The sequence below is a fragment of the Sphaerodactylus townsendi genome, linkage group LG12, assembly GCF_021028975.2.
Source record: "Sphaerodactylus townsendi isolate TG3544 linkage group LG12, MPM_Stown_v2.3, whole genome shotgun sequence".
NCBI lineage: Eukaryota > Metazoa > Chordata > Lepidosauria > Squamata > Sphaerodactylidae > Sphaerodactylus > Sphaerodactylus townsendi.
The window spans coordinates 22994633-23236392 of NC_059436.1; the positions used below are offsets into that span (position 1 = coordinate 22994633).

The 241760-nt window shown below is 45.8% G+C and overlaps 1 protein-coding gene across 22 annotated transcripts; it reads left to right on the top strand.

Annotated features, from left to right (window-relative positions):
* The first annotated feature begins 17371 nt into the window (after positions 1 to 17371).
* NCAM1 (neural cell adhesion molecule 1) lies at positions 17372 to 221156 on the top strand. Of its 22 annotated transcripts, XM_048512443.1 has the most exons (23): positions 17372 to 17784; positions 150729 to 150803; positions 152019 to 152234; positions 153139 to 153282; positions 153932 to 154069; positions 154893 to 155010; positions 155684 to 155853; positions 156025 to 156167; positions 162703 to 162732; positions 166865 to 167015; positions 167769 to 167953; positions 168184 to 168280; positions 169162 to 169332; positions 169924 to 170055; positions 172218 to 172232; positions 176188 to 176229; positions 180626 to 180628; positions 196648 to 196772; positions 198247 to 198427; positions 213662 to 213869; positions 215398 to 215514; positions 216071 to 216838; positions 218664 to 221156. In XM_048512443.1, exons 1-23 carry the CDS (start codon positions 17733 to 17735, stop codon positions 218782 to 218784), a joined length of 3402 nt encoding a protein of 1133 aa, XP_048368400.1. In that variant the 5' UTR covers positions 17372 to 17732; the 3' UTR covers positions 218785 to 221156. The 22 variants fall into 22 exon arrangements, with proteins under 22 accessions (XP_048368400.1, XP_048368402.1, XP_048368410.1 ...); XM_048512445.1 differs by lacking the exons at positions 176188 to 176229; positions 180626 to 180628 and adding an exon at positions 175488 to 175490; XM_048512453.1 differs by lacking the exon at positions 216071 to 216838.
* The last annotated feature ends 20604 nt before the right edge of the window (positions 221157 to 241760 follow it).

Genomic DNA, 241760 nt, shown 5'->3' on the forward strand with positions numbered 1-241760 from the left:
GATAAGACTCAGCCACTCAGGTGGAGGAGTGGGGAATCAAACCCGGTTCTCCAGATTAGAATCCACCTGCTCTTAACCACTACACCACACTGGTTTTCATACCACGCTGAAGAACTGTTAAGAGCAGTAGGCTCTTGGCACGACTGGGTCCATGCTAACCAAATCCTGCAAGGAAGGGATCCTGGAAAAAGCGAGCACGTTGGAGTAAACCTTTAGAACAGCCTTTCTCAACTTTTCTTAGCTTTGTACTCCTGTGCTACCAATTTCCCTAAAATTGTACCCCCATATTAGTAAACCCAGTATATAATTGTTTGTGTCCCTGCCAAATGCTCTGGTGTGTACTTCTGGGGGATATGCTTTAGAATTATCTGTTCTGTCTCAGGTCGTTTCCCCACTTACCGTCTGCTGCGCGCTACTCTCCTCAAGTAGCGCGGGGTTCTGCGGCACTCCCCACTGCAGGGGCAGTGACAACGCAGCCGCCCCGATGCTGCCGCTCTCGTGCCCCCTCAGCGCGCGTCATTCCTGGCGCTCCTCAAAACGGCGCCTTTTGATGACCCTGCGCAGAGCGTGAGGTCGTGGGGAAGCCCAGGAGCGCACTAGAAATGACGTGCGCTGAGAGTAGCGCGCAGCAAAGGGTGGTTGAGGTAAGTGGGGAAATGACCACAGATTGCAACTGGATCTCAAGTTAATGCTTCAATTGACAATTATACAAACTCGTCAGCCTGAGTTGGCCAAGCAGCAGCAGAAGGAAATAAGAAGTGCTCTCAAACCTAATTGGGAGATAGCTGATTTTGATGCCGTTTGCATTGCAGAGAAGAATTTCTGGAACAGTGAAGACTCTCTTTCCTCGCTGATCCTTTGAGTTAGAAAATGGAAAATATTTTTTTAAGAAGAGTAGACGCCAGGAAATCTTGATCTCAGATTGCAAATGCCTTAGCAGACCAGGTGCTCAGGAGCAGCAGCAGCAGAAGGCCATTGCTTTCACATCCTGCAGGTGAGCTCCCAAAGGCACCTGGTGGGCCACTGCGAGTAGCAGAGTGCTGGACTAGATGGACTCTGGTCTGATCCAGCAGGCTAGTTCTTATGTTCTTATGTCCCCAGCATTGTGCCTGTAGGTGACATGGTGTCTGCTAAGTGTTTTTTTAAAAGTGGGCAGGGTAAGATGGAGGTCTTACCTGCAAGGCTTCTAATTGGCTATTCAAGATTTGATCAGCTCTGCAGATTTTGAAACACATTGCTTTGGCCACAGCTACCACCACAGCACAAGGATCTTCACTTTGTGACTGAAGATAAGTTGTAGCAGCCACCTCCAGGGGCAGCCATTTTCTGGTAGCCATTTTGTAGCTGTGCCCTCCTCACTGAGTCAGCATTTGAAAAGTGCCTGTGGGCTCAAAAAAGTTGGTGACCGTGGACTCTGTTGGGATTCTGCAAGTGTCTGTCACAACTCGGTTAACTTTTTGTATGTAAACAAGTTGTTGAAGTGACTGTGTATGACCTGGTTTGTTGGTTATCTATTGGTCGGTCAATTAGCCATTGCTTATGTGTTAGTGAGCACGTACATCTGAAGATATAAAGTTAACTCTGTTTATTTGAGACACTAACTACCGATAATCCCACCAGGATCACAGGAGAAAGATCTTTCCCAGGGTTCCTCGGGATACCATAAACTTCCTGAACAGCTTGGTGGCCTGGAAACTGCCTGGCAGATGTGCGTTTGGCCAATCCCAGCAAAGGGTGGAGGCACAATAGAGCACAATGTTGGGAGTAGGATTTATTTACCTGGAAAGTCTTTGCTTCTATCTTTGACTGCTATTTCCTATGAGATGGAGATGGCAAAGCTACATTGCAGCAGTGGAGAAAGAGAGATGACATATTTGCTCACCACGGCATAACTTCTATTTTGAGAACAGATAATGACCGCTGGTCTTCTGGCCGTGCTCCGAAACCCTTCCCAGCTGACTTTCATTTTTAACTTGTCAGCAGGGGTGATATCCAATTCCCTTGGAGTAATGGAGAAGTGCGGGCAGGTCAGACGGTGAAAAACCAGCTCCAAAAATGAAGACGTGTGTAACGCCTGCCGCTCTCTCTTTCTCTTCCATGGGTGGAACTCAGCAAAGCCTCACGAACGACAGATCTATGCAGCCTTATCAGCCATTAAAGGTGAACTGTGGGATTTAAGAACCAGTATTCAAGAATTTCATCAACATATATGCTGGTTTCATGGCTCCTGCTCAGGGGCATTGCTGTGTAGAATGGCTCACTCCGGGCACCCCCCCCCCCAGGGCTGCACCCCACTCTCTTGCAACTGCTCCCCACCCCCAAACTCCCTGGGGCAGGGGCACAGTCAAACGCTGGCCGCAGCTAAGGTAAGTGGGGCACAGGAGGGGGGGGGCGTGGAAGGCACCCGGAGCAGGTGTTACCCCCGGCACCATTTCCCCCCCACAGACACACACTCCTGTGCCCCAGAGGGTTTTCAAGGCAAGATGTTCAGGGGTCTTTTGCCACTGCCTGTGTCTGCATCATGACCATGGTAGTCCTCGGAAGTCGCCCATCCAAATACTTGCCAGGACTGAGGCTGAGAGCGTGTAACTTGCCCAAGGTCACCCGGCGAGTTTCCACTGCAGAGTGGAGATCCGAACCAGGATTTTCCAAATCCTAGAACCATCCATCTCTATTTCTCATACCTGATACAGACTGTTTCTATCCTGCCTGGCCCACAAACAAAAAAAATGAAATTGGTGTAAGATACAGTTTGCAAGTGACCTGCTTCTTAGAGGAGAAAAATGTGAGTGAATAAATAAATCATATCTATTTGAATACAGTTCGGCTTGTTTGTTTGAACTTTTTCCGGAGAAAGAGCAGAAAAGGGGATTGATTCTACGAAGGGAGGTAGATGATATCATCCACAGGGTCCTTGTTTTGTGAAGTTAGGTTGGGCGGGGGGTGGGGGGTGGGGGAGCACTCGGAAAACCCAGACATGTCTCAGTTCAGTTAATAGCTCCGTGTCACAAGCAAAGGAGGTAGCCTGACAAATGAGATATGATTTCAGCTTCTCTTCTGCAGCGATCAGATGTGTATCACACCTGTCAAGTCAGTGAGTCTGTCCTTTAGCATCATGTTTGCTGTGATGGAATCTGCTGGCTTTCGTATCAGTTTGATGATGCGAATATGAAGTTGTCTTCACTGCCTTGGAGAGTGGTGGAGTCTCCTTTTTTAAAACAGAGGCTGGATGGGGTGCTGTGTGGTTTCCGGGCTGTATGGCCGTGTTCTAGCAGCATTCTCTCCTGACGTTTCACCTGCATCTGTGGCTGGCATCTTCAGATCCTCTGAAGATGCCAGCCACAGATGCAGGCAAAACGTCAGGAGAGAATGCTGCTAGAACATGGCAATACAGCCCAGAAACCACACAGCACCCCAGTGATTCCAGCTGTGAAAGCCTTTGACAATACAGAGGCTGGATGATGGTGTGTCAGGAGTGCTTTGATTGTGTGTTTCTGCACGACAGGGGGTTGGACTTGATGGCCCTGGTGGTCTCTTCCAGCTCTATGATTCTCAACCGAGGAGAAGGAATGCCACATGGTCCTCTACGGAGCTCTCTCAGCCCCACCCACCTCACAGGGTGTTTGTTGTGAGGGGGGAAGGGCAAGGAGATTGTAAGCCCCTTTGAGTCTCCTGCAGGAGAGAAAGGGGGGATATAAGTCCAAACTCTTCTTCTTCTTCTTCCTTCATCTCTTTTGGATGTCTGGCAATCGATGGTCTCCGCTTGATACTCCAAAGCCAGGGCTTGAAAGAAAAATTGCAGGGTAACTTTCAAAGGTCTCCAATGGGACAAGAAGCTACCTCATACAGAACCAGACCACTGGCCCCTGACTGTCAAAACTGTCTACTCAAACTGGCAGTTGCTCTCCAGGGTCTTAGTTCCTATCTTGTGCTTTAGCCTGCTGATGCTGGTAGTTGAACCTGGGACTTCTGCATGCAAAGCAAACGGTCTGCCACTGACCCATGCCCCCACCTATCATCAAACAGGTGTTGCAAAAACCGAGGGCAACACTATTGTGTTTCCAAAGTAACTGAATTACAAAGGATTGCTGTGATTTAGGCTGTGAATAATCTGCTTGGAAGGCAATCGAGATGTGATTTCAAGAAATAGCTTTATGAGAATCTCAGCTTTTCGGCAGCAAACATATCTAATCCTCACGGCTGGGGGAAAACACAAAATGAAAAATGGGAGGCGGCTTCTGCTCCCTGATTGAACCCAAACAGATTTTGACTGAACGACATCTGCAGTCTCTGAGGAGTAAAGAGTCAGACGGAGTCGTCTGAAGTATCTGCGATACGGCCGCTTCTGTCTGCAAGAAGGGAAATCGTGGTTGCCAAGACTGGCTGCGAAGGCAGTTGTCTGCACTTTCTGCATGCGCTGCTGTAGCAAAGATACTCTCCCCGTGCCAAGTGCTTTATCATCTGGAACTCTACGGAGTCTGCCCTCGAGAGTCAGCGGGCACTAGAAAGCAAAAGGCTCTTCGTGGTAGCTTCACGGAGCAATTGGGAGCATGCCGCTCAGAGCTAGCTGAGGTGTGGTGGCTGCCAGGGCCCAGGGCTTCTAGGAGGGGCCATCGCTGCTGACTCTCCCCTCTGAATCACTTGCCAGAGCCCTACCACCCACAGTCCCAGCTGGATGTACTTCCTGGGGCCCACAAAAGTTTCAGGCGATTGGGAGCAAGGACAACGGGGGAGTGAGGACAACGGGGAGCGAGAATAACGGGTTGTGGGTGACGGGAGCAAGGACAACTGGGAGCGAGGACAATGGGGAGCAAGAATAACTAATGTAGGTGACTGGGAGCAAGGACAACGGGGAGCAAGGATAACGGGTTGTTGGCGACTGGGAGCAAGGAAAACTGAGAGTAAGGACAATGGGGAGCGAGAATAACAGGTTGTGGGCAACAGGGAGCAAGGACAACTGGGAGTGAGGACAATGGGGGAGTGAGGACAACGGGGAGCGAGAATAATGGGTTGTGGGTGACGGGAGCAAGGACAACTGGGAGCGAGGACAATGGGGAGCAAGAATAACTAATGTAGGTGACTGGGAGCAAGGACAACGGGGAGCAAGGATAACGGGTTGTTGGCGACTGGGAGCAAGGAAAACTGAGAGTAAGGACAATGGGGAGCGAGAATAACAGGTTGTGGGCAACAGGGAGCAAGGACAACTGGGAGTGAGGACAATGGGGGAGTGAGGACAACGGGGAGCGAGAATAACGGGTTGTGGGTGACGGGAGCAAGGACAACTGGGAGCGAGGACAATGGGGAGCAAGAATAACTAATGTAGGTGACTGGGAGCAAGGACAACGGGGAACAAGGATAACGGGTTGTTGGCGACTGGGAGCAAGGAAAACTGAGAGTAAGGACAATGGGGAGCGAGAATAACAGGTTGTGGGCAACAGGGAGCAAGGACAACTGGGAGTGAGGACAATGGGGGAGTGAGGACAACGGGGAGCAAGAATAACGGGTTGTGGGTGACGGGAGCAAGGACAACTGGGAGCGAGGACAATGGGGAGCAAGAATAACTAATGTAGGTGACTGGGAGCAAGGACAACGGGGAGCAAGGATAACGGGTTGTTGGCGACTGGGAGCAAGGAAAACTGAGAGTAAGGACAATGGGGAGCGAGAATAACAGGTTGTGGGCAACAGGGAGCAAGGACAACTGGGAGTGAGGACAATGGGGGAGTGAGGACAACGGGGAGCAAGAATAACGGGTTGTGGGTGACGGGAGCCAGGACAACTGGGAGCGAGGACAATGGGGAGCAAGAATAACTAATGTAGGTGACTGGGAGCAAGGACAATGGGGAGCGAGGACAACAGGGAGCAAGGATAATGGGTTGTGGGCGATGGGAGCAAGGAAAACTGAGAGTAAGGACAACGGGGAGCGAGAATAACAGGTTGTGGGCAACAGGGAGCAAGGAAAACTGGGAGTGAGGACAATGGGGGAGTGAGGACAACGGGGAGCGAGAATAACGGGTTGTGGGCGACGGGAGCAAGGAAAACTGAGAGCAAGGACAACGGGGAGCGAGAATAACAGGTTGTGGGCAACAGGGAGCAAGGACAACTGGGAGCGGGGACAATGGGGAGCAAGAATAACTAATGTAGGTGACTGGGAGCAAGGACAACGGGGAGCAAGGACAACGGGGAGCAAGGATAACGGGTTGTTGGCAACTGGGAGCAAGGAAAACTGAGAGTAAGGACAACGGGGAGCGAGAATAACAGGTTGTGGGCAACAGGGAGCAAGGACAACTGGGAGTGAGGACAATGGGGGAGTGAGGACAACGGGGAGCAAGAATAACGGGTTGTGGGTGACGGGAGCCAGGACAACTGGGAGCGAGGACAATGGGGAGCAAGAATAACTAATGTAGGTGACTGGGAGCAAGGACAACGGGGAGCAAGGACAACGGGGAGCAAGGATAATGGGTTGTGGGCGATGGGAGCAAGGACAACTGAGAGTAAGGACAACGGGGAGCGAGAATAACAGGTTGTGGGCAACAGGGAGCAAGGACAACTGTGAGTGAGGACAATGGGGGAGTGAGGACAACGGGGAGCGAGAATAACGGGTTGTGGGCGACGGGAGCAAGGAAAACTGAGAGCAAGGACAACGGGGAGCGAGGACAATGGGGAGCAAGAATAACTAATGTAGGTGACTGGGAGCAAGGACAACGGGGAGCGAGGACAATGGGGAGCAAGGATAACTAATGTAGGTGACTGGGAGCAAGGACAATGGGGAGCGAGGATAACAAGGGTTGTGGGCAACTGGGAAGGGGAAGGAGACAGGCAGGTGGGAGGGATGAGGATGGATGGGGCATGAAGATGTGAGCAGGGCCTCTCAAAGCCTGAAACTGGCCCTGATGCCACTATCAAGGGCTGAGTGGGCTGGAGGCGAATGAATGTGTTAGAGAGAGGTTTGTCTTCCCTCTCACTAAAGTGACAGTCTTCACGCTAGACTTCTGCCAGCTCTGGGTGTGGGTTGGAAACTGGAAAGCTTCCCAGTGGAGCTGCACACCCAGAGATGAAGGTGCAATCCAAACCCCCTGGGAATTGCCCATTATCTGCCAGACCTGATGTGGAAGTTAGCCAAGTCGACAGCTGGTAGAGCGACCCTTACGAGGCAAGTGAGGAATGGGGAAGGGCCCGGACAACTGGGCTACCTTGTGGTTCTTTGTGGACCCAATTAGTCAACAGGTTGCCAAAAAGATGCAAGAAAGATGGTGAAAGGTTTCTGTCCTCATGGGAGTTTCCTGCTAGAAAGCCAGCGTGAAAGCCAATGGGTGGTCGGAAGTATATCTCCATGCCTAATTATCACAAGGAGGAGAGCTCTGGGTTGTTTACTTCTCTTGGCGCCAGCCCCATGTCTATAAAATAGGATTTACATTGTGGAATGAATGACATTGTGGAATGAATGACAAGATGGAAATGGGGGGTCCCTGATGAAGCCATGTCAGTTTAAAGGTATAGGAAAAGGAAAGATGCTACCCTTGCAAGATGAAGATGGGCTGGCACATGTTTCCAATGGCCACAGTGTCAACTAATCACATGGATATGTCAATGGATCTAACCGTTTGGACAGAACTTTCATTTTACGGCGCAGCCCCTCAATTGCTCTGCTTTTCAATAGAGCAGCTTTCAAGCACTAATTGTCAAGTGCAGGGACAGGCGTGTGCGAACCTGCCGGCATGAACCTGCAGGTGGGCCAAATGGCAACGTATAGAGATATTCAATATATCTATTTGCAAAATGAATTTAAGGCAGTGCACGGGATTGGAACAGTAGGAAATAAAGCTCTTAATATGCGGGAAAGGGAATGGAGCTCTGCAGGTACACAAAACGTTCCTTAAAATACAAACTGATACACGCTACAGCAACAAGAACGCTAAAATGAATATTTATTAAAATAATTTCTACACTATTGGCATGGTCAGGACACAAGGCAGATAACAAAAATAAATAAAATATTTTTTAAAAATTAATCAATTCAAACTTGTAATTGAAAAGTGACTAAAACAGATAATTAAAGGCACCTATTCACACATGAATATGAGGCAGAGTTGACAAACTTGGGGGGGAGAGTGGGGGGGGGAGATCTTTTGGGATGACAATGGATCTAGAATCAGTGGTGGCGAACCTTTGGTACTCCAGATGCTATGGACTACAATTCCCACCAGCCCCTGCCAGCCCCCTGGCAGGAGCTGATGGGAATTGTAGTCCATAACATCTGGAGTGCCAAAGGTTCACCACCACTGATCTAGAGACTGCAGAGATCAGTTCCTCTGGAGAAAGCAGCTGTGGACTCTTTTGACAGCAATACAGTTGTGTCTTGAACCTTCATGCTCAGAGACAGCATGCCACTGAATCCCGGTAGCAGAAGAGCAACGAGAGACCTCTAGCCTATTCTTGACATTCTTGTGGGCTTTCCAGAGGCATCTGCTTAGCCACAGCGGGACGCTGTATTAGACAAACCTTTAGCATGACACAACGGGACTCTTGTTTTCTCTGTTCAGGGGAATTGGATGAAGGATAAATCCCTGGTTGCTAAATGGAACCTCCAGGGCAAAAGGCAATATACCCCTAACCATCTGTTTCTGGAGGGTGCATTCTCGCACCTTGTTTTCATTCTGTTTGTTGGCCACTAGTGGAAATGGCACAATGGTCCAGATTGATCCTCGGTCTGATCTATTTGAGCCCCTGTTCTGTCTTGCCATTTTTGAGATGCGGATCTTAGGCCAGTCACACACTTAGCCTAACCTACCTCGCATGTTTGTTGTAAGGATAAAATGCAGGAGAGGAGAAGGATGAAAACTGGTTTGGGCTCCCACGGAGATAAAAGAAATGGTTCCATTATGTTACAGCTGAGCCCATAGAGTTTTCGAGGCAAGAAGCCATTCAGAGGTGTTTGCTTTGGCCACCCTCTGAATAGCAATCCTGGACTTCCTCGGCAATCTTCCCTCCATGTACTAACCAGAACCGAACCTGCTTAGCTTCCCAGATCTGATGAGATTGGGCTAGTGGTGGTCACCCAGGTTAGGGTAGAATCATAGAGTTGGAAGAGACCCCAAGGGCCATCAAGTCCAACCCCCTGCAATGCAGGAACACACAATCAAAGCACTCCTGACAGATGGCCATCCTGCCTCTCTTTAAAAACCTCCAAAGAAGGACACTCCACCACACTCCGAGGTTGTGCATTCCATTGTTGAACAGCCCTGACTGTCAGGAGGTTTTTCCTGATGTTTAGGTGAAATCTCTTTTCCTTCACCTTGAACCCATTACTCCTGGTCCTAATCTCTGGGGCAGCAGAAAACAAGCTTGCTCCTTCTTCAAAATGGCATCCCTTCAAATATCTAAACATGGCTATCATGTCCCCCCTTAACCTCCTCTTCACCAAACTAAACATACCCAACTCCCTAAATGAATATGCTTATTGGATTGAAATACCTGTTTAAATGTTGCAGTCTTCCGTATCTTCGTAAGTGGAATGAAAGAATTCATGAAGACCTGGATGGATAACTATCAGTTTTAGCCAGTGACGCAGCTGCTTCTCAGCCTGACATCCAACATGGGATTTTGGACGGGCCATTTTGGTGTGTTACAGATGGAATGAACAGAATTTTGTCCTTCCGAATTCCGCTCAGAACGTGCTATTTTCGGGAAGCGGGGGAGATAGATGTTCATTCAAAACATTCAACTATCATGCGTCGTCAGCCTGAACACTGCTCCTGCTCAATTTTGTTATTATTATTATTTTAAAATATATTTAATAAGATGTGTGTAAATTGGTTTACTCTTGTCAGCCTCGCTCCCTCACGCACCATCGTGCAGTTCCGAGAATTCTTTCTGCAATCAGCGAGCAAACAATTGCCTGCATTTTAAGTTTGCTTTTTAAATGGAAAGAACAGTTAATCATCTCAGTCAAATTATGTTGCCTGTTGAGAGAAAGGGGCGTTTTCATCTGAAGTGCTTTCTAGTAATTTACACAAAATGAGGTTAGAGTGAAGCATTTACCTGTGGAAAACAATTGCTTTTTTCCTTTCTAATTAATTCAACCTCAAATGCCTTTCTTTTTCTTTCATTTCAAAGCAGCCCTTCTGTTCCGGATCTTCTGCAGCAAAATCCGCAAGAGGCCTTACAAATCCTCTCACGGGGACTGCTCAGAGGGCTGCCAGCTCTGGGTTGGCATATTCCTGGAGATTTGGGGGTGGGGCCTGGGGGAAGGGGGGGTTGAGGAGGGGAGGGGCCTCAGCAGGGTATAATGCCATAGAGTCCACCCTCCAAACCGTCCATTTTCCCCAGAGGGACTGATCTGTGTAGTCTCGAGGTCAGCTGTAATTTTGGGAAATCTTTTGGAGGCCGGCAACCTTATCTCCAAGCAAGAAAGAAACTTCCAAGATGGGGTGAACAGAAGAGCCAGAGTGGTGTAATGGTTAAGACAGTGGCGTAGTGCCAAGAGGATGGGGGTGGAGGTGCCTGATGCACCAAGCGTGCTCCCCTGCGGGGGCGTTCTAGGGCATGGAGGGGCCAGATGGGGGCGGGGCAGGGGCGCAGGGTGCACGTGTGCCCTGGGCGCAGTTCCCCCTTGCTCTGCCCCTGGGTTAAGAGCAGGTCGATTCTAATCTGGAGAACCGGGTTTGATTCTCAGCTCCTCCCTCTGAGTGGCGGAGGCTTATCTGGTTCTGTTTCGGCACTCCTACATTCCTGCTGGGTGACCTTGGGCCAGTCCCAGTTCTTTGGAGCTCTCTCAGCCCCACCTGCCTCACAAGGTGTCTGTTGTGGGGAGAGGAAGGGAAAGGAGCTTGTAAGTCCCCTTTGAGTCTCCTGTAAATTTCGTTGTGCGTGCACAATGACAATAAAATGCTTATGCTTATGCTTACAGGAGAGAAAGGTGGGGTATAAATGCAAACTCTTCTTCTTTGCAACCTCTTTGGGCAGTATTTTCAACAGTGTGCTTCGGTCTCCATGCTGCTCAGCTGCTTATTTCTGACAACTTATTTTTGACTGCGAAGAACAGCTTTATTGGGCTCATAGAATGTTCCGTCGGCCCCAGCGGGCTGTCTCTGACAGCCAATACAAGGGCTGCATCATCCGCCAGAGCTTGCCAGAAATGGCTTCTGTGTGGCAGAGATGCTCATGGGAGGTGGAACGTTTAAAAGCGACTTCTGTGCAACTAAGTGGGGACGTAGTCAGGAAGCCACGTGGAAACTGACTTTCCAAGGAGCAGTGGACGGGTGGCAGAGGTTGTCGTACGTCTGAACTAGAGTGTTTGCGATTAGAATCCCGGCTGTTCCTAGGATTTGGGAAATAAGTTGTTGTGACTGAAAAACCTGGCTGTTGGCTGTATCCACGAAAAACCCTGCAGCTTGTCCAAAGCATGAACACGTGAAACTGCTGTAGACTGAATCGGGCTGTTGATTGCCTTCTTTGGCCGGCAGCAGCTTTCTAGGATATCTGATGGAGATTTTTTGTATCTCCTCCTACCTGGCTCTTTTAACGAGAGAGCCTCAGGACTGGACCTGGCACTTTCTGCCAGCTGATCAGATGCTTTACCACTGAGCTACATCTCCTCCCAGAGAAGGCAGGACACAGGGAGCATATCACCCCCAGTGCAGAAAGTTTTATTCTGGCTGGCTGTTTGCTTCCAGGCACATTGCAAAGTGCTGGTCAGAGGTGGGATCCAGCAGGTTCTCACAGGTTCCCGAGAGTAGGTTACTAATTATTTGTGTGTGCCGAGAGGGGGTTCCTAATTGGTGATTTTGCCACGTGATTTTTGCCTTAGTTACGCCCCTCCTCTCAGCAGTAGCGCGCAGAACTTGAAGCAGTCTAGCAGGAGGTGCACCGGCGTGCGGGGCAGCCTGCGCCTGCGTGCATTCGTTTCCCGCCCAAGGACCGGCGCAGTGGCTGCGTCCTTGCCACAGCCCTGCCCAGGAATGCCCTGCCCCTGGAATGCCCGGCCACGCCCCCGTCGTGCCCTGCCCAGCCCCACTGGCGCTACGCCACAGTTTGAATCCCACCCCCATGGGAACCTGTTACTAAAATTTTTGGATCCCACCACTGGTGCTGGTTCTTATTTTCAAGGTGTCTCCTCCTTGATTGTCCTGCCACCGGTTTAGACCTGCCTCAGAGGCAATGCAAGGGGAAACCAGACCTTCAACCAGAGATGGGGCATTTCCAGAAGTGGCACCCTGCTTGTGGAAGGCTCTTCCTGGTTAAGGCTGGTTGTTTTCTTGTGGGGACCATGCCAAAAGGGTTTCCTTTGTAGTCTGGAAACCTACTTTGAGCTGTCTGTGGTCTGTTTTCATGATCTATGTTTTATGGTGGGGTGGGATTTGTTTCCCTTCCTAATGCGGGATTTCCCTCCCTAATGCTGGATTTGAATTAACATCACTTAATGATTTGTGTTTATTGTTTTCATTTTGTAAGCCACCTTGAGAAGGTTCCCGGAGAGGAAGCAACATTTTCTCTAAGTAAACAAATAAAAGGAGAATGTAGCATAGGGACCAGAGTGTTAGACTAGACCAGAAAAGAGCCAGGTTCAAATACCTGCTTGTCATAAAACCTGTTGGGTGATGGGGGCCAGTGATTCTCTCTCTACGCTAACTCACAGGGTGACTGTGAGAAACATATAGGGGATGAGAGAATCCTGCCTCAAGCTCTTTGGAGCATGCATGGGATAAAGCTGCATTAAATAAATCATCTGTTCAATTTACTTTATTTATATCCTGCCTTTCATTCCAAGGAGGACCCAAAGCGGCTTACAACGTTCTCCTCTACAGAGGCATAGCTCCAAGGGGAAGGGTGTGTGTGTGTGTGTGCGATGCACCGGGCGTGCGCCCCTGTGGGGGTGTGGTGAAAGCGTTCCGGGGCATGGCGGGGGCATTCTGGGGTGGGGCGGAGGATGCATCAGTGCACCGGGCGCTTTTCCTCCTTGCTACGCCTCTGCTCCTCTCCTATGTTTTATTTTTACAACAACCCAGTGATGCAGGCTAGGCTGAGAGCACACAACGAGGCCAAGTCGCCCCAAAAGCTTCCATGGCACAAGTGCGGTTGGAAACCTGGATTTAGCATACCAAACAACACAAAACACTCTCCAATGGCCAATTGATATCAAATGCTAATGCATATAATGGGATATAAAGTGCACCTGTGCACAGATATACAAACTCATCAACAGACAAACAAGTGTGTTACAACATGCATGGAGTATCACCTATAACAATAAGGCACTATTGAAAATGCCTCTGTTTTTCAATAGGGAAAGTCACTCCAGAACATCAAATTGCTACTACAGTCCACTCAGCATGTCTTATTTGCATGAAGTAAATTCCAATGCTTTCAAAAGGCAATGTTCAAATAGTCTTTACAAGAGTCCTCTAACACTTCTCCGTGCAACACTACAAGGTTCAAGGACACAAGCCGTCCATAGCCATCAATCAGACCTGGTCCATGGTTATTCTCCTAGGTTTGTGGTTATTCTTTCGTTTCTTTCGTGGATGGCAAAAAAACCCAAAACATGAGTGCTTTAGGACTTAACCATCCATAGGACTTAACCCTGCACAGTTAGATAGTTTTGTCTGTTTCCATGGCACAAGTGAGGTTTGAAACCTGGATTTCCCAGCTCCTAATCCAACACTTTAACTATTATACCACATAGATACTCACAAATAATGGGCAACGTTGGAATGGCCCTGTGGCAGTTCATGCAGGGGGGGAAATGCCTGTAAATTGGCCCTTTTTGGATCAATTCTGGTTTTTAAATAAAATATTTTAATAAAACGTTTATGTCTTTCTATCCAAATACAAATTTTTCAGCAGAGAGCAGCAAACCAAAATCATATAGGTACGCAAGTGCTATAAACACGCCACATATATTAAAATATACCAATATGGTAATATTTTTATATATGTCAAACAGCACCCAGGGCAAGAAGGCAGCCAGCAATCCTACATTCGATCCAAAGGCCCCACTGATGCTAACAGATGCAGCTCACCAGCCACAGAAGCTGCATTTTTGAGCTGAAGGCGCCCAGCAGATGGCAAGGGCAGACCCAGGCAGACTCGTCTTGGGAAGGCATTCCAGACACCCAGTAGGCCGGGCCCTCTTCTGTCTGAAATGCTGGGTGGGTGGGTGTGTGTGTGTGTGTGTGAAAAACGCTGGCAGCCCTCAATCACAGAGACAGCAATCACAAGCCACAGAATCAGAAATCACGATGCTCAGAATCGTACTTAGGTCTATTCAGTGGGGGCTTCTGCCCAGGAAAACTGTTCTTAGGATTGCCTTATTGGGGCTTTAAAGGTCTCCAGCAGGACTGTTAACTGCTCCTGGCAACTCACTGGCAACCAGTATGGCTACAGTAGGACAAGAATGCCATACTTTGGTGGCCGTCACTGGCAAACTGGCATTTCAGGCTGGCATAGAAGAGAACATAAGAACATAAGAGCTAGCCTGCTGGATCAGGCCAGAGTCCATCTAGTCCGGCACTCTGCTACTCGCAGTGGCCCACCAGGTGCCTTTGGGAGCCCACATGCAGGACTTGAAAGCAACGGCCTGCTGCTGCTGCTGCTCCTGAGCACCTGGTCTGCTAAGGCATTTGCAATCTGAGATCAAGGAGGATCAAGATTGGTAGCCATAAATTGACTTCTCCTCCATAAATCTATCCAAGCCAAGAGGGTCATCCCTGTTAAATATCTTGATTTTCAGTTCAGTTTTTACTGGGGTTTTTTTTGGGAACTTATGTACCCCTTTCCCTCTAATCCCTCGCCAAGCCTGATTACAACCATATTTGATTATTGAGCATCTCAACAGTCTAGTTCTAGTGGGTTAGCAAAGATTACTTATGCATTGTGTGTGTCTAGGGTGGCAGGGGAGAGGAACGTACACCATTTTCGGAATAAAAATAGGGGGATTTTGTGGGGTCCCCTCTGGCAAAGTAGGAAAAAAATATGCATCCATCAATACATCTGTACAGCTGGCTAGGCTGAGATCTTGAAAAACTTATTAGGATACAGTAAAAGATTTTACAACTGAGTCATTTTTCCGAAGTGAACCTGTTTTGCTCTTTGGCCGGTGGTGTGTATGTAGAGGCATTTCATCACATGTATTTATTTCTCTTAATTATTATATTTACCATTCATATCATGATTTCTAAGTACATCCTGACAACAATCCTGTAAGGTAGACCAGGGTTGTTATTCCTATAGAGCAAATGAGGGGTGAGGCTGAGGATCACTGGCTTGCTTAAGGCTACTTAATCGGAGACAGATTCCAATCAGCCTGCCTGTCAGCCAGAGGTATATCTAGGGAAAATGTAGCCTGGTGCAAAACCTGAGTCCCCCCCCCCCCCGCCCCGCATGGGCGGCTGCCCTCCCCAACCATGACCAAACAACCTTTTTTTGCACCAGGTCATCTCAAAGTCACCATCATATTATAGAACAGTGGTGGCGAACCTATGGCACGGGTGCCAGAGGTGGCACTCAGAACCCTCTCTGTGGGCACGTGCGAACAGAGTTTGTCAGGGGTGGTGGTGGAAAACCCCACTGATTTTCATGGTAAGAACTAAAGCATGATCCTTTACCTGGGAGTAAGCTCAGTTGCTGGCAATGGGGCTTGCTTCTGAGTAAACCCTCCTAGGGTTGTGATGATTCATCCATTTGAAGCGTTGCACGGTTGCTTCACCAAGCTTACTCCCAAGTAACGCTCCTCGAAGCCTCTTTCTAAACTAAAACCTCAGTATTCAGGTTAAATTGCTGTGTTGGCACTTTGCGATAAATAAGTGGGTTTTGGGTTGCCATTTGGGCACTTGGTCTCAAAAAGGTTCGCCATCACTGTTATAGAACATGCCCCAACTCACAACTCATGGGGGGAAGGAGGAGGGGTGTGGGGGCGATTTTCCACCCCATGTGACTAAATGGCCACAGTCCGGGGACATTTGACCCCATGTGTCCCCCTGGGCGGTACGCCCCTGCCGTAAGTGCTCATTGGCACTGCTATGTCCAGCTACTTCTTCCAACAAATATTCTTCAGTTTGACTGGAAGGGACCTGTAATAGAAGACCTGCTAGCAACTGAAATAGACTGGAATAAGGAGACAAAGTTCATCCCTCGATTTCCCTCGAACGCATGATGGTTAATCCGTTCGAGCAAATTAATGAGGTTCCTATCTCTGAACGAAGGAGAGCGCATACACAGGTGTGCTGACATTTACATACAAAGCATCAATTAGTGTCCTTATTTCTCCTTCTGAATGCCCAGCAGGCATGGAATCAATCCCTTCCAAGCTTTGGCTGTAATTCATGGAAACATTTAGGGTTGCCAACTCTGGGTTAAAAAATTCCTGGAGATTTTGGGGGTGGAGCCTGGGGAAGGCAGGGTATAAGAAGGGGACCTCAGGGGGGTATGACGTCAGAGAGTCTACCCTCCAAATCAGCCATTTATTTCTTGGGAACTGATCTCTGTAATCTGGGGATTGGTTGTACCTCTGGGAGATCTCTGGGCCCCTCCTGGGGGTTGGCAGCCCTACTTTGTGTTGTCGAAGGCTTTCATGCTGGAATCACTGGGGTGTTGTGGGGTTTCCGGGCTGTATGGCCGTGTCCCAGTAGCATTTTCTCCTAATGTTTCGCCTGCATCTGTGGCTGGCATCTCTGAAGATGCCAGCCACAGATCCAGGAAAAACGTCAGGAGAAAATGGTACTGGAACACGGCCATACAGCCTGGAAAACCCACAACACTGCAATACTACTTTCATTTAAGGGGCTGGTTGCTTTGATCCCTTCTGTTTGGGGCCTTTGGTGGTTCAATAACAAAGCTAGGATGAAAACAAACAATTCGACTGTCGACTGCAAACAATTCGACTGTCAACTGCAAACAAACAAAACATTGTATTGTCGAAGGCTTTCGCGGCCTGATTCAACTGGTTGTGCTGGGGTTTTCCGGGCTGTGTGGCTATGGTGGTCAAGATCCCCCAGACCACGGCCACACAGCCCGGAAAACCCACCACAACCAAACAAAACATTCCTTGACTTTTGCAAATCAGTTGAATCAAGAATGTCAAGCGGCTGCTCTCTCCCTCCCTCCGCGCGTGTTTTTGAGGGTCTAACTAACCCGTGCACCAATGCACGTCTGAATGTCCTCTCTTGTTATTCTGTAAAAGGACAATTTAAAAAAAAACCGTACACGCACTCACACCAAGCAACTGCCACGAGCTCCAGATCCCGCAGTGCCCAGGCCGTATTTTCCAAGCGTTGCATCCTCTCTCCTGTCCCCCCCCCCCCCCCCCCCCCGCGGTACTCCTCGGATGCTTATTGCGCGGCACTATTTGCGGCCAGTCTGGGTGGAAGAACACCGCGAGGCGCCGCGCCCCTCCTCCTCCTCCCCCTCCCGCCAGCCCTGCAAAGCGGATCGCGAGCGGCGCAGGGATCTCCGGCCGTGCCCGGGTGCTGAGGCTGGGACTGTCACTCATTCTCCGATCGGCTCCTGGACGCAGCCTGGCTGGGCAGCAGCAGCTGGCCAAAAAAAACACCGACACCCCCCCCCCCCCATTGCAAAAAAAGGAGAAAGGCTCCGGCCACCGCTCGGGGGGCATTCGGGTTCCCTCCCCACCTGTGAAGCCCCGCCTGGACCAGCCCCGGGTTGCTTGGGAGAAAGGGGGCAGCTGCTCGGTTTTGCCAGGGGAACTTCCTCGCCGCCCGGCCGCCCTGCAGGTGACCATGCTCCAAAGCCGGGATCTCGTCTGGACTTTGCTTTTCCTGGGCACCGCAGGTAGGCACACCTGGCACCTGGTTTTTTGGGGAAGGCGTCGGATCTTGCCCAGCGCTCTGCAGGCGCGCCGGGCTGTCGTTGGCCGGGCTCCAGCCGCAGCGGAGCACGCAGCCTTGCAAACGGGCTCGGGGAGTTTCGGCGCCCGGCGGAGGAGACGCTCTGCCCGGATCGGGGCCGGGGGTTTGGGCGGCGGCGGGGTCCCTTTGCCCCGCGGCCGCATCATCCCAGTTGCGTGCCTGCGTTTGCTGATGCCTGCGGGGGGCCAGCGGGCTGGGCTGAAGGGGGGCAGATGCCGCCAGCCCCCCCCCCTCCCGCGCATCCTTGCTGGGCTTCATCCCAAGGAGCGTCTTCCATCTAGACAATGCGGGGGGGGGTGCCCCTGTTTTAATTGCAAAACGCCCCCCACCCCACGCCGCCTTCTGGCTTTGCACAACGGAGGGCAGGACAAAGGCATGTGGGGTCGGGTCCGGCCTTGGGGTTTCGGCCGGGACCTGCCGGCGGTGGTGGATCCGTTCACATGAGCTTGCCAGACCCGTGTGCGGCCGCGGGCGGGGATGCGGCGGGGTCGGAGCGGGGAGAAGCTGGTCCAGACGGCGCAGTTTGACAGGAGAAAGTGGACGGGGAGGGGGAGGGGAGGGCGTGAACCAAGGGCACGAGGGGGGAGGGGGCGCGGGCACTTTGCACGGCGGAGGGGGTGTCAAGGGGGGTTATGGGGGGAGGGCAGAGGAGCCCCCCCCCCTAGCGGCGTCCCTCCCCGCCCGGCGTGCGGTGGTGCCGAAGGGTTGTGCGAGTCTGTTGCCAATTGCAGACAATGGGGAGAGGCGGGAGGAGATGCTGCGCGCGGGGGGTTCGCGGTGCCGCCGTGCGGGGCGAGCGGGGGGGGGGGGCTCATTCTCTTCCTTCTCTCCCCCCTTGGGAGAATCACAGTCAATGGCAGACCGGGGCCGTCGACTTGTCGCCTTTGGAGCTGCGGTGATTTTGCAAACGCTGCGATCGGGGAGAGAAACAGTGTGATGGGGGGTGGCGTGGGCGGGGGGGGGGGGAGGATGCGTTTTGCCCACCGAGTCCTGGTGCAAAAGAGAGCGAACCCTGGACGGGAAAAAACCGGGGAGGCGACCGTGCGTGGATCTAATTTAGTTGGTGTTTAATTGTGCGAAGGGACCAGGTGAAGCTGCGATGAATGGCGACGCAGGAGCAGGAGCAGGAGGAGGGGGGGGCAGTAAAAAAGGCAGAGTGTGGCGTACCCCCCCCCACCCCCCCCCGCATTTCCCTTGAACGGGTGTGTGTATATCAGAGCGTTGTGTGTCTGCTGTGCGATTGTGTGTGTGTGTGTTGCGTGCGTTGCAAGGATGCGCGCGCGCGCGCGCTGGGGCAGGAGCGGCGGGCGAGCGCGAGCCGGGAGGGACGGGCGGGGGCGTGGGCGGAGGTCTCGGCCAATCAGAGCCCGGCAGAGCGCGAGCGGGAAACGCCGTTGGGGTCTCGGGCGATCCTTTTTCCCCTCCCCCAACGTTCGGAGAGCCCCGCCCCTCGGGAGCCCGCGCGCCCCTCCCCTCTTGCTCTTCTCTCACGGCTGGAGCTGGGGGGGGGGGCAGTGGCGGCTGCGGACCCCTCCCCATCTTCCCCAACGCTAAGCCCTCCATCATGCACAAAAGATAACCAGGGGGAACCCCACACTGGCGGCGTGGGGGGGGGGGGACAATGAAACCCTCCACTTCAGACTCCCTCACCAGGCATTAATTCCCTTCAGGACCGCCCCCCCCCCCCCCCCTCCAGCCATTCCCTGTGAGGGGCCAACCTTTTGGGCTCGGTGTGTCAAAAATTAGGGAAGTGCCCACCTTGACTCTGCTGGCTATCCCCCCCCCCCCCCCCCCCCAAAAAAAAGAATCCTTTACACATGCATTAATTGGGCTCTGTGTATAAAGAAATGTCAATTACAAAAATGACAGGCTGGGAGCATAGTTGTCATTGACACGTGTGCTGCAGGCTCACCATCACTGGCCTGACGTTACATAATTCAGCAACTTGCTACTCTTTCGCCCTGCTGCTGAGGCACGTTTTGCTTCAGGCAAGGAAGTGGCGCTCCTGATTGAGGGAGGGGAGAACGTAAGGGCTGCCATGTTGGATCAGATCCAGAGTGCCAGCTGGGCCAGTGTCAGGGCTCCTACAGTGGCCAACTTGAGGCCCAAAAGCAGGGAGGCAGAGGCTTGCCCTTCTTGTCTACCCCCCTCCCCAGTGGTGGGATTCAGCTGGTTCGCACCACTTCGGCAGAACCGGTTGATAAAACGGTGCTTGTAAACAACCTGTTCAATTATTTGAATCCCACCACCGGAACCGGTTGTTCAATCCCACCCCACATCTGCTTTCAGAGTTGTTACCTGTTGTCTCCAGTGTGGCTAACAGCCATGGATGGACTGCTCTTCCACAAATTCAACAACTCTCATTGGAAAGCTGGTTAAATTAGCAAGCTGCCTTGCGTCCTTAGTTCCACAGAAGAGACACATACAGTGTTTTATGTATGTGGTAACCTCCCTTGAGTTCCACAAAGGAGAAAGGCGTGACTAACAAATGTTTTAAATAAATAAAGTAATTAGTAATAAACATGGGATGCCTCCACCGCTTCTACAATCAGGAAGCAGCCTGGGCATGTGCCACCTCTTCTGAGGACCCAGCAAAACCTCTCACACAAAACTGGTAATTGTAAGAATTGCCAGTTGCTCATTGGATAGATGGAGTCCCTTGTCAAAGCCCCTGAATCCTACCATTAAAAAGGCATGGTGGTGTCTCACAAATGCCATGCTTGGTTGGGCTGATCATCTTGCTTTCATTCATTGCCACCTCAAACCTGTGTCAGATTCCTCACAGGTATAATGAGAGAGTCTTGTGGCACCTTAAAGACCAACACTGTTGTTGTAGGACAAACTTTTGAGGGCCAGACTTCACAGTGGCAGATGCACAACAGTTCTGTGAGGTACACGTGAACACACTTGAGAGTTAGTGCGGTGTTGTGGTTAGAGTAGAATCATAGAATTGGAAGAGACCACAAAGGCCATCCTCCAGTCCCATACCATACAGTCAAAGCACTCCTGACAGATAGCCATCCTCTGTTTAAGAACCTCCAAAGGAGACTCCATGGAAGTTCTTCCTAATGTTTAGGTGGAATTTCCTTTCCTGTACCTTGAACCCATTAGAACCCATTACGCCTTGTTCCAGTCTCTGGAGCAGCAGAAAACAAGCTTGCTCCCCCTTCAACATGATATCCCTTCAAATATTTAAACATGGTTATTGTGCCACCCCTTAACCTTCTCTTCACCAGACTAAACATTCCCAGCTCCCTAAGTCTCCCCTTGTAGGGCATGGATTTTAGACCTTTTACCATTTTGGTTGTCCTCCTCTGGACCCATTCCAGCTTGTCAATATCATTCTTGAATTGTGGTGCCCAGAACTGGACACAGTATTCCTGGTGCAGTGTAACCAGTGCAGAATAGTTGTATTGATGCAGCCTAGAATTGGATTGGCTTTCTTGGCTGCCACATCACACTGCTGACTCAGGTTCAGTTTGTGGTCTATTAAGACTCCCAGATTCCTTTCACATGTACTGTTGTCAAGCCAGGTGTCCCCCATCCTATATCTGTGCTTTTTATTTTCTTGCCTGAGTATAGTATCCTACATTTATTTCTGTTGAAATTAATTTGGTTAGTTTTGGCCCAGCTGTCTAATCTGTTCAGGTCATTTTGAATTCTGGCCCTGTCCTCTGGGGTATTAGCTGCTCCTTCTATTTTGGTGTCTTCTGGAAATTTGATTAGGATGCCCTCTATTCCATCATCCAAGTTATTGATAAAAATATTGAATAGCATTGGGCAGAGCCCAGCGGCAGAACCCACTAACCACTTCTCTCCAGGATGAAGATGAGCACCCTTTTCATTTGGTGAGCACCCTTTGCGTTTGGTCAGTCAACCAATTACAAATCCATCTAACAGTAGCATTGTCTAGGCCACATTTTACTAGCTTGCTTATGAGAATATCATGGGGGACCTTGTCAAAGGCCTTACTAAAATCGAGGTATGCTGCTCCGCAACATTCACTTTGTCCATCCAACTTGTCACTTGATAAAAAAAGAGGTAAGATTAGTCTGGCATGACTTATTTTTGAGAAAGCCATGTTGATTTTTTGTGACCCTGCCCTTCTACATGCTTACAGACTGTCTGTTTAATGATCTGCTCTGGAATCTTTCCTGGTATTGATGTCAGGTTGACTGGGCAGTAATTGTTTGGGACCTCTTTTTTCCCCTTTTGAAGATGGGGACAATGTTAACCCTCCTCCAGGCTGCTGGGACTTCTCCTGTTCTCCAGGAGTTCTCAAAGATTATAGGAAATGTTTCTGAGATTATTTCTGCCAATTCTTTTAATACTCTGGGATGTAGTCCATCAAGCCCTGGAGATTTGCATTCATTTAAAGTAGCCAGATATTCCTGTACTACATCCTTATTTATTCTGTGCTGAATTTCCCCTACTGTGTCTTCTGTTCCACTTTCCCCTGGTGACTCCGATCTTTGCTGTAGCACAGTTCTCCTCATCCAAGCTCACCTTGTTTCTAAAACATTACCACACCAGTCCATGCTAGGTATTTCCATGAAAATGCTGGATTGCTGCTACACTCTAGTACTGTGTAGTCAACGCTGTTTCATCCAGACAGTTTACTAATTGGAGTACTTCAGCTAATGGATTCTACTCAGCACCAGGGTGATAGTTTTCTTGTTCCATATTTGCATAAAATTGTATCCCTATATTTATAGTATAAGTGCAGAAATTCAGAATAGTAAATTTGGTGTTATTAGGACATCGTAATCAAGATTATGCGAACATCCATCCATCCATCCATCCATCCATCCATCCATCCATCCATCCATCCATCCATCCATCCACCCATCCACCCACCCACCCATCCATCCACCCATCCATCCATCCATCCATCCATCCATCCATCCATCCATCCATCCATCCATCCATCCATCCATCCATCCATCCATCCATCCATCCATCCATCCATCCATCCATCCATCCATCCATCCATCCATCCATCCATCCATCCATCCATCCATCCATCCATCCATCCATCCATCCATCCATCCATCCATCCATCCATCCATCCATTCATTCATTCACTGTCTTCTTCCCCAGCGGGGTCCCAAAATGCCTTATGTCATTCTGTCCTGCATTTTGTCATTAAACATACCCTGTGAGGTAAATTAGACTGAGAAGATGTACCTAGGCCAAGATCACCCAACAAGCTTCCATGGCAGAGTAGGAATTTGAATCTTAGTCTTCCCGATCCTCATCTGATACACGAAGGCCCTTTCCACACAGCAAATGTATAGAGGGTTGCAGTTGGGATAAAGTACACCGTTTTCCTGTTTTCCCGTTCGCATGCATCTGTGCAGGCAGCGATTGGAGCCCATGGAAATAATCCGGGTTGCTGTCATGCCTTTGCATGGAAATGCATCTCTTTTCAAAATTTACTTCCCACTGATGTGTAGCTACGCAGGCATGCACAAATGAACCCCCACAGCCATGCTGTCTCATGATACGACCATTTGTACCTCTATGTGGCTACGCAGATGTAAGCCACAAAAAAAGGAAAACGGAGGCGAATAAAGGGCCTCCTGCCGAACTGTTTGCTCACAAGTGGTTGCGACCTGGGATTTTTCAAGAGACTTGCAAATAATGCAATTCTCAAAAAACCCGGTTTGGGGTAAATAACACGGGGCAGACTTGTTTTAGGGGCAGGTTCAGTGCAAAGTTCTCCCCCAGAACAGGTTACCATCCTTAACCTGTGTTTATTGGCCCATACAGAATGGGCCTAAGTGGTATGCCGTGCTAATTTTCATGTCCACCTACCTCCATATTTTTCCTCTTACAAAATAATCCCATAACTAATAATTACTCCTGTCTTGTTCCTCATCTTCCTTGTCTTCTCTGCCATTGTAACTTGCATGTTGAAACCATCATTTTCTCCCAGTCAGACACTAACATTAGCACCGTCACTGCTGGATTTTCACTTTGTCTGGAAAAATATATTTGAAGTTTTAGGTGTCAACACATTGGGATTTTTCCAGTCCTAGACCTGGCCTACACATCTGTTCTTTCAAGTAAAAATCACCTTGCCAATGTTAATACGATGTCTTCTTTGCTAGTGTCCACTCTACTTTGCTGTTTTTATCCTGTTCCATGGCCACCTTCAGTTGTGCCATTGGGCATATTCTAGCAGAATGGGTCATATTTTTAAATCCCCATGATAAGCATGATAACTGTGGTTCCCTGTAAAATACTGTTCATGTTTGAGATATCTCCCCTTAGCAAGCCACATGGATCATTGCCCTCTGATGTGATTGATGATCCCTGGTCATCCGGCCCTGCATCTCGAACGTGGACCTTTTAATTTTTTAAAACTATACCATGTCTTTTCAAAGTTTCAAGGTGGCTTACAATCAATTGCAAACAAAAGCCAAAGAAACAAACAGAAACAAAACCCAGTCTAAACAATACAGATGTCTGATTAAAAACTAGCAATTGGGCAAAATAATAATTCTTTATAAAAGGCAGTCTTGCAAGCCCTGCAAAACACAAGTGTTAAAGGTTGTTGTATGTCCTCTTGTAGGCCTTTTTTGTCAAACTGGAGTTGCAAGTGAAGAGGCACAAATCTTTGCTACTGATGCACATGCTTACTGAAAAAATAAGGGTATAGCCTGCAGGGCACGTTGTATTTATCGAAGTTAGCATGTGAGCTCATATTGAGAGAGGCAGTCCGTCAGGTTGTTGTTTTAACCATGCCCTTTCTCCAACTATTAGACATCCAACTTCTTATATTCTTCACTCCTCAGTCGCTGTAGAAGTAATAAAAATAAATATAAAATCTGCTGATTCAAGATAAAAAAGTAAAAGACATAAGCAAGAAGAAGCAGGTTTGGTGGTAGAGCTGTAGGTGAAACTTCTCCTGACCAGTTCTAGTACCACAACCCAGTACATTTTCACCTTTCCCCCCCCAACTCCCTAGAACTTCATCTTGTTTTAATGACAACTTAATATAAATCAGGTCATTTTTTCTGAACTACCCTTTTGTTGGTCTCAACAAATACATCTTCTGTGCTGATTTGTCACCAAATACCAAACGGTGGTTGTTGTTTACCATCAGGAGATGTGAACAGTGCTTCAGAGGCTAGGGAAAGTAAGAAGTATTTTTCAAAAGGCAATGTTGTCTGTCTGAGATTTTTAAAGGATGCTTCTGTGGTAGTATTGCTAAAGTTAGTGATGACTGTTTAGGTGACTTAAGGATAAGTGTCGTAAACTTGTAGGAAGCATTAGAGCCAGCCTAACATGGAGAATCCAATTACAAATACTCGAAATCTAAAACCAAATCATGGCAGTGAGAATACTGCTTGGGGCACAGGGGACCTATTACAGTTTGTTGTCTTAAACCCCCACCCCACCTGAAAAAATCACTAAGAAGAAAAGAAAGGCCCAAGGTTGAAAGGCAGAGCTGTATCAACCGCATTGTGCTAATAACAACGACAATAATGAAGGCCTGTCTGCTGCTTACAGTAGCTGCTGCAGTGAGTGAAGGGAGAAACAGGAGCTAGAAGGGAGGGTTGGGAAGACGTCTTCAATAGAGTTAGGCCTCAGCTATGATTGCCTGGTGGGATGGGAACAGATCTTCCCTGGTACCCCCCAACACATCTTTCAAAATAGCCTTTCCTTTTGTTTACAGTTTCTGTGTCCAGTGATAGTGACACCCTAATTTACTTTTCAAATTAAAACCTCGTTTCTTTTATAACCCAGACTTTGATTTATGGATCCAACAGATGGCTCCTCTTCTTGTATGCCCATGCTGAGAAGGAGGAATTTTTAATAATACTTGAAAGCTTTTTATATATAATCCTTGGGCATATTGACGTATGGACTTGAGCATCTCGGTCTTGACCAGTTGAGTTTTTTTTAAAGGGGGCACTTAATCTAATGTTAATTTAATGAATTTCAGAGTTTAAAAGACTGTGGCTGTGCTCCAGATTGAAAAGTGCCTTCATATTTTACTGGCTGGCCTCCAGATATGTTTTACAGATACAATTTCTTTTGCATTTAATGTCTTGAATTTGGACTGGTTGGGTGGTAGGAGAGCAGAAACAATTGATGTGGGAAGAGGAGAACTACACCTGCTACCATCAGTCTTGAGGGGACGGCAAGCAGCAGTCGGGTGAGACAAAAACCACATTTTATTTTGTTGATTTAAAGAAAATGCTCTCCCTTTTTTATTGATCGCTGAAGACCTTCAAAGTATGTTCAGTCAACCCCCTCTTCCCATTTTATTAAAGTACCTATAAGTGTTGAAGTATCATTCATTTCCAGAAGAACATTTTTTAGAATGGCATTCCAATATGCATGTCATGATTCTGATCTGACTGGCATTACATTAACACCAGTGATGCCTGTGTTTACACACAGGGATGGAGTGTAATTGCTAGAGTCCTAAAATGTTCTGGATTTTAAAAGGTTTGTGTTCAGGGGTCTAATGTCTGAATGTTGATTCTGGCATCTAAGAGTTCCAAATATTTTCCAACCTTGCCCATGTAGTTTGGGGAAAGCAAAACGTGGTATCGTGTAACATACATATCTTTCATTTGAAAGGCTTGTGTATTGAGGAGGAGGTTGACAGTGTTCAGTGAGAGGCAGTGGTTTCCATCTATGGTTTTTTGCATTCCTTGAGAGTGGTTGTTAAATGTTGTTGCAGTGAGCCTCCCTCTGAGTGCACCCAAGGAAATGCCTGGTTCATACTTTCTATATAACACCAGTCATCCTGTGGGGGATGGGAGAAAATGGTTATCTGGAATATGCCTTTGATCACTTCTGCATTCTGGTTCCCTTCTTTCCATCTAATCCGCTCCCTGCCAGTGTGGCAGCCTTTTACGCATGTACTTGAACCTGATTCAGGATAATCTATGGTCAAAAGCATGTTTGCATGTGTGAGAATTGTCTTAAATTGGTTACAGATACGTGTCTAAGGTATGGCTGATAATAGGTGCTAGGAACCTGGAAACATTACAGTGCCCAGAGTAGATTTGGGTTATTGCTTAAAGATCTGAGGTTGCTTCCCCAAAAATGAGAAAGATATAATTGATTTGGAAACATAATTGTAGATTAATAACAGTTCAGATAAAAGAGTTTGGGTTTGAAGGATTATGGGGAACACATGATGTTTGAACAATTGTGTGTCAGTAATTTTGGTTAAACCATTTACAGGATTTTAAGGTCAGAAAAAGTTGTTATATTTATATATGTCATGAATAGGAGGAAACTGAAGCAAAAGTAACACAGTTACACAATGGAGATGACTGCAGTTGGGATAGAGGCTGAAGTATTGGAGTAGGATCTGGGAGAGTTTGGTTAGACTCTTCGCTCCGCCATGGAAGTTCACTGGCTGACCTTGGGCCAGTCACACTCTCTCAGCCTACCTCACGGTTGTTTTGAGCACAGCATGGAGCTCCAGTTAATGATGTAAGCCACTTTGGGTCCTAATTGGGGAGAAATATAGGGTGCAAATGAAATAAATAAATAAAAATATTGCAGAATGTGTCAAATCTTGGAGCATCTTTGGAATAGCTGGGAAAGGAACCTCATCTTTCAGGCACCTTTCAGTGGTGTAGTGGTTAAGAGCAGGTGCACTCTAATCTGGAGGAATCGGGTTTGATTCCCCGCTCTGCCGTTTGAGCTGTGGAGGCTTATCTGTGGAACCCGATTAGCCTGTGCGCTCCCAACACACGCCAACTGGGTGACCTTGGGCTAGTCATAGTTCTCCGAGCTCTCTCAGCCCCACCTACCTCACAGGGTGTTTGTTGGGGGGTGGAGGCAGGGGCGGGGGGGGGCGGAAAGGGTAAGGAGATTGTAAGCCCCATTGAGTCTCCGTACAGGAGAGAAAGGGGGATATAAATCCAAATTCTTCTCCTTCTCCTCCTTCTCCTCCTCCAGCTCCTCAGCAGTTCTTTTTTTGCAGTTTTGCAAAGGAAATCTGAGGAGCAGCAGCAGCAGCATGTTCATTGTGCACAGACTTTCCCACTGGTTTTTTTTCCTGACAACTTGAAGAAGGGGGAAGGGAAATCCTTGCCAGACATTTACACCCTTTGTTAGGTATTAAAATCATAGCAAATTTTGAAGGTCAAATGTGTGCTGGTTGTGGCCCCTTTTGTTTGGGAAAGTGCAGTGCTGAACCTTGTAGCCACTGCTAATGCAAAGTGATGCAAATGAGCTGGGGTGGGTGATAGTGCTATTATGCCCTTTCCTATGTGTGATGTTGAAATGCTGCTTCTCTCTTGCAGCTGCTCATTAGTAGCTTTGCCTTTTGATGTTGCCCTGAGAGCCAAATGGCAGGTTTTCACAGTCTTTTAATGCGTTGCGGTTATAACTGTCTCCCAAAACCACCACAAAGCGTGGAATGAAACAAAAAGGGCACAATATATTTGCTTTTGAATTCACAGGTTACAATCTGCATCCAAAGAATGGATAATAAATCCAGGAAAGACATTACAGGATGAAATAATATCTGGTGTTATGGCCCAGATTGTGTTCCTAGCAATCCTTGGTTTGGAAGTTTGATTCTAGTTGAGATCAGATTATGGTTCTCATGTGGTGATAAGCAGCCAAAGGTCAGATATTTTGCCCTTGCCTCGCTTGTGATAAAATAACTTAAACCACTTAGTGAAGTGTAAATATGGCAAGAACCGATATGACAAGTGTAAAACAGGGCAGGGATGTAACTTGGCACCTACAGCTGCAGTTTTCTTCAGATGGTGTTGTGATGCAGTCATAATCCTCTGGGGATGGGCAGCATATCCTTCCCTCAGTAGTGTTGGAACTAGGGGTTTAGCCAAAAGCCTGCTGCCCTTTTAACTCCCCACCTTTGACTCAGTGCTCCTTTTTCAATTCTTGTTGTGATAATATTGGAAACCGGGACACCAGGATCCAGGCAGCTTAACTAAGCGTTTCTCCTACCATTCATGATTTCTCCAATGCATTTGAAACTCTGCCTCTTTTTTTTTTTTGCTATCAAATCAAAGACGACTGTTGGCGACCCCATAGGGTTTTTAAGGCAAGATATGCTAGGAGATGATCTACCGTAGCCTGCCTCCTCGTCATGACCCTGTTATTGCCTTGGAAGTATCCCATCCGAATATTAGTCAGGGCAGAGAGTGTGTGTCTGGCTGAAGGTCATTCAGCAAGCTTCCACAGCATGAGTGGAGATTTGAACCAGGATTTGTCACATCCTAGTCTGACATCTTAACCACTCCACCACACTGGCTCTCCAGCTCCTGTTTGCAGAAGGCTAAACATTTCCTAAGTACATTGAGAAGAAGTGGCGTAGGAGGTTAAGAGCTCGTGTATCTAATCTGGAGGAACCGGGTTTGATTCCCAGCTCTGCCGCCTGAGCTGTGGAGGCTTATCTGGGGAATTCAGATTAGCCTGTACACTCCCACACACGCCAGCTGGGTGACCTTGGAGGAGCTAGGCCATGGCAGCTTCTCAGGAGAAATCTCCTCAGCCCCCACCCACTTCAAGCAGGGTGTTTGTTGTGGGGGAAGGGCAAAAGGAAGTTATATGTAAGCCCCTTTGAGTCTCCTGCAGGAGAGAAAGGGGGGATATAAATCCAAACTCTTCTTCTTCTATTTAGATTTGAAAAATATATTTTAAATTTGGGCTGCAAATTTCATTCTTAAAAACGGCCATTCAAAGTATGAACAGTTTTATAATTTGAACAGTTTTATAATTTGATCAAAAGCCTCAGATATGGGGAGGAAGGAAAGCAATTAAACCAGCAGATTCTCAACTATCTCTCTAGGTTTTCACTAACAGCCTTGAAATATATAAACAGTAAATAAATCCTGGTTATTTTAAGTTTAAAGATGAAAATGTGGGCTCACTATTGGGCAACTGGGACAAAGGCAAACTCCATGCTAGGAAGTATTAGGAAAGGGATTGTAAATAGAATGGCCAATATTGTGATGTCTTTGTTCAGAGCTATGATATGGCCTGATTTGGAATTCCGTGTACATGTCTGATTTACTTATCTCAAAAATGACATTGCAGAGCTGGAAAAAGTACCGAGGACTACCAAGATGATTAAGGATGAGGAGAGAATGAAGAGTCTGGGACTTTTTCATCTAGATCGCTAAAGGTGGTAGTGATGGGAGACAGAAGTTTGTCACATTATGCATAGGGTGGAGAAAGTGGGTAGGTGATGTTTTTTCTCCTTCTCCCATAGTACTAGGACCAGGTGGCTGTTGTGGGTTTCTGGGCTGTGTGGCTGTGGTCTGGTGATTTGAGGGTGTGATGTTTCATGCCACCAGACGACAGCTGCACAACCTGAGGAAACCCACAGCAGCCAGTTGAGTCTGTCCATGAAGGGCTTTTGACAGTACACTAGAACTAATTGTTAGCGGAATGATTCAGTACAGGCAAAAGGAACTACTACTTTACTCAATGAGTAATTAAATTTTGGAATTCATGGCCATTGGAAGTAATAATTGGGGGGGGGGGGGGTTAGACTGATGTGTTGAGGGATAGGTCCATCAACAACAACTAGCCATGATGCAATAAAGTCAGAATTCCACTGTGTGGAAGGAACGGCATGCTGGACAACTGGTCTATATAGACCACTCTTTTGATTCAACAGGGCTCATGTGATCTTATAGTCTTAATAATTCACAAACTATTTTAAATATCTATACCTCAGGGCTAGGGCAGTTGAAAAATTGCCATAAATAATAATTGTCACTTTATTTCTTTACTCTGAAGATGGGAAACTGCTACCCTGCATCAGCTATCTTCCTTTTATTATGATAATCTTGTAGTGGGACAGCCTGTTCCCAGGTGATAAGCAGTTGCATATTTGCTATCACATACAGACTTAAATTCACTCCTTTTTGGATTAGTCATACAAGAACTGCCATTGTTAATATCAAGAATTGGGATTCCAGTGAGGAGTGGATGAGATCTGCTGATCTTTAAGTCTTTTCCTGATGATTTAAAAACATTATTTCAGGCTGTTAGGTAGGAAACAGCTTCAGTTTTGCGGACATTTCTCAGGATAATTGGATTTTTCCTTTGAAGTTTTTAAGTGGCCTCCCATGCTACCATTGTGCAACAGATGCTCCAGAAAATAGCCCAGCAGCTATATCTTGGTGGCATTTTCTGACATTATGGTCTGCTAAGGTCCACCCAAATTCATGTCCAACTGTGAAGAAACTCAGCTTCTTTGAAGTAGCAAGTTTTGCTGTTGATTATTGTGTTTTAGGCCATGAACAGAGACAGCAGGACAGAGAATATTATAACCTTGACCATAGTTCTACCTATTTTGCAACATGACACAGACTATTTTTTGGGGGGGAGCAAAAGTGAGAAGGTCCATTCAAATTGTCCTACCCTTTTCCTGATGCTTGCTGAATAGTTGGGGTTATGCCCGTTTCTTGGCTGAAATCACCATCTTTTTTGTCCTTAATAATTTCAGGTTTGTGTTAAACATGTAGAAACTTTTTCTGGAATTGAAGGTTTATGTTTTAACACTGTAATTGTTTTCAAGGTTTGTACATATCCCCTATTCCCAGGGTGATTTTTTCTATTCCCTATTCTGATACTCTCCCAAAGATTGCTCATGTCATTATATCCGTGCTGCATTTTATTTACCTAACCATTGCTTTACCCTAATCATTGACCTCTTGAGTTGTTCTTGTTTATGACAGGTTCATTCTGATGGTGGCAAACGTGTGATAGAGTCACTGCTCTTGGAAGCAAGACAGTATGCCTCATGTTTCTTGCACAAGACCAGGATGGACTATTTAAATCTAGATGGTTGGTCATAAAAGATTGATTTAAAGTTATTTATTTATTTATTTTTAAAAATCTATCCCACTTTATCTCCTTGGATTTTTTCTTTTTTAAAAATTAAATATTTATTTGGTTCAATAAAAGAATATGCATAATAGGTACAAAATCAATATTTGTGTGTGTGTGTGTGTGTGTGTGTGTCTGTGTGTGTGTGTGTGTGTACATATTCCCCGTCAATCTCCAAAGGCCCTGGTCTATCCCAACCATAAAAACCATGTAAAATGAAGAACTCTGCTTCTTTTACTGTTGAAATATGCATTCTTTGCACAACTCATTACCTTAATGATTTTCATCTGGAAGTATTTCTGTTTTACAGATAGGCTGTTGGTTTCATCAGTGTGTAGGTGTGGGTCTCTTACTTTCATCAGTCACTTTTTTTTGCTTCCAGTTCCTAGCAAAATGCCATCTGGCTGTGATAATCACATGTAAAGCTACCACTAGCAGTTTTTTAGGCATATCAGCTATACAATTTAACAGTGAATTCTATGGTTTATGGGGAATCTGGCTCTCCAGTCTGATTGACACACTGTGGGACTGGTGGGGTGCCATTCCTTCTTGGGAACTGGTAGTCAGGGGTAGTGGTGTGTGATATGGGGGCATGACGTGGGCTATAATGGAGGGTGTTTTGCTGCTTATGCTTTAGTTCTGGCAGTAGCAGTCTAAATGCTTATCCTGGTGCTGTTTCATAATAAAGAAATCATCTGAATACAGAGTCTTGTTATTGAACAATCCAGGGGCACGACACTGCCTTAAAAAATAATTTGTACTGTGTTTGCTTCTTCACCACATGTGGAATTATCTCCTTGGATTTTTAAATTTTGAAATGCATACCTCCTGAACAGCTGTGCATACAGACAGACTGACATGGTGAAATGTATTAGTCTGGAAATAAATGAAGTCTTGCAATGAAGTTGCAAGAACATCTTATGAGATGCTTATGAAAAAAGCCTTTGAGATGTCAGTGAAGGTCACAAAGCAAGCCTTCTCTGCAGCCTCCATTTCATCTGCAAGCTCTTATCGGGCTCAGTTGTTTAGAGTGGTTAGATCCTTAATGGCCCTCACTGAGGACTCTCCAAACATTAGAAATTTGGCAATTAGTGAGCTTTTGTGAGCTTTTTTGCAGATTCAATCTTGTTGCTTTGCTGTGACCTCCCAAGCCAACTTTGACACAGTTAAGGGACTGTAGACCTCTTGGCTGTCTTCTGGTCTAATTTTGGACCTCTTCAGCCACCTCTCCCAAGCCAATCTGGATAGGACACTGGCAGCTATAATGCCTGCCACCTGCCTCCTGAACTCATGTCTGTCATGGCTGGTAAAGTCAGCCGTCAGGGCATGTGGGCTCCCCTGGAAGGCATACATTTTTCTCTGAGCTTGGGGGTCCTTCTGGTGGAGCTGAAAGAAGGGGTGGTAGATCTGTTCTTAAAAAAATCTCTAGATCCTTAGGACCTAACCAACTACTGCCCAGTTTCTCATTTACTATTTCTGGGTAAGGTGGTTGAACGAGATGTGGCTGAGCAGCTCCAGATATTCCCAGATGATTAATTGACATTGGATCCATATCAACTAGAGACGGCAAAAAGCTACAAAACTTTGAACCTGATGCTCTCTTTTGAGACCGAGCATGGTCTGCTGGTCCAACCCTAATAAACAGAGACAGAGTTAAGCCTACCTCCTGGAACATGTCATATAATGCCTTGTGGTCATGAGTCTGTCAGGTTGGGCCATCCCACTCAAGGTGCCTGGACGTTTGAGAAAAAAAGGTGATGAACATCAATGCATTAGACTCCACCAGATGAATTCTTGCCTATTTCCAGCCAGATGTCAAGGGATGACATATGCTTATCAGGATGAACAATGTTTTAGCCAAGACCCGCATCAACAAACAGGGGTTCCAGATCGTTCACCCTACACACAGAGACCTAGTTCATCCTTCCTGGATAGAGAGCCATCTATGATCCCTGAACTGTCAGGCAGACTGGCTGTGCTGATAAGACCATTGACAAAAATGAATGGGCTCTGCTGATCTGGGCTGCAGGCTTGAGATGTCGACTTTCAGCATCTAGATTTTCTGGGAGTGGGAAAGAACCAAGCATTTGGAAAAACAAGAACACAGTCAGGAGACATCAAGTCAAAGCTGTGAGTACTAGTCCTTTATACGAGGTCACAGTCAGGTGGTCCACTCTGAGGGTCAGGGTCTGCAAGAATCATCAAGGTTGGTGTCAGTGAGGCAGCAGTGAAGTTGTGCCATTTCCACTGGTGGACTCACCCCCGCCTCCCCAGTGGGATTCTCAGACACCAGTTTTACAAATGTGTGGAGCGATCCAAAGGAGAAACCCTTGGCCCCAAATTCTGCATTCTGCTATTTTCTGTTATTTTCCTAGTTCACTGAATGAACATTTGCAAAGCAAGTAGCTCCTCTGCAAGTCATTCAGCAGGACTGTTTGATTTTAAATGCTTTTGGGATATAAGCCCGTTTTGCTGAGACGTGAACCTTCAAGATACAATTGAAATAAAATCCTTGGGAGATGGAGCAACTGGCAAGCAGTGATTCTCTTGCTAAGTAGTGGTTTGGAAATAGAGAGCGTCTTTTGTATTGGTGTTCTGTTGAAAAGAACGGGATAAGAATATTTTTACCCTGCACTTTAAAAAGGATAAAAGAATTACATCTGGCACTTGTAGGTTTTAATTCATAGTTGAAGAACATTGCAAGAATAGTCCCCATCAGGATTGAACTGCTGTTAATTTGGGTGACAGTACAATGCTTTCTTTTTATAATTTTTGCTAAAATGTGCTGATGTTAAAAGCTTGTATGTTTAATATTTTTATCTGCCAATGTAAAAAAAGTGAAAACTGACAATGCAACAAGCTGTTTACATCCAATTGGATAAAATGAACAGGGAATAACCAGAAAAACCTAGAGACTGGACTCCTTGAAAGTGGGAAGGGCTCCCTGCAGAGGAGAGGCGGGAAGCTTGTCTGTTTGTTGGAAGTCCATAGTCAGCCCCACACTGCAGCATAATCAGGGGATGCCCCATGACCATCCTCTTAAAGGGGAAGGAGGGATGACAAGAGACAAACGGGTGGGGAAGGAAGCAGAACTAGATAGGCACTAGGACCCAAGCGGAGCATTCTGTGACAAAGAAGGTCCAGCATGTGGCAGATCAATATACAACTGTACTTTAATCTTTCAGTGGAAAACAGTATAATAAGTTGAGGAGGTACAAGCTTTGCTGATGTCTTTTTGCCAATTTCCTGGCTATGGTTTCCTTTTCACCTTTCGGTAATAACCACGTGGAGGCCCATTTAGAGGCTGAAAGCAGAGATTGCATAGATCTCTATCAATGATGACTAGAAATTCATTTAGTGATAACAAAATGGTAATGTGAATCAGTGCAGCACAGGCAGCTACGTGAAGTCTGTAGTGTAAAGGGACGGTGAGGGATGAACCTAAGATGAATTGAAGTCAACTGAGCTGAAATGAAATTCTGAGCTGAAAACCTGGAAAAAAACAAAATTAGTTGGGTGCTCTTCCACCCTCCTCAATTCTTTCAGAGTGAATGACTCCTCATTTCCCACTTTTTCTGGGTCTTCTCTGTTCAGGATTTTAATAACTTATTTATTGTGTTTTGAGTTGTTGTGCACCGCCCAGAGCCCCTAGGGGATGGGGCGGTATAAAAATGTAAACAATAAATAAATAAATAAATAAGTGTCTGACAACGGAACTTTGGCCCTTGAAAATTGATATCCTGAAAATCTTGTTGGTCTGTAAGGGGCTCCTGGACTCAAATCTAGCTCTTCTATTGCAAACCCTATGAAACTTTAGCATCTTGCTCAACTTGCTGATGATCCATATATCCATGGATGTTTTGGCCTGATCCAGCTAATTCGTATGTTCTTACTTTCTGTATGTATAGCACTGCTTATTTTTCAAGTGAAAAAATGCATTCCTGATTAGCCCATAGGTTTCTAGGAAATCTTCTTACAGACAGTTGTGGATTCAAAAATATAGAAGAAATTTGCTTTGTGGCTGTTGGCTCTCACAGGGTTTTATCACTGACAGGCCACTGAAAGTGACAAGTGAATGTTTACTACAGTGTTAGAGTACTCTGTGTTCGACATGCGATTTTTTCTTGGCTTTCTGTGCCTAAATTGTTACAATTGATGAGAAAATAGCTGTAGATATCCAACAGGCTTGATGAGAAACAAGGTGGCAACCAATACGGTCAAGCTACAGGAGAGGCTACTTTGGGCAAGTTATGATTTCTTGGAATACAAAGTTGTGGGCACTGAGGGAACCTGCCCAGTAGTTACATTTGAACACCTGATGGTTTCATATGTGCCCTACTTGCTGGTCTCAAGCAATGGTTGATCATTCACTGAGCTTTTCATCTGATTTCCACAATTGTACAGAGTGGATGGACAGACGAAAGGAAATATTTCTTTACTGTATGAGTAATTAAGCAGTGGAAGTCTGTCCAGTGGGTATAATGATGCCCACAAGCCTAGATATCTTTAAAAGGGGAAAAGAAAACCTCACTGCAAAGCAGGCAGCTATGGGGGTAAGTAGCACATGCATAAATAAGCATAAGCATAAGCATAAGCATTTTATTGTCATTGTGCACGCACAACGAAATTTACAGCAGCATTCCTCGATGCACACAATTTCAGACTCATACAATTTCAGACTCATGCAATTTCAGACTCATACATCATCATCCTCCACCCATCATCCTCCACCCAAATGATCAGGAACAAACGGCTCCTTATATTGAGCCAGACCCTTGGCCAGTATTGTCTGCTCAGGCTGGCAGTGACTCTTCGGGGTCTCAGGCAGAGGTCTTTCACATCACCTACTGCCAGAGTTTCTTTGTGTGAAGATGCCGTGGCTTGAACCTGGTACCTCCTGTATGGCAGTCAGATGCTCTGCAGCTGAGCCATGTTCCACCCCACAAAGCTGTGCTTGAGATAATCTTCTCTAAAGAACACTGAGATGATCTGATCGAGAGGTTTCCTCATGTACAATGGAGTGAGTTTGAACAAGGTAAGTTCACCAGTGATTGTGCTTGTGTTGAAGTTTGTGGTATGCCAACTGGCCAAGCCCCACAGAAGATGTTGCCTTTTCAGGATCATGAGATAGTGTGTGTGTGTGTGTGTGTGTGTGTGTGAGAGAGAGAGAGAGAGAGAGAGAGAGAGAAAGATTTCCATGAAATTAATAAGAGGTCCTTGATTTAGGATAGATTGTTCCCCATATCTCACATCTGTTGTCAAAAATCCCAGTTTATTTTTTAAAATAATCATTCTCTGAAATTTCAGCCCTCATGTGATGCGCAGCGTTAAAATTGCCCCTGTTATACTCCATTTGTACTAGTAAGCACTTGGAAGAAATCATCAGACTTTCATGAGCAATCTACATTAACATATTGATGTCTAAATGTGTTTCCTTGCATTTTTAAAATATTACGTTTTCGGCTGCATTAGTGATGACAGAGTTTTCATTGTCGGGTGTCAAGAAAGACTAAATTTAAACATAACAAGCTAATTTGGTAATGTTTACAAAATATTGGCAAATTGGCCCAAATGTTTGGAGTTATTGAATGATCTTATTCTTGAAAAGAAGGGGTGGGAATAATTGAAGAAACCCCGTTTTTTTTAAAGCAATGCTTGTTGGTGGCTCTTCACAAGCTACTAAAAAGCAGTGTGTCTTTGCATATTAATCACCACTTGAAAGGATCCTTGCATGCACAGAGAAGTCCCATAGTGTGCCAGAGGAAGAAAAAAACCAAGGGGGGAGGGGTTGTGATTGTTTTTCTGAAAAGGGTTTTTATTCCATTCAAGTGAAAAAGCTGAAAGCAGGAGAATCACCACAGTGTTTTGTGCATGAAGGAACCCCCAATTGGTCACTGTGTTTCACGTGGAGCTTGTAAAGGCCCTGAATGCCGAGGGTGTAGGGTTAAGAGGGTAGTGACGGTGATGTCATCTGGAGATGTACAGATGCTCTCGCTTGCATGGGCAATACTCACTGACTCCTCCACTGCAGGAGAGGTAAAGGCTTGCTACAAAATGCATATAGAAAGATGTGGTAAACCGTTGTGTGTAAACTGGAAAATCTGTTTACACGTACGTGTCATAAATGCTGCATATGGTAAAAATCCAGGTCTGTTAGTAATGTGTTTGTTTTTTACTTGAACTGGAATCCAAACAATTTACATCTTAGGTACATTCAAGATCTTGGGCACGTCCAGTAGAAGTTATGACTTTTTTTCTATGCCGCACAGACTACTTTAGAAAATCTGCTCTTTTTCAAAAATTATGTTCTCTGGCCTCCATTGATCAGTGATTTCAGCATTGTTCTTAGTGGCAGACTTAATTAATTGATCTGACCACATTCAATAGTTCTTGCTCATATGAATTTTTCTAGGCTGCAGTTGAAACAGTGTATTGTTGCAAGAGTTTTAAAAAGCAATTGTCTTCTTTTGCGTTAGTATGGAGGGCAAAATAAAACCAAGAGTGTTGATATTTTAAGTGAAGCTGTTCAAACTGATGAAAATCTCTGCAGTAATTGGTCATAAGAACAGAACCTCTGATGCTTATGCACTCTTTGATGCAATGGGTTTATTTTTCAGTTCAGCTGTCACAATAAGTGGGGTTCTGGAAATCTCACTTCAGTAGTTTTCTTAGGATGAATGAATGGGTTTCTGCTGGTTTTCTGTTTGGGCTCTTGAAACTGGGCAAACCTTGCCTGCTTGCTCTTGAGGTAATGATACTGTATGTCTGTCACAAATGGGCTTGTTCTTAATTTGGATGAGTTTATTTTAATGTAAAATTTAATATATAATATAGAAATGTTCCATAGAATTTCTGAGAGTAAAATTTGTAAACTCACACAGAGGACCTTGTGATATATAGAGAGTGCTTAAACAATTAAACAGTTCTTAAACAGTTCTGCAGGGCCTGTAAGACGGAGTTGTTCTGCCAGGCCTTTGGTTGAGGCCGCTCGTGTGTCCCGATATCATCAGCTAGCCTCCCTGCAACAACCAATGCAGGGTCATTCTGCATGGCCCTTCTTGACTCAGCCCATGCTCAGATAGCCTTAAGGCGAGTTACACCCGACCTGGGTCGGATAGTTTTTCACAGGCTCAAATTTGTTTGTTGCCATCTTGGTTTTAATTGATAAGTGTAGCAAGCAAGCACATCTGTGTATTAGTAAGAGTGTTTTACCCTGTTTCCCCGAATATAAGACATCCCCGGAAAATAAGACGTAGTAGAGGTTTTGCTGAAGTGCGAAATATAAGGCATCCCCCAAAAGTAAGACGTAGCAGAGTTTTTGTTTGGAAGCATGCCCCTGAAAATAAGACATAGCGCATCTTTGGGAGCAAAAATTAATATAAGACACTGTCTTATTTTCGGGGAAACACGGTAATTGTCTGTACTCCTCCTTGAGCCTGATTTTGGTCTGGGAGGGCAGGATATACATTTAATAAAATAAAATAAAAATCCAGAACAGCCTCAACGGAAAATGCGTACAAAAGCCAGATGCAGTCCTCTTGCTATGAAGCTCATAAAGATGCAGAGCAGTGGATTCCTTTGCCTTAAAAGGCACTCCTCCAGATCAAAGTACTATCACATGTGCTGGGTTTTGATGGTTTGTTAATTTTTATGTTTTTATGGTTTTATCTTGCTTTATGTTAAGGGCTTCCTTGGACAAGTCTCTGAAAAACTGAGGTGTAAATAAATGATGAATACGTTCATCTTGGAGCAGAGGCCTTGGAACATCTTTGAAACGTAGCATTGTATCACACGAGATCTAAGTGGAAGCTTTGAAGCTCTAAAGCCACCCAAAATGTGTGGACCATTAAGATTGTGATGATAGAAATGGTAGCTGTTCTCTTTTCCTTTAGAGAAAAGCGTAAACTGTTGCATTTTGAAGAACATAGGAGTGGACAACTTGGCTGGATACCCATGAAGAAGTTAGGAAATTTAGGACATAATTGTTTTCTGTAGCAAGCAAGCGTATGACCAGGTGGCCTTGGGGAGAAGCTCTGCATGTATGGACATGGACATGGTTGTTCTGCTTGCCTGCCCTCTTTGTTCATTTTTATGGTTGTGGTTATGGTTATGGTTTTCTTTTGCATATGCCTTCAGTAATGAGAATTTTCACGTGTCAGTGCTGCTGTCATTGGTAATGGCATTAGTGGCATCACATAACCCCGCTTTTTAAGAAAAGCCACTAAAATGTTGAAAGATTGCTGGAGTGTTGTAACAAGAAGCTTAGAAGGTTTTCTAAATTCCTAGCTTTCATTTTTTAAAAAGTAATTTGAAATTCTTTACAGAGATTTAAGACAAAAACTGGCAGTTCAGACAACTTCCTAAGGTGTTTGTTACAGTGCTCCAGCAATATATCAACATTTTAGTGCCATTAAACCCCCCCCACACACACTCATCTTCAGGGTGGGGGAGGGAAGAGAGGGAGTGGCTTAATCACGACTCTCCAACCATCAAAAATTGGACTGGAGGTAGTGGGAATGGACAGGACAAAGAAAATGGACAGAAACATAACCCACGCGGCAAAAGCTGACTCAAAATCAGCTTCCAGGAAAACATTCTGGTAAAATTGGTTTCAAAAGGAATGGCGAAAGCTTTGGGAAAAACCCAAAAACCTCAACTGAAAACTAAAGGCACAAAAATGCATGCAGAAACTGGGAAATAAATTGAAGCAGCATGTGGCCAGAACAGATGAAAATAATCCACAGGGAAAAGCCCTAAGAATGTTACGGCTACTATAATGAGTGCAGAACATTTGATTTTGTACTCTTAACAAACTGACTCAGGTTCTTAAGAATGAAATAATTTTCTGCATCATTGTATTGTTTTGTGATATGGCATTTCTAAGGGTTTCACTGTGTGCCAGTTCCTAACATTTGTTTCACACCTTTTCTTCTTCCAATGTGGTGCTTGCCAAGTGTTTTTTGAAAATGGTGGGGCCAGGTAGAGCTTTTCTGTGGTCGGGCATTTGACCATTGGAGATCTGATTGGCTATGCAGATTTTAAAGAAGTTGTTTCAGCAGCTGCCACCACAGCACAAGGATCTTCACTGTATGACTGAAGATAAACTGTATGTTTGCACTTAAATATTTTAAAGCACTGTGTTCCTTTTAAAAGATGTCCTATTAAACAGAGCTTCTGGCTGAAATGGCTAAGAGCTACTATGCATGACTTCATTCCCTGAAATGTTGTGGCTGGCGAGATTTTGTGGCTGGCTGTTTCTCTTGTGGCAGCCATTTTATAGTTGGTGCCCACCATTCAGTGTCAGACTTACAAAGTTGCATACAGGCTTAACAAGTGTCAGACTTTTTGGGGACCCCTGGCCTAACCCATCTCACAGGATAGTTGTGATGGTAAAATGGCAAAGGCCAAATATGTCTGCTACTCTGAACACCGAAGAGTCAAGGGAATGTGCTCAATCGACTTCTGTCTACCGTGACTCTTAGGGGCTGGGAAAGTTCACTGCATTTTCCAAACAGAGATTCTGACCTTTCCTTGTTATTATTGTGGAGTGCTTCCCTGTTTCTCATGTGGTGATTACACCCACCTGTTCCCCTTGTCAACTGTTTTACGATTGTATGCAAAGAATAATTGCATAGGAAACCGAAGGGCCACATAAATCTGCAAATTGTTCACAGGCTCCATTGCTCATGCGGAGGAACGTGCTTGTGAATTGTAATGAGGTTGCCTGATTTCTCAAAGACAGGTTGAAGGATATAGGGATATTGATAGGATGGCAAAAGAAAAAAACATGTGGCAGACAATCCCTTTTCATCTCACCATTACTGTCGGCTCAAATGATAACCACTCCCAATGTTATTATCGTTTGGAGTAAGTTTTTAATATATAAGATTTATCTTAGTGTTGACTGGATAGCAAAAGGATTAATTAACAAAGATAACATTTAGTTGTTAATGCTGGTGATGTTTTGAGCGTGTTTCCTGCAGATAAAGGACTATTTCCTTTTTTGCGCACGGTCATATTTCATGCTGAAAAACTGTGTTGGAATCACAAGCCTGTGACTGAAGAGTCCATCTCCATTTGAGCATCCCAAATGTATTGATTCAGTTAGTTAGTTAGTTAGCTAGCTAGCTAGCTAGTTAGTTAGTTGATTTCTATCCTGCTCTTCAAATACATTCCAGGGCAGGTTACAACAACAACAACAAAAAACCAATTATCCACCCATCTCAGGTACAGGTGGAGGGCACTTCCAAACAAGCCCAATAGTCTGCAGGTAAATGGCATCACTCAGTCAAATTCCTGGATGAAAACGATGGTCTTAACCAGGCACTGAGAGGTATAGAGTGTTGGCGCCTGTCGGACTTCTAATAGGAGGACATTCAACAAAGTGTGGACTATTGCACAGAAAGCCCTCCATACTATCCCCCTCATCTCAGTGGGTGAAGGGACCACCGGCAGCCCCCCTCCCCTCCCCTTACCTCATCACTCAGGCCGGTCTGCATTGCAGAAAGGGCTCCCATGTTTGTAGATGCTTGAACATTGCTTTTTTCCAAGAGCCATAAGCAAAATGGTACATGATGCAGCAGGAGGGACAGAATTACTAAGCAAAAGTACATAAGGTGTACAGTGGGTGTGTGGGGAAACACTCTGGCAACTAAGACTTCTTTGTTAATTACATCACTGGGGAAAGGAATTACAGTATGTCTTGGGATCTAATCTAGGCTGACCAGACGTCCCGCTTTTGGCAGGACAGTCCCAGCTTGAAACAACTTGTCCCGCGTCCAGCGGGTTTTTTCAAATGTCCCGGGTTTTGGAAGGCTGCCGCACTGCCTTCTGGGACACAACGCAGTGCGGTAGCCTCCCGCGCGGCCGCAGGAGCGCACTGCCCTCTGGGACACTGCTGTTTCCCGGGAAACAGCAGCGCCCCAGAAGGCAGCGTGCTCCTGTGGCTGCCCTGTGACAGGGCGGAAAACGGCAGTGCCCCAGAAGGCAGTGCGCTCCTGCGCGCGTGCGGCTGCCCACCCGCCTGTCCCGGTTCGTGAAGGTGACCATCTGGTCACCTTAATCTAATCATAACTCATTTTTGGACCAGCAGAATTGCTATAATTGGTAGTGCTGCAGCAACAGTTTTTAGGACCCCAGGCACTGATGGTCACTTGGGTAAGATGCCACCCAGATTGCCAGATTTGCCCTCTGTGGGGTCATTTAGGATGTTTCTATTCAAGCCTTCCTTAATAGGCCTTTCCACTCCCCTCATGAAAGTTTAATGCATCACCATATTGCCACTGAGGAATGTTTGGGGGATCAATGTGACTGGGTGGATTTCAAGATAGTGAAGGTTTCACTGGAATGAACAGCAAGTAACATAACTTGATTGCTGTGGTTATTTATGCCTGGGTGATGCTGCTATGCTGGCCGGATCTGTTGTCCAGGCTGACTAGCTCCTTATAGACAGGCACAGGAATTTTGATAAGCTAACTGAATGCACTGCATGCCAATTCCTAACATTTGTTTCTGAGATTATGAGAATTTGTAAATGGAAGGCGGAAGATGCTTCCTTGCAGTCTGTAGCAAAGACTGCCTGTTCTTTATTGGTATGTATAAACAGCTGTCCGTAACAGTTATGCATGCAAAATACAGTTGGAGCCACACTTCAACTCTTCTCTCCAGATCCCAACTTGGGAGAACCTGTGAGAGGCTTAAGCCATCTGCTCCCATGTCTTGTTATGGCATGACAACTTCACTCTATGCTGTTAGCATGACCCCTGATATCACGAGGTACTCCATAGATGGGGAGCTTTGCTCGGAATCGGTAGAGAGATATAGAGCAGTGGCATAGGTTGTCTTTTATGTATTTTCACTTCCATCTGCAAACTTTGAGCTTATTGTGCATTGAAGATTTATTCAGTATTGCAGCGCATAAGCGATAATCAGCCTTCTGTGACCTCCAGAGACAAAGGTTCTGATGGCCATAGGCATAAGCGTTAAAAGGGATTAGACAGATTCATGGAAGACAGGTTTGTCAGTGACTACTAGCCATGGTTACTGAAGGGAACCTCCATGTTTAGAGGCAATCAACCTCTGAGTGCCAGGAGGCAACATCAGGGAAAGGTCTCAGCCTCTGTGTCCCATAGTTGGTACCCCAGGGGAAGTGGTTGGCCACTGTATGGGACAGGATACTAGACTAGATGAACCACTATCCTGATCCAGCAGGAGAAAAGTTAAACAAGAAGCTGTCTTTTACAGAGTCAGGCATTTGGTCCATCTAGTTCAGGATGGTCTGCTCTTCTGGTCATCAGCTCTTTGGAAACTCGGGCAGTGAAGGGTCTTCCCCCCGTGTCTCCTATCTGTGAGAGCCTTTTTAATTGGATATGACTGGGACATTGCCCATGCAAAGAAGCACTGAACCACAACTCATCCTTGGGTAATAAAGTTACTTTGGGGGTTGGGGGGAAATGTAGTGTGTCCCTTACAGTTCAACATTAACATAATAATATTAAAGCTCGTTATTTGGCTAGAAAGCTTCCAGTGGAAGATGCCGTTATATGAGTTGTGTTTCTACATAAATTATGTGAATTTACCATGCAACTGTGTGAAAAATGAGATTTTTTTAAAAATAAGAGAAAACGTGGCAAATAATTTTTGAAGTTATTTTGCATTTCAAGATAATTTGCTGAACTTCCATTCATATGGAAAGTACCATCCATAGCATCATTGTGAATAGATGAAGGAAGCTGCCAGGGCTGTCAGCAAATTAGGAAATGGAATTGACCGTGGGGATTGTACTCACTTGTCCTCCAGTGGGTGATAGGGTTATGAGCTGAGCCTTACAATGTTTGCTTGTCTAGGATGCCCACCATTGGCAAATGCTGCAGTGATTTATTGTGGCTTCTAGAAAGAGGAGATATTTTTTCTCTTAGTGTGGGGAGGAAACAAACTAGAACCAGAATCAGAACATATCTGGGGGAAAAACTGTTTCCATGTTATCCTCGGCCTCTTCCAGTCCGTATTGTTTGCAGGGACCATATGGATGTGACTGGAGTGGCAAATGAAGCACCATGCTTGATTCCCTGGGAATTTAGCGCTTTAAGTGGATTAGAACTAAAAATATCTCTCGGCTGGCGTTGCATTGGATCAGAAAACATTTTGGAATTGCTGGCTTTTTAATGTTTGCTCTGTCTCTCTTGTCATGCCATTTATATAGTCAGGGACACAGAAACTGTCTGAGGTCAGTTAGGAAGGGACAGTCTTGGGCTCTTGACATTGTTGATGTTGGTGCCAGCTATCATTTCAGCTGTGCTCAGGACTAGCGTAGAATGCTTTGGATTCTGGCAGCTATTCTTATTAAGCGTTGAGCATCTTCCCAGTAATAACAATTTTAGGATGATATCACTTTATTACACTCTTTGGATAGTTTAAAGAAGGATAATCAAAGTCTGATAAAGTAAAAAATGCATTTAGTTCTATAATGTTGGGTCTGATTGCAGTGGATTGTTCATACATATTGCATAATACTGATAGTTGGTTAAAACTGTGGGGAAGGCCTGGTTGTCCTTTGCTGTCGTTCCCCAGGGCGGTTGTGGACACCAATCACACATTGCTGTATCATTTAGAATTATGCAGAATATAACAGTAATGAGCAAGAGAATGGATATGGTTAGTTATATCACTGTTCCGCCGGGCTTTTTGGGGGGGTCAGCTGCTGAGGGTGCCCCCGGTCCTCTCCCCTCCTCCCCTTGTTCTCTGTTTATTATGTGGCCCATTTAGGGGGGGACCTTTTGGGGTTCCCTGAGGGGGGGTCGGTTTTAGTTCTCAGATGCTGACTGTATCATTGTTATTGGTTTTAATAGGGAGACAGGGCTAGTATTATATTTGTACTGGTTTTTAACTTTTCCCTGTCTGCATATATTTATTTGTACACTGCCCTGAGCCCTCCGGGGGAGGGTGGTATAAAAATCTAATAATAAATACATAAAATAAACAAAAGTATCTGGGGTTATGTGACAAGTTAGCTAGTTTCTTTTCTAAGTTTTCACACACCACTGCAGATGATTTGTCTGATGTTTTGCCTTAATTAGGGCACGATATTAGATTTCAGTCAATCTTGAAAGATTCATTGGAACTCAGTGATCCCTCCCCCCCATTGATAAGTTGCAACTGCAGATTTTAGGGAAATGTTCCCTTACATTTAATTTATTTTCTAGTCCATTGCACCCCCCTCCCCCCATCGAGGGTTGCTGCTGTTACTCAGAGATCACAGTTGGTCAGTGCAGCTTCCGGTTTCACAGGTTGTGGGTAATACTGTGAAGTTTTTACCCCCTCTATCGAAAAGGATGTTGTGTTCCCCCCTCTCTTATTACTTCATATCTTCATCAGAATGCTTTCATTTCAGATAATGACAGAGAAATAAAATGGGAAGAAATCTCTCTCCTTTTTCTGTTGCCAGCTATTGTTGACCGAGTCAAAGTCATGGTTTTGGTGAGAAAAGATTGCTGTTTAGCAAAAATGGTATTAAGATGAAGAACTGTATCCAAACTAAATATTTGCTTCTGTAGAAGGAATTCAAGTTTAACTTTATGATATGGTGCATGAGAGCCTCCATGGATTGACATCTAAAACATCTGTATTTCTGTTCTTAATATGCTGGAAGAAGCTTGCCTTTTTGAAGCCCCCCGTTGAAAGTAAAAGAATAGCTCCTATGTAATGAAACCCCAATCCTGTAGTATGAACCAGCAACACAAGTCTTAAGAAAACATGGTCTGCTTTTGGAAAGGAACAATCTGTTTTCATATCTGATGCATCTTATGGCCAGGAACATGTCCAAAATTCCATGTTTTGCACACCACAGAAGAACAATGGTACCATTTAGTTCCTATGTGCTATGTTCTTCCTGTCAAATATCTTTTGAAATTCTAGAAGACTAACTTTGAAGCCCATTGGATTTTATGGCAAGTTCTGTGTTTTCATGATTCCTTAGGAACCCTTTCTGTGGGAAGCTCATCTGAAAGCATCTTCTCCTGCTTATTGACACTTGCTTCTTTCCCTGTATTGTCCCAAGGCAAACTGAGGCTGCCCAAGCTTGCAGTTTTCATTGCTTGGTGAGGTGTGTGATCTTGGACTCATCTTTTTGAGTCCTTATTGTGCTACATCAAGGATCTTCCAGCTCTGTGATGTGATTGGCACCACGTTCTAGCCTGGCACTTCCTTTCCTTTCCTTTACAAACAAATGGATAAAACAAGTATCTTTTGTCTTCAGACACTGTCCAGCATAGGAAGCCTCTCTTATTCCTCTTAGTTTACTGCTGATGGGAAACATGTGCTGTGTTTCTGATTACACATTGTTCTGGGCATGACACCTGTAGAAGCCAACCTCCAGAAATCTAAAGGGATTTGCTCCATTTTCTCATCAGACACTTGGAATCAGATGAAGACTGAATTTACATTCCATGTACTTGAATCAAATGCATAAAAATCCTCCCATGTATTCTCAATCATATTATGATCTTAAACTGTCAAACAGGTAAGCTGCTGTGTTCAAAATTAAGTACTTCCTTCTCAGTCCATTGTGTGAAGGCAGAAGTCATTCTAAAATGATAGAGCATTTAGGGCATCAGTGCAATTTGATCTTTTTTAAAAGAAAAGGTTTAGAAGGAGCACTAGGGAATATGACATAGGTGATTGTGGGAATGGAGGAACAGTAAGGTTTAAAGTGTGAAAGCATATTAAACAGGTTGAAATACAGAACATTTCTGTTTACACCCATGAGTACCATAGATAGAGGCTTAATTTCACTTTGTTTTTCTGTTAATGCCTAGGCTAGTCCAGTCTTGTCAGATCTGGAAACTGAGTTGGTAAGTTGGGTCAGCCCTGGCTAGTACTTTGGTGAGAGACCACCAAGGAAGTCCAGGGTTGCTGCACAAAGGCAGGCAATGGCAAATTACCTTACTCATCTCTTGCCTTGAAAACCCTACAGGATCACCAATTTGTCAGATATGACTTGATGGCAATTTGCACACACACATATGTTCACAGGTCCTTTAATCTACTGCTTACCCTGAGTTGTCACATGTTCACTGCCAGGAACCAGGCCTCAGGGCAGATGGGTACTTTAAGTGAGAGGAAGACAGAAGGCCCAAGTTGAGCAGGTGTTAGGAATACTGATGGCAAAGTTACAGACCCTAATGGCTTCCTCTCAGTAGTAAGTGGCATAGACTGAAAGAAGGCAGCTCATCAGACAGATGAATCCAGCAGGCTGCTGTAACTGAAGCTGAGTCTAATTCTGTCCTCTGAGCAGCTGCCCTGAAGTTGTGGGAAGATTGGGCCTCATCCAGATGGATTCTGATTCAATCTCCAGACACCTGACATGCCCAAAATTTATCTAGGGTTGAAGTGAAGTGGAAGCAAACTGAAGAGTCAGTGAATGATTAGACTTCTTTATGGATTCATGGCGGGTGGGTGGGCGGGCGGACGGGCGGGGGGGGGGGGGGGCAACTACTGCCTAGTAATTTGACCAGGGTTGTGTCACTGAAAAACCAAGGAAATTCCTGCATGTTTAAACAAATAAAGTGTGCATCAATAGCCTTAGTCGTTCTTGATCTTGTAAACAATCTCATTAAGGTTTGTTATTTATACCATGTTAATCAGAAATGCACACCTGAACAAACGTTGAGCTGCCTTATACTGAATCAGACCATCAGTCCATCAAGTATTATCTGCTCAGACTGGCAGTGCTTTTCCTGGGTCTCAGCAGAAGCCTTCTGGATAACCTACACCTTTGTCTTCTTTAACTGGAGATGCTGGGGATTGAACATGTGATCTTCTGCCTGCCAAACTGAAGTTCTTCCACAAAGGCACAATCCCTGCCCAATGCAGAATCAAAAGTGAAGAATGAACCCTGGGGAGCTTTCATCCTGACTGAGATCTTGAGCCAATAGATTGGTTACACTAGTGTAAAAATAAACAGTTATCTTTAAACTGAGGTCATTGTTGTTTTCATACAAAGAGAAAAGATTAAATGCCACGGATCTGTGGTGATAGCAGATCATGTAGCTGATAGTGACTCCTTATTCTCTTCTGACTTGAACATTTCTGTGATGTGCATAATTTAGTAACGATGCTTTAAAGAAATGCAATGGACAGGTCAATTGGTTGATAGTGACCTTATATGTTTCACTGTTTCTCATTACTTCAGGTACTTTGAATAAGTGTTATTGAGTCTTCAGCAGAATATTTTGGAGACAATGATCACTGTATGTTGTGTTCCATTAAGCCATGCTATTAGTCCTTCTTTAATTCTACTTGCCTAAAGATAGACTGTCTGAGCATAAATGGACTGGTTTTGTATGGGAAGGACATTTTTTAGTATCAACAAATTCCACAGGACAGTTATCTGGAAACAGCAAGACTGGAAAGGAGTGAAGGCAGCAGTGCTGAACCTCAAGTTTTTGAACAGGTCAGTAAAATGCAGGTGTTTCAAGATGGAAACTCTAAAGGCCATTACAGATGTTCTACCATTGGGAGGTTTTATGACATCAGTTAATCTGACAAAGACTCCACGTTCTAGTCTTCTTTCCACATCAGCTCTGTCTCAGTTTCACATTTGTAGATCTACATTTTCAGCACAAGGTTGGCCTCAAGCCATTGGTTATTCACCAAAATCATGATCCCCATAGTGCTGTACTTATAATCCACTTGTGTTCCTATCGGGATGATTTTCTGTTGAAAAATAATCTACAATCTGCTAAACAATGTATTTTGGATCACAGGTTCATGATCAATTACTAGTCAAGCCAATTGATTCCACTGCAAACAATATAGCACCTGGGAGCAATAATTGACTCCAGTCAGTGTAAAGTCTTCCTCCCTCAGGAGAGATCTCAGAAGATAATAAAAGCTGGGTGAATGCAACAGATGGTGAGATCAATTGCAAGGTTCAATGATTGGGCCAATCAACTTAGTCCCATGGGCAAGGACCTGCACTTGAGCATTGCAGCAATTCTGTTGGTATACCAGGAGCGCATCTCTTTCAGCAAACACATGAAAGTGGAAAAAGCCCTCTCACTAAAAAAGGGATAGCTTGGTGGATGATTGAATAGAATAACTTCAAAGGAAGGCCATTTTGATTATGAGTAGACCTGCAGAACCACATGGACCCAAGTCTCATGGAATAGGAAGTGCACTGCTCACGAGGACATGGATGGGGTATGTGGACAGAGTTGCAAACCAGGGACATTAATTTGCTAGAACTGGAGGCAGTCAATCTGATGCTGAGCAATTTCCCGGGAACATTAAAATATGTATTTGAGTTGACAATATCACTGCAAAAAGTGCGTGTGAATTTGACCAAGTGGAATTCCTTACAAAAAGTTCTCGTGAAACTGGGCCAAAAAATATACAGCCTATTTGAGAGCAGTTCCTTGAATGTTCAGGTGGACTGGCTGGAGTCAGCAGGACCTGGGAGAAATAGATCTTCAGCCAGAATCTGTTTTGGCACCTAACAAAGCCCTTTCGCCTCCCTTAAATGAATCTGTTTTTATCGCAGAACAATACAAAGGTGGAACAATTCTTGTCCTGTTTATTCTGTTGATGGCTCTACAGCAGCAGGCCTCCATTTTGTCTTTCCTCTGGTTCGGACCATCCCAAAACTTAAATAAACATGAACAGGAAGAAATGAAGGTAATCTTTCTCATCTGTTGGCCTTATCTTGTCCTGCTCAGAACTACATACACATACATCGGAAGAACTAAGCCCATTAGAAAACAGGATGCTGCTCCAAGTGGTATGATCAGAATGTGGACAGCTAATCCCACAGTGGATTGCAAATATTCCTGTTTGACATTCCATCAGTCAGGATGCATTTCTTCTTCAAATGAGAATGGAACCTGAGGTTTGTATGAACGTTTTTACTTGCAGGTTAGAGGGAAATCTTGCCTTGCTCCAATTTAGGGGGATGATGTTGGCTATCAATGTAGTGAGAGGCCATATACCAAGAGAGTCGAGACAGTCAAGATATGCCTTTCCCTATAATTTCTCTTATTGGAATAATTCTTGGAATTTTTAAGGTTGTGGAAGTTGGAATCCATTGGCTCTGGAAGTCTTGAACCCTGAAGGAGAAGGCCCTCTTCTGCCAGTGGAGACAGGAAGCTTACCTGCCTCCAGACTTGATGGGAGGGGTCACTTCTTTGAGTAGAAGGAGCACACCCAGCAAATCCAATTGGTTGACAACAGACTTTTATGGTTCTTAGGTTTGTGGACAGCATTTTTGACAGCAGTTGATTTTGCCCAACCCAGGACATGAGAAGTATCTTGATTCTCCCTGTAGACTCCTAATGGATCAGCCAGAACAATTCTTAACCAGTTCTGTGGATTGGGGGTGCAGATATTTTTTTAAATGGGAAAGGGAATTGCTACTCCCATGGATTCTTGGGCATTTTCAAGTATGTGCAAGTTAGGCAATTATGACCATGTGTGTTTTTTCAGTAATGTGAAAGGGAAATCTGCACCAGCAGGGGCATTTCTATCCATGCAGGAGCAACACTTCCATGTTGATTAGACTAGGATCTGGGTAACTCAGGTTCAAACCACCACTTTGCTATGGAAGGTCACTTGGACCAGTCACATCCTAACCTACCTTACAGGGTTGTTGTGAAGATAGAATTGCTTTGAGTCCCTGTCGGGAAGAAAGGTCGTTCGTAAATGAAGTAAACAAATGGATAAATGAAAGTTTTAAACTACTTCTTTTAATTGTGATTGTTCTGGCTCTGTAATGAGCAGGATGGGCCATTCAGCCTGGTGCTGTTCCTTTGTGTCCTGTGGGCAGCTTGGACTTTCTTGCTCATTGGGGAGCCTCTTTGGGTGAGACCGTTCCACAAGGCGTCATTTAGATCACATTAGGTTAGAGGTGTGGGGGGGATGGCACCTGGGGCAACACCAGCTCTGGGCATCCCCTGCGCTCCATTTACCTTAGCCAGTGGGAGCCTGCCACAAGCCGCCCCTCAGCCTGGCTCCACCGACTGAAGGAGCAGCCTGGCGGGGCTGAGGGGATGGGTGGGGGGTGATTCTCCGTCCCCCTTGTGACCAGCTGCTGTACGCCCAGGGACATCTGACCCCACATGTCTCCACGAGCACTCCGCCCCTGCATGAGGTGCACAGGGAGCTTTTGTGCTCTTTCGGGGACTTCTCGGGGCATCTGCTGGGCAGTCCATTGTCATCACATGAATCCACGTGCAAATTGGTTGTCTTACGTGAGTTCTGTCAGCCTTGAAATTAGCTGGTGTGATGAACTTCTTTGGGAGAAAGAAGACTACTCGAACCTCGCTACTGAACCTTTCCCCTTCTCTAAGAAACTCTGGATCAAAGATGATATTTTCATGTGCTTATAGTATTTGCTCCTCAGCCATTAGAGCTGGGAGCACATTCTTCATTTAAACCGAACAAAAACCAAGGATCCAATTTAACTGGAAATTGGTCTTGTAGAACACCTGAAAGAAAATTCTGTAATGGTGCATAGTCGTGGCTGCTAATGAGTCCTCCCTTTGTTTCTTTGGCTGCTTTGTGTATTCAGTACCATTTTGTGTATCTGTTTTTTTATTTATTCTTCATTTTCTCTGGGGTTTTGGAGTATGCAGATTTATATTAGGTTCTCAATTATTACTCTGCCTGTTTGTGTACAGATGCAATTTCTCCTCTTGCCACTGGGAACAACGCAAACTCACTCCAGGAAGCTCAGCCAAGTCTGTTGTCTCTCCTTTGTTTTGATCGTTAATGCTTTTAATTTTTTACATAAGCATTTGAAGAATGTGATGCTTTTAAAGGACTGACAATTGCCTATATCGTTGCTTTGAAATATGATGGTTGCTATGCAGTTTTTGGAATGGACTATAAAATTGCCTTTTGTGTGCGTTTTAAAAAATGCAACCTTGTTATTTTTTTACAAGTGAAGTAGGAAAAGGTTTGGCAAGCAGAAAACATTCAAGCAAATGAAATGTTTTGCCTCTTGTGACCCTTGCTTAACTGCATGCTTTGGAGAAATAGATCTCAAGGGTGCGCAAATATCCTAGTCCTCCACTGAGCACCACATCATGTTTCCTAAAGCTTGCATACCTATTAGGTCTCTACAGCCCTTTTGGCTTGGCAGCCATTTTATTACCCATAGCTTCTGTAACAATAGGAGTCTGTTTTGCTCATAATGAGGTTCGGCATTGTTAGATGTTTGGACTATAAGCTTAGATCATCTTCTGTGTGATTTCTGGTGCTTGGGAATAGCTTATCTCTCGGGGGCTGCTTGGAGACCAAATGGCTGCAGCTTGTATCTCGGGGCACAGCACAAACCCAAATGCAAATGGGTCTCAAGAGGAGAAATTTAGTGGAGCGTATCTGGTTTTATTTGGTTTGTTCTATTGAGATCATCAATCAAGACTGACGTCTGCGGTGGGTGGAGACATGCTGAGGACGAAAGGAGGGTTTGTTTTCTGGAACAGAAGGTGGAATGCCAGTTTATTATCTGACATTCATTGGGGCTGGAAGTGAATGAACCAGATGGAAAGTCCTTCCCTTTGGAGAACTTTGAGGGAGGGGAGAGGAGCACATCTAAAATTGGGAGTTGTGTTTGTTTCCTTTTACATTTCACATTTTTTTAAAAAAATTGTTGTTTAGGATTCATTTTTGGCTGACTTTAAAATATCCAAAACAAACTCAAAATCGGCTCAATTAAAAAAAGAGAAAATAAAAAACAACCCCTGCACGCAAACGGTAAAAGAAAATCCTCATTACTGCTAGCTAAAATGAATATCTGAGATAATAGTGTCTGACTCAGTGGGAACCATCATTAATTGTTTAATGCAGTGTACCCGGTTACAATAAGGAGAAATTTGTTCACGTCCTTTCTACTGGATGCGTCATTTCTTTGGAGGGGAGGGGTGTTGGGCATGAGTGTGTTTTGAAGAAAGGTTAGTTATCAAATCAACGGGCTATTTGCAGAGATTTGTATGGTCCTCATGTGTGTCAATCTCCCAGGGTGCCTTATTCATCGTCTATAAAACCAAGCTCTGTTGGGATAATCTCCTGTTTACATATTCCGTTAATGTATTTTATCTGTTAAGTACCAAACAATAGACCTTAATGGTAAATGCCTCTAAGACCTTCTCTGCTCTGTCTTAGACCTCATATGGAGTCACAGAACAATGTTGATTCTTATTTTCATAATAGTAACACCAAGTCTTTTTTTACTGTACCAGGAAATCATATAGCTGATAGAGGTGCTTAGTTTCAATTTAATTTTGTGGGTTTTTTTACAATAGGCATAAGAGGGCATCTTTTCCAGTTCTCCTCCTGGTTCCTATTCAGTTTACTTGGATGTGAGTGATCCATTATTGTGGGGTGTTCTTATCCTACCTTGAATGACACCTTGCTTCTGGAATGCCTTCCCCATTGCGGCACTCTTGGCATCTACTTTCTTTTATGTGCCAGGCCAAACATTTTCTTTTTATCCAAGCATTTAACTAAGGGGTTCCAGCTTTTGTGTTCTGCCTTTTAGCTTGAGAATACTTCTATCAATATTATTTTAGACTGCTGTTTTACATGCTCTTATACCCTGGCTTGCTTTTATTGGCTGTTTTTATTTGCCCAGACTGTTTTATTGGTATGTTTTTATTAGAATGATTTGTTTTATTGTTTTTGTTGTTGCAAGCCGCCTCCAGCAGTTTTGGCATTCATACCTGCTAAATAAATAAATAAAAGTTGTTCTCTCTCTTTCCAAGTGTTGAAACTACCAGCTGGGAACGCAGGCCAGATCCAAACTTCTTGCTTGTCTGATACAAAGGGGCATCATATATTTAATTCGCTTTATTAAAAACAGTGTCTCGTGTTATGTAAGATCCCTAGTTTGTTTATTCTTGGGCTGTTTGGATTGGCCTTGTCACTTGATTCTTAGTTCACAAAGTCCCATTTCCAAATCTGAAGAACAAGGTGCCACAGTTGGATGTTGTGGATAGCTTTCTGGTTGAAACTCCCAACGAGATGAAAGTGGCAGTAAAATGGGAGGACACCTATGGATTCGGAATTTATCAGTGGGCCTTTCCCCACTCTCGTCATTCCCCTCTGTGCTGTGCGCTGCTCTCAGCGCCAGCATCCCAGGCGCACGCCTGGCCGTCCCCATGACCCCGCGCTCTGCGCAGGGCCACCAAAAGGCGCCGTTAAGAAGAGCGCCTGGGATGCTGTGCGCTGAGGGGCGCGACAGCAGTAGCTTCAGGGCGGCTGCACTGTTGCCGCCCCTCTCAGTGGGGAGTGCCGAGGGACCCCGCGCTACTCTCCTCGAGTAGCGCGGGGCTTAAGGTAAGTGGGGAAAGGCCCAGTATCTGTTTGTTGAAGGGGATAAAGGCACCCATTCCTGGTGTTGTCTTTTGGAGGCTTCTCAGTACCTATGGAAAGGGCATTTTTTGCCTCAAGGCTAACAAGAATGTTTCTGGTTGCAGCTGAAGGAGACTGAATTCTTTAAATGGAAAAAATGGAGGATATTTTCCCAGCTATGATTAAACCACCTAGAGAGATCCATGAAAGTGAATTGTTGAAGGCTTTCACGGCCAGATTTCACTGTGAAACAGACTTTTCTCTGTGATACACCTCTGAAGATGCCAGCCACAGATGCAGGCGAAATGTTAGGAACAAAATCCTCCAGACCATGACCACACAGCCCGGAAAACCCACCAGAACCAATCCATGAAAGTGTTGGTTGATTAATATCAAACAACAGATTAGTAGCTGTTAGGAACAGAATCCAAATGACATCTCTTTCTTTTCTTTTTTCCCGAGACCATTGGACAAGAGCTTAAGGAATATATTGCAGCCATTCCAATACCAGCACTGTGAATTTTATTTCTTCTGAACTGTATGAAAAATGCAGAGCATTACCATAAACTAAAGGGAATAAATCCTGTTGTCTTCCTTTTACAATAAATAACTGTACTCTCCTTCTGTAAGAACATCATTGAAAGGCTTGGCTAAACCACTTACTCTGATGCCTTTATTACACATTTTTCTTTGTTTGATGGCAATTAATTTTTAATTTCAGCAGTTATGATTTGCTTTTCTCATTTAGCCATGACAAGAAGAGATCGTGTTGTTCATCCCTTCCATCTTCATCTTCTGTTCCTTTTATTTTTTTATTGACCATTTGGAGAGGAATCTGCCCCCCCCCCCCAAAAAAAAAAAAAAAGGGATCCTGGAAGATATTGGAAGTTATTCCAGTGCAAAGCTAAGTCGGCCTTGTATGAACCTTCTCTAATTCATTATAGATTGTGGCTTTAGATTTAGAAAATGGTGTTATAAATCATGATGTCATTTTCAGCTAATCAGATTCAGGCAAAGAGCTTTCCAGTTCCCATGAGAGCTGGCCCATCGGAGGCAGCTGCGCCTTCAGCATCCGAGCCTGGAAGGGAGGGGTAGAGATCTGTGCAACCTGAAGAAAAGTCTTTTCTGCAGTGTGCGTTATTTCTCAGAAGAAAACACAAAAGATGCTAATAAAACAAAGTCCCTTGTCACTTGGGAAGGGGAGAGCACAGTGGGCTGAAGGTGTAAAACCCTTTTAAATGAGTTCTGTATCTCACAGACTCTCCATGGGGGGCATCAGGGCTCCAGTGATGGAGCATTTACTCTCTGAAAACAAAAGAAAACAAAATGTCTTCCACTTGAACAAAGAACGGTCCAGCTCAACCTGATAGAAAGGCCTGCTTTCTCTCATCCCCTGCTCACCCAGAACAAAAAGGGAACGTCAGAACAGGATTCAGAATATACCACTTGGGCTGCATGAAATTTGATGATGAACTCTCCACTGTATAGTGGATATGGAATCGGAGGAAAATAAGAGTAGAATAGAATACATTACTGCGGAGATGACCAGATCCATGGGCTGTCACTGGCAGGAAGATTCCCTTCTATAACAGATCTGACCATGGTGCGTGCATGCGAGCGCACATACAGAGAATGTGTAATCTGTGTAACAATGGAAGATTTACCTCTGGGTACAAAATATTTTATAAAAGATCTTTTTCTTTTCTGTGCAAATCAGCAAGCCGGTTGTTCTCTGTACTTGGGGGTGAGCATTTGGCAAAGCTGAAAAAAACAACTCCCAGAAAAACCTTACTGATATTTTGGGGGACATTTCTCCCTCACTGAAATGGTAGTGATTTAAGGGAGCTGAAAAGCAGATCCTGAATAGTGCCAAACGTTCTTTTTGGCATTTTCCAGGCCACTTTAACCCCTCTGCTTTTAAAAAAAGATTTGGGGGTATTCTGGTTCCTCTCCCTCCCTCTCCCTTACCTGCTGGCTGACTGGACCCAGCATTCAGCTGTGTGCTGCTGCCTTGTGCTTCTGAGATTCACATGGAGTTCAGAGGCTGTGTGGATTTGGGGGGGGGTTCAGGTTTAGTAGTAGTAAAAAATGGCAAATTTCTGAAAAAGCTGAAAAAAGCCCATACCTGGAAAAAAAATGATAAAACCCCCCTACTATGCACACCCCTAGCCTTTACTCGGGGCTTCCCAAGACATATGATTAAAAAAATGTTTTGCCTCTGAGGAATTTATTACATAAATTAAAGATGATGCAATGCAGGGGAAACAAGTTGGCAGGTGGATGCTTGTGGAGAGAAAGTGGCAAAATACATGAATAACCATGGCAGATTCTCCCTGCAGAATTAGTGTATGTGGTTGATGTAACAGCATGGTGGGTCTTAGTATACTTTAATGTTGCTCAGGGCACTTAAATCCCAGCCTAATGCAGCAAGGGTGAAGTGTATGGAGGGGCTTCTCTATTTCCCAGATACATATAAAGCGGGGATTGGATACTATAACGTTTATAAATGGTTTGCGGGGAATGAGGGGACTCCCCCACTTTGGAGCAGCAGTGGCGTAGGAGGTTAAGAGCTCGTGTATCTAATCTGGAGGAAACGGGTTTGATTCCCAGCTCTGCCGCCTGAGCTGTGGAGGCTTATCTGGGGAATTCAGATTAGCCTGTACACTCCCACACACGCCAGCTGGGTGACCTTGGGCTAGTCACAGCTTCTCGGAGCTCTCTCAGCCCCACCTACCTCACAGGGTGTTTGTTGTGAGGGGGGAAGGGCAAGGAGATTGTAAGCCCCTTTGAGTCTCCTACAGGAGAGAAAGGGGGGATATAAATCCAAACTCCTCCTCTTCTTCTTCTTCTTCTTCTTCTTCTTCTTCTTCTTCTTCTTCTTCTTTTCTTCTTCTTCTTCTTCTTCTTCTTCTTCTTCTTCTTCTTCTTCTTCTTCTTCTTCTTCTTCTTCTTCTTCTTCTTCTTCTTCTTCTTCTTCTTCTTCTTCTTCTTCTTCTTCTTTTCCCCTGCTAATTAAGGCTTGATTTAAATGTGAAGTGGACGAAGTAAAACCTCTTTTTAGTGAACTTTGCATTTGGACAGCATCTCTTTTAAAATCGCCTGCCACCCATGAAAATTTTCTGCATGTGCTACCTAGTTGCTGTGCCGGGGTTGCAGCCTAATCTAAATGAGGCACCATGTGAATGCAAAGACTTTTGGGTGAATGCTTGTGCCTCATTCAGCTGTTTAAATCAGGTCTGAGTTTGGAAGCGAAAGAGTGCATTTCTTTCTCCCTTCCAAACATAACTACTCAGCCTGTGCTGTTCGTCTTCAGCCAGGGAAATGAAGCACTGCATGTTGGCAGCTGACAGATGCCTCTTCAGAGCCCTGTGGCAGACTTCATGAGTGACACAGTGGGAGTGGCAAGCACCCTGGATAGTGAGGAGGCACTTGGGAAAGCAGGCGAGGGCAGAGTTTTTCAGCACTCCTTGGGTGTAGCTACTGTTCAGCCTGGGTGAGCAAGGAGCAAAATGCATTCTTGCGATTCAGGGTTAGGCGGAATTCTTTGAAGCAATGAGATATTCATTTTTTTAAAAAAGTCTTCCATCTTTTGCATAGGGCCTAGGCCCTTTCTGCACAGGCCAATAAACACGGGCCAATAAACATGGCAGGATAAAACCCAGGTTTGGGGGACTTTTCATGGATCCTTCTCCTCAAGCGAGTCTGCTTTGCATTTCCCTCCCCCCCCCCAAAAAAAACCCCCTGGATTTTTCAAGAATCGTGCTATGTGCTATTCTTTTGTTTAATGCGCTGTTCAGCGACTGGCCGCTGCTGTGAGGCACATTAGGCGGCTGCAATCCAACAAGAGAATCTCAGTCCCCAGCTCCCATCTATGGGGCCACACAGGGACAAAGGACTGTTTCATGGTCCTGGGGGTCAGTCGTGCCTGCCTTCAAAGCTGTGCTTCGGAGGGAGGCAGGGACCCCCCAAAAAACTCACCTTCATGCGAAGGCATGTGCCTCTTTTGCATGGCTGGCTGTCCATGGGACACCCAGCCATGTGAATGGGCTGGGGCAAGGAAAGGTTCGTGTAACCCAGAGGCCTGTAGCTCCAAGGGGGCGGGGCGCGCGATGCACCAGACGCACGCTCCTGTGGGGGTGTTCTGAAGGCGTTCCGGGGTGGGGACAGAGGACGCACCAGTGCACCAGGCACTTTCCCCCCTTGCTACGCCTCTGGTGTAACCCGCCTTTAACCCATGTTTATTGGCCCTAGAGAGACCCAGGTTGGAATCCCTGCTCTGCCATGGAAGCTTGCAGGCAAAACATACTTGAAGTCTTAGTTATCATTAACGGTGTCTTGGAGATCCTCTGATTATCTTTCACCAACAACGACCCAAATGGCGTTGTTTTTGTGCATTATTTTTGTGCAGCAATTGAGGTAAAGCATTAAAAAAAATCTCAGTTGATGGAGGCCCCAAGATTTTTATTTTTTTGCCTTGAGAGTGTTTGTGATATGACTTTTTCTAGATTCTTTACCTTTAAAGGACTGATATCTTTCAGCACAATTAGCAGTGGCAGCGTGAGGGATGGGTGATCATTTTGATCATTACGAGCCATAGATGCTAAGAAGTTCTGACTGCATTTCATTCACAGTGGAATAGGCTTCATTTTCAGTGAGCTGTGTGTTATTAGCATATAGAGAACTCCCTTTATAGCTTCCTGTTAGGTATGCGAAAGATATTTAGCCCAGCATTATCAGTATTTAGGGAGAGTCCAGCTATGAATTTCTTGTTTAAAGAAGGGCAGGCAAACCCCTACTCCACTGTTTTTGCTTCTTATCCTATAGTGGTGGTAGTGGTGGAAATTACCAACAAGGTACAGCTGACTTATGCTGATCCTGAGGCAAGAGGCAATGAAAGGTGGTTTGCCATTGTCTGTGTAGCAATCCTCAACTTTGTTGGCAGTCTCCCATCCAAGTACTAACCAGGACCAACCCTGCTTAGCTTCCAAAATCAGATGAGATTAGGCTAACCTGTGCTATCTTGGTCAGGGTCCTCCTGCTGTAGTGGTTTTATTAAATACTATCAAGTTGCTTCCGATTTATGGTGACCCTAGGGATTAATGACTTCTGAAACGTACTACAGTTGACAGACTTTCTTGGGTCTTTCAAACTGAGGGCTGTGGCTTCCTTTATTGAACCAAATCCAGCTGAAAAACCAACTAACATTTTTGGGCATAAGCTTGCGAGACTCAAATCTCCCTTTGCCAGTTCCCTAATGGAGGGACATTTGACTCTTGAAAGCTGATACTCTATAAATGTTGTTTGTTTCTAAGGTGATCTAGTTGTTCTATTGCAGAACAATATGGTGGCTCTCTGAAACTAGCTTGGCTTAATCAATCCATTTCACGTTGGGCCTTCCTGTTTTTCTGCTGCTTTCAACCTTTCCTGGAATTATGTTCTTCTCTTCGCTTAATGTGACCAAAGTATGATAGGCTCCATTTCGTCGTAAATTCTAGGGAGAGCTCAGTCTGGAGTCCTCTGTCTGCTGTGGAAACTCACCGGTTGACCTTGACAGAGTCACACTCAAACCTACTGCCCAGAATTGTTATGAGGATAAAATGGAATGAGGGGAATGATGTAAGCGGCTTTGGGTCCCCATTGGGGAGCATAAATGAAGTAAATAAATAAAATGTAGCCAGTCTTTCATTTCAAATGTTTCCTACCTGTTCCACTATCATTTGTTCAACCTATACAAATGAACAGACTTCACACACAGAGCTCACTATTTATATCTTATTGTTATTGTCATAAGAATACAATTAATTTTTTCAAATTAAAAAAAACTGTCCTAATTGCAAATCTCATTTTGATGAGGTAGAGGTTTACGATTGTCCCAAGGGTGGTGGCTGGCAACAGAAATCATCTGACTTGTTATTTTGGAGTCACAAGTGCCTCTCCTGGGTCCCTCTCAGTTAATGAGCTTATGTAAACTGCATATATTGTAGAAAGGGATTGGCCTTTAAGAAACAAAATTGCTAGGTTGTGCCATCTTGACAGTGCCCCCTCCCCCTTGGCAAAGTCTCCACTTACACAGCTGCACAGGCCCCTTTGTCTTGGCTGTACAGAAAAGGTAGAGAAAAAATGGGGAACGGTTCAGAACAGCAGTTCCACCCACTCCTCCAGCCAGCATTTCAGGGGGAGCATTGGAGCTTCTTAATTTTTTTAAAAAATTAAACAATAAACAATGCCACCCCCTAGAAAAAGTGCCAGGCAACCTCCCCCAATTGGAAGCTGCAGAAGCAACGAGGAAGTGCAGGGAGAGGGGCAGGAAAAATGGTGGTTTGGCTCAGCTCGGCAGGATCAGTTTTCCCCCTATTTGATTAGCTTGCTTGAATTTCTTCCACATCCATATTGCTACTTTTCATTTGTTTAACTTCAGCACGCTCTTGAAGATAAGTCTTTTGATCTTGGGCAGTAAATGGAGGACCTGCACTTCTAAACTCTTCATCCTTCATTCTGAGCAGGCATCATTCGAATCTGAATAATTGCACATGCATTTTGTGGATGGGGAAAGGCAGAAAGGAGCGGGAAAACCCAAAGGAAGCTATGTACACACTGTATTATCAAAGGCTTTCAAGGCCGGAATCACTAGTGCATTGTGGGTTCTCTAGGTTGTATGGCCATGTTCCAGTAGCATTTTCTCCTGATGTTTCATCTGCATCTGGGGCTGGAATCTTCAGAGGATCCACAGTCTGACAAGCAGCCTTCAAGTCAAAGCTCATCATAGCTGTGTTCCCCCTTTCCAGGGGGATAAGCTCTTTGGCAAGCCCCTTGACCATATCGACACCAAGGCCAAGACCAAGGCAATGCTCAAGTACCTGCAAAAACAGGAAAGTCATTGGCCAACATTGCCTTCCCTACTTCAAGACGGACTTCCGAAGGGCAACTGGAAATCCTCGAGATAATCTTCGTCATGATTCCCGTACAATGAAAGATTTCCAGGAAAGTCTGATTGACTAGATCAGCACCCCAAGTCCACCAAGACGTGACTCACAGGAGACCCCAGTGGGGGCCAGCTGAGGCTGTTCTTCATCACCTGGCAAACTTCCCAGGTCGACATCTTGGTCTTGGAAGTAATTTGTCAGGGTTATTCCATTGAGGTGATAGAAGAAATTTCAGTCCACCTTTTTCATGGTCTCTGAATGAAATGGGGACTGGCAGGCAATTTTGGACTTGAAGTTTTTAAATCGTCTTGTTCACCTGAGGTACTTCTGCATGGAGTCACTTTGCACGATCACAGACTCCTTACAGCAATAACAGTTCTTGACCTTAATAGATCTAACCTTATCTAAGGCTTATCTTCACATACCCATTCTCTAGAACCACCGGAAGTTCCTGAGGATCTGTGTAGGGAACCATCATTCCCAGTACAAGGTGATGCCCTTTGGTCTTTGCACAACCCTTCGGATCTTCTCAAAGCTGGTGATAAATCTAGTGGTGCTTCTTTGAGAACAGGGAATACATGTTCATCCCTATCAATGAACTTCTGATTTGAGCTCCATCCTTTCTCCAGGTGCAAGTCAACACCCAGAAAGTATTGCAGTGCCTAGATCACCACTGCTTCCTGGTAAATGCTTCCAAATGCTCCTTGCACGCCACTCAGTCTCTGGAACACCTTGGGGTAATCATCGACACCATCAAAGGTTCATTGCTCATCATGGACCTGAAGGCCAAGAAGATCAAGGGCATGGTTCAACTATTGCCAGCTGCTCTTCCTCCCTATCCTTCCTCTCCTGTCTGATGGGCTTACTTTTATCCAGGAATTGGTAGATTGTGGTTCTCTGTAGTACAGCAGATGGTAACTGGTCCTCCTTTCAGACTCCCGCAGGAGAGAGTTACTGCACCAGGGAACCCTGCTACCCAAGTCGGGTCTACAGTTAGCCATTTAGAAACTGAACGGCAACAGTTATCAGCATTAGGCCTTAGCACTTCCATCACAGAGACCATCCTGTCTGTCTAGAAGCACTCCCATCTCCAGGATTTATGAGTACACCTGGAAAGTCTTCATGCGCTGGTGCAGATGAAACGGACTCCGTCAATTTTCTCCCGATCTATCTGCAGTTTGTCTAAGACAGTGTGGGACAGGGATTAAAATTCTGCCCCCTGCAAAGACAGGTAGCTGCGATAGCTTCAATCATTCCCTCTCTAGATGGCGTTAAGCTGTTCAAGCATCCGCATGTGTTTCGGTTTCTAAAAGGAGTGTCTACTGGGGAACCACCGCAAAGTCACTGTTTCCCGACCTGCAGATTAAACACCGTGCTTAGTGCACCATTTGAACCAGTCTAGGAAATTTATCTAAAGTTCCTGAAGATGAAAGCCATATTCCTAAGCGCTGTAACATCAGGGTGTTGGAATTCAATGCCTTGTCAGCTGTTCCGTATTGCATAGGGACAAGGTCATTTTCCACACAAATCCTCTTTTCTGACCCAAGTTCAGTTCCAGGTTTCATCTCCAGCAACAAATGCTTTAAAAAACTTAGGTCTTAAAACAAACAGACACACCTTTTGTGTCTCTCATCCAAACAAAGGACACAAGATCTCTACATCTACTATCAGTAAACAAATTATTATTTTATAGCTTGTTGCGTATTATGTTGTTTTTATGAATTGTTTTATGAATTGTCCTGAGCCCGGAAGGGGAAGGATGGTATAGAGACCTAATAAATAAATACATAAATAAAATGGGTGGGGCCAGATAGGTCTCTTACCCTGCAGGGCATCTGATTGACTGGGTAGAGTAAAATAACATTTCAAATGCAGCTTCCCACTCTGTGCCGGTTTTGTTCTCTATCACTCCTCTTTCCTCGTTTATTTTTTAAATTACACTGCTTCTCACCTGCACTTGGTTTCCCATGTATGCAGGGTTCTGCCTCCTGTGTTGGCTATTTTGTAGTTGTGTGTGAAAATTGCAAAGATGCCCACAGCCTCTAAAAGGCTGAGGTTCCCTGCCCTATCAGGTCACCTTCATAATCTGTCTGCAGCATTAGAAATGTTCCAAAGCTACTGGGAGTACTTCCACTTTGTATGCATTTGAAGTGGAACAGCAAGTCACCGGGGGAATGAGAGTTGATTGGTTAGGGCTGGGGCCATTCAGGCAAGAGAGAATAATCTACTGCCATGAGAATAGGCTCCTGTTTCATATTGTGCCTGATAGGAACAAGGGATTTAATGTTGAGGACAGAGCTGGAAGTGAAAGGCGGTCCAGCTTTGTTTTCTAGGCCTGCTTCACCAGCAGGGCTTGCCTGCATGGATACTGAGAAGGATAAAGTCTTTCTTTAGTTGGCAGTCCTAACTGGAGATTATAAATTATAGCCTTTATAATTATTTTATTTCTGGGGTGTTGTGTGGTTTCCGGGCTGTATGGCCGTGTTCTAGTAGCATTTTTTCCTAGAACACGGCCATACAGCCTGGAAACCACACAACACCAAAGTGATTCCGGCCGTGAAAGCCTTCGACAGTGCATGTTTTATTTCTGTTGTAAGCCACCTTGAGTTCTGTGAGGTAGAAAAGTGGCTAATAAATGGCTTAAATAAAAAAAAATGAAATCTGTTAGGAGGGAAAAAATCCTGGTACATACAGAATCAGAATAGAAAAAGATTTAATCAGAAATCTTCTTTTTGTGGTCCAGTCTTTTGTGCACAGGAACAATTTTTGTTGTTGTTGTTGGCAATAATAGTCAGCCTTGTGATCCCCCAACCTGCAGTCTGAAATGGTAAAGTCAGGAAGAGTTTTATCATTCCATCTGTTGTTTACATGAATTGCATGAACTGAAGTGCGATCAGGTTGTTCTCTTCTTGTGTTCTTGTTGCTTATCCGTAGTTGAAAGCCATCTTTCAAACTCATGTAAATGTCTTGTGCTAAATGTTCCTTTGGAATTGACCGACATGATGAGAGAAGGTATTACCAGTGGGTGTAAATCCATTTAAAGCAAAGAGGGTTCCTAAATATGTCAAGCCTAGGGGCACTTTTGGAATTCTGGTGGAAGGGAAGAGAACAACGTAAGATGCGTTAGGATCCTCTGAAGATGCCAGCCACAGATGCATTCGAAACGTTAGGAGAAAATGCTACTAGACCACAGCCATACAGCCCGGATACCACACAACACCCCACCCCATCCTGGTGAAGACTCTTGCAGCCAGACAGAGCCCAGAAGATAGAGCTCAAAGTTGAAAATGTTAGAGTTCCACACAGAATTGTAGAAATTTCCTGTGTGTGTGTGTGGGGTGTGTGTGTGTGATTCATACGTGTAGATATGCTTCTGTCAGATCTGTGAAGGATAGATACAAGAGAGCTTCTGTTATGGATGGATCTGAGAGTTTCCATTTTGAAGTGGTGCAGCTTGACATGTCGGATCAGGAATTTGAGGTCGAGTATTGCTCTCCAATCTCCTGTCTGCTTTGGAACAGTGAAGAAGATGGAGTATTCATCTCTCCTCTGATCTTCCATGGGGAACTGGTTCTATGACTTGAATGTCTATAAGATGCTGAACTCCATTTTGGGTCCTTTTTTGAGTATTTTTTGGAGTTGGAGAGATGACCAACCTTTCCAGTGGGAAAGATATGAACTCTGTGGAATAGCCTTTTCTCACTACTTCTGCAGCCCAAATGTCTGTGTGGGATAGTCCATATGTCCTTGAATAGGGACAACCTCTCCCCCCCACCAGAGGACTGGTGGAATCATGCTTTATTTGGTTTGTGGTCATTGTTCTGCTTCTCACCTCTGGGCTGAAACTTTTCCCCAGAGAACCCTTTCTTATATTGTTGATGTGACTGGGACCGGTTGCTTTTGTGATAGTCTTGACAAAATCTCTGTAATGTTTGTTGTGAACAAAAGTAAGATTTGTTCTGAAATCTCAGGTCTGGGCTTCTGAGATATCATGGATTTGCCTTCAGTTTGTCTTTGGATTCGATGAGGATTTTGTCGAGAGCGTGTCCAACTAGCTTGTCTCATTGGAAGAGATATGCTGCTACCACTGTTTTTGAGCAGTAGTTTGCCTGCCGTGACCTGAGCCATAGAAGACACCTAGTGGCAGCTGTGGAGGCTAGAGCTCTGACTGAAAATGTCAGCACGCCGAGTGTGGCATCAGCTGTAAAGGTGACTGCCTTGAGAAGGTGATTAGCTCCTTCCTGCAGTCTGGGACTGGGGTCAGTGAGTAACTGCACCATCATTCTTGTTCATACAATGGAGGCCCTGGAAACTAAGGATGCAGCTCTTCTGTCAATCGCATCCTTGAAGTGGCCTTCACCATCTTCAGTCACCAGAACTGAAGAATGCAGGGCTGCTATGGGTGCATCCACCCCAGATACCTGCAATAAAATTTTAGCATATTGTGGCATAGAGTATAGCTTTTTTAAAATGAAGCTTGGGTATTGCCAATTGGCTATAGGTTTTTCCTATTCTGCTTTCATCTGCTTTCATCTGCTTTTCTGCTTTCATCTGCTTTTCAAAAAATTCTGGGAAGTCAGTTCAGAAAAGAAACTCTTGATGGCCCTCATGGCTAGATTTTGTCTTTTTGTTAGGCTGCTCTGTTTCATCTGAGCATCTTGAATGTATAGAGCTGCCAGTGCTTTGGATAGCAAATATTGGCAATCTTCCTGTTTGAAGCACCTGCGATCAGATTCAGGTACCCTTATATTGTCTTCTTGTTCAGCCTCAGAGAACAATTCCCCTTCCTCTTTGGGTTCAATTTCACTTTCAGAGGAGTCAGAAATATCTCTAGCAGGGCTAACTCTCCTGCACTTTAGAGCTGCCTCATGGGCCATCTCATCTGCCCCCCCCCCCTTTTTTTTTTGCCTTATGAAGCATGAGGTGAGTTTGACTGTACAGGATGTCTTGCCTCCATCCCAATTCCCCTTTGCCTGCAAAAGCTCTCCATTTGCTGTACCATCATCTCTTTTAAAAAGTCAATAAAGTCTGGTGGGGGTGGGGATTAAAGGTCCTGCATGCTTCAACTTTACTGGTCTGGTGAGATGAGACATCATTTGGGTCACAGGAACCTCTGGGAGCCGAGCCAGCACCCTGGTCCCTTGTTTCGGAGTGATCACTACCCCTTTCCTCTGCTGCTGAAAAGTTGGCAGGAATAGTTGCGGCTGCCATTTTCTTCGTGTTTTATCTTCGGGCGCTCTTTTCCTGCGTCTGCTGCAGGTGTCGGCCAGGACTCTTATTTCCTTGGCTAAGGCAGCCCTGTGGGTCGTGCCTGCCGGAAGTATTGCAGATGCTTCCTCTGAGGACAGTGGAGCTTCTGGTTCTTTTGAGAGAAGTTTGACTTCGCTCATGTTTCTCATCTCTTAAAGTGGTGCCCACGTACTCTCCCTCTCCTCCCTCCCTCTGCGCTTTCGTTTCTTAGTCAGACGAAGAGGAAAGCCATAAAGGAGATTGAAGTTTAAAATATGTAGAGGAGTTGTAGAGTGAAGGAAGGACATAGGAGAATGAAAAGAAGAATCTAGGGAATAGAGTAGGATATACGGACAGACAGCCTAGTCACAAAATGTCTGCTCTCCTTGTAGGCAGGAAAAGAAGAAGGAAGAAGAGTTGCATTCATATCTCCCCTTTCTCTCCTGTAAGGAGACTCAAAGGGGCTTACAAACTCCTTTCCCTCCCCCCTCGCCCCACAACAAACACCCTGCAAGGTGGGTGAGACTGAGAGAGCTCTGAAGAACTGTGACTATCCCAAGGTCACCCAACTGGCATGTGTTGGAGTGCACAAGCTAATCTGGTTCACCAGATAAGCCTCCACAGCTCTAGTGGGCAGAGCGGGGAATCAAACCCGGTTCTCCAGATTAAAGTGCACCTGCTTCTAACCGCTATACCACATTGGCTGAGCAAGAGAGGAAACAGGAAACAGTAAGCAAGAAACAGAAAGGAGAAGAATTCTAGTTCCTTCCTCCCTACACAGCAGTGGAAGTCACACAGAGATGCTCTCAGAGCTCAAAGGGAGAAAGATTGATCCAAAGGAATATCCTGGAGAACTGCTGCCAGTCACAGCAGCTGGACCAGTGATCTGACTCAGTCAATGGCAGCATCAGATTTGCGCCTTATAGGCAGGATCATCCAGTGGTCAAAACAGCAGTGCCTATTTTACCTGCAATATTTTTACATCCATCATCCACGCCTGTAGCTTTTCTCTCCTGGCTGTGTGGGAATTGCATGCATTACATTGTTCTGCTGTTTTTAAAGTTGTCATAAAAAGCGCATCTGCTTTCGCCTATAAAGCTCTCAAAGGTTTCATATCATAGATGATAAACAACTGTAACCATCCGTTGTTTTTAAGGTAAAAGATCTGCAAACGATTTTAAAGGCACTTGGAGATTGCACCTGATTTACTACCCAACGGAAAAAGGGAGGGAGAAAAACCCAAAGCACCAATTCCCCACATTTCAGTGCCTTTTATTGACAGACTTGTTGCAAAAATGAGATTTTTTGGGGTAAATTATTCTGTCCTAAGGCATTTTATATTGATAGATGTAGCATCAGGGTAGACTGGATTTTTCTTGATAAACAAAGTTGCATTTTGGTTTTTGTAATAAACACACCAAGAAATGGAATTGTGAGTGGGAATTGGCTTTTCTCCTTCCTTGACTGGTGCCTTGATCTTGGTTTGGTTGCTCTTTGTGACTTCTGAAAGGAATGAATGGTAGTCAGGTCCTATAGCTGTATAATGGAAGAACAAGGAGGGTTGCCAGCCTCCTGGAAGTCAATGAAGATCTCCGAGAAATACAACTCATCTCTAGATTACAGAGATCAGTTCTCTCATAGAAAATGGCTGCTTTGGAGGATGGATGATATGGGATTATACCCTGGTGAGGTCTCTACCCCCTCTGAGCCCCACCCTCTCCAAGCTGCGCCCCCAAATCTCCATACATTTCCAAGCGGGAGTAGGCAACTGTAAGAGCAAGTGAGGCGTGACAGCATTCATCTTCGTAGCAATCCCATTGGCCAGTGGAAGCTTTGCTTAATGGCTTGCCCATCCACTATTACCCAATAGGAACATCCTGCCCCCCTTCTTGAGCTTCCCAAGCATTCCCCCACAGCTTTTAAGAGCAAGCAGCCTTGCTGTTTCAGTTTCTAGAGTGCTGGTTTCTCTTCTTTCCGAAATCCCAGTATACTGTCCTTCACTAACTTTGGCTTGTGCACAGAAGGGCCTATGGTTGTGAGTTAAAGATGTTCCCCAGATCTCTCTGCCTCTCATTCTTTTGAAGCTGCAGAAGTGCTTTTACACAATGCCAAGGCATCGGCTGACACAAAGGGATTCAAGGCTGCCCATACCACTCTCGGGAACTTGCCGTTCTGGTTCGCTGCCAACGGTTTGCCAATTGTCCTCCCTGGCTGAGAGGATCTCTATCCTACATTGGGGGCAGTTGGGACTGAGCACATGAATTGTGTGTCGGGAAAAGAATGCATGAACTAGACCACAGCGAGGGGTGAATCCAGGACACAGTTGCCTTTCCAGGGTGGATTGCCTCTGGTGTCATCACTGGAAACCTTTCAGATCATGTATATTTCTCAGATTTTTTTGCTGCCTTCATTGATATAATTTTGAAGGACAAGGAGGCATCACTCGGAACTAAGAGGAAAATATTTAAGTTAAACCATCTTGTTCCTATCAGAGTTTGCTGAGCCTACAACAGATAAATCTGGGTAGGGATTTGCTTTCCGGAATTTTCTGTATATTTCTGGCAAAACCATTAATCTCCATTTTCAAAATGTTATATCCATTGAGAAGTCTGACACTCTCTTTCATGCTTGTATGATTTCTCCTTTCTTCTGGCCCTGTTCCTTTGGATTTAATGATGACAATGTTTCATGACTGTCAGTGCACTGAGATGTGATGTGGTCACTTGGTAGAACAAGATGCCGTGGTGAAGTGGGGGCTCTCACAGATGGGCCTGGCCGTGGCAGGAGAGGGCAGTGTGAATGGTAGGGACGGAGGATACCATTTTGCCAAGTTGCATGCAGAAGGGATGTGGGAGTCGTCTTGGAAGGCTGGAAGTAATCTGTGGGCAAGAATAAAGTGAAGCTGATGCCATTGATTGAGCTTGTGCCTCCCCATAGCAAATCAATCATTTTTCTTCTTGGAAAATCTGTTGCCAGAACCTACATGAGTAAAACTCATCTCCCAAGTCATTGGCCTACTCATTTTATGGTATATTCTTTTTTTAAAAAAAAATTCATGGTTCTAACCACTGTCCTTTTAGTGGAATTACTGCTCTGAAGTCTTGTAATTAATTACAGCACAATTCAAATGCTCCCAGGAGCCGGAGATGGCGCTGCCACTGTGCTGTCCTGCCATCTTCAGAGGGCTTATAAGTAGTGTGAGGAGGTAGCTTGAAAAAAAACCCCAATCAGACACTGGCGTTCCTCCAAGGTGGCGGCCACTGGTGGGGGTGCCCCTTACGCCAGCGAAGGGGGGCAAATGTGCTGGCATGGCCTTGCCCTACCTCCATTGGCCTGTTCACGTGGTACCTCCTGTAAAATGAGGCTGTTTGTGAAGTTGGAATGTTGGTATGTTGTATTTATGACATTTCATATGCTGTTTTTATTCTTCCTTTTACATTTTGATTTTGTTGTATCTTGCTGGTGCACTAGATCTATTATAATATATTGCTCATTGTTGTGTTTGCTGCAGATAGTGTTTTTGGATTTTAATGATGAATTATTGATTTGGATGTTTGTTGTTGTTTCTAAGGGAAATGGTGTTGCAGTTATTTATTTTGTGACACCCTGAGTATTTCTAGGTATAGAACGGGTGGATGGAAATTAACTGACTTGCTAAAGAAGTAAAATTGCATAGATTCCACTGTGCTATTTAGCTTGGCCAGAAATAGAAATTAATTTGGGACACCCTCCTAGGGTTTCTGTATCATTGCTTTGAATCTAATACATGTCTTCTCCCAACTCCACATACGTTAAACACATATGAACAAATGAAGGTACCTTATATTAAGTCATATTATTGATCCATCTAGCTTAGTATTGTCAGTTCTGGCTGGCAGCTGCTCTTTGGGGCCTTGGCGCTGCTGGTGTTGTTAGATCTCACCGCAGCTTTTGATGTGGTCGATCCCGACCTTTTGGCCCACCGCCTAGCCGCCTCGGGGGTGCGGGGCACTGTCCTTCAATGGATAACCTCGTTTCTCCGGGGCCAGAATCAGCAAGTGAGGTGCGGGGACCAGGCCTCCCGGAAGTGCCCACTTCAGTGCGGGGTACCCCAGGGGGCGTTACTGTCCCCGCTGTTATTTAATATCTATATGCGACCCCTTGCTCAGCTGGTACGGAGTTATGGACTGATTTGCCATCAGTACGCTGATGACACACAGCTCATTCTGTTGATGGAGGGGGGAGCAGCCGCTGCCCCTGCGGCTCTCCAGCACTGTTTGGAGGCGGTTGCTGGTTGGTTGCGACAGAGCAGGTTAAAACTGAATCCATCGAAGACGGAGATCCTCTGGCTTGGCCGTGAGGGGGGGGCGGGACTTTCCAGCCGCCGGTGTGGGAGGGGGTCACATTGGCGCCGACCCCCTCCGTCCGCAGCCTGGGGGTCCACCTGGATTTGTCTCTTTCAATGGAGACCCAGGTGGCCCATACAACCCGGGCTGCCTTTTTCCATCTCCGTCAAGCCCGGCGGCTGGCTCCCTTCCTCTCCCGAACGGACTTGGCCTCAGTGATCCATGCAACGGTCATCTCCAGATTAGACTATTGTAACTCGCTCTACGCGGGCCTTCCCTTGCTTCTGATCCGGAGATTGAAACTGGTCCAGCATGCAGCGGCACGTCTGCTGACAGGTGGCGCCACCTGGGAACACATCCAGCCCATACTACGTCAGCTGCACTGGCTTCCAGTAGAGTTCTGGATCATCTTCAAGGTGCTGGTGTTGACCTTTAAGGCCATACGCAGCCTGGGACCATCGTATCTTCGAGACTGCATCACCCCATATGTCCCTGTACGGCCTCTCCGATCGGCGGAGGCCAATCTACTGGTGGTCCCTGGCCCCACGGTGATGCGGCTGGCCTCCACTCGGGCCAGGGCCTTTACGGCTCTGGCCCCAGCCTGGTGGAACGCTCTTCCTCCAGCTGTCCGGGCCCTGCGGGACCTTGGGGAATTCCGCAGGGCCTGTAAGACGGAGCTGTTCCGCTGGGCCTTTGGAGGATCCAGCCGCTAATGGTGCCCCCTTCCTTGGCCCCTGACATCTGGGCCGCTTGTTACCAACTGAGACTCACCATGCCTCCCTTTCTGAGGGGGGAGGGATTTTTATTATTGGAATGTTGGACGCCATTTTAATCCATTGAGCTTTTATATAATTAGAATTACAGTTCTGTAAATTTTTATCGCTGCTCTTAATTGTTTACTTGCTTTTATATTGTACTCTTATATGTTGTACACCGCCCAGAGCCCTCCGGGGATGGGCGGTATAGAAGTCTAATATAATAAATAATAAATAAATAAATAAATTGGGTAGAGCATCTTCCCTGCTCCTGCTACCTGAGAGCTGATACCTGTAGATGTTGGGGACTGATCCTGGATGGAACCTTCTGCACGCAAGGCGCGTGCTTGTTCTCTAGCCTGTTCTGCCCCTTGGATTATGTACCATTCGTCATGGTATCTCCTGCCAAAATGCTGCCTCTCTTCCCTAGCCAGCATCTGTTGATGTCAGCAGCATGTTTAATATTAAAGAAGGAGTTGGCCAACATCGTTGTTTTCAAAACAATATCACTGATATCTCATTCCCTGTTTTCTCATTCCCTGTTTTCTGACTCATCTGCATTGTTGTTCGTTGCCGCAGCTATGGGGAGGGCGGTATATAAACTTAATAAATAATAATAAATAACAATAATATGGCTCAATGGAAGTGCATCTGAGCCCGGAAGGGGAGGGGTGACCTATCAAACAAACAAATAAATATGGAGAGCTGCTAGCAGTCTGAGGAGACAATACTGATCCTTGCTGGACCTTTACATTCCTGTTGGTCGTAGAAGTAAGTGACTGATTTGGGATAATAATTAATTCTGTTCTCTGTTTGTAGATCATCTGTTCAGCTGATGTTTGCAAAGGTTAAAGAAGTCGTTATATTTAATTGATTTCAAAATGTCGTGATGCTGGTATTAGATCCCTGAGGTTCATGGATCATATCCATAGACCATGCCGGTTGGTTTTTTTGAAATTTTCTGAGTGCTCTCATTTCCTTGCCTTCACTGTGGCTTTTGTTCTTCCCCAGCTCAAGGTGGCTTCCATTGCCCCATTTCCAGCAGTCTTTAATAGTGATTTTAAATTGAGATTTTTTGAGACAGGCAGCTAAGAAATGTTTTCAATAAATCAAGTGCCATGTTAAGCATTTAATGGATAGCCAGCAAGGATGAAGTGAGATGAATTGCTAGTGAGAGCTGCAGAGGTGTAGTGCTGATAAGAAGGACCCACCCTTGGTGGCTATTCAGGATTCCTCTGTAAGTGGGCTAACACGGAGAGGGAATGTGGTGGTGATCTCAGCCCTATATGCAGAATCTGTCCTTGAGAAGCTGGCTGGAATATCTGAACATGAGCCTCGAGATTATTTTGCCTCAAGCAGTGTATCAGCAGGCCTGCCATGCAGTTCACAGACAGGTCTGGTATTTCCAGGTTTTGCTCCTCAGGTGTGACTCTCACTGCTCTAATTACTTCACTTCCACATCCTTGTCGTTTTGTATTGTTTTGCATTCCTATGATACAGCAGCTGTCCTGTACTGAACATGATAGTCCAGGCACCACTGATAAAAACAGTGTTGCTTATCGTAACTGTGGTCTTCTGTACAGCCCCATGTGGGACTGTGCTTGCACAGGGCCAACTGTGGAGCATTTTGATAGCAAATTAAGGGCTTTCGCCGAATATGGAGTGCTCCCTTCCCCTAGCCACATGCCTGCACTAGCTACTTTCCCCACCCAGGTTATCTGACTAGGGAGGAGGGGCATGCTCCCTCCCTCCCTCCAGATCTTCCTTTGCCGCCATGAGGAGTCACCACCCAGACTAGATGACAGCCCACAGTGGGGAAAGCTTGGCTTTCCTAGGACACATTGCTTTTAAAAATGTGATACGTCTGCTTACCAGGGGTGGTTGATAACGCTCTCTATCAGATAAAGGGATTGTCTATCTATGGTACACATCTTATCTTCTTCAAAGGTTGATTCCTTTGTGTTGATTACCTTCTAAACCTAAGCCCTTATCTGAACCCTGAGTAGTCTTCCTGGCCAAGGTTGGAGAGAGGAAGTATTATTGTTATTCTTTTGAGAAGGTAGAAGTTCATTTTTATAAAAACTGGAGTAGCTGTGTTACAAGCATTAACTCATGAGAATTGTTGGAAGTGTGAGTGAGCTTAGTTGTGCGTGTAAGAATCATACACACTTTGGGCAAATCTTTTGCATAAAAACTGTAGAGGGTTCAGTCTCAAGGGGAGAACAGTGTTGATGTTCTTTAAGATAGTATAAAATTACTATAGTGTCTGTAATCTTTAGATGTACAGATGTTTGCATTTCCATAATCTGTTTACAGGTAGAACAGCTGGTTAGAATTTTTGGTTTCATTTAATGTGCTTGAAACTTTCATTCTTTTCAAGCTCTTGAGCAAGATGGGTGGGATAAGATCAACCACTGAGAGTCTATAAGTTGCTCTTGTGCAGTCGGCGTGTTGGGGAAGGGAATGGTGAAGATTGCTTTGTTATCCTGCCAGGTTTGTAGTCTAATTTGCTCAGATATTTTGTGACTTCCTCACAATTCTATAAAATGTCTTATCGGTTTGGTTTGACACAAAACTATTTTCAGTCCCTCCCCCCACATCCTATAAGCTTTGCAGTTGGTCTTGGATGTCCTGTTCAGTATGACACCTCTCCAGGTTGGCTGCTTCACCCGTCTTGGGTGACCTTGGGCTAGTCACAGTTCTTCTGAGCTCTCTCAGCCCCACCTACCTCACAGGGTGTTTGTTGTGAGGGGGGAAAGGGAAAGGAGATTGTAAGCCCCTTAGAGTCTCCTACAGGAGATATAAATCCAAACCACCACCTCCTCCTCCTCCTCCTTCTTCAGCACAGAGTGTTGATGCTTTACGAAACGGAGATTCAAAGAGATACATTTGCATGTGGAGGAGAAAAAAAACGAATGGCAGACTGACATTTTTTGGTGCCAGCAAAACAGTGAGCCCCCGGAAGTAATTAAATGCCAGAGCCACTGGTTGTATAGGACTGTATTCAACTGCCTGCCCACAAAGCGCTCCCAGAAAAAACTTGGAACCAGTTCCTTTCTTGGCAACCGTTCCTTGCCTCTTCCCCTCCCTCCGAAATAGTTCTCAGTGACCGTCTCTCGTTGAAAATGCACTCATTGGGCAAGAAACCTTATTCAAGACGCTATCAATCCTGGAACGTTTCCTTTGATAATAGCAGCTTCGAAATAACCTGTGTTATTAAGTCAAATTAAAAAGAAGTTCTGTGAGATAAGTAGCTCATCTTTTGTACTCTGGATTGTGGAGGTGTGCCAGCTGTGGAGGAAAGAGCTACTTCTGAGAGAAAGGCAGAGGTTGTAGTTTCTGGCATGGCTTCTGAGAACCAAATCCCTAGCGGAGCAAGGTTATCATTCTCGCAGAGAATGTTGTATCATCTTAACTTCTGACTGATAAATTTCAGGAGAAGAGCTTGTGAGTTGTACATCTCCACAACTTAAGCTTTAAGTGGCTGCTGAGGAAATGGCTTTGTTTATTGAAGACTAGCTGGTTCCTAAAGGGATGTCCAACGGCTGCTAGAATGAATGTGGGGTTGGATTTTATTCTTCTTTGTGCCTTATATCATAGCTGTTGGATCGTGGAAAGCGCCATTAATTAATGGCAGCTGACTTATGGGAATCCCTTCTGGGTTGTCTTCCTCTGCATAGTGACACTGGACTTCCTTGGTGATCTCCCATCCAGTACTAACCAAAGCTGATCCTTCTTAGCTTCCCAGATCTGGCAAGATTGGGCTAGGCTGGGGCATCCAGGTCAGAGCATGGGTAATGCAGCTGTTTCTTCCACCTTTATCTTTGGTATTCAGTGTGAGAGAAACTGAGGGTGGTGATTCAGGCTTGCAGCACATTGGAAGTCTGAGGGTCTGGAAGTTGGACTCAGTCCGCTGGATCTAGACCTGGGGGCTTCATATGTATCTGCAAAGATTTTGCTGACATAAACACCCCATGGTGGTGTTTTGAACTGCGTGGAACATTTCTTCTCCAGTTGTTCCCTGTTCATGTGGAAGGGGGAGGTGTGTTTGTTGGATCATGTTGGACATCTGGCCAGCATGCAAAGCTGGGCTTCCTCAGGGCTCTAGTTGACTCAACACCAGCTAGAACAACTTTGCCTCTTCCTGGGTCTGATGTACTGTTGTTGTGTATCTGTCTAGGACACTTTTAGCCCCTGCAGAACTCCTGTAGCTGCTTCCCGTCTTGGCCCTTTGTGATAACTCTTTAATGCAGTCTGTGATAGTTGGTTCCTTGCTTGCTTCTATAATAAACAAAGTGGGTCCAGGAATCAGTCTGGGATCATGTGACGCTTTGGGAAGACCTTAGCAGTGTCTGGAAGATTTTTTTCTATGGGTAGTTGTGTTTATCTGCAGTAGCAGAGCAAGATTTGAATCCTGTATCGCCGTAGAGGCGGGCAAGATTTCTGGGGTGTAAGATTTCATGAGTCAACATTCCCTTCATCAGGTACCTAGAAGGGTGGCCATAAGAGGAGATCCACACAAACTGCCTGGGATGTTGTTCCATAGAACAAGATATAATAATAAACCCTGGCCTGGAGAAAGATGGTTTTGGTCCTTTGTGTGCCCTTTGGAGGGGATGGTTTGGCTGTTTCTGTGCAATGCTTTTCTGTGATATAACTTCTTAGCTGGTTTTTTGTGTCCATGTTTAGCTAAACAAAGAGCTTGCCCGATTTCTTTGAAAATCAAATTGTTCTTGGATGGCCTGACATGGTTTACATGCTGGATTTACTGTTTGCAGAGATTACAGCTCACATTGTAGACAATGGCCTTCATTTCTGCCTCAAAAGAGAACATCCTATGAAACTTTGTGTCAAACACAAACGTGTGGCGATCAGAGCAGCTTGTTCTCCTATCTCTTCCAGACAACATTTTCTTTCTCTGAACTGCGGCCCTCCATCCTTCGCATATCGTCCCTGGAACAGAAAGAATCCTTGATTCTCCTTTTTATGCCGTGTTCATAAACTTGCAATTAAGGACAGTGTGAATAAATGCTGGTTGTGGTGGAGGGGGCCATGCAACACAAAGGCGGACCTTGTTGTGGCCATTGTTGTCGGCTTCAGCGGCAGCTTCCTTAGCTGCGCAGAGGACTTGGCTTGCAGCTTGTGCTTCGAGATGCGCCAAGTGAACAAGGGAGCCATTCTTTGTACCCAAACATTAATTACAGAAGCAAAATATGGAGGAGAAAGACATATTGATACTACGGCCGGGTTTGGAACACTGCTGGCCTATCTCGCTCTAGTCTTTTGAGTGTCTGGCAAACGCAGAAAGCAAAGCACCTTTTTCTAGGTCACGTCCCAGGGTGCCTATAGATTGAGCACAATGTAAACTATTGTTACATCTGGTCCCCCCCCCCCCATAGTCCTGAATGGAGGTAAGGCCCTTGTATACAGTGGGAGACCCCTTCTCTAAAGAGAATTAGAACACTTCCTAATGCCTAAATCTAATTAGATAAATAAATAATAAACACATTTCCGTTTCCATGTCTCAAGAAGTAAAGGGGGCTGAAGGAAACTCACTTGTGGCTTCCATGTTGCAGATCTTAGTTAAGAGTGCAAGTGAAAAACTGCTGATCTCCTGACAACATAGTTTGTGGCTGAGATAAGATTAGAATTAGTGATTTCCTGTGTAATGGGTTGGTTAATGAGCTAAACCAATCCAGAGGGTCAGCTGCAGCAACTACTGGTCAAAAGGTTTTGGTCAGCCGTCTGGTCAACCAACTCTTGCCAGCTGTTGTTCAAATATTTGCAAAGACTTAATTTTATTTGAACAACATAACAGGCACTTTAAGCATCACCAGCTTTTGTACTAAAACCTATAGAAAACAAATGAAACTGACATTATAAAAATGTAATTTTGGAACAGTGTTTCTGTAAATGTGAGTGATTCTACTGGAAGGGGGCGGCACAGCCACTAACTACAGGATTATGTTGGTCTTCATCTGGAAACCAGCCATTGTTTGCACATTGTGTTTCTTCCTAATCATAGCATTCCCTTGATGCTTGGTTAATTTAATCCTTCCACCATTCCTGGCTGCATTCAGTTTGTAGCTTCTTGGGTATAAATGTATAATATGGACAAACCTTAGGAGAGATGTCAGTAGTCTTCCGTAGAAACTCTGGGCTTTCCTTGAAATTTCTTAGATTTTCCTTCCTACAAAGCAACCTTCAGTTTCACATAGAAATGTTGCTTTGGTTAAATTTTGGGGGTGACTCCTTGGTGTAAGGACATTATCATGAAGAAAGTGAGAGTGAAGAAAAAAATGTTGGTGGGAATGAAAGTCCCTGACCTGGATGGTCCGGGCTAGTTTATTAAGGTCTCCCACTGAGTCTGTTCAACAAAGGAATAATTAGCCAATATGGGCAACCTGTGAAAGGATGCTGGGCATTTGTGTAGTAGAAAGTCACTGAGGAATTCTTGTCTAATAGAGCCTGGAGCCCAACAGCATCCCTTCACCGTGCATAACCGTAGTGCCTTTTAAAGGCAGGCTCAGTGTAGAATCACTGGACTTACCTCCTGCCTCCCTGTCTGGCAGTGCCATGCAAATCATGTCCATTGTGTGTCTTCGTCAAATCCCAGTGCAGGAACCAGAACCAAGCAGAGCCACAGCATCTTAAGTAGAAGGATAACTCTTCTCACTGGCAAGGCAGGACATCTTTTGTCAGTCTGTTGAAGGAAACCGTTTGGTTGTGGTTTTCCCTTTCTGCCACCAGGACATTCCTCACATTGTCCACATTGCTTGCTATGGGTGGAAAGAAGCAAACACATGATGTGCCAATTTGCCTCACCATGGGGGAAAAAACCCAGCTCGTCGTTTTCCCAGACTACCAGGACTGGCTTTCCGCCTGTCAGTGTTCCATACCCTTGACTAAAGTTACTAGATTTTCTTTCCAGTGATACTCCAGAACAGTTGCTGGGGTTGCTGGGTTTTTAGAACTTGTGGGGGAAATTTTGTACAGCCTTTGTGATTCTCTCTGGTGGATTAGTTGCTGAGATAATTTAAAGAGCTAAAAATGGAAGACTGGTGAAGATACTGGAAAAACAGGAAAAAAAGATTAAAGGAGGTTGCTTATTCTTAAGTGTGGCAAAGCTTCCATTTAATGCTCTCTGTGTGCTCACATGTGAGGTCTAAATTCTTGTGAGCAACTGTTCAATCTGTTGGCCTATTTCAAACACTTATACCCAGCAGCTAAATTTGAGTCCAGTAGCACATTACTGGACAAAGGGAACTTTGACTCTTGAAAGCTGGAACATGAAATCCTTGTTGGTTTCTAAGATGCTCTAAGATTCAACGAGATTCTCTGACTGCAGACCAACATGGCTGCCCTCTGAAAATGTACCTTGTGTGGTCAGCAGATTTGGTCCCAAGTCATCTTCCACCAAAAAAGAATTAAGCTAGTTTAGTACCTTTGTGGAAGAACCTCTTGAGGAAGACTAGGAAATGGCATTGACAGGGAACCTTATTTGAGCTTAGAGCATGTTGGCAGTTAGGTTCCATCCAAGTGGCTTCAGGGTCAATTCCCTTCCTAATAAGTGAATGTGAGGCGCAAACACTAGAACTTGACTCAGCATGATTGTCAAGTAAGACTCCTGTTAGGAGGTGCATCTTGGCAGGCTAGAAAAGACAAAGAGAAAACAGCAATAAGAGATATGGCTTTGTTAGGAACTTGTAACTAGAGAAAACAGTTGTTGTAGTGAGAAGTCCCAACAACTAAAGGGATGTGAGGAGCCGTTTTTGTATACGTTGTGATATTTTTTTTTCTGCAGTTGAATTGTATTTGTGTCACCACAGCTCCTTGCTTTGTTGAGTTTCCTTTGACCATTCAGATCTGTTTAAAGGAACGGTTTCCGGCACAATACCCAGTAACAGAATCAGTGAGATGATTACATGCCAGTTCAAGGTCCAAATAAAACCCCATATCACCGCTTAAACTGTTTTTATGAAAGTGTTGGCCTCTTTGCCCTGTTGTTGGACCTCAGGAGGAACTAATTGGCCATGAGACTGGATGCTAAACTAGATAGACCTCTAGTCTGATCCAGCAGGGCTTTTCTGATGTTTCCATTTTGCTAGGATAAGCTTTACTTATTGAACCAATTCGCTCAGAGGCAGTCAACCTCTGAATCCCAGGATCAGGAGGCAACATCAGGGGAAGGCCTTGGCCTCTATCCCCTGCTGCTGGACCTCTGGAGGACCTGATTGGGGATGCTGGATTAGATGCATCACTGGTCTGATTAAGCAGGGTGTTTCTTATGTTCTTATGGGTGGTACAGTCTTAGCTGACTATGGAAGAAAAAGGTGTTCTGGGGCATTGTATTGTATTTGTGGCTGGAATCAACTGGCTTGTGTGGGTTTTCAGGACTGTTTGTCTGTGGTCTGTAGTTTTTACAAAACTACATGCTGTGTGGCTGCCAGAGCACAGCCACACAGCCTGGAAAACCCACAGCAGCCAATTCTGGAGCATCATTGCTTCCATCCTTAATACATTCCTGTAATTCCACACCACCTGAAGCACAATGCTGCGCTGGAAGTAAATAACTGTGTCAGAAGAGAGGTTCTGTTGAGCTGCTGCCTTCTCCCTTTATGGCATTAAATCTACTCGTTTCCTAATAATGTGTCACACACATACTCCTTACTATAGCTTTGTTCTCCTTGAAGCTTGTTTGGCTGTTTGTAGATCTAAGTGAGCAGACAATGAAAGAAGCATCTGGCATGCAGGTACTGCGCCTTGGGAAAGACCAAATGAAACTACTAGCCTGAAACAAGAAGATCCTGCCCGATTTATTTATAAATTGTTTTCAGTTATTTCTGAAAAAATACTAAATAAATACTGTTGAATTTGTTAGTTTAACTGTTTTTAAAAATTATGTTCTATACATTTGGAAGAAAAATGCAATGCAAGTTTAACAAAAGACTAATCAAATTTCTGTTTTCTCCCGCCCTTCTGTTTTCTCTCCCCCCGCTTGTCCCCTGCTTCTTTTCTTCTCACTGCTGCAATCTTTGGTGGATGGAATGACGTCTATTGGCATGGATTCCACAATGACATTTCTTTCTATGTGTTTTCTCTTTCATCAGGTAAGAGTTTCCCATCCCTTTTCTTCCTCCTCTAAATTTACTTCTTTTACAAATGCAAGAATGGCCACAAACACAAAATCTCTGAACCCAGGCTGTTCGTTGTCTTGGCACTCTTAGTGTAAAGCCATCTTGTGTGGGTATATGAAGGAGCTCCCATTCCATTTTAATGGCCCGCATGCTGGTATTTAGAAACATATTGTATTGCTTCCACCATTGAGAGAGCTAGTTTGTACATGAAACAGAGCAACAAACAAGCAAAGCTATTTGCAAGAGGGAAAGAATGAACAAGACTTTTTTCTTGTGTGGAACACTCAGTTCTGTATACATACATAAGTGTTCATTGAAAGGCTGGTTAAATTAAAAGAAACCCTAATAATAATCTCCCCTGATGTGCAAGTAGATATGATGGAGCACATTACATGTTTAGAAGTATGTTATATTTAGAGTCTGGGATAGTTTCAGGACTGTTTCTATAATGCTTGTGTGAATTTGTGGTAACTCACTTTTCGGTCTTAACATGTGGGGTTGAGAGGGGAAAGGCAGAGGTTTGCCTTGAGTGAAGAGATTTGGGCCTTCTGCAGTTTGGAAAGTGACAAGGGAGGGCAAAACAGAGGGTTGTAGAATTACATGTCGAGGCTGAGAGATTCCTTTCTCCCAATGCTAGAACTTCCTTATGTCCCCCAGTACTGTTGATTGGAGGCAGTTTCAGTATTAGGTGAAGGAAGTCCTTTCTCTCACAATGTTTAATTTAACCACTGTTTGAAATCACAGAAGCAATCAGCTGAGATGATTTCTTTAAAGACATGGATTCACAGCAGAGAGGTTGACCAATGCCCATGAGCCCTGGTGATTAAAGGAGACCTTCACATACAGAGGCAGTCTATCTTTGATTTGCAGATTCTAAGTAGTACAATTTCCATCTTATTCCATATGTCACTGAGAACAGAACAGTGAATCAAATGGATCTTGGTCTTGCTTCATCAGAATGGTTCTCATGATATTTATAGTGTTTGCTAAGGGCACCCATTTTGGCGAGAAAATGGCTTTGGCTTGTTTAGGAAATAGCTCACAGAGTTCTTGCTCTTCCTTTGAAGCGGGCAAATCCCTGTCAGTTGCATCGCTGTTCCCCTTTTAGGTCCCATGGCAAATGTCTTTGGGTCTCCCTAACTAGAGACTCTGTGGCTTCAATCCTTTGGCTGAAGCACAGATAATGGCAGGTCTTAGAAATGAGGATAAATTTGTGCAGACTAGGATAAGTGCCTCCTGGCTGCTGGATCAAAGAAGCAAGATGAAAGGCATCTGAAATCTCAAACCATCCATTTATTTTTGTTTGTTCACCTTTTTCGGCTGTACGGGGGTTTAATGTCTCAAAGTGCTTTGGTTCCCCCCACCAAAAGATAACTTCAGCCAATCCCTCCCTCACTTCTCCCCCATTAATTGTCTCTGCCGAGATTATCACACACACACACACATGTGGGGAGATGGAATGTGGCTGCCAGAAGGGGAAGACTACTCAGCCCCAGAATGCTGACCTTGTGAGGGAGCGGTTTAGGCTGGGGCCAGTTGCTGTTCCCTCCAAGACCTTTGTTTCAAGGAAACATCTGCAAGGTGCCGCCGTAGTAAAACTGAGCTTCTCCCAAGGGCCCAGGATTGCCAGCTCTGGGTCGGAATATTCCTGGCCATTTGAGAGTGGAGGCTGGGAAGGGCAAAGTTTGAGGACTGCAGGGAGTTTAGCAGGGTGTTGGTGCCAGAGAGTCCATCCCCCAAAGCTGCTATGTTCTCCAGGGAACTGATCTTTGTTGTCTGGAGGTCAGATGAAATTTTGGGAGAGCTGTAGGTTCCTTTTGAAGAAGAAGAAGAGTTTGGATTTATACGCCCCCCCCCCTTTCTCTCCCGTAAGAAGGCTCAAAGGAGCTTACAATCTCCTTTCCCTTCCCCCCCAACAACAAACACCCTGTGAGGTGGGTGGGGCTGAGAGAGCTCCGAAGGGCTGTGACTCACCCAAGGTCACCCAGCTGGCGTGTGTTGGAGTGCACAAGCTAATTTGGTTCCCCAGATAAGCCTCCACAGCTCCAGATTGGAGTGCACTTGCTCTTAACCACTACACCATTGCTGCTCCCAGGCTGGCAACCCTACAAAAGCCACAGAGAGTTGGGTAGCCAGCATTGTCTTCCAGAAATCTGCCTCAGCAGAAGCACCTGCAATTCCAACCCCCCAGCCCCGCTCGGCATAACAAAAACCCTACACACCCTGTTTTGAAGGGGACGTGCTTGGGGACACTGAGTCATGGCATTATGTTAGTGATTTCATCTCTTCACATATGGGGGGTGCTCAGAGCAAGACACTGTGCCTTTGTAGCCCCAGGGACTCAGCTGCGGACTGTAACAAGCGCCAGCACTGCCCATTAGCTGAGCTGGTGGATCGTTATTCGGGGTTGGGGGAATGAGCTCTTTGTTCTGTGGAACGTTTTGTGCTGCATTGTTAGCTCCCACCTGCTGCGAGATCAGCAGTGTCATCTGGGATAACGAATTGGTGGAAACTTCAAGCGACCATTTCAGCAGGTAAGGCAGGAGCTGGGTGGGAGGCAGGGTGAGCGCCATGTCTGTTCACTGCGCGCCATCAAACGGCAGAAGAATTTTAAGCATTAATGTAGAATTCTGAGTGCTCTTCCTCGCGTTATGTATATTGCTCAGTGTTTTCAAACCTTCTGTTTCAAAGGAATAGAAAGAAAAATCATTCCTTTTTTTCCTGGTCACTGAAGCTAGCTGGAGAATTTTTGATATTTTTATGACAGTTTTGAGAAGCAGAACTTGTTTTTGCCACATCTCCAGGTCAATCCAGTGAACCAACTAGTTTGATGAGAAGTGGTGATTGGGGCAGGGAAAGAGCTGAAAATGGCACCTTGTTGTCTTTGGGGTGGGGCAAGTGAGTTGTGGGGCCACCACATGAAAGGCATCCTCCTTCTTTAATCATATTGAGTGTGACTTGCTTAAATCTACAGGGATTTGCGTATGGATAAAAGGACCAGTACAGATTTCTCATTTAGGTGGGCTCATTTGCCGTCCTGCACAATTTGGGTGTAAAGCATTTCCTGAAAATCTGGAGAGAAGGAGTCCTCCTAGCCAGCTCTGGAAAGCTGTGCTGCAGTTCATGGGCCTCAATGGAGGATGCCTGAATTCTGCTATGGCAGATTTTACTACCGTGTAAGAGTGAACACATAACAAGGCCTGATGCAATTAACGGAGCCACCATGCAGGCTTATCTGAAGAGACCGACATCCCAGATGGACCAGTAGTTACCAAGATGATACACCTTCCTTGCCTAGAGCTGAGGATTCCTTGCCCCCTCATCTCTGCCTCTTAAATTGGCAGCCCATTTCAAAAAGGGCTGTATCTTGAACTGAGCAATGATTGAAGCCCCCCCCCCCCCCCCCAAGGTGGGCACTGTCTCCCCATGCAAAGCAACTACCCACTGTCCATTTCCTGTTGTCTTGACTTGGGCATGGAACTGAGCAGCTGAGTGGATCTTCAAAAGGGAGAACTGGCAGAAACCTCCTTGCTGGTCCCATGTCAGGTGGAGTTAAAGGTCTCATTGTATCAAACTTAGAGAAAGTCACTGAAGATCATAACATGTGTGTATATGAACTTCTGTGCCTTTGAGAGCAGAGCTGTGTTGAAAGTCAGAAAGGACTGTGCATGTCAGCATTTAATTGTTTATTAAATTTGTACCCCACCTTTCCTTCCATGGAGCTCAAGCGGATTTGTTTGGGGGTTTGCAAGATGTTTTGTTTTAAACTGCAAATTTAGCAGCAGTGGCATAGTGAGGTTAAGAGCTCATGTATCTAATCTGGAGGAACCGGGTTTGATTCCCAGCTCTGCCGCCTGAGCTGTGGAGGCTTATCTGGGGAATTCAGATTAGCCTGTACACTCCCACACATGCCAAATTTAGCAGCAGTGGCGCAGTGGCAGCAGTGGCGTAGGAGGTTAAGAGTTCATGTACCTAATCTGGAGGAACCGGGTTTGATTCCCAGCTCTGCTGCCTGAGCTGTGGAGGCTTATCTGGGGAATTCAGATTAGCCTGTACACTCCCACACATGCCAGCTGGGTGACCTTGGGCTAGTCACAGTTTCTCGAAGCTCTCTCAGCCCCACCCACCTCACAGGGTGTTTGTTGTGAGGGGGGAAGGGCAAGGAGATTGTAAGCCCCTTTGAGTCTCCTGCAGGAGAGAAAGGGGGGATATAAATCCAAACTCTTCTTCTTCTTCTTCAAATGGCAAAAATTGATACCTGCAGGTACTCACTTGTTTTCTTTTGTGGCCCCCACCTCATGAAATGGCTTAGTTGATGCGGTCAGAAAAGCCCCCACTCTCCTGACTTTCCGCAAACTATGCAAAACAGAATTAGAGGACTTTTTTGCACAGGTAAATAGGACTTTCCTGCCTATCACTGTAAGTATGTTCCAGACTTGTCGTTTCTATACCACTTGACATCATTTTTGAAAGCATATGCTTTGTGTCAGCTCTATCTGTTTTCAGGATTCTGTATTCCAGTCCCTATTGTGCCGTTTGTTGGGTGACTTGCCCTGCTGATTACACTAATAAAATCTGCCTTGAGTCTCAGTGAGGAAGGTGGTTATAAATAACATAAATAAATAAATGTGAGTTCTGAGAGCTGTTAAAACAGGGTACATCCATAAACAGGCATTCAGGGGAGACGAATAGGAATGGAGTCTTGTGGTGCCGCCACCAGACAGAGCAGGTAGCACCAGGTCTGTGTCAGTTTATAGCAGCTTTCCCAGCAGGTATCCTGTCTCTGGATGAGTCCTTCTTGCCCCTCTTCCCTTCTCTGCTCCAGTTTTGATGGCAGAACATCCATTGGGCAGCATTCTTAAGTGGTCACCTTCTGCAAGCACCCTGTAGCCAAATTTGTTTTTGCAGCTGCTGCTTCTCTGCCCCACCCCCCACCCCAAGAATTCACTTTGCCAGGCAGCTGGTTCCACATGTTCATAAATGCTATGTGACTTTAATGCAAGCAAATTTGATTGTTATTGACAGCCTGTCAGGCACACACCAGGCTGCTGAAGCACTTTGCAGACACCAGGCAAGCAACAGCTGGTTGGAAAAAGGCCCCTGTTAGCACAGTGGGCACAAAAATCTCTGGGCAGGCAGGCAGTGTTCTTCCAGAAGGTGCCTGTTCTTCACTCTCATTATCACTCCCAAGAATTCACTGTCTTGATTGACCAGTGTTTAATAAGAAGCTATAAGGCCAAGCTTGGGCCTGGCCTTACTTCTGTCAGCTCGCTCCCCTTCAGTGAGCATTCAAGCGTCTGCACCAGGAATAGTAATTTTCTTCCTTCAGGTTGTGTTCCTCACTCCCAAGGGCTTACTGTTGGTGTAGATTCAAGACCATGGTTTGAAAGCCTGCCTCTTTATATCTCCCTGACTTTGTTGTGGTTGCTTGGTTTTTCCTTGGATAGTAATCCTTGGTTCCTATCAGGCTGCTGCTGCTACTATTACTACTGCTACTAATAATAATGTGTTATCAAGTACAGCAGATGTATGGTGATTCCTCAATGGGTTTTCAAGGCATATTCTGAACTTCATTGTTGGTCTCAAACCCAAGTAGCAAAACCGGGAATGACCCTGCTTAGCTTCCATCTTCTGACATGATTGGGATAGTCTGAGGTGTTTGGGCTGCTAGCAGGTTTATCCAAGGTGTGATTGAACAACTCAAGAATTTTCAGCAGAAATGCCACAACATCTTGTGACTTCACCAAGAGGACAACGTCAGGTGGTAGATGTCCTGGTGGGCTAATGCTGCATTCCAATGTACAGACTGCCTCTGGAACCCTGTGAAAGTGCCCAGGAGGGGCAACAGAAGAACAGGCTCCGGATTGATTTAGCTTCATAGATGGAGGTGAATAAGCAGATTCCTGAGTGCGAGTCTCACACACCAAGTCCTTGATTTTGAAGCTGCCTGGAGTACGTATCTGTTCGCTGGGAATGTGGCTAATGAGAGATTCAATTATCTCAAGGTCATGTTTGACCTTTTCAATCACTTGCAAAAGAAAACCAAGGAAGATGTCTTGTGATGAGGTGAACAGTCTGACAGCTTGTGTGTGTGGACGTGATTCCCCGTTTGCCTGAACTAAGGTATGGGGTTAGATATCTCTGGAAGCTTCCAAAACCAAGTGAAGAGCAGGAGTTACAGCATTTCTGTTAAGATCACTTGGTCCATCGCTTAAACACTGTGGCATGAGCAGAGCCACAGCTCATGATGAAGTTCACACCTGCAGACAGAATCTGAGGTTATGGTCCTTCAGGACTGTTTGTTAGGAATGTCCCGAAATTCCCAGGTTAGTGCAGGCAAGTCACCAGTGCAGGGGTTCAATATTGATTTGGGGTTTTTGACAAAGAAATTGAACTTCCTCTTTGTATGGGCAGAAGTGCAGCTCCAAGGGGTTCTTTTGGCCCTGAACAACATCTGTGTGTCTTATTCTGCGAGGGCATCTATTCTGGTGGTCCCATCAGCTTACCCACCCCACCTGCCCTCTTCCATAGCATAGCCTTCGTGCCTCTTTGTTTCCTTTCTTCCTCCCCATGATTGGTCCATTCATCTCCTTCTCCAGCTTCTTACATTTTGTATTTATTTAAAGCAATTCTTCCCTGCATTTGTCCCGATAATGAATTCCCTCTACGACACAAAAGGTAGCCAAATTTTGTATACTGGTATATAACAAGCATGGATCATTATTAAGATGGAGAGCTGCATTGTGTGATGACGATTGTCATAATTCCTGAAGTCAATGTTCTTTAATGTTTCAAATACAATACCTTTAATGGCATATAAAAAGTGGTAAAATGCAAATTATGTTAAAACCAATTGACTAAAATTTACACAAAGGTTTCACCCTTGATCCAAGTGCCTTTGTTAAAAACCTGGCAACTGATTCAGTAGTGTTGGGATGATGGTCACTAAGCAAGTATGAAACTATTTCCTTGTCTGATCTCACTGAAAATTTCTTCAAGATGGCCTCGAGAAAAAGCAACCGATAGACTGCCAAATCTTTACAATGAAGGAGCACGTGTTCAGTTGTTTCGGGTAGGCCCGCTGCGCAGGAACAAGTCCTGTTCTCCTGTGGGATGCCATGATATCTGCCTCTTGTTTTGGGCAGTCGGTAGCACATTAAGCTTCGAGAGCAAGCATAAAATACTCTACGAGGAGATGTGGATTGATTAAATTACTCAGATATTTAGCCATAAAACCCGGCAATGGTGGTGAAATGCCATAAAATGTGGGAGAACAAGTTCTGCAGGCTCCAGCTGTGAGAAGCTGCCCTTCAATGTCAAGAGTACGTTGTTTCAAAACTCCGAAAGCCTGTCTTTCGTCCATCAGTAGGAGTTGGTCAAAAGATACACCTATGTTGTTTATTTGATTGATAATTTTGGTGTGCCAGGTGGAGTGGAAGTGGTCGCTTAACAGGAGATATGTCAGACTGCCCGGTGCTTCCAAGTAACAGGCTTCAGTACTTGGTGGGGGTCCACCCATGGAGGTGAGCGGTGCTTCTCCACTCAAATCTGTCTGCTTCCACATTCCTAGAGTGGGCAGTACCACTTCAGGGGTCCCTCCAGTTTTTTGCCGCCTCGCCCAACAGCTGTTGCTGCTGCCTCCTTTTCCTGATGGAAGAGTGGCAAATGTTGGCTCCAAGCGTGTTGCCCCCTCCCCTTTTAACAAAGTGAAACTTTCATGAGGAATGTCTGAAACACAGCTGTGTTCAGAGATCTATTTCTACACTTAAAGACACTCTGTGGCAACATCTTTTCTTGCTGGAGGCTCAGAGTCTTGCCTCGTCAACAATTGCTGTTTTTTAAAAAAAACCAACAAAATCATTTTTGGAAGAGAGTACGCTTTGATTGGGCCTCGTGAACGTTGTGGGATTCTGGAAAACGTGTCATGTTGTTATGGGTGGAAGAGTTTCATCCTGCTCCATGTATTTGTCTCGTCAAGGACTGCAGCACAGACACAATCACATTCGAAAAGAGAAGAGATTGTCGGCCTCAGTCACAAAGCCTCCAGGACCAGCAGTATCCTGGGGACTCCCATGCCTTTCTAGAATGGGATGGCATTTGCTAATTGCAGGTGCTAGACCAATGATATCTTTTTAGCACGGGCCTTGACAATTTTTCTTTGTATCCAGGTGGCAGCTGAGAAATGTAGGGGCCAAATTTGTTTTCTTCAGAGTGTAAAGCTGTCATATAGCGGGTGGTGCCGAGTTGTTTTCTGTTGCCCTAGAAGTTCAGATGAAAACAGATTTAAATTAAATCAAAAGAATGTTTGGTTAAACATTAGGAAGCACTTCCTAACAGAGCATTTCCCTCGTAGGCGGTGGCCTCTCCTTGGGAAGGTTTTTAAGCATGGATTAGAGGGCCATTTGGCAGCAAGGCTGATTCTGTGAACTTGGGCAGGTCATGAGGACAGGCAGGGCTACATCTGTGTTTGACTCTTGTGGCCCTTTCGTACATGCTCGGGGGAATGCCAGTTGCCACTTGGGGGTCAGGAAGAAATTTTCCTCCAGGCTGGATTGGCCAGGGATCCTGGAAGGCTGGAACTGGGATCACTGGGGTGTGAGGGTGGGAAGGAGTTGTGAATTTTCTGCATTGTGCAGGGCTTTGAACTTAGACATCCTTGGAGGCACCTTCCAACTCTGGGTTTCTGTGATTTTATGAAAATCAGGTCATAGTCTGACCTTCTAACAGCCCGATCCAGACAGGTTGGCAGGCTGGGATGCCTTCTACCACACACACACACACACACACACACCACACACGAATCCCGCACAGGGAAGAATAGAGATATGCCATGAAAATCATGACGTATTTCTGCCAGTGATTCTGCCCCCAGCCCAGCCCTGGAATGAAGGTTGGCCCCGGCCACATTGTTGCAGCGTTTTGTGCACACCAGCCTGGGTAATGGAGGCAGCTTCATAGTTGGGTGCTGTGGAGCCCGGCCTCTGGGGTAAGTACCACCTCTTAACTTGTATTGGCCTGTAATTACTATACCAGTTTTGTTCTGATATGTAGCTGTTCTGGTTTTTTTTTTTTTAAATATTAGCTGATGGCTCTTACCTTATTTGGAGTATTGTTTTAATTGTTTTAATGGATTGCATTTAATCATATTAACTATCAAGTTGAAGCTGACTTACAGTGACCCCACAAGGAGGTTTCAATGCAAGTGAAAGCAGAAGTGGTTTTTCATTGCTTCCCTCTGCAGATTGTTCCTCTGGGGTCTTCCATCCAGGTGCCAACCCTGCATAACTTCCGGTATCTGGTGGGATGAGACTATGCCATATCCCCTACAGTGTCATAATAAATATTAAACTAAGGCACATGGTGGGGGTAGAAATTCTCATAAAGTCGTGGGTGACGTATGGTAACCTTGTACGATTTTTAGGGTGAGAGACATTCAGCGGTGCTTGGCCATTGCCTTCCTCTGCAGAGCAATCCTGGATTTCCTCGGTGGTCTTCCATCTAAGTACTAACCAGGACTAACAGCAATAAAGCACATAACCAAATATATATTGATGTATGATGTGTGGTGACATATTCTAACAGAAAGTGGCAAAACTGGCTGTGGAGTGAAATGTTAAGTGGGACAATGTTGATGGCTGGGAAAGGGGTTCACTATTCACGTGCTCAGAATTTCAGCCTCACAAGGGTTTTTTTTTTCACTTTCAAAATGGAGGCTGCTCATGCGTCTCTTGTGTAAGGTCTAGACTGGCATGAAAAAAGTATCTGAAGTTAATGAACATCTTAAAGAACAGTATAAATGCCAGGTATTATTAAAACTGTGGATCATGCCCTTATTTCCCCAGAGTGCTGTGAATTTTCAGATCTGCTTATTGTATGTAATGGGCTTCTGCCCATAAATGCATGACTGAAAATAGATTAGTGGCAGCTGTGAATGGGTCTCTCACGGATTGTAAATTTGTGCCCAAATTTGTGTCCATCAAAGGGCTATGATGGGCTCTTCCTGGGTGGGTATCTGGTCTGAACAATTTATTGCCCCAAAAGCAAGACAGCATCCTGGCGCTGATGTGTCATTCTATTGATGTGCCTGAATTATTTTTCCCCTTTTGTGATCATCCTTTGATGTGGCTCTGTGAGTCTAATCCAACAATGAAGCAGTAATCGTTGCTCTGTGACAAAATTTACCTGCTCATAATTTCGTACTGATTCCCTGATTCATACTATTTATTGCCCTTTATGTCCCCTTCCTTTGATTAACTTGGTACTTATCATAAGAAAGCAAAGGAATGAAATGCAGACCATTTCTCTGGAATGAAAGGGTTCCTGCAGTATGCTCTAGACGTTCATCAGTGAAATATATCCTTCTTTTAGCACATCAGAAATAGGGGGCATAAAATATATGAAAATTACTTTGCTTGTATATTCGTTAGCAGTGCCAATAAATTAAAGCCCTCCCCGAAAGAAAAGTGCATCACATTTTGTCCTTTTCTGCAGCCAGAGTACAATCGCTTAATTATGCATATGAAAGCATATCAGGTAGAACGCTCTGGATGGATCCCAATAATGTGCAATCTCGTTTTAGTTTATTTGCTTATCTGGTGATAAGGGGGGCTTTGAGCTGATTGGAAGAGGCAGTAATTAATTTATTTCTCTCTGTCAGGCATGTTCTATCACGCTAAGAGAATTAGCATGTTGATTTTGATTTATTGCATGGCACGAGTTCTTTTGTAAATAAACAAAATGCTCGACTGTCATTTGCAATTCAGTTAATGTTTCTCATCAAGCCGCTCGGCCTGATATCAATATTTGGCAATAAAGCCTGCCTTTCCTTTGAGCTCAAGGGCAGAGTGCTATCAGGAAAAGGGAATTCTTGGGGGCATGGATGAAGCTTGGAGACTCAGGTTCTTTATCCTGCTGTGCTGGGGAAGTCACTGTTTGACCTTTTCACTCTGTGGGCCACTCTAGATATAATGGTGTCCAGGTGTCCAGGAAAATGCTGTGGGACTTTGAGGAATGAATGACTGATGATCTTCTCCATCTCCCCTGCATTTTGGGTACCCATTTTACTGACCTCAAAAGGATGGAAGGCTGAGCCAGGTACATGAAACTGACTTCTGTTGGGATTGAACCCAGGTTGTGAGCTTTGACTTCAGTACTTCAACTGACCGCCCTATTTGGAATGAAGTAAACAGATTTTTGGTTGGAGGACTCTTGTCACAGAGAAAATTTATTTTACACCGGATCTCTCCACCCCACTCCCCAGCCAAATTATGCCACTGAAATGGCGTGCCTTGCGTGAAGGTGGCTTAGAAAAGTTTCACCTCTTGCAATTTCTTCAGCCCACCAACTTTCTCTTGACAGCTGTCTATATGTAGGAAGGGGTTTTTCCTGTTAATGCCATGCAGTGTGAAGAGGTGGCTGTGCCCGGTTTCACTCACAGAACAGAGAGCGAGGAAGGAAGCCCGCCAAACCACACTGCAGACTTGATTCCACAGTGGCAGAATTTCCTCTTGAGGAAAATTCAACATGACAAATTATTCCATTATGTTGTCTTACAGCTTGGTCAGGCAATTGCCTTCATTTGCTACAAGAGTTTTTATTTATTTTTTGGTGGTGGTGGTTGCAGAAGCTCGGTTGTCAGGATTTTCAGAAAAAAACTGCAATTGTTAATGTATTTTGATTACTTTAGCAGTACTGCTTTGCTGAAAGGGCAGTAACTCAACCCCAGCCCACCCCGAAGGGGATGATTTATTTATTAAAATAGTGTTATCCTTTGTTTCCTCGTAGTTGATATCACTGATCATATATGTTTGGGATCCCCAGATTTTTGGGCCTGTGGGCACCTTTTGAATTTTGAGGAGTGGTGAGCAGAAAAAATGGCTGCCACAGGAGGTGGAGCTGAACTCAAAATGGCTGCTAGGGGTGATGGACTGAAACTCCAAATGGCTGCCACAGGAGGCAGACCTGGAAAGAAGGAAAGGAAGTGGATGGGGGCGGGGGTTCACGCTTGCTGACTGGGGTAAGATATGGAGCTTATCCATCCTCCTGATCCTCCACTGACTGTGGTTGGCCATTGAAACCTCATTAATTTGAATGTGGGCAGCCAAAACAAGCCCTTCTTTACAATGATGGACCCTAAAGCAAATTCTGGTGAGTGCCACGGTGCCCAGCCTGAACATGTCTCACAATTTCTTCTCATCTCCAGAATCAGAGACCAGCTCCCCTGGAGAAAATGGCTGCTTGGGGTGCGGGGGGGACATGACATTGTACCTCATTGAGGTCGCTCCCCCTCTCTTCCCAAACCCTGCCATCCTGGGGCTTCACCCCCAAAGCTCAAGGAGTTCCCCAGCTCAGAATTGGCAAGACTGAACCTCTAAGGTGAAATTCAACTGCCATCCTGAAACAGCTGAGCTCCTGCTCGCTTGGTATTACTGCTTAAAAAAATAATCTGGCAGTTGGCTTGCCTATTGATCTGGCTGTGAGCCAGGGGACTGTGAAAGGGAACAGCTCTCTGTAAAAGCTACATAGATATGCATATATTTGGGGAAGCAACAATCATATTTGGGGGTGTCGTAGATGAGGAACACAGCTGGTGAGTCACTGGAATGCACACTCCAAAGTGCTCGATCATGTCAGTCGCTGGAGCCTACATTGGCAAGGTCAAGTAAAAATAGCTTGCGTGTTCTGCGCAGCTGGCGGGGGGAGGTGGGCAGCTGTTGTCCGAAGCTTGCAAGACCATGAGGCCGGACTCAGCGGTCCTTTATGGGACTCCTTCTGTGTGAAGAGGGTGGCTTTTCTTTGGAGCTCTTTCACCTGCTGCTTCGGTGATTGCAGACAAGGACACAAACGGGCCTGAATCCTCATGCTGGAGCATAGTTGAGGCGAGGTTTAGGCTGTCCATTAAATGTGCAGTTTTAATTAGCATTGATGGAACTGCAGAGGACTGAAGAAATATGCACAAGGTCAAGCTGCAGGAGAGCTGTTGAGAGCCACCGGGGGCCCTGAACAAAGATTCCATCTGGCTCCCCACCCCCCCTTCCCGGCTCCCTATGACCCTGATCCAAACCAAATATCAAAACAAATCACTTGCCTGGCAGTTACTCTGCATCTATGAAAATAAAAGGATATGCATGTCCATCTGTTGGACCATTTTTGGCAGGCATGAAACGAGGAGTCTCAAAATTGGCCACCAGCTTCAGGATGATCATGGATATTCCAGGGCCTGAAATGAAAGTAACTGAACATCTTGACCCAAATTATCTCCAGTCCCCTCATTCTGTTTGCAACTGAAGCTGAGCTTGTGAAAGTGTTAAAGGGTCTACATAGGATCTGGAGAAACCCGGGTTCGTCATACCCTCTCGGCCTAACTTACATCATAGTATTGTTAGGATAAAAACAGAGGAGAGGAGAATGATTGATGCTGCTTTCGGTTCCCTTTGGGGGAAAAGGTGGAATATAAGTAAACGAATAAGTTCTAACTTCCCTTCCTTAGTTGGTAGCCACTGAGGCAGATTAACATTTATTATCATACATGTTAAAGTGGGGCAGGGGGGAATACTTGGAGAATTCTTTAATATATTCTACTCCTATGCAAATTTTGTGTTTTTTGGTGTATTTTCTTGTTAAGCATCCAAAATATTGATCTTCTTGCTTTAAGTGAAACTGATGATATTTACTTGGGAGTAATTCTACTTGGTGGGGCATGCTTTCTGGTTTACATTATGTTATTTGGCACCCGTCCCTTTGTTGTGCTATGTTTTGCACATTGTGGAGGCACTTCTCCTCATGCAATTGGATCATTCCTTTTGATGTTGTTTGCTTTTGCAACAAATAGCTGCATTCTAGGAAGTTAGAAAGGGCTTCTGGGTAGCTGCAGATTTTGGTTGGTGGCTTTGATTCTTCCTCCCTCCAGCAATGGCATGAGGATATCAGACAGTCATGAGGAAAGTTTCCTTCCAGAGTTTCTTTCTGAGAAATGAGTAAAAGGAATCATGTTGATGGAGGATCTGCAGAGGTGAGAGCAAGAACATCATTTGTCAAGAGCCCTTGGACATCCATCGCTTGCTGCTCAGAGTGTTTGCAGAGTTTGGTGTCACAGTGCGGGATCAGTAGTGGGCAGAAACTGTGGCTGGTCATTGTGGCCAACCCCTCTAAAGACCAACTTTGTTTTGAAACGAAAGTATAGATAAATGTTTTGAAGAAATACATTTTAAAGAAAAAGTATTTAATTGAAAATATTCAGGTTGCCTTTCCCCATTGAGATGAGTTTACACAGATGTGAAATAAAGATACAGACTTAGAATCAAAGAGTTGGAAGAGACTTCTCAAAGTATCTGATAGATTTAGGAAAAATAGGCCACTGTGATTGGGAGGAATGCAAACTGAACAATTGAAGAAATAGATGTGATTTGGGTCAAATGCTGGACTACCTCATGGGTGTTGAAAATAACCCCAAACTGTGTTTTCATGCCTCCTGTGTCAAACATATGGCAGTACCTTTGTTTGATTTGTTTGTAGGTCTTGACGGTTTTTTCTGATGCTTTTATGCTTGGGAAACAGCATGGCATACCCAGTTCACACTTATAGTGTGATCCTGGGTGGATGCCCTCACATTACTTGATGTCTGGTACTATGCTTGATAGTTATGGGTGGTGTGCAGTCATTGCTTGCTGCAGTCTAAGGAATGCCACCATCTTGCAGAGAGTTATGGATGTTCACAGGAAACAAATCAAGTTGGTACCTTCTTGACTAGGCTCACTGTTGGCTTTAGTGAAGCTTTGTGGGCATCCTGAATGATAATGTTGAGCACTGTATCCTGGGACCACATTTGCTTGGTACACATGGTATAGTGGTTAAGAGTGTGAGACTAGCATCTGGAAAGCCACAAGTTCAAATCCCCACTTGTGCCATAGAAGGTTGCTGGGTGACCTTGGGCCAGTCATATTCTGTCAGCCTAGCCTACATCACAAGGTTGTTGTGAGGAGAACATGGAGGAGAAAAGAATGACGTAAGCTGCCTTGGGTTTCCATTTGGGAGCAAGTGGGATATAAATGAATTAAATAAATAAATGCATTTGGTTTGATACAAGAAGATATTAGGCAATAAAGGCCTTTATCTGAAGAGTCCCAGTGGACATTTCTCAATGTCTGGATGGGATTTTGAATTTATTAGTCCTTGCAGGTCATTTAATCATCCTTTTCTTTGCTTTTTTTAAAAAATCCAGCCCATAATTATTCTATGAAAATAGTGTCGAACCTCCCACTATGACCCATTAACATTATAGATTGCGCACAGACTATGACTTTATGAATCTGGGTGCTTGGGAGTGGAAGATATATGATGTTGGTTATTGGCAGCATGTTTGAGTTAACAGTCAGAGTGACTTACAGTGCATAGATTATTACTGATGCTATTACTGACCCATAATAATGGGACAAGGAGCCATTCGTCTTCACCAGAGGGAGTAGCTGTGAATTCCGGGCCAATAATATAAGGGAATTTGGGCTAAAGGAGGACCATTTGGTTGGTTTGCTTTCTTTGGTGCAGATTGAATGGTCTGTCACGAGTTCGCTGAGTGTGGAATCAACCTGGAATTATGCAGTGGACAAACCATGACCATAAATGTTATGTGTCTGAGTGCTGTTTTAATGGTTTATCATGTTGCAATATTCCTGGTATTTTGGGCCTTGTTTTGAGGACACAGTCTACTTAAAATCAACAAATAAAAACAGGAAATTGTGGATTTTATAGACTACTATTTAACAACAGGCTTCCCATGAAAATCAGTGTGACATGATTGTTAGCTTTTCACCCTGCATGGAAGCGGTGACCTTGGATGACCTTAGTCAGTCATACCTTCTCAGCTTAATCTACCTACCAGGGTTGTTGTGAAGATAAAATGAAAAAGTGGAGAATGACGTGAGCTGGTTTGGATCCACATTGGGGAGAAAGGCAGGGTATAAATCAAGTGAATAAATAATATATTTCAAAATGGGGGCAGATAAAAGGTAGGTGGCTTGGGGAATGGGAAAAAGAGAAGGGAGCAGGGGAAGATGAGGCTATGAGGATTGCCTGGAGGAGGGAAAGAGGAAATATGTGGGGAGGGGGGATGCAGGGAAAAGTGAAGGGCCACTGCAGGTTTCCAGCCACACAACTGGACCTAGTGGCCAGCACCACACAACTGGGCCACAGATTTCCTGGGTAGAAGAAAGTTAAATGTGTGGGCAGATGACGATTGGTTGGCCAGTGGGTGGGAAGGAGAGAAGGAAGCAGGAAAAGGGGAATATCAGTGTGGGGAAGGGAGCTGCCAGGAAAGGGAAAATAGAAATGTCAGGGAGGGGAAAGTGAGATGCCCCCTGCAAATCCTTGTGGGTCCTCTGGTGGTTGTTCTGTAATGCTGTGGATTGTCTTACATTAAAATCTCCATTCTACAACATCCAATCTTTCAAAGATCTCACTCATTCTAAAAGAGAAAATGTGTAATAGGAGCTCCCCCTCCCCTCAAGTGCTTCCTTACATTTTCAATTTGTCCTTGAAAAATTTAAAAAATAAGTTGTTTGGGACCTCCCCCCCCCCCAAGTGATCTCATTGCTAACAGAGATATGCTACCTCTGAATATAGAGGTTGTGTCAAAGTGTTGTGGCTGTTAACCATCAAAAGGAGAGCCAGCGTGGTGTAGTAGTTAAGACTCTAATCTGGTGAACTCGGTTGGTTTCCCCACTTCTGCACACAAAGCATGCTGGGTTCCTTGGGCCAGTCCCAGTTCTCTCAGAACTCTCTCAGCCCCACCTGCCTCGCAAGGTGTCTGTTGGGGTTAGAGGAAGGGAAAAGAGTTTGTAAGCCACTTTGAGACTCCTTATGGTTGAGAAAAGCAGGGTATAAATCCAAACCCCTCCTCTTCTTCTTATCCTCCATGAATTTCTCTAAACCCTCTTCAGAACCATTTAAATTTGCAGTCACCATCATATATGCAGAATGAATTCTGTAACTTTCACCTCTGTCAGAAAACAATTCTTTGTAGTTGTCAGCGATTTCTGTGATCTTTGAACTGCCCTGGCTGCCCCAAGAGGCACAAATGTTGGGCTGGAATGTGCCTTGAGTGTCTTTATAGCCTTTGGTCTTTCTCAGTGCTGCCTCTCCAGCTCATTCATGAGGCAGCCTCCCCCCACCATAAAGCAAGCTTCTGAGCCCCAGACATTTTGGCAATCACTCCTTTCATGAGAAGCTGAGGCCTCTGATTTACTGCTGGGACCTTTTGAATCCATTTGGTGAGTCATGACAATCTGTAGTTCCTGGCAGATCAGGAAACTGGGAAGAACTAGAGTTGAGTCCTGTCTTATCTTAGAGACCAACCAGATATTTGGGGTATGAACTTTTGAAAATTAAAGCTCTCTTCATCCCAAAGATCTATGACTCTTGAAGGCTCAAACCCCCACAATCATCTTGGCCCCTACGATGCTACAGACTCCAGTCTGGCTCTTCTGCAGATCAGCATGGCTACCTTCTAAAATGTCCAGAAGAAAATTTTCTTTTCAGAGGTCCATCCTTCTCTGTTGTATATGCCCCAAACCCTTGGGAAAGTTTGATTTATGACTTGTGGTGAGGAAACTTGGAGGGAACGGCATGCGCCATTAATTTTATGGGTGCTCCACTGAACACTCACAAATGGTGATTGGTTTATGGGGTTTCAACAGGGGGACTCACAAAAATGCACAGGAGGACATACCCACCACTGCTGAAGTTACCTCTTGAGTTTATAGCAGGGATTAGATTTCAATTTGGGACTTCTTGATGAATTTCATGGCCATTTGACCACAATGATGCAGTAGTTTTGTGTGAATTGTGGGGGACAGACTAGGTGTGCAGATATACCCGTGGGAGCTCTGCGAATGTTTAGAAATCTTTTGTGCCACACCTTTTAAGTACCCTCATGGCAACAGCATTCTTTACAACCTGAACATATCGTTTGGAGACTGGGATTGGCACAGCATCAATAATATTCCCACTGCCAACAATTAAAAGAAATATTCCATTTACAGGCAAAACTAAGCTCCAGGGGGTTTTTTTTGCTGTGTATTTTGTTCTCCCCTCCACCCCCAACAACATGTTTTGCAGTTCAGTCCTTGCAACTGTCACTCACAGCAGCAATTTGTTCTCCAGACCTAGAAAGAAATTAATTTTGGAGTAAAACATCAAAGAAAGAAGTTGTCTTAGCAGAGCATGTCTGTAAATCAGAGTGCCCCAGCAGAAGATCGAAGGGGCAGTCAGAATGTCTGTTCCCTGACTCATGGTTGCAAAATAGAGATGGAATTCACTGAGATCTGAACACTGGAAAATTGGGCAGATGTGAACAAACTGCAATTCAACAAGGAGAAGTGCTGGGCTCTAGCTCTGGGTAACAAAAATGGGGAACATGTATACTGGAGGGGAGATTCGCTTCTGAACAAGACCTTGAAATCATCTACCTAGGGAGATGATGAGCTCCCCCTCACTGACAGTCTTTAAGCAGTGGCTGGACAAACACTTGTCTGGGATGCTGTAGCCAGTGTGGTGTAGTGGTTAAGAGCAGGTGCACTCTAATCTGGAGAACAGGGTTTGATTCCCCGCTCTGCCACTTGAGCTGTGGAGGCTTATCTGGTGAACCAGATTAGCTTGTGCACTCCAACACATGCCAGCTGGCCTTGTGCTAGTCGCAGTTCTCTCAGAACTCTCTCAGCTCCAACTACCTCACCAGGTGTTTGCTGTGGGGGTGGGGGAAGAGAAAGGAGATTGTAAGCCCCATTGAGTCTCCTTCCAGGAGAGAAAGAGGGGGTATAAATCCAAACTCTTCTTCTTCTCCTCCTTCTTCGCTAGGCTGATCCTGCATTGAGCTGGGGGTTGGACTAGGTGGCCTGTCTGGTTTCTTCCAGCTCTATGATTCTGTGATTCTGTAATTCACTGCCCTTGACTTATGGGGTGCTTTTGTCTGCAGTGAGCAGAAATGACGTTATCTTTGAGAACTGTTCAGAACAAGCACAGCATGAGCCTGGAAAGCCAGCTGTGGCAGCACAATAGTGTGGGATGTGTGCTGCTCTGGGCACCCCTCATGCACATCAGTACAACTCTAGCAACACCCGCTCCTGTGTTCTTTCACATTCATTTCTGGGTAGCTGGGGCGAGGGGAGGGTTAGCTGAGTAGGACAAAGGATACAGCCCAACACTAGAAATTCCAGATGTACTGTTGGATATGCAGATGTGACATTTCTGGAAGTTTTTGCAGTCCTTGTTTTCCCAGCAAATGCAAACAAAGGGGTTCTTAGGAGGAAAAATGGAAGGTTCTAGGATTAATTAGTTTAGGGGAAAAAGACTAAGGGGGGACGTGATAGAGACTTCTGAAATTATGCACGAGGTGGAGACATGAGATGGAGGGAGCTTTTTCTTCCTCTCCTGCAATACTGGAGCTCAAGGGCATCTAGTACAGTTGTTCGGCAATAGGCACAGGACGGACAAAAGACAAGACTTGTTTACTCAAGCAGATGAATTGTGGAAGTCACAACTCATGAACAACCACAACCATAGATGAATTTGAAAGAGCATTAGATACATTTATGCCGGAGTGGTCCATCTTGGGCAGTGGCTCCCAACCTTTTTTCACTTGCGTGCCCCTTAGCAACCCAGTTCCCTAAAATTGTACCCCCGTATTAGCAAACCCATGATGTAACTTCTTTGGCATCCCCTCCCCCAACCCCTGGAGGCATGCAAACTCCATGCTGGGAACCACTGGTCTAGGACTGCCAGCCTCCAGAGAGTGACTGATCTCCAGGTGACAGAGCTCAGTTCAGCTGCAGAAATGACGGTTTTGGAAAGTGGCCTCTCTGGTACTGTGCCTCACTGAGTCCCTACCTTCCCTAACCCCCATCTTCCTCAGGGTTTAGCTCAGTGGTGTACCTGCAGAAAATGGTGCCTGGGGCAAATACTGAAATTGCACACCCAAAATTGTACCCTTCACCCAAGTTGCACCCCTGGGGAGGAGTAGAGGGAAAGGGTGCCCTCAACCTCTTGCCTACCTCTCCATGCTGGCTGGGGAAGAGGCAGGTGGATGGAAGAAGTGGGTGGGTGGGTGGCAACAGCCCAAGGCACTGGGCGGGTCAGTGGATGAGTGGAGGCTGGTGGATGGGGGCACAGGAGGAGAAGGTTGCAACAGGCAACGCAAAGCCGCTCTCATGGAGGGGGGAGGGGGGCCAAATATGCCCCCCATGTGATACAAGTGTCCCCTGGGGCATCAGACCCCTCTGTCCCCCCCCCCCCCTAAGTATGCCACTGCTCTAACCCTGAAATCTGCAGGGATTTCATAATCCAGAACTGGCAGCCCCAAGTCCATCACTAGATTACTAGACATAGTGAGTGAGGGGAACCCCAAGTTCAGAGACAGTAGACCTCTGAAACCCAGTGCCAGCAGCCTCAGCAGAAAGCCTTGTAGGGTTTTCAAGATGAGAGATTATCAGAGTTGCTTTGCCTTTTCCTGCCTCTGCACAGCTACCTTGCGGTTTCTTGGCAGTCTCCCGTCCAAGTACTAATTAGGACTTACCCTGCTTAACTTCCATGACCTGACAAGATCAGACTAGCCTGAACCATCCAGGTCAGAGCCCTCTTCTGTGTACCAGTGGAAAAATGTTCCCAGTTTCCAGGGCATTCCTCCTCCCTGCAAACCTTCCTCTTGCTATGATCCATGTGGTTAATCAATTTTCACCATGCGGCTGCCTGAAATAATTGATGGGTGTCTGAAGCCTTGATGACTGTACTGCCTTTCCTTGGACTCTAGAAACTAAGACCCTCTCCTGGAAACGGCTTTAATAATTAAGGGTTAAAAGCACACTGATTAGGGGTTCAGTTTTCTCTTGCTTTACACGGAAGTGCCAATTTAGTGCAGATGGTGAATTTGCTTTGTTTCTGGCTACGTGGTAAGGAGTAAAACAAAATATATTAAATATGACCCGATGGCAAAATATCTTACACTTCTGTAATTCAAATGGCACAACACATTCGAGATTGCTGAGCAGCCACGTGATGATTATTTGGGAGTACTGATCTTCAAGGGGTTCAGTTTTGAGGACTGCAGCTCTGAAAGCGGGAGCTGGCTGACACGTGAACATGCCGGAAGCTGGCTTCTAGCAAGTCAGAACATTGGCCCATTCAGTTAGATGTTGTCTGCTCTGTCTGGCAGCCATTTTGGGAAGAGAAGGGTTTTCTCCAATGTCTGGTGTCAGAAATCCTTAAATTGGAAATTGCCAGGATTGAACCCGGAATCCCTCTCATGGAAAGTAGGTGCTTCAGCAAGTGAGCTATAGAAACATGCTCTTGGACTCTCATCCTGTGAGGACTTCTCATCTGAATTTGTGTAGGTGTTGTGCCATTCTTATTCATAGCAAATGTTAAGGCTCAAGGGAGCACACGGAGCCTTGAATATGAGAAATAGGCAGAGAAGGTAATTTTGATGTTTTAAATATGTGATATTTCTGAATGCTCATATAACATGTTAAAAATAACATAACTGAATGGGCTGGCAAACTCTGAATACATCTGTTATGTCTACATCAAAATAACAGGAGTATTCCTCCTTTACTACTCTTGCTGTACTTTTCACTCATACATACTTTGGTGTTGTGGGTTTTCCGGGTTGTATGACCATGTTCCAGTAGCATTCTCTCCTGACGTTTCACCTGCATCTGTGGCTGGCACCTTCAGAGGCTATACAACTTGGAAAACCACAACACCCTAGTGCTGTGGTGGCGAACCTTTGGCACTCCAGATGTTATGGCCATACTGGCAGGGGCTGATGGGAATTGTAGTCCATAACATCTGGAGTGCCAAAGGTTCACCACCACTGCCCTAGTGATTCCAGCCATGAAAGCCTTCGACAATAGATACATACTTTCTCTCCCACTCTCAGTTGTCTCTCCCCTTTTTCTGGTTCTGCCATCTTAGAAATTTCCTGTTACTCACATGGACCCATTAATTCCAATACTGAAGAGCTTGGTGTGTGTGTGATTGTGTGTGTGTGTGTTACATAGGAAAGATCTGCTGAACTTTGTTAATATCACTGTGGCTCTGATAAGGGACCCCAAGCTTCAAAGCCAACTTGCACAACAGAAAACAGTTTTAATGTATGATAAATCTATTTGTAAAGGCTGTGCAACTTTTCATATTTACAGGGGCACAATGCATGTGTTTCCCATCCAAAGACTTCACCTCAGATGCCACAACATCCTCTTAACCCTGACAAACATTGCCTAAGGATTCATAGCTAACAAGGAAGATACATTTTTAGTGCCAGTCATCTCATGCTTAAGAATAATCCGTGTGTAGGTGTCCCAGAGAATTCTCTCGTGGGTTTTATATCAGTGACTCTCAGAATCCATCAATTCCTTTATAGTTTCATAAGGAGACCTCGTAAGTTATATTTAGTGGCAGAAGATTAATGAAGGGGGAAGTGTGCTCTTGAATCCCTTTCCAGTGATTTGCCAAGAGGTAGAAACAGATCTGTCTGACTTCCACATGTCCCTTTGTTGTATGCTGTTTTTTTCCCCCTTTTACTAATCTTCCAGGAGCCACTAGTTCAAGGTTAGAGAGTACTAGATGTTTCCTTTTCTGTCTTACAACCATTCTGATGCTAATTTCTGTTGTAAGGGTAAGGGAGATAACGTTGCATTTGTGGCTGAGAGATTGCATTTATGGGTAGGTATCTGGCAGATGTAGAAACAGATTTCACTCTGACCTCTAAGAAGCAGCCCTTTGACGTTGGCAGCTAGTATTATGAGAGCTGTTTTCAAGTGAAAGGTGCTTGCAGAGGCATCTTCCCCCTCCCCCACTATTCCTTCTTTTTTTCTCTCTTCCTGTTTTCTTCTCCTTCTCTTCGCTGGCAGCCTCCCCTGTGGAATCTATGACCTGGGTGCTCTGTAGGGAACTACAGAAACTCTCACTAGGACACTATACTGGCTTTTGTGGGGAGTTGTTGTTGAACAGTAGCAAGCAACTATGCCTGGGAGAAACAAGTAAGTGAGGTGGTATCAAGTTGCCTAGGCCTGGCCCCAATGAACCCTCCCTCAAAAAACAAAACAGCCCTGTCGCCTTTGCTAGTCAGTTCATTGCTAGTCAGTGTTGTTTAGACCAGAGGTCCCCAACATGCTGCCATGGTGCTTGCCAACATCCTTCTTGGTGCTCGCCAAGTGATTTTAGAAAGTGGTTGGGCCAGGTGATCTTTTGTCCAGCGAGGCTTGTGATTGGCCATTGCACATCTGATTGGGTATGCAGATTTTTAAAAGCATTACAGTGGCAGTAGCTGCCACTACAGTACAAGGATTTTCAAAATGTTTGACTGAAGGTAAGCTTTGGCAGCCGTTTTGTGACTGGTTATGCTTACGTCAGTAGTCATTTTGTGGTTGCGCCACCAGAATACCAAAGGTACTTGCAAGCCCAAAAAGGTTGGGGAGCCCTGTTTAAGACTATCGGAGGTGACAGCAGTTGTTCCTAGTTTTTCCCCCTCTTAGTTTTTGTACATGAATCCATTGCTCTGATACAAAAGCAACCTTCTTGGTGCTGTTATGATTCAGAGGACCTTTTAGACTTATATGGGAAACCTGAAAATTGGGCCATCATCATTGGGCCTTATATTAGTTGATTATAAGAAACGGAGGGGGCCGTTTTGTTCTTGGAGAAAGGCTCTGCCTTGCAGTATCCAAATGAATATAGTACAGTAATAAAAGTTGCAGAAAGTTCCTCTTGTAACTTCACAATCAATTGTGTGGAAATTATATTCAGCTGGCTGTATCTCCTTCCAGCCTCAGAGGAGCCATCCCCATCCAAGATTCAATATTTGTAAGATTGTCATGTTACATCTGTATGTAGGATGTTACCCATTTAGGAAATGAAATAGACTTTGAGCTCATTTCTCTGGCCATCAAGAGGCAATCTAAGGTCTGAAGCATCATTAACTAAATTAATCACATAGAAACTTGGATCTTAGGCACCCTTGCTGTCTCAAAAGCTGTTCTGGCAGAAGGAAGAGTCTGGAGGAGACTTGCGTCCAGCTGGGATTCAAAATAAACTTCCAACAACCAATCCCCCAATAGTTTTTTTGGTAAAGATTTCAGATTTTTCTACAAACCTGTGACATTTTTCAGGGGTGTAGAAATATCTGTCCTGTCCGTTCATGGCCCCAATCCCTGGATTAAAGTAACTCTTTAAGGCCTAGATAAGCCATGCAAGTTAAGTGGCAACAAGTTGTCAGGTGTTTCTCAACCCGCCTGGCCACAGTGAGTTCTGTCCAAAAACAGCCTTGGAAAAGGCCTGGTCCCTCCTCCTTCCTTTAATTGACAGAAAACAAGCCTGAAATATTGGCCAGTCTATTGTGGTTGCTTGGCAACAGACACTGAGGGTATCTGTTTCTTAAAGCTTCAGGTACTCCTTTGATCATGTTGCATTTTGCAAACTCCCCAGTGTATTTTTTTCACTTTTTCTGATTTTTCTGCAAATTTGCAGCATTTTTCCAGGTTTCTAGAAACCTGTTTGTTTGTGGCTCCAGTCTCCAGATTTAAGAATCCTCAGGTTTGTCTGGGTTGAGAATTAGAATATGCTAGCAGCGACCTGCAAGGAACTATACTACCAGCATTTATTTTTTTTGCCTATTTTTCTTCTTGGTGACTGATGGATTCATCTTTGTTTGCTGTTGGATTCAGCCAAAGTTCAGTTGCCTTCAGCCAGTCCTTTATACAGCTCAGGCACCAGCTCAGGGTTTACATTACAGGACTAGATTAATCTCTGCTAGCCAGTTGTATCACCTAACATGCAATGGTGTAAGTAGCTGAATTGGCAGTGCTGAAGTGGCTTGGGCATGCATAGACACATGGCACTGCCTTACATTGAATCAGACCCTTGGTCCATCAAGGTCAGTATTGTCTGCTCAGACTGGCAGCAGCTCTCCAGGGTCTCAGGTGGAGGCCTTCTACATCACCTACTGGCTAATCCTTTTAACTGAAAATGCAATGGATTTTACCTGGGACCTTTTTCTTTCCAAGCAGATGCTTTACCACTGAACAATGGCCCCACAGCCATGCCACTTTCTGCAGTAGCTAGGAGTTGAGGCCAGAGGTGGCATCCAACCAGTTCTCTCCACTTCTCTAGAAGTGGTTACTGATTTTTTCTGGGTGCCGAGAAGGGGTTACTAAAGCACCTCCCTGCCCAATAGGGACTGGAGGTGTGTGTGTGTGTGCGGTGGTGCCACTGTTTGAATCCCACCACCATCAGAACCTGTTATTAAAATTTTTGGATCCCACCACTGGAGGAGGCCCTTAGAATGCTAGGGAAGAGATTCCCAGGATTCCTGCTAATAGTTCCTGAAATGTCAGGGCCTTTGCACATGACATTCTTTATATCTCTGCCCTGCTGCCTGGCAAAAGATTGGTGGTTATTTTGTTATAGCTGAGCTGAGAAGCCGTGATAATCAGATAAGACACCCAGGATTGCAGAACCCAGATCAAAGCACAGCAGGCAGTTAATAAGCCCCCATCACTCACAAATAAGAGGCGCGAGTTAGCATATATAATTATACACTATGAATGTTTTTCTACCCATTTTTATTCCCCTCCGAATAACAGAGATCTATAATCGTTGCATTTAGCTTTAGTATTATATGTGAAACAGCCCCACGAAACAGATTGCTATCCCATCTGATTGGACTCATACAGCCGCTTCTGCGATTCACACTGAATTGCTTCATCACAGGCACCTTCTGTACATTCCCCAACCAGATGTCCACAGCACCTTGCACAAGACAGCCATCCAGGAACATGTTGCTTGCTTTCCTGAGCTGGTAGAGAAATGTGGCAAATTAGCGTCTAAGATGGACAGATCTGGAGGGTGGACAGATTCCCCTGGGGGAAACGATGGTGCCAAATCGAAAACAGCCTTGCAGGGGTACTCAGCAGCCTTAAATAGAGAAAAGCGATTTTGGTTATACCAGGAGTCTTCGATCTTTTTTTTGGATCCTTTGGGTATCTTTGGGATTCTGGCACAGTGCGGTGGAAACAGACACAAAATGGCTGCTGCTGACCATCCATCAGCCACACAGTGATGGTTCTTGCGTTGTGGAGGCAGTTGCTGCCAAAACAGCATTTCCTTTTTTTAAAAATCTGCACAGCCATTCAGACGCCTTGCTGGAAAAAAGCCCCACCTGAATCTGCCTTCTTGGCTGGCGCCAGGAAAGGTGCTGGGAGCACCACGGTGCCCACGGGCATCATTCTGGGGACCCTTGAAGAAGAGTTGAATTTACATCTCCCCTTTCTCTCCTGTAAGGAGACTCAAAGGGGCTTACAAACTCCTTTCCCTTCCCCACTCACAACAAACACCCTGTGAGGCAGGTGGGGCTGAGACAGCTCAGAAGAACTGTGACTAGCCCAAGGTCACCCAGCCGGCGTGTGTTGGATTGCACAAGCTAATCACCAGATAAGCCTCCACAGCTCAAACAGCAGTGTGGGGAATCAAACCCGGTTCCTCCAGATTAGAGCACACCTTCTCTTAACCACTACACCACTGATGCTCCTTGGGTTGTGCCATGCATACCCCCAACCCAGAACTTCTTGTTCCAGTTTGTCCTTCCAGTTTCCAAGCAGCCATGTAAAATCTTTTCAGCTTGTATGGCATGTGTGCTCTGTTTCTACTGTTTTGCATTTACCTGACATATTAGTTGATTGTTCTCTGTTCTTTTGCTTTGATGGTTGTTGGGATTTTGTTGAATGTTACCTTTGAAGCAAAATGTTTTCAAGAAAGATGCAAATAAGAGGTTGCATCTGCATGGTGCAGATCATATTCAGTGTGCCTTTGTTCAGAGTGAAGGATCCGCTCCAGCGTGGCATGACGAAAGCAAGGGACTGAGTTTTGGGTGGCATTAAGGATGTTGGAATGGAAATCGAACAGACCCAAGCCTCGGGGCACAGTTCGTGTGAAAGTCCTCCTGTGACTTACCTCATTGAAACAAATGGGTGCTGTCCAAGAGAGTGGATTCAGCCCATTGCTAACTAGTGTGTATGGAAGGGGACATGGGGATTTTCTGCCTCCTGTAGCAAAATCTCTTGAACAAGCTCCATACTTGATGCTAAGGTGTATAAGCATTACTTGAATAATTACTGCAATTAATTGGCGGGGGGGTGGGGTGGGGGTGGGAGTGGAGAGGGGGAGTCAGCCATTGATATTGGTGCCTGCCCCACTTACAGAACACAAGTGCATCTCTTCAACCACTCACTCATTGATTTTCTTTCTAAAACAAAAGGGGGAAGTAGACCTTTAAGGCTACGTGATGAGGCCTGGGGCTTCGTCACAGCGGTTGTTCCTAGATCAGGAACCATTTTGGGTTCTGAGTTATCGACGAGTTAAAATGAAAACCTCTAAATTGCACAGAGGACTACAGTGTTTGCTCGTCTCCATTTCAAAGACCCAATTTGATAGACAGGTAGACATCCCTGCGGAGCAGAGCTGGTTGATTAATTTAGCGTGGTTCTGCCTCCCATCCCTGCAGAGATATTATTCATGGCCAACCGGAACGTTTCACTGTTAACTCCTAATTTTCCAAAAGTGTGCAGTCTGAATATCAACTCAAGCAACCTTATAAAATGTTCAGATTGCAGAACACATTTTTGTGTTTTTAATATTCGCAGTCCAAAGCTGTCTTGTGTTGGCTATGGGAAATCAATAAGTTTCAAAATCTTTAATACGATACCACTATCGTCTTTCTTTCAGCCCATTTTTGAAATGGATGACCTGCAGGATCTTCATCCTTAAAAATGTTAATTTAAATAGTAGCCGTCATAGCTGAGAACTGCATCATGTCAGAAATGTCTCAACTCTACTGAGAAATTCTCAAGCTCACAAGGGCAGCAACATCAGTCTTGACCTATTTCATGGATAGTTTAACTTCTCTGGATATTTTTTGCATCCTAGTTCAAAAGTAATGCTGTCCAGTTATCTGGGAATTGATTGGGAAAGAATAGCCATTGTCCAAGGCCAGAATTCTGTGTTCAGCTCAATATTGGTCATTCCCTATGGGCTGTGTGGCTAATTTTTATTTTAGTTTATTAAATTTATATCCCACCCTCTTGACCACCGAGATCAGGCTCAGGGCGACTTACAAGACTTTGAAACATCAATAATACAATAAAACCATATAAATACAACACAGCTAAAACCTCAACATTAAATCTAACTGTTGGCGATTGAAACAGTGTCATATTAGACCCATATTAGCCAATCCATCTTGGTAATTTACAGTATTTGAGAATGGGCAGAGCAGAGAAGGCAGGAGAATATAATATTTGTCATTCACAGACAGTTGGTCGATAGTCGGTGGTAGTTGGGAGGCCAGCGAGATGTAATAGCAGACATCAGGTGGCCTCAACCAGAGGCCCGGTGGAACATCTCTATCTTACAGACCTTGTGGAAGTGTTCGAGATCCCCCACAAGGCTCTGGCGCCAGCCAACAGAGAGTTCTACCAGGTTGGAGCCAGGACCGAAAAAAGCCCTGGCTCTGGTTGAGGTCAACCTGACATCCTACGAGCCAGGTACTGGACAACTCCCTGACGTTGACCAGTCACACATCCAATAATCCGTGACAAACAGTGTTTAGCAGGCCATGCAAATTATATCTTTGTTGTTGGATCTTATATTCAAATATAGCTTGCAATTTCTTTCTCAGTGAAAAAAAATCTTCCAGAAGGAACTGTTAATTAGGCTTAGGTGGGACTGGCACCTTGACAGTCTGAGTTAGATATCTAAGAATGTGAAATATTATTTGTTGAGTTCTGGGCAAAGATCAGCTCCTAAGAATTGGAGAACTTGAAATCTCTTTCCCGCCTGTTCTGTCAAGAGAGGCTGTGGTGTCAGTGGAACGTGTTGTCAGGCTGCAGCAACTTCATAAGGGTCCCCAAGGCAATTGACATGCCAAGACCGGCAATGGTTTTCCAATGCCTACCTCTGCATAGTAACTGTGGACTTCCTTAGGGATCTCCCTTCCAAGTACTAACCCAAGGCTGACCCTAGATTGCTTCCAAGATTCAACAAGACTGGACTAGCCAGGGCTCCAGGTTATGCCCAAGAGAAGGTATTGGAATGGCTTGGAGGAGCAGAGGATTAAGATAGTAATAAATGGTTAAACACGTGATCTTGCCAGCCCTGGTGTTTTCTGTGCTGTTGTCTTCTTTGCACTTTCTACTAACTGCTGTCTCAATACATTTTTTCTTAGATTGCCATGCATGCATTTCTCAAATAGCCTCCCAGAAAGGTTGCATTGCTTACAACCCTTGTATTTTGCATGGGCTTCTTTATTTCATTAGACTCTGCCTTTGCTATAACGTCAAACAAAAGTTCCTTTCGTCTTTTATGGCAGTGCTGAGGGAGCTGCATTGTCTTTTTGGGTGTTGAGACCCATTCTATTGGCCTTACCAATGTGAAGACCATAAACCCTATTGATCAGGCCAGCGGTCCTTCCACTCCAGCCTCCTGACTCTCAGAGTAACCACTGGGCTCTCTAACAGCAAGACATACCCCTGATGTAGCCACCTAGCACTTGGATGCAGAGGTTGGCTGCCTCTAAATGTTGAGGTTCCCTTTAGTCACAGTGGCTAGTAGCTACCAGTAGACCCCTCCTCCATGAAGATTACCACACTGCTGTGGAATGAATACACAGAAATATGGCTCCCAGGGCACAGATGTCTGAAGAGTACCATAGAGGCAGCTGCTGCTGTCTCTCTCCTTGTTGCAACTCAGACAATATTGACCCACTTGGCCAAATCCGTTATCCATCATCTAATTTTCCCACAAGGATAAAAACTGGAGGCATGGTGCCATCATTTCTTTTCCGCATACTGTTTTCTAAGAAGTCACTCTCTCTTTTCCTTAACATTCCTCCTCTGAAGAGAATGCAAATATTGGATTTAATGAGACTGACCTGGTGTCAGCTGGTGATTAATTGCAGGGTGGATTATTTGCATAGTTTAGAGCCTCAGAGGAGTTGGGAGACAGGGTGCTGTAGCCGTCCGGTCCCTTGCTCCTTCCAGCCAAATGCTGGATCGTTTGGAACTGGAGATAAAATGCAGAGGATCGTACCCAGGGAATCGGAGACAGTTGCCTGTAATCATCGCAGCCTCACTAGGCGAGTGCTTAAAGAGCGATTAATAACAATAACAGGGAGTCTGAAAGCCTTTTTAGTGGCGCATTATGCTGTGCTATTTTCAATCATGGTGGTGAAATAATTCTGCTACAATAAGCTCATGCATTGATTACCCAGCTATGTGTATAGTTTATTAGGTCTAGTTTATTGGATCTAGTTTATTTTTAAAATAGGTTTTGTTCTTTCAGTTTCAGTAACGTTTAAAACAAAGGCATGTTTGGCTTTCTGTTTTGGAAGCCTGCATTTGCTAGATTGCAGCTGCCATCCTTTAACAACATCACAGCGTGCTTGACAGCAAGGCCCTGTTTGACATGCAAATCTAAACAAGGACACGGGAGCTGCTGGATGGCCACTTCTACCAGACATTCATTTCTGCATTTATTTGTACACCACCTTTCTCCCCAATGGGAATCTAAACCAATTTACATTGTTATCCTCTCCTCTACTTTATTGTCATAGCAACCTTGTGAGGTAGGTTCTGTAGGTATGTGACTGGCCCCATAGTCACCCAGGGAATTTCCATGGCAGAGCTAGGATTTGAACCTGGGTCTCCCAGATTCTAGGATGGCTCTGAGTTAGGGTCATCAGATGACAAAGCTCTTTGGTTCTCTTTCGTGGATGTTCCTCACAAGGGTCAGGACAGAGTCTGGGGGAGTTACTGGGTTCCGATGGGGCCTATTCATAGGCAGTTGTATTATGTTTGAAATCCCAGATCTACAAAGCCTGATTTTAAATTCGCCTTCTGCAAACCACCAATCTTTTGGCCCATGTTATCAACATGTCTGAATGATATTGCAGCTGGGCTATCTTCTGACAATGAGGAAAGAAGCCAAGGAAACCTACTTTAAGAGAACAAATACAGGTGTTAACTTGGGGTGGTAGTATAATTTTAAATACCTCATAAATTATCAAATATCTATCGCTAGAGACTCATCTGGCCTGGCATTTTCTTCGCTTTCTCCTTACTAAGCCAAGTTCCATTCTATTAAAAACCTCTCCTTGCTGAAATGTCAGTGGGATCAACATAACATCTTTCCTGCTCGGTGCCACCTGGCAAGTTTCCTTTGAAATAGTATTTTAATACATCAGAGAGAGAGACCAAATTGTATTAATGTCACCTTTGAAGATTTACGGCCCCCAGCCTGGGTCTGCTCGTGCTGGCCAACAAATTCTCTTTTGGGGCAGTTGCATATCGTTTAACATACTTTCTCAATTTTAGTGATAAAATGCTTAGTTATAAGGCAGACGAAAACGGGAAGGGCTGTGCTTTTTTGCCGCTTCATAAAATTGGCAGGGGAGGAGAGAATTCCATTAACTGTCTTTCTTTCTCCTAGAGGGCTTCATTAAAATAGAAAGGGAGGTATAGAGTAAGGGGGAAAGTGAGAGGAAAGTAAACCTTTTTGTAACTGAAAACAGGTAATTGGATATATGGAATTAAGGAAATGATGTTGTCCAGTGGTTAAAGATGCATGAAAAGTTGGCCAATCCCACAACATTCATAGGAAGGCTGCCAAACCAGGGGCCTCACACTGCCTTTTAGCCTCAGGGTCTGGTTTAGCCATTGCCTTCCTCTGGGTAGCAACCCTGGACTCCCTTGGTGGTTCCCCATCCAAGAACTAACCAGGGCTGGCCATGCTTAGCTTCAGAGCTCTGATGAGATTTGGCCAGCCTGGACCATACAAGTTGGTGTATATTGTAATTACCAAGCTAATTTCAAACCAAGTCTGTGGGAGCTTATACCTCGAAAATCCTGTGATATCTTGAGAGCCCACGTGGTGTAGTGGTTAACAGCAAGTGGATTCTAATCTAGAGAACCAGGTTTGATGCCCCACTCCTCCACCTGAGTGGCAGAGGCTTATCTGGTGAACCAGACGTGTTTCTGCACTCCTACATTCCTGCCGGGTGATCTGTTTTGCCACATTCTAATTCAGCTGATCTGTTTTGCCACATTCTAGTTCAGCTGATCTGTTTTGCCACATTCTAATTCGAGACCACAGTGAAAGAACCAGAAGCATGGCCTCCATGCAGATAAACCTATCAGAGTTTGAGGTCCACAAAATGGCGGTTTACTTCCTGAGGTCAGGCGACTTTTCCGCTATTGCTCCTTGCCTGTGGAATGTGCAGTCTGCAGCCTCTTGCCCCCCCTCTCCTCTTCCTTGCTTCTCGCGAGTAGGGTTGCCAACTCCAGAATGGAGTTTTGGAGGTGGAGCCTGGGAAGGTGGGGCTTAGCACCCATTCCCTCTGGGAATGGAACTCTGTAGTCTGGGGGTCAATTGTAATTCTAAAAAATCTCCAGGCTCCACCTGGAAATTGGCAGCCCCATCCATAAGCCTTCCAACGTGACCCAAAGAATATTGGTTGCAGTGATCGCTGTAGTTCCTGTTTTTATTTTTTTGATGTTATAATAGTTGATATTTTTGGATATTTTTGTATAAGATGTCGTTTTAAAAACAAGGCTGCTACTGCTAGCTTATAATATATTTATCTTGTGATTTATCATCTATATGCTGGGGCTTTTTTTTTCCATTTTAAGATTGGATGCCACCCTGGGGGTATTTATATAGAAAGTTGAGATAGAAATAGCTTAAAGTAAATCTTTCAGTCAGGAGTGATGGAGAATTCCTTGGGCTTTTGCTGCAGACAAATAGATATATTGGCTCTTTCCCCCATGTTGACCGTCTGCACCGAGAAATGCCTTGTCAGGCACAGCTGTGGCAGAATCTAGTTCAGATGGTTGGAATGGAATTTGTCTTTCATTCTCTTTCTGCTGATGACCCATTTTGGAGGGACTGAATCTGACTGTGGCTTGGAGAAATGAGTCATCTCTCCCTGTCGCATCTTTTGAAACCTTAACATGATCTAGGAAAGGGCATAATTTAGTTTAGAACTGGTAATGTTGTTCTGACACCCTGCTGCATTGGGGTGGGTGGGTGTGCAGCAGAGGTTACATGCCAGTTATAGGAGGCAGTAAACAAATGGATTTCCCATTTTGTTTCTACTGCAGGCCCTCTGCAGCCTCACTGTAGTGAAACAAATAGACCAGTGCATTAGCATATTATTTGGTGGGCTTGCTGATTCCCCCCCCCCTTTTCCCCACTTCCTTTCATGCCAGTGCCTTTCTCCTTATTAATTCTGTTTGATGCAGGGACTTGGGCTTTAATGATGTTAATAGTCCTAATAGTTTCTTTGAAATAGCTGTTTAAACCTGTGGGTAATGTATTAAAAAATTGCTCCTTTGTTTGGGAGGATGGTTAAAATATCTTTTGTGTATGTAAAACAACTTGCGGTGGCAAAAGGAGGAATTCAACTGTGGCAGTTCAGCCAAAGGAGTTTGTCAGGGCAACTGCGGCATCCAGAGTCAGACCAAGGAGACAGTCTGCCCTCATCCTGCCTGCCCTTGGCTGTCCTTGCTGCTCCGAAGCCTCAGGACTTTCCCAGGTCTGCCACCAGATAGCCATGTGCCCAGGAATGCTGAGGCATTGTTTTTCCAAGCCCATGGTCCACAGTGACTTGTCAACCTGAAGAAGTACGGAGCATTCCAGAGGGTTTTAGGGGCAGGGGAATGTTCTTGGGTGCATCCCCAGTTCTGGCCAGGCCTTGGCATCCCATAGGAATGGAGAGAGTGCAGCAGAACAAACATCACTCATCTCTGCAGCTGCACTTTGCTGTGGAAGTTCAATTGTGGAGGCTAGCTGTTCTTCTGGAAAGCTTGTTTGCCATTTGAAGGGCTGTAGCTCAGTGGGAGAGCATCTGCTTGACATGTAGAAAGTCCCTGGTTCAATCCCCAGCATCTTCTGTTGACATAACCAGGTAGCAAGCGTTGGGAAAGGCCTCTAGTTGAGACCTTGGAGATCAACTGCCAGTCTCAGTGGGCAATACTGACCTCTATGGACCAATGGTCTGGTTCAGTATAAGACAGCTTCATGTCTCCATGCATATTCCTGATCTCAACATGTTCCCCTGATTGCAGCCTGAATGTCCCTGTGCTGAGCATGCAGCCAGCTGCTTGCTACATGCAAAGTATGTGCTATGTAGCTAAGCAGTGCTGCCCTTCCAAAGAGAGACAAATGTCCTGCACTATTTACTTCCTGGTTTAGGAAAGGTTTTGTGAATGCTACTTGTGATGGAGAGACTGCTTCCAGTCAAGGAAGTGAGGCTGAAACTGACCCATCCCTCAGCAGGAAGACGATGCTCAACTGACTGCTTCCATGTACACTGGATGATGCCTTTTCAGTATGCTTTTGATACACCCTAGGTATTGTTTGCATGTGGATTTTCCTGTTTCCAAGGGAAAATCCACTTCCAACCGACCACAGAAGTCCATTAAAAGTACATTATCTAGCAAATGTGAAACCATCTTTGGCATTCATGTTTATTTTAACTACACCTCCCCCCCCCCCCAGTTATTTTCCTGTACTATAGAATACCTCTTAACTATTTGCATTTCCTTCTTAATCATATATTTGGCAGTATAAAACTCTTTTAGAAACTAAAGTGCTCCATCTTGAGGAGAGAGGGGATTCCTTGCACAAGTTTCTCCAGCCCATGTAAAGCCTGAGGACTGCTCCCCTGTGTGTGTGTGTTTGAGTGAGAGAGAGAGACAGCTCCATCTCTAGTTGAGAAGAAAACCAAAAGAAGGGTGGAGGGCAAGCAGCTGGGAAGAGTGCACCCAATTTCCTTTTCCCCCCTCTCAAACAGGTTGTCAGATATCTATCGAGCTCTGCCTTTCAAAAAGAAAGTTTTACTTGCAGCTTCAGAGGAGGTCTGGGACTTTGGAGAGGGCTGAGTGACTGGCAAAGAGGGTGGGCATTTTTTGCTTTGCAGTGCTTCTCTTCACTCGTCCATGCTCATTTGCTGAATTGTCAAATTCCAGTCCCAGAATTTGCTTTACCTTTGTGTGAGTTTGACATACAGTTTGGATATTACTGTGAAATAAACATGGCCAAGAACTTAAGGGAAAGAAGGACAGCGCAGCTTTGGTGTGGTGCTAAAAAACCAGGAAGTAGATGTTCTACAGATAAGTTCTGACCACATTGTGACTTACTATTGGCGGGGAACAGGGGGAAACTGCACATTCCTAGTAGGATTGCACAGATCACCTGCCAAGGCTCTGTGAGACAAAAGGAAGTTATTTTCTCTTCCTTTCTTCCATCTGTTGTTCTTCATTGCAACATCTCCTTTGATGTCTCCTGTTGCAATTAGGCTTGGTGATTTGATAAACCCAAATCACAGAAAAACTGAATCACAAAAAAACCCCTCACCAATTAACCCCCCAGTGTATCCGAAAAGCTGACTATGCCTGTAGTTGGAAAAGCCAATTAACATTAATTTTTTTCAGCTTTTTAAATCCCCCCACCCACTCTTTGCCAAGCCACGTGAACTTGGGAGCCAGTAGAGGGGGGTGGAAAAGAGAGATCTCCATGCCAGCTTGGAAAACAGCTAAGGGCGGGATGGGGCTGAAAAATTTCAGGCTTGGGTTTTTTAACCTGAATATTTTCTGTAATAGCCGAATAAAGCTAATGGATATCAACTTTATTCGGCTTTACTGAAAATTTCTGGGTTAAAAAAACCTGAACCTGAAATTTACTGAGAGTTTTTTATCAGTTCTCCTGCCTAGTTGAAACGGCCAGCCATCACTCTTCTGTTCCCACCCTCGTGCCCCATCCACAAATCTGAGACACCAGGCTTCTTTTTGGCAGGCTGTCTGGAGTCCACATACCCATTGGCTATAAAGTTGGCTGCCGAAAAGGGCCTCTTGCTCCATTTTCTCTTGCACCAGTTGGTGATGGGTGATTTCTCTACCTTGCTTAGCTCCGTTGCCACTGAGCTGCATGTCCCTCTTCAGTGCCGCTGATAAATCCTTCAAAGCCCCGTCACCGGAATGTTATCTTAGTCTGCTAATATCTGTTCATTAGTGGCTGGCCTCCAGCTTGAACATTTCACCTCACAGATTCCGGGAGGTTTGACTAATGTCAGTTGCATAATATTTTGGGAAGGAAAGTTATCAAGCTTCCTTTGAGCCAGCCTGCTTTACGCACGTACTTTTTGGCAATAATCTCTTCTGCCCCTATCTTTCGGATTCAGTTAGGAGGGATTTATCTTCAGCAAGTCCCTGCACAGTTCAAATTGCCACTTGCTGATGTTCTCGCCCTTTCCCTGTTGGCTCATGTAGCTCTACTAAACTAACGTGATCCTTGGGTAGTATGATAAAGCACCAGAATTAACATCTTCAAATAATGAGCCCTGGATATACCTTATTCTCAAGGGATATAAATTATTTTATTTTTAAGCAAAAATAATTGTACTGCAGGAATGTTACTGAAGACAGCTTTGCTAGCCTTTTCGGACAGTCAAGATCACAGGAACTCTGGGGAGCAGGTCTATCATTAGCTACTAGCCATGGTGACAAAATAGAGGGAAGGACCATCAGTTTCCTTTAGCCATGATGGCTAAAGGGAACCTCTCCATTCAAAGGCAGTCCATGCCCTGCTGATGGGTCTCCCAAGGAACCGTTTGGCCACCTGTGTGAAACAGGATGCTGAACTAGACGGACCTTTACTTGTCTGATCCAGCAGGACTCTTGTGTTCTTAACTGTGGAACTATGAGAATTTCAACCTAATGATCAGATTGTGGGACTTCTTTCAATTAAAGTGGATTCCTTCTATCATCTTTTTTTGCTGGAGGAAAGCTTTTTTTGTTGGGTAAAATCTTGCTTCCTCAGAAGAAAATTGTGAGAGGGAATCATAGGATCCAGTTTTTCAGAAGGGAACCATAGGATCCAGCCATAAAGCTCTGATTTTTGCAGCTAGCATGAATGCACAATGGTTGTTTGGCCATTGGGTATCTACAAGACATTTTTCAACAGGTGTTCTATGAGCCCCACAGTCTCATGGTCTTGGGCCACGGTAAGAGGATTGTTGGTTAATGAGCATAGTTTGATATTGTGACTTTGTAACCATGTTTAATTAGTATGTTGAATATTAGCTTGCTATTAATCAGGTTAATAATTAGGTTATCATTGGAAGGTGTTGCTCTGCTGTTGCTTATTGTTGATTTTGTTGTCTTCTGTTTTATAGCCTTTAATTGATTATTATTGGAAACAAGTTTTGGATCTTCTGTGGTGTAGCGTGGAATGTTTTCAATCAGTCTCATTTTGGAATGGAAATTTGTATACCTGAAATGCTTATGATTGTATGGAAATTTGTATACCTGAAATGCTTATGATTCTAGGAAATGAAACATACACACGTGTCTGTGTGTGTGCAATCAGTAGTCTTTTTGTAATTCTTGAGTTCTCTTTAGGAATGATTTTTCCACAAAAGCACTTGAGACTAGAAGATTACTCTTGGCCAACTTCTGTCAATGGTGAATGTTTATCATGTTTTAAATGCAAGAGATTATGCGTTAATAATATAGAGATGTCTCCAAAGGGATTATTGTACAGGAGGAATTGGGGAGATTTTTATGGATATATAATCAGAATTGAGATGTTGCAGTTATGACAGAGTCTGTGTCAAGGAAATGTGTTATCCTTTCTGAGTGCAGAAATGGGACTCGATATTTCTGTCATGAACCGGCTTACAAAGTCTGACATATTTTCCTTGCATCTTTTCAGAATCATGGGTTTAAGGTAGGGCTAACAAATGGTACTGAAACATTTCTCTTCTTGGGAAAACCAGAATAGCATCTTCACCTGGAGGACACACAGTAAAATCCCAATGGAGATAAAGAGATATGATTGGGAGCTGAATTTGACCTGCTTCCCCATGAAGTGTAACAGTGCCACACTGGCAAGGGAGCGAGGGCCTCAGAGTAATTGCACCCCACCTGGGCCATCCATGAAATGGCCAAAAGCATTTAAAGCAGGGGTCCCCAGCTTGGTTCCCATGGGTGCCATGGTCCTTGCTGACCGCTTTCCTAGTGCTCGCCAAGTGTTTTTAGAAAGGAAGTAGGTCCGTGTGGGATTGTGGCTCAGCAAGGCATCTGACACCATTGGAGATGGGGTATATTTTTGAAAATATTGTTTTGGCAGCAGCTGCCACCACAGCAAAAGGATCTTCTCTGTGTGATTGAAAGTATGCTGCTGCAGCCATTTAATGGCTGGTTCCATCTCCTGCAGTAGCTATGTTCTAGCAGCCATTTTATGGTGGCACCCACCATGCTGTGTCAAAATTTCAAAGGTGTCTGCAGGCTTTTGGGACCCCTGATTTAAAGAGAAGACTGACCAGCCACGTCAACCACCATTTTCAGACCAAAAGCACAGGGCTCTTGCTTATTTTCCTTTCTTCTGAAAGTGACCAGCAGGAATTCCCTCAGCGACCCGTGGAATTTGCCCTCGACTACTTTTTCTCCATTCTTCCTGTGACAAGCAGAGAGATGAATTGCTGACAGTCCATAATTATGTCTCCCCTTGATGATATGTGTCTTATAAATTCCAGATATCAAAATGACAGCTTGAAATTTTGAAGGGAGCGCGTGGTTGGTCCCCAAACATAGAGGCTAAGACTGAGAATAAGTGATCAGTCAAGAGGGTCGTTGTTCATGCAACATGACTACTTCGTCTTAGCTCTTAATGAAACACTCGAGTTTCCACATTTCTTCCCGAGTAATGACAACTTTGAAGCTAATCACAGCAGGGGGATTAAGCACAAATTTAAAAAACAAAATTAAAAAAAAGAGTTCCTTCATCTGAAAAGCCCTTCAGATAAAAAGCTTGCTTAACACTTGAAAAATAAATAAAATTGAATTAATGGGGCAGAGTGGGATTATTTATGGATGTGTCATTCGTGTCTTTTGGAGACACTCTGGGAGGAAATGAGGTGAATTAGTGGCAAAGATACAGGATTTCCCATACTGAAGTCAGAAATGAGGGAAATGCTGGGCTTTTATATTTACTCTCTCATTTTTCCTGAAATCAAAACGCACAAGATGAGAAGCTCTTGATCAAAGTTGTGGTGGAAAGGGCCACTTCCGTCAACTCATGCCAACCCTTCGAGGGGTTTTGAGGGCACAAGATGAGCAGAGGTGGTTTGCCAGTGCTTGCATACGTGTATCAAATTCTTGGTCTTCCTTGGTGGTCTCCCATCAAAATACTAGCCAGTCTGGTCCTGCTTAACTTTTGAGATCAGATGAAATTGAGTTCACTTGGGCCAGACGGACCCTTGATATAGTAGTAGTAGTAGTAGTAGTAGTAGAAGAAGAAGAGGAAGAAGAGGAAGAAGAGGAAGAAGAGGAGTTGGATTTATATCCCCCTTTCTCTCCTGTAGAAGACTGAAAGGGGCTTACAAACTCCTTTCCCTTCCCCCCTCACAACAAACACCCTGTGAGGTGGGTGGGGCTGAGAGAGCTCAGAAGAACTGTGACTAGCTCAAGGTCATCCAGCTGGCATGTGTTGGAGTGCACAAGCTAATCTAGTTTCCTAGATAAGCCTCTACAGCTCAAGTGGCAGAGTGGGGAATCAAACCTGGTTCCTCCAGATTAGAGTACACCTGCTTTTAACCACTATGCCACTGCTGCTCCTTCAGCTCTTGTTTGTTTATTTGTATTTTCTGAATCTACTTCTTAGCATATTTCCTTGAAGAAGAAATCTTGAGTTCAAGATCACCTCAAGATAAGGGACTGCAGGTATAAGCAAACCTTCCTTCACTCCCTGGCAGGTGGTTCTTGGTCTTGTGATGGTGCTTTATGAGTCTTGTGAAGTTCTGGGAATCTGAGGAGCACCTTTCTGTATTCTGTCTGTCATATTTTTTCTTGCTTTGCTCCCAGGAGCTCAGGATGGCTTACATAGTTCTTTTTTCTTCCATTTTATCTTCACAACAACCCTGAGTGAGCCACCTGAGAGGGAGTGCCAAGGCCACCCAGCACACTTTGCAGGTGAGGGGCGATTTGAACTGGACTGAGTTGCTGCAAAACTTGAACTGCCCAGAAGCAACCCTCCTTCTGTAGAGTGTTCAGAGTGAGGCACTTGATTCTTTCCCTGACTTAGTTGACTCATACTAGCCTGATCTCAACAGCTTTTGGAAGCTAAGCTGGGTCAGGGTTAGCACTTCTAAGGTGCGTGTGGGGTGGGGGAATGGCTCTTGGGGCCACATCTGCTCCGGGAACACTGCCTGCGTACCCACCCACCCCCGGCGCCCCACTTACCTTAGTCGGTTGGAGCCTGCTGCGGGCCACCCCTTGGCCATGCCCCCGTAGGCTGCTCCTTCAGCCTGCAATGGGAGCCAGACCAAATAGAGCCATTAACAGTAGCCCAGCCAGGCTGCTCCTTTCCCGACCAGCAGAAAGGCTCTGCACGGCTGAAGGAGGCAACTCCTTCAAGCAGCCAAGGGGAGGGGTGTGAGGGGCGATTCTCTGCCCCCCATGTGACCAGCTGGCATATGCCCGAGGACATGTGACCCCACATGTCCCCATGAGTGCTCCACCTCTGAAGGAGACTACCTAGGAAAGTCCAGAGTTTCTATGCAGAGTCAGGTAATGACAAACCCTCCCTGAACATCTCTAGCCTTAAGTAGCCATAAGTCAGCTGTGGTTTGTCATCACTTTCCACCCCCACTCGATTCTCCCCTTCCTCCGATTATTTATTCACGTGTGAAGCATGAGAGAGGTTTTATTTCCACAGCTAAGTGGGTTTGGGGAGCTGCATCCTGCCATTCTTCTGATCTATTCCTCACTCCCCATCTCTCCAGCTCCATCATTTGCCCAGTCTGCCTCCACCAAGGGACTGTGCTGGAATGGCTGAAAAGTGCTCAAGGAGAGTGAATGGAGGATGTCAGGGCTTGGAGACTGCAGATCCCTCCACCTGTATGGAGCCCCCAGTACCTGATCTGTGTGTGAACTGGGCAGACAGGAAATGGGGGCACCCTGCCCATCAGCTGTCCCTTTGAGAATGAGAGCAGAATTTCAGGGGTGAGCCAGAATAGGAAGAGGGAGGGGGCACTGAGGGGAGGCAAATCCCATAATGGTCATATTTCAGGGACTGCAAATGTGGCGAGAGGGAAGCTTTGCCCTCTCTCAGGGTTGGCTTTGTAGTGTGAAGCAGCAAAATCTACTTACCTACCTGTTGTTAGTATTTATTTGTTGCAATCATAGATCAACCCATCCTAGCTGGTGTCATGGTGCTATCAAACTGACTGACTGAATCACGTAACCAGCAACTGTTCAAAAATGGGAGGACAGCTAAAAACAATGTGACAAAAAGCACGTTTTTCAGTACCTGATACTTCCTTTTTTCTCACCAGACAGATTTGCCTGCTAGAATCTTACCGAACCCTCTTGTTATTTGTGTGTCAAGTTAACAATCAAACTAGGGAAGGCTTCCTGTTTTCATTTTGGTAGTAGAATAATATGTAAATTTCTGCTTGGGACTCACTGTTCTGCAGGAGGCTTCAGTTAGGCGTTCTGGTGTGGCGTAGAGCCGGAGGAACAAACCTTTTTGGCCTGGGATGGCAGGGAGAAAAAGTCTATCTGTGAAGACACTGGAATCTTGGCAAACAAAAGGGGATGAGGGAGAGAGGCAGTAGTTCTGTGAGGGGGAGGAAGTGAGGCTGCAGCATGGTTTGCATGGAGTGGTTTGCATGGAGAAGTACCCCGGCTTCGTCCTCAGCATCTCCAGTTAAAAGGACCAGGCAGGAAGTGGTGTGAAAGACCTGTGCCTACGACTTGGGAGAGCTGCTGCCAGTCAGAGTAGACTGTGCTGTCCTTGGAGGCCCATTATTTATTTATTTATTTACTTACTTACTTACTTACTTACTTACTTACTTACTTACTTATTATTTATTTATTTATTTATTTATTTATTTATTTATTTATTTATTTATTTATCAAAACTACGGCAGCAGTAGTAGCCTTCAATAAATAATTTGATTAATAATAGAAGACGTCTGGCACCCAACCCCAGTGATCAAACCCTGGGAAGGGAGGGGATTGGCAGATGGTCCAGTAGATAGCCAGTGTGCAGGACAACACGAGGGGTGGGCTCAGCGGCCGGCTCCCTCAAAAGCCCGGTGGAACAGCACCATTTTGCAGGCCCTGCGGAACTCTCCAAGGTCCCACAGGGCCCTAACTGCTGGAGGAAGGGCGTTCCACCAGGCAGGGGCCAGGGCAGTAAACGCCCTGGCCCGTGTGGAGGCCAGCTGCATCATGGAGGGGCCGACTCAGTATAATGCAGCTTCACGTGTGGCCATACTGGGAGCAAGCTGAGCCCCGACAGCCCTTCTAAGCAAGAGGCTCACCCAGGGGGCACCCTTGTAGGGCCAGAAGGTGAGAATAAGCAGGCATGACACTCATTTCTCTTGCTCCACACCACTGGGACCCGCTATGGTGCCAGCCCCATAGGGACTCTTGTGTGCTTTGTTGGCTGTACAAGATGGTCTTTGCGTGCGGCAGTCCCGCCTGTGTGGCACAGGTTGCCTGCCATCTTGGTGCTACACTGGTTTCAAGACTCAGTCTTGTTTCAGGTTGCCTTCTGGGTTTTCAGGGTGCCCCACGAACAATTGCAAGCTGGTCTTCTAAGGCCCAGAGATGTCATGGTGATATGTGTCCAGCTCTACAGCAGTGGGTCCAGGCAAGTTCTGGAATGGTGGATTCTTGTCATGACCGTTAGGTTTTAAGGCACTCCGCTAAAAAATAATACTTCTCTAATTCTGCAGTTTCATTTTCAAATCCTTGCTGGAGTTATGTGTTTTATTATTCACTGTGTGGAGGATTTTTTTTTTCTGCTGTTACTGTCAAACTCAGGCGTAAATGCCACTAAATATGAAAGATTAATTTGCAACTTGAATAAAATATTGATTATTGGCCTTTGTGCATTTGGCAGGAAGCAGACTTGGTTATAAAGTGAGTCTATTAAAAGCTGTAAACCTTGGTGCAAACCGAGTGGGCTGCTGATCGCGGGCAGTGGGAGGTGATGCAGCATCCGCAAAGCACTTAAGTCCTTTGACGGCAGAGGTGTGAGGAAGGCTTCCGTCATCTGATATTGCACAAAGCTTTTTGGAAGAGCCCAGAAAATGGAATAATATTAGACACGACTGAGGGGATGGGAAGGTGGTTGCCGCTAAGTAAATAATTGATTCATATCCCTTGTTAAATTTAGCAGCTGGGCTGTTTGTATAGAGTCAGATTTCCAATACTGTACACTGTTTTTCACACACCTCTTCCTCCACCCCATTAATAAGGGCTGTAAAGGAGATCTGCATCATGCACATAAAGGAAGTAATGAAGAAGAAGAGAACAATGCTTTTTTAAAAAAGTTAGTGATGGTGGTTAAGTGAACAGGGTCTTGTTTTTAAAAAACAGAAGATTAAGCAAGCATGATTGTTCCATGGGAAGCGGAGTTGCCAACAGGCCTGGAGAAAGGTGTCTGGACTCATTAAGAGAGGATTAATCTGTGGAAATAGGTAGCTGAAGATTTTTGTGGCATGGACGTAAATGTCGTCGCCTGGGAAATAACGTATTAATTAAACCTCTTCTAAAAGGACGTAACGTTCTTTCTACATGCATTGGTGGCGCCAATGGAAGAGTTTGGTTGTGCCTTTTGAAGGGCTATGCTGGTCACAGATTAAACTGAAGAAATATGCATACAACCGACCTCGCACACAAGTGTGCCATCAAGACTTATAGTTTCTCCAGCAAGGAATTTTCCAGGCAACTGAGAAACAAAGGCGGTTGGTACTTGCTACTGTTGACCCTAAACCTACTTAACTTTCAAGATCTGATGAGGTTGGGCTATTCCGGGCCATACCATACTATGGAAGATATAAGCATTAAATTGATTTTTGCTGGCCTACCTATTGATGTGGTTTGAAAAGAAGAGAACCAGCCTTCCCGTTTGTAGTCACTTCCCTGCCTAGCCAACAATGCGAGCAGCATGGAGGCAAGGGCACCTTGGATATTAGTGCTTAGTGTCACCTAGTCTGGGTCCTGGGGCTGAGTTAGCCCCTCTGTTGTGTCCTGAGGAACCCTTCCTCTGGCCTCAAACAGAGTTTGATTTCCTCTTTGGGTCAGAGGAGCCCTTCCCAGCTGCTGACCTGCTTTGCCTCGGGCATCAGCTAGCAAGTCTGATCCTTCTGGACCATCCAGGCCCTCGCCCTTTTTATTCCCACCCCCCAGACTTAGTCTTGCCCCCTGGCTCGGCTGGACGATCTCGGCTGGAAGATCTGAGACGACCAAAATGATGAGTTTGTACCCCATTAGTATTGATGCCTATATGGTGTCAATTTTAAAAGCAAAGGGGGGAAAAGGCATTAAAAACTGTTACTGGGTAGAAGACTATCCTTAAGACAGAAGTGTTGTCATTGGGTGAAAAACGGAGCACAGTCAGAGACAATGAGCTAGTAAGTCAGATAAATAAACAGTAATAACCACATGGCGGTAGACACGCTACAGAGCTTCCCACCCTTGAATGGTACTGGCAGTGGGAAATCTTGCCATCCATGCACAGAAGATGGATAGTGGCCCTTTGTAGAATCCAGCTTGGAGGGTGCGGCAAAAGGGGTCTCTTTCCCAATTTCTAATGCCCACAGTGAATTTCCAGCTCAGATGCCTTCTCCTATTATGGAAATGGAACTTCCTTCGTTTAACTTTTAATTAGGGGCATCTATGCTCAGATTTTAATGGCTTCATAAAGAGGCCCGGCTTTCTCCGCTGCAGGTGAATGAAAACATTTGCAAAGGAAAATAACAAGGCCGTTACTTTTATGACCATCCCCCCCCACTTCGTTGCACTAAAGAGCTTCTATTAAGGGCATCATCAGGACAAACCAAAAGAGAAGAAAATGGTCTTGATATCTTTCCAAGGCACTCTCAGCTGCAGTGGGTGATTTCTGCCAGCCGGCTTGCTTCAGGCTGGGCAGTTCCATCAAAGAGTGGATTTTCTACATGATTGATCTTGGACGTGTTTACTTAGGAGTAAGTCCTGTTGAACTCAATGGGATTTAACACAGTATTGCAGTGCATTGGATCCAAGTGTTTGGGTTCGTCTTGCTGAGTTTGAAGGGGAAAAAACATCCTTGATGAAGGCAAGGTGGTGTCATCGTGTGGTCTGAACAGGAAGGAACAGCTAATCTCTCTCTGCCTTAGGTGGGGAAGATGCCCAGAGGGCAGTTTTCAGTGCTGTCCTGGGAGAAAGTGTGGGCCTTTATTGTCAGGATACCTCCAGGCTTATCCCAGGATACCTCCAGGCTTATCCCAGGAAGCTGCTGTGTAGCTCTGTCTGCCTTGGAGTGGGAAAGCAGAAGCAACCCTGCTTGGGCTAAAGAGGTGGGGGGACTCGATTTCAGCCAGGATCTCCTGTGTGAGATCCCTTGGGATAAATCCTGCAAACGTGCAGTACCTAATAAGCTGCATCTGTGGTCGGGCTAGCCTGATAGTCAGCCACTGGATCCCTAGAAGTCAGGACTTCTTCATTTCTGCAGGAGATACCAGCTCCGTAAGTCTCAGCTTCTGTTGCACCTGGATGATTTTTGACTGCGACCCAGTAACCACCCTGTTTTGTTCTTGCTACACTGTAGATTGAAGGAAGGGGAAGGTTGAGGCGTTCTTAACTGAAATGAGGCTTTAGCCAGGGTCTCCTTGACATTTACTCTTTGTCAAGGTGATGATAGGCTGGCGTTTATTGAACTCTGATAATAGTGGCCTTTCCTACTTGGGCCACTTTCTGGGCCAGAACGAGACAATAACATCCAGCCCCCTTCCTGCTTGTTATTCCTGGTTTGGACCTGGCGCCTTCATTTTCACCTCTGACCCCACTCTCCCATCTTCTTCTGCAGACGGCCTTTCTCTGCCCCTGCTGAACTGTCACTCGTGACATGGTGCTCAACTTCCCCAGCCACGGCAGCTTGCTCTTCATTTCCAATCCATCATGGGATCATGGGATTACCCTGTGGTTGCCACGGCAACCGTCTCTGCAGACTAGCCAAGATCAATTCTGCTTCTCCATCCCCTCAGCAACTGCTGTCCCCTTTAAAACCAAAAGCGTTCGCTGTAATTTTTCATTGGCCGAGAGAGAACGCCGGCAGGGCCTGATCAGGGTTCTTTTTTGATGTCATTATTTCCTCATTTGCAACAACAGAACCCAAGATGCTTGCTCAATCCCTACAAGATCTGTGCGGGGCATTTTCTCTTTCAGAGTAATCCATGTAGAAGCCCAGCCATAATCGGATGTTTGTTATCTTTGTGGTGTAAGTTGCAGGCTGATCCTTGAGGTGAGTTGTCTTTTCTGTGGAAACCATAGAAATTCCCTATAATTCTGCCCTGGTTATTATTAACATGCCCCCGTGGGGCAAAACAAAAATAGCTCCCAGGGAAAGGTTTTATGGTGGTAGTTTTATGTGTTTTACAGTAGGTGGTGCTTTTGTAAGAGCTGGTAGCGATGGAAAAATTAGTAGGAATTTCTCACCTTGTGGTGGCCATTCCCTACACAAAATTCACGCGGAGAAATGCTCCTTTTATTGACTGTATCACAGGTCACTGGAGTCGATCTTTTGCATGGCTGTGACATCTCCGTTGTGCCCCCTCCACAAATATTTGACTCTAGCCTTTAAGTACTTTTCCAGAAACTGTTTTGTTACAGTTTCTGTTGTTTTCATAGATATAGAGAAGCCAAAGAAAATAATTCAGAAGGAATGCTATGAAAATCAAACCGCATATCATGCTCTTCGTTGTTGATATAAGCTAGCATGCCCTTGTGACTGTTGCTCCACGGTTCTTTTCAAGTTCTGCAAATGGGGAGTGCCCTCTAGTTGAGAAGAGGCTTCATCAGCAGTGAAACAGCAGATAATAGGTGGATTCTGCCAATCTTCCAGGTAGTCTTCATTTAGGGGGGCACTTACTTTGGAGGAAGTCTGCTAAGATAAGAGGGAGGCTTTGAACGTGAATAAAAAGGGAAAGGCAAGGTATAAATATTGTAAAAATAAAGTTTGCTCAGTGAAGTGACAGAACCAGGTAGGATCCACCTCAGTGGCTTCTAATCCCGTTACCAACTATTAATAATTGTGTAAATTTTGCAAAATATTCCTTGGAGTAGATGAGGAGCTTCAGTTCTGGCAGCTGACACTTGGCCATGGCTTGTCTGGCTGGGTGTAGGAAAAGCAGCAGGCAGCATAGAAACAGAGAGCTGAACTGGATGGCCAAGTCTCAGTGGTTACCTAGCCCAACTTACTGCACAATGCAGGCAATTCACAGCTATCCCTCTCATTTCCCCAATGACCTTGCTTTAGGCCCAGAGGAAGGCAAAAAACTTGCAAGATTCCTGGCCAACCTGGCCTGGAGGAAAATCCCTTCCAGACTGCACAGCGGCTATTGGCACTACCCTGGGCATGTCAGATAGGGCCGCGAGAGCTGAGCACTGACCCATCCCTTCCTGCCTTCCCTCTCATGATCTGCCGAAGATCACAGAATCAGCCTTGCTGTTCGATGGCCATCTGGTCTATGCTTATTGCTTAACAGCCTCCAGAGAGGAACTCCAGAGAGGAACCTCCACCAAGAAGCTCCTCTAACTGTCAGGAAGTTCTTCCTATTGTCCTAATGCGCTTCACTTTTTGTGATGTGTAAAAAGGGCCCTTCGTGCAGCTTTGGAAATGTAAAATGGCTAAAAGAGAATGTGAGCTTATTTACAGCATACTCTTTGTGCCATGGTGACATGGTTCTTGTAATATTCAGCCATGGTTGCAGATTGAGGTCAACATGAGCATAGGGGTTCTCCATGGTTTTAGTGCATTAGTCTTGTGAATGCTTTAACAAGTACTGAAATCGCCACAGGCCCTGAGGTCTGTACATATATCCAAGTATTTGCAAAGCCAAGTCAGCTTTTCAACACTTAAAAGTCAATATGCCTTTTAACTGTGCTTGTTATGACCACTCTAACTTGGTACGATAACTGGCACTCAAGGATTTATGTGGTTGTTTCCCCCTGCAAGATTTGGTTTCCATCGTTTGCTGAATATGCCCTTCGTGGGCTTGAGAAAGACTTAGTGTGAAGTTACCATGTGAATGAACCCAAGATGAGCAAGCTTTTGGTTTTTTAAAAATACTTTACAGAGTCAGGATGCAGTATTTTCTTGGATGCAGGTGGGTCATCACAAACAGGTGGTCTTAACATGCAATCTCCAGTGAATTACTCTAGAATGGGAACCCAGTTAGCATGTGGGTTTCTCTATTTTTTAGGATCTCTATCTGGGTTATTTTGAACTGGATGGTCCAGACCAGCCTGATCTTGTTAGATCTTGGAGGCTATTTGCTTTCAGCCCTGCTTAGTACTTGGATGGGAGCCTCAGCGAAATCCAGGGTTGCTGTGCAAAGGCAGGCATTGGCCAATTATCTCTGTTTGTGTCTTTAAAACCCTACGAGGGATTGCTATCTTGGTTGACTTCCCAGCCTTTACCCTTTTCACCTGGCATTTCTATCCACAGGACATATGCAGAGTTCTGACCCCAGCTGACATGTTTCCTTCTCACAAAAGCTGGTTTGCAGAGATTTTGTTACTGACATTTGCATCCCCTGAGCATCCAGAATATTTGTGGGTATCCTGTGCCATCTTATCCAGCTGAGATCAAGCTTATTCCACTGATATTGGAAGGGTTACTCCAGTGTTCCACAAGGGTACTATGTTATAGAAGCAAGGAAACATCCCAATTGACACCAGTGCAGAAATACACAAGCAGCCATCTTGCATGAGATCTGCCCACTGCAAGGCGTGATTAATGTGATTCTCAGGCCAGCCTCTTTTTGCTTGAATATCGCCTCCCCGGGAAGCCTTCGTGGATGCAATGAAAGCTCAAAGCTAATTTTCTTGCTTCTGGATTCTGAGGCAAAGAAGAGCCTCACTGAGTGGAGTAAATTTTATCACTACAAATGGAGAAGTGTAAAATACAAGTCGTCACCTGGCAGGCAGGGCTGTCTCCGAGGGAGGACGCATCACTAAGGAGCTGCCTCGTGAATATTCATGAGCTCCTGCTTGAGCCCTTCTTTGTCTTTTCAGAGAGAGAGAGAGCTGTGAAGGACGCATGAGGGAGCAGAAATCTCTGCTCCTTATCTTCTTCAAAAGAGATTGTAATAATTCTAGAGGTCTGAGCAGCACTTAAGGGGCATTTGAGACTCCCTGATGCTGGGGGTGGGGGTGGGGGAGAGCAGACCTCTCCTTGCTGAGCTGTGTAGAGCCAAATTGCTTTCCTTGTTTGCTTGGAGGCCATCAGAAGGCTGGGCTGTGCAGCCCTTTCTCCCTCCCCGAAAGAGGCAAAGGCTTGTTAGGTGTGCTCTGTAATTAAACCCGAAGCGCCAGGCTATCCCAAGAAATCCACATCAGAAAACAGACTGCTGGCATGGTTAAGAGCTCCACGGTTCCTTTAGGGTTCATTCCCTGCCCAAAGCTACTATGGTTGACTGTTTTTTTGTTGTGGTTTGCTGGAGTGCATGACTGTTGGTTACAAAATGGTCTTCACTGGCCTTGTTTGGAGACGTGCGGCAAAACTGTTCAGTGTCCTGTGGGAGGAAAGGGTTGCTTTCTCTGTATCCTAGCAAGAACAGCCCAAAGTACAAGAAAACAATACTGAAACAAGAATAATTGAGGACATCTCCTATTAGTAAGCGCGGCTTGAAATGACGAGGGATTGCATATGGAGTCACGGGTGCTCTTACACAGCTCGTCTTGATTTCAGCTGTGACGGATGCAGAAGTTCCCAGCGGATTGGGCCCACTGTGCTCCAGCCGTTCCTCGCAAAGTACTCCCTGGCTTCTGAATGTGTGATTAGCTGCTTTGTCTGTGGCAGACCGCTGGAATTTTAATGGATTGAAATGACCCAGTAGGATGCTCGCAGCCTCTCATTCTCCGCCCGTGCTAAAAATGTATTTCTAGAGTCAGCAAACCTCAAAAAGAAAAGTTTACACCACATTCTCTAGAGATGGGCCTGAATTAGTTTTCTTATTAAAGAACTGGTGCTTAGAGGGCAGCGTGCCCAGGGGTAATTTGGCCGTTGTCATCAGGAGGGATGTCTCTGTGGGATAAATGACACATTCAAAGCAGAAAATGTACGGTTTTCTCTTAGGCTGGTTGCTCTTCGCCACAGCAAGGCATTGCGGTGTTTTCTTTCATGGTAGCAGCACACATAACTTCAGCCTTTCGTCCTGCTGGGAACCAGGTGCTGATGGCTTGCCGTCCTCGGGCAAGTTGAAAACCAGAAGAGCCAATGGCCAGTGTGAAAGTACAGTGGCCCACTCAGGTTTGGCACAAGTCAATCTCCAGAAAGAGAGTCTCCATGTTAGCAGGGTTTTGAGGGTGCAGGCAGGCTGGAGAGAAGATCCATTCTTGCAGAAGGCCTGGTTGTCCTCAGCATACTGGTAGGCCTGAGTGTACTTGCAGATCATTTGAGTCTAATGCAGACTTCTGCCTGAAATTCTTGTTTTTGTACATGCATGTGATTCTCCCTTGGCCAGGGTCGTTTGGTATCTCTTGCTTGCTGTGTGCCATTTTTCAGAGATTTTGACATCCAAGTAAAATGGTCAGTAAAAGGCAGCTTTGTGTACTCATTCTTAAAATGCTCATGATGCAAGTTTGTTGTTGGAATATCCATCTAGGAAGGAAGGAAGGAAGGAAGGAAGGAAGGAAGGAAGGAAGGAAGGAAGGAAGGAAGGAAGGAAGGAAGGAAGGAAGGAAGGAAGGAAGGAAGGAAGGAAGGAAGGAAGGAAGGAAGGAAGGAAGGAAGGAAGGAAGGAAGGAAGGAAGGAAGGAAGGAAGGAAGGAAGGAAGGAAGGAAGGAAGGAAGGAAGGAAGGAAGGAAGGAAGGAAGGACAAGCGCAAGAGGAAATGCATGGTGCAGGGATGACGTGGGAGACATTGACCAATTGGAAAAGATATGTTGCACAGGCTCTGTTGCAAATGCATTCTCCTCCTCCTCCTCCCTGTGTGAAATTCTGTCCAGGTGACTGACGTCAATAGCTCCAAATGGCCAGGGAATTCAGGACTCTCATTGCTGTTGATCCAAAGCGTTCACTGTTTGCCTATCACCATGGCAACCAAGGTTGCTGGTTACTGGGCAGTAGGAAACTCCCAGGTGGACTTTAATGGAATTTCTGGCCCTCTATATCCATGTTACCTTCCCCCCTCTAAGGATTGGCTGTGATTTCAGTGGCTCTGTTTGCAATTGTGTCTTCCACTTTGTGCTACTGAATTTCAGTGGGTGTCCCTGAGAGCCACAGGCTTTGTGTTTTGCAGAATCATGCCCGGGGCTCAGCTGTGCATGTGGGAGTGGAGCCAAGAGGCAGGACTCAAAAGCAGGCGTCTCTCGTGTCTGATGCATCCTGAGAATGCTGAAAAGAGCGTGCAGGTCGTTTGTCTTTTTTTCCAGAGGTGCTAAATATGCAGACCACTTTTTGGAAATGCTGCAGAAGTAATACCCTCTCGGATCTGTAACTTGGCATCCTAGCCTGTGTTCGGAAGAGATACTGCACCAAGCGCAGGCTGCTTCACCTTCACACTGCCGTGGAACTGGTCCAGATGAGTGAGATGCAGCCTGCCCCGCCAGCACCGGGGGGGGGGGGGGGGGGGGGCCTGCTTGCTTATCTGTACAGCCTATTTTACTAATGAAGATCTGCTGTGATTTTTTTTAAAAAAATTGTGTACGGCCTCTCTCTGCTCCGTCTTTGTAATGGAAAATAAAAATAAGGATTCTGGAGGGACCTTGTCTGCTGCAGGGAGCGGAAAACTAATAGTTCACACACACACAAACACACACACAAAGAGAGATAAACATGACAGGAGGAGGAAAGGACCATCCTCATCTTGGATAGGGCAAGGAAGAAATTGCTTTTGGCTGGACAGGAAGCAGTCTTTCATGTGTCAACTTGGGGCACTTTGGTTGTTTTTTGCTTTTGATAATTGCCTGAATATTTAGGGTGACGGCAGCAACAGCTGCCAGTGGACAATGCCCACCAGTGTAGACCGTCCAGTCCTCTTGTAGGGAAGGGAGGGATCGTTTCTGTCCGTTGGTCTTCTGGTGCCCTCTGGCGGCTGACCTTGGATTCATCTCGCCAGCACATAAGGACGGTCCTTTCTTTCCAAAGAACGGAGAAGACATTGCCACCTTCGAGCTCCTTTTCTGTTCAAGGGCTTCCAACCACCGTTGCTGCTTTTGTGTCCCAAGACAAAGGGAGTTTCTACGGAAGAACGTCTGTGTTTTGTATCATCCCAGCCTCTGTCAGCCCAATTGGTTCGTGCCGCCTTTAACCTGTTATTAACATCTTTTTCTCGCCACCTACTGTTGGCTGTTATTAGCTCAGCGTGGCGGATCCAGCTGTGCTTGACTTAGCAGGAAAGGGAGAAGAATCCTCCCGTAAATCACAGAAGAGTTTGGGTTTATTTCTTTGGTTGAAATGCTGCACTGATTTTGTTGCAGCTGCCAGTTGGAGGAGAGGCAGAAGCAGAAACCTTTGAAGCAGTGGGATTTGGGTCCAGGAGTGATATGGGGGTGGAGTTATGCATACCACTGGACACAGTCCACTAGGAACAGCCCCTGTGTGGAACCTGAATAGTTACAGGTGCTGCACACAAGTGTTGTGGTTCTCATGCATAGGTCCCATTGGCTTGCTTATGTCCCCCAGGAAACAAACACCTTTCTTACAAGGTGAAAACATTGTGGTAAGGGTTTTCCGGGCTGTGTGGCCATGGTCTGGTGTAACAGTGTGTAACAGACTTCTCCCTGTGATACACCTCTGAAGATGCCAGCCACAGATGCAGGCAAAACGTTAGGAACAAGATCTATCAGACCACGGCCACACAGCCCGGAAAACCCACCACAACCAGCTGAATCCGGCCGTGAAAGCCTTCGACAATACATCGTGGTAAGGATTTCTGGAGCCTGGTCAAATTGCTTGCTCCAGGTGCACATCCAGCCTGCAGCTGTTCTCAGCCTCATAGTCTAGTCCAGGGGTAGGGAACCTGCGGCTCTCCAGATGTTCAGGAACTACAATTCCCATCAGCCCCTACCAGCATGGCCAATTGGCCATGCTGACGAAATGGGAGCTGATGGGATTCCTGAGCTATCTGGAAAACGCCAGAGTTCCTAATCTAGTCAGATCATCCCTATCTGTATGTTTATTTCATCATAGTAATTCCCTGGCAATGGAGCTTCCTCTTGCAACCCCCTCCCCCCTTCTCAGAATCTGGGCCCTGCTGCTGCATGTGCCAGTCAAGCAGAAGAATATCAGCAGAAGAGGCAAACATGTGAGGAAAATGGGTGTGTGTGGTGGTGGTGGTGGTGAGGAGGTCTTACACATACCCAAAGGCAGTTGCTTCAGCTTGCATTATTAATGCAAACCTACTCCAGCGATCTACCGCCTGGGAGAGTTCAGCCATAATTGTTCTCCCAATAAAGGCAGGCAGAGTGGCTCATTTCTCTGTTCTTCGGTCATCTTAAAAACTAAAAAAAAATGCTTCTGACTTGACTAGATTCCTCACCCAGCCGCCATTCCTTATTTCATCCCTCAAGTCCTTGGAATGTCTTCCTGTTCTCCTTCACTAATACATACTTCCTAGTCCATACAATGGACGGGTTCCTTTTAGCAAACAATGATGAAGGCAGAGAAAGGCTTTTTTCAATGGCTGAAGACGTCTCCTTTCCTATGTGTCACCCCCAGAAGCCCTCTGAACACGGACCTTTACAACACCAGAAGGGTATAGGAGAGACTCCATTTTAGGAAATCCAAGGGCTTCCTTGAGTGGCAGCCTGAGTGAATGTCAGGCAGGGAGATCAGGTGGCCGGGTGGGAAAAATAAACCAGTCCTGCTCCCGATTGGTGTTCGCACTGTAGCAGGCTCCCCCCGGGATTTTTTTAAAGAACCACCACTTTGGCGGTTTTTGAATACCCTGGTATGAAGGAAATATGGGGCAAACTTGTTTTAAGATGAGGAACCGTGCAGAATTCTTGGCTGCACGGGGATATTTTTCTTGCTCAACCCAGGATATTTTGACCATGTGGAAACGACCAAGCTCGCCCCCAGGTTCAGAATTATAAGAGGAGCAGTGCTTGAGAGACAACTGGCAAACTACACGCATCTCCAAAATAATGCCTAAGCATCAGCTAAGACTATCAGTGGACCATCTTGGAAGAGGACCATACCCTGTCACAGAGGAGCAGTGCCCAGCCCTGTGCCTGCAGAGGTAAAAATATTTGAACTCCCACATCTGTCACGACATGCCAAATCCAAGGGTGAGAGGAGCCGGCTTTTAGACTGGCAAAATGAGTCAGCCATTTCCCCCAAGGACCATCTTCTCTGCTGAACTGTTTCCATAGGTAGTGAAACTATGTAGGCAGTAAGTGGTGCCCTACGCTGTCTGCTCCCCATCCCCACTCCAACGACCTTTTTCAAAGTAAGCCCCTCCTAATTTCTGACTGACTTCCAATGGTCCACCAAGCTCTCCCTATCTGTCTAAATCAGGAGTGTCCAACTCTGGCGCGTCAGATGTTCATGGACTACAATTCTCGCTAATTGGCCATGTGTGAAAACCATTCTGTGTGAAAACCTCCCCCCCCCCCCCAAAATGCCATCCTATAATTTCCCCCTCTTTCTCCTTAAAACCCACCTGCCTTTTCCATTTTGGGAAATCACTTGTGCAGGGGTGGGGGTATAAAAAATTGTCCACGTATCTGCAAAGTATTCACTTGGGATCATCTTAATTTTTTGTTACTCATAACCAGGAATGCATTTATGGCTTGAATCCAGTTTATTTCTCTCAGCCCTTTCACGTCTCCTTGGTGGTTAGCAAAAACCTTTCTACCATATTAGAAGTGTTTCCTCTTCATTTCGCTCAGCATCGATTTCTGGCACCCTTGTGTATACATAGACTTAAAAGATCTTGGTACCTGGGTCGGGAGATGCACGTTTGAAGACAAGTTCATTGCACAGTTTGATGTCACATGTTTCTTTTTGTTGTATGGAAACACATGCCTTTATAGGTAATTCTGATGCCTGACCATATTATTCATTCTGGTGAAGTCAGCACTACAAAGGGTGCCCGTGCCTGATTTCCCAGCAACTGTCTGGAATACAATGATGCCCATCCATCATTTACACACCCAAGGTTATGATCTCATGGCTATAGCGGCAATTCCTAGGGAGCTTACAGAGGCTCCTCAGTGAGAAAATCTATCAGTGACATTAGGGTGTTGTGGGTTTTCTGGGTTGTATGTCCAGGTTCCAATAGCATTCTCTCCTGACATTTCGCCTGCATAGATGCCAGCCACAGATGCAGGCGAAACGTCAGAAGAGAATTCTATTGGAACAACCCTTAACCAGGAAAACTCCTAACCTACTAATCTGTTCTGGCGGGAAGCCTTCGACAATACATATCAGTGACATTCTTGTCCTACCTTTTTCCCAAGAAGTTCAGGGCAGTGTCTGTTGTTTTCCCCGTGACGGGTCCAAAGACACACAGTGGATTTCATGACTAATTGGGGATTTGAACCCCCAGTCATCGTCCAACCACTCCATCGCACTGGTCCTCAGTAAAATCAGTAATGGTGAAGAAGCTTCTCTGGAAGACCATTTGCCTGCTGCTCACTTTCCCCCTACATTATATGCTGTATTGCATGATGCCTGGGCTTTGCCTGTGTTTTGATGGGTCTATATGGGGGGGGGGGGGCATTGTGGGATCCAGGTAGCTCAATCAATCTCTTATGGCAGATGAAGATAGAGCTCCCTTCTGGAAGCCATTTCCTTTTTGTGGCTCCGGTTGTCTAGTTTTCGTTGTATTTGTAATATACTTTTAGGGTCTGTGGCTCATGGACCGTTCAGTTTATATAGCACATATTTCTAAGCTGTATCTGTGGGTGAGGAGAATTTCCTGTATTTTATTTAAGGGATAACTATCACTTAAGAGGTGTAGCCTGTTCTCGGTCGGCTTAGCACCCAGGCCTGGCTCCCATTGTTGAGTAATTGACTAAGGCGCTAAAAGCCAATGATCTGTGAAGAAACACAATAGCAAATTCACAGGATGGGTTATCAAGTCAGGGAGGATGTGGGATGGAAGTGATTGGGGGGTGGGGGTGGGATGGGACAGTCAGCTACAAGGGAGGGGTCTGCCTGCCCCTCTGGGTTTCTTCCTGATTCCATGTGTTGTGATGGGTTTTGTTTTGTGCCAGTTTTGTTGCTACCGTGTTTTCCCAAAAATAAGCCAGGGTCTTATATTAATTTTTGCTGCAAAAGATGCATTGGGGCTTATTTTCAGGGGATGTCTTATTTTTTCCCCATGATTTTGCGCCCCCCATGTGACCAGATCAGCTGCGCCGGGGAATCTGTAACTAGGGCTTATTTGTGAAGTAGGGCTTATATTTCAAACATCCTCTAAAAATTCCAAAAAATCATGCTAGGGCTTATTTTCAGGGTAGGTCTTATTTTGGGGAAAACGGTATTGTTGATTATTTTATGCCATTTATAGATGCTTTATGTTCATCTGGCACACAAATGGCATCAAAATGCATTAATTTTAATGTGAAACATCTGGACTGAGGAAAGAGAAGAGCGCAAAAATAAAGAAGCATTTTTTGGCTTGGGAGAAACATAACCGTAAACATAACCTTTGGAAATTGGAAAGTTGTGGAACTTGATTCTCTCCCATTCATTATGGGAATGGTCATTGTTGCTGAAAATAGTAGGGAATCGTTTTTGAAAAAGATCTCTGGATCTGACTCACTGTATCTTCATAGGAAGTGCTCTCAAGGGCACACACTGCAGTGGCAGGAGGATTGTAAGTCCCCTCCCCCCAGGTCCCCTGCCCCTGGGGATCAGCTTTCTAGGGTGGGAGGGGACAGGACGGGACTCAGTCATGTGGGTAAAGTAAGGGTGGCATGTCTTCTGATCCAGCTGCTTGTGTCTTCATGCAAAGCCCTCACACAGGGTTGCCCTGTTCTCCCTGATTACCGGAGGAGGGGTGGGAGCTAGGGTTGCCAGCATCAAGCTGGAAAACCTCTGGGGATTTGGGGATGAAGTCTGGGGAGCAGAAGGGCCTCATTGGGTACAAAACCATAGAGTCAACCCTCCAGAGCAGCCATTTATTTCCAAGGGAACTGATCTCTGTAGCCTGCTGATAAATTGCAGTTCTGGGGGATTCCCTGTTCCTACCTTAAGGCTGGCATCCCTCTACTCACTCGACGAAAGGCTCTGCCATGAAACAGTGTTCTCTGAATAGAGAAAGCTTTCATGTCAGGAAGATGTGTCGCCTTAGAACCCTTTCCCTGATACGCAGCAGGATGGAGGAGTGTTTGTTCCTATACACACAACCCAGCATGTTCTTCCACCCTGCCCCAGGCCAAGATACAAGCTGAGACCCTCCCCACTACACATTGAGCCCAGTCTGTTGGGTCCCACTGGGTCAGTGGCTCTCTTGGCCATCTCTCCAGGGTTGTATTTCAATGGAGGACTCTCTTGCAAGGGGATCGCTTTGCACGGTCCTTGCCAGTGCTCTGGGAGGCTGCCCTGCCCGACTAAACCCCAGGACCTTCTGCTGTTAATGAGGTTCATTGGTCCCACTCTGGTGTTGTTTTGGTACAAACCTATTAACTAGTCTTCCGTGCCCTTTTCAGACTGGCGATGGAGATTAGCTGGATTAGGAAGGTGGAAGCGAGAGAGGCCCATTAGCATGCAAAATGCTTTCTCCAAACCGGCAGGGAGCAGGAGGGGAGGGCGGGGGGGTCTGTTTCTCCATCCTTGTTTATGTTTTAGGCTGCTGCAGAATCGCATGACACTCTGGTCCCAAGAAGGCAAGCGGGAAGATCTGCGTCACCTCTTATTCCCGGTGACAAAAACAAGGCCTCTCCCTCCTCTCCCATTCTTCATGTTTGTCTAGACGTTTGGTTGCTGTGGTCAGAGGGGTCAGCTAAGGTATCTGTTGTGCTGCGTGCTGAATTGTATCTTGCGTGGCAGAGGCAGCTCTTGGTCTCCGGACAGCATGAGGAGCTGGTAAATTATCTCTTTGTTCGCTTGCTAAGATCTTGAGACGACAGCTTTGCCTGGCTCTGGTCGCAGCTGTATCCGTGCAGGGAGGGAGGGGGGAGATAAAGTGTTCTCCATCCATTATTGCCTTGGGTTGGTTAACAAAGGAGTCGATCAGATGGCAGCACCTGCCCTTCTTCAAAGCCCAGAGCTGCTGGAGAATTATTTTGATATGGAGCAGGATTAATGTAACCTCAGTAGTTTAGGGCGGGTGGGGCCCCCCTCATTTTTGTGATATGCAAATGGAGCCACTTTTTATTTGCTTAGGGTCCACAAGACAATGAGCATAAAAAAGAGAAACAATTACAAACACCATTAAAATCATAAAATTTAAATACATGGACAAACTGCACTTGAAGGTGGGCCAATTACCATTATTGAGGGTATGCCAGACAAAACAAAATCATTTTCACCTTTTGTTGAAAGATACTGGCTCATTCCGCACATGCAGAATAATGCACTTTCAAACTGCTTTCAGTGCTCTTTGAAGCTGTGCGGAACAGCAAAATCCACTTGCAAACAGTTGTGAAAGTGGTTTGAAAACGCATTATTTTGCGTGTGCGGAAGGGGCCACTGATAGAGGCAGACCGATTTCCCAGGGCCGGGGTGGGGTGGGGTGTCACATGATGAAGTCCCTTTCTCAGGCTGCTACCCGTCTAGCTTCAGACAGCGGGGGCAACCAAAGCAGGGCCTGTGAGGAGAACCATAGGGAGCGGTTAGGTTTGTATGGGACAAAGTGGTCCTTAAGGTATTCAGTTAATAATAATGCCTACAAACAAATTGGTTGTGAGTGATTTTCTTCTGGCTTTGTTGAAGTATAGATGATGCATTTGCTCGGTTCCATTGAAGGACAGCATCTTCCCCTGGAGGTACCTGAGAGCACATCTGTACTGCAAACAAATATTGGCTGTGTACCACTTTTAGTCACCCTGGTTTCTCACAAAGAATGCTGGGAATTGTAGTTTGGCAAGAGTGCCAGGTATTTTTTCGCTTTAGTAGTCCATAGTGACTGAGAAACCAGTCTGTTAAATCTCTGTAGCTGTGCCCAGCTGGTAGCGACCTGTTACGTTCTGCCTGGCCCAGCAGTGCTTCTCTCCCACTTTTAGAAGATTATTGTAGAACTTCCTTTTAATGGGCCAAATAATTCCTGGTCGCCAAGGTAGCATTGGAACAGGTCATGTGCGTTTGGCCTCTGCTATAAATAAATGGCCACGTAGCCAGCTGGCTGAACAGGACAGAGGTGAGTGCAAACTGGGAGGAAAAGGACAGGGTTGTTGTCTCTGAGACACATTGCAAGAATTTTTCACTCATTTCTCCAGAACTGTCAAGACCCTGTCAAAGCTGGCATGCCCAGATGCGGTCCTCCAGAACTGAGACTAAGAATTCAGCACTCTGAATTGGACCTTCTCTGCAGAGGGAAGGAACCGGAGGCAGTCCCAGGATCCCTTGAGCTTGGTGAAAATTGAGGATTTCTGGTGACAGTATTTGGATGGCCTGAAGCCCCAACCTGAACCTATCCATTGTTTTTATTTGTTTGTTTGTTTGTTTTGTTTTGTTCCACCAAACCCGGAGGGCTCTGGGCTGTGTACAGAAGACAAAACCATTAAAACATCATTTCAATAGAATAATTAAAACCGAAAAAAATAAATACAATTATCAGAACAAGACAGAAAAAACCTGATATCAGATGGCACTCGAAGAGCCTCCTATCCTCCTGGGAAGGGAATGGATGCAATGTAGCGATAACCAGCTAGGATGGTATGAGAGGGATGGCGGGGGAAGTAATGAGCAACCAGCCCCCCGCCCTCCAAAATCCAGTGAAACAGCTCTGTTTTTCTGGCCTTGCGGAACTGTCCAAGGTCCCTACTCAACAGGGCCCTGATGGCTGGAGGGAGGGTGTTTCACCAGAGAGGGGCTAGGGCAGTGGTGGTGAACCTTTGGCACTCCAGATGTTATGGACTACAATTCCCATCAGCCCCTGCCAGCATGGCCAATTGGCCATGCTGGCGAAGCTGATAAATCCATAACATCTGGAGATATAAAAGTCCACCACCATAGACTAAGGCAATAGAAGTCTGACCTGGGTAGATCGCAATTAGCATCATTGAAGTCGAGGACCACCCAGCAGGATTTTCCTCCACAGTAGGGACATCAGGGGATGTTCAAGATCCACCAGACCATGGCCATACAGCCCGGAAAACCCACGAGAACCAATGTCATATTTTTGCCCCCAAAGTAAGTGTTGTGGGTTTGGCAAGTGCTTTGTAAGATAGATGCATCATGCCGGCCCCAGAAATGCTTTGCAAACCTGTGTAAGGGTTTTTAAAAAAATATATTACGAATAACTCCCTTCCCCCCTCCCTTGTTATTTTATTTTGATGTGACTGTCATGGATGTGCATGAAGCTGCTGTTGTAATTTCAAATGACATTCTGTGTGCATGTAATTATGTTACCTGAATGGCTGGCATATTTCCATTCTCTGAAGCTGTGTACCAGACCCCGTAACCACTTCACGGTGCAAATGCAAGGTACTGTTTCTCCAGCTTTGACTTCTGTGGGCAGCTGCCCACCCCACTTGTGCGCTAAGAGGTTGCATTAGCAAATATTTATAAAGAAACAAAAGTGCACTCAATAGTCCCCCTCTCCCCAAGCAGAGAATTAGCTCTCAGCATGAGATTAATGGCTGCTGATCAAAGAGGCATGGATGAGAGCGAAATACAATTGGGGAGAGTTGGGGATCTCCACTTCTGAACTCTGCATAGCCCCAAGTTCTGCAGTGAGAGAACTCTGAATTCTGCACGTAAATCCAAAGCCACACATTCAACAGTTCCGCACACAGTTTCTTCCATCGCCCAGTTTGAGATAATTAATTGGGGGAAATTGGGACCTTGGGTCTGTTTTGTTAGAGATCAGTTTGCTGACTTGGTAGAGGAGGTTGTTGTGTAAAAAATATTATGTCCATTTGTTCTGAAGCTATTTTCCAACAATTTACCTTGGGTGCCCACGAATTCTAGAGGAGAGATAACCCTCTGTCCCCCATGCATATTTTATAAACCTCTGCCCTGTCTCCCCTTAGCCCCTTTTTCCAAGACTGAAAAGTCCCAGCCTCTGCTGCCTTTCCTTATAGGAAAGGTCCTTCTATCCCAGGGGTAGGGAACCTGCGGTTCTCCAGATGTTCAGGAACTGCAATTCCCATCAGCCTCTGTCAGCATGGCCAATTGGCCATGCTGGTAGGGGCTGATGGGAGTGCTGGTCCTGAACATCTGAGCCCATAGATTCTATTCTATCCCATAATGATCTTGGTTGCCCTCCATTGTGCTCTGAGATGCAGCCACCAGAACTGCCCACTCTTCCAAATGAGGCCATGCCATAACTCCATATAAGAGCATTACAATATTGGCCATTCTATTTTCAGTCCCTTTTCTGATACTTCCTACCAAGGGGTTCGATTTTTGAACTATATGAATAATGGAGCTAAAGTTCATTCTCTTCTTCCTGCTTGCTGCCGAATTCCATCACCGTTGATATCACCCCAGCTCCATGACCCTTCTTTGGACTTTGGAGGAGCCAGGAGATGTCGGCAGGGAGCCAGATGTGGCACAGAGGTTGCCAGTTGCTGACGCTTTGCTGCTACAGAGCCTCAGAAAGGGGGCAAAGGGAAGAAGGGAGCCCCTCCCCACTTCCTCACTTTTAAGAGATTTTAAAGAGGCAAAAGGAAGGAGAGAGCCCCCCCTTAGGAGAATGGGCTGGCAGTCTCCTTTGTGCTGTGGGTCTCTTTGGTTCTTTTCTCCCACTGGAGCCAGTCTGGTGTAAATCTTCTCTTTTCCCCCCTTTTGGATGCTGCGCCACAACTGAGTCACTTCAGATCACAGAAGCCATCCATTTCCCTGGAGATGCTTTGCAAATGGAAGGCCAGTTTTATGAATTGGCAAATTGAAACTCTAATGAATTGATATGGCTAGCAAAGCTTGGACAAATGTGATTGGAAGAAGAATGGGGAAGGCCTGCCAAGTGTCCTCCTGGGACCTTAATGCCTTAAATGGCACAGAGGTTATCCACAAACGGATGGGTTCCAGAGATGATTCTGACAGGCCTCACTCCCCCGGCTTTCTTCCTGGCTTGCTAGGCCAGCGCCTGCTCCTCCCATCAGCGCTGATTTCCTATCCTGGCTTGCTCTGAAACTCAGCCTGAGTCCTGTTCATAGTATTGGTCAGTGGAAAACTGTCCTCTACTGCACGGTTCATAGAATGTGTGGCTAAATAGAGAGCCAGTGTGGTGTAGTGGTTAAGGGCAGGTGCACTCTAATCTGGAGAACTGGGTCTGATTCCCTGCTCTGCCACTTGAGCTGTGGAGGCTTATCTGGTGAACCAGATTAGCTTGTGAAACTCCAACACATGCCAGCAGGGTGACCTTGTGTTCTTCAGAGCTCTCTCAGCCCTACCCACCTCACAGGGTGTTTGTTGGGGCGGGGGGTGGAGAGAAGGGAAAGGAGATTGTAAGTCCCTTTGAGTCTCCTTACAGGTGAGAAAGAGGGGGTATAAACTCTTCTTCTTCTAAACATTTTCAAATTTTTCTTCAGCAAATCTTTGGGTTCCTAGTTTCCTCACTGACTGCACAGATTCCCAGCATCTCTTCCTAGGCTTGCATGAGGTAGTGGTAATTCCATCAAGCCATAGCCAACTTTTATGGCAACCCCAATGGGGTTTTCAAGGCAAGAGACATTCAGAGGTGGTTTGCCAGTGCCTGTCCCTGCATACCAACCCTGGATTTCCCTGGTGGTCTCCCATCCAATTATTAACCAGGGTTGACCCTGCTTAGCTTCTAGGGGCTGATAAGATCAAGCTAGCCTGGGTGATCCAGGTCTGCGCAAAAATGAAACCGAGAATGCTGGAGGTGAAAAGTGCTGTCAAGTCTCAGCTGAATTGTGGCAATCCAGTATGATTTTCCAGGCAGGAGGGGAAGAGGGCTGGTCTGCCGTTGCCTGCCTTTGGGCTCCCTGGGAAGCCTTCCATCCAAACACTGACTAGGCCTGGCCCTGCTTGCAGAGCCCAAATGAGAGGCATTCATGGAGGGCTAATAATTGGCGCTACGACAGTTGCTGCCCTCTAGGTGCCCTTGGTACCCTCAAAGTGGCAATTTGTGGACCACCTGTTGATGAGGAGATGTGGCCGCTTGACAGGCCTCACTCACGTGAAGGAGGCACGCGTCAGCCCACGGGACCACTTCTGTGCACTCATCCAATGTATCAAGCGTGGCTTTTTCTTCTAGCTGTGGCCCAGGGTAGACATTCAAGCTAATAAGCGGCTGCCTTTAGAAACTGTAGCTGAGGGGTTTGTTTCTTCTCTAGGGGAATGTGTCCTGGCATCCTGGCATTTCGTGTTTCCCCTCCTTTTGCCAGTGGTTGTCAGCTCTATTAGATATGGCCAGGCAGAACATCACAACACCACAGCGGTCCATGACAGAGGGAGACAGGGAGGTGGAAATGCCAGTGCTGTTCTTGACTCACCAAACTTGACCTTAAGGGTGGTGTTTGTCAGTGACTGGCCAGAAACCCAGGCCTGCTTAGACCTGTGGGTCTCCTGTGGGTACTGACTTTGCCTTTGCTGCTCTCTAACTAAGCAATGCCCTCCCTTTAGTGCTGGGAGCTTGCCCTATCCATTAAGGGGTTTCCAGTTGGTTTGAAAAGGTTTTATTTAATTCTGCCGGTTTTCAGTTTGGATTAAGGCAGAAGGGTCTATTGCCTGGAGTATCTGAGCTGCTGGTTGCTGTTTCTGCTTGTGGCATTGTGAATTCTGGATGTAATGCTTCTCTTTAAGTGTCATGATGCCCACGATGGCAGGATGTTTACATCACTTTACACACTGGTTTGGCAAGGGTTAACATAAAAATAACTACACTTATACAGCGATGGCCTCTTTCCTTTGGGGACTCTTTTCATCAAGGGATAATATTATGTATTTGGTGTTGGTGTTGGAAGGTGCTGTCAAGTCACAGCCCTGCAGGGTTGGCAGAGCAAGTGATGTGCAGAGGTGGTTTGCTTTTGGCTGCCTGAGTGTAACAACCTTGGATTTTCTCTGTTGTCTCCCATCCAAGTATTAGCCAGGGCTGGTTCTGCTTCGCTTCTGAGAACTGACAAGATTGAGCCGCCCAGGTCAGGAATATATATATTTCTACTCCCTAAATTTAAAGCCATTTAATCAATTTTTTTAAAAAAAGATTTAATTTGTTGATAGCCTTTGTGGGACTCACTATCCCAAATCTGCTGTGCTTCTGAGGCTGCAAGGTTCCAAAGCCCAAATTCTTCTATCAGAAGTGATGCATTTGAGACAGGTCTTGAAACTCTAACGGATGCCCTGCTGGGTCATGTCTATCTTTCTCCGATTGGCCACTATGGTGGACATGTAGTAAGGTCTGCTGTCAACCTGTCACCATTTCATAGCAGTTCCCAGCCCAGACAGTGACATTTGTAAAGTCTGGCTCAACGGTGTTGACAGCAGCGGCTTATTTATAGGAAGATAACAGCAGCCCTGGGGTGACTCTGGGAGAAAGTAAATCAGGGCCAAGAAGGCAGATTCTTTGTGGTTAGCACTTCAGAGAAATGCTGCTTGAATTTTAGGTGGTAGGACTTAACCCCCTATTAACCACTCTCCCAGTTGCTTTTGGAGCTGAAGGAACCCCAGAAGGTCCATCCTTCTGCTTCATGAAAAGCTCATAGGTTCAGGGTGGACACAGACACGTGACTCTTCATGCAGTTCTCCACTGAATAGAGTTTGGTTCCACAAGTTGCGTGGTAGTCACTGGCTGGCGAAAGGAAGTAGGCCAGGTAATGGGGCGAAGGAGCTTGTCAGCAGATCTTAACCGTGAGTACCTGGGTCTGCCTCTGAGGGAAGAGGCTGCGACTCAGTGGTAGAACACCTGCTTGGCAGCCAGAGGGTTTCAGGTTCAGTCTCCAGCATTTCCCGTCAAAAGAATCAGGCAGTAGGTGATGGAAAAGACCTCCGCCTGAGATCCTGGAGAGCTCCTGCCCATCTGAGGCAGAGACAAGGACTTCGAAGTGCTTGAGTTGTCCTGATTAAAGTGTCAGAAGGCGGTTTTGTGTGTGACCCTTGAGGTGCTCATTATTCATGTTAGGTGTCAAACTTCGCCAACCTCCAGATGTGGCAGGCTACAGTTCCCATCATCCCCTGCCCAGCATCATGCTGGCAGGGAGATGATAAGGAACTGCAATCCAATTACTAACATCTGGAGAATAAGTACTGACACCTGTGAAAATGTTCAAAATATATGCCAAGTGCCCCATCTATCAAAAGACAAATTCTTCAGGAGAGAGTGGGAGCAGCCCTCAATGCCATCTCAACAAATCTTCAGAGGTATGGCTTGGTAGGCAGTTACCCCACAAAAAGGCCCATATGGGGTGCTCAGTGGATACTACAGTGGAAGCCCAAATGCCATGCTCAGCCTTAGTGATTCCCCTCCTCCATCTGTACAAGCGCTGCCCTTGCAGCATTGTTGCGGGACAACGTTTGTGAAGCAAGTTGAAGCGCTGCATTCATGTTCAAAGTATTGCTGGATCGCACATGACATTTCCTGCTTGGTAGCCCAATGTGGTAGATTTTAAGGGGTGGAATCTGGATACTGTTTTCAACCAGAGGCAACATCAGAGGCAGAGAAAGGGCTGAGGAAGAGGCAGGGGTAGCCAACCTATGGTGCTCCAGATGTCCAGATGTCCATGGACCACAATTCCAATCAGCCCCTGCCAGCATGGCAAATTGGTCATTCTGTCAGGAGTTGATGGGAATTGTAGTCCATGAACATCTGGAGCACCTTAGGTTGGCCACCCCTGAGATAGAGAGACTTGCCGAAGGTCCACTGAGCGGAGATGTGAACTCAGGACGTACTGATTCAGCCTTGTTGGGAGCGTTTGCTATCACTGTGCTGTGGGATCTCTCTTTGTTTGTGGTGTGTATTATAAACATCTTATCCTTCTTCCAAGGAGTTCAGGTTTCTTCCATATGCATTTTATTGTTTCAACAATCCAGCAAGGGAGGTTGGACTGGAAGACAGGGATTGTCTGAGTCATTAGGTCACGTTTGAACCCGGCTCTCCTGGATCTTAATGTGACACAAACAGCTGTTCTGCAGAGGCTGCTCTGGAATCCAAGCCAGACCAGCTTTGCGGCAGCGTCTCAGTGTTAGACATGGCAGTTCTGCATTCTTGCTATACGAACTGTGCAATGGTTTCGGGAGTGTTCATGTTTTTCAAGGGACACGGGGACAATTGAAATGTATTTCTCTGTGGTCTGACGACCCCCGAAAGGAGGCAGCCGATTCTGTGCTTTTGAGCCATCAAGCTGTTTAGCAAATTAGGCATTTGCAATAGAGGAGATGAGGAATGCTTTGGCTATGCTGGATGGAGTGATTGTTCTATTATGGCTATTGTTTTCCCTCCAACTAATGGCTGCAGTTTAGGAATCACACACATTAGATCAACCCTCTTGAAATCTTTCTTTGACCTGGATGAGATAGGCCAGGAAGCTCTGACGAGCTCGTCTGTGGAAGGGAGCCAGGATCCAATTATGGCTCCCCTAATGGCTCATTACTTATCACAAAAGGCTGCCAGAGCCTGAGATTCTAGCAACTGTGGATGCGTTGCTCTGCTCTAGTGTGGAGCAGAAAGATTTTCGAGGGGGTGGGGGGATGCAGCCAAAGAAGGTATGTTTGGACTTGGTTCAACAGTAGGAGAGGTCTGCTGCAGCATAACTTGCCTGGCATGGCTTCTCTTTCTGAAACAGAGTGCAAGGTGACGATTGGTGCTCATGAGTAATTTGTCTCCTCAGCCAATGGGCAGTCATGGGTGCAGAGTGAGCCAGTGTTTTGTCCCTTGTAAAGCTGGGGTTAGGAGCTAAAGTCCCAGAATGGAACATATGGAATCTGCCTTACTCCCAATGAGACTCTTGGTCTGTCAAGGTCAAGACGGTCTAGAATCTCTCCAGGGCCTCATGCAGAGATGTTTCCCATCACCTATTGCCTGGTCCTTTTCAACTGGAGATAAAGGGCTTCCCCAGTCACTTTTATTTGCTCCTTAGCCTTGTTTTGTATCCCAACTGAAGATGCCAGGGATTGAACCTGGGATGTTCTGCATGCCAGGCAGATAGATGATCTGCTACTGAGCTGTGGCCCATTAAGGGCAGAACTGGTATAGTAGAACTGGAAGGATCCAATGAGAAGGTCCATTAAGAAGAGCTCTGCTGGATGAGGCCACTGGTCCATCTAGTCCAACATCTTGTCTCAAACAGTGGCCAACCAGTTCCTCTGGAGGTCTGACCACAGGGCAGAGAGGCCGAGGCCTTCCCCTCACTTTGCCCCAGGAGCTGGCATTCAAAAGCTGACTGCCTCTGAACATGGAGATTCACTGTGGTCACCATGGCTAGTAGTCACTGATAAACCTACCTCCAAATCAGCTTGTGCGGTTCAGCATGCAGAAACTTGCTTCAAAAAGACCACCACATCTTAACTTCAGTACCACAGTGTAGATGCTTGTGCTGTGGTGGCAGCTGCTACCCAAGCAATGTTTTTAAATATCCGTGCAGCCATTCAGAAGCCTTGCTGGGCAAAAGCCCTACCTGGCCTCACTCATTTCCTAAAAACACTTGGTGGGCACCAGAAAAGGTGTGGTGGGCACCATGGCACCCATGATTTATTTTATTTATTTTTGTTAAACTTATTACCCTGGTCTTCCCAGCCTAATGGCCACCTTCATCTTGTTGAAGACTCCCTGCTGTAGAGCATAACCCCAGTGCTCTCTTGATCCCTAAGAGAAGCCCACCCTTGGAAGAGTCAACACACTGTATCCAAAAGAAGGTGCCCATAAGATTAATGTGGAGAGAAAGACAGCAGGTCTCTTTGGACTTGGGCTATTTAGCTCACGCCGTCCTGAATCTAATAAAGCTTTCACATTTTATCATTACGTTTGGCCCAGCCATTCTGCTCGGGAGTGAATTATGTTAAAGTAATATAGTCAAGAGAAATTAGATTACGCTGAAATAAAGCAGACTAAAAGGGCAGCTGCTGTGTTATTGGAAGGAGAGACGGTAACCTCCAGGGGAAGTGCGGGAGTGAAATGGAGCATTTGAAGGAGCAGTGTGGAGTCAAGAGGAAAGAGTAGGGAAAGGAAGCGCTCATGAATTAGGGATTGGAGACTAGCCAGCTTCTTGCCTTCCTAGGCAGTCTCTCCTGACCCTCCTCAGAACATTATGCACAGAAATCGTGGACCATGTCAGCAAGACTCTCTGTTCCTCTGTTGCACATGAACACGCGTGCACTGGTAGTCCAGTATATGCACCCAGTTTTTAACAAGCCTGTGTAAACATGGCAGTGTGACACTGGAATCCACCTGCCCTCCCTTGAAGCAACCCTGGCCAGGAAGGAGAAGAACCTAGAATGATCATCAGGAGTCAGAGGAAGGAGGGCGCTTTGTTGCTGCTTGTAGGGGGTTCAGGCAACAGTGCCTCTGGGCATGTGTGTGAAACACTTCCTGCTGCAACCTGGTTTGCTTTGTGGACTTGGAGAGAAATTTCAGATGGGGCTGAGCTACCTTCTAAGGCGGCTTACTTAGCTAGTTGGGAACACTGAGGGGCTTTATTGGCACCTTCAACATCATGTACTCTCCCAGCAACAAGCTCTGTTTCCTGTGAAGGGCAGTTCCGCCTTCTCATCAGTAAACCTGGGATTGAAAAGAAGGCTAAGACACCTCTTGCCCTAAAAGGTTAGGGAGCCATATGAACCTTTTCTCATTGCAGCAATGTAGGTCTGCCATTATGATCAGTGCTCAGTTACCCCTTGGCCTTTCCCAGATACTCTGGGTGCCCATGAGTTGCATCTTCCTGTCCAGAAGCTCTAGCACAGTAGTGGCAAACCTATGGCACTCCAGATGTTCATGGACTACAACTCCCATCAGCCCCTGCCAGCATGACCAATTGGCTGATGGGAATTGTAGTCCTTGAACATCTGGCGTGCCATAGGTTCGCCACCACTGCCAGCATAGCAACCTTCTCATGGCCCCGATGCAGCTGCCTTGCTTGCTTTTGTAAGAGTTTGATGCTGCAGTCTCACTCTGTTGCTTCTTTTTGTCTTTTGCAGTCTCTCTCCAGGTGAACATCATTCCAAACAAGGTGGAGGTTGCTGTGGGAGAGTCCAAATTCTTTGTTTGTGAAGGTGAGTGAAGCTTGCCTGGTAGTGGTCTTTCTACCCCTCTTGGGTGGAACGGCCTTGCTCGCTCACCATCTTGAGCATGAAAAATAGAAGCCTTTGCTTTGAGATACCCAAGGGGCTGCCAATCCTAGGAGATACGCTTCTGGGTTCCAAACATGGACTTGCTCATCTGTTGAGTATTGTGCAGATTAAGTGAGAACTAAATGTCCCGGGACCACACCTCAGAGGTCTCAGTGGTGTGCAAACACGCCAGGACGCTTCTAAGCATTAGTGGATCTGAAACTGAGCCAGGCGATTTGGCCCATGTCTTTTTTTTAAAGCTCCAGAAGCCCAGATCAAGGGAGTGCTAATGACACGCAGTGAAAGCATGTTTTAGATTCACTTCACTGCAGGGGGTGTCTCCCTTGAGGAATGCTGGAACTAGAAGGTCAGTTCCCTGCTTTGGATCAGGTGGAAAGATGGCAGAAAACATTTCAAGTGAAATGAAATAAGTAAAGAGATACATCTGTTCATCCCTCTGAACTCCTTGAGGATGCCCAGGTTTGCTTGTTGGGGAAGCCGTGAGAGTAGGGCTTGGATTTCCATTCATCGTCTGCTTCTTGCTGTGACCCTAAGGGACTGATTTTTGCCACGCAAAACTGGAAATGAAGGGTGGTACTCTTCATTCCCTCCAGGCCATAACTTCTCTTGGCAAACAGGTTGCCAAAAAGTAGGCCACTCTCTCCTTGGTACCAGGCAAACCAGCCCAGGGAAGAGAGTGAGAGATTACCAGGCTGCCCGGAGGACTGAAAATTGGTTGTTGAGAAAGAGTTGTAAAATCACCAACATGCTACTGTGGCCAGCTTGCCATTCTGCTGGGTGGTGGCCCTGGTGGGGTCTTTACTTTTCCTAACTGCTTTCTGGGTTCTTCAGAGGGTTCTAGGATGGAAGTCCGGGAGCTGTGAAGAAGAGTGGTGGGGTGGGGTCTTTGCTTCCATTCCTGGTATGATCTCACAGTTCATGGGAGCTCACAGCTATTCCAGAGTGGGAACCATCTGCCAGCTGTAAGCTTTGCTGGGCGGCAACCATGTCCACTTTCTTGGAATAGGACAGGTGCCCCCTTGTGAAACAGTGCTTGGGAGAACTCTAGGTGACATCTCAAAAAGCCACATGTGGCTCCTGAGCCACTGAGAGTATCGCTGAGCTGGAGTTCTGCCTAAAAGTCATTTCTGTTTCTAGTAATTGGGGATGCCAAACACAAAGACATTTCCTGGTTTGCCCCCAACGGTGAGAAGCTTGTGACAAACCAGCAGCGCATCACTGTGGCACCCAATGGAGACTCTGAGTCCACCCTCACCATCTACAACGTGGACATAGATGACGCCGGCATCTACAAGTGCGTGGCCACCAGCGATGATGGAGAAGCTGAGGCCACACTCAACGTGAAGATCTTCCGTAAGACGCCAGCTCTGTTTCTACTTGAGGAGTTGAGCCGGGACCATGTGACTCACATGGCTGACACATTAACCAGTTCCTTTTGTGGGAGGTGCGGGAGAAGCCATTTAGAAGTGGGGGGACATGGGGGGGGGGATTCCGCTTCATCTTAGAAATGGGTGGTTTGCTCCAGGAACTCATCCTTGACTCTTCATTGTATGCATGAAGCTGCCTTATGCTGGCAAACTGGGTGGAGCATTTGCACTCAGAAGTCTCAGTCTTTGGCCTCTCTGTTTAAGGCAGATCTCCAACTGGGATTATGGAGAACAGCTGCCAGTCTGAACAGGCAAGGCTGATCTAGATACACCAATTGTCAGACTTGGTTGAAGGCTGCTTTATGTGTTCCCCAGATCCTACAGTGAATATTGCTTAACATTTATGTGAATCACAAAGCCCCCTCCTTCTCTGAGTAGTTTTTGAAGCCTTCCCCTCTTTTGTATTAAAGAGAGTCCCAAGTAAGCATTGAGCAGATAAACATCAGTGAATAAACAACTAGATGTGAGTCCAGTTGCACCTTAGAGGCTAGCGAGGTTTTCGAAGTGTGAGCTTTTGAGAGTCAAATCTCCCTTTGTCAGATGCCAGAGCTTTGGATCTTGAAAGCTCATACCTCAAAATATCTTGTTGGGTTCTAAGGTGCTACTGGACTCGAATATAGCTTTTCTATGGCTAGCGGCCGTGATTACTTTCTGAAACTGTCATCATGAATGAATTAAACATGAACGTGTGTTTGTATGAAAAATACCACGTGATTTGTAATCAGTACTTCTGTCCTTGCTATTGGAGCTCATAAGATCCCCGTCAGACACATCTCCCCCACTCCTGTCTCTGTACTGTCTTGATACAGCCTAATTCCTCTCCTTTCCAGAAAAACTAACCTTCAGGAATGCCCCCAGCCCACAGGAGTTTAAAGAAGGCGAGGACGCCGTCATTGTGTGCGATGTGGTCTCGTCCATGCCTCCCACCGTCATGTGGAAGCACTTGGGCCGGGATGTCGTCCTGAAGAAAGATGGTACGGTGGACCAGGAGAGGCCCTTCTGTATCCCTGTGTCAAGAGAGCTGTCGATTCAGTGTGGCATGAAAAGGGGCAAGGCATGGGAGACAACCTGAAGAATGGGGGCAGTTAGAACTAGACTGGGGATTGCTGCTGGTGAAATCATCAGATATATGCAGGACTTTGTTCATATGCACGATCATGGGAAGTTGCGTGGCTCATGGAGCGCATTTCATGATGCACTTGTACATCATTGGCTAATTTCCCATGCTGTGTAAAGGCCAGACGAGCCTGCTCTTGTCAGATTTGAGAAGCTAAGCAGGGTGATCCTTGGTTAATAATTAGGTAGCAGTCCACCAGGATTGTGATGCAGAGGCAGGTAGTGACAAACTACCTCTGAACATCTCTTGCCTCAAAACCCTATGGGGTCACCACAACTTGTCTGTGGCTTGGCAGCACTTTACACACCCACACAGCTTCCTTTTCATTCTTAAGTATTCCGTGATAGGCCTGGACCTGAATTCTTCCATAAGATCTCTTAGATTATGGAACAGTTTTGGGGGAACGGAAACATGCTCGTCAGATAAGCTGAGTCTCTGGAATTGTAAGACGAAGGTGGACACTGCAAAAGAATCTCTGTGAATTTCCCCCTTCTTTTTCGTTTCAGTCCGGTTTGTTGTCTTGGCCAACAATTTCCTACAGATCAGAGGGATAAAGAAAACGGACGAGGGCATGTACCGCTGTGAAGGGAGGATTCTGACCCGTGGGGAGGTGGACTTCAGGGAGATCCGGGTCATTGTTAATGGTGAGTCACAAGAGTCTTTTCAAGCTTAGGTGAAGGCTGTGGTTGAAAGCAATGGGTGACCTGGCCACTGGAGAGCTGGTCTATCCACCTTTCAGAAAATGGGAAAGACCTGTCAGATTTGGGGGGGGGGGGCAATTTAAGTGCTTGGCACCATTTTCTGTAGATAAGCCCCTGGTACAAACAGATAAATTCAGAGAAATTTCTGTTTGGATCACACATCAGAGGTAGTTGTTATATACAGCCCTGCCATGGAATGGAAGCACAAATGCCTTTCTAGAGGGGCTTTTCTCTGCAGGGTCTAGAGACAGCAGAAGTATGATGTGAAGAAGACCATGGTACACTTTATTGTGGCTACTCAAAAGAGTAGCCTCAGCAGCCTCCCTTTTGTTGAGATATATTATGATTCGGGGGTATTGAAACTTTTATCTTGGAATGCGTGTGATAAACGTTTGAGTGCAGATGACAGGAACAGGCAGAGCTGGAATTGTCACCTTGCTAATGTAAAGCTAGGACTGTGGATAGCAGACCAAAAGAGCTGAAGATCGGAAGTGCAGCAGGGTACCAGGAGTGGTGCAAAAACTGGGGGGCGGCAGAGCCAAGTATCTTTACAAAATGTGCAGGGCCAGGTGGGACTTTTCTCAGCTGGGCTTCTGAGTGGTCATTGGAAAACTTATTGACTGTGTCGATTTTTAAAGATGTTTTTCTGTCGGCAGCTCCCACCAAAGCACAAGGGTCTTCGCTGGGTGACTGAAGGTCACCTTCTCCTTTCTTCCTGCCTGTCTGAATTGTGTCTGTATTTCCTCTCTCTGTCCTTCTTTTCCAGTTCCTCCTACTGTTCATACTAGGCAAAGCACTGTGAATGCCACGGCAAATCTTGGCCAGTCAGTCACCTTGGTGTGTGAAGCTGATGGCTTTCCAGAGCCAACCATCAGCTGGACAAAGTAAGATGCTCAACATTTGAGTTTGTGTTTGTTGTCTGAGCGCAAGAGGGTTTTTTCCGAGGTGCCACCTGAGCTGTGGCAGATCACAGGCCCTGCCTGTACTGCCATTATATTTTCACTCCAGCTTCCTTTGTCTGGGAGAAGGTCTAGAGTTGGAACCTGTGATCTCCTTCACATATTTCAACTGAAGTAGCTTGATAAGTAGCTTGATAAGCTGGGTATGTTTAGTTTGGTGAAGAGAAGGTTAAGAGGTGACATGATAACCATGGTTAGATATTTGAAGGGATGCCATGTTGATGAGGGAGCAAGCTTGTTTTCTGCTGCTCCAGAGATTGGGACCAGGAGTAATGAGTTCAAGGTGCAGGGAAAGAGATTCCACCTAAACATCAGGAAAAACTTCCTGACAGTAAGGGCTGTTTGACAGTGGAATGCACTACATCTGAGCGTGATGGAGTCTCCTTCTTTGGAGGTTTTTAAAGAGAGGCTGGATGGCCATCTGTCAGGAGTGCTTTGATTGTGTGTTCCTGCATTACAGGGGGCTGGACTTGATGGCCCTGGTGGTCTCTTCCAACTCTATGATTCTATGAAAAAGAAATTAGCCAGCCATATGGGGTTCGTGGTAGAAATAATCTTCACTTCCCTTGCCTGGATGTGTTTTTCTTTTCCCCTCCAGGGACGGGGAGTCAATAGAACAAGGGGAGGATGATGAAAAATACGGGTTTAGTTATGATGGCTCGGAGCTGACAATCCGCAGGGTGGAGAAGAACGATGAGGCAGAGTATATCTGCATTGCTGAGAATAAAGCTGGAGAACATGACGCCACGATTCATCTCAAAGTTTTTGGTAAATATTGGAGTTTTTTCCCCCCTTTACTTACCCCAGATGAGATTGTAAAAAGCTTAGCCTACTTGTCTGACATGGAAGTGAATGGAATTCACAGCCAATCCTGTCAGCAGCTGTTACCTCTGTGATTTCAACAACAGATTCATAAACCTCTCACTTCTTTGCCTCCAGCGAAACCCAAGATCACCTATGTGGAGAACAAAACAGCTATGGAGCTGGAAGATCAGATCACCCTGACCTGTGAGGCCTCTGGGGACCCCATCCCTTCCATCACGTGGAGGACCTCCACTCGCAACATCAGCAATGAAGAGAAGGTATTGCTTTTCCTGAGGTCCAGACAACGGGAAGCAGAAGGGCCTAAAACTCTTCTCGTCCCCCGCCACCTGCAGCATAGCATTGCACACTGAAACCACATTTTTCCTTGCGAGGGGCAAGAACAGATGGCAATACAAATGCTCATCTGCATAGCACTTTGTGAGGGCCCAAAGATGCCTCGTGGACATCGTCCCAGTGAAATCCTTAGTTATGACCTTTAAGATCAGGCCAGCCTCATTATCCCTAGTTTGCAGATCAGGCGTATGACGCCAGGTGAATTTATGGCTAAGGTGGAATATGGGCTGGAGATTCCCCAGATCGGACCATGAACCACAGTACAGCTCTTGCCCAATGCTATTGAAAGATACTGTGAGATGTTTAGCTGGCTCCTTCAAAGTAGGTAGACTTTCATACTTAGGCTCTTCCCTCCAAGGGAAAGGACCACATGAAAACATCTGTATACTTTCTGTGACATAGTGGAGGTCTATGCAGTGCTAGACAGCTGTGGTAGAGACCAGTTTCTAGTTTGGGGGGAGCGGGGCTGTGCTTGGTAGCCTCCCTGTGGTGAGCATAACATGTACATGTTGGGTTAGTGAGGAATCAGTGAGATTCAACATCCCTAACCTTTATATGGATCGTCTAGAATTCCAAGATAGCAGCTGACGCCCCACAGGAAGACAAAAACAGACTAATTAGACCAGCCGTGTAGATCAATAGCTGTACTATACATTTGTGCAGCTGGGGTGAGAAAGGGTGGGGTGGTATAGTGGTTAGAGTGTCAGACTAGAACCTGGGATAACCGGGCTCTAATCCCTCGCTCAACCATGGAATCCTCCCGGGTGACCTTGGCCCCATCACAACCTCTCAGCCTAGCCTGCTCTCACAAGGTTCCAGTGTGCATCAACCTCACAGTAACTCTGACAGGGGGAAGGGTTGGAGGGATGCATCAAAGGTTCTTTGAACTAAAATGAGCCTGTTTAACTTTTTTGTACTCTTGATCTCCCGCGCTGTACACTCGCACTGCACGTAACTTCAGGCACAAAAGCCCAGCTGCCTTTGTGTTCGCTCGTTAACTGTCGTTGATCACGTGCCGGACCCATTTCTGTTCTTTATGGCAAAAATAATTAGCAGTTTTGAAATAATGAGGATTTCTCCAGACAAACCTGGACAGGAATTCTTTGCAGCTGGCATCTGTCCCTTGCTGCAAGTGACCAAGCAAAAGTTAAGGAAGAGTATAGCCCAGAAACTGATGCACCTGCAAGATCAAGTATACTTATTATTGAATCCTGTTCCGAGAAAGAAATTCCAGGCCTTGTGCTTAGTTCTGACTCAGTGATCGTTTCCGCACAACAGAAATAAAACATTCGCTGACGTTTTTAAAAGATCCGTTTTGTTTTTTTCTGTTTGCTTTGGGCAGAGAACAGAAGTGTTGCCAACCAAAAGAGTTATTTCTTCCTGCCTGCTGACTGACGGAGCTCTTGTCAATTTCATAGTTGCGCCCACCATTTTGTTTGCTGCTGCGGAGATTCTTCTGCCTCCACCATTTGGTGAAGGGTTTCTATGGAGGTTTCCTCTGCTTGCAGCTAATTTGCGTATGACGTCCACGTAAAAAGTAGATGAATAAAGTTTGTTTTGCCTAGTGATCCCGCACATGTGTTGTTTTTACTTTTTTTTGTTTCAAAGGGAATATCTGCAAAGCTACAACGCCACAAACATGCGCATGTTGAAGCTTCTCTAATTGTGTATGTGTAGCTTTACAGACATCCTCCTAAAAACACAACAAAGAAGGAAAAATGAGACATGTGTGGGATCGCCAAACAAAACAGACTTATTCATCTACTTTTTACATGGAACTCATTTGCGGCTGAGCTGCAAGCAGAGGAAACCTCCATGGGTAACCTTCATGGAGAACCTCTGCTGCAGCACACAAAAATGGTGGGTACAAACAGCCAAAATGAAAGTGAGAGGTTTGGGTGGGAGAAATAAAGTGTCTCCTGCCCGATTTTGTTCACTCAGCAAGCAGGAGATGTCTTCAATTCCGTACCGGAAAAAAGATTGCCGATTTAGCTGTTTTTGAAAAACTTGGGTTGAGAGAAATAAAACATCCTAAACATGTTTTTGGGGAGAGAGCTGGGTAAACCTCTTCCCCAAAATGCATTTTAAAACATCTTTGAGACGTTATATTTCTGCTGTGCGGAAATCGCCAGTTTAAAAGAAGTCGGGGATCAGAAGCAGACAACGTCAACTAATGGCAGAGTCCTCCGTGTACAGTACACTACAGTAAACCTTGATCAGGCATAAATAATTCTGCATACAGTATGTTTGTATGATAAACAGCAATACAACAGTCCTCCGTGTGTACAGATGATAAGCTTTTGAATATTGGAGCCAAGAAGGTTCTTGTCCTACTTATGATCTACTTGAATTTGTATGATCAGCCACTCTAGGAAACAGGATATTGGATTAAGTGGTTCTTTGATCTACTCCAGTAAGGCTTTCCTTCAATTCTTGGATTGAGCTCCTTAATCTTTGTGCTCATAAAGATGGCCTTAGCAATTTAGCAATTCAGCCCTTGATTTTAATTAACCTGCATATATAGTCCGTGAGTGCTGTAGCAGCTGGAAGACCAGCAAGATTTCCAGGGTAGAAACTTCTGAGAGTCAGAGCTGTCTTTCCCAAAGGTCCTTGAAACCTTAGATCCTGGAAATGTTGGTGGAATCAAAGGTGCTACTGGTTTCAAATCTAGCTGCTGCACTGTAGAGCAACTGAAACTATATTTAGCATATTTGGTAAGAGCCAACATGGTGTAGTGGTTAAGTGCCGGTGCACTCTAATCTGGAGAACCGGGTTTGATTCCCTGTTCTGCCACTTGAGCTTTGGAGGCTTATCTGGTGAACCAGATTAGCTTGTGCACTCCAACACATGCCAGCTGGGTGACCTTGGGCTAGTCACAGTTCTTCAGAGCTCTCTCAGCCCGACCCACCTCACAGGGTGTTTGTTGTAGGGGGTGGGGAAGGAAAATGAGATTGTAAGACCCTTTGAGTCTCCTTACAAGAGAAAGGGGGGATATAAATCCAAACTCTTCTTCTTCTCTACATGTTCTCCAATTCAGGATAGACAAAAGGAAGTGTTTCTGCATGCAGTGTATTATTAATTTGTGGAACTCACTGCCACACAATGTGGTGATGACCACCAACTTGGAAGGCTTTTAAAAGGGGATTGGACTAATTTGTGGAGGACAGGGCTGTCAGTGGCTACGGATTAAGATGGATATCTGCTCCCTCCAGTACTAGAGGCAGGATCCTGTTGCAGTCTTCCTGCTTGTGGGCTTCCTGGAGGCAGCTGATTGGCTACTGTGTAAACAGAAGGCAGGACTAGAATGGCCATTGGTCTAATCCAGCACGGCTCTTCTTATGTTCTGACTAGTAGAAACCGTCACGTCTTTGGAACCAAGGAAAATCTCTGATTTTTCCAGTGGATCACATGGGACAAATATTCTCTAATCCAGGAACTCCGTACAGATTGGATTTAAAGTGTGTCAGAGAATGTGCAGAGAGTCATCTGACGATGGGGTGTTAGTTCCTCCACACAAGAACCAGAACTTTTATCTCATTGATGGCCTCTTCTCTTAGGAGACAGCTTTTCCTTCCTCACAGGCGGCATGTCATGTAACTATTGCTGTTGTAGTATCGCCAATATGAGGGACAGCCAGGGTCTCCCTTGTTACTCTTCTTGGTTGTGGTAATTCAATCTCTGCAAAATGCTTGTGCTGCACCATTTTCAAGTTGCAAGCGTTGCTTCTGAAGGTGCTGCCCACAGGATGACGAGTGGCACGCCTCCTAAATACCGTTATCAGTTTGCCATTCCCAGATGGCAGCTTCAAAGTGCAAACACGCTGCTCGGCCTGTCAACAATCTGCTGCAAACTCAGCAAAAAAATGTGGGAGAATGACAAGGTGAAATCAACAAGCCAGTCGCATTTTCTGCAGCCAAACATAAAGTGACAATTCGTTATAAATTGGTTAGGTTTCAGCCCAAAGCTGGGAGGGCAGCCCCTAAGAGGCTTTCCCTGGAGAATCCGGCTCTGCTTGTAGAGGCCCCAGCAAGATGCTCAACTGTAAAACTGCTAACTATTTTTGAAACTCTCATCTCTAGCATTGGGTGTTCAGTACTGCGGAATTACGAGGGCTGTTGCTGCTTTGGATAGTTTCTTACGGGGACCGGAGGGAAGGGGAAATGGGTGGAAATCGCTGCTATTGCGCCTGATGTGTTGGCTTGGGAGTCTGCACCGTAGCTTCTCACGTCTTTCATATGTTGCCATTCTGCACAGGGCATTTTTCCGGTGTATATGCTGCGTTTCCGTTGTTTGTTAAGCTCCAAGGCAAATGATTACAATACACAGCATGTTACACAGTGTGTAACAGACTTCCCTCTGCGATGCACCTCTGAAGATGCAGGTGAAATGTTAGGAATTAGATCTACCAGACCACGGCCACACAGCCCGGAAAACCCACCACAACCAGTTGAATCCGGCCGTAAAAGCCTTCGACAATACATTGATTGCAATGCAGTTAAACAAATAGCAGCCAATGGGCCTTCCAAACCATCAGTGTGGCCACACTGATGACAACTATCACCAAAAACTTGTAACAAAGATTAGAGAGTGAGCCAGGGATATTTAGGAATGATTACCAAACTTTGATGCCCATTTTGCATTGATGGCGTCAGTGATGGGGGAAAGAGGGAATTGCCATTTGGGCCTTGCTCACAAACTTCCATGGCCAACAGTATCGTGCTCAGGAAAGGCCTGGAATTTTGTGAGTTTAACGCATTTACATATTACTTTGATAAACAGTTGATTTTAATACATTGAGTTTGTTAGGGGTGATGGTTGTCTCATATTTCCAGCCCATTCTAGGTTCATTGTCCCTCCACTTCTGAAGATCTAACACAGGGATTTTTCACTGGTTGCTGTAGAAAGAGATCTAGGCTACTTGCTCCCCTCCCTATCTCCCCCCCCCCCCCACACACACATTGTTAGTAGATTCTGTGGATATCCAGAACCAGGATTTATTGGTTCCTTAAAACTCCTCAACATTAAAGAAGGCCTGGAAGCAGGACTGCTGAACTGTGAGATTGGGCACGTATTTTCTTGTGTGCACTTGAGAACTTAAGGTCTCTCCAGTCTCCCTCGTCTCTGATAACAATTGGGAAATTTTAACATTTTGTTTTGTTTTTTGGCAGGGCTTTCTTGCTCAAAACTCAGGCTTCCAATCACCAAATTTTAGCAGAAGCTCTTTTGCAGAGAGGGAACAGTGCATTGAGATGTCACAACTCAGTGATATTCATTTGAGCTATGATTTGTCATGCTGTTGGAACGGAGTGTCGGGGTTGAGCTGTTTTTCCGTGACATGTAGGGAATATCCATGGGAGTCGCTGCTTCCTCCGGTGGCAGGGTCCTTGCTAGGAGTGTCATGGGAAGCAGCCGTGCGTTTGCTCACTCCTCCTGCCCTGAACATCTGTGTGTCCTTTGGTCTTTGTGTTGGCTGCTGCTGTCCAAACATGAGCAGAGCTTGCTGCACTCCAAGCCTTCTGCCTTCCTGGCTGTGTGATTTAATTACCGTCTGATTTTTGACTCTTGTAACTGCCTTGGTTACAAGCTAAGCAGTGCTGGCCTTGGTTAGTGCTTGGATGCGGGACCACCAAGAATGCCCAGGATTACTGCTCAAAGGCAGGCGACAGCAAACCACCTCTGAACGCTTCTTGTCTTGAAAACCCCAAGGGTTCATCACATCAGCTGTGACCTAACAACACTCTCCATCACCACCACCAATCACAGCAGGTCAAGCCGGGCATAGGGACAGAATGCCATTGGGGTTCAGGGAATGGGCAAAATCTGCCCACAGTAAAAAAAGAAGAAGCCGTGTTGCTGTTGTTTTCAGGACTTAAGAATGTGCTCTTTTTGTCTGTTGTAAGCTGCTTGCTTCTCAAAGAGCATGTGCCTCAAACAAAGAAGAGGATGAAGAATTACGCTCGAATTGCATGCATGAGAAGCGTTTCTCAAGTGTGTATCATTAACAGCTGGCCTCTCTTTGTGGACAGAGGAGCTTCCCCCGTTCTAGGGAGATGTTGCTTGGTGTTGCAGAGCGAATGCAGGGGCCACCCGAGGTTGCTTTCTGAGATGTGTTTGCGGAGGCGTTGTCGAATGCACAGGTTTGCTTGCTTTGCGGCTGAACAGAGGCACAGGGTCTCCTATGGTTGGTTGGCCTTTGATCCGTCCAATTCAGTACATGCTGAATGCCAGTTTGGAATGATGAGTGGGAAGGGGACGTGCCCCCATCGCCGTTCCCTTGCTCTTCATGCCCCACCCATCCACCCACCCTTTTCTCAGATTTGGTTTTGCATGTGCATGGAATGAAGTGTGATGCATACAATGTATTTACTGAAACGGTGGGGAAAAGAACAACCTGTGTAAACTTTTTATTGCTCTTTTTGTGTGTGTGTGTGTTGTGTTTTATCTATCTGTTCTCTCCAGGCTTCGTGGACTCGGCCCGAGAAACAAGAGGTATAAGACTGCCAGACAAATAGCCAATCTTCTCTAGTTCTGTGCATATATATATATTTGTGTGTGTATGTATTTAAAGTATTGCAGATTAACAAATCTCTTCTAGCAGTAATCAAGCCTACTAAATCCAGTATTAATGGCACAACTGCATTAAGCTCAGCGATGCGCATTCAGCAGTAATAGAGCCCAGCTCTTTGCTGGTTGCACTAGAACATGCTTTGCTTCATAGCCCGTCTTCAAATGAGCAAGCACGGTGTCTTGGCAACAGGGCAGGCATTGCCAAGGATCCTACCGAGGGGCTTGGTAAAGTTCAACAAAGTCGTGATTTTTCAAGGAAAAGCGGGGGTGGGGGGGACACCATTTCCTTTGAATCTACAAGGTGAAAACTGTTTTCAAGGAAGGATTTTGACAGCTTCCAACAGACCTAGCATTTGGTTGGATTTTTTAAATGGTACCTGCGTCTGAGCTTTGCAGACCTCCGTCAGGCACCAGTGCCTGGAGCACAATACTTTAAAACTGAATCGTGCTGCGGTTCTCCTGCCAGCAGCTTGGTCAGGGCAGAGCTGGGGTTCACAGCCCGGTTCCAATTCACTTGTTTGCTCATACTCTCCTATTAGGTGCATTCTGAGTCTACTTTTTTTTTAAATGTTGCATCACATTCCATCTCAAGAAGCAATGCAATTACCTCTCTCAAAGTTAATGTGTACCCCAGAAAGGGTTTCTGTAGACCAAACCTAGGGATGAACTGGGGGATAAACCTCCATATTTTGCCAACCATCAGCCGAGCCACTGTGTCATGGAGAGGGGTCAGTTGTGTCTGGTGGACACTCATCTTGCGCACTTGTTTAGCAGCTTTTCAGACCTTTGTTAATTGATTTCCTGCCTTACAATCTTTCGGGGAAGATGAGAAGGGGAGCGTTACAATACTGACTAACCAGTTTACTTTTGGAGTTCAGTCAACAGCTTTCTTAAAACCAGGATTTTTCCACAGGTACTTGGATATGAATTGCATTCATGGGATGTGGATGGTTGCGTTGTTTTCAGTGAGAACTTGTCTCAGTTTTGATCATGTTACTTACGTTTGTGATGCGTATGGAGGAGTTTGGGATCTAAGAGGGGAAGTTGGTCCTCTCAGTCAGGTGATGGTTTGTGATGTTGAACAGCAACTTTTGGTGATAGCATCTTGCCTTCTTGGTGGCGAAGCTGTTTGATATTCTTCAGACTATGTTAACTTGTCATGGCCGAGGGAGCAGAGATTCCAGGGACAGGTGCATTTTTAGAACAACTTTGCAACAGGAAGACCAATGATGATAATTACGAGGGACAAACTGATCACTGATAACATCTCTGATAGCTGTTCATTGATTAATATAATGCACATCAAAGTAAGGGACTGAAACACACTTGGGATTAGAATAAAATTCGATTGGAGTTTTCCGTTATCCTGGGGAAAAAGGCTTTTTCAGCTTGTAACTAGTTACTGACGAGTTCCAAGTCTTTCCCATGAAGACCCAGACAAACATCATCCTTGTGAAGATCTTGATTGATTCCTATCCCCCCCTCCCCGCATCCAGTCCTCAACCACAGCAAAGAGGATGACGCTGTTTGAAAGGAGATCCCTGTGGGATGGGTTGTCCTCATTTCTGGGAGACAAAGGTGGACAAAGTAGACTTAGCCTAACCTGTAGGGGTACCTTTTCTTCTTGTTTGGGTCTTCTTATGCAAGGTGAGGAACAGGAAAGCCACAAAGAAGAAGTTGTCTGTTTGCACTGGGAAGTATGTCCGAGCTCACTTCATCAGAAGGTAGACAGTGGCCCTCGTGGCTTTCTGGTCACTATTGGTGGCTAGAATTCTTGCAAAGGCTTCCAGGCACTGATATGGTCTAGTAAGGCACTTTTTGAGCAAGAGGCCAATTGTCAGGATTGGTGGACTCAGATGAGGTATGTCATATCTCCTATAAGATGCTGCATTTCTGCTTTAGATGTGAAAGGAAGAGTCCATACATTTATCCATGACTCTACCTGTTAAAATGTAAAGTATGGGTGAAGATCTGTTTGGAAAGCTAAATTCTCCACTGGTTTGTTCCTTACAGCACTGTGCCCATTATTGGAAGCATTTTTCTTCCAACCTGGCTCACACTGAATCTCAGGGCTGGTCTAGGAGATGCGTAGAAGCCATGCAGCACTGAAAGAGGGTGGCGGGGTTTAGCACCTGCACCCTCCATTTTCTGTAAAAACAGCAACAACAAAAAACAAACAAAAAATCCCCTCCCTCTCTATGGCTCCATTCCTTGGCCCATTCACATACATGTTTTGTTTGGCCCTAAAGTGCAGTGGTGGGCCACAGGATTCTAGATTTTAAAAAGAAAAGGGGAAAAAAGAGAGCTCTCTAGACTGCAGTCCGCTCCTGTTCTTCATTGAGAAAATGATTGCTTCTTTAACATGCTTTATGCTGTAAACCTATTGGACATCAGAAGTGGTTGGTTTGACCTTCCATTCTCTGAAATGGGCCTCCTTTCCTTATTCTGAGAACTGGAATGAGTTTGCCTTTGTGGAGCAACTTTTAGCTGTTTAGGTCTCTCCAAAATACCCACAGTGTGCTTTTGTTGATGGTTGTGGTAACCTTGTAAAATCCTTTATACTGAGTTCCTAGCGCTCTCTCTCTCTCTCTCTCTCTCTCTGCAAGTTCCTAATATTCTCTTGCTTTCTCAGAGAAGGTAAATAATTGCTCCCCCCCAACACCCATTTCTTCCTTTGAAAACTTATCTTTGGGCTGGAAGGTTTCACATTTCTAAAGTCTGGCATCAGTCCAGTAATTCCTTCAAAGGGAGGCAAGGAGGAGGCCTGCCAAAGAGGATGAAGAAGAAAGGTGGGCAGTGGAGGAGAGGGTGAAAGACTAAAGCACAGGATGGGGTCAGATAGGGCCAAGAAAATATGGGGGTGTGTTGCAGCTAACCAAGATGTCCTCGATTGGAGTCCAGTAGCACCTTACAAACCAACAAGATTTTGGGATATAAGCTTTCAAGACTCAGATGGTATTGGATGAAGGGAGCTTGACTTTTGAAAGGTTATATACCTCCCCCCCCCCCACCCTCAGGTGCTACTGAATATGAATCTAGTTGTTCTACTGTAGACCAACATGGCTACCATCTGAAACTGATTGAGTTACATGCACTTCTTGCCTTCTTCACATGCCTCAGGAAGCTACTGGTGAATGGCACCTGGGTTGCCTGCCCCCCTCTTCCCCCCATTGCGTTCATAGTCTCATGGACTCTGTTTTGGAAACGCCATTTACACTGAAGTGATGGGCAAACTGGATTCCATGAATAAGTTTTGTTCTGGATGGTGTTTTCTCCGTATGGATTTTATTTTATCTGACACTTTTCTACATTTAATGGAACAGGGAAGGGGGGCATGAAATTATTCCACACGGGTCTTGCCTACCCCTCACCCTCCTGGGAATAGCAGCAAAGATTTATACCCCAGAGCCTCTTTTCCTTCTTCCAACTGTCCCCTTGGCAATGGCATCCAAGCCACTTGAGAATAGTTTCATCAGCATCTATTAGTCAAGGAAGCTCAATGGGCCCTCTATGTATGGCTTGAGGAAAAACTGGTCATTGGTTTCTTGTGAACTCCCTGGGACATGCGGCTGGAAGCATTTGCAGGCAGGGTTCTGGACTAGATGGAGCCGTGGCCTTATCCAGCAAAGAACTCCTTCCAAATGTCATGAGCACTAGCGGAAGGAAATTGGGGCTGTGCCTTTCAGGGGGAGCATGCTTGTATCACCCAGCACTGTGGTGCCAGCCAGCCAAACTGGATCCAAGGCCTTCTGTTGATCTGTACATACTTCTGGCTACACTGCATGGTGTCTGGCCCAGTTGCCCAGCAAGAGAGTATCTCAACTCCTTTTTCCACCCTCCCAGCGCTGTGTAGGATATGTGCTTGTGCTTTATGCCACAAAGAGGGCATTGCTGTTTCCCTGTGTTCCATCCCTGGTGTCTGAGAGAAGAAGGAATTAGCTGCTGAGATGCCCTTGGCCTGGCTTCCTCCCTTCACTGCTCTGTCCCCTCCCCCAAATTTTGTTTTTATCTGTTCACAGCCCGTCTACTAACTCCTACTTCCTTTTCCTGCCAGACCCAGGATGGGCGCATCGTGGTTCGTAGCCATGCGCGGGTGTCATCTTTGACACTAAAGGACATTCAGTACACAGATGCTGGGGAGTATATCTGCATAGCCAGCAACACCATCGGGCAGGATTCCCAAGCCATGTACCTGGAAGTTCAATGTAAGTGACATCACTACACTATTGGCCCCTCCATTGCAGGGAAATTAAAGCCCTCTTCCTTTTCCCAAACTCCAGAATGTTTTTTTGGGGAGGGGGGCTGGGGGGGGGGTGTCTTGAAAAGAGGTTGAAGGCACAGTTTGAGGGTGTGTATAATAACCATCACAAAGACTTTTGGCAAGAGAAAGTAGTGTATGTAAAATGCCGTAATCAGTGACTCAATTGCAAAACAATAATGTAAATAGCCACATAGAAAACAAAGCACATACCTTGACACAAGTCAAGGAAAAAAGTTTTTTAACCCAGGTCCAAAATCAGTGGCAGTCCAGAATAGACCTTTGGATAAGAAGAACTCAAGATGGGGCATGGACACAAAAGACACCGAGACCCATCTTCAGTTCTATTTACCCAAAGGTCTATTCTGGACTGCCACTGATTTTGGACCTGGGTTAAAAAACTTTTTTCCTTGACTTGTGTCAAGGTATTGCTTGTTATGTGTTTTTCTGTGATGTATAGTGGGCTGTTCTGTGGAATGTGTTTTGTTTCTAATGTGGCTATTTGGCTGTATTCTTATGCAATTGACTCACTAATTATAGCATTTAACACACACTCCTTTCTCTTGCCAAGAGCCTTTGTGTAGCAGGTTTTGTTTTGTTTCTGTCTCCTGTTTCGCTACACTTCCTTGTTTTTTTTTTAGATTGTTCCCTAGATTGTTCTCCCTTGCTCATTCCAAACCTGGTTCCCTTCCTCTTTCAGATGCCCCAAAGTTGCAGGGCCCTGTTGCAGTTTACACTTGGGAAGGCAACCAGGTGAACATCACCTGCGAGGTCTTTGCTTACCCCAGTGCTGTCATCTCATGGTTCCGGGACGGGCAGCTGCTCCCCAGTTCCAACTACAGCAACATCAGGATCTATAACACGCCGACTGCTAGCTACCTGGAGGTGAGTCCTGGCGGCTGGGAGAAAAGGTGGACGCTCCCTGCGGCTTTAATTTTGCTCTGAGTGTCTTTTTGATGTGTGTTTTGATGTGTAAACCACGTTGAATCTACAGTGGAAAAAGATCAGGGTAAAGATATTAAAGTTTACTGACCAATTGTAGCATGGAGGTTCCCATCTTACTTAAAACCCCTGTGCTTGCTCCCTCTGATGCCTCACTCTGTGGCCCTTTGTAGGTGACCCCGGATTCAGAGAATGATTTTGGGAACTACAACTGCACAGCAGTCAACCGGATTGGCCAGGAGTCCTCAGAATTCATTCTTGTTCAGGCAGGTGAGTTACACAGGTGGCCTTTTGAGAGACCACAACAACTACAGACTTTCACATGATTTAAGTAGAAGCCACTGTTCTGGACAGTGGTTCTCTGCTGGTTTTGGTTGAACACATTTCTAGATCTCCCTGGTAGATATCTCAGAACTCCCAAAGGTGCTTCTCAGAGTACTTTGAAAGCTCTCTCGGCTTTCCTTTAGTCGCTCAACTGACCACAAAAGATTCCACAGCACTGAATGGTTAATTCTCCCACCTGCTCTTGAAGTGAAATTAGAACTCTTCCTGTTATGTTGTCAAGACTCAGAAGTGAATCAACTCCTCTGGATATTCTGTAGGGAATGTTCCAGTCAGAATGTGCGCAGCCATTGGGTTCCTCTGCAGGGAACAGAATCAAAAGCAGCCGCATCTGACTCCTTAAAAACCAGCATGTCTGTGGCGGCACACACTTTTGTGTGCTTGAGCTCTGGATGCATGAAGGGAAATCTCAACGAGGATGATTTTTACAGCCAGAGAGAGGAAGGAAAGGCACACGTGGACCATGGATTCAGAACCTAGTTTGTGGTGTTTCTTTGCAAAGCACAGAAGCAGTTTGACAGCTGGTGATACAACAGCGACCTTGAGCAATTTAATGCTAGTAGAGACTGAGAACAGACCTGTTAAGTCCAGGCTAATGTGATCAGACCTGTACATGAATGCTAAGTCAGCTGCTTCCTGATGTGGTCACCTCTTCTGAATTCGGTGCTGTTTTCGAAGCACCTGAGCTCTCACATCTCCGTCTTACTACGGTTTCCTCTTCAAGTCTATTACTCCTACACATAAGGGTGGTGTGGAATTTCCAATCAGTCACTGATTTTCCTTCCTGACTTTTTTTCTTTCTGTCTCAGATACACCCTCTGCACCTTCCATTGACAGAGTGGAGCCCTACTCCAGCACAGCTCAAATTGAGTTTGATGAACCAGAGGCCACAGGTGGGGTGCCCATCCTCCGGTACAGGGCAGAGTGGAAAGCCCTGGGAGAGGAAGACTGGCATGGCAAGGTGTACGATGCCAAGGAAGGTAGGCAGAGGAGAACCAGGCTGTTTTTGGAGTACTGAGCTTTGCCAGTTCTTGGCTTGGGGGGCATTTGGGTTGAGAAATATTTTCTTCAATAGATAAAGGCAATTTTTTGGTTTATGTCCATATGGAAGTATACAGTTTTTAAGACATGGTGGTCCCAAACCAGTTAGGGTCCAGAAGCTAATTGGAAATCATTGTTAAGTGGAATAAGTCTGGGATGATATGGTCCCTACAACCCTCTTTAGTCAGAATTCTGTACCAGTTGAAGCTACTAGACACTTTTCAAGGGCAGCCCCACGTAAAGCACACTGATGTAGTCTACTCTAGGCATATAGCTGTGTATTACTGCCAGCCTGTTTATGAGTTACTGTTAGAGTATTCATGGTACAAGTCTTTGTACCAACGAAACTGGGCTGAAATGAATCTTTCGCTCTGTTTTGTTGAGAGCAACATAGAAGGAGACCATAGCAGCCTTCCGCTCGTGCTTGTAGCTCAATTCAAGACCAGTCAACCATGTTGGTGAGTGTAGAACAAAGTGTTTCTGATGGCAGATTGACCATTCCTCCTCTGTGTCCTACATTTCTGGAACAGCCAACATGGAAGGCATAATCACTGTTGTGGGCCTGAAGCCGGAGACCACCTATGCTATCCGACTGTCTGCCGTCAATGGCAAAGGTGTGGGTGAGATCAGCACTATCTCGGAATTCAAGACGCAACCAGTTCGTAAGTAAAAAAGTCGCTTGCCCACCTCTCTTCGCTGTCTACTTTCCTTTTTTTTCTCCCTGCCTTTCCACAGTATCCCTACCATGCATGGATGGAGCCCGTTCCACTCGCAGGTTGTGCTGCGCCCTTTCCAAAATGTCTCTCCAGTCTCCTCTGTTCTGGCTGGGCCGTAATATTCACCCAGCTTTTAGATTTTCTCTGTTCCAAGGGGGTCTCTCCTGCCACTGGTTTCAGAAGCAAAAGTACTGCTATTTACAGGCTTCCGTTGCCTTTTTCAAAAATGGTTCCTGAGTCTTTGTTAAGCCCAAATGATGTCGGGCTCATGAATGGGAGGGTGTGTGTGTGTGGCAGAGGCAGGCTACGTGGCGCAGGTGTAAGATTGCCAGCAGGTGAAGGAAGCTGAGGTCCCAGCTTTGTTGAACCTTGAGTGTCTTGATCGCTCACACTCAGGTGAGGACCTCGCTTGGGTATCGTGAAGTTCTCACCTTGCCTGGGCAAGCCAACATGTCTCTTCACCCTCAGTCAATTTCCATTATGCATAGACAAAGACATTGTGTAGAATTCTCCCTCTGAAACGCTGCTGGACCGTGCAGTGAAACTTTATCTGCCTGGAGAAAGAGTGGCAAATCGTTCAAACCAGCACGCCACCAAGGTGTGTCTGCTGCACATGAGGTCAGGAGGGGGGGTAGGGGGGTGGGACTTGAGCTCCCTCTTCCTGTTTTCCTGATATCGTTTGTGTGCTGCCAGCCTCTCTCCAGAGATGGGTGAAGCATGGAGGGGAAAAATTTGGAGCCAGGTCTGAGTGGGTGCCTTGATACCATCCTGCTTCCCAAGGGAGTGGAAGGGGGCATGCTTCTCTCATGATTAGAGTGCTTTATCCTCCAATTTTTTTCCAGCATGGTGTAGCGGTTAAGAGCAGGTGGACTGTAATTTGGACAACTGGGTTTGATTCCCCACTCTCCACATGAGCGGTGGAGTCTTATCTGGTGAATCAGATTTGTTTCCCCACTCCTACATTCCTTGTTGTCCAGTCACAGTCCGACTAGGCCAGTCATAGTTCTCTGAGAACTCTCTCAGCCCCACCTGCCTCACCAGGTGTCTGTTGTGGGGAGAGGAAGGGAAAGGAGTTTGTAAGCCACTTAGAGACTCCTTACAGGAGAGAAAGTTGGGGTATAAATTCAAACTCCTCCTCTTCCTCCTCCTCTTCTTCTTCTTTACATAGGGAATAGTGAGTACTGAGCAGTTGCTAGTCCTGCTTGGTTTACGACTTCTTTGGTAGATTTGGGTCCAGTAGCATCTTAGAAACCAGCAAGATTCTGGGAGTGTCAGCTTTTGAAAGTCAAATCTCCCTTCCTTCATCAAATACAAGTAGGAATGGTGACTGCTGATCCCAGTCAGAAGGTAAGATCTCGATTCCTACTGGTGACTGACAAAGAGAGCCTTGACTTTCAAAACTTCATATCATGAAAATCTCGTTGGTCTCTAAAGTGCTACTGAACTTAAATCTAGCAGTTCTACTATAAACCAACATGGCTACCTTCTGAAAATAACTTTCTGGTAGAAATCAAACTGTGTGAGATAAAACCTGACTGTGTTGCATCCAATACGAGGAATGTTGATCTTGGTTGAGCACCCAGGTGTCTTGAACCTTCCTCAGCTTGACTTGAGCCTGTTGCCAACCTCCTCATGTTCATACAGTGTTCTTTCCTCCCCTTTTGATTACTTTGACCTGGTATTCCCTGCATAGTATTTTGCGCCTGGAAAAGCACAAACATAAAGTTGTTCAGTGCAGCAACTTTCTCTCCCTGTGGATGGCGTTGCAGCCAAAACCTCTGTTCTTTCCCCACCTTCCATGTTTCCCTCAGCATAAACTGGGTGGCTTAGGACTGTGACATCACTAGTCTTGGTGTTCCTGTTCAATGCTCCAATAAGACACTTCCTCTTTCCTCTTCCTGTGACCGCTTGTTCTGGGAAGTCTAAAAATCAAACCTCGCTACCTGCCTCCCTGGAAAGTCTGCCCGAGTGTGAGGCTCTCTCAATTGTTTGTTTTAAATTTCCAGCGCCTTGTTCAATCGCCTCTTTTTTCATCTCTGTTACATCTTTTCTTTTTTGGGGTGTGTGCCTTTTCTTTTCATCCGTGTTCCAACCATGGGCAACCGCAGGCACTCCACCGCCACGTAAGTGCTTCTGAATTTCTTTTCCCTGGAGTGCTGTTCCCCCTAACATTGAATGTAGATCTAGCCCTTTTTAAAACTTAGCATCTCTCTCTTTTTTCTTCTTCCTTCATGTCATACTTTCCTTTTCATTCTTGGGAAGGGGCTGGGGTAGCTGGTAAACTCATGCATCTCCTAAATTAACTGATTCTAGAGTAGCTGCTCTGTTTTCCAGTTAACATTATCATTTGTAGACCTTATTTGGGCGGGGGCCTTTTGCCTCCACATCTCCAAAGCATGCAGTCCTGTTTGTTTCTGCATGTGTGCTTATTTCCCTCGTAGTGACCTCCCTATGGCTGGAGTAGGCAGTTTCTGGCCCACAAGGCTGCCTTTAACCAGTGAAGGCTTTTCACTGTCCCAGTCCCCCTGTGCTTCCTGATGGTGACTTACCTGTAAGCTCAGGTGTCCCCGAAGAAGAAAATCCAGTCCAGAAAGGACCTTGACAGATATCATCCAGCCTGGGGGTGAGAGACGTCTCTCATTGCCAGCTCCTGTTTTAGACTGCAAAGGCTCTTTCCCATTGTCAACACAGAAGAAAACAACAACTTTTAAGCTGATTTGAAAAATGTGGGGGGGGGGCATTTTAATTTTCCTTTTAATTCTAACTTAGATGGTTGCACAAACCTCTGAAATGAAAGATGTGAACAAACAACCTACTAAATAAAAATTACTTGTTGCTGCTCATCCTGCTGTTCAATTTAGTATTAAGTGAGTTTTTCACCTTCCAGATTTCATGATTTCAAGAAAAGCCGGACATGTTTATTTGGGAGCCGTTTAATATTGAGTTGCAGTCAGGTTTTGTATAGAGTTGCCCATCAGACTGAGATTCATGCAAGTCCAAATCTGTGCTATGTCCTCAAAGCCTCCAAATGCTGCTCTGTCCCTCAAGCTATTCTTTTTTCCCAGTTCCAAACCACCACAACAACATCTGGGCCAGGCTAGGGTTTCCATGAAGCTACCTCTCTGTGAAAGTGTGAAAGCCACTCTCAGTGAAAGATGACATTGAGAAAAGTGGCCGATCTAGCAGTTCCATGACGCTACCATTCTATGGTAGAGTGACACTCAATGGTAGAGTGACATTCTATGGTAGAGGTTCACTCAATGAAAGATGGCGCTGAGAAAACTGGCCAGTTTAGCAGCTTCATGAGGCTACCACTCTATGGAACAGTTACAGGCACACTCAGTGAAAGATATCTCTAAGAAAACTGGCCAGTCTTACAGTTTCATGAGACTACCACTCTATGGAAGAGTGACAGGCGTGCACAGTGAAACCTCACTGAGAAAATGTATGAGTCTAGCAGTTCCATGAGGCTATCACTCTATGGTAAGATCTTCAAGCATTGTGCAACATCCTTGCAACTTCAGTGTAACTGTGCAAGTTGGTGCCATTGGTAGCCGCATAGGCAAGGCAGGGAGCAGAGCAAATATTTTGGAGTACAGCAAGGACTGAGAAGTTGTGTGACCTGACCATAGTTGTGAGCTGGTGGATGCACCCGTTCGCTGTCATGCCAAGGTGCCTGTTGTGGTAATATACAAATATTCTAATAAAAGCACGTCTCTTTTGATGGCCAGTTTGTGTGGCCTTGGCTTCAGTGTATCCCACCCCCCTTATCTGGGGATATAAATTACAGCCCCCCTAAATTAATGAGGTTGTAGGGTGACTCAGTGGGGGCTTTTTAGCCAGCTGGCTGACGGAGAGTCATTTGCCCTGTAAACTGGCTGTCCAGCGCAGCCAAGTCTGAAAGTAATGAATTAATAGCAACCCATTTTCAACTGACTGGGCAGTTTGTACCGCTTAAAACTGGTAAATGCAAGTCAGCACTGTCGCGGATGGAGATGGAGACAGTATTTCATGGGGGTTCTGGAAAGGGTTTGTGGGGTGTGCCCTTTGTGAGGGGGTTGTAAGAAAGCAAGGCTATTTCCAGTGGGTCACAGAAGCCTGGGTTTCCAAGCGCCATTTCTGCTTCAAAACCAACTTAATCGGGGGGAAAAGAAATAAGGTACCTGCTGTCAAAACATTGCCAGATGGGCAACATGAAGCATTATGCTTCATTAAGAAGCTACTGATTGCAGTTTTCACAGAGCATGGAAGAGAAAGGTTGAAAAGATGATGCCGGGAGACATTTCGTCTCTAAATCTTTTCCCCTCATCATTGAGCTGATAACCTTTTGCATTTAATTGCCTGCATGTTGTTTCTTAATTTTGATGAGTTGCTGGGAAGAATTTTTTTTAATGAGATACAGAAAATGGGTTTGAGCACCAGAGACCTCAAAATAGACATTCTCTGCTTTGAAGCGGCTGATTACAATTTGTCTTCCCTTGGAAAGCCTGCAGGAGTATTCAGATCGCCTAGTGTAGCTACCAAATCCCACCCAAAGGATCATTTTGAAACCGTGTTCTAAAGAAACATTGGTTTTAAGCATAAGCACAATTTATTTCTTCTTAAAATTTTAAACATTTATATCCCACTGCATTGAAGTTGGCTAACAAAACAACAAGTTGCAAGTTCTGCTTTTTCTAAGCATTGGAAGCATTTTGCATATGTTACCTCCATCCTCCTGACCTGGTTGTGCCAGGCTAGATCAGTCTCTTCATATCTTAGAAGCTAAGCAGGGTCCATCCTGGTTTGGGAAGATGGGAATTCCTGGGATGGGAAGACCACCAAGAAAGTTCAGGATTGCTATATGCAGAAGCAAGCTGACCATCTGATCTAGATGGTCAAGACTAGCCTGAGCTTATCTGACCTTGGAAGCTAAGCATGGCTAGTCCTGGTCAGTACTTGGATGAACGACCACCAGGGAAATCCAGGGTTGGTATGCAGAGGCAGGCAATGGGAAACCATCTCTGTGCATCTCTTTGCCTGATCTTCATAGATCTTGGAAGCTAAGTGGTTCAGCCCTGGTTAGTACTGGAAAGGGAGCCCACCAAGGAAGTCCGGGTTGCTACGGGGAGGCTGGCAGTGGCAAACTACCCATTTGTCTCTTGCCTTGACAACCTTACAGGGTTGCCATAAGTTGTCTGCGACCTAACAACACTTCCTATCACCCCCATCCATGAAGTCCATCAAAGCTTTCTGAGCTTATTTGCCACGTTGTGGTAGTGAGTTTGACGAGTTCATGATGTTTTCTTTGAAGAAATGGGTCTGTCTGTCCTGAATCTGTCCAGCTGATGGGGGCTGGTGGTTTACTGGAGACTGCTTCTGTGGCTGAAATGAACCAGAAGGTCCTGATGGCTCACAGCTCAGTCTCTCAAGACCACACCAGTTCAGTTCTTTCCTGTCAGGATGTACAGATGTAGCAAGCCGAAGTGGGAATTTAACATAGTGCTGCTTGTCTCAACGGTTGGCAGAGGCAACCTGGGAGGAGGTCAAGCATGCCCTAGCTCTGTCATATTCATCCCAGTAGGCAGCCTTGTAAGAGAATCCATAGCCCTGCCCTTCCTCACATTGGTTATATAACTTTTCTTTTTGTGGATTCATTGACTAAGTAACTTTGTTTGGAGATGGCCAAGCCAGGGTTGCTTTTTGAAGGAGGTTGGTGGGCCATTGGCATCATGTGCCTTCAGGACTGTGGTGGTCTCAGTTGGATTCTTTGGTTCCACACTAACACTTGAGTCATTGGCAGCTCATAATGAACCTGCATTTATCAGCAGTCACTGTGTAGTTTCATCTTTCCTTCAGAGACCACCAACTTCTGACCCTGATGCCCCAAAGGCTTCTGCCACGGCCAGATGTTGGCTGTCAACACTTGGTTAACATCAGTGGAATCTTTTCTGCATCCTGGGTGTATATTCTGCTGCAGCCACTGCTGCGGGCTCATCCAGTTGCACCTGTCTCCCCTGCCTTCTATATTCCTTCGTAATTTATCTTCATGCCAGGCTTCACCTTTACGTGTCCTATCTGTCCTTCGTGTTTCCATAGCAACCCAGCATCCTGCTGAATCCAAAAGCACGGAGCCAGCCAGTGAGTAGTAGCAAGGTTTCCTGTCTGTCCTCTCTTCCTGGCACGGCCCCACCTTCCTCTTCTCCACCCTTCAGCCCCCAGCCTCACACACACTGTTTCCAATCTGTGTATTACTGGGGACAATGTTCAGCAACCCTTGCTCTTCACGCGACGGTCGTTCTGTTGGTGCAGTCTAGCATGAGTGGATGTGAGTTGAGAAAGGCCTCGTGCCTGTTCCCATCCCTGCATGTCTCCCTTCCCGTTCCTGAGCTTGCATTGCGAAGTGCAGATAATATTGGGTTTTGCCGTGGAATCTTCTGAAACTGCCAGAACATAACATCTAATATCTAAATTTAAACCACTCCCAAACATAGTGCTATACCCTTTTTCTAAGTCATACCCGTTCTCTTTCTTAAATACCCAGCTGGTGTGATTCAGCTACTGCACAGATGAACATTCAGATTAGGTTTTGAAGTGAGCAGAATAAACTTGAGAAACTTCAAAGTCCAGTGAACTCCGAGTCCCATAGGCCGATTCTGCCTGTAAATGAAGCAAATAGCATCAACTGGCCCAGGTGGAGCAGCAGGGGAAAAGAAGTCCGTGACGTTTCAGGCAGGGGCTCTGCATGGGTTCTGGTTTGCTCCAAATGCCCTCTTTAAACATCCTTGACATGTGTAAAGCAAAATTCTCCCTTGAAGATGGACAGTCAGAAGAGCAAGGTGCTTTTGGCAGAACCTGCCCCATCTAAAATCCTCGGCCCCTGCAGTCTTGTTCTTGAGGATACGTCTTGAGGCTTGTACGACTATTTGGATAACACTCCTCTGCTTGCTTTGCATTAATCTAACCCAGAATTTGCCTTTGTGTATGGTGTGTTCTACACAGAACTCAGTTTGTTTGATGTATATCCAGATGTCTGATTATTAGAATATTAAAAACGCACACAGCCCTTCTGGGAGGAGGGGTCTGTTCTGAGGCATGTTGCTGTCTCGCCAGGGCTCTGTCAGCCTGCAAATCATTGTGTGGAACAACTGGGTATCTGCTTGAGATCAGAGGTAGTAAGGGTAATGTCTGACTCCTCTGGTACACCATGCTCAGAATTCTAATTTTCTGTATTTTTGAAGCCGGCAGTGGTTTTGTGCTGCAAAGAGAGATCTCTCTGCATGTTTACAGTCAGTTTCTTCCATGCAGGGCAGATTCAGGAGTCTTGACTGCAAAGGTTTGCCCTTCTATGTCAGACATGAGTCTGGTCCAACTTAACAGTTGGTGGGCAGAAGGCTAGGGAAGCAAACGTGCCAGGGAATTCCTTTTCTATGTGGAAGCAGATCGAGCATGTCCAGATCTACCAGCTCATTGGTTTGCAAGTTTTTTCCATGGGGCAGATGGGACTTGATCCCTTGCAAAAATGCCCTCATAGGCTCATTCCGCACACGCAGAATAATGCACTTTCAAACTGCTTTCAGTGCTCTTTGAAGCTGTGCGGAATGGCAAAATCCACTTGCAAACATTTGGGAAAGTGGCTTGAAAACGCATTATTTTGCGTGTGCGGAAGGGGCCATAATCTTTTCAGGAAAGGCATGATTTAAAACAATTTAGGGTGTCTTGGATGACGTTAAAACATTTGCTATTTAAGTCAACAAGTGATAAAAGAAGCCAGAATGATAACATGCTGGATGCTTGTTCCTTCGAATATTGTTTCGGTAAAGAAAATTTACAGGGTTTTTTTGTTTTTTTAAGTCCTGGAAATTTGGATCCAGATATTGCTCAACCTGCAGGAAATCCACTTGCTTGAGTTAGGGAAACAACACAAGAACAGAAAGCCTAGCCCCCTATGCCATAGCTGTTGTACTGGCCCATCCTGAATATGTTTACTTGAAAATCCTATTGTTTTCAGTGGCTCTTATTCTAGGGAGGTATTATTTCTCTAGTAATGCTGAATAAGGTGCATGGGCCAAGATTTTAGAAGAACTTTGGGTGTGAGGTAGAAGTAGGGGTACAGGTGTTCTGACAGAATTCCCCTCCCCCCCATCAGTTATTCCGCCACAATCATAAAGTAGCTGAAAGATTTAAAAAGGGGTCTGTTAAGGGATTCCCTAGTCACCCCTTGTTAAGGGATTCCCCAGCAAAGAGCTCTAAAATTCCCTTTCAGCCTCTTCAGATGTGTTTTGGAACATGCTGAATCTTGGCCATTGTGATGAATGCCAATATCAGGGAAAGCCTGAGATATTGCCTCAAATCCCCAGTGAGAAAATTATTTAGAATCCCTTCAGATATGGTGCCTGCTCAAATTGCCTCATGGTAGAGCCAGTCCGGATTGGGTTAAAAGGCATCCCTGGTTGGAAGGCAGGCAGGAAGGAAGGAAGGAAGGCTGTTATTTTGGGCCTCCCGTGTCCTGATTTTTCTTTAAGCATGGGATTATTATTTCTCAGAGACATGGATTACAGAAACAGATAGTGTCAAACTGACACGCCTTTTGGGAGATCTGCAAGTGATTCCCTGATTTTCCCCTTCCATTTTGCTTACTTGAGAGCAACTCTTGAGGTGCGAAAGGTGCATTCAGACGGCGTGGGGGTGGAAGTTGTACGAATTTGAACTCCCAGCCCACTTTCTTAATGCTAGCAAAGTATAATTGTGAACCAGTCCCAAGCTGTCAGCAAGCGCAGGAAGAATTTGAGGGTCAGTTGAGTGTGGTTCTGAATTAATAAGAAAATACTCAAGACTTGGGGGGGGTGGGTCTCTTAGATCACAGACAGCTTCTCTTCCACCACCTTTTTATTGATACCCTAAACAGCAGTATCCTGTTGGGCCTGAACATTTTGGGGCTCCTGTCACCCCATCACTTATCCTTCCTCCCCTCTTCCAGTGATGCCTCCGCAGAGTTCTGACCAGAATAGCTTTGGGACATTGTGGGGTGGCCTTCAGGACTCAGGATTAAATGGGTCGGGGCTCATTTAATCACTTGAAATGTTTTCTCTTCTTCATTATGCATGCATCGCGTTACGCGTACATTGCTTTTGCTTCACAGCCTACGTTTTTGGGATTGAGTGCCCAAATAAATGAGCATCGAGTAACCCCTTCAGTGCCATGAGCTGAGTTTCACATAGACCAGAAGTGACGGTATCGGGAGCTCAGCTGACCTTCAAGCCAAACAGAAGTGACTGCCCCCCCTTCCCCTCCCAGATTGCCAGGAGATCTTCTGGAACGGCAACTGATATTTAGACAACAAAGATCAGTTTCTCTGGAGCAAATGGCTGCTTTGGAGGGTTGATGCTGTGGAATGAAACATTGTTGAGCCCCCTCTCCGTCCTAAGCTCCACTTTCCCCAGGCTGCACTCCAAAATCTCCAAGTATTTCCCAGTGCCTGATTGGCAGCCTTATCTGGAGATTTCCCCACATTACGACTGACCCCCAGACCACAGAGATCAGTTCCCCTGGAGGAAACGGCAGCTTTGGAGTGTGGACTCCCTGCTAAGGTCCCTCCCTCCCCTAGAGTCCACGCCCAAATCTCCAGGAATTGCCCAATCCTCCCCCAAAGACCTTGGTAATCTGTGGGGGGAAGAGTGGGAGACAATAAGCCCTGAGCTTGTGGCCTCGGGTCACATGACTTGCTCCACCTGGCATCTTCGCCCTGGGCTTCTCCGTCCCTTTGAATTGACCCTGGTTCTAGTTGGGCCATGTGGTGTTTCCTGCACCCTGCCTGGTACTTCTTCTTAGACCAAAACTAATTCTGTTGTGACTTCTTTCTCTCCTGACTAGGAACCTGCGCAGCCAGGGGGTGTGTGTGTGTTTGTCTGTTTGCTTGCTTTCCTGTCCCTATAGAAAGAAGAAATCGGAGGCAGCAAGATCCATTTGCAGTCAATCCCAAAGGCGAATGTTCGTTTTGGTGGCTCCTTTCGGTTGGGCGAGTCACGTCTAAATAACTGATGTTTCCTCTTTGCTCTGTTTTGCTTTTCCTTCGCAGTGCTCCGGATGCCATCGGTTGTTTGATTTCAGGAAGATTCTTTCCCCTCCTGTCAATAATGTTCTTCTCTTTCTTTGGCTCAGTGTTAATTCCTGCGCTGCCCCACGGCCCTGCCTAACAGCCCAGCCTCTCGCTGTAGTCACTTGTGGCTTCTCTTTGTTTAATAATATTCTTGTGTTTGCAGGCTGTTTTTTTTACTGTCCCCCCCTCCTGCCCCCTCCCCAATGTTTCTCTTGATACCGAGTGGCTAATTTAATTTTGTTTAGACTTTAATTTAATCTGTGAATGTTGTTGATTCGTTTGCCCTTGCCCATTGCTTACATCAGTTTTTTAATTTCTTTTGTATTTTTCATGTGACCTCCTCCACTTTCCTTTCAACCAATCATGTGCGTGCGTATCATGTGACCTTTGTCATGTGGCTTGCATGGTGCTGCTGATGTCGTCCACGCTGGCGAACAGAAGGTAAAAATCGCAAAACAAAACACAGGTTTGTTCTGATTGGTTGGCAAGTTCTGCACAGCACAAAACAAGACCAAATCCCACATACCAGCCACTCATGCACTAGAAACCACTCAGAAATTTTCTTGGTTAATTTTTTTTCCTTTTCAGGATTTTTGCTCAGTACATTTTATCTGCATGAAAAAATGTTAAAGAACATCTTGTTATCTTTCTGCTGAGGTGGCAAGATAACAGGGGGAAAATGTCAGCACCGTTTGCTTCTCTTAATGTTGGGGGACTCCTGAAATTTTGTGTGTACTTCTCAGATGGTTTCTGTGTACACCCAAATGGAAAGTATGAATGTGATTAACACACAAATCATATAGGAGCACTAATTAGGGGGCCAAGATTAGTTCCAGCCCATGAGTGAGCATACACTTGGAGCCAACCTCAGCTCTTGTGAATTGCTCCTCAGACCAACCAACAGTCTGCACAGAAGAAATTTGGGGAACTTGCAACTGGGCTTAGCCCATCAGGCCGTTCTTAGCCTACTGGTGTGAAGGAGGACGGCTTCAGTGTGGAAAGGGCTGCACTTAGTGAATTTGCTTGTAGAGTTCTCCTCTTGTGGAAGACACAGTTGCCCTGTCCTTTCCTGGTGCAACATTTCAGGCAAGACAGATGGATTTCAGAGGGTGAAATTAAATATGCTTGAGGCAGATTGCTGATGACAATGGCATCCCTTGGTCAAATCCTTTCCTTTCTCCCCAGAAGCAGTAGCAAACACAGCCATGTGACTCCTCTACCAGCAGCGGCCAGTTAAGTTCAGCAGTCAGTTCTGACTGCGGGTTCAAGGGCCTCACAGGGGGTTTGACTTCCTAAAATGGCACCTGGGGCAAGCACAGGACAGCCTTCCCCATCCTGGATGCCACTTGGACAGGTCACATGAGGGTTTGAATGCTGAACTGGTCAGTAGGGGCTCACCCCGTCCCCCACGTGGAGTTCAGAGCAGAGCAGGCCTGTTCAGCTCTGGGCTCAGTTTGGCCGTGTCCAGCTTCAAATTGCAGGCTTTGAGCCTGCAGATTAAAGCTCAGCCCAAGCGGTGCTGAGCTGAGTGGTGCTTGAGGTGAGTTTGGAGGGCAGAGCCAACAGTATAAAGCTGGAGCCAGTCAGCTCCACTTCGCAGTTCAATCTTGGCTCAACATGGCTTGGGTCGAGCTAAAACTGCAGGCTCAAAGTTCAAAACCTGTCAAGCCAAGCCCAGCATCTAACAGACCCAATTTGCTGCAAACTCCATGTGAAGTTCGGGGCGAGCCAAGCCCATCCTGCCCGGCTCAGTGTTCAGCTCCACCCTCCTCCAAAGGGAGTGTTGATTCTCTGAAGCTCATATCCCCAAAAACTTTCTGGTCTGCCAGGTGCAACTGGATTCTAATCTGGCTCTAATCTCCTGCAGACGAACCTGGGTCCCCTCGAAATCCGTAGTCCAAGTGAACTGCTCAAGGGAAAGGGGGAGCCCGGGCAGAAGGGCTTTCTGGAGAGGAGTCTCATCAGATTAATTAACCAAGAGCCTCATGAGCAGTTCTCATCTTTACTGAGGGAGGCATTCTGGCAAGGGCATTATTAACACCAGTAATTTCTCCGGCATCGCTGCATGCATCGGAGACAACTCACTAGCCCGTTCTCCCTCTCTTCCCGCAGATGTTCGGGCGGCATCTCCACGGCACTAACATCCCGCATGACTATGTTCTATTGTTGTCCCAGCTCTACGTTCTGTTCATGCATTGCTAAAAATCCAACAACCCCTACCCCCACCCCCTACCCTTGCATCTGTTGCCTTACATGGATATAAGTCCTGGCTTGAAACTGTGGCAAATGGTTTGTTGCCCTTTTGCACCTGTTTACACAGAGGATGAGAGAACGGTTAAGAGAGGCTGAAATGGAGGGTGGACAAGCTAGGAACCTTGGTTCTCTTGTGTGTGTGTCCCCTCTCCTTTCTAGAATCTTAAACCTGGCCTGTTGCTGTTAAATATCTCTGTGTTTTTAACAGTAATGCTCAATACCAATGAAGCACATTAGAACCAAGAGAATTCAGCTCAGAGTAATGGGGCTAAACTGACAGGGGTGGGTCAAAGTGGACCCAGTGAGCTCAGAGCTAGAGGGTATCTCCTGCCCTGCTTTAATAAAAGCAGATAGTGGATGATCTATCCTGATGCACACAGGGGACTGGCCCTCTGCAACTCCAGTTAAAGGTGCTTAGGCTGACCCGGGGGAGGTGTTTAGCTTCGTCCTTTTCAGTATTCTGAAGCAGAATCATCACCGTTTTGGCAGCTGTGTGTTCTATTAGTCCTCCCCATTTCACTCTCAGTTTCAGAAGCTGTCTAGATCCTTCTGGCCGTAGTTAGGACAGAGTCTGCCATCTTGGTTAGGCGTTCCCATGTTTCTGTTTGATTCCCCGCTCTGCCACTTGAGCTGTGGAGGCTTATCTGATGAACTAGATTAGCTTGTGCACTCCAACACACACCAGCTGGGTGACCTTGGGCGAGTCTCAGTGCTTCGGAGCTCTCTCAGCCCCACCCACCTCCCAGGGTGCGAGTGGGGAAGGGAAAAGAGTTGTGAGGGAGGGAAAGCCCCTTTGAGTCTCCTTACAGAAGAGAAAGGGGGAATATAAATCCAACTCTTCTCCTTTGCAGACCTGCAGGGTGCATTTTCCCTCACCAGGAAATACCCACAGCAGCCTGGCCTCTGGCCGTGCATCTAGGATGGTACCTTGGAAGGCTTTAGCTTTCACTCTTAGCTTTTGCAGGAATTGATGACTCTGTAATGGGGTTTCTGAGGCTGATTTGCTAAGCAGCAGCCTCCTGAATTCTGTGTCTCGTCAAAGGCTTTCAGTGACCAGAATCAACCCAATGATGTGGGTTTTCCAGGCTGTATGGCCATGATCGAAACATTAGGAGCAAAAACTACCAGACCATGGCCACACAGCCCAGGAAACCCACACAGCCTCCTGAAGTCTCTCTAAAGCTCTGTGTAAATTGGGGATGCGTGTCCTCCCCCCACCCCCATTTTCATTACTACTTTCTGTCTCTGTGTGTCATGTGCATGTTTTCCGAGCATGATCCCTGCAGGACCCTTGATAACAAACGTCTTTTCTCTCTTCAGCTACTGACATAGAGCGCCATTCTATGATTACCAGGTGGTCCAGACAGAACTAACGTACTAAACTCATGAAACTCTTATTTTTTTGTGGAAACAGTCTTGTACTAATTCACATAAGTGTGTACATGTCTGTGTATGGATAATTATCTTTCTTCTTACAGCCTAAAACACAGTGAAATGCAGAGAGAGAGAGAGAGACTTCCATCTTACATGCTTTTCTCTATAGTGGTTCTAGCTTTGGACAATGCAAACCCTGTTTCCTTGCCATTTCTGTAAAACACAGATTGCTCAAGTACAGTGGCAAACTGCCATTGGGTCATGTTCTCTGGGCAGGGGCCAGAATGTAGAAGGGCCCCAGTTCAACCCCATCACACTCATCTATAGCAGGGCAAATGCCTCCATTTTTTTTTCTTGGATAGCCCTAGCCAGGTGTAATAGGACTGTGGGAAATGAAAGGATAATTCAGCCCTTTTGCAGGCAGCTTCCTGTGTCCCTGTGTCAGAGTTTCTGGAAGAAGGCAGGGTTTAAAAGAGGAGACACCCTCAATATTTTTGCAGTCTTCCTCTTGAGTGTTTATCCAAGGCTCTGAGAGCACTTTAATGCTGTGCTGAGAATCACAAGTCTTCTACACTTAATCTGTGACAGGGAAATGTCACCACAAGGTGAGTCATCTGTCCTTTTACTGAGGTTGCCTTCTCTTGTACGTGTGATTCCACATGGTAACCTGGGGAACAGCTGAGAGTGAAGAGGCTGGAGGTCTTGGGTCCGTCCATACCAGCTATTTTCCGAGGCATTTTATGTACCGTACAGGATCTGGTCTGCAGATCCTACTCCTGTAGAACAAAGACATTTTGAATGCATTGGGGGCACCACGTTTGAGCAATAGGGGAAAGGACTGTGGCTCAGTGGTAGAGCATCCGTTTAGCATGCAGAAAGTCCAAGTTTCAGTCTGTGGCATCTCTAGTTACAAGGGCCAGGTGGGAGGTGATGTAGAAGGCCTCCACCTGAGACCTTGGAGAACTGCTGCCAGTCTGAGTAGGTGGTGCTGATGTTGATGGACCAAGGGTAGGATTCAGGATAAGGCAACCGTATGTGTGTGTTGTTGTAACGGAAATGTTGCTGAACAGGCAGGATCACTGGGTGGCTGGATGCTTCCATGCTCTGCGCTGTGAGTGATCTATGTCCAAACTTCTTTGCAGAGGCAGAACGCTCACGGGGACATGTGGGGTCACATGTCCCCGGGCGTACACCAGCTGGTCATGGGCGGGGGCCAGAGAATCACCCCCCACACCCCTCCTCTCAGCCCCGCCCTGCCAGGCTGCTCCTTTGGTTGGTGGAGGCTCCGCTGGCTGAAGGAGCAGCCTGACGGGGTAGGACTGAGGGATGCCCAGATTCATGGTCAGTCCTAGAATCGCTATCAGATGCTCTTCTGATGGAGCAGGCCCAGAGTGCCCCATTTTAGTCCAATCCAGCAGCCACAATCTTCTGTTCTTAAACTCAGAAGGTGTTACTCAAAGGTGTCAACAAGACTTTGGGGGAGCTCTAAAGGGGTCCCAGAGAGCCGTAGCATGGATTAATTACTTGAACCTTTCCAATAAATGCTAAATGCTTGTTTTGCAGAACAAACTTAACAATCCCAAGCCTATCATTTGTAAATAAAACTGGAGGAATCAACCCGTGAAAAGAGTATAGGAGCCAGTATTCGTGATGTGAACAAATTATGCTTCTCTGAAAATTTTTGGCGGCAGTGCCTTCTCAAAAAGCTGGTCGGGTGAAACTTTTCTAGCTACTCCTAGCAGTCTATTCTACTGGGTGAAAGAAGGAGACTCTCAGAAAAGCGGTGGTATGACAGCTGCTGGAATGAAGGCACTTTCTTAAGGAAATGGTTTTTCACAGGGCAGGCCTTCTTACACATTAGGTTCTCAATTACATAGGAGTGCAAAGTGCTGTAGGATGAAGAGTTCTAAAAGAACCTAGCAGTTAACTTCTGTAGATCTGTAGATGACTTTTATCCGTTAAAAATCTCCATGGGAGCAGGTTTCCTTCTGTAGCATAACACCTTTTGAGTAGGACCAGTCAAAATATCCCTGGAGTTCTTCACCAGCCTTACCTTGATCCACGTATCAGCTCTTTGCCAAGACTGCTTCTCTATAGTCGTTTCATTGCAGAAATTATTTGTGAAGGAGACCCCAGAAATTGGGAGGAACAAGTAACTGAGTTAACAAACAACAGCACCAGTCAAAGCCTATTTCTCTGTGTTGTTATGGAGGCAGAAGAAGTGCTTGCAGGAAGTTGAAGAGGCGTCACTTTGGCGTCCCGTCTTGTTTGCTTCTGAGGATGCTTGGGGTTGGAGGCAGACTAAATTTTCTGTCAGTGGGATGGGGCTTTCTTGTCTCCTCTTTCCCACATATTTCCACCAAGTGGTGCTGCAGAAGGGACCAGGGACACTCAGAAAGGACAGGACGGGTTCTAACAATGAGGAGGGTAAACCCATGGCACTGACCAATTTGATCTTGATCCAAACTTTGTGGCACAATCCTAAGGATGTTTTCCTGAGAGTAAACCCTGTTGAATAGACCCAAATAAGATTCTTGACGTTCGGGGTCCTAGAATTTGTACTTTTATCAGGTCGTCTGTAAGCAGAATTGAAGTGGAGTTGAACCAGCGTGATGTAACGGTTAAGAGCTGGTGGGTTCTAGTCTGGAGAACTGGGTTTGATTCCCCACTCCTCCACCTGAGTGGCAGAGGCTTATCTGTGGAACCAGATGTTGTTTCTACATTCCTACATTCCTGCTGGGTGACCTTGGGCTAATCATAGTTCTCTTTGACCTCTCTCAACTCCACCTACCTCACAAGGTGTCTATTGTGGGGAGAGGAAAAGAAGGGAGCTTGTAGGCCATCTTGAGTCTCCTTACAGGAGAGGAAGGTGGGGTATTAATCCGAAGTCATCTTCTTCTTTTGCCCTGAAACAGGCATCTCCTGTGCTAAAGCTCCTGTCTTACTGGAGGTTTTCTTAAACAAGCCCCATTGACCCAAATGGGCATCCTGCTCCATAAATCTTCCCAGTGGATCACGCTCCCAAACCACTTTCTGCCAGCACCCAGACCTGGCCATGTAGGCTCTGAACTAGCCGACCCACAAAGTCCCAGGTGGCCCAGTGCAAATTGCAGAGGGCTGTGAATAATAAAGCAACCCGGGGAAATGCAGCACATCATAATTTCTCTTTGTTCATTTATTTTGACAGCTATAATTTATTTTCCATTATTCCTAATAATACACCCTAACAGAACGAGGGACATATTATATTGATGGCACACTTTGCTAAAAGCACCGGGGCTTTCATCACGCAGAACCTCCCAGCTGTTGCCTCTGCTTAACCACCCCTCTTGAAACAGGGTTGCTATTTTTAACACGCAAATAGCATGCATAGCGGTTAAGTCAGATTTGTTAGGTTGGGGTCCGAAATGCTCTGACGTCAGAGGAAATTATCCTTTCTGGCTCTGATGGGTTTAGCTGTTTTCCTCAGTCTAGGATTTATTTGGGGTTCTGCTCCATTCTTCGGTTTGGTTGCTTGGTTCTTTTTTTGTTCATGCCGCAGTGAGAACCCAAAACCGTGCCATTATTTGAACGACGGATCATGTAATAAAAAATTACAACTAGAGCTTCGAATTCTGTGTTTGCTCTCATGCAGCAGCCCCAGTGCGGCTGTGAAATGGGCTAGAAAGTGACTTTCCTGTCAGGTGAAAACCTGTCCAAGAGTCTGAAAATTCCTTCCTGAGAATGGAGGAAGGCGTGGCTTAGTGGGAGAGCCCCGGCTGTGTGTGCAGAAGGGCCCGGGATCAGTTCTCAGCCTTTCCTGTTTAGAGGTCTCAAATGGCTAATATGTGTAGTGCTGTACCGGGGCTAAACTGCATCCAGGGGCATGACCACCTCCTCGCGTTCCCCCCCGCCCCACTTACAGGAGCCAGTAGGGAGGGCGGGGCGGCGGGGCCACCTTGGTGGCAGGCTGGCTCCTGACTGCCTGCCGCAGAGATCCTCCCACCCCCCGCCTCCCTGCAAGCTGGCTGCTGCCACCCCATGGCACAGAGACGGCAGGAGCTGCCCTGCAGAGAGGTGGGGGGCGGGGCTCGGGGGTCAGCCGCAGCGCACACTGTTTCCCTATGTCCCCATTAGCAGTACACCACTGACTGTGTGTGGAGGTCTTTCTTGGCCTGAAAGCTAAGGAAGTCTCTCCCAGTCAGAGGCAGTTGTGCTAGACTGGATGGACTGGTGTTCTGACTTGTTAGAAGGCAGCTTCAATGAGCTGTATCAGATGCCAGCCAAATCCATCTTTGGCCCCACACAACTGATCATTGGGAGAGCGCTCTGCCCCTGATGAGTGTGTCTTTGGGTAACCGTTGATAGGCCTCTCATGAATTTCTCTAATCCCTTCAAAAAATCTTGCACTGATGGCTTTTCAAGTTTATGCATCCTCAGAAGAAGCGTTTCCCAGCGCGGACTGACAAGAATCAATTTGGTGGCTCATTTCTACTCTGCCGAGACAGAAAACACTTCCTTGCTACTTTTCTTTGTCAAGGCTTCAAGCCTGCCCAGAAGTGTTCTCTGATGGAATGGCACAATTCCCTGGGGAAGGGGGGGGGGGGGGCGTGTGCCCTGCAGTTTCCTCAAGTGCCGTTCACCTTCCTTTCTGAAGTGTGCTGTTTTTTCCTGTCCCTGACAAACGTATCTGGGACTAAAAGCAATTCATCTTTCCCCACCTGTGGATTGGGATATTTCTGCATTGCAATAGAGGAGAATTTCAGCTCCTGCCGTTTTCTGATGTTACTCTTGGGGACTTTCAACATCTTCATTGGAAACTTTTACAACTTGGGCGCAAGAAGAAAAATGGTGTGCTAGAAGAGGGGACATATTGATCCCATTCAAGGGTGTGCCTGATATCAAAGAGTGCCAATCCTACGAAGATGCTGCCAAGCAGGGACAGTTGTGCTCTGGATTCTGTTCCAGCGTCTTTGTTCTTATTTCAGTCTTGGCTTCTAGAGCCCAAAAGTCTCTGTGCATTGAGGTTCCTTCAGGTAGCATGACTGATAGCCAGTGACACACCTATTCCCCCACCCACCCCGAATTTCTCCAGCCCTTTGCAGATTATCTTCAGTACTAGCCATCTGTTTGTCTTGTGCCACTGGTTTCCGCTGGTTCATTTTGGAATCAGCAGTAGTGATTTTGATTCATATCAGGCCTATTCTGTCTAAAAGCCTTTGGGTGAAATCCATGACCACGCTTGACCTATGGAAATCAGCAGGTGACAAGCTTGACTTTATGCCCTCATACTAATTTGTGGATACCATCAACATAGCATAAGCATTTTATTGTCATTGTGCACGCACAACGAAATTTACAATAGGAATAGAAGAAAAGTTCTGAAGTGGTCCATGTAGGCCAGCATCTTGCCTCACACAGTGGCCAGTAAGTTCCTGTGGAGGTCCAGCAACAGGGCAATGTTGCTTCCTGGCATGGGAATTCCAAGGTTTACTGCCTCTGACTGTGGAGGTTCCCTTTAGTCACCATGGCTTGTAGCCAGTGGTAGACCTTTCTTCCTTGAATCTGCTAATCCCCTTCAACCGCTGTCAGTGGCCAAGGCCAGCACTGTATCTCCTAGCAGCCAATTCCACATTTCAGTCACTCGCTGTGCAAAACAATATTTCCTTTTGTCCACCCTGAATCTCCTGTCCGCCAGCTTCATTAGGTCTTCTCCAGTTTGAGTATTTTGGGAGAGGGATGGAAAGTTCTCTTTGCCACCTCTGTGTACCCCGTGCTTCGTTTTAGAAATCTCTGTAACCTTCGTCTTCTCTTTTCTAAACTGAAAAGTCCCAGCCTCTTAATCCCTTCCTAAACGGGAGATCGCACACACCATCTATCAGTGGAGATTTGCAATCCGTCAGTGGTGTCTCCAGCCAAGATTGTGCGGGGCAGATGATTTGTGCTCACTAACCAGTATTCGCAAAAGCAAACAGCCCACTCTCACACACTTTCCCCTCCCCTTTCTGGCATTGCTCACTCAACGACTGACAGGGATTAAAGTCATCAACAGAACAGTTTGCCATCAAAAGCCTGTCAAACAGAGGGAAGGCATAAATCCATTCCTATCACAATGATGGTCGTGCGGGGGAGTCATTGTCAGTTATCGATTTCACCTCTCCCACGGCACTATCAGAGTGACATGTGGCAGGAATTGGTCGCCGGAGAAATGAGACTGGGATGAGGTGCCAGGCCAGCTGGAAGTTGCCAGGCCTGGATGACGGACTTGGCATTCAGTTGGGCCTGGTGTTTGCTGTTAGGAGTGCAGAGCCAGCATGGTGTAGTGGTTAAGAGCAGGTGCACTCTAATCTGGAGCACTGAGCTTGATTCCCCACTCTTCCACTTGAGCTGTGGAGGCTTATCTGCTGAACTATAAGCCATGGAGGCTTATCTGTGCACTCCAACACACACCAGCTGGGTGACCTTGGGCTAGTCACAGTTGTTCAGAACTGTCTCAGCCCCACCCACCTCACAGGGTGTTTGTTGTGAGGGGGGAAAGGAGATTGTAAGCCCCTTTGAGTCTCCTTACAGGAGAGAAAAGGGGGGGGGGATAAATCCAAACTCCTCCTCTTCTCGGTCACTGCAATGGCAGAACTCCACAACAGGTGAGAGGGAAGGAAAAGCACTGTCAGCCCCCACTGATCGTAAGGTGTCTTTGGCCTCATTCATGGCTTCTGCATCCTATTGGCATCAACTGGAAGGTCAGATGCCAGCCCTGCGTTTCCCCAGGGTGTGAAGCAACGCCTGCATGATCCGTGGCATCTTTGCGTCCTTAAAATTGGAAGAAGAGTCAGGGCAAACTGCTTGTTCTTTGAAACAACTGGGTCATCCACTTACATGCTAAAAGGACGATGGATTGATGTGACAAAACATAAATCTGACGAAGGGAGGCTTGGCTCTCAAAAGCTCATATCCTGAAAATGTTGCTGGGCTCTAAGGTACGACTGGACATAAATCTAGGTGTTCTGCTACAGACCAGCACGATTACCCTTGAGTATAAATCTGAATTGGGAAAGGCTAGGGACATGCTGAGTCAGTTGAGCTCATTTTGTAAAATTTATTTTTTTTTATTTTGTTAGATTTAATACCCGGCCCTCCCCAGCCAAAGCCGGGTTCAGGGTGGCTAACATGCATAGTTTCAAATCATAATCATAAAACAGTTCCTGATTTGACAGATAAATAATTTAGACAATAAAAACATTACAGTGTTAAAAACATTCACAGATGGCGATTTACGATATCGAGAACTCTGAATAGCCCATACAGTAAATCTCCAATCCAGCTCCATTATGTTTTCCTGCCAGGTGGGGAGAAGGGTGGATACAAGTCCCAGGGGACAACATGATGTGGAGGGGGCGGGGAGGTCAGATCAGGAATCCAACCTCCCTCTCCAAGGACACTTGAGCAACCTTTAAGCTAGTGGTTTATCTTGAAAACCTTCTAGGAGGGTGACTCCATCTCTTCCTCCTCCAGAAGCAAAAATTGTTTGATGTTATAGAATGGATATTTTCCTAAACAGGGGCTGCATTCTTCTCCCCTGCCCATTCAGGGGACTGGTGAACTGTTCTCTCAGGGCGATTCCGCACATGAGTAAAATAGGTTCGACCCAGTTCCCTGAGAAGGGTACTGACCTAGGTCGAAGCCATTGTTGTTCCCCACTGCAACCAGCTTGATCCCAGCTGGGAGGGCGGAATCATCCTGTGCCTCTTTCGGGCCCGGCTCTGCTCTGATTGGCTACTGTCTCTACAGCCATGTTCCGGCCTATCCCTCAATTATTGATGTTATAAAAAAACTGCCACAGGAATGGAGAGGGATCGAAGGTGGCGCTTTTTTTGATTGGCCAGCTGTAATGCGATGCCCTCAAAACACTCTCAGCTGTGATTGGCTGAATGGGGACTCCTGGCACCAGAGATTCCCTCGCGACTTTAATACTGGAATCGAAGCTGAGTTCTCGAAAGCGTGGTTCCCTGAAAAAGTAGTAAAGCTCCCAACTGGAGTCGGAAATTTGACCGCTATTACATCGGGCTAAGTTGGAATAAAACCAATGCCGATCCCAGTGGTTGTGCGGAGCACTTAGGTCGAACGCAGCTCAAACTTAGGTCGATAACGCAAGTGCGGAATTGACCTCAGAGTCTTTTAAAAATATTGAATGTTAAAGAAAATTAAAATCTTTCGCAACAGAAATTCTATTTAGATAATATTACATGTCCTACAAAGTTAGGAAATATGTCTAAATTCTATACCTTATAATAATGTCTTCATTCTATTTTATCAATATATTCCAAAGACTTAAGTACATCTAATAGTTCACTTTGCCTATACTCTATTAATAGAGATAACAAAAAGTAGAAAAATGAAACAGATAATCTGAATGGTTTATGTCTGTTAAAGGGCTGTCTTTCTGGCCTCTTATGTTGTGTTCTGTAGGTTAGATATGACCACCTCTTTCTATCTGGCATTGCTTGACTACTGGAATATGGGGTAATGGGCAGTGATGGGCACTTATAGAAGAGCTACAGTGGATGGTTCATTGTTCCAGATGTACTTAGCCAATGTAACCAGAGGTGCTCCCGTATGGATATGATTCTCTGCATAATTCTTTTCACTTCAGCAAATGCAGCGGCATTCACAGTGGCAGCAGAATATCCACACAGCGGCTTCTTCTACATGGCCTTTGCCTCAGCCCTCCACAGCCACCATCATCTCCCCTTCTACCTTTGAGCTATTTTTTTTAAAAAAATCAGGAATTGCTAGATTGCCATAACATTATAACATGATGATTTATTGCAACAATCTACCACCTCCCTTTCTTTTATTAAAGAAAAGAGAGAAAACGTATAGTTCTTTCCTTTGAGAACCTAGAAAGGGAAATGTACAGCCTTCGTGCTTTTGCCTAATAATGCTGCAAGGGAAAAGTTAACCTTTTCAAATGAGACAAAAAGGTTTTACATTGGGTTTTTCAAACTTTACAGCTAGGGGTGTGCATTTAGATATGCCGAAAAAAGCCAAAAAAGTTGTTTCAGCTTTTTTCCACCAAAAAAAGAGGCACCGTTTTAATGGAGCTGAAAAGGCAAAGCCGAAAAAGCCAAATTATTCAGATTTGTTCTGGATTTTTCAGTTCCATCATCTTTGTGGGGGTCAGGGAGACACAGCTTCCAAATTTGCACAGTAGCTACAGGGGACCAACCCCCAATCCCCCAGGTTTGGTGAAGATTGGGTCAGAAGGTCCAATTTTATGGGCCCTAATTTTTTTCCATTGTTTTCAGTAAGGATGGTGGGGGCAACACCTTTGGGGGCCCATAAAATTGGACCATCTGCCTCAAACTTCACCAAACATGGGGGTTCTTGTAAGGTGAGTCACCTGTAGATAAAATTTGGTGGCTCCATTTCAAAATCCACCATCCCCTCACAGAGCCCTGCAATGATTTCCCACAGGGTTTAATAGACCCCAAAATTTTGGGATGTTCCCTATTCCCTGTAATGAAATTCTAATTAGGCCACTGAAATTGGGTGCTGTAGAGCTCTGACCTTCAACTGAGCCCATTAGTTTACTATCATCCTGCAGAAGTACTGAATGTGAATGCCATATTATGCCATATTATTGGCAGAATATTCAGGGATCCAGCAAAGGATCTGGCGATTTTACTGTGGGGTGTTATATGAATTGGTTAGTAGACTGAAAGTGTTCGATTTAGTTACTCAGGGATTGGATCATGGTTAGTAATTAGGCATATTATAAGAGGTTGTTCCATCTTGAAGGCGTCTATATGGAGCCAGGGATCCCAGTGATTATTGGGTGACAGAACCATTACAGTGGGAGAAGGCCTTATGAGGGAACAAGACTGAGATCCAGTCAGGCTTTAATGACTTTTGACCTTCATCCCATCCCAAGACACAACAGTAGAGGATCTAAGAGGAATTACCTCTCTCCAGGACTGATATTGTGCAACACTACTAATAATACCGTGACACTACAAAACTATTTTGTGTGGCAAAATACTGACCTGCTGTGCATGACCAAGACCTGGACAAGGGAGGGCGAAACTGTTGCCTTGACAGAACGTATCCCACCAGGATTCTCACTCCTCTAGTCCCGGACAAGGGGCCAGGGTGTGTGTGGTGACAGTGCTTCCTCCTTCAGGTCAGCCCTTGTCCCAACGATCTCTGGCATCGATAGTGTGGGCCTGTTATAGGGTGCTGTGGAGAGTTTGGGAATTCTGCTCTTGTACCAATTGCCAAGCACACTACCAAAGGCATTGTAGAAATTTGTAGAAGTTATGACCTCTAGGTTTCCCAGGCTTTTTGTTTTGGAAGTTTTCAGCGTCCACCCCAACACAGCCTCATCTACTCAAGCAGCGGACCTGGTGTCTTCCATGGCGGCACTAGGACTCTACCTGGTTAACATGCACCCCACACCTGAAGCGGGCCACACACTGGATTTGAGCTTTGGCATGGGGATGAAATGTGGACTTACTTTCCTCTGAAGAGGTGCCCTTTGTCCTGGAGGCCCAAGTTGATACCACAGCCCTGACCTGCTTAGGCGACATAATTATTTACGGCCACTAGTGGAGATTTATGGATCCAATTGGATCCCGAAATGCTCTGCAGGACCCTAGATCCTCTCGCGGTTTTCTCAATGAGCTGGGGGAGGACTGGGTTAGGGTTAGGGCGATGCAGCTGTAGGCATTTTTTGACAACACATCAGCCCTGGATCCATTCCAATCCTGTGGTGCAGTGGTTAAACCAGCATGGCGTAGTCGTTAAAAGCAGGTGGATTCTAATCTGGAGAACCGGGTTTTTAATTATATGTGTATTTTAATCCTGTATGCTAGCTGCCCTGAGCCCAGTTCTGGCTGGGGAGGGCTGTAAAATAAAATGGGATATAAAATAAAATGTTAAAATCCTCCCCCTCCCCCCAAAAAGAGCCAAACATATTAGTATGGGGATTTGACTTTTTTTTTTTTTGGATTTTCCAAAAATTCTCAGGTTGGTTAAACCCAAATCCAAAAACTATTGGAAGAAATGGTGCATACCTCTACTTTCACCCCTCAGTTTCAGATTCTCAACCTGGAGCTTTTAATGGCTTTACTTCCCTCTGGGCCTGCAATCTAGTCTAATGAAAAGAGCTCGAGATTTTAGAAAGTGAAAACCAGGAACTACTATGTTGGGGTGCTGTGTGGTTTCCGGGCTGTGTGGCCGTGTTCTAGCTGCATTCTCTCCTGACGTTTCGCCTGCATCTGTGGCTGGCATCTTCAGAGGAGAACACGGCCTTACAACCCAGAAACCACACAGCACCCCAGTGATTCCAGCTGTGAAAGCCTTCGACAATACAACTACTATGTTGTTTCGGTAGATATTGTACAACAGCGTTTTGTCCATTGCTAATATTAAAAAGCCAGAAAAATCCCTTGAGGCAGGTGGAAGGGTGGGTATGGGAACTGGTGTAAGGAGAATGGGGGCACTGTGGTCAGGACTTGCGAAGACGGGCACTTTCCCATTAAAAAGCACTTTAAGTGAGATACCTCTGAAAAGGTCTTATCAGACCATGTGGAGAAACAAAGCAGGGGGAGGAGGCCAAGTTTTTGAAAGCCGGGGTGCAGCAAAACATGTGTGGAAACAGCTCAGGAGTTCTTTATTTGTGGCTGTGCAGATAATGCATTTTGTGGCGCTACAAGAAGAAACATTATCTTGAGGGCAAGCAGTATAAACGGTTAGAAACAGGAGTAACTTGAGACGCGCTCAGAGATTGCAGTCTTGGTTTGCCTTGCTGGGTAGCTCCATTTTCAAGGTGAAGGGTGTGGGGAGGGTCACCAAGGGACAATGAGTCTTGGATGTGATGGTAGAAACTGACAAGCAAAACTGGAGTTCAGATGAGAAAAGGCTTTCTTGTTTTGCTTTTGGGGCTAGATTATCTGGGAAAGCATTTCCCGGGAACCAACCCTCCCCCAGCCAGAACTGGGCTCAGGGCAGCTAACATACAGGATTAAAAGTTTGCAGTGGCCAAACTGAGCATCTGGCCAGGGGAAGCGGGGAGTACTGAAAATAATTCTTCCAAATATGCTTACAGAAATCAACTTAACCCAACTGAATGACCAAATAAAGATCTCTGATGGCTACCATGTTTTAAAGATTAGATTCTGTAACAGCTTGGGATAGTCGCAGATCAAAAGAATCCAGGATGTAGTCCCATGGGCTGAATCCAGACTAACTGTTCCTCTAATGCACAGGTGTCAAACTCGTGGCCCTCCAGATGTTACGGACTACAGTTCCCATCATCCCCTGCCAGCATCATGCTGGCAGGGGATGATGAGAACTGTAGTCCATGACATCTGGAGGGCCGCGAGTTTGACACCTGTGCTCTAATGGATGGGGAGGTATAATTTGTGCCAGTGCTCACTTTCTGTCACTTTGCCCCTCACACTGTACCCAGGAGCTGCATTCAGGGAGATCAGTGGTCTGCACTGAATTTGGAGAAGCGGGAAAGTTCTGCTTTCCATTAGCAGAAAATTTCATCTAGATCCCGCAATTGGAATCTGTGTTGGATCTCATTGAAGTATTCCCAAACTGTTTTAGCAGTTAAAACTTGAACACAGTAAGCTTTACATTTGGACATGTTAGCGTTGCTCATTTTCTGTGTTTGGAGTCAGAAGGTCTTGCATAGAGGGACACGTGAGATTTATTCCAGAATTCTAGAGCTGTCCAGGTTTGATCATTGTGATTTTTGAAAATTTATTGCTTCATCCATTGTGCTGCTTGATGATTTGCCCGTGCAGAAGTGGCCCAAGCACTAAATGCAAACTGCATTGTTCTTGCAGGGGAACCAAGTGCACCCAAACTGGAAGGACAGGTGGGAGAGGACGGAAACTCAATCAAAGTGAACCTTATCAAGCAAGATGACGGAGGATCTCCCATCCGGCATTATCTCATCAAATATAGAGTTGTAAGTTCAGCTGGACTTGGCTGATGTTTGCTTGTTGTGTGTGTGTGTGTGTGTGTGTGTGTGTGTGTGTGTGTGTGTGTGTGTGTGTGTGTGTGTGTGTGTGTGTGTGTGTGTGTGTGTGTGTGTGTGTGTGTGTGTGTGTGTGTTTTAAATTCAGTAATACCAGGGGTCGGGGAGGCAGAAAAATGCAGTCAGAACAGTGAAAAAGAAGATGGATCTTGTCTTAAAAGATAATTCTGGACACTAAGAGAGCCAGCAAAATTATGCAAATAATATTCTATAAAATCATAAGTTAATCAACAGGATTTACAATTTTTAAAAATAAGTAAATTCTAATAAACGGCATACTAGAAACATTAATATGTGATTACTATTATATCTAAGAATGTGATTGCTATTATTTCTAAGAATAATTCTTACAAAATATGTATCTTACTGTGTTTGCTTGTCCTGACCTTCTGCACCTTCCAGACAGTTGGGATCTGCTTCATTCTAACAAGAGTCTGTTGTTCCATTTTGCTTTTGTGCGGAGAAATGTCTGCATTCCCATTCTCGGCATGTCTCTTGGAGTGCATGCTGCGGCCCCTGGCTTCTTCAGCAACATTTCAAAGGTCACTGGGATGCACTTTTGATTGTTGCTTCCTGGTACATACACACGCGCGCACACGCACAAACACAGACATATGATTGCTGGGCTACCCAAGCTTTCCCTGTATCTGCTCTTCAGATGGCGCTGTTGACTCTCTCTTATCTAAAGCTCTTTAGCATTGTCGCTTTTAAGCACCTAGAGCAGTGGTGACAAACCTATGGCACTCCAGATGTTTATGGACTACAATTCCCATCAGCCCCTGCCAGCATGGCCAATTGGCAGGGGCATGCTGTCAGGGGCTGATGGGAATTGTAGTCCATGAACATCTGGAGTCCCATAGGTTTGCCACCATAGACCTAAAGGGAGAAACTTGAGTGGGAATTGCAGTCCATGAACATCTGGAGTGCCATAGGTTTGCCACCATGGACCTAGAGGGAGAAACTTGAGTAGGGTTTCCAAGAGTAACTGAGCTCTAACCTGCCCCTGTCCATGAGCTTGTTGGACACCCCAGTGGCTCTGTGAGCAGACCTTGCTGAGAATGGATGAGAGCATGGCCAGTTCTGAACAGGTCCTTGCCTGTGGCCATATTACGTGGATGACAGGATACTTCTCATGACTGCTTCTAATGAGGCATTGAGAATGAGAACGGCTTTTTAAAAAAACACCCTTGTCTATCACAAAGTGACTTGGGACCCCTTCAGTGAGTCTCATTTACATGATTCCCACCACTTGTGGCTGCAAAAGCCAACCGTGGATGCTGAGAAGAGGAACCAGGACTTCTTTGCCCTTGTACTTCAAGTGCTCATCACCTTGCCTACCATCATGGTTCACTGTTAAGCTATCTTCTGTTGCCTTCTCTGTTTCTGTCACTTCTTCTTTCTGTAGAAGCACTCCTCAGACTGGAAGCCAGAGATACGTCTCCCTTCTGGCAGCGACCACGTCATGCTCAAGTCTCTCGACTGGAACTCAGAATATGAAGTCTTTGTGATTGCGGAGAACCTGCAAGGGAAGTCCAAGCCTGCCCATTATGCCTTCAGGACCTCAGCTCAACCAACCATCATCCCAGGTATGGCAGCGTCCAGCTTCTTACCATCAGTTTCTGCTTAAAGTTAATGCAATGGCACCACATCCCTTAATGTGCTTGAGTTTAAAAACAAACAAACACTCACCAAATTCCTCGGCAATTTGCTTGCTTACAGCCATCCTCATAACCGGTTACCCATGCAAAGCCTAATTCCCTGGCCTTGTACATACCAAACTGGTTGCTCAACACCTGTGGTATGTATTGTCCATCTAATGCTCCCATCCCCCCTGCAAAATACTCTAAAGAGTTAATCTTTGTAACACATGCCATTCAGGTGAAACGATTGAATCCAGTCTGTTGTGGCAAAAGGAGACATCCATTGCAACCAACCGACTGCCAGTACTATAAAGAAGTAGAAAGATTTGACTGATTGTGGTTAGGAAGGTTTCGTGACTTTTATGATTTAAATTTTTTTATTCTTACCTAAAAGCACTTGAACAACAACAACAAAATGGTTATGGAGATTACAAATGTAGATAAATACATTTATTGTAGGGACTTCCAACTTCGTCTGTATCGAGGTTTCGTGGCTTTTGTGTTTCATGGGAGAACCTCTGTGGCATGAAACTTAAATGGATGAGATGTTTCAGAATTGCAAATTTGTCCCTGGCTCCCACTGACTCCTGTTGGTCGTCTTTTATGTTAGCTGTTTCCCAGGCTGCAGCTAGAAGACATGCAGCATCAAAGCTTGTATTTCCTAGGCTTGATCTCACCAGGAGAAGCACCATTGACGGTCCAGGACTGCATTTCATGTGGCTGGGTTACCTTGATTTCGCCACATCAGACTAAGCGGAGGGGAGTTGCAAACCATCTCTCTGTCAACACAAATGTTTAACAGTACTCAGATATGTCGTTATAACACGAGATATCCAACTAGTGATCCACCAGATGTCTGTGTGAGAAGTTAGTAGCTTGTCAACAGCGTAGTGTTCCTTTTCAGTTCCCACACTAAACAAGTTCATCCTGTTAAGTTAGCAACAGACACAACACTTTATCATGGAAACTGTTCATCTGTTTAGTACTCTCGGTATCTTTGAAAGGATTGTCTCAGTGCGGCCATGATAGCATGGTTTGTTGCAGAGGAAAGACAGAGCACTTAAACTGGGTTGCAGCATCCATCCCCATGTTGGGGCCGTGCCCCCAAATCATGGCCCAACAGACTTCTGCTTTTGAAAGGTGGCACGGTGAACCTCAGAGTCCCTGTGAATTTAGATTCAAGTCCAGTAGCACCTCAGTGACAAACAAGTTTTTTGGGGGTATGAGCTTTCAAGAGTCAAAGCTGATGAAGGTACCTTTGACTCTTGAAATCTCATACCACCCCTGCCCCCCTCGCAAAAAAACCCATCTTGTTGGTCTTTAAGGTATAACTGGACTCAAACCTAGATGTTCTTCTGCAGACCAACATGGCTGTCCTCTGAAGCTATCCCCATATAGTAACCGCAGATGTCCATGCTCAGCACAAAAGTAAAATAAGATTCCAATTTAGAGACAGCTTACACAGTTGCCTAAGGAAGACTGTACTCCATGATGTGTGCATGTTGCATAAATTAGGTAAAAAATTTTAGTTACCACAATGTGTTTACTTTTACTCATCAGACAAAGGAGCTAGGAACTATATAGACTTCACAGTCCAAACTTAGGAGTAAGTTGAGGCATTATAGATGTAGCCTGGTGCCACTGATGCGCATAGACCAGTGGTTCTCAACCTGGGGGTCCAACGACCCTTTCACAGGGGTCGCCTAAGACTCTCTGCGTCAGTGTTCTCCATCTGTAAAATGGATAAATGTTAGGGTTGGGGGTCACCACAACATGAGGAACTGTATTAAAGGGTCACGACATTAGGAAGGTTGAGAACCACTGGCATAGACCCTTCTGGGGTAGCCCTTAGTGGTGACCCTGGATTCCTGGTCTTTCTCCCTTGCTCATTGAGGAGCTATAGTGTGCTTTGCCAACTAAAGAGTCATCTGAATAAGCAGGCATTTATTAGCAGGCGCATTCAGTGACATATTATTAAAACAGCTGATGTTTGGTTTATTTGTCATTTATTTGAAACATTTCTGAGCCTCTTTAGGGTGTTCCGTTTTTCCATGCCAAAAGCTGTAATGCTTCTCAGCCATTCAAAAAATTCTAGCTAGAGATGAAGTGAATTGGTGGTGGGGACATGTATATTATTTGCAAGAAAATTGAATCTAAATCACCCTAATTGAGCCACCAGTTCCATTCCGCCCTTTGCTCCAACCTTCCAATTACTGTTAGATTTCAAGTCTCCAGGGAAAAAGTTAACTAAGAGAGCTGTGACAGTCGAGCACACTGATGCGTGCCCTAAATGCCTTCGGTTTCAACACCGAGAGCATCCCTTGAAGTCAGTTTTCAAAAATGAATTTCTGGGGAGGAAAGTCTTAAATTCACATGGATTTCGTGTTTGAAAATTTCAGGGATCTGAGGGAAGAGAGGAAGCATCTGAATTAAGGGATACAACTAGATTTTGGAATCACGTAGTACTTTAGAGAGCAACAAGGCTTTTAGAGAATCTGTCTCCATCCTGGTGGTCTGTACTTTGCTTGTGCATTTATAAAACACGGTCAGCGATAGGATATATTACACAGCCGAGGCTCCACCATGGGAAATCTCTCGTCTGGGGTTGCAGAGTATGAGGTGGGGCCTTCCAAGTGGTTCTTAGCTCTTGACTTTCTGCCATCCGGTTTTTTGCATGCCTTGAATTGGTCAGTGAGAGAAGTTCCCAGTGGGTTGTGTCCAGGGCAGGGTTGAAAGTCCACAAGTCCAGAAGACTTTATCTAGGTTTGGGGGCTGGAAGGGGGTTGATCGCTCTCTTTGCCAGAAGATTCCCGATGGGGAGCGAAACCTGTCCTTGTCAAATGCCCCCACTTCGTTCCCATCCACCTTGTCCCCCCTTCTGGGTGTCCTGTGTGACACTGTTCATTTCAGGGTCCTTGGCTTGCTAACCCTGCCCCTCCCCTTCAGATTTCTTGCTGTGGCCTCCGCCTGCTCTCACATCTACCCTTTCCATGACCATCGCTGTCGTCGTCGCTGCTGCCGCTGCTCTGTTCCTCTAACCTTTTGGATATTTTAATTTATACTAAGTTAAAGAAACCTTTTTAAATTATTGTTTTTTCTACATTTATGACCTATTTTTTCTTTTATCTATTTCTCTCTCTCTCTTCCTTTTTCTTTCTTTCTCTCTCTTTTCTCCCCGCCCTTCGATCCCTTCTCCCTTGTTCCTTTCCTCTGTCGTCATACACATGTCACTTTGGATCCCACTGGAAACATCCACATGCACCAACATTGTTGTTTCAATTTTAAAAACCCAAACGAATTGCACCCCTCACCTGGGAATCATTTGTGGCCGCTTCCAGCGACCCTGGGAAGTCCTGCGGCCTCGTCTCCTTTGGTCTCGTTGCTTCTCTGTGCGGCCGCTCTCCTTTTGCTCTGTTAGAAACTTTGACAAACCACTTCAGCAACAAGAGAAATTTGCTTTTGAAGACTCTGGTTTTCACTGAGGCCCGAAAGCCAGATAGAATTCCTTATTTGCAAGGATTGCTTCTGTTCTGGGGGGCTGGGAAATAAAATGCAGAACACAGGCAATTGCTATTTTATCGGGGGGGAGGAGGTGGGGCATTGCTATTTTGTAATGAGGAAGTGGGAGGAGGTTTCAAAACCATGCTTTTTATTAGTTCTGTACAGTGGTCTCCTTCTTGCTTATGCGTGCACACACATGCCGGATTTAGAAGCTGAATATAATTGGATTGGATATTATTTTCAAATTATAGGACAAAATGCTGTTTTAATACCAATCTTCTTTTGCATTTTCACACATAGCATCCTTGAAAATAGAGCAGCAAAATCTGTTTTTAATTAAAATACAATAAAATAACAAAAAAAATCCAACTTATGAGTCTGCATAGTTAAACTGATATTTGCAGTCATGAAGTGTGGACTTTTGCATTTCCCTGCATTGGGAATCCATTTGAATTAATTTGCCTGGTGGGGTGCAAGATGGGATGGATTTCACAACCAACATTTCACTGAAAATCAGTGGAAATTCAGTTGTTTCAGAGATCAGTATTTGCAGCTCCCAGTGTGACCAACAACCAGTAAAACCAGACAAACTAATTCTACTGCATTCCCAATCCATGGCCAACAATAATGCTGACAGTCACTGAGCAGTGGGAAATTTTTGCTCATCTAAATCTGCACAGAGATTTATATTTGTGATCAACAATACCTCCCTTTGGTGGGACAACTGATTATTTTTGACCTGCAAAGCAAGCCACCTTAATGAAGCACAGAACACCTCCACTTGAGGGAAGGCAAGCGTTTATCTCCAACTCCTTCTCAAGGTCTTGTTTCACTGGGGCTACAGAAAAAAGTGCCAAACCCTTCATAGCATCATCAAGCTGGAATGGAGATCAAGGGTCGTCTTGTCTAACCCCCTATGCAGCACAGGAAATTCACAACTGCCTTCCCACTCCCCCGGTGACTTCTGTTCTATGCCCAGAGGAAGGAAAACAACCTCCAGGATCTCTGGCCAATTTGGCCTGGGGGAAAACTCGTTCCGGACCCCAAAGCGGCCGTCAGCACAGAGGAGGAGGCTGGTAGCTCTTGTGTCAATTGCTGCTGCTGAAATAGAAGTGGCTGATCCCTTGCTTAGCCACAGACTTCCAGAATCCCCCTTTCTCCAGGGCCCCCCAAGCATGCGGTGGCCCATATTTTCTCCTCTGCCTTTTGGTCTGCTTATACCCTGACTGTGCCAGTTCATGAGTGTGGCTACAGAGCTACACAAGCATCTTCCCTTTGTCTTCATTCATTCAAAGAGTTGGCTTTTTGTCAACAAGGGCTAATGACTACATCTTCAATAGCAAGTGTATAAATCATTAGATACAAGTGAAAGATGAAGTTTCTTTCACAGCTGGAAAATTTATGGTGGCAAATAATATGGCAACCTTGGACCAATAGCAGGTGCTTCATGGAGTGTGAAGGGGCCATACAGGGCATCTAGTCCAATCCCTGTTCAATACAGGATCAGCCTAGAGCGTAGAATCATAGAGTTGGAAGAGACCCCAAGGGCCATCAAGTCCAACCCCCAGCAATGCAGGAACACATAATTAAAGCACTCCTGACAGATGGCCATCCAGCCTCTCTTTAAAAACATCCAAAGAAGCAGACTCCACCACACTCCGAGGTAGTGCATCCCACTGTTGAACAGCCCTTACTGTCAGGAAGTTCTTCCTGATGTTTAGCATCCCTGACAAGTGTTTGTTCATCTGCTCCTTGAAGACTACCAGTGAGGGGGATCTTATCACCTCCTTAGGTAGCCAAATTCACTGTTGAACAACTCTTACTGTAAAAAAAAATCCTAATATCCAGCCAGTACCTTTCTGTTCATAGTACAAACCTATTATTGCTAGTCTATCCTCTGCTGCCATCAGGAACAGCTCCCTGCCCAAGTGTGGACAAGTTGTATGCAATATGCTTGCAATATGTTCTACAATATGTATCTAAGGGATGTGTCTGACCACAAGCTCGTGTTAATTTGCCCTGAGGAAAGATCACTGTGTTTGTGTTGCTTATAATATAACTTCGCATCTTGAAGTTCCAGCATCCTTAGGTGAGATTATCATCATCTAAACTTCTGGTGGTGCGGTGGCCATTTCCCAAAAAACGTGTGCCCCCCCCCCCCCTTGCCATTTGCCAACGTGTTCTCAATGGGCTGGGAATCCTAGTTCACAATGACCAGCCTGCCAGTACTAATTTATACAGTGTGTGCTTGTCTAATTCTCTGACTCTACACTGTTGTGGTATAAAGTCCATAAAGATGCCACAGTCCCCTTTCCAAGTTAAATGGTGGCTGGGAGCTCTGTGACCTGCCAGATCAATACACTCATTCCAAGGCTGACTGGGCACATCACTCTCCAGCAAACAAGGGCTAGAGCGAGGTAAGCAACTGTTGGGAAATGCATCATCCGTGTAGAGCCTGGGATGCTGCTGCCGCCGCCTGTGTTTTCATGCAACTTTAAAAAAAACCTCTTGCAGAAAGAAAATCACCAAGAACATGACACTTCGATTAATATTAAGAACACATTAGGACAGACAGATAGACAGACAGACTAGAGCTTGATCAGGACAGCAGTGCTCGGAAATGTCATCATCTTTAGTCAACAGGATTGAGAGAATTTCATGGTAAGGTAGGGGATGCCTAAATTTCAGAGACAGGGATATGCAACCTGCCGTTGTTCTGCAGTTTTTCTTCATGGACTATGAAGCAAATTGAATCTGATCTCCTGAACACTCCAGGCTGGAACGGAAAGAATTATCATGTTGTAGAATAGTCAGTGGGGTCATTTAAAGACATGTACAAAAAGCAATAGGGGAGCACAGAGATGTTCCTACCAGAAAACAAGGGGTTCCAGACCATCGGGAATCTTGGGATCTGGTCTAGATTCCATGCAATGGCATCTACTACCACTGTCCATTTTTGGGGATGCTTTTGACATAGGCTGTTCTGCTTGAGAGCAAGGGAGTTAATTAATTTTTGCACACGGTAGCTGCGACCCCTGTGACTCTGCAGAGTTCTGTAGGAAACTGCCCATTTTCTTGCCATTTCTCTGCAGCACCTTGAACCTTAGCATTTTTGCTTGTTGCCACTGGAGAGTCAGGCACACATATCACTCCCGAGCTTTTTCCTCCATTACCAAAAAACAACTGAAAAGAAGAACTATTCATGTTCTGTGTTAAGCTAAGAGAGAGAGAATCAGTAAGGGAGGTCTGCATCCCATAAACAGTATGAATTTTTTTGAGTGGGTACAACATTTGAGGATACAGACGTGCAGAATTTGTGACCAGTCAGTCAAGGTGGAGTCTGCAGCTGAATTCTTGCACCAAGAATGCACTCTGCAGTCTTTTTTGCAATTTCTACAACAAATAAATATGCTCCAGCTGCTGTCAGGGGAAGTTCACATTCAGCTAATGCAGTGACGATTCCAGCTTTGTTTCTCAGGGGGAAGAGACCTTCAAGAAGCCAGCCCTATGGGATGCTATTCAAACTGAACTCAATCCACCATGTTCTGTGCAAACCTTCCTGTACAGTTCCCTCCCACATGCACTACGGCATTACTGGCAGGCCGCCAAGCCCATGCCTTTCAGTGATACCCCTTCACCCTGGCCTGTGCTTCTCAATGGAGGTTTTTCTACGTGTGAACAAGCAGCCCCCTAAAAGCAGCCTCCGTGTTCCATGTCACTGGTGGGCAAGCTGCTCTGGTCCACATGCACAGAGTGGCTGGCATTTCTCCTTGTCTGTTCTGGCACATGGGCTATGAACACAGCAATGATGCTTAACTGTCTTTTACTGTGTTTGCATTTGCATTATTAAAAAAAAAAGAACGTGAGAGAAAGACCAAACCGTTGGAGATGTCTAGTTATTTTTATTGCGTAGCTGTTTTTATTTGGCTTTTTCGTATAACGTCTGAACTGGGTGTCCAGTGGGCAGGTTTTTCCCAGTGATCTCAAGAAAGCAAAGCACATCCCTTAGTGCTCATTGCTCTCCACCTCTGGTGCCAAATAAACCATTTTGTTGTCATCTTCACTGACAGTTCATAGGCTTTTATGGCCCCTGCCACAGTCTCATCTCGGGATTTTCTCTAACTTCATAGGAAAGATTCCTTTTTGTTGGTTCAGTTTCTACACGTACACGCTTTTGGTTCCAGTGTGGATTGCAGTCTGCTTGCTCTGCCCTACAAATGATGTACAATCACAGATGGACATGTTCGTATAGCATGTGGTGTCTCCATCACTGCAGACATAGAATCATAGAGCTGGAAGAGCTACAAGGGCCATCCTGTCCAACTCCCTGCCATACAGGAACACACACACAAAGGTTTCGTGGCAGTTTTTCCCTACTCACAATCATGGCCCGTTACAAAGGAATCAGCTGTGGCAGTCACTCTTTAAAACGGGCATAGGAATTCATGCATTATGGAGGGTGTTTTACCCTTTGGTTTTACCCCGTACAGTACACTTTCATCCGTATTGCAAGTTTGTTTGATGGGACCGGAGCATCACAGTAAGTGAGCCAAAAAGCTCTCCTTTGCACCCAGAAGGGGCCACCGCCCCTGGAACGCCCACTTTGTATTTTAAGAAGTGACCATTGAGGTGCGCGGGGGCAAAAAGTTAAAGCTGCTACCAGGCTCACCTGCCTCTGTTGTGTAGCTTGAGAGCTGGTCTTCAAAAAACTGGTACTGATGAAAACTCCATGACCCTGGCAGAGCAACTGTAGCTGATTAGAGTTTCCGCAGGGAAAGCTCAACCAGGCTTTGAAGGTCAGCTGGGTTTTTTGCAGAAGAGACTCCTGGTGGGCTGGACATCTGCACAAAATTGCCCAATCGGTCATTGAAAGATGTGTAGAAACATTCCTTAAAAGGGGAATTGGGGCAGTTCTTTTCTAAAACCCTTGAAATACTAATGACAGGTTTAAGACACCTTAAAGACTCAGCAGTGTGAAAAGCAGTTATCTCTAGCTTGCTCTTCCACATTTTTAATAAATGTTTTTATTCCATTTTGGAATTGTTTTTTCTAGAGTTCCGAAGGTTTCTAAAAGAATTTCATGTAATCACAGGATTCCTATTAATGTAATTCCTATCCTTTCTTGTAGTTTCTCCATTTAAAATGTCCATTTTCAACAAATCCTGGACCTTTATTAACCATTCTGATCTTGGGAGAATTATGACCTTCCCATGATGCACCCAGGCAATTTACTAGCTACCTTCAGCAATTTTATTTTTACACAATATTCTGCATAAAAAGGATTAATGCAGACATATCACAGTTCGGTTGCATTCCTTCTCTGCCCAGTGACTTCCATAATTTGAGACCAATAAACTTGAATTGGTGAATACCACCATGACGTGTTCTTGAAATCTGCATCAACAGTTTTGACATTTCAGTCGTGTAATCTTTGTGGAGTCAAATACCACCTACTTTGTTACGCACTTCAGCAGACTGAGAAGGGCCTACTTCTGCTTAGATGTGCACAGCCACACTTCTTTCAAAGAGGCACATAACATAATTCATTGACTTCTCAGCCTGACTCCAGCTGCATCTGAAATTGTGTGACCACGTGTTGCTAGACTGTTAAACCTTATATGAACCTCTCTGGTTAAGATTGCCCAAAAATGTATATAAAGTCTGAGAGGCTGCCCTCCTGATGCAACTCCATCAATAACTGATAATATCCTAAATCTGCCAGTTGGCATAAAGGCAAAACTCCTGCAAATGGGGGTGACAAATCTGAAATCATTCTCTTCCTTTGTCTGGGAGACTTCTTCCCTTTCTTTATTTTTAAGGCACAGTCTTGAGTTCTTTGTCAGCTGGATTTCATCCTTGTAATCGCCCGTGAGTGATAGGTGCCACTGGCCACAAACGTTGAAGGAACGATTCTGACGAGAAGGCTGTGTGTCTAAACAAAACACACTGAATGTGCTTTCACAACAGGTTTGCGGCCCAGATTATGTCTGTCTGCACCCAAAGTCAGCTGATCAGTGGAGAGACAAGGTTTTCTGTTTTCAGATTCAAACTCTAGCTTCAAACTGCAACTGTTCGAGTTTTGATATGTTCAGTTTTGGAAGGTGCAGGCTGTTTTCTTTCAGTACTTGAGGTGACTTGCTGATGAGACGGAAGGGGAGATTTGCTGGAAGGGGTATGCAAGCATAAATTTAAAAGCATTTTGTCAGTTGGGACAAGCTTTTGGTCCTAAATGCTGTAGGAGACCATTTCTGGGCCATTCAATCCAGAACTCTCTTGTGCAATTCTTGGAGCTCACCTGGCAACCCATGGCTGTCTAATTTTATTGTCACTCCTTTATAGTGTTGCAACAAGTTTTAAAAGCTGAATTAATAAAAGGCCAACTTCATTCCAGGGGGATACTGCAGGAATAGCATTGAACTGTAATGTCTGCCTCACCTTGAGCAAGGTTGGCACCTCTGTGTGGACATTTGGAGGCTGAAAGGTCCAGGTGGGATACATAGCATGCTCTCAATTTGCATAACACTCTCTGGATCATAGACAGACTAGAACAGGATCCAGATCTACATCCAGAGGCAAAAACATCAGTCTGTCAAAAAGGTGGGAGATGGAATGAGACATGCTGCAGATTTTTCTGTTTCTTGTGGGATAGGCCCCCAGACTTTTGGATGCCACATTTGAACACAAAAAGCAGTGAAGAGCAGGAAGGGAAACCAAGGCACGAAGTGGGAGGGTGGTGGTAAGTGAGCTGCTAAGCGCAAAGGAACAGTGTGGTGGCAGAACAGTGCCCACAGTAACCCTGAATCCATGTCCTCCTCAGTTACCACAAAGGAGCCTCAGTTTGCCGATTCCGACCATCTAGTCCAGCATTTTCTTCTTGACTGGGAACAGGCAGATGTCTCTGGGAGCAGAGTTAGCTCATTGGCCCACGTAGCTCAGGGGTCCCCAGTGCGGTACCCTGGTGCCCATCAACACACCTGATCTCTTCCAAGTGTTTTCAGAAAGTGGGTGGCGCTGTTGCCTGACCATAGAAGAAGAAGAAGAAGAAGAGTTGGTATTTATATCCTGCTTTTCTCTATCATTAAAGAGTCTCCAAGCAGCTTACAGCCACCTCCCCAACATCCTCTCCTTTGGAGATTTGATAGGACAAGCAGATTAAAATAATGTTCATTTAGCAGCATTTGCCACCAGTGTTGGTTTTGTCCTCTCACTCCTCTTTCACGGTGTTATGTTTTAAATGACCCCTCTTCTGACTGCAGTTGGACTTCTTGAGTATGAGTGTGACTCTGCCTTCTGCAGCAGCTGCTCTGTAGTTGGTTCTGGCTTCTTGTACCAACCATTTTGTGGTTGCACCCTGCCCCCCCCCCCCCTCGAAAGTGTAAGAATTCCAAAGATGCCCTGTTACAGGCGCCATTGGTGTAGTGGTTAAGAGCAGGTGGATTCTAATCTGGAGAACTGGATTTGATTCCCCATTTCTCCACCTGAGTGGGAGAGGTTTCTCTGGTGAACCAGATGTGTTTCCACACTCTTACATTCCTGCTGGGTGACCTTGGGCCAGACACAGTTCTTCAGAACTCTCTCAGCCCCCTCTTCTTTACAAGGGGAGAGAAAAGGATAGGAGCTTGTAAGCCACCTTGAGTCTCCTTGCAGGAGAGAAAGGTGGGGTATAAATCCACATTCTTCTTCTACTTCCACGAGGTGAAACGTAGGTAAAATCACTGGAATACATAAATTGTTTTAGACATTGCCAAGCGCACCGGGCATCTACCAGCATAATTTACTGCGTGGTCTTTGGATTCACGAGCAGATGGAGTAAGTGAGCAGAAGGAACTGGTGTGATGGAATGTTCTCTGCTTCTTTGGGAGGTTGATTTCTTCCACACATTGGGGGCTGAAACCATAACCGTCTGAGTCCCTAGTATGTACCTCAAATCTATTAGAAAGGGTTACACATTCCGGGAAACTTTCCAGCAAACTATTGCTGGATCAATATTGTTCTGTTCTTGTTTGCTTGCAAGATTTCTGGGATCAGGAGTCAGAGGCATTTGGTGATGGCCGTTGTCGTTTCTTTGTGCCCGTTGCCTATACTTTTAAAATCCTGTATAGCTTTGTAGCTTTAAGACTTAAAATCTTGTTTAACTTAAAGTGTTCTATAACTTAAAATCCTTTGCTACTTCTGATGAATAACAGCATAAAAAAATAGTTCACAGCAGATCATTCTTACTGCCAGTTTGTATCTTGTTGGGCTCAGCGCCAAATGTAAACTCCAGGATAAAACAGCTGGTTGCTCCAATTAAGATTAAAATTAAGGCAGCCAAAACTCCAAGTAAATGCTCACGGGATTAAAAAATAATAATAATAAGGTAGTTCGGCCAATAAACAAATCACAATATTCTGGCTTGACCTTAAGTTAAAGTTGAAACAAAACAAATACATGCATTTGAGAGAGAGAGGGACGAAAAACGCTGGCTTACCCATAGGACCGGAACCCCCATTTTCAACAGAGGTGAAAACAGCAACTGGAAAGGCTGGGCTTGGATTTTCCCGATATAGAGAAGGGGGAATGTGACCCGCCTGCCGAAGTTTCTTCTCTGGGAATGGGCAAGAGCAAGAAAGTTGTTAAACAGCTGGGCAATCCATGTGTGAATTTAGAATGCATTACAGGAGGGGGGATGTGTATGGCTCCCCCTCCTTTCCACACAAACAAGGGTGATGAATTTGTTTAATTATGCATGTTGACAGAGGGCTGACCTGGCTGGTAGAGACGATTGCTGGAGCACTTAATGGACTTCTGGTGGAAGAGGCAGACTTCACCAGCTTTGCTTCAGTTCTACTTTTCCTGACAATGTTGAACTGAGGAGACCGAAGTTTTTGGGCCACATAGGTTCCCTGGGAAGCTTTCTCTTGTCTGGGCTGAGAGCCAAGGGTACCAAGCAGGGCTGAAATTAATGAGGCTCAGCTGGAGCTGGACTTGTCCAACAGCAGGTTTCAAGAACAGAGAAGGTCCATGGGAGGCCAGATTCAGATAGCAGGGAGTGATCTGACTGTGTAGGACCTTGGAGAGCTCCTCTGCAAAACACGAAGATCATTACATTGTATGTTTACAGAGCTGTCAAGGAGCTGGTGGCAGGACTTGAAGTGCTGGCCATGAAGAAGACTTTGATCATGAATGTGCAGCTGATTAAAGATGCTCCCTGCGTCAGAGCTTTTGAAGGGATGGGGATGCTGACCCTCTGGGGTCTGGAGACCCTCAACCACTATGTTTCATGTTTGCCTAGGTCTTACTTCCAGGTCTAGGTCAAATGAATGGTTGTCTTGATTAGACTTATACCCCACCTAAGCTTGGTATTCTTTCTCCCGGTGGTTACTAATGAAACACCTCAGGAAAGTCCACAAGTGGCCAACAGGGACTTTTCAGTTATCACCAGCCATTTCTCAGGGTGGTCCTGAACATCTGCAGACATCTGTCCACCACTAGCAATAAGGCAATGGCTGAGGTGACTTCCCAAGTCACAGGTAATTCTTAGTCACCTCCCAGTCCTTTCCTTCAGTCACATCATAGACAGTTGGCAAGCAGAGACAGGACAATAGATGGGTTACATGTTGGTCTTTTTGTTTTTGGACATGAGGTAATTTGCAAGTCAGTTCATACAAGGAGAGGAATAAGGCCTGCATTCAAAGGAATGGCAGGGGCAAAACTCATGGATGGCACCCAGGGGTAATGAGCTCTTCCACTACCCCCTCCCCCCAAAAAATCCCCATTGCTGCTCCCCAACTTTCACTCACCATGTATTAAAGCTCAATAGGATGAACTGTAGGGATGTGGAATGTTTGATATTGCTGGATCTCGGAAACTAAGCAGGGTTTGTACTTAGATGAGTGACCACCATGGAAGACTCTGCAGAGGAAGACAAAGGCAAACCACCTCTGCTCACATACCTTGAAAGCGCCTACTGGGGTCATCATCATTGTGACTTGAGAGTATGTATATATGTGTGTGTAAAATGCCATCAAGATGGAGCTGACTTATAGTTACTTGAGCAGTGGGCTCTCAAGGCAAGTGACAAACAAGTGGTTTACCATTGCCTTCCTCTGCAGGGTCTTCTTTGGTGCCCTCCCAAGTGCTGACCTGGCTTAGCTTCCAAGATCTGGCAAGATTGGGCTATACTCTGCTGCCTTCTGGCCCACGTACATAAGAACATAAGAACATACATATAGGGTGAACCAAATATGTATTAATGTTGATTCTCTGAAGCAGAGTTATTGCTCTCTTTTACTGCTCCTTCACTTCCCCAAACTAGAGTTATCTTGATTCAGATTGAACAAACACTAGTCTTCCATTATGTTTCATTCCAGTTTCTATTCAGATCAATAGTTGTCAACTGGTTAAAAGAAGCAAGAAACACACGTGACTCATAATGGAACTGGACACGTGTAAAGACCATTTCAGTAGCAAGCTGTTCAGTGCGCTAGAACATGGTGAAATGTTGAAATGTTAGGTATTTAAATGTAGGGTTTCTGTTAGTTTTTGCCTTCTCTCTATGTATACCCCAAACAAAAGAGACCTGGATGAACTAACCGCACATTCTCATATGGAATTGCCGTTTCTAGGCTTGGAGAACTACCAGCAGGCTGCAATGTCTGAGAGATTACTTGGTAGAGTTGTATTCTTAGGATCAGAGTCTGGTTTTCATACAGCATTCTGCTCTCGGTGATAATACTTAGACTAAGGTACCTACTTACATTTGGGCATCAGAAGGACACTGTTCTTGAGAATGGAAGCCACTGGAATGCCATTGCTTTGTGAATATGGGTGATACAGGCTGAAGGGAATGCACAGAAACCTTTAACATAAGCATTAGCATTTTATTGTCATTGTGCACACACAACGAAATTTACAGCAGCATTCCTCGATGCACACAATTTCAGACTCATACCCCATCCTCACTTTCCCCTTCCTCCACCCATCCCTACACAGCCCCAAACACATCAACATGAAGCCGCGGAGTTTAGCATAGCCACAGCTCTAGAGTAGAAGCTGTCTCTAAGCCTCTTTGTCCTACTTTTGATAAACCTGTGTCGTCTGCCGGATGGTAACAGTTCAAAAAGAGAGTGTGCTAGATGAGACGGGTCTCTCAGAATATTTTGGGCTTTTTTTAGGCTTTGGGAATTATAGAGTTAACATGTCTTTGGTAATGACAGCCGAAGCAACGCTAAAGTGGAGGTCTTCCTGATAGGCCTGTGCAGAAAGGGTCGGTCCCCTTCTTCTCCCTGCTCAGATAGATTGAGAAGAGGATTCCTGAGTCTTATTCTGCTACACCAGGGGTCTGCAACCTGCGGCTCTCCAAAATGTTCATGGACTACAATTCCCATCAGTCCCTTCCAGCATGGCCAATTGGCCATGCTGGCAGGGGCTGATGGGAATTGTAGTCCATGAACATCTGGAGAGCCGCAGGTTGCAGACCCCTGTGCTACAGTTCCAAAGAGGAAAGGGCACTCTTGCTGGTGGGCTAAGGCATTGTGGGAAGAGACAAAGAGGGCCCTACTCTGGTAATCTCCAGCAGCAGCAAGGATATGGTCTGCTCTTGTCAGAACAGCTCCTGCTCCAACCTTCCAGGGACATGTGCGGAGAGGAAACCCTCATTCCTCATGGCCTAACCGCTGTGCTTTCTCCCCCCTAAAGCCAGCAGCAGCCCCACATCAGGGCTGGGCACCGCTGCAATCGTGGGCATCCTCATCGTCATCTTCATTGTCCTGCTGGTGGCCATCGACATCACCTGCTACTTCCTAAACAAATGCGGCCTTTTGATGTGCATCGCCGTCAACCTGTGTGGCAAGTCTGGGCCTGGAGCGAAGGGCAAGGACATGGAAGAGGGCAAAGCGGCTTTCTCGTGAGTAAACGGGAGCTCTAAGCTTCCTCTCCTTGGGACCATCCTGTCTCCCCACCAGTAGCAGTTCCCTTCCGTCCCTCTTCCCCCACGTTGTCCTGGGGTCTTTGCAGTGAGCCTACGCAGATGCTTTCTGTGGCCTCGAGGTGCCTCGTGTTTAGGATTCCTGACTCTGGGTTGGGAAATTCCTGAAAATTTGGGTGGAGGGGGGAGCCTGGGAAGGGTGAAGCTGGGAAAGTTTGGGGGGAGGGAGGAGCCTGAGAAGGGTGAAGCTGGGAGTCCACCCTCCTAATCAGCCCATTTCTCAAGGGCAGGGACTGATGGGAATTGGCCATGCTGGCAGGGACCATGGGAATCGTAGTTCATGAACATCTGGGGCACCAGAGTCGGACACCCCTGCTCTAGGGAAATTGATCTTTGTCATGTGGAGATCCATTGCAAATTCAGGAGATCTCCAGGCCCCACCTGGAGGTTGGCAGCCCTTCTGGGGTCGCTGGAGGCCCTCAGAAATTGCTGGCATTGAACTTTGAGCAGTCATAATGTTTATGGTTTAACCTTTTGTGTGCAAATGCACAAATGTTCAAATTGCACTGAAAAGAATCATCCCAATGGGAGCAATATCTACCACACCTTGCCAGAAACAGCACACTGGGCAGCTGCTGGGGAAGCACCTCCAAAAAGCTGATGGGTTCCTAGTCAGGTGGGAAAAAGAGGGAGGCAGGTGGGATATGTCAGGTTTCCCTGGAATCCCCAAATGAGATTTCCCTGGAATCCCCAAAGGAGGCCTGCGCAGTCTTTGTGACTCTCACCTTTAAGACGGAGGTCAGCCAGATTCAGGTCCAGTAGCATCTTAGAAACCCACAAGGTTTCCAGGGAATAAGGTTTTGGCCCATTGCTCATGGAACACTTCCTCCCACCTTTTATCTGCACAGTGGAGCTGAAGTGTGGTCTTCTTGCATTTCTCTGGAGACAGTCCAGTCCTCCCCCACAGCTAGTCTCAGTGGGCCTCTGTTTCCTGGGTTTCTTAACTTCGCCCCTCTTAAAGGCACAGATCTCATAACGCTCAGTAGTCCCAATGCTTTAGAGATAATGTTCTGCCCCCTTTCCCCTCCACACACACGTTCTCTTTCTTTCCCTTTCTCCCTGCCTGCCTCTCTCATGCTGCTACTGCGAGAAAGAGGCTTGTTGTTAAAAAGAGCCTTGTCTGGAAAAAAAATTAAAAGCCCTTCCCACCATCAGGGAGGGCAGAAGCAGAGCGGGGGAGACCCTGCTTGTGCTGTTCCTTGCAAAAGCCAGCTCTGTTATATCGATATACATTGACCTATTTGAAATGAGCATTAGAGAAGCAGGAAGAAGCCAGCAGCATGGGATGGGGCACAGTCGACTTCCCCTGCGCTGTCTGATCTTTGCTTTATTTTATTTCTTCTCCTCCTACGGCCTCTTGTGAATGAGTCAGGTTCCAGGCAAGGGAAGGCAGTTGTCTGAAAACGGGACAGTGAACCTGGCAAGAGTAACCCTTTTTCCTCTACAGGAAGGACGAATCCAAAGAGCCCATTGTGGAAGTGCGGACGGAGGAGGAACGGACCCCAAACCACGACGGAGGGAAACACACAGAGCCCAACGAAACCACACCTCTAACAGAGCCTGAGTACGTTGAGAACAGGGCAGGACCCTCTCCCAGTACGTGCCTCTGTCCCTGGGGGGGAGCCCCCTCCCTGGGCAACCTCCAGCATGTGGAAGACGAGCTCTGCAGCAAGCCACACTAGTCCTTCATGTGTGAGGTCCATCCACGGGGAGGGAAGATGCCACGGAGAAAGATTGGCATCCTCAAGCCGGGCCGTGGCTTGCTGAAATGTGTTCCCAAAATGGAATCCGGAAGGGTTTGGGCCAAGGGGGTTCACTTTGTGAAGGGGGTGCTCCAACTCTATGGGCGTGCTCTTTCCACTGTCCATGATCTCTGGGCTCCCTCCGTTGTGCCTGGAGGCGGCTCAGCCAGTCCGCCTCTCCTTTGAAAGGTTGATGCTCTCTCGCTTCCGTGTCTGTCTGCCTCCCTCTTTCTGTGCATGGAATAACCACATGTTGTTTCTGCAGTCGCATCAACTTACACAACTGCCTGCTGCTTTCATGGGCTTCATTGTCGGTTTCTCTTTCTGTCTCTCTCTCTCTCTCTCTGCCCTCTCCCACCTTTATTGTCCCCCTCACAGGCACCCTGTCGACACTGCGGCCACTGCTGAGGATATGTTGCCATCTGTCACCACCGTCACCACTAACTCTGACACAATCACCGAAACCTTCGCCACTGCTCAGAACAGCCCCACCAGCGAGACCACGACCCTCACGTCAAGCATCACTCTGCCAGCCACGCCCATGCCTGATTCCAATTCAGTGGCACCCAATCAGGGCACGCCTAAAGCCACGATGGCCTCCTCGCCGCCGCCCGCCTCCACTCCCAAAGTCGCCCCCCTCGTCGACCTCAGCGACACCCCAGCTTCCGCTCCGGCCGCTGCCAAGTTGTCGTCGAGCGTCCTGACCAGCCAGGGGACGGTGCTGAACCCCAGCACCACTGCTCAAGCCCCAGAGACAACCAAGGCTCCCTCGGCGTCTAGCAAATCCCCCGCCCCACAGCCCCCCAACCCTGCAAGCCCTCCGGCCTCATCAGAGCCAAAGAAGGAGGCCTCCGCTGTCAAAAGCCCAGGAAAGGAAGCCACACCGCCGAGCGCAATGAAGAGTCCGGCAGAGGCTGCCAAGAGCGCAGTCACCCAGAAGAGTGAGCCTGCCACAGGGGGTGCCACAAATCCCACGCAGAACGAGGACTTTAAAATGGACGAAGGGACCTTCAAGACCCCAGACATTGATCTTGCCAAGGATGTATTTGCTGCCCTGGGCACGGCGGCTTCCCCCCCTGGGGCTGGAGGCCAAGCGGCCTCTGCCACACCGGAAAGTTCTGCCTCGCCAGCACCTGCAAAGACAGAGTACGCCTCCCCCCTTTAAGCTTCCTCTGTTTGTGTGCTGTGTCTCCAGTCTGTGCTGTGTTTGGCTCCGCATTTTATGTGCATGTGTTGAATTTTTAACCTGGCTTTTTTCTAAGCAAGCTAACCTGGCTCTTTAACCATGTAACAATAATGCAAGACGTTGAGGCATGGATGAGAGGGGCCGCATTTGGTTTTAAGAAGTATTCCCCCTTCCATTTTATATGTCCCAGTTAGCTCCCCCCTGTTTGCTTACAGGTATTCAGGCAACACCATCTTAGCTTCCAAGAAGACTTTTTGAACTGAGAACCAGATTTTGTAGTAAATCACACGTGCAGGTAGAATGGATGTTGTGAGGTCTTGGAAGCCAAGCAGGATAAGTCCTTGGAGGGGGCACAGAGGAAGCCTCTGCGAAGGAAGGAAGGCAATAGCAAACCACCTTTGCCTTTCACTGGCCTTGAAAGCCAGTGGCCCATACATTCTAGCCCTGACCAGGATGGCCCAGGCCAGCCTAACCTTATCAGACCTCAGCATCAGCCCTGGTTAATACTTGGGTGGGAGACCACCAAGGAATGCTGGGCTTGTTGCGTGAGGCAGGCCATAGCAAACAACTTCTGTTTCCCTCTTGCCTTGAAAACTCTATGGGGCCCTCGTCAGTCCACTGTGATATGAAGGCCCTTTCCACCTCTAGAGTTTGGAAGCAACCTCCGAAATGTGTGTCTAGTCACTAAACTTTCCCTTCTCACTAGACACTGTGTCAGTAACAGACTTCCCTCTGTGATACACCTCTGAAGATGCCAGCTACAGATGCAGGCAAAACTTTAGGAACAAGATCTACCAGACCACGGCCACACAGCCCGGAAAACCCACCACAGCCAGTTGAATCTGGCCGTGAAAGCCTTCGACAATACAATCAACCTCCGAAATGTTGAAGGTTCCCCCACGTGTTTTTTTTGCAAATGCTGCCGTCAGGGCAGGCCTCATCATTAGATGCAGGACTGTGAGTTCTGAGTTAGACGTGGTACCTGATGGTTACCAGCAAGAGCCAAATGCTTCCTCCTTCTGCTTCCATGGAACAATACGGCCAGTTAGGGCTGACTGTCGGCTAGTGAGAAGGCTGTACTGACTGGTGGACGGATGGGAAGATGTGTCTGGGAATGGAGAGTTCAGGGTGGGGATGGAAGGGGACCAGATGGTGGCCCTTTCTGGCACACCAGGTTCTCCTGTTCGAATCAGGAGGAAATCGGGGTCCCCAAGAGAGCTTCCTTTTCTTTCTGCACAGAACAGAGGAGGTGTTTCTGCAGTAGATTCTCACATCCAGAATCTTTGGCTAGTCCTGATGTTCGTTGTGATTGTGTTATTTGGCATTTATGTAGAATCTGAGTTTATAAAGCGGTTTAGATTCCTCAGTGTGCCTTTGCCCTCAGGCAGAAAAAGCTTAAACCTTCCGAATGCTGGACATCTGATGGCTTGCATGTCTTCTGCCCTATTATAACCTGACTTCATGCTCAGATCTAAACATGTAATGAGGGAATAGAAATAACCACTTAAGTGCGCCCAATCTTTGGCAGGCAAATGTCTTCTTGGTGTGTGTCCCTGTAGTTACTCTGGGAACTAGAAACGGGAGTCTGTTTCTGTCAGTCAGCAGCTAAATAAGGAACAGGAGATGACAGGAAAGCTGAGCCCCAGAATAGAGGGACTTCCTAAAGGAGAATCAGTGCTCTCCAGCACTGGAGGGACTTGCTCCTTTTTCTCCCACCGTGTTCTGTTCAAGGCAGAGATGTTGACCTTTCTTTAACCAATGATGTTTTGGTGACTCTTCCGACAGGAAAACCCCCGTAGAAGAAAAGCCCGCAGTTCAAGCCACAGAAGCCAAGACAGCCCCTGCAGAAGTCAAGACGGTCCCCAACGAAGCCACGCAAACAAATGAAAACGAAAGCAAAGCATGATGGGCAAGCAAGCCAAAACAAAACACAATAAAAAAATTGAAAGAACAACTTCACCTGAGCATTTACAACACGACACGCATCTCACCCCTCTAGTGTCTTTGCCTTTTTTTAAAAGAGAACAGACAAAAATGCATACATAGGGGGAAATGTTTTCTTTTGTAGGTTTGTAGGATTTTTTTTATTCCTTGTGCACTTGCTTTTAAAAAATATAATCTTTTTTTTTGTAGGATAAGCCCACCACCCCCCTTAGGACACCACAGTCCTAGCAAAATAGCCATGCGGAGCTCTAAAAAAATGACCCGCAGGTTGCCTAGGAGATTCAGAGGAGAATTAGGAGGCCGAGGCTCTGCCAGGGTGAGCCGGCTGCGCTGCCGGCTGCGGCCGGGTCACAAATCCTTTATTTTTATACTTTTCAGTTGAGTTCAGAAAAATCTGTTAACTCTCAGAAGTGATCTCCCCCCCCCCCCTCCATTTGCTTTGAACTTGTTCCATATGGGAAGTTGTTTGCCTTTCCGAATGGTGTTCTGTCTTGTGTTGTGAAGTCCCAGAGCGGGAAGGTCCTTGAGCAGTCTTTGGCTGCAGCACCTTTGTAGCGAAGGAGAAGGCCGAGCTCTTCCACGGAGTTCATTTCAACGGTGCCAGGGCAGGATACGCCCCTGACGGTTTTTGCTCCTTGGGGATGGTTTGTTTTAATTCCAACATTATATTTGTTTCATTTTAGGAAGAATGCAGTTGGACAGCATTGGGGGATATATGCATATATATATATATATATATGTATAGAAAGATAGATCTCATATATATTATATATGTGCATATATATTTCAAATTGCAGTATTCCTTATTTTTTTTGTTCTGTTTTATTTTAAAATTTGTTTTGCCAACTTTTTTTTTCTTCCAGTGTTTACAAGCAACAAAACGTTTTTAAAAACTTTTGTTGTGTTTAAATGTCTATGTAATATAGCTGCCTTTTTTTAAAAAAGAGAAAAAGTAAATACAGGCTATATAGATTTTAGGTTGGCCAGCATGCGTGCTTTGCAAAGGGGGATATGTTTTAAAATGTGGATGTTTACAGTAGCTGTTTCCCCTTTTTCTTTTTTTCGTTTTTTTTTAATTATTATTATTATTATTTTTAATTTCTTACTGGAGTAAGAAGTCAAAGCGAGCCCCTCTTGTTCTCCTTTTGACACAGATGAGCCGCTTATGACAACTGATGTCCTGGTTGGTAGCCTCTTTATAAGCAGGATTTTAACTTTAAGCACGTGAGCAACAAAATGGAAGGGTAAATTTTTGAAAAGCGGCCGCGCAGCCCACCCAAAGGTCATCAGGAACCGGCCGAAGTTAAACTTGTTTAAGTCCCGTTGTGGGAGATATTTAGATGGGATACAGCACTGGCCAATTCCCTGCTTCCCTATTGGTCTATGACCATCAATAAATCAGTCAAATGACTGGGCAGCTGAAATAGACTTTTTAACTTTGGCTGATCATGGCCAATCCGCCCCTCCTCTTCTTACCCTGAAAACTGACCCTCCCTTGTGATCTTGCTCCTCTGTTTCACATATAGGGGCTCTCAGACATTTCTGGGGCTCTGTGCCAGGTGAAGCAACCCTGTTCCCTTTGCTAGCAGGCATGCGTTGTGCTCATCAGCAGTAAAGGAAGTGTTGAGCCTGCCTCCGTGTTCAAGCTGTGGGGGCAGAAGCAGACTGGGAGGGAAGTCCTTTGCTTTTAGTGAGACGTTCTCTTCAAGCTAGCAACGTTTGGAAGGACTGCAAATTCAGTTGAAGTGAATGAAGACTAAGATGAGTTTCTCCAGTTGAATTTTTTTCAGGGGGTTTTGGCACAGGAATTTGTCTTGCGAATGCTTCAGTCTGGCAGGAAGACCTTGTTCAACCACATCCTGGCTCAGTTTAAATTCCACAGGGTAGTCATCAGATGCTCCCAGCTCTGCAAGCACGGGAGCATTCGTAAGACCTATGCAACATTCCAGATTACCCCTGGAAATTCAATTCATGCTGATGTGAGCCTACTTTTAAAAGTCTTCAAAAAGATATTTGATAGCATTTGTACTTCCAAACCACGCTGAGGGTCCAGTATGCGGTGAGCCAGGCTCAACAACACGCAAGTATGCTGCTTGCTAGGAGAAATCTATGGTTTATGGTCCTGGTTTGGAGAAAAGAAAAGAAACCATAGCTTGCGAATCAGACAAAATGGCAAACTATCACCTGGCATAACTGGAGAATATTTCCCAGATGTGTGCAAGGAGGGAAGAAGTACATGTTACTGAAAGTTTTGAAGTTTCATTCCCTTCTTGGCAAATGTGAACACAGTCTCTAGTTTCCACCCACAGAAAACTGGTCACTAGGATCATATTTCAATTTTTTTAAAAAAAAATGCCTCCCCATAATTGTCAGCTGCTTCAGTTTCGCAGGGTGTCGACACGGATTCTTGACCTGAAATGCAAAGCAGTTAATGGCCAAAGCTATGTTGTATTGAGCACTCTGTCCAAAGAGACATAAACGTATAACACGTGAATTTCCATCCTGTGGGAATGTTTTCCTGACTGCGGGGGGTGGGGGGGGGTGGGGAGAGAACATGCAGGAGCAATCCCCATTCCATCCAGTGGGACTTTCATGGGAAGATTTCGCATAGGGTTGCATCCGTGTGTTGTCTGACCAAATTCAGTGTGGTTAGATCCAAGTTCTTGCGTCGGTGTTCTTCTTTGCTTTATTGTGCTGGGCCCTTTTGCAAGAGCCAAGGCTTGTTGTGTGCTGGGTTGTGTGTCCCTGTGCGCTTTTGAACATTTTACCCTTTGGGGAAGTCACTGGCTTAAATTTAAGCGCCTGCTCAATGGTCGGGGCTGGGTCAAGATCCAAAATGCATACAGGAGATAAGTTCCTTTTTTTCGTAAGACGTTTTCTTCTGTCCTCTCCGAGAACCCTTCCCTATGCTTAGTGAAGCCAAAGGGGGGCGTTGTACAGTCAGGGCTGGTCTCAGTAATAAGTTAAAAAAATAAAGGAAATAGCCTGTCCTCTCTTTGTAAAATGTATATTGCCATGAGTATGGTTTTCTTTCAGCCTACACAATATTAATGAAGCTTACCACTTAAAGGACCTGGCATGGGGGGCTGGTAGGAGAGAGGCCAACACTGGCATCGTGCAAACCATGTTCATTGTAGTGATGCCAAGGGGACTTTGCACGAGAAAGGTGTTCATGGGTCGCTTCTAGCTACAAAGCTGTGTGCCTCTCTGTTGCCCTAGGCAGCATCATCCGTGGTGGCGAACCTTTGGCACTCCAGATGTTATGGACCAATTGGCCATGCTGGAAGGGGCTGATGGGAATTGTAGTCCATAACATCTGGAGTGCCAAAGGTTCACCACCACCTGATTCTACCCTGTTCAGTTCAGTGTCAGAGTTTCCACGCATGCTGTAGGGACGTGCGCTTGGAGCATCTCATGGCTCAGGACTGACTGGCTGTTCTTGTTTAGGGTTCTCGGGGTGCACCAAAGCCTTAGGATTGTGGCTGTAGTTTTAGATCCATGTGGGGTGAAATTCACCAGCAGGTAGACGGATAATGTGGTGCCCCTCCCCCTCTGCTGATCCTGGGAGGGGGGGACCGCTGACGATTTGGACATCATGACCTCTTCAAGCCTTCGGAAACCTTCCGTTGCATTTTTTAAAAAAAACAAGCCAACCAAGTTTGATGATCAAATCAGGCTTGATCTTGCCAGGATTTCAGAATGCTTGACTCATCAAAGCATCGTTTACTCACTGGAGTAGCTCCGCTTACTCATGTGTATCCCTCCGTGAGATGAGAGTCTCTTTCCTCTGCAGGATCAAACCTGGAATTCACAAAATAATTTCCCGGCAGCCTTGGCATTAGGTTTTGTCTTTGCTGTTTTTGAACTCAGAAATAAACTACACAAATTGGGAGTTATGGGGGGAAGGATGCAGGCAGTGGGAGAGACCAGCCCTTTGTATAGATTTTTTTTCATTTTTTTTTAAAAAGAATTTCATTAGATCTGCAAGCTTGTGCACTGTGGGTGCGTGAATATCTTAGTGTGAAATGTGTTTTTTGTCATAGTATCTAAATTTTTAAAATCAAAAAAATTCAACATAGTTCGAATGTGGAAGGGAATAGTTCAGGTGACTGAGAAGAATCCAAATGAACCCTCGATTCAGGAAATGTAAAATGACGAGAACGCGGCCGTTCTCAGCCGGAAGAGTAGCCTTTTAAAAAACACACAAGCCTGCAAAATTGAATGTGATGTGACATTCCTTTGAGCTAAGGTGTACTGAGGGGCCAAAGGAAGGGAGAAGGTTACTGTGGGAGAGACTGCAGCCCAGCCTAAGGAAAATGGAGCCACGTTTTGATATAATACTCTCATAATGTACGCAGTCTTCAGTGTAACATCTCTCGATTATAATTTCAAACTGTGAAAAAAATAGTCTTGTCATTTTGCTAATTGTGTGCAGGGGGAGGGTTGCTTTTTGTCATTGTGTCTGTCTTCAGTTTCTTGGGGGGGTGGGGTGGAAATGGAGGCTAACTTATATCGACCCACACACACACAGACGTCCCCCATACATAAACCCTTGACCTTATAAGTTATTAGGGAGAAGGTGAGTTTTGGGGCTCCGTACCAAGTGTAGCCTTGATTTATACAGGTAGAGGGCGTCATATTTTTGATAAGGGAATAAAAAGGGCCCCATAAAATGTTTGTGAGCTTTTTCTTTCCCAAGAAGGGCCGATGGCAGAAATGCCAGGAACTCCCATCTGGTATCATCCATACAGACACGTTCATTGAAATGGGAACCACGTGGGTGACATATTTTGTGGGTTGGTTCCCCGGGAAGCTCATCCAGCAAGCCTGGTTGAGACTTGACTTCCTGTGGGTGGCCATTTTGAGGCCTAGTGAGCAGCTGGACCCTGAATTGAAGTCCCCGTTGAACCAACAGCGAGATTCCTGTCAATCTCAAGGGACTTTGACCACAGCCTCTTCGACCAAGAACAAATATTGACCCTTCCTCAGAGGAAGGGCAGCACGGTTGCCATCTTGCCCCCTTCTTCTCACCGACGGGCATTCCTCAGCAGGGTTGCCGTGGGATCTTAAGAGCTCTCAGGCTGGTGGACTTGGCTGATTTTGGCGCTGGTTTCTTCCTGCTTCTGAGCTCAGAGAAACCAGCACCACATCAGGTCCCAAAAAATGGCCAACCTGGTTCTTGAACGCTGAGCACTTCTCTTGAGAGTTCGGCTCTCGTGAGCAGGCCGCCTGTGCCTCCTTTGGCAGAGAAAGCGATGCTTTTGATTTAGAAACAACTTTTTTTTTCCTTTGCGGGAAAAAGGGTGTCTTCACATTAGTTTTATTTTTATATCTATATATTTTATTTTTTAAGTGGACACAAACCTTTGAAGAGGGACCAACAATACACTGTTTACGATGTATGTATATATTTATATATGTATGCGATATATGTGTCATACATATATATCTATATAATCACCCCGCTTCTTGTAGTACAGTAAAATGTATTTCATGACACACGTTAGAAAAATAGCACGTTTCCCTTGCTTGGTTTCTGCCATGAGGTTTTGTTGTTGTTTTTTTCCAAATGTGTGTGGTAGGGTTTGGGTTTGGTTTGTTTTTGTTTTTTTAAGTTCCCTGTGAACATCTTCAGACCTCCCCATGGCTCACTTAGGCAGTGGTGTTAGTGGTTCTCAGTCCTCCATTCACATCCCTACCCAGCATTCCCTGTTTTAGGGGCCTTCTCTCTTGTTATAAAAAACAAAAGACAAAAAACTTTTTACCGAGTGAAACATGGATACCACCTTTATTTCCATTCTCACCAATGTAAATACTGATACTAACGGAGAATTTTGACTTTGCATTCTGTCAGAATACATGTGTTCAAATAAAAATTACCAAAAAAAAAGCCTACTTGAAATTGTCTATTCAATATTGTGTGCATGGCAGGGGGTTGGGCTTGATGGTCCTTGGGGGTCTCTTCCAACTCTATGATTTCAGCTTTATGAAACCAAGCAGATTTTCTTAGCAGATCTTTGGCCTTCAAGCAGCCAATAGTTGTTGGAATGATACCGTGGGCCAATAAGGACAGGCCTTGTCTGGGGCTGTCCAGGAATAAAAAGCTTGGGGCATTATTGTGTTGCATGGTTTGCTGTTGCCACTCAGCTTGAGGAGTACCCACTATGCAATACTGTCACATATTGCATCACTAGATATTAGGAAGATGGAGACACGGGACTGGCTATATAACAAACGAAGCTGCCATTTGCTGGTCACCTTTGGCCCATCTAACCCTGTGCAATTTTTCTTTTTAACAGCAAATTATTGGAGTTGGGGATACTACTATTTGGAGAGGCAAGGGAGTCCGTGGAGCTGCTGCATGCAGACTCTTGCCACTGAGCCACGTTTCCTCCCCACTTGTGTTCCAGCCAGAATTTCAAGGCTCAGAAATGTCGGCCTTCTGGTGTCTGGTTGGGGAGGGGTTCCCATGGAGAGCGTGGGATTCTGCTGTCTCTCTCCTCCTGGTCACTCAGTGCTGGGGTTGGGCAAGTTCCCCGAGTTCTGGTTCTGTTGAAGTTGAGGTACAGTTTTCCTTGGAGTTGATGCTTTTGAAAAATGCTCTGCTTTTGTTTACGGTTCTCAAGGATGACTCATGTCAGATACACCTCTGAAGATGCCAGCCACAGATGCAGGCAAAACATTAGGAACAAGATCTACCAGACCACGGCCACACAGCCTGGAAAGCCCACAACAACCTGTTTTACGTGTGTTTGTCCCTGACACATGGGGGTTGTGAACCTCAGTCTTGTTCCCTAATAATAGGGTAAAAATGCACAGTACGTTACTTCCCAACATTTCAAGCTGACCTTGGTTGGATCGAACTCTGGCCTGCTGCTTCTCCAGAGTTGCTTGTTTTTAATCAGGACTAACACCCACACTATCTCCTCCCCGCCCCCTCTCAGGGTATATGAGGTTTCTAATCTACGCTGACTTCACTATGCACATTGATCAAAGCTCTTTCTCACATGCTCAATTATGGAGTCCTTTTCGTAAGCAAATGAGGGGCCGAGAAAGTCCCAGCTGCTGCTCCTTGGAGGATCTCAAAGCCACCGGAAAGCAAATGGGGAGTTGCAGAATGGCTCATCAGGTAAAGCCAACTGGCACTGACCTGAACAGCTCAGTTGGCACTACCCATGCCAGTGGATTACCCGGGTGTAATCTGTGCCAGATCTTTAAATGATACATCAGTGGTGTGTGGGGTCATGGAAGAGCCTTGTGTCCCATGCAAGTGACACTCTTTAAGTCACAGTGCATTGAAGCAGAGGTTTTACCTGCTCATCTGTTCTTCCCATTATTTGGTTGTCAAGGATCTGCAGCCTCTGAGCCTCAAAGGCGTATTGGGGGGAAATGGTACCTGGAGACAACTCTTCTGGGTGGCCCCGCTCAGGGGCGGAGGGCTTGAGGGTGTAGCCCCGCCCCCAGCCTCCATGCAGGTTGACTTTTGCTCAAAAGCCGGCATGCGCCCAGGGACATAGGTGACCCTCACGTCCCTATAGGCTGTACGCCTCAGCTGAGCCTGGAGACTCCGTTTGAGGCTGTTGTACCCAGTCACTACTGTCAGGGTACAGTATGGCTATGGCTACCAATCTTGATCCTCCTTGATCTCAGATTGCAAAGGCCTGAGCAGACCAGGTGCTCAGGAGGAGCAGCAGCAGAAGGCCATTGCTTTCACATCCTGCACGTGAGCTCCCAAAGGCACCTGGTGGGCCACTGCGAGTAGCAGAGTGCTGGACTAGATGGACTCTGGTCTGATCCAGCAGGCTAGTTCTTATGTTCTTATGACAGAAGCTCTGCTTGGTCAGTCAATCCAAAGCATCTAAGTGCTTGCAGAATAAGCTCACTAGTATGCAAAGGCAATGTAATTAAGAAACAGGAAACTGGGACAGCCAACTTTGCCCCTGACAGCAAATCTTTGGGCTGCCCAGATTAGACCTGCTTGTCTCCAAGAGCCTTTCCATCCGAATGTTGTTCTAGTGTAACTTGACAACTGCAGGATTTCAAAATCTCCGACTGTGGATCCTTCTTCAGTTTAGTCATTTCAGGACTACAGATACCAGACTTATTACTAGTCCAAAATTACTGCTTGTCAAGACTTTTGAATGCTCTATCCCTCTTCATTCCAGGCACAGTGAAGCCTGTCAAACAGTTGTCAAAACTCCACACTTCACAAAACTCCTGAGTGAACCACTTATTCCTCCTCAATTTTGGAGAGAACAAGGGTGTCTTTGTCCCCAGCAAATTGATAGAAATTGCTACCTGTCAGGATTTCCCACCTAGAATACCACAACTCTTTGTGCAGAGGTGTCAAGATACAATTACAGATTGCCTCAAACTGCTCCCCACCATCTCCTGTGTGAAACACCAGACCCTAAAATCATTTGTAAAAATTAGATCCGAGGGGCTGACTGCACCAAAGGGAGCTGGAGAAGGGGAATACAGAAATGACTTCAGCTCGCAGCCTATTTTCCAGGGCTGTCCTTCACTTCAAGGAGAGCTCGTCCAGCTTTCTGGTGCCTGTGTGTGTTGCTGGCTTCCAGGGGAAGAATTGTATCTGTGCTCCAGAGAGGAGGGGTCCAATTTGTCTTGAAAGCATATCTGGACGCCACTTTATCAAAAAGACACCAACAAACACACCCATCCTTAATGGTATCCCTTCAACAATGGGCCAGCTACTGCACAATCTCTTATTCAGCGGTTCCCAATATGAGTGCTTGAGACGCAACTTGTTTCTGCCGAAGCGTCTTTCAGATCAGCTGAGAGAAACGTTCGCCTCTTCTCTTGGAGAGGAATCAAAGCAGTCGGAAGACGCGAGCCCTAACTCATGGTGCTGTTGAGGATGTGCCAGTGTGCCGGAATGATGTGCTTTGCTGTCTCCCAAGCTAAGGTTTAGCTCTGTGACAAAACAGCCTGAAAAATGGCTTCCCGGATGTCATCTGTTTTCTTCAGATCTTCATCCATCTTGAGTCTGCCTCCGCTGGTGTCAAGGTTTCAAAAGCCATCACTCAATGCTCAGAAATTCTCTTTATGTTGCAGAATCAATTGGGGAGTCAGTGTCTCTTCTACTGAAGATGAATGGATGGGCAGGAAGGCAGGTAATTTGCAGTCTATGGGAACTGACTTCCCTTCTCTGTCTGGATTTGATTAGGATCTCTGTGACTAAATACTGGCTGATTCCTTCTGTGCTGCATTTGCCCAGGGCTTTTCAGTCCTTTTGGAGAATGATCAATGAACCCTGCCATTGTTAATTCTGATATCCTGTGTCAACAACGAATGGGAGTCACAAGAATGTCAAGATCTGAGTCCAGTAGTCTCTTTGAGGCCAACCAGATTTTCGGGGTATAAACTTTTGAGAGTCAAAGCTCCCTTCATCAGATACAAGTCAGAATTGAGATCCCTTAGTTCTTAAATCCATGTCGGAAGGTGGGAGGGGCACTGAGAACAAGGGACCCGGATGCAAAGGTACAATGCACATTGCAATTAGCTTGATTAGAGCATTGTGTATCCATCTGAACTGATTTGCTCTATGCCAATAAAGGTATACTATTTGTATTTCAATTAGAGCAGAAAATTAGCATCTTATATCCCAAACATCTTGTGGGTCTCAGTGGTGATGCTGGACTCAAATCCAGCTGTTCTACTGCAGACCCAAACAGCTCAGACCAGAGTCCATCTAGTCCAGCACTCTGCTACTCACAGTGGCCCACCAGGTGCCTTTGGGAGCTCATGTGCAGGATGTGAAAGCAATGGCCTTCTGCTGCTGCTGCTCCTGAGCACCTGGTCTGCTCAGGCCTTTGCAATCTGAGATCAAGGAGGATCAAGATTGGTAGCCATAGATCGACTTCTCCTCCATAAATCTGTCCAAGCCCCTTTTAAAGCTATCCAGGTTAGTGGCCATCACCACCTCCTGTGGCAGCATATTCCAAACACCAATCACACGTTGTTTGAAGAAGTGTTTCCTTTTATTAGTTCTAATTTATTAGTCCTAATTCTTCCCCCCAGCATTTTTAATGAATGCCCCCTGGTTCTAGTATTGTGGGGTCCCATTGGTTCTAGTATTGTGGGGTCCCATATCTTGGGGTCCCACTGACAGGAGAGAAGTCTTTGGGGAAACAATATGGAAAAACATTTTCCACCAACAACCCTATTCTGCAAAACTCCCTAGACGTTTGCTTGGGGCAGAGAAAGGGAGTGTGCGGCTCCTGGGAATTGTTTGTCAGCACTGGGAACACCCTGGATTTGTCTCATGGAGTGTTGCGGTTTTTAAATGGGTGCTTCATGCAAATCCTCCTTCATTCTGCCACCGAATGCTCTGTGAAGTTCCTTCCTGACTTTCTCTCTGTTAAAGAGCAGACAAGCAGGGCTGCTGTCTGCCATCTTCCCCAGCCCTCCCAGTGGGGCAACGGGAGCTGGGTCTGTGATTAAAAATGGAGATGAGATCAGTTGCCGAGCGCTGCTCCGTGCTTCAAAACTCGTCCGGCTGCCTCTTCTCTTTCACAGCTGGGTGAGCTCTTAATCAGTTTCAGGGATGATTGTCAGTCCTAATTAAAAGTGAAAAAAATGTGATTGTTGTGAGGAGTTTGGAGATTGGCTGGAACAGAAGGTGATGGAAGTCACTGTTTTAGGCCTATTTTCAGAGGAGATCAATACTTTTGAAGTCTGCCATTCTCCATAGTGAGGAAGCCATCTTTGACAGAATGGGGTGAAACCTGGTCAGTCTAAACCTCCCCAGTCAATGCAGGCTGCTGAGAAGGTGCAGCCGCAGCCATCCCACAGTGAGAGGCAGGTGACAAGTGTCGATTCCTGTGTCTGGGTCTACAGGACCTGGGAGAGCGCCCAGGCATCAAAGAAGCAGCCCTGAGGATGACTAAGGCCAAGGGAATTTCTTACCTCTGGATGCTAGCCTTCAAAGCATAAGGGGGCAACACCCAACAACACTGCCATGTGGCAAGCTGGGATTTATACCCCACCTTTCGCTCCTGTGAGGAGTCTCAAGGTGGCTTGCAAACTCCTTTCCCTTCCTCTCCCTACAACAGACACCTTGTGAAGTAGGTGGGGCTGAGGTCGTTTGGAGAGAGATGTAACCCAGCCCCCAAGGTCATCCAGGAGTCTTCATGTGGAGGAGCAAGGAAACAAATCCAGTTCACCAGATAAGAGTCTGGCGTTGAGGTGGAGGAGTGGGGAATCGAACTCAGTTCTCCAGAATAGAGTCCACCTGCTCATAACCACTATGCCATGCTGGCACTGCAGACATTTTAAACAGCACACTGCAAAGATTCAGAAACATAATGAAGAACAGGAGATGGGAGAAATCAATTTTCATATAAAAACCGGCTGAGCCCTGGGGTGCACACAAGTAGCTTTGCATGCAAACTTTTTTTACAGTCCATTAGCAGCCAAGAGACAAAAAGATTGGGTCTTAAATGATACACAAAAATCCGTTAGCAACCGGCGGTTCAAATGGATTATCAGAGCAGTCTGAAAAGGACCTGAATTTATAAGCTCTCCAACCGAACAGCATTTCCAAGGCTGCCTTAGCGACAGAGTTTGAGGTGACAGCAAGGGACGGGCAGAGAGTGTGTTGCTTGATTCCAGCAAGCAAGAACAAATAGCCTCAGCAACAAGGACGACTCTGGCATCCTACCCCACGCAGAGCTTTCTTAGTGACAGCAGCTTCTTTATCACTTGGTAATGAAGTCTGAAGATGGACTTGCTTAGCGGAGGGAGGGTCTCGGGGGGCTTCATGCCTTGGCTAAGGTTGCCCCCTAGTGGTCCTTTGTCCATCTTGACATTCCTTATGTTGCATGGCCGGTTCAATCCTCTCAGCCTCTCTAATAATTACTTCTTCTAGCTGAGCTTCCTCCACTCCCAAGATTTTTCTATTAACCTTCATGTAAACAGGGCCAAATGAACAGCCCCAGCTTAGCAGAGGTGACAGAGTAAGAAAGGTAGAGAAAATCCCATTTTGTGGAGTGGCTTCCCAGAGGAGGAGGAGGAGGAGGAGGAGGAGGAGAAGTTTGGATTTATACCCCACCTTTCGCTCCTGTAAGGAGACTCAGTGTGGCTTACAAGCGCCTTTCCCTTCCTCTCCTCACAACAGACACCTTGTGAGGCAGGTGGGGCTGAGAGAGTTCTGAGAGGACTGTGACTAGCCAAGGTCACCCAGCAGGAGTGCAGAAACACATCTGGTTCACCAGATAAGCTTCAACCACTCAGGTGGAGGAGTGGGGAATCAAAGCCGGTTCTCCAGAATAGAATCCACTTGCTTTTAACCACTACACCACGAAGGCAGTATGGAGTAGCCTGATCTCACTGGATCACGGAAACTAAGCAGGTTTAGTACTTGGAAGGAAGATCACCAAGGAAGACTCTGCAGAGGAAGGCAATGGCAAACCACCTCTGCTTCTCTGCTTCTCACTTGTCTTGAAAGCCCCCTGCTTTCAAAGCAAGTGAGAAGCAGAGGTGCTTAATGGTGCTTAATGGTGCTTACATACGTGCCTAGTAGTAACATTTTCTGCATTATGTCTAATACTCAATGCTTGTTGCAGATTTCCGCCTTTCTTCTCTGATTAAGTCACTAATTAGATGTCTCAATCTATTGATTGTGTTGACATATGCTATGTAATCCTCCGGAAGCCTCAGTGAAAAAGGCAAATGGTAAATCTGGAAAATAAAACATTCTCTTCCATTTGGGTGGGTGTCAGTCCAGGATCCTCAAAACATCCGAACTTATGCAAAGTTACTCCAGTCTTGAAATCAGTTGCTTAGTGAGTGCGCAGGATTGCATTTTTAGAAATGCATGGCAAGCTCAGCAAAACAAACTGCTGCTATTTTGGCTTAGAGGAAGGCATGGACATTTTCCGGGTGGGTGTCTGTGGAAAAGGGGGTGGTTCCACTGCTGCTGCTGCTGCCTCTGCTGCTGCTGCTGCTGCTGAAGAAGAAGAAGAAGAAGAAGAAGAAGAAGAAGAAGAAGAAGAAGAAGAAGAAGAAGAAGAAGAAGAAGAAGAAGAAGAAGAAGAAGAAGAAGAAGAAGAAGAAGAAGAAGAAGAAGAAGAAGAAGAAGAAGAAGAAGAAGAAGAAGAAGAAGAAGAAGAAGAAGAAGAAGAAGAAGAAGAAGAAGAAGAAGAAGAAGAAGAAGAAGAAGAAGAAGAGGAGGAGGAGGAGGAGGAGGAGGAGGAGGAGGAGGAGGAGGAGGAGTTTGGATTTATATCCCCCCTTTCTCTAATGTAAGGAGACTCAGTGTGGCTTACAAGCTCCTTTCCCTTCCTCTCCTCTCAATAGACACCTTGTGAGGCAGGTGGGGCTGAGAGAGGTCTGAGAGAACTGTGACTAGCCCAAGGTCACCCAGTTGGCATGTGTTGGAGTGCACAAGCTAGTCTGGTTCGTCAGATAAGCCTCCACAGCTCAAGTGGTTGAGGGAGGAATCAAACCCAGTTCTCAAAATTAGAGTGCACCTGCTCTTAACCACTACCAGCCAGCCCGTGCTTCGAGTGTGTACTACCTGAATAAACTATGAGAAGCCTGAGAAACAGATCCTTGGCTGAAGAATGGATGCAACATGGAAAGAGGCGCTGCTTAGGCGCCCTACAGCATTTTCAGCAGTTATTGGGAGATGGGACCTCTGGGAAGGTGAGCATGCAAGTAGAACCACTCCCTGTTCCCTAAAAGGTGGATGCAGTATTATGAGGGAGTGAGGAGGGGGTGACTCCAGGTGTATAGTGGCTTGATTCCTTGACCCGGAAGGCCCTCACAGATGTGGGGGTAGGGCACACTGGCTATGGCTTTCTGTTAGTCCGTGACGGTCATTATGGGCATGAATATTCATTAGCAAAGAAGAACATAAAGGACTCTGAAATCTCCGCTCACCTTAATGACTTACTTGGCATTCTGGCTTTGCATACTAGCTTTTAATGGCAGAAGAAACAGTCAGGGTGGAGGGAAGATGCATGCGCACCACAGAGAAAGGAGGTAAAACAGAGGTCTCAGAGGACAGGCATGATCCTGCTGATAGGAGGCAGCCACAAAATCTCTTTGGTGAATCCATCCCTTGGAGGTGGACTGGGTACGTAACGTTTTGTGAAAACAGCCTAGCAAAACAGGAAGTCAAGTCTGGTCCTTGGGAAGCCTCCAGGGCAAACACACACCTGTCTCACCGTGATGAGAGCTGCCGGGAGGAACTTTGGCTCTTCCCAACGGCCTCAGAGACAGACTAATGGTCTCTAAGGAGCAGCAGTGGCGTAGGAGGTTAAGAGGTCGTGTATCTAATCTGGAGGAACTGGGTTCGATTCCCAGCTCTGCCGCCTGAGCTGTGGAGGCTTATCTGGGGAATTTAGATTAGCCTGTACATTCCCACACATGCCAGCTGGGTGACCTTGGGCTAGTCACAGCTTCTCGGAGCTCTCTCAGCCCCACCCACCTCACAGGGTGTTTGTTGTGAGGGGGGAAGGGCAAGGAGATTGTCAGCCCCTTTGAGTCTCCTGCAGGAGAGAAGGGGGGATATGAATCCAAACTCCTCCTCCTCCTCCTCCTCCTCCTCCTCCTCTTCTTCTTCCTCTTCTAATAATAATAATAATAATAATAATAATAATAATAATAATAATAATAATAATAATAATAATAATAATAATAATAATAATAATCCTAGGTCCTTGGGAAGGACTCGATATTCAGAGATGAATTCCAGACACTTGTGCTGTGCTGTAATGTGTATAATAATAATAATAATAATAATAATAATAATAATAATAATAATAATAATAATAATAATAATAATAATAATTGCCCTTTGTTAAAAATCCCCTGTGCCTGTAAGGTGAATAAACTCCCAGCCTCTACCTGTGCTTACCTACAGTTTGCTAGGGGGGAATGGCCCCCTAGCCTTGCAAAGATATGGGCTACGCTGGGCATGCTAGTGCCATGACTGACAGGGACTTTTGCAAGGTTCTGGGTCAGTAATACTTTTGTCGGGAGTGGGAGAAGGGCCGTAGGAGCTCCTCTTTTTCCCCTCTGCTCCTGCTGTGCTCCAGAGCCCAAGTTCCTTGGCATGGACACTCAGAGTGCTCAGTCTGGCCATGATGGGTTCCCAGAGCCCCGTTACTCAGATAGGCTAGGAGGTTGTGAACAGCTTGCCTGCCCAGCCCCACAACCTTCTTCTTCTTGTTGTTGTTGCAAGGGAAGATGGATCTTGTCCACTTCCTCCCTTCGCACCCCTCCACCCCCAAATAATATCACCAGTGGGCTGATTCTTCAGGGCCTTCCAAATGGCTGGATTGGGATAAGGGCTGGCAGCTTCCAGAGAGGGATTTTGATTTACCCCTCAAAGCTGCTGCCTTTCCCTGCAGATCTTCTAAAGCTCTCACCCATGGCAAATCTATGCAACTAGAATCAAACGCAGCTTCATAGTTTTGCCATGGGTGAGAGCTTCAGAAGATCTGCAGGGAAAGGCAGCAGCTTTGAGGGGTAAATCAAAATATATTGTTTGTTTATTCATCTTATCCTCCTGCACCCTATTTGGTCAGATGATGGGGAAAGGATGCAGATACCTTTTAACATGGCGAAGTCCAGAGAGACCGAAGTCTGGTAATTTCACTTGGAAACTCAGCCAGGGCTACCCTGAAGAATTCCGTTGCTTCAAGCAAGGCCCAGCCATTCTCTCCTCCTGCATAGGTGGAGGGCAGGTCTATGCATGGCTGCTTTGGTACTCTCGTATTCAGTTGAGTGATGCAGGCAGATGAAATGATGCAGGCCGGCCAGGACGTGGGATATGAGAAACCACAGGCCTGCAGTATCAAAGCCCTTTGTGATTTGCACATCCCAAGTTTTAGTGATGAGGAAGGACAGGAACAGACACATCAATAAATAATCCTGTTATGGCGGAATAAGCAGCCGTTCCATACAAGTAACACTAAAGGGTAAAAGGAACTATGCCAACTGTTTGGTGATGCGTAGTTGATCTTTTGATGAGTAGGTGGTTCCACCTAGTGCCGGGATTCCTAAAGAGCAGGCTATCCAACATCCGTGGTTCTCATCACACAGCCAGTTTGGCTGCCTCATCCTTCGTAACTGGGACTGTTCCTGGGGCTGCTTCTTACGAACTGAAAAATGCGTGATCAAATATAGCCAGTTTTTGTTTGCCGGCAACTAAATTTTCATTGCAAAGGGGTAGCCCTGGAAGTCCATTAGAGCAAAATGAAGGTCCAGCAGCCTCTTAAAAGGCTGGTATTGAAATGCACGCTGTTAGCCTTTAAGGGTCCCCTGGACTTTGTTTCATTTAATAAGGCCCCTTCCGCACACGCAAAATAATGCGTTTTCAAACCACTTTCACAACTGTTTGAAAGTGGATTTTGCCATTCCACACAGCTTCAAAGAGCGCTGGAAGCAGTTTAAGAACATAAGAACATAAGAACAAGCCAGCTGGATCAGACCAGAGTCCATCTAGTCCAGCTCTCTGCTACTCGCAGTGGCCCACCAGGTGCCTTTGGGAGTTCACATGTAGGATGTGAAAGCAATGGCCTTCTGTGGCTGTTGCTCCCGAGCACCTGGACTGTTAAGGCATTTGCAATCTCAGATCAAAGAGGATCAAGATTGGTAGCCATAAATCGACTTCTCCTCCATAAATCTGTCCAAGCCCCTTTTAAAGCTATCCAGGTTAGTGGCCATCACCACCTCCTGTTTCAAAGTGCATTATTCTGCATGTGAGGAATGAGCCTTAATGTTAATCAGTTGGTGGTGCCATTATTTTAACTACCCTCCGGTTAGCAGTGGTTTCGACGGCAATTCGACGCTGAGGGAGCTTATTGCAATGACATTTGATCACCATGACCAGAGCTGGGTATGTTTAGTACGGAGAAGAGTATGTTAAGGGGGGACATGATAGCCATGTTTGAATATTTGAAGGGATGTCATGTTGGTGAGGGAGCAAACTTGTTTTCTGCTGCTCCAGAGACTAGGACCAGGAGTGATGGGTTCAAGGTGAAGGAAAAGAGATTCCACCTAAACATCAGGAAGAACTTCCTGACCATCAGGGCTGTTCGACAGTGGAATGCCCTACCTTGGAGTGTGGTGGAGTCTCCTTCTTTGGAGGTTTTTAAAGCAAGGCTGGATGGCCATCTGTCAGGAGTGCTTTGATTGTGTATTCTTGCATGGCAAGGGGTTGGACTGGATGGCCTTTGGGGTATCCTCCAACTCTATGATTCTGTGCATCACTCCAGCAAAACAGGGGACTCTGGCTCACTGCAGTCCTAGACGGACAGCTCAATACAGTCGGGGTCTTGCATAGCCCATCTATAGATATCTTTAGGGCAACTTTGAGTTTCTCCTCATATCCATTCCAACTGGGGGGAAAAAACCCATTTGCTTTCACTGCTGCCCTGTGCAAATCGACCCATTTTCATGCCGTTTTCTCTTCCCTCACACTGGATCTGTGTGCCAAATCAGCATTACCCATCACACTATGTGAATTGCACATTAAACTCACATGGCAGATATGTGCGATGCAAATGGCTTTATAAAACCTGCAGCGAAAAACAAAACTACTGACTAAATGAGAGATGAATGTGAAAAAGGAACAAACAGTCACATGCTCTGTGCATCTTGCCATGGTGACCAGTCTCCACAAGATGGCGGTCGTGTGCCACTTTTCTTCTGCATTGCATGCAGGAACCGGTCTGTTGAATTCACCATCAGCCGGACCCCTCTGAAAGCCTCGCTGCTAGCAAGGACCCATAGAGTTTACTCTCATGCTTGTATCACTTTCCCATCTTGCTGGTGTTTGTATAGTGCCAGACTCATGCTATGCTGACAACTACCCTCAAAGATAATGGTCGCTTCCCCACTTTGAAAAGAAAAGCGAGGCTTACCAAGCTTCATTAACCACGGGTGTTTCTGAGCACGCAGTCATGCTCCCCACTGCCCACGCTCTGCACGGGGTTTTGCAAAAGGCGCCATTCTGAACAGGGAAAGAAATGACGCGCACTGAGGGGTCGCGAGGGCAGCAGAATCGGGGCGGCTGTGTTGTCACCGCTCCGGTAGTGGGGAGTGCTGCTGGACCCCACGTTACTTGGAGCAAGTAGCGCGCAACAAAAGGCGAGTGGGGAAACGGCCAATAATGCCTTCTCCCATAGGAGACCTACCCCAGCAAGCCAGTCATCTCCATAGGCCCTGATTTGAGTGGCTCTGATATCACTGACTAAACAGGCAAAACCCCAGGACAGGGCCTTCTTGGTTGTGGCGCCAAAACGTTGGAACACCCTTCCAAGGGACATTTGCCTATCTCCTTCCACATCTCTCCCATTGAACTCAGAGAGAAATGGGAGAAGCAGTGGCATTGAAAGGGGAAAAATGGGAGCAGCTTTTCGGAGCTTTCTCAGCCCCACCCACCTCACAGGGTGTTTGTTTCATTTCATTTCATTTTAACCTTTAATGGCATATAAATTATTAGCATATTTCTATTTAAAAGAGAAAACTTTTAAAACATTTAAATACGGGTGTTTAAAATGCTTTCCAAGAATTTAGCCACTGCCAAGGTGATCGATGGATTACAGTCACTTAGCAGAAAGCGAGTGGTCTGGAACTTGGAGTGCTCAAGTCTTGGAAGCAGCAGAGGGTGAATTAAAATCATGTGCAGGTTACTGTGAAGACAGCATTCCAGAAGAATATGAGTTATGGTTTCTATAGATCCACATCCCCAGAACGGCATAGTCTCTGAGGTTTAGGGATCTGGAGGTATCTCCCTGAGGTTTCCGCTGATGGGAAAATATTGAGGTGTGCTAGCATGAATGCACGACGTTGGTTAATGGATAACAGAGATGAGAGATATTTAGCTCTTGCTCTGTAACTTGGTTGTATTCCGAGGGAGCGGGGAGAGCATACAGCCGCCTTTGTTGGATAGAAACGATGATGTTCCAGATCCCTCAGTCTTTCGCGGATCTGATTGAAAATATGCAGTTCACTATCAGTCCCAACATTGTCCAAATCAAATCCTATGGTTCTGATTTTGTTCTCAATGACTTTGAACCAGTAGAATTGAAAGTTGTCTTTAAAAAGGTTTGAGTTTATATCACCTGCAAGTGATCTAAAATGTATTTTGAGCCAATACTTTATGGTGGCAATCCAAGCTTCTGTTTCCACATATGAGAGAGGCCAACTTCGAGACATAATCTAATCTGGAGGAACCGGGTTTGATTCCCCACTCTGCTGCCTGAGCTGTGGAGGCTTATCTGGGGAATTCAGATTAGCCTGTGCACTCCCACACACGCCAGCTGGGTGACCTTGGGCTAGTCACAGCTTCTCAGAGCTCTCTCAGCCCCACCGACCTCACAGGGTGTTTGTTGTGAGGGGGGAAGGGCAAAGAGATTGTAAGCCCCTTTGAGTCTCCTACAGGAGAGAAAGGGGGAGTATAAATCCAAAACTCTTCTTCTCTCCTTCTTCCTTGTATCATTGCCATCTGCCAGAAAGTGAAAACTTTTTGGTTTCATTTGGCAAAACTTCAAAATCTCTTATTGGCCCTCCTCCCTTATTGTGCTGTGGTGTGTGTTTATATATTATACATTATATTGTGTTTTATAGAATATTACATATATAACGTTATTGTAATGTTTACATTTTTAATGCCTGATGTTTGCCACCTTAGAGATCCTATTTGGGCCAAAAGGCAGTACATAAATGCTTTCAATAAATTAAATAACTAAACAAGCAGCCCATTCACCCTGCAGGTTGAAGAAGCCTCAAACCTGATCTGGTGTGTCATTAATATAGTGCAAGAGAGTCCATTTAGAGGAGTCTGGCTTCCTTTAATTTAGCAGCGCAAGGAGATGTAAAGAAAATCAAGGATTCGACAATACAAAATCAAGGATCTCAGTTGGTCAGAAAGGCCAGTTGTATGTGTGTATGACTTCAGTGTGAATCACATCCTCAGAAGAAGGAAGGGACCGTTCTTCCATCCCACGCCCACTCAATGAAGCTGAATTCTGTGGTTAGCCTTTTGAAAGAAATCAGGAAGACAACGTTGTTTCTCAAAAGAAGACCGAAGCCGCAAAACTCTGCAACTCCAGGGAATGCCTTCTCCCTACACCAGTAGTCATGGTTTATGAACATAAGAAACCACCCAGCATCATGGGCCATGCAGGGGAGTCTTAACGAAGACCATTTTCACAGAGGCTCATTCCGCACATGCAGAATAATGCACTTTCAAACTGCTTTCAGTGCTCTTTGAAGCTGTGCGGAATGGCAAAATCCACTTGCAAACAGTTGTGAAAGTGGCTTGAAAACGCATTATTTTGCCTGTGCGGAAGGGGCCAGAGCGGGGCCAACACTGAAAAGACACAAGCCCTAACTATGGCCTTTTGGAGAAGCTTAACAGAGACATCCATCAGTGATGGGTTTGCTGAGAGGACCCACGATGGTGTATGGCCTTATATGGGCAGGAGAGGACCTTGTGGTACATTGTCCCAGGTGATGAGAGCTAGAAATGCCACTTGCAACTGGACACAACCTGACAACTGATGTTGTCATTGAAAAAATCTATATGCATAATGATCATTCCCAGGCAAGACATTGGGGGCTGCACGTTGGACCATCCATCGTGTGAAATTGTGTTCAGGGACAGGCAGCCTGTTCCAGCACTCTCCTTGTTACAGACACTACCCCTCAGATCCTCACAACTGAAAGTTCTGATTTATTTATTTATTTATTTATTTATTTATTTATTTATTTATTTATTTATTTATTTATTTATTATTCCACTTATATACCGCCCTCCCCCAGAGGGCTCAGGGCGGTTCACAACAATAACAGCAAACAAGTGGATAAATAAAATCATACAAGTAGAGGTTAAAAAGTTAAAAGCAGCGCACAAATTATCACAACCATTTTAAATACAGATGGCGTCCGATCGCTAAACCCCTCTAAGAGGGGGGGAACAGCGGGCCTTAATTGATGTTAACGGGCACAGATATCAGCAGCTGGCCTCCCCAAAGGCCCGGTGGAATAGCTCAGGTCTTTACAGGCCCCTGCGCGAATCTTCATTAAGGTCCCGCAGGAGGCCCCTGGACAGCTGGAGGGAGAAAGCATTCCACCAGGCAGGCCAGGCTCCCTAAAAGCCCCTGGCCCTAGTGGGAGGCCAGCCGCGATCATAGCAGAGGGCAGGGATCACTTTCAGGTAGCAGATTGGCCTTCTGCTGAGCCCGCAGCAGAGACCCATCGTGGGACATATAGGGGGGGGCCAGACGGCTTCAGAGGGTACGAGGGTCCCAGACCGCAGTAAGGCCTTAAAGGTTAATACCAACACCTTGAAGACGATCCGGAACTCAATTGGGAGCCAGTGCAAGCGGTGCAACACGGGCATGGTGTGATCTCTGATGGCACCTCCCGTGAGCAGACGAGCCGCTGCATGCTGGACCAATTTCACTTCCTCGGATCAACCGCGAAGGGAAGCTGCCCGTGAGAGCCGAAGTTGCAATAGTCCAATCTGGAGGTGACCGTTGCATGGATCACAGTGGCCAGGTCCTCCTGGGAGAGGAAGGGGGCCAGCCACCGGGCCTGTCGGAGATGGAAAAACACAACCCGGGTTACATGGGCCACCTGGGTCTCCATTGAAAGAGACGAATCCAGGTGGACCCCCAGGCTGTGGACTGAGGGGGTCGGTGCCAATGAGACCCCCTCCCACACCGGCTGCTGAAAACCCCCCGCCTCCACCCGCGGCCTAGCCAGAGGATCTCCGTCTTCGTTGGATTCAGTTTTAACCTGATTGTCGTCTAAGACAGCCCTAAATTGAGTACATTTTTTTGGGGGGGGGGAATCTACTGGGATTCAGGACCTCTGGGGAGGCTGCATGGAAATTTTCTAAATAAATGAATGTTTTCTGCCTGAGGATTTTGCTGCTTGAAGATCAAGGTATCACATAAGAGGAAGATCTGTTGGCTGGGAAATAAGACAACGGCATGCACAAAGGCGACAAACAAGAAGACGGAAATAAGGACACGGTGTTACACAACAGAAGCTTTGTTACCGTTCTGCAAAAAAAAAAAAAATTAAGTCCTTGGTGGGTAAGAAGCAACGGCAAGATGTCAAGTTAATGCTATTCGGCCCAGGAGCTGGTTTCTGGCTGCCAATAAACCCAAGAGAAACTGCATCAATTCTCTCCAGGCTGCATGTAGGGGGGAACTCATAAAGTAATTCTGCTGCATAATACATGAAAAAAGAAGAGAAAAGAAGAACAGTAACAAGAAAAACCTACTGCAGAATTTAATGAACTTCACTTTTGGTATTCTGAACCATAAAACAGAGGCTGTTAAGAGTAAAGTTTCCAGAGAAGATTCGATCCCTTGTTTAACTGTTTGTGAAAACCAAAAAGCCAGCCAGGAACTGCTCCCGTTCTTTACTGCTGGTTAAGATTACCGTATATATACTGTAGGTATTTTAAGTCACCATTCAAGCGATATAAGTTCGAGGCACTTAATTTTACCACAAAAAAACTGGGAAAACCTATTGACTCGCGTATAAGTCGGGGGTGGGAAATGCAGCAGCTGCTGATAAATTTCAAAAATAAAAATAGATACCAATAAAATTACATCAATTGAGGCATCAGTAGGTTAAATGTTTTTGAATATTTATTTCAAAGAAAAACAGTAAACTGGCTCTGTAAGTGGAAAAGAGGGTCAACAAGAACAATATGGTCTCAACAGTAACTTTAAAAGTAGAAAAACCTTAGCTCAATCAGCAACCAAGCTAAAACACAGGAGTTAAAATCCTTCAAAACTGGATTCCTCATCATCATCTGTATGTCTAAATGTAACCCAACTTAGATTTTAAGAGGGATATTATCAGAAATGGAAAATCTACTATTAGCTTCCATTATAAACAATGGGGGATGGGGCACCCTGACCCAAACTTCACCAAACC

Coding starts and splice junctions, on each gene's coding strand:
- NCAM1 (XM_048512443.1), top strand. CDS start 17,733: ATGCTCCAAAGCCGGGATCTCGTCTGGACTTTGCTTTTCCTGGGCACC. Junction 155,854..156,024: donor GATTCATCTCAAAGTTTTTG/GTAAATATTGGA, acceptor CTTTGCCTCCAG/CGAAACCCAAGATCACCTAT. Junction 167,954..168,183: donor CGACTGCTAGCTACCTGGAG/GTGAGTCCTGGC, acceptor GGCCCTTTGTAG/GTGACCCCGGATTCAGAGAA.